The sequence below is a fragment of the Dryobates pubescens genome, chromosome 3 (assembly GCF_014839835.1).
Source record: "Dryobates pubescens isolate bDryPub1 chromosome 3, bDryPub1.pri, whole genome shotgun sequence".
NCBI lineage: Eukaryota > Metazoa > Chordata > Aves > Piciformes > Picidae > Dryobates > Dryobates pubescens.
Window position 1 is genome coordinate 31,551,633 of NC_071614.1, and position 288,358 is coordinate 31,839,990.

Consider the following 288,358-nt stretch of genomic DNA (forward strand, 5'->3'; position numbering starts at 1 on the left):
CAGCCCCACCAGAGCAATCCGTTTCCTCCCCCCGTCCCCGGCTTTCCCCCAGTAGCTTGCAGAGCCGCTGCTGGACAGCTGCACAGCTGCAGTGAATTCGGGCGAAGCGGTGGCTTTTAGGACCCTGGGCCCTCCGCCAAGGCTCAGGTAGGTCTGTTTCATTCGTCAGCCTCACTCAGCCTGGGTTCATTCACTGCCGGGGATGTGAGTGCGTGTGTGTGTGCTGAGCGCTTTTCCTTCCCTGCTGCTGGCTGTGATCCTTCCAAGCAATGGGACTAACTCTGTTCTTCGGGCAGTGAGTGGGACCGGATTGGGGCAGGAAACTCTTTCCTTTTCTCTGGAAGAAAACAATCTGTGAGGATACTTAAGGATGTACTACACAGACATGTCTTCTATCTCCGCTTTCTTCATAGGACTTATGTGCTTGACAGCTTTCAGCAACTTTGCTAAGACTTCTGCAGACTTCTCAGGTAGGGGCCAATCCTTTCAGATGCTGGACGGCTGCTTATGGGGGGGGAACTCTTATTACAGCTTAGGGAAAGTGCATGTGAGCAGATCTGGGATACTTTTGTGAGGGGTCATTTTAGCCTTTTAAAAGTAAGCTGATGAAAATAATCTTCTGTAAGAGTATTTGAGTTTGTTACAAACCTTTCTTAATAACCCTTGGCAAAACTTATTCATCAGAGTTAGTCTGAGTAACTTTGGGAGGAAGGAAGGGAATACTGATAACTTTTTAGAGATTGTAGCAGGTTTTGTGCTGTTTCTCTGAGGAGTGAAAAAAAGCTATTTTGGGAGAGTAGGAAGGTTTATGATGTAAATTAAAGCTAGCATAGCAAGACCAAATTATTTTGTAATGTGACAGGTTTCCCTCCTTTTAACATACAGCTCCTGATTGTTGCAAACCCCCCTTGAGCTAACGGAGCTATTACATGCACATAATTAATTATATTCTGAGTCTGTGTTTGCTTAAGCCAGGGGAAGTATCTAATTTATAGATAATTTCTGATTAAACAATTGTTTGTTGCACTTGTTTTGAGTTGCACACAGTAGTTAAATACACAATACTTTGAAGGTATGGAGTCCCATATAAGTTTTATAGCTATGTGCAGCTGCATCAGTCACCTTAAAATGACCTTTCTGCTACTCTTCTTTATGGATGTGCATGTGGGTCAGAAAAAGTATAACATCTCATTTTGCACTTGAGGTGGGCTGATTAGTTTGTTTAGGAATGCCTAATGAGGGTCACTTTGCTTTTGGGATATCAGTTCTCATCTTGGGTGTTGGTGTGAAGAATTAGTCTGGCATATTCTTTAGGTGTGTGTCACAAAACTCTTGTACTGGATAAGAGCTGCCAGTTATAGTCTGCTGATGAAAAAATATCATTCACTGAATCTCATCAGGCTTGGGTCTCAACACATCAGAGTGCTGCTGCTCACCGCCTGGGAGTGCATGTATCTGTGTGCTGTGAGAAATTTGTGTCAGAAAGGAGAAGCTCCTGTTGGAGGGTTGGGAAGGTATATACAGAAGTTTGAAGCCTTAATGCAAATTGAAGGGGCTGACTTACTTGTGATTCAGTCTCCTTTGGAGGCAAATTAGTCCTGGGGGCTTCCATTCAAAGCAGATCTGCCTCTGAATGGAAAGGATAGAGTAATCTCCCTGTTTCTAGTGTGGTTTTCTCTCTTTTTGGCATTGAGCTTTCTCTGTGCTCCTCCTTGCAAGCAAGTTAATGCAGAAAGGGTGTATAGAGTGGGCATGACAGGAGCTAAAGTTGCATTGGGGAAAGTACTGGTCCTTCTGCTATATAGATAAAGTTTGTCCTAACCAGGCCAAATTGCTAAACATTAAATTGTGCAAAAGCATTCCAGAGCAAGGGCACTTTACATCATGTATGCAGAATTTACCTAGAGCAAATTCAGTAGGCTTTGTTAACGTGGGGTGGGAGGGAAGATGGTGTTCTATTAAAAAATGGATAAGAAAGTTGTTGATAACAAGGTCATGTTTTCTGCAACATCCAGTTGTACTGTCAAATTTTGGGAGAAAAACGGTGGTTTAAAATCCCGTGCATGGCAAGACTATACTCTGAAGTGGGGTCTGTAGTCACAACAGCACAACCACCACTGTGCTTTCATAACTGTTGGAATCTTCCACCAGATCCAAGCTATGTTTCCTGACGGCAGGCTTGGCAAATGTCCACAGTCTTGTTGGACTGACTGTACCTTGCAGGACAGGAAACACGGTTTGCTGCAGGAAAGGGCTGTACCCAATGTGTAGCAGCTTGAGTATGGGTTTGCAAGTTCAGGAGCTGGGTAGCCACAAGATGAAATGGAGTGGGAAAAGATACTACATTTCCCAAATTACACTCTATGATTCTCCAATATATTTTGCAGAGACCCCATTCATTTCCCTCCAATACATGTGAGCGTTTACCATGTGCCTTTCTGAAGGAGCAGTGGCTCAGATAACTCTTCCTACCTGATTCCTACCTTGTTTGTTATTGTTACCTCTATACATGAATTTTCACATAGCATGGGAAATGGAAGGAGGATAACCTTTCAACATCACTTGACTGTGATGGTTTTTGGCCACTTGAATGCTTTTTCTGTACTTCAGGGTGTTCTGTGTTCTTTTCCAGTATGGCTGGAGTTAGCAGGTGAATGTCTTCGGGGAAGTCTTACAGCTTTAGCATATGCCATCTAACCTAGTGTTGGTGCATCCTAAACATAAATTGTCTGTATCTCAAGTTGATGAATGGATTTGTGTTGGTTATTGCAGCTGAGGAATGCAATGCTTGCTGTGATCCTGTAGAGGTTTCCGCAGCAGTTTGACTGTGGCCCACGTGCTGCAGGAAGATGAAATAGAGACAACACTCAGAGAGAGCAGCTGATGCTTTTTGGAAAAGAATGTATTTTTAAATTCAATCCTGTAGACCTTGTTTAGCAACAAAGCTTCTCAGGCCTCTCAGCTTGCTTTAACTCAGCATAACCAGGGAGGTGCTGCTGTTGGTAACAGACTGTGCACTTTTCATGGTGGGCCAGACAGAGCACGTACATCCAGCGCTAGAAAGAAACATTATAGGGGTGGCCAGTCTTGCACTCTTAGAAGACCACAAGCACAACTGATCTGATTCAGACACTGCAGCCACGCGGTAAGACTGGCCAAAAGACTTATCAAGAATTGTACACCCACCCATGTCCTGCTGCTCCCTCTGTTTTCAGGAGGAGACTTGATGGGGTGCTTGGTGCCATGGGTTAGTTGTTTAGGTGGGTTGGATTGGTTGATGGGTTGGATGTGATGATCTTGAAGGTCTCTTCCAACCCGGTCTGTTCTATTCTATTCTATGCTATTCTCCCACTGGCTGGGTCTTAAAAGTATATGTCTCTTGGCTGCAGGAAGATTTCTTCTTTTCATAGGTTGTGGGAAGGCACCCTGTAAGGGTAAGGAGCAGCCCAGGGTGGCAATCACAGAGAAACACAGTAGAGCTGAAGGGCTTCTCCATCACCTCGGCTCTCAGGCCTCTGCATGCATAGTCTCACATTGTGGCTCCATCCTTCCCTTTTGGAGCAGCTCAAATGCCACAACTTGAACATGATGACTGCATGTCCTGCTGGGGACTGCTGCAATCTGAGCTGTAAGAATTAAAATTCCTTTTAAGTGAAGTATTTGAACTATGTGAAGAGTTTTGAAGTTGTTTTCTTTAACAGTTCTTTAAACATTGATGTTTGCAGGAAGGTGTGGGGGTAGAAAGCAGGTCCTTGGGGGAGAGTGGAATTGTTGGGCACTTTACAACCACTTTTTAAGTAGGCGTGGGCCTTTTTTCTGTGGCTGCTTGCAGTATGGACTCTTGATCTAATCTCACTCTGTGATCAGTTCTTGTGCTCAGGACTGTTTGACGATTTAGGACCTAGTGTCACAATGTGTCACCTAGCTCTTACAATCAAGGTGAGGTGTGGGCTAATAGCTTGGTCTCTTGAATCTCTGTACTTTAACTATAAACCCTTAATCCCAATCTCCATCCCAGCAATAAACTCTTTGAAATGCCTGCTGTTTGATAAACCTTTGCCTTTGTTTTAGCCCTCTTCTATTTGTGGCAGGATGTCCTTGCCATGCTAGAGGAAGACATGCCATAGCTCCTCAGCATAGGCTCTCAGAGGCAGTGACAGGGATTCATGTGTGGTGCACAGTTTGCTCCATAGAGGGACTAGATTAATGAAAATGGGATCAAAATTAGAGGTTGGTGTTAACTTAAAATACAGGCATTGAAAGATTAGATGGAAGCTTAGGCAACAGCTATTGCTCATATCCTGTTTCCTGTCTCTAGCTGCAGCCGTGGGGTTCCTGTCTGTGAAGCTAAATCATGCAAACACATGTTGAATTCTGCTCTGCCCACTGCCTGCTAAGGTGACCATTTAATTTCCAGATGCATACCTGCAGGAATTTAGGCTTGTGTGATTATGATGCTGTGCTCCAATTCTCCTCAATAATTTTTCCATTCATTAGCTAATTTCAGGCACGTTGGACAGAGAGGTAGTGGCTGGACAGAGAGGTAGTGGCTGGACAGAGAGGTAGTGGCTGGGAACTCCCCATTTGAAGACATCAGAGAATTCACTGCAGGGACCTAAGCCAAAAACTTAGGTTTGTAGGCATGGAAAAAGCTTTGATGGGAGCTCATGCCTTTTCTCACATGGGAAAACCCAGCTGCAGGACATAAAGCTGGAGGAATAACAACCCCAGTACTGTTGCTCCCTCTGGGCCTGCTTTCATATTTATGTTCTTTGCATTATATTTGGCACAAGCTGGATGTGAGCAACACTTTGCTTGAAAGAGCTGAATCAGATGAATACTGATAACTTCCATCCACACCCTGCAGGTGAGCCCTGGGTAGCTTTCAGGACATTTCCCTGCAGGCTTTTCCTGGATTTGAAAGCACAAAGGTTTGTTGGTTTGTTTCTTTCCCCCCTCCCCAAGAATGGCAGGTTTCAAGTGAAAGCTGCTTTTATCACCTCCCTGCTAATTGGCTTAGTGTGTTTGTTTGAGCTAATGAGGGCTGAAGTTGGGAGGGGAAAGGTACTTCTCCCTGATTGCATTTAATCAAGCTGTAATAAAGGCAATTTGTTTGACAAGTCCATTCACCAAATTATCGTTAGCATCTATATACCAACAGCTTCTGAATGGCTTTAGCCAAACTTTGATATTGGTTTTGGAGTTTTGAGTGAGTGGATGGTGTCCAGGACTTCCATGTGTTGAAATCTGAAGACTGTGAAAGGTGGATTTTCAGTAGAAAGGCAGATACAATATCTTTTCCCAAGCTGTGGTGTAATTCAGTGATGAGGTTTGTGCTTTTGACCCCAGGGACAACCAGACACACTTTAGACTGTTTAAAGACAGCCAAACACAGGCCACCTTCATGCCTTCTCTTGGTGAAGGCATCTGAGCAATGAGGTTAGATGGACCCCAAACTGCTGCTTGAAGATGTCCTTGTCCCAGGCAAAGGACCTTACTTTCCTTCTCAGCTGGAGGTCACATGTGCCACCCCATCTATCACAACTGTATGGTCTGCAGTTTGGCTTACTGTGGGAAGTCTGTGCTAGGGCTGAGAAATTCTCCTTTGTGGAGGTGAAAAATCCAAAACCTTGTCAAGGTCAGTTAAAAACACAGTTGGCTGCTTCTGGTAGTGTTCTAGAGAGGTGACTGCATGGTGAGCTGTAGGGAATGGATCTGGGCAGCCGAGGACCATGGTTGGGTCTGGCAGCCATGGCTGATCACTTCTCACAAGAGGATGCTGCATTCAGTTATGTTACATATGTCTGTCTGTATGGGAAGCAGACTAAAGAACTCAGAGAACTGAGAAGAGTTGAAGGACTTATGAATTGCCAGTTCTGAGAGGAGAAGCACAGAAGCTGGGGCTATTCTCATGCTTTAGAGAGTTGTTTGTGTTTGTCAGCAGGGATGCAGCTTTATGGGCATCAATATACCACATTAAGAAAAGATACAAGTGCCTGTGCACTCCTGTCCTGAGACCTGCTCCAGAAAACACTGTGGATTTCCCAGCAGTTCTAATGGTAATGCTGTGAGGGAGGACTCAGAGCTTCCTGACTCTTTAAATGTTCGAAGTTTACTTTTGCTGACAGCTGAGAGGACAAAGTGAGCTTCAGGGAGAGAAACACGTGTTTCCAGTTCCACGTGTTTGTGTCCTGGGCTGTGATCAGAGATACTGCTGTTACTGCTGTGAAAAAACAGCTGCAGGTACTTATTTGTGGTGCCAGGGAAAGGAGGCACTGCTGGGGAGGGAGGGATAAGGTTGCTGTGTGTGCCAGGATGTCTTGAGACTCTGTGAAACCTCATGTAGGCAATGATTTCAAGCTCAAGAACCACATGCATGCATCTGGCTCATGTCATCTGGAAATCTACTGCTTAGCCAACAGAGCTGTCAGCAAGAGCCAGGAGATCCCAGGGGTGCCGACATCTGTGTGACGATTGCCAGTGTTTATATAGCATCTACTAATAGCAGTCACCCAGAAACTGATCCATTGATGCAAACTTTTGTCAGTACCAGGCAAAAATTATTTGATTAGTATTATTAAGAAAACCAAAACAAACCACACAAACAACAACCCCCAAACACTTAAAAAACCCCCAACAACCCAAAAGACTTTAAAGTACTCCAAGTTATCAGTACCCACTGGACACACAGTCTATTTGGGGAAAATGTCCTACCAGCATTCTTCCTATGTCTGTGTATTGTTAAGGTTACAAATGCTGCAGAATTAAATAAAGCAACTGTTTATGTCCTTAGGTAAAAACTGATCCCTGATTTAAGACTCTCTGAAAGCAGACTTTATATAGCACAAATAGTCTGGTCAATTAAAAAGAAAAAAACATCGGAATGTTAATGTATCTTTTCTCAACTGAGATACTTGGAAGCTAAAATCCTTATTTAAGATGAGGGTAAAGGAGGGAGCAGAATAAGCTTAGTCTCTGCAGAGGGGAGAAAAACTACATATTCATACACTTGGCACTTTGCTGATGCTAATTTAAGCATGTCCTGGTCTCCCCAAGTGCTTGGTATTCACATCTGAAAATTGGACTACACTGCCTTTAGGTGGCTGTGCAGTGATTTAGGTGGCCAACACCAGAATAGTTTACATGTCTTATGTGAGACTAGCTGCATGTTTGTGCATGTATAGATTGAACTTTATGCTTTCAGCTCTAAGACAGCAGTCCCTCTCTCTGTGGGGGATCATCTGAAGCAACTATCCATGTTGGGTATTTTTTGTGCTCTTGTCATTCCTTTTTATCCAAATACCCAAGACCTTCACAGATTCAGTCTGTATCTGTCCCTCGAAGGGTTATGTGGCTCTCTGTAGGAACAGACCCAATGCACTGATCAAAGTCGTTCAGAAGAGTTTTGGTCAGGTTGGTTTGGTGCAGTACTACAAAGTTCCTTGCTTCCTTGCCAGTGCTGTGCCTCACTGGCCTGCTACTGCTGTTGTCTGCAATTTTTGATCTCTTTACAAGAGACATGTAAAGACCAAATTTTGCTCAGCTGTGTGGTAACCACTGACTTGCAAAGAGCTTTGCAGGATGCACAGAAGTTAAACCCAACTCATCTTGCTGATTAAATCTGATACAGAGATAATAATTCTGACCATATTTAAGAGAACTGCTTGGCTGATCTATTTATTTGTGTAGTTTTTTATTTACCTAGTTGCTGCTTTTGCCTTGCCAAGTATGCCTGGCTCAGCCCATTAACTGAGGATATGAGCTCATTCACAGTAATTAAAGTATGTATGTCTGCTCTTTTGGGATGCTTTATCCTGGAACCCAGTGCATGTCTTCTCATGTCAGAGAGGCAATGATGGTTTAGCAGTGCTGAGTTGCACAGTAACATAAATCTTGTCTGAGTCTCTTCAAATATACTGTGTGCTCTTGAACCATGTCAGCAGATGCTGTGGTATCAGTGTTGATGGGGCTCCTTTGGATGTTAAAGCTTGATATACAATAATCAATCTGAGAAGCGTCTGGATCCTTGCATGAAGATGGAGAAGCGTGTGTGGGACCTGCAGTCTGGGCAGACTCCCTGAGTGGTGAGGTTTCAGAAGTCTGTTTGAAGTAACACAAGGATGTTCCACTCCTCTGTAGAATTTTCAGAAGATGCTGTCCAAGCACTTCAGTTGTGGTGAGCAGTGTAGGTCGCATACACTTCCTGGCAAGGTATCCCACAACCTTAACAGAGGAAGAAGTCTGTAGAAAATGTGTTTCCATTTTTTTAATATTACATTAAGAGAAGAAGCCTTGGAGACATGGATTGTATGAAGTTTTATCAATGACTTACAATCAAATAATTTCCCTACCTTTGTATCTTTGTGCACCAGCTTTTGACCGGGTGTAAATATTCTTGTTGCCAACAGAGACACTTCACTCCTCCAGCAGCCTATATAAGCAGCAGAATTGTCAGGGTGTGAGAGAGGGCTGTCTTCAGGAAAGTGATACTAAATCCTCAATAAACTAGGTTACCTGAGGGTGCTGCTTGTTAAAAAGGGACCATACAGACCACCTACTCTGAGCCTCCCTATGTGCTTTTGCTATTTTATTTGCATCTGCTGTCAGATGCCTGTGGTTTTGCTGCTATGGTATTATTCACATTTTGTATTAGCCTCAAGGGTTTTAAATGGGCTTGTACTCCAAAAAGTAAATACAAAAACAAACACAGCAATGGGGGAGGATTTTTGCTGATTTTTTTCATTCTGCTGATTTTTGCATCATGTTGTGGGCTGGAGTGACTATCATCCTGTGCTAGGATCTGTGGGCTCAGCTGTAGTCCTTTATTGTTTGCTTCTCTGAATGGACATTGAGGTTGCTCTATAGCAGGTGCTATTCCTGGCATTCATTTCCCATGTTTGCTGTATTGTGCAAAGGTATTTGGCTCACAAATTTTCCATTAAAGTTGTGTTGGGCCAGGAGTGCAGATACTTAGTGTAATTAGACTGATAAGTGGTAACCTTAGCTGCTGTATCTGGATTACATTCAATTTTGAGCCTTGTTCTTTGGAAAATCACTTACCTCAGAGATCTGTGGGACCTGTAAGTGCAGAGCTGTTGTGGTCCTAGTGGTGATATGGGTCTAAATTCTGCACTTTCATTTTGAAAAAGTTCACCTTTTGTATGAAATATTCAAAGACCAACATTAAGGTTGAAAATCAAACATTTGGATGTTAAGAAATTCGGGTAGTTGTGGCTAGAATCCATCCCTTTGGAATTTTATGTTATGAGTTAGTCTCTGATGAGAACACATTATTTTTTTCCCTGCCTCCTTGGACTCCTGTCTTCTCCAATGCATAGGGCAGCTGTCTCACAACTGTGATTTCTTTATCCTTCTGGTTTATTATGGCCCATGGGCCTTATTTACTGTGTGCTAGTTAAATACTATTTTGCTTGTTGTGAGTGTCCTACAAAGATGTACTTACTCTTCTGGAAGGACAGTCTGGTATGTTACATGCACAGATAAGGATCCAAAGCACACAGATTAGCATCAGGAGCTCTAACTGCCCAATATTTCAGAGATTTTACAGTACCTACATTTTTATCCAGGAGTAGTCCCTTACTCTTACCCATTCTCTCAAGCTGTGATAGGCAGGAAGAAATACATGGTACTCAATATACAATTCCTTCTCCAATATTGTAATGCATATATGCAAATGTATGGGTTAAAATGAGCCATTACAATTGCAAAGCCAAGTGCAGGTAAGTTTTGTGAGTTAACCTCCAGAGGCATCTTGCCTGCTTCTTCTTCCCACCCCTAGTAGGAAAGGGGAAGAGGAAAGGAAGAGTGAAAATGATAAAACTCGTGGGCTAAGGTAAAAATAATTTTGGAAGTAAAGTGGAGGAAAAAAGAAACAAGATAGGTAATGCAATCATCGACCTCCCATGGGCAGACTGATGCCCAGACAGTTTCCAGGCTAAAGACGGCTGACTTACCTAAATCCTACTCCACTCCATTTTGTTGCTGAGCATGATGTTATATAGCACAGAATATCTCTGGGTAGTTAAGGTCATCTGCCTGGTTGTGTCTCCTCCCAAACTCTTGTGCATTCCCCAATCTATTCACTGGGAAGGCAGAGTGAGAAACAGAGAAGTCACTGTTGCTGTTCAGCAACAGCTAAAACATTCACACGTTGGCATTGTTTTGGCCACAGAGTGAAAGCACAGCACTATACAAACTGCTACAAGGAAAATGAACTCCATCAGAGCCAGTCCTAGCACACTAAGGCAAGTGCCATGTTACATCTGTGTTTTGTATGTAATACAAGCTAGAGGTGGGTGTGATAACAAGCTTTCTGTTGGCAGGTATGGTCTGAGCCCCTACATTGCAGTTGTTAGAAGGGTCTGGTTTTGCAAAGTGTTAGTTGTTTGGGGGTTACTTTATTTGGGATAAGAGTACTTAAAGTGCCTTACAAATGGGGGTCAGTCCTTGGAACATGTTTAGGCATATCTTTAAAAATGAGTTTTGAAGGCATTCCCACTCCAAACTTTTGCTTGTGTGGTTCTATCCTTTCACAGGAGGGGAAAAAGCCCCACCAAAACCAACTAACCAGAAAAAACCTCCCTGTCTGTTCAAAGGCACAAACAAGATTTGGTCAAGTAATGTCACTAAAAATAGAGCCCAAGGGATGAATTCAGTTTAGTTTCTTTCTAGATTTTTATTGTTTGGATAGCTCCTTGGAAAAAGAGGTTGTTGATCTGACTGTTTCCAGAGCACGTCATTCTCTTCATTTATCTTTTGTGCAGGGGCTGCTTCTGTTGTGTTAACACTGTTTGCTTCCTGGTTTATGTGCTCAAGCTGAATTCCAGTTAAAAGAGGTTAAAGCTTCATAGAACTGAGTTGAGCAGGGAAGTGGCTCCACAGCTGATGCTGAAGCACACACATCTGTGACCCACGCTGTGCTCACATGTTAGTTTATTGTTAGCCTCACAATAAAGGATAGCACTGGGTTTTGTTCATCTAAACAACTTTGATGGAATGAATTGTATAGGAAAAAGAATAGATGAAGCCTGGCTGTTACTTGCCAAAATGTTCCTTTGTTTTAGCTGCATTTTGTGGGACACAGAACTCCCAGAAGTGGATAGTCTGTCCTTTATAGCAGCCAAGGGGAGCTGATGGATTGAATAGGGAGGCTGAGACAGAGATTCAGGAAGAAGGGCTGAAAAAAAATATTCTGATTCTTCCTGCCCTTTGGGTTTTTTGTCTCTAGCTGACAGCCACAGGCTTTTACTTTGGCTATACTGGAAGAGGCTCTGCTATACAAGTAAGCTGGGCTGTAAATGCAGTTGGTGCAATTTGGCTTGGATTTGGTTCAAAGCTAGAGCGCAGAGACTGTAGTTAGTGCTTTTTGTCAATGGTATAGCCAGTGGCCAGAGTGTAAAGGTTCAGCAGCAGCTGCAGGAAGCTGAATGCTTGGTGTCAGGCAATCTTTCTTTTTTTTCCCTGCATGAATGAAAATCACTTTTACTTCATCTCTCTTTTCTTAAACATCATCCATATAATTGGAGGGCAGAGTTCAAGTTCAAACTGATAAGATTATTTTGCTTCCCTAAGCTGCATGACAATGGTCTGCTTGGCAAATTAAGCCATGGACCTACTTTTGCTGTAATGAGAACCGATCTCATTAGAAACAGAGCTGGATTAGTGAAGAGTCCAACCTACCGTACAGATACGCTTTCTGGCCCCAGCAGGCCTGGAGTGCCTTTTGTTCACTCCAGCCTCCTCTGCATTTTCCCATCGCTTATACATCTGTGTGGTGGAGCTTGTGGTGATTATTTCTGGGTGAAAAGGAAGTTGATTGGCCAGCGTGATGCCACAATATGAATGATAAAATGTCTTCTAAATGTATCCCTGGATTTAAGTCATCAGAGTACAAGACCGATTAAGATGTCTGTTGCCTGATTAAGCAGCACTCTTCACTTCTTTGACCTGTGAGACAGAAGATGATTCTTTTCTGTTTCTCAGCATTACTCTCCTCTACAGATCAGAAAATCTGGAGCTATTCACACCAACCTCTCCCACATCTGGACACAGGAAGCTCTTTTTCTAGGGGAAAAGAAAGACAAACCTTTTCACACATGACCTATGTTGGTTCTATCTGTACTTCTTGGTGATGCAGACTTGGTGGGTTACATACATACTGCCCAAGCTGCTTATCAAGCACTTGGGACTGAAAGCTGTGAGCTGGCTCTGTTCATACCAGTGCCAGCAAGAAAAAAGCATAACTATGCCTGCAGCAGGCTCTCAAGAAGATGTTGAGGCTCAGGAGCAGTGTTGAGTTCTTAGAGTGCTGCTTCTGTAGATGCTCATGGGCCTGACCATGTTGCCCCTACCTCAGTCCTGGTGTTGTACATGCTGCTATTGTCTTTTACATGTTTTCTTCCCTATGCATCCTCACATCATGCTTTTAGGATTTCCACTCCCCCTCCCTCCACCCCACCACTTATTATCTCCACCTTTTCCACTTTCTGAGGTTCCTCAGCTCTGGGAGTTTAAAGGTACAGCCCTGGCTGATTCCAGATGCTCCCATGAAATGGACCAATCTAAGGATGCTGAGAGGGGTGAATCCCACAGCTTCCTTAGTTAAGAGCCCTGAGGAAATCCTTGTGCCCTTGCATCTCCCCTTTGTCCTATTTCTCTGGCTGATCTTGGAGGTATTGCCTGGAGCTTGACTCTTGGCTGGAAATTCATGCTTGAAACAATCCGGCAGTGAGGCCAGACTGCAGACAGTGTTTGAAAGTGGCACCATGAAAGAATGAGCCTGGACGATTATTGTAGTAATTTGTTCCTATTGATTAGCCTGGAGGCTAGTGCTTAAGTGGTGAGGAGTCCTGACTTGGTGAGCAATTCAATATAAAGCAGTGGGGCTGTTTGCGTGAAGGAGAGCTGGCTTCTATTTATGCCCTCTGATGATGAATATGAAGTGTTGTTTGAAACAACCAGATATCATTAGCAAGAACAAGGGTTAACCAGGCTAATTAACACTGCTAGGCTATAGACTATCTCTCACCAGCCAGGCTGCAACTAGGCAGCCAAAGAAACATGCAGTTTCTGTTCTTGTTACATTTCTGGATGTATTTGAAGGTTTCTCAGAAAGCCCAGAATAACGAAACACCCTTTGACAATAGCAATCTCTTTTCTTCACAGTGCAGCCTGAGCAAGTGTTCAGACATTTTCCTTCTGGGACTGATCATTTTCTTTTTGTCTCCTGAAATAAGAACAATGCTCCCCTAAAAGCACAGCTTCTACAGTGCTGTGGCAGAGCCAGCCTCTGCCACTCTATTGAGCAGGCATTGGATGGGAGTCTTCTGATTTCTCCCTCTAAGTCGCAACTCAGGGAAAACACCCCTGCTTTCATATATTGTTTTAGTGCTGTAAAAAATAGTAACTAATGTCTGCCTTCAATTTCTCTCAGTGCTTTTTCAAAGGCTTCCGTTTATGTGGGTGGGAGACAATGAGGCACATGGGAGCAAAATCTCATTTAGTGAAATGACCTATTGTCATGCCAATGGAATCCACAGTTGATGGGTCTCCTTGGGTCCCCTGAAGTCTGAGGCTGTAGCCCCGTGCCTGGTTCAAGTGTGAGGGGAGTTTGTGATTAAAGAGGCTGTCACAGACTTCCTTTGTGTCCCTACCTACATAGCCCTGGAGCTCACTGTGAGACTCTGGAAACTATGGGACTCAGCCTCTGTTTCCCTGCTTGTTCCTTTTGATTACATGTTTCCTGAGTGTCTTCATGTGTCTTTTACTGTATCTTAATTCCTTGCTGGCTGTTTTGGAGCCCACATTCCAAGTTACCTGGATTGTCGTGCTTCTAAATAGCTTTGGGGTTGGAAAGCTGAAAGGTAAATGTGCTGCCCCATTAACAGTGCTGCCTCTCCAAAGACTTTTGGATACAGAAAGGTCTCCTGAAGTAGATAGATAACGCTGAGCATATGTTTAGGTAGATAGTCCCATCTATCTGCTGCTTTCAAATTAACATTTTTACTTGATCCTGTATGTGGCAAAGGATGCCTTTATTTGCACTTCTGCGGTCCAAGATATTGAAGTAGGCTCAAAAGTAGCATAGGGAGGGTTTACCCACAGCTGTGAGGTTTGTCAGCAAATGCTTTTGACAAGACACTGTTTCAGCAAGCTGCTAGCCTGCAAGACCTATTGTGGCTGCCTGTCTAAACTATGCAGCAGACTCTGGAGTAAGCTAAAAGGAAGTTTAAGGAACACTTTCTTTGCTGTGACAATGGTGGGTTCTGATATTTTTTCCCGTGTCCACATACCTTTCTAAAAGAGGGTAGACTTAGACTAGACTTAATGAAGAAACTTTTCATAATGAGGGTAAAAAGATACTGGAACAGATCATTCAGAGAAGCTCTGGACGCTCCATCCCTGGAGGCGTTGAAGGTCATGTAGAACAGGGCTTTTACCAACCTGATCTAGTGAAAGATACTGGGGGATGGAGGGTGTTGGACTAAGTGATCTTTAAAGGTCCCTTCCAACCCAAACCATTGTGTGATTGTATGATCTTATAGACTTCAGAAATATCTTTAAACTCAGACCTTGTCCCTTTGTATAAAGGTCTTCTGCTGGTTGAAAATTACTTTTGTGCTGTGGTGTTAGTGAGGGCTGCAGGATGCTGTTAGTATTGTGAGTGTGACGTTACTCAAGTACCTGTGCCTGTTGGATACAGAATTACCTTTTAATGCCCTTCTCAGCCTTACTAGTATTGGGGACTTTAGTACAGAGCCACATTTCAGTGTTTGCTAGTCAAAGCAGCCCAAACTACAAAACACTGGAGAGAGAGACACTTGAACATGTCCAGAGAAGGGCAACAAGGCTGGGGAGAGGCCTTGAGCACAAGCCCTATGAGGAGAGGCTGAGGGAGCTGGGATTGTTTAGCCTGGAGAAGAGGAGGCTCAGGGGTGACCTCATTGCCCTCTACAACTACCTGAAAGGTGGTTGTAGCCAGGAAGGGGTTGGTCTCTTATCCCCGGCAACCAGCACCAGAACAAGGGGACACAGTCTCAAGCTGCGCCAGGGGAAGTTTAGGCTCGAGGTGAGGAGAAAGTTCTTCACTGAGAGAGTCATTAGTCATTGGAATGGGCTGCCCAGGGAGGTGGTGGAGTCACCATCCCTGGAGGTGTTCAAGAGGAGATCAGACATGGCACTTGGTGCCATGGTCTAGTCATGAGGTTTGTGGTGACAGGTTGGACTCGATGATCCTCGAGGTCTCTTGCAACCTTGGCGATACTGTGATACTGTGAGAGGAAGGCTGGCTAGATGCTTAATCCCTTCTTTCAGGGCCTTTCTGGCCCAGGTCATAGCATAGTTTTCTGGAGAAGATCACAGGTGCCTGCCTCCCAGCTGTTATTGGTTTAATGGCAGCCCAGATGAATGTGCAGGGAGATCAGGCTTTTGCTGGAAAGCTTGACCTGGTGGTGGTGAGGCAAGCGTGAGGTAAACATCCTTTTCTGCTCTCAAAGGAGTGGCTATCAAGGGGCAATAAGTTATCATTTAGGGCTTTTTCCATTGGTGACAATGAGCCTGATTAACATTGCAGAGAAGCTGCCATGTAGATAGTGTCTGGTTCATATTAACAGAGCTTGGCTGTGCTCCAGCCCCTGTGCAATACGCAGGGAGGGTAAGAAGTTTTCTTAGGCATTAGGCATGTGGGAAGCACATTCATCACAGAAAGGTGATAAGGACAGGTCCATCTTATGGTGTATTTAAACAGAGACTGAGCATGCAGAAAATTGGTGGACAGAGGTGGAAATTTACTTTCCTAGGCTGTTCTCCATCTTAATCTTCCCTGGCCATGTGAGGGGAGCAACCAGACCTGACGCCCAGGCATGAGTAAAACTTTGTGTATTTGGAGTGCTCTGATGAAGGTTGTTTTTTCTCAGTCTGATGGCTTGTTCATGCTATTGCTTTAATGTTGGTGTTTCTAATGCGGCTTTTAGGACTGCTCAGGAGATCTTAGAACCTTTAGTAAGTAGCAAGGTAAGGCTGCAGTTTAAACACCTTGGAGGCTTGGTGTGCCTCCAAGGCAAGGCAGGCCAGATGCTTTTAGTTTGTGATTTGACACTAAATTTTCTATCTTGGAAGTTATAATATTTCTTCCATCTTCTTCCTCTAATTCTGAATTTCTAGCAGGTCTCCAGATAACATGTTCAAGCACACTCAATAGGTCTATCAAATGTAATTCACAGTTACATAGCACTAATTATTCTTGGCTGTCAAGGCATTTTGCCATTGAGAATAAACACTGATAGTGCTATCCTGCAAATGGAGAAACTGAGGCACAGATTGTACCATCATCAGTGGGATTCCATTTTCCTTAACTGCTCCAAAGGCACCTTTATCACACTTGAGCAGTTCTCTAGGGATGCATCATCTGACTTGCTTCACATCTACATCTAGAGATCACTGGCATCCCACAATTGCTGGTTCCTTTCCCTTGATCCAAAGAGGGTTAAGACACCTAGCTTAGACTAGATGAATCCTGCTCAAAACCATTTAAGTGGAGAGCAGTGAAGCTAACAGCTTGACTTCTAGCCCATCTCCTGTGACATTTTTACTTGTTGACACTTTGCTGCTGAACTCTGGATAAATGGCAATTCTGTAATGCCTTTTTTTTCTGTCTTTTTAGGACACTTTTTGCAAGAAACTTCTAATTAGGGTACTAAAGTATGGAACTGGAAGACCACCCTGTGTTAGTGTCTTTACAAGTGATGTCTACATAGTTGCTTGCTAGTCTTGTAGTTGCTTCCTTCCCATGAAGAATGTTGGGTATTAGGTAAAGAGCGAACTAAACAAGCCCAAGGAGCAAGGAGGCTGTCCTCTGTGGTTTGAGATCAGTGCTTGCATTTTGTGGTTTTCACTTTCCAGCCTAAGGACATTCATTAATTGCTTAGTGTATGTGCCACTTCCTATTCTTAGAAATGCTGTGCTTGTTCTAGGAGCAGAATGCCATTCATTCATTCTGAAACAACCTGGGGATTTGTTTTCTTGGGCACTGGAAAACAGGCTAGGTATAAATGCTGCAATTAGGAGGTGATGGGCTAATCTCATTAGTTGTTGGCAGAAACACTGGGGACACTGGTTTGAATAATGAAATCTGATGAGAAATTTTGATGTGCCATGTGGCCTGGCATAGAGGTTTCACTAATTTGGAAGAAGGGAGAACCAACAGAAGCTTTGAAGAGCAAAAACTATAGAAAGAGGCAGTGTGTGATTTCTCTGAGCTGTTTTGTGATGTCTCAGGTGACTGCAGCCCTGTGGGATTCACCCAGGTCTGCTGTCTTTTTCTGGCCATTTTGGGCAATAAGAGACAGGCCTCCAGCAAAAGTTAATGAGGCACTGGCAGTATGTAGTGGCTCAGCAAGAATTAAAAAAGTGACATCTCATTCTTTTGGAAGGGGCTGATAATTGCAATACCTTTACTCTGTAGGGAAGGTTGTGTTTATGGTGTCCCCTTATTCACAAAGATTGACTTAAGATTCAGAAATCCTGACATTTGTTTTTGGGGCAGGCTCTTTCAGCATAATACTTTGGGCTCAGCTAATTTTCTGGGATCAGTCCTTTCATCCCTATGAAAGCAAGAAATAGAAGTTTGGGGGCTAAAAAACAGAAGGAAAGAAGAAGGCAGTTTTCAAGAGTGACCTCTGAGATATGAACAGCTCTCTTTTGGCTTGGCCCAACCTGAGATACTGTCACCAGACTTTGCTTTCACAATGGACCCATCAACTAATTTAATTTGCATTCATTTACAGTGTGTTTGGCAGCAGCACACACTGACGCATCAGCACACAGTGAGGCCCTCCCCATCCCAAGTCTCTCTGCAGGGTTGTAGCTCAAGAGATACCCTAGAGCTAAATGGGAAGAAGTTAGGTATAGTCCTCCTTTCTGCTTGCTCTGTGCTCAATACAGGCTCTCATTCCTTAATTTTCTCACCTACCCACACTAAGATTTTTCCAGAAAAAGATGGGCAGTTTGCCTCTATTGCCTAAAACAAGAGCTGATGAAATCCAATTGCACACTCTGACCACCTTCCCTGGCAGCACTCTGGTACTGTTTTCTTTTAGCAAGCACTCAGTGCAGGCAAAAGCTTGTCCTGTGCACTGGGCCATCGCAGCAGCTCTATTAGTGAGTCCCCAAGCTCAGAGTAGCCTGATAAAAGCTTTAAGTCTATATAGCACTGTCCAGAATAGTAGTCAGATCTCATCTGGCTGTGCAATATTGTAAAGTGTATTTATGATAAGAAGCCTTACCTGGGAGACAGCCACTCAGCACTCTGTATCTTCTGGCAGAAGGGAAAAGAGGAACTTTTTGTACTAGTTTAGTGTGTTTGACATTATGATAACTCAATAGGCTGGATCTTCAGCAAGTGTACAGTGATATAGGTCTGACAGCAGTGATGCTGCAGTGATAATGACCTGTGTACAACCTGAGAGTAGCTCAGGTTAAACATAGCTGTACTGGTCTCCTAGGATCCTTTACCACCTGCACAGAGCAATATGGGGTCCAGTTTGCTCCCATCTTGAGTCCTGTTTACATTAGCAGGGTTCAAAACCAACACTATACATAAATCCAGTGCCATCTGAAGATTGCATCATGCACTGGAAGTAGAATTTCACGTGGAAAGTTTTAATATGGCAGGTGTCCTCATCCTGAAAAGGGTCTAGGTTCTGCTGCCATAAGGAGACCCAACTGCCAGGCAGTCCAGTGAGCAGAGGCAGTTATCAGTGGCAGGGAAAGTCCCAGAGGAGATGCAGCTGTGGGGGAGGCCATTATAAATCACAGTGGTCCCAGCTGTCAGGCAGGGCAGAGGGGAGATTAATGGGGTGGGTGGGAGAGCTGAGGCAAGGAGAGTTCAAGCACCACCCTGACCCGTGAGAGGGGAAAATAGCCCCAACCCTCAGCAACGTTTAATTGAAGCCTGCTGTTCCCCTGGAGGGGAAAGGTCAGGTTCTGCTTTGTCAGGCACCCTCAGACAAAAACCCTGTTTATACAGGACCCACCCCCTATACCTTTTGAGATGGGGGGTAAATGAGCTTGGAGACATTCAATGCTCCTCTGTCTGGTAAAGTTTGTGTTGATGAACAGTGGAAATTCAAACTGGGCTGGTAGTGAAAGCCTGTCAGTTAATGGGCGAGTTCAAACACCACATAAACTGGAGTTAGCCTCCATAGGTGTTGTATTGGTGATCCAGAGATAATTGTCTACAAAAGCGAGGGGTTGTGTTGGAGTGTGCTGATTATTGCCAGCAAAAATCATGCCTGAAGCAGTGCACTGCTGTACGCTCACTACAAAGAAGACATTGAGGTGCAGGAGCAGGTCCAGAGAAGGCCAACAAAGCTGGTGAAGGGTCCAGATGACTGAGGGAACTAGGGTTGTTCAGCCTGGAGAAAAGAAGGCTGAGGGAAGACCTAGCCACTCTCTACAGCCCCTTGAAAGGAGGCTGTAGTGAGATGGGTGTTGATTTCTTCTCCCTAGTAACAAGTGATGGGATAAGAAGATATGGCCTCAAGTTGCACCAGGTGAGGTTTAGATTAGATATTAGAAGAAACACCTTGATTAAAAAGGTTATCAAAGACTGGAACAGGTTCCCCAAGGAGTTGTCTAGATCACCATCCCTAGAAGTATTTAAAAGAAGCAGAGATGCAGTGCTAAGGGACATGTTTTAGCATTGGACTTGATAGAGTTAGGTAATGCTTGGACTCATTGATCTTAAAGGTCTTTTACAACCAAAATGATTCTGTGATTCTATGATTCCAAATCCCTGCATCCTCAGAGCCTGAGCTCAGTGTGGGGTGTGGCTGGCACCTAGGAAGAGGAGGGTTTACATGCTTCATTGCCAGCTCTGGTCTGCAGGTTCTCCAATGATGTGGGATAAGGTTTTACCAGCCCAAATGGCTCAGCCGGAAGCGAGATGTAAATATGCTGTATGCCTGGGGACTCACAGTCAGGATGTGTTTTGATTTTCCTGTGGTGGAGGTCTGTGCCAGAAAAAGCTGACCTCTGCTCCCAGTTGCCTTTCTTCCCAAGTCCCCACAACATATGGACAGGGAATATCTTCCAGTCATCTGAACTGTTATGGTGACCTGCTCCCTGTCCCAGTCTTTCAGAGCAACTCTGGGAATCCCATGTAACATGATGGGTACTTATCCAAGCATCATATGATGCAAACACAAGTTGTGCATTACTTGTGTATACATAATAGAAAAATGAGTTTTGGGAGCCACATGTGACTTCCATCTCCTGTGCTGCATCTGGTTTGTACTCATAAATAAAGCTGTTTGAAACACGGTGCCTCTGTGACTTGCCTTAGCCAAAGGCTGGGCACTGCTTCAACTAACCAAAGTAAGAACCGGCTGTTCAGGGGCCAGATTCTGTGTGAATTGGATGTTTCCATCAAAGGAGAGGAGGCATGAAAACAGCTTCAACCATTTGATTGTAATGTATGACCATATGTCTGTTGGAGTCCTCCCAGCTGCTTTTCAACCTCTCCCCTTCCTTCCCACCCTTAGATGGAGGTAGAAGCTGAACCAAGTACAGCTCAGCTGAGCATGGGCAGTCTGACATCTCTGCTCTGGTCCTGCATGGCTTTTATCTGTTTGAAAGTTACCGGTATAGAATACATTGATTAATGGCCCAGTAAATTAATTGGCAACCTCTGTATGTTGTTTTGCAGCTAATGGCTGCAGAGAGCTATCCGAGTGGAAAAGCATAACGAAGTGCCAATTTACTAGGCTGTGACGGTGCCCACTGTATGGCAGGCGTGTTCCTAACAGGAAAGGAAACAAAGGCAGTTCACTGAGGAATGTCGTAGGCAGAGATTGACTCAAGCAGGGTGGGAGAAAGGAATTTTTTAAAAAGCCCAACCCGGGGGAAAATACTCAAATGTGTTGTTCAAACAAAGTTGGCACTTCAGATTGTAGCTCAAAAGTGACTTTGATTTGATTTTGCAGAGTTGGATTGTATGGTGGCTCATGTGTTGAAGGGAAGATAAACTGCCCAGATCTGAGGCTGTGAAGTTCTCTCTCCTGCCTGTTTTGCTTTTTTTAACAAGGCAGCACAGATGAGAGTAAAGAGGGAAACATAGGCTGCTGTTGAAGCTCTGACTTTTCCCAGCTCTCCAGAGTCACTTCCTGATCAATAAGCAGAGCCACAACTGGGAAATAAGACCTTAAAATACTCCCCATGTGTGCCAAATAAATTGCTGATATTAAATATCAAAGGCGAAAAATTTCTTTTGCCATGTAACAAATTAAGACTCATGACTGTGTAGGGAGCAGGAAGTACCATCAAGAAGGAACAAATGAAGCTAGTTGATGACACATGAAATAAAAGTTATTACATAATTTTTAATCATTACAAAGAGCATCCCTTCATCTATGCAATGCATTTATTCAGCTCTTTTGTGTGAGTCCCATTGTTTTGTTTCTCTAGTTTTGACGAAGAAGCTATTGAGGCTCATTTGAGTGGTCTAGATATTACATGAAATTAAGTGAAATGTCTCTCAATCCACCCTGGTCTGAGGTGGTTGCTGATGTGAAAATCCTGATTTGCAATGATCCTTCCTTACCTGGGAGATCAGAATTTAGCTTTTTTCACATTCAGTGTTGTAACAGTTCCCTTAATGGGCAACAAAGAGGGAGACAGCTCCAGAAGTCAGTTCCTTTGAATGTCCTTTGAAACACCATGACTTAAGTATGATCTTAAATAAATAGGATCTTAGCTCCTGCTCAGACTCCTGGATTCTTGGTTGATTTTTGTTGGGTAGTAAGGGTTTTAAGCAGGCCTCCACAGCTAACACTTGTAATGAATCTATGTCTGAGCCTATGTCACTTAAAATGGCTACATCATTTTCTTTTGGAATAACTAATGGAGCAAAACTTTGCTGTGAGCATCTATTCTTACCAAAAAGGAAACCTGGCTTTAGGACTTCTGCAACCAAAAGCGCTGCAGCATTGTAATGCAAGAACTTCCTCTGCTGGTTCAAATTTGTTAAAACAGAGTTTGATGGGTTTAATTTTATATTGATTCAGAAGCGTGGTCTTGTTCTGCATTGGGGATGGGGGAAAATGTGTACAGGAGTTGCAGAGGAGGCTGTTGCAGAGCAGATTTCCAGATGTTACCTGGAGCTGTGACTTTTTCCTGCCACTTGTCTTGCTGTTACTCTGCCTCTTTATGAGAAGGCCTGTGTATGTGGATGTAAGAATAGTCTATCCAAAATAAAATAGAGTAGGTATTTTTATGGTGAGAGCTAGAGGTAGCTGGTCAACTGCCTGCTTGTTTGCTGGGTTCTAGGAGTTCTTCAAAGAGTAAAGATATACCATGCATATCTTACCTGAAGGACCTCAGTGCCACTTTCTGCACACATTATGCCCAAGGTGGTTGATCATTATAGGGAAAAAATATTAACTTTACTATTTTGTTTGGTTTGTTTAATCAGCAGCCACTGACATGCTGTTATTCACTTGGCTGTCTGACTCCACATCACTTTGGCTGAGTGAGAGTGTGTCTGCTCAGAGGCGATATGCATAGGTAGTGCTGGTTGTATGCTTGATATTGGCAGGTTTGATAAAAGCTACCTTCTCTCTCCCTGGGGTAGAAGATCTTCTTAGTGCTTAACCCATCAGATCTTTACTTAAGCACAGTCATGCCTCACCAGTTTATGTGAGGCAGACCTGGAGACCTCATGTTTTGCCTTGCCTTTGCATAATAAAACACCGAAGTATTACTTGTCTTGTTTCTAGTTTCTTGTTTCTAAAGAATAGAAAGTGGCTGTTATGAATTGCATTTGTGCCTGCTTCTGATTGGTTTAAGGTGCCTATTTCAAGTGTCTGGGAAGAAAGATGAGTGTTTACTTTTTCTTTAAATGGCTGGTGCAGGCTCTTTGCCCCTAAATAGTCCAGATTAGCACATAGCCAAGGGTTCTGGCATAGAGCCACAAAGACAGATTATTTGCCCTCCTTTGAAAGGGTGTTGGGTTTCTGGATCTGACCTTTTGGGTGGATAAATGGGAGGATTAACTGCTAAGGAAGCAATTATCCACTCTCCATAATTAATATCTCCTTCTTATTCTCTGATGTTACTTGACCTGGAACCTGAACCTGTTGGTGTTGCCAGTTTTGTGTAATTACCACCTTTAAAAAGAGGGATAGAATCCCAGACCTTTCGAAGTCAGTGCAGTGGAAGTGGTGAGTAAGAACACATGGATGAAGTTATTGAAGCAAGCTCCAGTGTCCAAAACAATGAAGACTGGGGTGGTTAAGGAGTGTAGTTTTGTCCCTGAGGTAACTTTCTACCTTCTAATGCCACTGTGTCTTTTGACATAAAGATTAAATATGCTGGCTATTCTTTTCAAATCCTGTCCTGTCAATAAAGCAAACAGGTGCCTAATGCTTCTGCACATGTCTTTTTAAAGGTTGTCTTTCCCATCAATTCTGATGTGTTTTCAGCTGCCACTGTTTAAAATGCTATCTTGATCAGGCAGAGATTGTCATTCTGTACTATCACTTCTTATTTACAAGCTGATATAGATGTAGCCAGATGTTGATAGCATCTTACAGTTCTAGGAGGACAATACATAATTTTCACTCTACTTTTTCAAGTAATCCTGGATTTCTTATTTGTCTCTATTTTGAGGTATTTACCTATAAATGGACACTAGTAATGGCCATTGTAAAGGAGGCTGCAAGTAAAAAAGTATTTAATGATTCTTTGGAAATGTCCAGTTTTGCTGTGTATCTGGATTTTTTTCTAAAGGACTATAATTTTAAGAAGAACAGAGGTATAGCTCATCCAAATCAAATTAGATTCCCTTCTTTGAAAGCATTTCTCGTTAAACTTTCACACACAAAAATCGCTTCTGGAACAGAAACCTGAAGGAGAACAAACTTTTAAAACATGCAGATATAAAGTTAATCTTTAACTTCTTTTAAAACTTCTAATGGGATTGAGTGGGGCTTTTAAAATGTACTTCTAAGTTAGAGATATTGTTGCAGACTCTTATTTGAAGCTATTGCTGATGTAGCAGCATAGGTGGGAGTTACTTATTTCTTCCCTGCACTGTATTTTGAGATAAAGGGAAACCAGACTTAATAGAAGGACACTTAAACCTTTTATAGGATACATGTTTTAAACTCTGCTATCTGAATACTGGGAGTTATCAAGGGGATTGTCGATTGAGTGAAGAGTCACTGGGGAAATGCTGCTAGATTGCAGAGAATGACAAGTTTTGAGCAGTAATGTATGACTTTGTACAGCACATAGGTAAATGGGGAAATCACATAAGCACACGGTGAGATTATGCACTGCAGCCCAGATGTGGGATTAGCTTCCTGCCTACCTCACACTGGAAGCAAAAAAACCCACCAAAACAACAAACTCACAACCCCCCCCAAACAAGCAAAAAGGCATTTACAGTGCCAAGCAGTAGCATTTTACTCAGAGGAGACCTCCTAAGTTGTCTCCTGGAGGCCACATCTAAGGAAGAGCTAATCTATCAAATGGTTCTCTGAAAGGGGTAACTCCATTGAAACAGTACCCAATAACCTGTTTACTGAGCCTTGAGTGAATAGAAACTTTCATTGTAATAGCAAAATTGTAAAAAATAAAGTAGTAATTTGCTATTTGTGAAAAAAAGATCTTTGTCCAACTGATTGTGGGAAGCTGAATTCCCAGAGAAAATATCTTCTGTGTTCACTGCAGATACAGGCAAATGTAATTTTCTTGATAGAAGTGAGTTGCAACTGCTGCTAATACTGTGGAGTCATTCTCAGAGTAGTGGGTTCACCCCTGCCTCAGGAGGAGTATGTGGGCTTGTTTGTTTGAGCTCAGTGGGAAACTGAATTAGCCTGAGTTAACCCTGTGCAGTGCGAGAACCTGGGGACAGTTATGTTACCCTTAAAGCAAACTGAATCTTGAAACAAACATTGACAGTGCAGAATTAGTTGAAGAAAAACATGGGGAATGTGAAAGCCGAACATCCTGTATGCTCTTGCAGATTAGCATGGTGCTGCCTTTCATTAAATCGAGGAGGTCACTCTGTGTTGTTCTAAAAGATGTTTCTCTTGGTTTTCAGAATACACAAGGACAGCCTGCTGAGGAACTTCAATTAGATCTCTGCTGTCTTCAGTTAAACTTACTAGTTCAATTCAAATAATAAATTCAAATAATAGAATAACACAAGTTATATTTGCTCAATGCCTCATCACTAAGTAGTAGTGATTGTGGTATTCATAGTTTCTCAGTTGCTGTGTAGGACTTGCACCTCCTGAGCTACCACTTGAGGCTTTTGTATCAGAACAACTGCAGAAAGTGCATCTACCTTGATGTGCTCAGGTCAGGAGCATGTGGATTTTTCTGTTTCAGCTGATATTGCATAGACATATCTTTGTAGATCTTAGAATCATAGAATTGTTTAGGCTGGAAAAGACCTTTAACCTAACTCTACCAGGTCCTCTGCTAAACCATATCCCTTAGCACTACGTCTCTTCATCTTTTAAACACCTCCCGTGATGGTGATTCAGACCCCTCCCTGGGTAGCCTGTTCCAGTGTTTTAGAGAATCCTTCCAGTGAAGAAATTTCTTACAATATCCAATCTAAACTTCCCCTGATGCAACTTTAAGGCTATTTCCTCTTGTCCTGTCACTTGCTTCTTGAGAAAAGAGACCAGCACCCACCTCACTACAATGTTTTTTCAAGGGGGTGTAGAAAGTGAGCAAGTCTCCCCTCAGCCTCCTCTTCTGCAGACTAAACATCCCCAGTTTCCTCAGCCACTCCTCACGAGACCTGTCCTCTTCATCCTTCACCAGCTTCATTGCCCTTCTCTGGACCCATTTTCAGCAACTCAGTGTCTTTATAGTATTGAGGGGCCAAAAACTGAACACAATATCTAAGGTGTGGTTTCACCAGTGCTGAAGACAGGGGACAACCACATCTCCAGTCCTGCTGGCTGCACAATTTCTAATACAGTTCCTAGGTCTTTCTCTATTGGGCAATTTTCCAGCCATTCTTCCCCAACTCTAAAGTGTTGCATAGGGTTGTTGTGAGCCAAGGCTTGTTGAACCTCGTATAATTGGCCTTGGCCGATTGATCCAGCCTCTCAGGTGGTCTTGGCCAGAGATTCCTATCGGCAAAGCAAACTTCAGATCTTTCCAGCGGTGAAAGTTGATATTTGATATCCCAATGTTACTGGCAAAGCTGATGTGAACTCCCTTGGTGCCTGCATCATTTCTGCTGGTGGTGACTGCTCAAACCTCAGAACTCTTGTGGTTATATCTTTTCCTCTCAGCCTCAAAAGAAGGGCTTTTTGGTTTATTTTGATATTTTCAGCATTTCTGAGTCTTGGAGATAACTCTGCATTCTCTCTCCCTCCAAACGTTCAGCAGCAGCAGATCATAACTTCTCCTATAACAATAATCATTACTTTAAATGAGAAATAAGTAAAGTTAGTTTAGTCTGTTGAACCCATACATGGGGACAGTCAAAGCACTTCTAGATTTTTCCCCAGTGTCTGAAATGTACTTTTAAAGTAAGTGGGGATTCTCCCATAATCACCTGTCTCCAGGAGATGGAGCTCCAAGAAAAACACTAATTACTGTTTAGTTTGTAATTTAAATTAGAAAGGTTAGCAACTCTAATTCTATGTCCCTGACTGGGAAGGCCTGTCAACAGCTCAATCACCATTACTGAATCTCATTTGGTATTCCAAAAGTGTAGTGAAAGGAACTGAGAGAAGAAAAATACACTCATTTACCTCAGCTAGTGAGAGCCTGGGCCTGTTTCCAGTTGTGAGTAATGCTTGCTGGAAACAGGACATGAGCATTTAATAAGGAGGGTAATTAACTATTAGTGTAGCTTATGAAGATATGTCACAGACTGTTGCTTGCTTGGAGCTTTTCAATCCAAAATGCAGGTGTTTACTCAGTGGATACTGTTTTTGAAGTTATTGAGCTTGAGCAAAGGGTTTGTTGTGTGAACACCTAAGACCTGTGTTGAGGTGGAGATTTGGCTAAAATGGCTTAATAGTGTTGCTTGGCTTTGAAATCTCAGTAGCTGGGTTTCACACAGGGATGTGAGGCTAGGATTTGGTCTTTACTGATTAATAAAATTTATAGTGAATAGACCTTATACATTTGGGATTTGAACAGAACTCTTTTGGCTCTGACAGCTTTCAAAAGAAATTCTGAAAGAGACAAAACCCCTGATCTATCATCATCAGAACCCTTGTGCCCCACTTTTCTCCCAGCCTGGGCTGCTTCTCCTCACTCCCTGATAGGTCTGAATGTGCTCTCCTCTGGTCTCCGGGAAAGCAAGAGTTTGCCTGGCAAGTGATCTCCTTTCGGAGGGAGAGCTGGCTGTGCATGTATAAAGTGGATGCTGGACTGAGGTTTGATGGGAAGAAACTCAACATATTCATTGGTGAACTTCTTTGCAAATGGATTAATGAAAAATTTTCATTCTTGAGTGAGACCATAACTTTCCCTCAGCTTTAACAGGCTACTAAATGTTTCAAACCTATTTAGCAAATGGCCAGTCCAAAGTGTCAATTATTATTGTGGTGTTGGAAAAGCACCTCATTTTAAAACATAACATCAAGTGACAGTCACAGGCTTTATTTTAAATAAAAGTGATATCAGGTTCTACAAGTTCTTTTTTTAAAGTGTTTTAAGAGGTTTTTAACCAACACTCAAATCAGTAATGAAGATTATAAGAGATAACACTTCAGCCTGAAAAATGGCTGTGGCTTGTGTAGGCAGAAATGTTCACATACACACAGCTGGAGCCCTGATTTTGTTTTTATGAGTTTAGAATGAACATCTACTCCAATATTAGACCATCTACAGGGTGAAATCAAAGTAACACACAACTTTGTGCTGCTGGAAACCCTTTTTTTGAAGAAGAGCAGTACAGAAATCAAGATGTACTTCAGACAAAAAGAGACCTGCTTTTGGAGTGCCAATATCACTGCTTTTTAATGTTGTTGTCTGACATGGGAATGCTGTAGCATGGAAGTGATGCTTTGAAGTGCTGAGTTCTGTCTTTTATAAGCTGTAACTCTAGCTGAATTTTATTATTTGCCATGGATATTTTCTTTCTTTGAATGATATGCTCCCATCACTTTAAGGCCCTGCATGAAGTACAGTAATGCCTGAAGAGTGTGCCTCAGAGCTCCCTGCTGTGCCACAGTTTTGGTATGGGCAATACCCTCTCCCTGATTTCTTTTTCCTTGTGATTTATAGAAGAAATCATGGATCATGACCATAGTGCTAGAGTATTTTAATCGTTTGTCATACTGTTAGACCAACCCCTCAGAGTTTTCCTAAATGATCTGTGTGCAGTTTCTGGAGTTAGGGATGGATATGTGGGGGTCCAGCAGTACAATTTAAAGGCTGCAAGGGATTAGCCATATAGCCAAGGCCATTCCAGGCCGTATCAGTTGTCTCAGAGCATGAGAAGAGGACCTGCCAATAGTTACTTTTTTTGAGGGAGTGCAAGAAAAACATCAGATGGGGGCATGTCTTCTTGTCATATCACAAGATATGTGAAGCTCAAAGAAGGAAGGAAACCATCTGGGTCAGTTGAAGCTGTTGGAGTCACTGATAATGGTCCATATTTACCTGATCTGGGTGACTGCATGCTATGGTACATGAAGTATACATTTCTGTGGTGGATGTGGTGAAATTATGGTGACTATGGATCTCACCATCTCTTGCAGGAGGCAGTCATAGCTCTCTTTTTGGAGGTCTTCATGTGCAGTATCAGTCATATAGCATTACAGCGAAAGCAATTGAGATAGGGTTAGTAGTTGTGAGATAAGTGTGGCCTTGAGCATGATTTAAAATTTAGGGTGTTTTTGGGGCTGCCTTGACTAGCATCAGCAGCCTTGTAGTGCCATTGCAGAGGATGAAATTCTGTGGACAGCCTCAAATTTGACTTCAGACCCAGCATCAAGGCTGCCTTTGTGTAACAGTAAGCAGCACAGACACTAATATCATATTAATGACCACTAAGGTGATGTTCTTTTCAGGAGATGAAGGCTTGGGTTAACTTTGTGTAGCCATCAGCTCTGATGTGCTTGTCCTTTCTCTGGAAGGAGGAACAGTTCCTATTGCCCTTCTTTCATGACTTAAGGTCAGGACCTGGTGAGGAAACATCCCCTGAGAGTGCCACTTATTCACAGACCTGGACTGCTTAGATGCCACACGAAAGCATGGAGCAGTGTTTCCAGAGAGTCTGAGGTCCTAATAGCTGCTATCCCTAGTCCCATGGTGCAAATGTTTTTACTTCTGTTTTAATGGCTGGCTCAACCCTTGTAATTCAGTGTGCCAGTTCTTGACTCTTTGTGAATCACTGGTCCATGCTGTCTATTACTGGGGAGAATTTGGCTTGGGGGTCTGGAAGCAGCAGCTGATGTGCATTGCCTTTCTCCCTGATTTCCCATGGCTAATTCCAGATGAGTATGCTTGTCAACGTGGAGTGAACTGGGCTTTCTACACACCTAGAGTTTCTTGGCAGCCTCCTTATGTGAGCTGTCTGCAGGAAATAGGAGATACTTCTTCATGCAAATTTCCCCAGGATATTTCAGGGATGATTCAATGAATCACGCAAGGATTTCATTCCTCTCCCCACTGAATCCTTTTCCCTACTTCTCCCACCAAAGTGGCAGAGCTGCTAATTGGCCTGACAAGTGGAACATCTCCTTTCTGAGGGAACCCCATACACTGTTGTGGAGAGGAATTGCTTTGCAGTCATCTGCCTGCATGAGTGTGATAAATGGAAATCAAAGTCCCACACCAAGGAAACAGCTGCTAAGTCCTGCCTGTGATTCCAAAACCTTTGCTGTCAGGGCTGCACTCAGGTGCCAGATTCAACGTGACCAAAATGCTGAGTAGCCAAATGCTGCTCTTCTACCATTGAGTCAGCTTTGGGTCCACATCAAAGCTGATGCAAGTGGGTTGAAGTGAGCTTGTTATTTTTAATGTCCATGTGTGACACAGTGCCAGAAACACTATGGCCCAGCACAGCTATACCATTGCAGTAAGAAGCCCAAGTTTATAATTACACTACTCAAATGGATTATTCCTACAGTGTTACTGCTCAGAGCCCTCAAACTTTTCTCAACCATGTGAAAAGGCTGATTTCATGGTCTAATGGTTAGATGAGTAGAGCAGTATCAGTAGGGCACAGGCGTGTGCTTCTGTTCCCAGCTACTTTCACTGAACTGCAATGTGAATAAGTAGTTTCATCTCTCTGTGTCTCTTCGCTTCCTCTCTTCCTTTCGCTTTGTCATTTGCTCAGAATCAGATGATAGGACTGAATTAGGCCTTGTACTTAGAAAGGTAATAAATCCCTCCATTCTGTTTATCTAATGCATCTGGATGGGGAAAAAGAGGTGACACTGGTTTATTGCTGAAGTGACTGGAGCAGAGAGGGGAATAGGTAGATACAGATTCAGCAGTGTTGTGGTGTTCTATCTTCATATGCAGACTGCTTGCCACGATGACATGCTGAGTATCTCAAAGATGTAGGATGGACAGAGATTTACTATTCTTTTACAAGTTTCTTAGAGCAGCCTGAACCCCTTGATGCTGTTGACCAACTTGCATGAAGGTTGTATAATCAACCAGTGGTAATCATTCCACTTCATAGTGTGATGTGGTGAGATGAAACTCCAGAGTTACAGTGAAGTCCTGAAATGATGATGTCTCAGAGATTTTGTATGCAGCAGACTCCATTTTCCTATGGAAGCACCCCAGGTCTGCCTGTGATACAAAGGGACTTCACATCTCCACATCATAGTTGGCAGCTGTGAGATTCGATGTGACAGTGGGGATATGTCAAACAGAGAAAGCCTATATTGGCTGGGCAGAATTTTATCTTCCTACCTATGAGATTTCTCTTTCCCACCGTGGATGTAAGACATAAGCTTGGCAGGGAGGGAAAGCACGTAGGTATTTAGCCTGTCCCACTGCTCTGGGAGTGTGGCACTGGCTGGGGGATCCCTCCCTGAGCTTTGTGGGGAGGGGTGCAGTGGCTTTGAATGCCAGCAGGAATAGCTGTGTAATCCACACTTTCTTGTTCCCTGAATAACCCAGCCTCTGGGCACAATCGGGCTTCAGTGATGTGGGGGGAATCTTATTAGGAGGTTGCAATGAGGAAAGAAGGCTGGCTTTTGTAAGTGGTAAATGAAGTAGTTATTAAAAAGGAAGGACAAAGCTACCAAAAGCCTCATTCAGGTTACAGGTTTGGGCATGGGACAGAAGAGAAATCTACAAAAATCTGCCTTTCAGCTTTTTCTATTGCCCATGTTTGAATGGGAAATTGGATATCCCCAGGATCCTGAGAGTCAGCACACATGAAAACAGCATCAAATTCCCTCAGGGGTATGCAAAGAGGAAGTGACATCCGTTTTGCATCCAAACATTACTTGAAGTCTAGTTAGAACTGTTGTTGTGACAGTGGGGTGAAAAACACGGAGAAAATCCTCCTTTCTTTTTCAGTTGGGAATCAGTGCAACCAGGCAGGGGAAATACTAATGGAGATCTCTGATCTTTCCTCCACTAACAAATCAATGCCATCCCCATTTTGAACAAGCCACTTAGTCAACCACTGTTGAGTCTTCAGTAAATGTGAAACAACTTGCTAGTGAAAGATGGGTCAGTCACATTGGGTTGTCTTGGCCTCTCTTTCTGAGGAACAGTGTTCATCTAAGCAGCTATTTGTTCAGGGTTCTTCTGTTACTTATCATGGCTTAATTTGATGTATGGAAAACAGTGGCTTACTGAAATACCAGCCTTAAGTTATTTACAAGGAAACATGGAGAATTGGGCTGTTGGGATCTTTTAGATAGGGATGGACAGAACACAGATCTGTGTGTCATGAAATGTTTTGAGGTTTTTATCTTTGAAGATCCTTAGGCATTTTTCATAATCAGAGATATTAACTCTATCCTCTTACCCCTTTTTCTAGAATATACTTTCTCATTGGATACTCACCTGAGAGCCAGGAGAGCCACATGCAAGTGCTCAAAGGCCAAATAGAGTCAATTTCTCTTTGAATGCTTTCAATTGAAGCTCTTCTGTCCTGTGGTATATTCCTTGGTGAATAAGGTGTTTGCTGATTTTTTCATCTCAGAGAATTTGTGGACAAGAACCTTCCCCCCATAGGACAGCCCAGGGACTTCCATATCAGCTCATTTATCCGGCCTGAGGTTTTAGCTGCTCTAGCACCTTGCTTTGGGAATTGGGAAACAGAATCACACACAGTCTCAAAATTGTAGAGGTTGGAAAAGACTTCTGAGGATCATCTAGTCCAACCTCCCTGCTAAAGCAGGTTCACCTAAAAGAAGTTGCACAGGAACACATCCAGGAGGGTTTTGAAATTCCATCAAAATGGAATCAGAGTGTAGGCAAGTCTGAAAGGGTGGAAATATCACATGTTAAATTTGCATCCTTACCCACAGATATAGCTTTGTTCTTGTAAAATGTGTTCTAGGTTTTTCAGCCTGTAGCTGGACAGGTAGACAGGCCTACCATATAAAATATCCCCACATTTTGCATGTGCCCTGTGCTGTGGCTGCCGTTGAGCTTTCACAGAAGACTATGGTGCAATAGGGGAACAGCTGGAGTGGTGCTCCTCAATGGCTCCCCAGTTCAATTTGCCAGTCCCTGTTTTGTGGTAGTCAGGGCAGCACATAGAATCATAGAATCAATAAGGTTGGAAAATACCTCAGATATCATCAAGTCCAAACTATTAATAACACCTCATGACTAACTAAACCATGGCTTCAAGTGCCATGTCCAATCCTTTTTTGAACACCTCTGGGACGGTTGAATCCACCACCTCCCTGGGCAGCACATTCCAATGGCCAATTACTCTTTCTGTGAAGAACTTTCTCCTCACCTCCTCACCTGAGCCCCTGCCACAGCTTGAGACTGTGTCCTCTTGTTCTGTTACTAGTTGCCTGGGAGAAGAGACCAACCCCCACCTGTTTGCAACCTCCTTTCAAGTAGTTGTAGAGAGCAATAAGGTCTCTCCTGAGCCTCCTCTCCTCCAGGCTAAATTCTTACACAATGCTAGGGAGTGGGGCTTGAGCTGCTGCTGTCTGTGCTGAAGTGCTTCTAAGCACCCATCTAAACAAGGCTGAAAGCTGATTTTTTTTCTTTTTGTTAGGCAGAAAGATGAAGCAGGCAAGTTTGGACTAAAGATTACTCTGCTTTATGAGACCACACAGCCAATCTCACCTGCTCTCTGCTAGAAAAAACAGAGAGTCTTGAGGTGGGAATGAATGCTGGAGGAGGCCAGCATGGGGAGGGACTGCTGAGATTCAGCCAGGGAGGTTTTTACCTGTGTGGTATGATAAGCAAGACAGCTTTCCCCTTGTCATACATGGAAATGAATAATAAGCATATAGCTGTCTGGCCTTTATTTCATACCCTAGTTTTTAATACACTTCTAATTAGCAGAAGACTGAAACAACCTCATGCCATAAGTTTAATCATGGGTGTAGGTGCACATTCACTGTTGGTCTGTGACTAGGATAGTTTGTGGATTTGTCTGATAAAATTCTTGTGTCTTTTTCCTTTCTTTCTCCTTGGTCCAGTTCAACAGTCTCCCCAGGTAGCCTTGAATTCCTCATTGTGGAAGGCAGAGAGGGAAGATGAAAATCCAGAGTTATCCTGGTATGTGTGGTACTGTGACTGCCATCAGTTAGATGGTGTTAGGGTGAAATTTTCATGGGAAAGATGCTGCAGTGTGGCTATATTTGGTATGGAAAATATTGCCAATCTTGTAATAAAGTGATGGCATTTTTTGCTGAAGAGCAGATTCTGGTACTGAACTCCTAAACTTTTTTTGTTATGAATCACATGTAGTATTAGTACTAAGGAGGCAGAGAAAAGGTTAGATATTTGTGTGGTGGTGGGGATTAAGGATTAACATCAGTCTTGTGGGATTAAGATGGTGGTGTTGTGCATGGCCATTCTAAAGATGACACAGGTTGTAGATACATCTGCATGAACCTCTCTTTGGGTGGTAGAAGCAGTGAAATTCACCCTGCTTAGCAGGGCAGAGATGGTAATACTCCCAAGGGCCTAGTCACACGAGTGAATGCATGCTCAGGTTTTAAAAGCAGTTTAATATTTTCATGTATCTTGCCTGAGCTGAAAGTTAAGGACATAAGATACATGCCTGGATTGAGACCTACATGATCTAATAGCACTAAATCCTGCCCAAGATAGCATCCAATGTCAGGAGTGACAGCAGGTCTCAAACTTAACACTTGATCAGTCTTTGAATATCCCTTTAGTCTAGCAATTAGTATTTATAAGGCTCTGGAAGCAAATATTTCTGTTAAATATTAGGTCCTCAGACTGCTTTGCTGTGGTTTTATTCTCCTAGAGTGGCTCAGGGGGCTTGATGTACTACACTGGCTGTACTTGAAAAAAGCTGGATTATAAAAGTGTCTTGATTCTTCCCTTGTTAGAAGCTTGTGGTTTATGAGGTTAGAAACTTTTCTGCATTAAGCTTTCACTTTGTGATGATAAGCTGTTTTACAAGAGTGCGATGACTGCCTCTGAGGTGATTTTAAACTGCATAGGTCCTTTTTGCTATACCTGGAGCAAAAGAGATCGTCTTTGGGATTTTGAAAGTAAGTCTTGCAAACAAGCAAGTCAAAGACAAACAGTAGGTAGTGCCAGCACAGAAAAACAGGGGAAGTTTATTGAAAACAAGAGATGTTTTAATGTTGGGCTCGGGAGTTGAAGCAGGAGTTTATTTTCTCCCTGGCCGTAAGGCCTTTGCTAAGAAAACAATGTCTGGCACAGCCTTCCTGCAAGGAATGGATAGACAGTGAGAGACTGGCTGTCTCTGGGTGACTCTCCTAGCTCGTCTGCTCTTCAAAATATGCCTAGTAGTTTTCAGCATCTAAGTATTGGTCTTTATGTACCTGTGAGTGTTGTGGGTTGAGCAGACAGAGAGCCATTTTACACCTCCCCGAAGGAGTAAAATAAAAACGCTCCACAGAATTGGGAAATTTAAATGGAAATCCTATTCACAAATATATACAGCAATACAAAACAAGGTCATGTTCAGCCTTGGCCCAGTTCTCCAACCTGGGCTTACCACAGACTCACTAGGCTTACTGAAACCTTTCCCCCAACCAGGCCAAACACCAGACCTTGACCACACCCTGCTGCCATTCTTTCTTGAATCCAAGCCCACTAGGCCAAAATTGCATAGCAAAAATTATCCAGGCACCTCAAGGCCAAAAGCCTCCCCTCAAATACCAAACAAGGGGTAACAGCCAGATGTGCTGGGAGCAGAGGAGAGGGAGAAAAGAGTAGAACAGACAGAAGTGTCCATTTATAAAGGGGATGCAGACTGATGGGAATGAAATAACATAGATTACATTTTCCTGTGTCTACCCCATGGACTGTCTAGTTCCTGAAGGACTGTACTCTGTGGTTAAGACATGTAGTTTTAAACCCTCAACAGTGTATTCTATTGTCCTACAGACTGTAAAAGCAACTGCTGGAGAGAGTGGATTCAAAAACTGTTGATGCTGGTGTTGGGGTATTATTAGAGTACCAGCTGGTACTATTAGAGCACTGGAGGTAAACAGGATCTGTAGGAGCATTGAGTGACTGAGAGACTTTCAGGGACCAAATCTGGAGTACAATGGGACTCTGCAGACTTTGATCACTTCAGGGATCTGCTGGACAAAGCCCTAGAGGGAAGAGGGGCCCAGGACAGCTGATCAATGTTCAAGGATCACCTCCTCCGTGACCAGCAGCAAAGTATACCCACAAAGAGGAAAGCAGGAAAGAATGCTAGGAGACCTGCCTGGATGAGCAAGGAGCTCCTGGACACACTGGTACACAAAAAGAAACTCTACAAGGAGTGGAAGAGAGGACAGCTGGATTGGGGGGCATATAAGGAAGCTGCCTGAGCAGCAAGAGACCTGGTTAGAAAAGCTAAAGCTCAGTTAGAACTAAACCTAGCCAGGGAGATCAAGTGGAACAGTAAAAATTTCTATAGGTATATTAATGGTAAAAAGAAGACTATGGAAGGTGTGGGCCCCCTCAGAAAGGAAACAGGTGAGCTGGTGACAAGTGACATGGAGAAGGCTGAGGTTCTCAATGGCTTCTTTACCTCAGTCTTCACTGGCAAGGGCTCCAGCCACACTCCCAGAACAATGGAAGACAATGGCAGGGACTGGAAGAAGAAACTGCCCATGGTGAGTGAAGATCAGGTGTGTGACCATCTGAAGAACCTGAAAGTGTTCAAGTCCATGGGACCTGATGGGATATACGCATGGGTGCTAAGGGAACTGGTGAATGAGGTTGCTAAACTGCTCTCCATCGTATTACAAAAGTCATGGCAGTCCAGGGAAGTCCCGGGGAAATATAACTCCCATTTTCAAGAAGGGAAAGAGGGCTGACCCAGGGAACTATAGGCCAGTCAGTCTCACCTCTGTGCCCAGTAAGATCATGAAGCACTGCTGAGGCAAAAGAATAATGAAGAGGAGATTTGGCACAATCAGCATGGCTTCACCAGGGCAAATCCTGCCTGACAAACCTGGTGGCCTTCTATGACAAGGTCACAACATTAATAGATGAAGGCTGAGCAACTGATGTCTTTTACCTAAAACTGAGCAAAGCCTTCAACACTGTCCTGCATGACACCCTGGTCTCTAAGCTGGTGTAGTATGGGTTTGATGGATGGACCATTCAGTGGATAAAGAACTGGCATGATGACCACACCCAAAGGGTGGCTGTCAATGGGTCCATGTCCAAGTGGAGGCCAGTGACAAGTGGAGTCCCTCAGGGATCAGTCCTGGGACCAGTCTTGTTTAACATCTTTGTTGATGACATGGACAGTGGCAGGGAGTGCACCCTCAGCAAGTTTGCTGACAACACCAAGCTGTGTGGTGCAGCAGACACACTGGAGGGAAGGGATGCCATCCAGAGGGACCTTGACAGGCTGGAGAGGTGGGCTCATGACGACCTCATGAGGTTCAACAAGACCAAGTGCAAGGTCCTGCATCTGGGTCGGGGCAATCCGAGGCACTGATACAGGCTGGGCAGCAACTGGCTCGAGAGCAGCCCTGAAGAAAAGGACCTGGGGGTGCTGGTGGATGAGAAGTTCAACATGAGCCAGCAGTGTGCACTTGCAGCCTAGAAAGCCAGTCACATCCTGGGCTGCATCAAGAGAAGCGTGGCCATCAGGTCAGGGGAGGTGATTCTCCCCCTCTACTCTGCTCTGGTGAGACCCCACCTGGAGTACTGCATCCAGTTCTGGAGTGTCTATTACAGGAAGGATCTGGAGGTGCTGGAACGTGTCCAGAGAAGGGCCATGAGGATGACCAGAGGACTGGAGCTCCGCTCCTATGAGGACAGACTGAGGACGTTGGGGCTATTCATTCTGGAGAAGGGAAGGCTCTGAGGAGACCTAATTGTGGCCTTCCAGTATCTGAAGGGGGCCTAGAAGAAAGCTGGGGAGGGACTTTTTAGGGTGTCAGGTAGGGATAGGACTAGGGGGAATGGAAAAAAAATAGAAATGGGTAAATTCAGATTGGATGTTAGGAAGAAGTTGTTCCCCATGAGGGTGGTGAGACACTGGAAGAGGTTGCCCAGGGAGGTGGTAGAAGCCCCATCCCTGGAAGTTTTTACGGCCAGGCTGGATGTGGCTCTGGGCAACCTGATCTAGTGTGAGGTGTCCCTGCCCATGGCAGGTAGGTTGGAACTAGATGATCCTTTCACAAGGATAGTTCATCTATAAAGCCACAAACCCCTTAACATGTGGGAGAGTTATTAATGTGCAAAACAAGCTAAAAGAAGAACCCTAGTATTACAGGCACAAATATTCTCCCCTCTGTTATTCTCTGTTGTTTATTTCTTGCCTCTTATGCAAGATGGCCTTTTTCTGGGAAAAGCCTTTCTCTGAAACAGCTCTCACTGCCTTTTCTGTTTTGTTGACTGACAGTTGTGGATATGAAGGGGTGCACTGGGATCACTTGTCACTCCTGCCTCATTTAGCCAATGGAGAGAAGCTGCCACCACTCATATGCTTGGCAATTGCTTCTTATGACCTGAGTGATGGGCTTCTCTGTGTTGTCTGTGCAGGGAACCAAAGTCTGACTGCCCAGATCAGCTCCTTGTGCTTTTGACCTACTAGTAAGGGGACTAAGTTAGCCTGTCTGAATTAGTGGGCTGCCTGCCTCTGGCATATATGTGAGTTAAAAAAGGTGGAAATCTCATCCATGAATCCTCCTCCATCTTCATAGAGAAGAGAGAGAGATATTGAGAAAAATGAGAAGCTCTTGTCTTTTGCCTACAGTGGGTAGTCAGGCTGCTCATTGCTGATGAAACTTAATGGTGGTTTTGGGGAGCTTTTTATTTGTTTGTGGGTTTTTGTGGTTTTGGGGTTTTTTTTGTGTGTTTTGTTGTTGTTGTTGTTGTTTTTTGTGAATGGGTCAGTTTTCTCTGGCTTCTTGCATGACTTCTTTACCTCTTGGTTCTCATCATCCTGGGAAAGGTCTGGGTGAATGACTGCAGTGAGCAGTACAGGTACTTCCCACTCTGCTGTTGCTTTCTCCTTTCTATACCACAGGGATCAGGTGGGACACATGTAGCCCAGGGTGAAAAGAGCAATTATTTATCATGAGAACTTGGTAGATGAGCATCTTCCTTTGAACAGATATGCTAAATAAAGGCTCATCCAGTCTGGCCTTAAAAACTTCCAGGGATAGGACTTCTACCACCTCCCTGGGCAGCCTGTTCCAGTGTCTCACCATCTTCATGGTGGAGAACTTCTTCCTAACATCCAATTAGCCTTATATGTTATGTGCTCCAGCCCTCTAATCATCTTGCTAGTCCTATTGGTGAGCTCTTTCTAGTTTCTCAACATGTTTGTCTTACTGGGATTTTCATGAGTGCTGGGTGGACAGGAGTCATCAATCCTTTGGTGGCTGAAGTGAGAAAGATTTTGGCACATTCTTAAAATATCCCAAGGTGCTCTTCTGGAGTTTGAACAGGATCCCTTGATGGCATGGAGGGTCCCATAGAACCATGGGGTTGGGCTGCAGCATCCGCTGGAAGCATGGCAAGTCTCATAAGTTGGCTAAAAGTTGTAAAATTCTCACCCAAAGATAACAAGCATGTCACAGGGGGAGGTGATAGCAGTGTCTCTGAGCTTAATTGATGGTTTTGAGCCTCCTGCTTGTCCTCCTGCTGTGGCTGGCACCACCTCTCTGAATCTCGAGATGGCTAGAGCAGAAGCCATTGCTTCTCTCTTGCTCTGTACCGCTGTCTACACTTTTCAAACCATCAAAGGCTGGGGGAAAGCTGTGAAAGCCTTTGTTACCAAAGTTTCTGAATGTCGATGTGTGCAAGCTGTTAGCACGTCACTTACAGCAGGATTACACAAAAGTCTCTGGCAATCAGTGTTTTTCACTTGCTTCTCCAAGGTGAGTTCAGCATCAGGCATTGCTCTAATTTCTCTGATCTTACTCTCCTTCTTAGTATAGTCCCAAAACTCAGTTCTGATCTTATGCCAGATCCCTGGATCATACAGTGAAAGAGGAGCAGTGCTCAGCAGCTGAAAAGAGCATCTGCTGAAAAGCAGAGGTACCGATAGACTTCTCATGTTGCTTAAAGAGTTTCTGAAAGGCTTCTAGGACAGTTATCTCCTCCCAAGTCATACTTTCTGCTTAAAATGTCCCTTTTGTCCACAATTCAAACACATTGACAAGAGTTATAGCTCTTTTTTTCAAGATCTGGGTAAAGACTCCGACTATTGCTCTCTCTTCTTTTGACATCTAATTCCCCGTTATGTTCTCATCAAAAAGAGAGGCACACCCCCCCCCCCCCCCCCCGTAATTACCCCAACTGCTCACCCCTGCCCTGCAGCCTGCAGCTCTTCTTTTGTTTCAGTTTCTTCTTTTTTTTCCCAGAGGTACCTTTAATTTATTATTTTTTTAAACTTTTATGTCCAGACATCCTAGCTGCCTGTGCCTGTATTTAAGCTAAGTTGGGGACCATCACTCCCAGTGGAAAACAGCCTCTAGCGAGTCCCATGGGGACCAACAACTTCGAGGCGACCATTTAATGATGTCAGCGAGCACTGTCTCTGCAGGCTGGGTGAAGCCAAGTAGTTGTTGTTGGTTATGCTCTGTAGTTGCTCTGGGTGCAAGTCAGAGTCGCTATCTGTAGTTGCTGAGGGTGCCCATCGGGGTCACCATTTGTAGCAATACAGTTTTGGTGTTTGATCACCCTAGACTCACTACAAGGACAGCTTCCAGGCCAAGATGTTACCAGGCAAAGACGTTTATTATGTTACACAGCAAAGTTATGTAATCTTTTAGAAAGCATATGTGTCACATCTTAACTGGTTATTTTCTACTGGGGTGTGTGTAATTAAGGCATGCAATAGGTTAAAATAACAAAACAATATTTCAACACCTCTAACCAAATTCTGCCAAGTCTTTCTCCTCATTTACAAGATGCTTACATTCTTTTCTAAGTCAGAGATTAAACATGGCCTTCTCTAACTCAAGCAAGGGCAAATCTTCCTCTGCATTTCCCTCTTTCTTTCTCTCTATTACTGATAAGGTGTGCATTCTTAACTCCAGGGCAAAACATAGCTGTTCCAAAGCTATCAGAAAACAATCCTTCTCCTACATAGGACCACAACAGTTTTGGCAGGACTGTGAGACCTGTGTGTTCTGTCTGCACATGAGCAATGCTGAGACTGCTGAGAGCTGCTTGTACCCAAATGTTAATGATCCTGTTCCCCTCATGCTGGGTCAAGCATGAATGAACTATGATTCCACTGCACTGTTGTTAGGTCTACTGCCTTGACAGAAAGAAACAGATGTAAAAGTTCTTTCAATCAGCCCTTCTCCAGAGGTTGGGCAGGTTGTTAACAGACACTTTAAATTACTGATGATTTTGGAAATCCCTGGATCAATGAGCTGTGTATGAGGATCTGAGTAGCAGATCAGTCTTTTTTGGTTGCTGGTCCCAGCTGGATCTGCGAAGTTTAGTATCCCTGGAGTCTTCCATTTTTTGCTTTTTCCAATGGGGAAAAAGCAGTGCTGGGAGGAATTATTTCAGTCTAATGAGATTTCAGAGTCACTAAGCTCTGAAAGCTGCACTTTGGAATTGTTAATTTGTTTTTGGCAATTATTCCTTACTGCCCCACTCCTTCCATCCTTGAGGAAGATTTCTGTCCCACCTACATGCTCTGTTTTTCTATGGAAAATAATTCTGCATGACCCCTACAACATTAAAAAACAATCTGTAGGAGTTTTTTGTGTGTGTGCTGTTTCCCACCGCTTAGCCAAGATATAACAGTTCTACTGTTTCTCAATGCAGGGAAAGTAATGTCTACACCGAAACTGTATCCAAGAAGTTTCTCTCTCCCTGCTAAGGTGCAAGTTGTGGAAACCCAAGCTTTGTGCCCTTGGTTTATCCTCTGGGAGGGACAGTTCTGCTCTGCAGAACCTGAGGCATTCTGCCAATTCCCCACTGTTTTTTATCCCCTGACCTTTCTCCTGGCTTACCCCCCTCCCACTTCGAGGGTGAGAGACAGTGGAGGGAAGATGGAGTTACAGCTTCCTAGACATTTGGCTGTTTTGTCTTTTGTGCATCACCTTGTGGTTGACAGGGCTTTTTCTGCCACCACCCCAGAAAATACCTTGCATGCTAATCTCTGTGCATTAGGTGATCACAACATAAATGCTTGTCCATTAATCCAATGCCTTCCTGTGTGTCTTTCATCTCTATGCTCTCCAGCATTCTCCTATTTCACTTTTTTCCCTCTTTTGTCTTTGAGCCTGCTTAATACAATCCACCTCAGTACCACAGCTCCAGGCTATGGAAACCAGGATGGATACTGTAAGCAGATTGATAGACTCAGCTAATAAACATGCCACCCAATGCTGAAGGCTATGCTTTTTGCAAAGGCCAGTCTTCATGTGACTTTGACACTTGTGTTCCCTTCCACTGTTTCTATATCTATTAATAAGAGTAGCCTTCTGACTGTTCTGCTGTGTTAACATGTTACCTAATATGCTTATTTCCAGAGAATTCAACTGTTATTATTATTACTGGTGCTCTTTTACATTCTAATAGATTGGGTAGCTTGAGAGCAAAACCCAGCACAAAGTAGGACTGGGATTACTCTGTCCTAACTTCTTCTGAGTCTACCATGTGGATTTCTATATCTCAGATATTATCCTTGACTCACTATATAGGCACTGCAGAGATATAGGCAGTTTAAATATCATCCAAGAGCAACTATACCAGCTGGAAGCAGAGGGGTGTGCATAACAATTCTGAGAAACCTCTTCTGGTGTTTGATGACTCTTACAGGTCAAGAACTTCTTAAATCAGGAATTGCGTGTTATTTCACTGGTTTGTGATGGATTTAAAATCCATCAGGAGACATTGGGTTTTGTTGCTAAAATTTTGGGCACTGAGCCATGAAAAGTTTTTCTAATTGCATTTTCTAACACTGTGTTCCTGTGGCACTCTCCATGTTTGCATCTAAATCTAATTAATAAACAGAAGTGGGAAGACTAAACAAATTCTGAAAGGCCATTTTGTTACAGCTTTTACTCAGCAGACACAGAGAGCTAAGTACCATTTGCATTGTCTGAAGCAGCAGTTTGCTTTGATGAGAGCACTGTTTTATAAAGGTCACTGATGCTGCTTGTCCAGGAGGTGTTCCTGGGAAAGCCACATCTTACTTCTCTGAACTCAGCTGCAGGACAGTGCAAGGCTAACTGAAAATTATCTCTATGTGAACAGAACTGAAGTGACACTGAAATGCTATCTGGGTTCATGACAAAGGGAACTCCAACGTTGAATAAAGGCGTTGTTCCCCCCCCCACCCCCCACCCCAGGATGCTTAAAAGGAGACCAAGACTTATCATTGCATCCTGAGAAGTGATTTGATACCACAGACTGTCTGAGTTTGGGGGGGACTAGCTTAGGTCTCCAGTTCAGGAAGATGATTGTCCCACTCTACATGAAATGGTGTGGCTCTGCATGAGGTATTGTGTGCAGGTTTGAGTGCCTCAATGTAAGAGACATCATCAGAGTGTGTTGCGAGGAAAGTGACCAAGACAGTGAAAGGCCTCAAAGGCAATACTTGGTTTGTTCAGCTGGGAGAAGGCTGAGGGGTGATATCCTCACAGTCTACATCTTCCTCAAGGGGATAATGGAGGTTGAAGTGCCAATTTCCTTTCTTTGTTGACCAGCAATGGGACACAAGGAAATGGAACGAAGCTGAAAGTTCAGGTTGGACATTGGGAAAAGCTTCTTAACTGAGATGGTGGTCAGTCACTGAAGCAGGCTCCCCAGGAAAGTGGTCATGACACCCAGCCTGTCAGTTCAGGAAGCACCTGGTTTTGTTTCAGGTAGTCCTGTGAGGAGCATGGGGTTGGACTTGATGATCCTTATGGGGATCCCTTTCAACCTGAGATATTCTATCATCTAGTCCAACCTATCTGCTTAGCACAGGGCCAACTATAACAATTTACTCAGAACTGCATCTGAGTTGGATTTTGAATATCTGCCAGACGCAACCTCCCTGGGCAACCCATTCCAGTGTCTGACCATCCTTGCAGTTGTACCTGTATTTTTAATGGAATTTCCTGCATTTCAGTTTGTGTCCATTGCCTCTTGTTCATTCACTGGATACCACTGCAAAGAGTAAGGAGTTTAGCTATGTCTTGTTTACACCCTGCCATCAGTTATTTGTATGTATTGAGAAGATTTTCCAGAACCTTCTCTTCTCCCATCTAAGCATTCCCAGATCACTCAGCTTCTCCTCATATGACAGATACTCCATATCCTTAATCTTGTAGTCCTTTGCTGGACTTGCACCAGTATGCCCATATTTCTGTTGTACTAGGAAATCCACAACAGCTCAGATGGGTCTCACCAGGACTAAGGGGTAGGCTTACCTCTCTTAAACTTTTGTTGATGCCCCTGCCAAAGGCTGTTTTTGCTGTGAGGGCTCATTGTCATCTTGGTGTCTACCAGGAAGCCCTGGTCCTTTTCTGCAAAGTTGCTTTCCACCCTGTTGGTCCCCAGCATGGTGCATGGGGATACTTCTCCCCGTGAACAGGACTTGCAATTTCCCTTAAGTTAAAATCAATGAGATTCCTCTTTGATAGGTTGTGCAGATTGTTGAGGTCCCTCTAAATGAAACCACCGTCGGGTGTATCAACTGCCCCTTCTGGTTCTGTGTTATCTGTAAAATATGCAGATGACATACACAGGTTCAGAAGTGTCGCTTAGTGTAACACAAGAGCATAACATTAAGTTCAACAGCAGAATAACTGGGTGCAGTTTCCTGCACTGTCCCAAACCAGGAGAATGTAGGAGGGGATACTTATCAATCTAAACTATCCAAAGATAAAAAGTTACAATAACTCAAAAGAAAAATCCCCTTCTCTGAAAGGGATGATGTGTCTGTGACTTGGAATACAGCTGGGATGTGCACTCACATCCAAAGACTGTGAAATGCTCCCAGGTCTTGTAGTTTAATCACAGGCTTTAGATGTAATGCTCTCCATATATAAGCACAATTCTCACTGAGTGCAGCAGCAGCCAACCCTGAAACTGTTTTGGCATGTGATGTGTTTTGGTATGTAATACAATAGGTAGGAGAAAAACCTGTGCTGTGGAGGTGGTTGCTGTTACAGCTGTGAGGCAAAGAGCCCTTCAAAGTGTTACTCTGCAAAAGAAATCCCCTTTTCTAGCCTTTTAGTCAAAACAACTGCTCTGTGTCAAAGCAGTGCAAATAGCTTTTAGCAAAAAAGCTTTTCAAACTGCAGTTGTGCTGGGGCTGTTCTCTGCCTGATTGCTGTCCCCATACAAGGGGTCAGTATAGTATGCGGCTTCATAAATTCCACTGTCGGATTTCTATTGTCTCTTTGTTCTTCGTTGCCAAGGAAGCCAAATATTATTTCTGTCCTTGAAAGAAGCTGCAAATATGGGGAATGGCCTCAGTGAGAGGTGGGGGAGAAAAAGGATCCTGTGAAAAAATTCCTTTTGTGTTTTCACTTATTGCCTTTATAGAGATGAATGTAGAGATGCGCTAGAATGGGGCTGTTCTGTCTTTTCTTTTTCAGTCAGATGTCTTCATTATTATTATAAACTTATATTCCAGGCTAAGCAGTTCCCTCTCTTTGTGTATCCTTTCGTCCCCTTTCTCACATTCTGCAGTGCTACAGAGTGCTCCTGATTAAAAATCAGTATGCATTTTTTTAGACAGGCAAACATTTTCTCTTGAGCACCCAGAAGGTATAGCTTCTTTAACAAGCAGAAAGTAAGCTCCTGCATTAATGCTTGATCTTCAGCCCTTTACTCCCAAGTGTTGATTTCCTGTCCATTCCTGCAATGTGTTTTCCAGGAGGAGCATGTGGGAAGTTGAGGTTTGTTGGCTTCAGGCTGCCCAGTCAGCCTGAAGCCAGCTCAAACTGCTGATGCTCAGGATGCCTGTGTCTTGTTTGTATGGTTCATATCAAAACCCAGAAACCTAATTTACCTGCAAAATCATCATTCCTGCTACCCTGACATCATTTTCATTGCTTTAAGTTGTACAGTTAGTGGTGAATATAAAAGATTCCCTCTTGGCTTAAGTCAATGACTTAAACAGCAGATGCTGATCTGGAAGTTTTGCCTGGTTGTTGCATATATAATACACTTCATGTTCTGTTGCGGAAATATCTGAGGTTTGTGGACAAGTCATCAAAGATAGGGCATATCAGAAGTTAGAAGAGACTCCTACAAGCCAACCTAAAAAAAAAAAAAAAAAGATGATTATTATTATCTCTTTTTACCACCAGTCTGAGCTCCTTTTATTCCTGAATAATTTTTCTCTCTGGGTAACACAGTTTTTCCTGCAAGCATGTATGAATTTTGAGCTTCACCACGTGGGAACATAAAGAGAGGCCACTTAGAAGTGGATATTCTTGCTCAAACCCATTTTCTTTTCTCCTTTTTCAGGATTTTAAAGCTGCTCTTTTTCTAGTTTCAAGTGACCTGGCCTCCATAATGCTTCCAGCTGATTCTTACTGGCAGGATAAGCTCCTAGGACCACACTTCTAATTGACAAATGAGAAAGAGAATTCTGGCTTTGTCTGCTCTATCCTGTATCTCTTTTTGCTTTCTTTTTAAAATTTCCTGCTTTTTCCTGTACTCTGCTTTTTCCCTTTCACTCTTTAGCTTTCTCTATCTTGTCTCAGTCTCTCCTCATTTCCTTTCCTCTCTTGGGGTTTATAAAGCTGCCAAGGCCTGGCCAGAGCAAAGAGAAATATGCATTTCACAGGCGAAGGTCATACAGAGGGCAGCATCATAGCTCTTATTGCAGGTCCTGGGGAAAAGGAGGCAGGTTCATTCCAGAGCTTTTGCTTTTCATTAAACATGTCAAACCTAACCTGAATAAGAATAAATAAAATATGGAATTTAAAGCAGAAGGAAAAGGGAGATGTTAAAATCCCAGTGTTAGAAAAAACCCTAATGCCTAATTTTTTTACTTTCTTGAGAGATAAATTCTGGGAGAACAAAGCACAAGGTCTCCAGTCTGGAGAGGAACCACTCCACAATGCCTCAGCAAAGCACACACTATATGAGAGCCAGAGCTGCCCTTCCCACTACAGACAGCAATTTTCCCTTGTTCCCCTGAAATTCTTGCTTGTGAAATTCTTTTTCTTGTGGAAAAATTGCTAGGTGGCAAAGTAATCCAGAGTGATTTGCACTGCTTGAGCATGAAAATTACCTATCCCCTACTGTTATTACACAACATCAAACAAGGAAGGCCTTGAATTTCACAGTTTACAGTACAAAACCAGTTTCTAATAAAAATGAAGTACTTGTTAAAATCAGTGAGAGGGACTCCAACCTGACTGGAAGCTTTTTCCAGCAGGAGAGCTCCGCACTGCCAAGATGGTATTTGCACATGTAAGTCATGCTGTACTATTTCATGCAAGGTAATAGGATTTCAGGTCTGGGATCACAGGAATTGTTCCACATTTTGACCTGCCAGTTGAAATCTGCTTTTTTTCAGGGATGTGTAGGTCACTCTGAGAACCCCAGAGATGGCTTCTGGCACTGTGTGCAAAGCACTCACATCTTATGATAGCTTTAGCAGCAGCTCCCGTAGGGTTATGCACTTTCGCCTTCATTCCTGCCATTTGCCCTAGTCTAAACAAAGCTGCCATCTCTCTGTACTCATGGTCTTGTCAGAATAAGTTCTCCTGAAAGGGCAGAAACCTGTTTATTTGGTGTTGGTGTTTCTTAGCCCTTGTCAGATTGCCATGGCTTAATTCTTCCTTTACTTAAAGAATTGATCAGTGCACACAGAGGCTTGTCTGTCACTTCTGTGGTTGAATAACTGTTTCCTTTGTTCCAGTGTGATATGCTGAGCAAAAGCTTTCTTTTAATTTGGATGGTAATAGGATACTTCCCTGTCACTCTCAGCAAAGCTATGGGCAAAGGCCAGGCTGCTTTTAGGCATTTCTGATGCAGCTCTGCAGAGGTGCATGATTATAGCAAGGCTGTTTTATATTTCCCTTGCTGTATGTTTTTAATACAGAAACAAACCCTTCCCACCGTGTTTGCAATGGTGAAAGTCTGTAATTTGGTCAAACTGAATAGTCCTCAACCTTCCCAGGTTAGTGCTCTGTATCTCCTAATGTCACACTGCATGGGGACAAAAAGGAGCTGTTGCAGATCTTACAGGAGACATGATATGGAGCAAATCCCCCTGTATTTTAAAAATGCTAGAAGGAAAAACAAAAGGTGCATTCATTTGGCATGAAAATACACGAGAAGAGTGCTTTATGGCACTGTGCTTACCAGCATTGAATTCTTCACGGGTGATATGACTGACTAAGGAGGGACCAAGAAGGATTTTGATGCAGACTAAGGAGTGCCTTGCAGAGGCTTACAGGGTGCTTGTCCCCTGGGCATGGAGAAAGTGTACCAGTGGTTGTTTCCAGATTGACCACACAAGCCATGGAAGCATAAATTCTATCTATGCTATGCTATTCTGTTAGGTGGAGGTGAACCAAGATGTTGATCACCATAAAATGTTCTTGGCTTCTTGAATAAATAGTGAGACATTCAGTGAGCTCAGAGCGCAACCTGAGGGAGGTGTATCGATCCAGCTCCTGAGTCCTTTCCCTGTTACATAAGAATATTAGCAACACATGAATAAGTTGGTCCCTGGCCCTTGAAAAGTGTCACAAGTTTGATTTCAGCAATTTTAGTGGCTGGGCTGGAAGGTGCAAAAGGGCTCTCAGTATCTTGCCATAAGACTCAGTGATGCCTGCAGGAAAGGTTGAGCATCAGCCATGAAGGCTGAGGCAAGGACCAGGTCCTGTTTGAGCTCTTAAACTGCAGCACAGGCCTAGGGCTGCAGGAAGACTCCAAGATTTGGGATTAGGGTTGTTTTTTTTTTTTTTAGTTAGAGTCTTTCTATTTGCATGTTATATTTGTAATAATGTTGATTTCCAAGGTCAAAATTGTTTTCCATAAGAATTATCACAGGAAGGAGTGAGATCAAAAAGACTTTATTGTAGAACTGGAAGTCAAGATGGAACATCGGTAAAACTTGTCTGCATGAGGAAGTTAACCAGAAAAGGTGCATTGGTAGCTATTCAAGTGCACCCCTGTGTGACTATGTTTACTATGGCAGATACATAAAATCAGGTTGGTTTGGGTTGGAAGGGACCTTTAAAAGTCATGTAGTCAAACCTCCATGCAGCCAGCAGGGACATATTGAATAGATCAGACTGCTAAGAGCCCTGTCCAAGCTGACCTAGAATGTTACTAGGGATGGGGCATCTACCACCTCCCTGGGCAACCTGCCCCAGTGTTTCAGTACCCTCAATGTAAAGTATTTTTCCCTTGTATGTAGTCTGAATCTTCCCTATTTTAGTTTAAAAACATTACCTGTTGTCCTATTGCAACAGGCCTTATAAGCCCCCTTTAGGTATTGGAATGCTGCCGTAAGGTGTCCCTGGAACCTTCTCTTCTCCAGGCTGAACAACCCCAACTCTCTCACCCTTTCTCCATAGCAGAGGTATCCCAGCCCATTTACAATTTTTTTGACCCTCCTCTGGATGTGTTCCAGTAGGTCCACGTCTTGAGCTGAGGGCCCAGAGCTGGACAGAGTATTCCAGGTGGGGTCTCACCAGAGCAGAGGGGCAGAATCACCTCCCTTGATCTTCTGGCCACACTTTTTTTGATGCAGCCCAGGATGCAGTTGGCCTTCTGGGCTGTGACCGCACATTTTCAGCTCATGTTCAGCTTTTCATCCAGCAGTATTCCTGCATCCTTCTCCACAGGGCTGTTCTCCATCCCATCATCCTCCAGCTTATGCTAATACCAGGGGTTGCCCTGACCCAGGTGCAGGACCTTGTGCTTGGCCTTGTTGAACTTCATGAATTTCACACAAGCCCACTTGTCAAGCTTGCCCAAGTCCCATTGGATGATGTCCCTCAGGCATGTCAACCATACCACTCAACTTGATGTCATCTGCAGACGTCAGTTACAACAGCCTAATTATATCACTGTAGTTTTGCTGTTAAAAATCTCTTGTATATTTCTATGTAAGCCATCTAGAGAAAAATGTCCTTTCAGTAAAATAAGCCTGCTATAACTTTATGTAGAAGAGCTACATGACCCCCGATGGTGTGAGCTCTTTATCACTACTTAGAGTACAATAGGAAGGCCACAGTGAGCAGTGCTGTGATTTATTTGGGTGAGAGCCAAGGGAAAAGAGCCAATTGAAGCTGCTCAGGAAGTATCACCCGTGTAGTTCCTCTAGCTATAAAGTGATAACCCTAACACTTACTGCAGCTTATCTGTGGAATGAAATAGTGCCCAGCTTGTCTATCATGTGTGGAACTGACCTCTTTGGGCTGTAAGAAGTACATACTAAACTTCTCTCTAAACTATGGCTCGCATTCTGTGAGTACTGAACAAAACCCATAAGGCTTCCCAAGGCAACCTGGTGATTCTATTTAGATTATGCTATAAGATATATTTCATAAATATGATTGTTCTCTGTGCAATATACTTTATGTAACTTACACATAATGCATACTAATGCATGCAAACTTTTACTTTTCACATTTAAAGACATTAATATTTATAGTGCTGTAACTCTAATTATATAATGTATTAATATTTATAATGCTATAATGTTAGGAAGAAGTTCTATACAGAGAGAGTGATTGCCCATAGGAATGGGCTGCCTGAGGAGGTGGTGGAGTCACCATCATTGGAGGTGTTCAGAAGGAGACTTGATGGGGTGCTTGGTGCCATGGTTTAATTGATTAGGTGGGTTGGATTGGTGATAGGTTGGATGCGATGATCTTGAAGGTCTCTTCCAACCTGGTCTGGTCTATCCTATCCTATCCTATCCTATCCTATCCTATCCTATCCTATCCTATCCTATCCTATCCTATCCTATCCTATCCTAACACTATTTCAACAACGTGTTCTAAGAAATCTAACACTGCAAAAAATGAACTTCGTAGTTAGGGTTGTAGTCAAGCTTCTTCTAGAACTTAAACCAGGTAAAATATTCTGCAGATTTGGGTTTTTTTTTAGCATCTGTTGTATGTGTATGCCTGTATATAAATGTACATAGATGTATTTTATACACACGTACACACATGCAGGTGGAATTTTTAGTGGGAAGTGTAAAGAGTTGCCAAATCTGATAGCCTGCTAGAGTCAAGGCAGCCATCACCCTGTGTTCCCAGGTAAAGGCAGCACTGATGCTGAGCATCTGTTCACAGTAGAGATGTGTGTCTCAGGCCACTCAGATCAACACAGGCAGAAACACTCATCATTCACAGAAACACAAACAGCATCAGTGGTCTCCTGTTCTCCTGTCTGGCTGATCAGGATGAAGGTCTGTTAATAGAAAACATGCATGCATACAGCCCATATGTATCCCCCAACTAATTGGCATTAGACAGTCCATGCAATAGCTGGTTCTTTGGTCCTCTCCTCTCTAGTCACCTCACACACAGATGTGTACATGCGGACAGGACTCTAGTTGACTCCCTGACCAGTCTGGGTCTTCCCATAGCTGCACTAGAAGATGTGCAGGAGACTCTTCCAGGCTAAACTTTTCCTGGTTCTATAAAGATAAGCATAAAAAACCCAAATAAACATAATTTTAAAACTCTGTTAATCTATCTTTTCAAAATGTAAAAGATCAGGAAAAAAAATTTTCCATACCCCAGGAAATTAAAAAACTGGGGTTTTTTAAAAATAGATTTTCGGGAAACCATAGACTTATTCAAAGAAAGTCATCTAAGGTGATGCTCAAATAGCAAACAGGATTTTTTAATTGCATTTTTAGAGAAATTCTTTAAAGTTCTAGACCCAAAGTACTTGCAGTTGGAGTTGTTTCTAAAATTCTCCAGAATTATTCCAACAGCCTATGGAAGGATTGTAGTGTTTTATTAAAATCTATAGGAGCTTACAGTTAAGAAATATAAGGTCATAGGTAATAATAATCTTTACTAGTATTTGAGTTAGAGTCAAGTCTGCAGAGTTGAAAACCAACATATTTTTATTCCTGTCACCCCTAGCCTTCACCAATCTAATTTCCACTACCTTCTCATTATTACATAAACCCAGGAGACCTATGAAATACCACTCAGCATTTACAAGATGTTACCTTCTTCACTCTTGGAATGCTGACTCTCTGCCGCAGTTCTAAATTCACTCTCATTTCAAAGCCCTTTTTCAAAGTTAACACTGGATACAGTTTGGAGCCACAGCTGTGAGACAGAAGATCAGTGGACAATGAACTGTTGACTTAAAATGAAAATATTTTCTCAAGTATGCTTACAAGATGTTCAAGTTTTTCCAGTGCTGTATGATATCTGAAAGGTGAAAGGGTTGGGAAGTAGCCGAAGTGAAAGCAAATCTCTCTGTAGAAGGTTTGTAATAGTAAGGTTTAATCTCTAGTATTAGTAACAAAACAAAACAAACCCTACTTGTCCATAGAAGGCTGCTCTGTGATTTGAGAGAGCTGCTTTTACTGCTGCAACTACAGGATTATCAGTAATGCCCGGTATGAGATGTATTCTTTGAATTACTTGCTCTGGCTTCAAGCCTTGCCTGGGGTCACATTTCAGCCCTGCTTGCCTGTCCTCACGGCATGTGATTCTATTCTATCAACTCAGTACTGATTCTCCCAGATGTTATGAGCACTGGTGTTCTGTGTATAAGGAATAAGGTGAAATTCTCCACTCCATAGTCTATCCAAAAAATGGTGAGATGGAGAGGGATAGTCTGAGTTCCAGAAATGCATCTGATTAAGGTCTCTCCTGGAAGAAAGTTCTGTTTCACATTCAGAGTCTCAGATAGATCTGCAAGGAATATGAGGAAACTGGAAGAAAAGAACAGTCGGTAATGAAAAAACAATATACAATTGGAAAACAAGAGGATTAAAAAGAAAAGAATCTGCATCAGCCAGGAACAAGGCAGTGTTTAATCCACTAATGCAGTTAATTGCACTGACTTCACGTGTTTCAGATAGCTAATAATAGGTTATTTCCACTAGAATGTTATTTTTTCAGTAGTTTTGTATAAATTTCCATATTTGTACTTATAAAAGCTCAAAATGGGATATGTTTAGAAGATGTTACTATAGTTGAGATAAAGCTTGATGCAAATACTAATGAGGCTCTGGTTCAAATTACTTGTAGTTAGTTAACCATTAAGCCCCTTTGATTTCCTGTGTAATTTATTAGAGGCTTCAGATCATATCCAAACCGTACAAAGTTAGTTTTATTGTCATTGTCTCTGTCCCTCCAGCCCACACCCACAGAAATGTTTCCTGGTGAAAGACAAAATCTTTCTTCTGGTGACTGGTCAGCTGGTGGGTTGCTATGTATCTTGTCAAGCAAAACTAGAACTGTATTTAGTGGAAGCAGGACAAGAGGACACTTTTAGACAGCCATGGTTAAATAAGGTATATGAATGAATGGTAGTATACTCTACTATTGTCCTACATCTGGATGGGATGGAAGTTCTTATAACACCTGGGCTTTTGTGAATCACTCCATCAGTTGCTTTGGCTTCAAAAAGACAGGGACTTCTATGAGAGTAAGTAAGGATTATGTTTAGATTTACAGTGCTTGTAATGTTATTCTGCATGAAACTTGTATTTTTCTCTGGTCTGCATATCTGTTAAGGGTTAGAACTGGCTACTGGATGAGAACTTAGCAAGAGTCCCCTGGAAAGGCAAAGGTGAAAAAATGATGAAAATGGTTCTTGGGAACCAACATTGCTGGATGGGATAGAGTTACAGTCAGCATTAAGCTTTGTCTTTGATGAGTAGTGGAGCGTAATTGCTGCTGACTGATAGAAGTCAGACTCTGGGCTTTGAAAAAAGAAATTGCAAGTGGTGCTTGAAAGAAGCATTTCCTTCTTGCTAGAGTGGAAAAAAAAGATTTATGATTTTTGTGATACCCTTCTTTTGGTTGTTTATTCTGTGTTCAGAGTGGAAATCCCTGCTCTGATAGTGACGTGGGTCTTCGAAATGATGAGATGTTTAGCACTTGTTTTCTATACATTGATTTCATTTGTGAATATGGTTACCCCATCAGAAAAGATTCTATGTCCTCAACATAATCCTTAAAAACTTGAGAAGTGCTGAACTCAAAAGATTTCAAGATTGGTTTTGTTATTCCAGATTTTCAACAAGTGCAGTATTTGGAAAAGTTTTGGTGGAGTTAATGGTTTAGATTTCTTTTGTGCTTTTACCATGCTTTCAAATATATTTTAAAAGATAAGCTCAAATTACCACCTGCTCTAACATTGTCTTCCCTAGACAGTCCAACAAGCCAATCACCAAAAAATACTTTTATAAAATCATGAGAATTTATGCCACTTCTGCTACAAGATTAACCACGATAGAATAGAGTAGATTTGACTGTACCAATTCAGCAGGGATCTTTGCCTCATGCAATTGCTTGCCTTCATGTTCTGGATCCAACAACAATGACTTCACATCCCAGAATTTGAGGATGAAGAAAGGAGTGGTAAATGTTTTTGGCCATCTTTAAAACCAGCCTGCTTTACCTTTGGTGTGGACACTTGCAAGGCCGTAGCTTACATCTCTACAGCCACTGTCTTTTGTGCTTTGAGGAACATCATGATCTCTGCTCATGCCCACGCCTAATCCAGTGTCTTCACTTTGACGGTGGGCAGTGCCAGGTCTTTCAGACATTGTGCTCTTTTTATTATCAGTCAGTCATCATCAAAACAGCATCAATTTTTTCTCAACATCTTGAGCTTGAATGAACTCAAGTTATTTTGAGATTGCCAGTGGAAGCCAAGAGGAAGGAGTTGTTTCAACAAGTGATCTGCACTAATTGCAGGGGTTGAAACCTTCCCTGATCCTGAACTGGTAATATGAAAGGAATGCTCTAGGATGGCTGTTCTGACAGAATAATTGAATATTCAGAGGAGCCAGTAGAATCTTGATTGTACTTTGGTTGTATTTCTCTGGCTGATCTAGTGACCTCAGGACTAGGTATACATCATCACACAGAGCATGTATTCTACTGACTGGGATACACTCCAGTAGCTAATTTTATCTGCAGAGTACTTCCTTGAACAAGTGAGATAAAGGCACTGAATTAAACAGTGCTGTTCCCTGATCTGATGCAGCCCTGTCATTTACTCTAATTACTGGGGCTATGGCTCAGCCTTTTTCTTATTAGCAAATGCTGCCCTGAGGACTTGGAAATTAATATGTTGATTTGAGTAACTATTTGGCACATACCTTGAGGCACTGCAGCAACAAAACTGCTAAATAAGAACTGCAGGCTAAAATTTAGAGAAATCAAAGAATCTTCGCAGTGGCAGCTTGAATGTTGAAGCAAAATTACCCTGTGTTGCCTATTGCTAACAACAATTATTATAGTTCTTTTAGGCACTTGGAAATTTGTTTGTACCAGTATTTACTCACACAATTCCTGAGCTAGATTTCATTGTTGGCATGGAGGGGGAACTAATTCCAGAAAAAGCTCTGGATGTAGGCCTAACTATTTTGGAGAGGAAGAGGAAGTTGCAAGATATGGCCTTAGGGACAGAAAAAAAACCCTGGGAGTGTTTAACTTGGTGGAAAAAAATATACCCTACAAATGTGTCTACAAAGATAGCTGGAGTTGATGCTAAAATGATTCAGATCAAGCCATGCAAAGTCTCTCAAACCCCATGAATTGCACTTCTCTGTGTGTATTAATCGTATCTTGGAAGAAAGGCTGAGGAACTTGAGCAAGAAATGCACCTTGAGGGAGCTGATTTGCTTATCTAGGAGAACTGAAGAATAAGGAGAGTGGAATTGAGAGCAGAATCTAATTAGTGTTTTACACTACTGAAAGAAATAGATGAAATTGAACCAGTCTTTTCTCCAAAATGTACAATGAAAGAACCATAGGAAACAAGAAATAACATAGCATAGGAAATTCCAATTGCATGTAATGACAAAAATTTTCACTAGGAAAGTTGTTAAGCATTGTTATAGGTTGCCCCAAGAGGTGGTGGAGGCTGCATCCTTGGAGGTATTCAGAATCAGACAAGGTCATGGCAAATCTGGTCTAAGTTGATCCTGCTTTGAGAAGCAGGCTGGACTAGATAGCTTTCATAGCTACTAGCCAAAATCATTCTAAGATTATGGGCCACCAAGACAATAGTCTTGTTTTAGCCATTTTTTAAAAGCAAGTCTACAATCTACTTTACATTCCCTTTAAAAAATTTGACCAGGAATTAATTGTTTCTCTTAATGGTTTTGCCTGTTCTTTTTATGTCTTGAGAGTCTACTACTAGCAATCCCACAACACCCTTTTTCTTAAGAGGCAGAGGAAGATGGTGACAAGACATAAGATTGCTAATGTTAAGCTTGTGTTGGTGGCCAGTAAGGGGAACAGGACTTCCAAAATCATTACAGAGATGGTTGAATGGGAGCATAGCTGACACAGGACATGCTAGAATTCCCTGCAAGATGTTTCTATATCAACACCATGGTGGTTTCCTCTTATGTGTGGGTAGGACAAAGTCAGGATTTGGTTGGCAGTTGCTGTGGCAACCTGAGTGCAATCAACCCTTTTAACTTGGTGTAACTTTAACAAGGCTTTGTCCCCATGCTTTATTCTTGTTAACAGCTTCATTATTGTGGATAACATCATCCTCTAACATCCAAAGAGAGATTTGGTTCTGCATACTGTTGTCCTTCCAAAAACACTGGAACTTTGCACAGTAGGAGAGAAAGCAAAGCTTTTGTGTCAGAGGCCTAGAACAGAAGGTGCAAACAGGAGAATTAAAATGGTATATTGTGAAGGGAGATCAAAGATGCGACTTGTGCTATGATGGAATAAGCCTTAATGCAACCAATTGTAACCCCAACTTTCCCCTAGTGACTCTGTGTCTGGGCCTTTCTGGCTCATAAGTTCACAGGAAAAGTGAGGTTGGAAGGGACTTCTGTTCTCTTGTCTAACCTCCTGCTCAAAACAGAGTCAGAACAGGTTGCTCAGGCATTTATCCAATAAAGTCTTGAAACTCTCACTGAATTTCCACCATGTCATTGTCTCTCTCCTTTTCGTGTGTGTGAGAGTAGTAAAATCCCTCCCTCATTGCTTGTTGTATGTTTGTTAGACTGCGCAGCTGAAAATCACCTAAATATTAACTATCTCACTAATGATGGGTTTTGTTGTGGTTTTTTTCAGGTTACTTATCACAAGTACTAAAGAATTACACTGACCATGCCTGTGATGGAGAGTATGTCTCCCTGAGATGTCCTCACAGAACCACCATCAGCATCCAATCCTCTTTTTATGGCCGGATTGTACCAAGTCATCAGATGTGTCCTTCTCGTGATCCCCACTCCTTTGCAACTTTAATTAAAGAAGATGTTGCCTGTTCAGTTGGCACTTCCCTTCAGGTACCCATATTAAACCAGACCTGTTCATTTTATACTTCATCTTTCCTTAGTCAGGCAGCAGATTTATGTGCTGGTGCTGCCTAAATCTGTATTAAGCAGTGCTGCCCAGCATGGGAGCACTGACATCACACAACTTAGTGGACAATTCATCTTTATAGTTAATTCCGTTCTGTCTAAGATTTCATTGATGAATTTCTTCATTTTGCTGTAGCTCTAGTCAGTAGCCCTTTGGAAATGTGTTTGAAAAAATATTACATTGCAAGACCATGTTGTGTTTGACTGAATTTGAAGATTGTTTTCATAGTTTTCCTTCCCACTAATTAGCTTTTTCAACACATTCAGAAATTGCTGTTGTGGTCTTTTTACTTCAGAACTGATCTTATTTCAAGAGGCTTTTACTTTGGTAACTTGAAACCTGGAGAGAATCCTTGGATTTACCTCTTCTGACTCATTTGGCTCTTGGGCCTTTGTAAGTGATTGTACATCACTTAGGCTTATAAGATTCCAAGCGTCGGTAGTTAATCTGTTCTGTCTGTTTGTGTAGGGGATGTTGTCTGTATGTATTCTTCCACGAACATGTGACATCAGCATACCTAGGGATTATTTGGAAGGTTTCAGTGTTACTCAGCTATCAGTAGGAACAACTAAAATTAGAATGATTGAGTTGGCTGATGTTATTGAGATGAGTGGGCTCTGCTCCTGGGTGTTGAAGTAAGCACAAGTCTTTCCAAGAGCGGGATTTAGGACTGCGAAAATTTTGGGCACAGGTCTCAAGCACCTAGTGTGTTTATGGCTATGAATCAATAATAACTCATAATAAAAATGTAGAGCAGAACTAGAGTAATAAACTTATGGAGCTAGCAAATAATTTCTTCTACAATTTGGCTGAAGACCAGAGTTTCTCACATCACTTCTCACTCTTGCATTCAGCATTTTAGAGAGCATTTTAGAGCAGATCTCTTGTTCAGTATGTTTGTCACATGGCTGAGACAGAATATTCCTATTCACCCATTTTGGGGGATGCATATGTGCAAGGCAAGTAGCTGACATTCTCTGTTCTGCTACAGATTTCTTGTGGGACCTTGGGAAAGTTCCTAAATTTCTTTGCTTGACATCCACAGTGCCTCTTCAGTGCCCCCAGAAATGGCTTTGATAATTCAATGTGCTGTGCTTGCCAGGGTACCATGAGTTCAAATGCTAGAGATGAATCTTGTCTTCGTTCTTAGTATTCAAGGGCGTAAGGCCCCTCTGAAGGGTAAGCCAGAAACTCCACAAGCTGAATGGCAAGTTGCCTGCAACTTGCTGTTAGGAAATGCATGTATGTAGGAAAATTGGAAAGCTGTAGACAAGGAAATTGAGTGTATTTTTGTGGGTTTGAAACTCAGCTATATGGCTGCTAAAAGCAGGATCAGTTGTGTGCATGTTCTGATTGTCAGTCATTTAAAAGTCAGCTAATCCATACCCTTCAAAATTAGATATATAAAATCATTGTGTCTGATCAAACCCATGACTATATAAATTTACTGCTTCTTTGGGGAGTAGCCTGGAGGGAAGGTAAGGGGCAGTTATTAACACTATTCCCTATGGATGCTACCTGTGAGTAATATCTAATTCCTACTTAGAAGCTCTTGCTCCTGTAAATGTCCAGTTCAGACATTGCTTCTATGCTAAAAAGAGAAAAGAAAGTATTGATTACCCTGAGACAACCACTACTAATCCAGCATTACGTGATTGACTCCCAAGATCCCTTATGTTAACCACTTGTTTTTGTTTGAAATGAAATGCAGACCACATGGGAGAGCGTGTCCAAAACATTAAGGCAGTGACCCCATACTTAACATTTCTGTTATTCTAACATGGTAATGTCAGATTCAGTGGAAGATTTCCAAATGCACAAAGAATTTGGACATTTAGACTGGAATTTCAGTTTTGGTGTGGTTGGTTTCTTGTTGAGTTTTAGAATAAGTCACATGAATATGGAGAGAACAGAACAGTGTTAAAAGCCAAGCATTATTTGTATTGAAATAGTTCCTCCCACTCCCCCAACTCCACTCAGTTTAAAAGGGGAGTCCAGTGTTAGCCTAAGTCACATGAAATACATGTCAGGAAGGACAGAGAGATTTGTGCTGTGTTTATGAAGCATTTTTGAGATATCTTGAAGATAGAAGTATATAAAATTTCCCCTCATCATTTGATAATAGGAAATAACTTGGGCTACTAGTATTGTTAATTACTGGTCTAGTCTGGTACTGGATCTCCTGTACTCTCCTTGTGGAGTCCTGCAGAGGATATTCCTGACTATGAAGTAATAGAGACCAACATCCTTGTCCCATCTTCAGGAAAGATGGATGGAGGACAAGGAAGAGTAACATCAAGAGTCTTGGTAGCTCTGGTAAAAGGGACTCATGCAGCGCAAACCATCCTGTCTTGGTAGAGAAGATATGTGTGGAGGAGCTATATGGTGGCTTAACAATCATGTTTCTTGCTTGTATGTCAGGAAGAGCAGCTGCCAGGACCAAAATCTATTCATCTTTCACCCAGAAATGTAAATCCCAGAATATTAACTGTCATTTAGACATATTGAAGTCATGCCACTGAAAATAGTTGGTAAGTAGGTAAAGGTGTTTATCCACACTATAAATTATGCAGAGAGATGAGTTGTATGTCCACTACAAAGTCTGTGGCATCAAAGCAGGATCATGCAAAGATGTAAGTTTGCATCCCGAAGAGCAGATCTGTGTTAGCATGGTCCTGTGTTATAATGATCTGTAATTCCCATGCACCTTTGCTCCTTTGGAGCAGTTGTGCAGGTGCTGTTGGTCTGAGCACACAACCCAACAATTCTGAAAGCTTGAAGATTTTTTAGTATATCTGTGTATTGTGCTTTCCCAGTGGCATTTTTCCCTTGCTATGTCTCATGTAACAGAGATGCCCAATGTCTCATTTTTTAGTGTGAGAGTATGGAGAAGAAGGTAAACTGCATGGGAACATGTGGAGATGCCTTTTACTTCAAGAAGATCTGCTGGGCATGATCCTTGTCTGCTTCAGCCTCTCCCTTATGCTTTGATTCTCTCACATATCACACTACTGTACACATTTGCACTTTCCTTCCACAGGGACATCTCATGATGAAATAAGGAAGCTGATAAATAGATACAGCAGCAGTGTATGTTTATTTAGATGAACACATAAATGCTGGCACAGAAGACAAGGCCAAGCTTTTCCTGTGGGAACACATGGAGGCACATTTGTATTTGAAGCAACCTGTTCAGCTGAAGAGGAGGAGGTTTGGAGAAGCTTGCTTACAAAGCTTTCCACAACTGCTCATTCCTAGATCAGTAGTCCCCTTGTTACTTGTTTTCAGCGATAAACTACTCATGGTCTGTATGGAAGAATGTTTAATGATTGAACTAAAATAATTGCTTACTACCAGAAAACTGGATTACATTTTACAGCAGATTACCTGCAATATTCTCATTTTGGGAAGCTGACAGAAGAGTAAAACTGCAACTTATTTAGAAGAAAAGCAGAAAGCCCTGGAGCAAAGCTTATTTAGAAGGAAAGTAAAAAGCCCTGAAGAGGTGCTTATTCATGGTGTTTCTGCTGCCAGTTATTTATCAAACATTGTAGGCTAACTTTATACATACATGTACTGAAATCAGCAGGAAACAGCATTTCAGCAGGCAATGTTTCCCTTTTGACTTGTTTCCCTGAAAGGGGCTGTGCTTAGAAGGTGCCCGGGAGCTCAGTCACGCGTCTTGTTAGAAAGATTAGCCAGTTTAGGAGAGCAGCATAGGCATAGCGTGTAGCCTGTGCCTCTTTCACCACTCTCCAGGACAAGCAGTTGTTGGTGACAAGAATCACTAATGCTGCTGGTTTGGTATTCTATTTGTCCTTTAAGTGAGATACAGGACACCTTTGCTGCTACTGTCTCCTGCTGTTGCTCCAGCAGCATGTGAGGCAGTGGTACAAAAGGGATCAGATTTCTCACATGCAAATCAGAGGATTCCCTGAGTCCTTCTTCTTTTTTTATTTGCCCCTATCATGAAGGTATGTGTCATAGAAAGCAAAGGGGAGATGACCTCTTCCATGAAAGATAAGAAAATTTTTCCAGTAGCTGCATGACTCTCAAAGCATGGGCAGCTGTTGATAACAATATGATGGGACTGAAAGGTCTGTGTGCATTCTTGTTTCTGAGGAGACTTTTATGTTCCCCAAGTAAGTGGATTAACACTGTGGCTGAGTAAAATACAAAGCAGAAGGAAATGATACAACTGCTCTAGCTTTCTTGGTAGGCCAAGGACAGTGGCTACTGACATGCTAAGTGTGGCAATTTAGGCTGGGTGCCTCCTGTTCCTGCCACATACGCTACACCTCTAGCGTCCCAAGTGCCCAGCACAGTGGGCAGACACAGGAGATAGTGTATTTCATACCCATAATATTCTATGCCATATAAATCCATCTGCAAAATCTTTCTCTTCCTCTTTCTTCCCTCTCTGATCCTGTGGGAGATGCTCCCTATCAGGTAATGGTGGGGGAGTATCTCAAGGCCTCTTAGGCCTGTCTATGCCTAATGCCAGGAGGAGAAGGGGGAGGCGCAGTCTCAGACTTGGCCAGCTGAGACCAGCCTAACAGTGGGGGGGGAAGAAAGAGCCCTGGGGCTTTTGTGTATACCCTCAGGTGGGGAGAAGGGAAGTGCTGGGAGGTTTTTGGGTGTGCTGTAAGGGACTCTGTATGCTTTGGGATTCTTTTGTCACTATGCTTTGTAAAACACTTACTGCTTTCCATTTAAACTTTCCATCACTTCTGCAATCCATTTGTGAGTGTTATTCTTTTGCCCCCCTCAGGGGTAAGATATCTGTCTGGTCTCAAACCAGGACACTAAGTCACAAGTTTTTGCATGGTTCCACCGATGTAACAGCCCTAAGTGGCCACAACAGGAATGAGCAAGGGCCTTTTCTTGTGACTCTAAGTATCTGTAAGATTATGATGGTCAAGGGAAAAGAGGGAGGAAAATGATAGAAAGAATGAATATAGGTCATCAGTGCCACTGGGAAGAGAAACTACTGTTTGTCATATTGGATATTAGATGATCTCCACAGCTTGCAAACAGTTTGAACAAGGAAAGTTTCATTCTCAGAATGTCAGTGAATTGAAGAGCAGTTTGAGCCCTCATACTATGTTAATTACTTTACAGAGGATGGTGAGCAGACACATCAGGGTCCAGAAAAGGTTACTACAGTGCCAAAGTTGCTCCTAAGTATCACAGAACCAGTGCCGCTTCATTCATGAAACTCCTCCAGTCTGAAATATAACTCTGTGATGAGCACTTCCCCAAGCTAATTATTTGCAGGTAGAACTGCTTGATGCAGAGGTCATAGATAATCCCTAAACTTTGAAATCTTTGAAACCTTTGGTTTGACTGCAATAGCTCATCAGAGCAGTGTGATTATGTCCTGCAGAAGAGGAAGCAGAGCTGGCCGGTGCAGCCTGCCTCCCTGCTGAGTCCAGATTGCTCCCTGGGGTGTAAGCTTCCTAATGCTTTGTTTACTCTAAATTTAAACTTTCCAAGTCATGGAGCTTCATCATTTCCAATACGACCCTGCTTGACAGTGTAATGGTTTGCTCTCAACGATTTTTTCCCCACTTTGTGTTTTAAGCTTTCCCTTTCTTTAATTCCCATGGCTTTTGGTTATACATCGTTTTGCATCTCTTCCGTTTAGAATTTTTCTCACTTTGAAGTTAGCCCCGCATGCAGATTGAGTTTCCTACTGTTAGGAAATGTAGGTAATATTAATTAGGTGATAGTTGTAATGCAGCTTTTATCAAGTTGTTCTGTGTGCTGAGCATGTGCCTGCTCTTTGTGAGTCAATGTCTCTGGGCTCTTTGAAGGCCCTGCCAGAGAACTGTGGTGAATCTTGCTGTGGTGTTTTAGCATCCCATCCCACTGCTGCCTACTCTACTGCCCTCCTAGTGTTTATTACTCCCATATCAGAGCTGATGAAAGGGAACATGTGCCCACTTTTCAGCTCTCTATTTCACAGTCTGGTGTGTTAATGTGTCACCAAACATGTGGGCATAATTCCCTTCTGCCAGCTCTGTGTTGCCGAGTTCATGGGTGAGTGATGAGAGATAGCTAGAGGAGTACTAAAACTTGCCATACATCATCAGTTAGGATTAAAGACCCTTGATCCCTTCTTCATGTGATGCACAGATTGAGTGCAGTAATTTGGGCAAAGTTGAATTATTTTCTGGCAGAGCAGGCTGGGAAGGTTGCTTGATGAAGCCACAAACAGGTAGCCTGTATCTCATCAACATGGATTTCACTTTCTCATGTAGTCTGTCCTTCCCTGATGCTGATTCTTGGAAAATCTTGGTCCATTTGTGGACCAAATTGTGTGATTGAACAGAGATGAACATGCAGTCTTCAGATAACTGGAAAAATGACCCGTAAATAAGTTTGCAACTTGTAGCTATGAAGTTTACAGTGTGTTTTAAAGTAACACCTACATTTAAGGGGTATATAAAAGAATATAAATTTCAAATTAAATGTGACATGAAACCACTATGAATGCATTGTGCTGTGTGGCTTTCTAGGGGCAATTCATTCTGACTTTGTTGTATTTTCTTTTTAATCACTACAAAACTCATGGATGTGCACCAATATAGGTGTTCATGTAACTCCACTACAATGGATATTCTTGGTCTGAATTTGACCTAAAAATGTTTATTCATATATTTTTTCTAATTGCTGACATCTTCTTGCATAAAATTCTTAGTACAAATATCTGCCCATCTTCATTCGACTGTATACAGGTCTGATCCACTCATGCAGTCTGCTTTCCAAGTTATTCTCAGCAACATACAATTTGAGCAATTATTTAGTGGGGTTGCTCTGCGTAATTTCATGCCTGACTGACATACCCTGCAGTCATCCTTATGTTCCTTTGATGACAGAGGCTGTACTGAGAGCAGCCCTGTGGCAAATCCTAGTTCTCATTGAGTTTCACCATTGACTTCTATGGGTCCAAAGTTTCACCATGTGATGAATCTATGAACTACTGCAAGGGACTAAGAACTGAGATAAGTTTAATTGCCTTGGGCGGTAAGCTCAGCTGTGGTTTATCTTAGGCATGCAAGTGGAGTGCTTCTTGAAGAGTGAGTTAAAGAGACAGAATAAAAATCAGTGCACCCTTGGGAATGGCTGAGGACAGCCTTGCAGAGCTCACATCTGGTTCCAGATTTAAAAGGTTGTTATCTAAGAAATGTTTCATCCTATAGTGCCCACTAGAAAGACATGGTTTTGAGCTTGAGGCTGTTCCTGGTTTAAGATTCGGGTCACTGCAGTGAGATTAATCCAGGGCATAAATTACAGAGGTTAGATTAGTGTTTATTTTAATTGAATTCACATTTCTTGCTCTCTTATCTCTAAATCTTGCAGCTTTTTAGCTTAGTCATAAACCAGAGAATGGAATGGGTTTAAACAGCCACCACTTCCCTTCTGAGCACTGCCAGCCCTCAGGCTTTATTTACCACTGGTAGGCAATTATAAAATGGCACAACACAATTAATGTGTCTTCCCTCCCCTTTCATGCCAGACAGGAATTCCTCTGCTACCTTCTTCAGCTGGAGTGATTTCTATAACATGATCCAGTATAACTTTATTTTGCATTAGTCAGGGGTCTACCAGATTCCTATGACAGAAACAGCTGATGATATATATTAGTTAGGGATGATTCTGCGTGTCTGCTGCCGTTTCTTTGCAAGTTTGAATGGTTTCTGGGCCTCTTTTTTGTTTGGCTTGTGCTCACGTTTTCCCACTTTTACAGCTGACAGATACAGCCAGAAAACAAGGCAAATGCAAAGTGAATTGTCTAAATTTTCCCTGACACTAAGCAAAAGCCATGTAAGCTCAGGACATTCCCTCACTCCCACATGCTAAACAGCCTTCCTGGTGTCAGTCTAGCTGAGCATTTGCAAATACTTCAGCACCAACAACTGACATCAGCCAGAGCTCTGATATTTCCTAGAAGTATAATTTCTGAAAGTAAGATCAGAAAGCCAAGATTTTGGTTTGTAAGAGCTTCTATAAACCCCAGATGCACTGGACCTGCAAGGGAAGTGTATCTGTAGTGGATCTGCTTGTCATCCATGCTCTGTGGAGTTGCTGCTTACACAGTGTTTAAGCAGATGCTCATATATGGCACATACTGATGAAAGCAATGGGGAGGAAGGTTTCTGTGTATGAAATAATAGGTAAAAATCATACACACAAGTGTTTGAGTTAATATTAGTGCTGGTGTAACATCTTTGTTCTTGGTAATCAAGAACATGGCAGTGTCAACCGTGGCTAGCTAATTTAGTTCACATTGTTCCTGATGTATTTTATTAAGCATTGAACATTTTTAATTGGTTGTTTTGGGTTTTTTTACTCTCTATGGATCTATTTCATTATGCCTGAAATTTTACTCAAACAGTATCACAGTCTGCAGGAAATCAAATCAGAATGATTTTTTTAGATTTCCAGGAAAATGGTTGCCTTTGAGGGGAAGGTACAGTAGAATTATATGAATGAAAAGGAAATACTGATTTCTCTCTTCTTGTGAAATAACTTCTTGGAGTCATGGATAGCATCAAATTAAGTTGAAACTGTAGCTAATGGAAAACAATTAGTAAAAAGGCATATTTAGCCTCAAAAAACACTTCCCTTTTTCTGTGATCTCACAACAGCAGAGATGACTTTTGGTTCTTAATTTAGGTATAGACTTCCCTCTAGGGTTTTGTTTTACTTTTCATACTGCAGGAATTAAGCTCAGGAGGTTTTACTTACATGGAATAGGTGGAGTCAGCAAGAGCTGTCAAAAGTCAGAGCAGAGCAAGACAAAGTGACAATATATGAAGGCTGTTGTGTGGATTGCTCTCAGTATCACAGTATAACTAAGGTTGGAAGAGACCCCAAGGATCATCGAGTCCAACCTGTCTCGACAGACCCCACGACTAGACCATGGCACCAAGTGCCACGTCCAGTCTCCTCTTGAACACCTCCAGGGACGGTGACTCCACCACCTCCCTGGGCAGCCCATTCCAACGACGAACGATTCGCTCAGTGAAGAACTTTCTCCTCACTTCGAGTCTAAACCTCCCCTGGTGCAGCTTGAGACTGTGTCCCCCTCTCTAAGGTTGGTAAGTAATCGTCTTCGCTTCTGTTGCTGAGCCTGAAGACAGATGAACAAGTGCTGCTTAGACATTGGAACTGAAGTTTTCCAAGAGGCTTCATGTTGGCCTAACTCAGCCTCTGCTGAAACCCAGGGTGTCCCACTGGTTTTAATAGTACCTCTTATGCAGTGCTGAAGACTTCTGAAAATCCCACTCATCTGCCATGAATACTTTTGTTCATGGAAAATTCTGCTGCCTTTGAGGGGAGAAAGCTTCCTTTGTGAGAAAGAAAACATTCAGGGTACTGCTTCTTTTCTTTTGCTCCATATTCTTATCACTTCTTGGGTGTAAACACAGCTGTGACTGTCAAGGAGCAGCAAATCCCTTCAGGTCTACAGTGATTCGAAGAGGATTTCTCTTTGTATGTGAAGCACTCAAGAGATGTTCCAGTTGCTTTCTGAGATCAAAAGAAGTATCTGCATAAAGGCCTTGATTAAATTCTTTTGCAACTCATTGAATTTTGCTTTAAATGAAATTTCACATACTGAGTGAGCAATCAACCCTCATGAGCCCAGAGAAAAGAATATGCTGTTTCTAAGCATTTTAACATGATGGTCAAGTTGGGGCTAATGCTCCTAGGCACCTCTTTCAGCGTTCACCTTTACATCCTAAGCCCTATATTTTGAAATCCAATGCCTGCATTTTATTACCTTTGTAAATGGAAAACAACAATGTATGTTCTCTGCATACTAGAAAAGATCTGAATTTTCTTATTTTGAACTTTAAAATAAAGGTCAGACTTGAGGCAGGTGTAAATTCTTGCATGTGTCAGCCCAAAATGTGAAAGCTTTAGAAAGTTATGAGCAACCACAAATGAGGCAGTTTCCAATTGCATTTGAAACTGGAACATCTGTTTTAGCTGTTCTTTGGAGATAGACATTCAGAGTTACAATACTAAAGATTATATATGTATAATCTTAATAATTATACATATATATACACACACACACATACAATGTTCAGGGAGAACTCAGAAATAGAGAGTAGTCACTGAGGCAGAGAGAAAATTGGTTTGGGTGGCAAACAGCCTTTATGTTAATGGCACAGGGATAAGATTGTGGGAAAGGCCAAATATCGAGGTAGATTTAAGAAAAGGGAACAGTGAGAAGACAAAAGAGACCAGGGGAGTCTGGAGGAATTTCTGAGAAAGGATTTACTAGCACCTCCTTGCAAGTGAAAGTTAATTGTTTTGGTACTGGAATTCACAGGTCTGTATTGCAGGGACTTAGTGAGGCTGGTGGATTACCTCGCTCTGTGGTCTCAAAATGCTCTGACAGGTTCATGTGTGTCAGGCAAACATTATGGTAATTTTAGCACTTTAGGGACTCTGCAGGAGTATGTAAAAAACACCAAAGCCATCCAGCTGAATTTAAAACTTAATTACTGCCCCTTAATAATATTGTCTCCCCCACTACTGCTTTAAAGGATCATAGGGCTAAAAGAAATCATTAATCTTCCTTAATGAAGCTATTTTCTAGTAGGAGACAGAATGTCTTGCCCCTGTGGATTCTGAGATGGATTTTTCATGAGTGCTATGAATAGAGAAGTGGGGAGCAAGTACTAGAGGAAAAACACTGCAGAAAACGGGATAGGACCCAAAATACTGATGAGGGTTGAACCTCCACCTCACAGGCCCTTGCTGAGTTTAGCTGAAAGGAACATGACAATCACAGAGGCAGAGGAGTGAGCCTTATTAAAAACTGACGAAGTTGGCTGCATAACAATGTTTCCAACACAACTACTAATTATTGGAATAGCAGCAATTGCCAAAGCTTTTATATAACTGAGACAAGAGCTCTCTCGAAATCTGTGGCTGAAATTCTGCATCTTCCACAGGAATTGGAATCAGAATCGTGGTGGCAGAGTTGGAGTCTGCTTTAAACTGTGAATGCTGATTTATATCCATATGCTCTTCTTGGGACAGTACTGCCTTACACTGTGATTAAATTGCATGCAAATAGTTCAAAATCTCTGTGATCATCCCCTTGCAAACCCTTCCTTTTGCACACATGAAAGGAAAAGAAATCACGTTCCTTAAAACAGTACAATGTTCAGTTCTCTCCTAGTTCACAGCTTCTGTGGCACCCGCTGCTCTGAGTACCATTGCCTGCCCTGAGCCAGGGCTGGTTGAGGAGGCAAGGATGGCCTTGCTGATCTCCAACTTCTCTTTGTTTGGTAGAGATACTGAAGTGCTTTTGTTTTTCTGTTTCTTGTGTGCATCCTTGGCTGCAGAAGATGCTGGATGAGTGCCAGGACAGGCGGAGCTGCCAGTTTCTCATCAATAGCCGACTGTTCGGTGCAGATCCGTGCCCTGGAACCGGCAAGTACCTCATCGTGTGGTACAAGTGCAGGCCAAGTAAGTACCTCACTACTGAATCTGTTTGCTCTGGCAAGATCAAAACACTTTCATGCTTAATACTCACCAGAGAGGCCTTCTAGGACTTTTCGTTCTCCTCTGCCTTTATTTTTGGTGTAACATTACCTCTCTGGTATGGAGCATTTAGTTTCTCCCCCTCATTTGCTGCCTTGCTGGGGTACTGCTGCTCTAGTTCCTTCCTCCACTGGCACCTTGTTTTTGCAGGTGCCAGTGCAAGCCTTTGCTGAGCTAATGCTGTTGGTGGTGAGTGGGCTGCTCCTGCTCCCATCTACTGCTGTCCTTCTGTCCCAGTAGACTAGTGGGTCTTGTCCCTTCTTCTGACTGCCCCTCCAGAGGCAGCAGGAGCTCTTTGCATGGGCAAATACTTCAGACCTGGGTGCCCAAGGCAGATACTGGAGATTGTGGTGCAATAGGAAGCTCACCAGGCAAAAACCATGCCATAAGCCAGCTTTTGATTGTTTCCAGGTCAGATGGGAAATGTTAACCTGTGTTTTGTGTGATCTCATTAGCTGTGTTTAAGTTAAAAGGGGCCAGTGGATGAATACTGAAAGTGTGGAGGACTTAACCCGTTGTGGCTTTGGTCCAGGACAGTCAGCACCTTCTTGGCCCTACCAGGGGATTTAGCACAGCTTGGGCACCATTCTCCATCAGTGCTTAGGAAGCAGACACATTCATTTTGAGATAAATAGGGTTTGGTAGTGGCCAAACTGCGACAACAAATTTCATCTGGAAAGCAGGGCTTGACTCTATTTAAATTAATAGTCTGCACATGACATTTCAGATCAGCCTAATCTCAAGCCTGTTAGATGACATAACTAACATGGTTCCACCATCAGATCAGCAAAATGTTTGGAGAAGAAATGAAAAAAAAAAAAGCTTGCACAGGAAAGAAAAATATATCTGATTTCAGAAAAGGTTGGGAACAAAAGTGGAAACAGACTCTGTATTTTCTGTGCTGCTTCTGAGCCTTTTTGCCCTGGTGTGCAGAGAGCTGTGCAAATGAAGTGAAGGGATCTGGCAAGATCTGTAGGGAGTTCTAATGAAAAGTAGGTGATGAAGCACCTGCATTTGTTGTGAGGCTTTCAAGAGTAGTTGTAACATCCCTTGTTGGGTAAGAAATGCATCTCCAAGAGAGGGGTGATTAGCAGGGTGTTCTGACAAGTCCTCCTGAACCTGCAGGTTTTGTATCAAAGCTTGCTTGAGAAATCTGACTATTGAGGCCTGTGCTGAACTTCTGAAGGTACTTTGGGATTCCATCTGTGCATAAATATTTATGGCTTGGCATTCTTTGCTAATTGCAGATATGCTAGAAAATGAGTGTGTACTAGCTAGGTGATTTTCCTGACAGAGAGCAGGGAAACCTGCTTGAAAACGTTTCCCCAAGACTTTTTTTTTCAGGCAGCTCCAGTTTTGCAAGGTGAAAGAGGGCAGACTGACACAAATTATTGTTTCTTAGCCACTGGGCAAACTTTTAATCAGAACCCACTGGATTAATAACAAGGTTTGAAATATGTGAGGATTACTTTTACATAGAGATACTAGGACACACTCAGCCTTTTCTGGATGACTCAAAACATTAATTTTGAGTCCCACAAATAGAATCTAATGCTTGTGTGAGTTCAATAAGCCTTTTCACCTTTTTGTAGAGAGGTTAATGACAGGAGTGAAGAAACATGGACCTACTGAATGCAAAATACAGGGCCTTGAAACATTTTGGTAGGCTTTTTTGAGTATTGTTTGTGTTCTGTAAACCATTATATGTTTAAGAGCTGATTCCAAAAGCTGTGGCCCTGTGAAGAGTTGACCTGCTCCAGAAAGTTTGAGCACACATAGTTGTAAATGAAGAGCACCAGGGAGTTCTTGTCAAGAGCTCACTGCCTGGCACATGGCTCCATCCGTAGCTTTATCAAAAGGCAAACACAATTTTTTGAGTTCTGCTCCTGAATTTGTTCTTTTGAACTGCAGATGTGACAGAAATGCTTTAAAAAAAAGGTATTTAAAGTCTGAGTTGTCCTCTGGAAGCATTTCTTTCTTTCCTTTGCTTATTGAGGGAGCCAGATGGGACCACGCCCCTGAAGGAAGCGCCTACCTAGGTAGAATGAATGTAAGTTTTCCTGTATACAGGTATGAGAGGTGCCTTGGGAAGGGGCCTGCAGAGCTTGGACCGGATGTCTTTAACATAAAATAAGGTTGGCTAATGCCTCCCACTCTGAATCATACTGGAGTCTCAAATAGGTCCCTGAATAGAGGTAGTTTTCTAAAGTGAAAGACTTCCTTGAAAGAAAGCAAAACTGAAGTTAGTGGCATTTACTTGTACTGTTGCTGAAGAATAACTAGATGGTGCAGTCATTCCCTCTGGCCACTGTCACTGCAGTTATGCCTCTGACATTACATTCATATGAAATCTAGTGCTTTCAATGCTCATTGGCTGCATGGAATTCACTTCTGAGGCAAGGTGCTATTTTGGTCTCTCATGGGCAGAATTTCAAGGAGATGGAAGGCAGCAAATCATGCTGAGACTGAAAGGCCCAGATTAGCTAAATGATGGGGCTGCAGGGAATGGTGCAGTGGGGGGAATCTCTACTACAGTAGTTGCTCTAAGACTGCTTCCGCTGGAAGCATGGAAGACTGCGACAGCGATTTGGGGCTGAAGCACTGTGATTTACTCCTAGAACTTCAAAGAAATAGTTGAGAGAATTGTTGATTAAGTAGAAACAGTGAGAAATTCAACAGCTTGTGTGTTTTTTTGGAAGTCTTGTGCTAATCATGGTCCATTCTGGTTCAATGAAAGTATCTGGAATCTTGCAGACACTCGTGTGTACAGAAATCAAACACGTGCATAGGACTGCTTTGAAATGGCAAATATTTGGCAGTCCTGAGTATTCTCTATGCCTGTAAATATAAAAAATACACAATGTGTGTGTGCACTTTTAAGGTATAGGCTGTTTAAGGAGACCAGAAATAATAAAATGCTCTCTTCTGTCTCAGTTTGTGACAGGTGAGACTTATTTATTGCTCCTATGTATTGTGAGGGCCAAGGTTCATCAAAGCATATAGGGACTTAGTTTCTATTTTATTTTCCCATAGGTTGTGGGCCTTAGTTTTTGATATGTGCCAACTTTTGGAAAGATGTTCAAAAGCACAGTGCAGGTCTCAGCAGAGTTCATCTATGACTTGTGTCTCTAAACATAGAGTTCCTCTGCAAATTATCCTGCTATCTGCAGTCTCAATGGCAAGTCCTTAGAGGGAACCTGCGGGTCAGGTTGGGTCAGGTTGCTGTAGCCCTGAAGCCTGAAGTTGTTCTCTGTCACTGTAAATGTCATCTGGCATTTAGCGCAGGCTAGGGCTGGTTTTCAGCAGGAAATCTGGATATGGGCAACCTGCTTTAGAGGCTAAAATACTTGATGAGAATGGCTGTGGGCTGTACCATGCCAGGTGGCCTCAGCACAAGAGGATCGTCACATTTACTTTACAAGGGCCAGTGCAGCCCAAGATCCATACCCAAAGCACAGCAAGTCCTAGGATCAAGCCCTGAACACACAGAGGACTTCAATCTCCAGGGTACCTTTAAGGATCATTAAAAAATTGCACACAAATCCAATTACTTCTCAGGTAACATGCTGATTTAATTTAGACCCATTAAGTATAATTACCAAGTAGGCTGCAAGAACATATAATTAGAGGGATTTGACATACTATTTAATTGGTCTAACATGATTTCACTCTGAGATCTGGACTCACCAATATTATTCAAACAATTCAGTGTTTGTTTGTCCCCCTCATTTTAGAGACAGAGAACCGTGTCCAGTTGTTTCTTATTGTAAACTAGGAAATATTTGGTCTGTGTGCCAGACTTTCTAGTCTATGAGGTCTAATTCTGGGTGGGAATAGGATCTATGGGGCTGCCCAAGTCATGCTGAAGAAATAATTTCACCTCTCTACATCCCAGCAATACTTTTGAGGCTGATTTCACTGGGGTCTTTCACTGCTCTGGGCTGTTGTACAATCAGGGATCAATCTGCCCCTGCACAGCATCTGTTTGCCCCATGTGGCTTTTCGGTTATTTTTTTGCCTTCTTCAAAAGTGCCAATACTCCTGAACAAAACGGAGATACAAACACCTGCCTTGCTCTGCAAAGGGATTACTCAGGATGAGATGTGCTGCCTGGCCATTTGCTGGCAGTGCTGTTGAGGAAGGAGAGGGGCCCTACCCTACTTACATGTCTTCCCCCATGAGTCTCTCATGTAGTCCCTTTCTCTTGTCTCCTCTTCTGCCATTTCCACGCTGGATTTGTTGTCCCCTTCTCAGCTCTGATCAACCTCCTGAAGTGCTGTAGTGGTATTTTCCCTTCTTCTTATTGTGCAGTTGCTACTTTAGCTTTTGACTTCAAGGACTCTGAGAGACAAAATTTTCCATCCAGTAGAGATTTTTCCCCAATTATTATTATTATTTTAATTTAATTTTAAAGTGCCCTGTGAAGCAGCTGGATGTGATAGTTGGAGGCTTGGTGGGTGTAAAGCCTCCCTGTATTAACTGTCCCAGAGATGTAACAAAGTGTAAAGCAAAACGTTGCTGCTCTCCCTTCTATTCACAAACGTAAGCTAAAGACTTTGAAGTTTCCACAAGCCTGGATTGTGACCTGGGCTCCAATTGCAGCACAAATCCCTCTGTGACAATACAAAAACATATCTGTGAAAGGCACATCAAGGCTCTGAGAAATCCATCTGGAAAGGAAACTTGCGTTTCTTGGCAAAGGGTGAAGTGGCAAAAGTTTGTATAGGGGTTGAAGGAATAAATGGGGTGAGGGAGGTCACTTTGTTCTAGTTCAAAACTTGTAGCTTTGATTTATGGGAAAACTTTTGTGCTGAAAATCGACCTGGACACATGTATTGAAGAAAGCAGGCAGTCATTCTCTCCACTGTGGGTTTAATTCTAATTTGAGAGGCCCAGCTAATTCTTGTGAAATGTTAATGTGGGAATTACCATTCTGATGTCCTCGCCAAAATCTTACCCAAGTAACTGTTTTCCTTAAGAGCCCTAGGAAATTTTGTTTAGAAAGCAACTGAATTATAAAATCATTTAGGAATTACAATTAGATGATCTCATGATAAAAAACTGTAATCTTCAAATTTTCACACTCTCATATAGTGATGGAGATGCCATTCTGTGTCCCGGGAGTGGCTGCCTTTTTGTGAGGTTGTGTGGATTTATGTTGTTAAATTTTTTTTGCTAGTTGTTCTCCAAAACCTGTACAAACAGAAGAATACCATTACTTGTGGCAGAGCTTTTCCAGCTATGAAAGAATTGCAAAGACATCCTCTGTGTTAGTGGTTCACAATTGCTGATGAATGTGAAGCTGTCTTATGTCTCCTGGGGAATTAGTCAGTTCTGCTCATCACATTTCAGCTGGATTGGCTGAAAAGTGTGGAAAGGACATTTTGGAAGGGCCATGTAGGCTTGTAGTGAATGTATCTAGTTCACCTTTAATTCCCCCCAGTATCGAATCTACTGTGGGCTCTGCCATTGACTTTGCTGGCAAAATGTTACACCTTTTCTGTTAAATTCAGTGAATATGGCACAAAAAGCCTGGTCTCATCATGCATCTTCAGTGCTTTCAGTCTCTAGGCAGAGTTTGCAAAATGCTAAGAGAAGAGTGAAGAGCTATGGGAAGAACACAGTTACTGCAGAAATTTCACATGCGAGCAGGCAGAGACCTGAATGTAACACTGGTGACTCGTTTTAGTGCTGGGATAGACTAGCAATTCAGTAGTTATCAACCCTTCCAGAAAAGCATTAATCTCCTTGGTAAGACAGGTTTATTGGTGGCAGGAGAAGTTCACTGTATTGTTCATTACATTGCTGTTTTGGTGGGCCAGGTTTTCCAAAGCAGCACGATGGAGTGAGGGTTGTTTAATGGGCATGTCCTTCTAGCCCAGCCACTGAAGCAACAGAATAAGCCTTTTACCTCCTGAATTCATCAGCTTGCCTTTGCTTATCTGTATTATTTCAAAACTGTTAAGGTGGCACAGGGAGTGGGAATTTGTGAGGGCAATAAAACTCCAGGCAGCAAATGCTGTGGTGAGGAAAAGGTGTAAATAAAAGAATGCTATCAATAACAAAGCACAGATCCATCAGTCTATAATCAGGAGCTGAGAAACTGTAATGCTCATGATTAATATTATTTTAAGCCATTGATGCACAGAGACTTTCAGGTGCTATCAAATAGCCCTATCGCTGTAGCACACTTATCACTTGACTGGCAGGAATGGTATTAAAAGTACATGTGAATTTGTTGTCAGCAAATGCAGAGATTATTGCCAGATTCTGCCCCTTCAGAGAAGGAAACTGCTGCTCACTTGGGAGAGTTAATAATGATAATAAATTAAAAAAAGTTTTCTTTCAAACTTAGTCAGTCAGCCCTGATTGACATAAGGAGTCAGTGAAGACCAGGGTGCTCTCCAGTGATATAGATGGAAAGATTCTCTTTGCTGGATCAGGTCTTCTCCACTCTGCAGATGTGAACAACTAAACAAGATGAATTATGAAGTTGTCCTAAATTGTAAAAATCATAAAGCTGTGCCTTTTATAGATCCTCTTTGTTTCCTATCATTTGAGCATTCTGTGTAGTGGCAGGAAAAAAACAAGGGTAACCCTCCCCCTTTTAAGTAATTATTACTCAGTGAAGGATGACAAAAGGGTATACCACAGTCTTTCTGTTCTGGAACAGGTGAGTGGACAGCATTTCCAGGAGATGGGAGCCTCTGCCCTCACGTACTTCAGGAGATGCATCCCATCCTTAGGCATTTTGGGCTTTGGCTGCTGCCAGAGACAAAGTGTTCTGGACACCTTCTCCTCAGAAGAGCCAAGGGCGTCTCCTTTAGGCAACTAATCACAATAAACACAAGGAAACCAAGTTTTAAAAAATGAAACCCATGAGGCTAAATCACAGTCTTATTGTGGTAAAGGCTTGCATCTCTGAAAGACAGATTTCAAGATTTTCTGGCATACTGGTAAAGAACTGTGAGAAGAAAACCATGCCACATAGATATTATGCTCCTAAACTACATTGTGATGCTGCAAACAATTACTTTTGTGAGCATTTGGATCTGTGATATTGAATCCACAGTTTAAACCATGTGTGTAGGCCTCATGGAACTGTGAAGTGAATTTACACAGTGCATTCTGCAGGAAGTCCTGTATTTGGATTTATTCAAGATAAAATAGAGCTCAATCGCTCTTTTCAAGTAAATGTCCTCAGAAAAAAAGCAGAGAAGAGTAAATCTTCCCTGGGATAGAGGCATGGTAATGGACTCTTAGCAATACTCTGGACTCCTACAGTATTTTTTCAATATCAGTCCTACATTTGGTTTTCAAATTAGTTATACATTTTAAAAACAGGAATCTCCTGATATTTTCAGGTTTTCATCATACCAATGGTGCATCAAGCTCTTCTCCATTACACAGTTAGTTTTATGACTACTCAAAAGGCACTGGAGGTTGTCATCTAGTCATGTCTGTGGGAACTGGGACTTTTAAAGCATCCATGATGAATCTGGGAGATTTGGTAACTGTATTTCTCCCAGCTACATTTTTTTCCCCTTCCCAGGAAAAGCCATTGAGGGAATACTGTATGTTTAATTATTTAGGACAGTAGTGAACTAGCTTTTAATTTAGCAGGCCTCATTTTCTCATATTTTATGCTCTAGGCAACTCAATGGATTATGTGTAAAAATATTAATCAGGTATTCTTCTAATGCTTCTGTGTCAGAATTATCATCACCGTTATTTTAACATTTAGAGAAGACCATTTTAATGATAGAAGACTAAATTCTCCCTTTCAGCTATTTTAATAATAACTTTAAGCAGCATTGCTCCAGATGTACACCATCACTAGAAGAGAAGTGCTGTGAGCAGTAATACAATTGAAGTTTTTTCCTTACATATTTAAATAACTTTTTCCTCAGTGCATCAATCTCATCTTTTCATTACAGTAACAAACTTTTCCACCATGCTTTCTATGTTGCCTCCTATAGGGAAGCTAGTCCAGACCTATATCCATGCTAATCTGCCAGGTATTACATTTGTGCTGGCTGGCAGGTGGGACAGTGTGACAATTACACCGAGTTTTGGCACTGATTTGGCTCTCTTCTGTGATTTTCTGCTAGTTCCTAAAAAAGTAGTATAGAACCTTAATTATGTTTGTCATCTCAACATTTCTGATAAATTTCACTAAAATTTAGCCATCAGCTATCCAGGTCCTTGAAAGGAGGACTAATAAATTACAAGGCAGAGGCTCAGGTGGCAGAATTCATTACTCACAGCTGCTTCAGAATATCAGCCCAAATTCATTAATAGAAGAAGTAGGATGAGAATGGAATTTGTCATGGGCTCCCAAGTGTTTTATTTAGCTTTTCTCTCGCAGTCTAGTGCATGTAGTTTGATATTGTTCCCTTTTCCCTCCTTAAATAACCATATACCTCTGCTTGTCCAAGAGGAAAGTGCAGCTAGGTGCATCTGAACTCTACTTTGGAAATGAAATGTAGCAGTTAATTTGCAGCACTGACAGCCTCTTCACAGCAGAATGTAAAAAGATAACTACTTCAGACTAATGAAAGTGACAGTGGGGAAAGGCGCCTCTTAAACATTGCAAATTGGATGGGTGCATCAGGAGGGTAATTTTAAAGGAATCTGACAAGGTCATTTGCAAAGAACAATCTTCTTACTTGTCAAAATAGTTTCAGACCTCCAAAACCTGGCACTTTTGAGTTTTCTGAAGTTGGCAAACTGCCTGTTTGATAAAACTCTGGAGTATGATCGAGCCATATCTTCCAGAGTTTGAAATTAGTTTCCACAGAAGCAAGCAGTGCACTCTGTGCCATCAAGGGTAAGAAACTTCAAGTTTTAGAACTGAAATTACAACATCTTCACGAAGTTTCTCAAGGCAAATTGAACTTTCATAGTGTTAAAATATATTTATGTTCAAATATATGGATTTGTGATATTCTCTCTCTCTCTTCTTTTTTTTAAATGTTCAAATGAAAGGGGATGATCACTTTTAGATCCTGGCTGTTGAAATGAGGGAATGATCAGGTAGTCCACAGCTTATGTGCTTGTGAGAGAGTCAGAGGAAAGGCAGTGCTTGAGGACTTTGAAGACCTTTGCTGTTCTGGAAATGTTTCCTCCACCCAGTCCTACCTAACTGAATTCTGGCTTGATCAATATGGATTTATTAAAATCCTGAGATGAGCAGAGAGTTCTCATTAGTAGCAGGTTCACATGGATGTGGAGGAAGCTCTGGAACTCAGGATATGATGTGCATAGAATACATAGAATACATAGAATAAACCAGGTTGGAAGAGACCTTCAAGATCATCGCGTCCAACCCATCAACCAATCCAACACTGCCCAAACAACTAACCCACGGCACCAAGCACCCCGTCAAGTCTTCTCCTGAAAACCTCCAGTGATGGCGACTCCACCACCTCCCCAGGCAGCCCATTCCAATGGGCAATCACTCTTTCTGTATAGAACTTTCTCCTAACATCCAGCCTGAACCTCCCCTGGAGCAGCATGAGACTGTGTCCTCTTGTTCTGGTACTGGCTGCCTGGGAGAAGAGACCAACATCCACCTGTCTACAACCTCCCTTCAGGTAGTTGTAGAGAGTAATAAGGTCACCCCTGAGTCTCCTCTTCTCCAGGCTAAGCAACCCCAGCTCCTTCAGCCTCTCCTCACAGGGCTTATGTTCCAAACCCCTCACCAACTTTGTTGCTCTTCTCTGGACTCGTTCCAGCAAGTCAACATCCTTCCTAAACTGAGGGGCCCAGAACTGGACACAGTACTCGAGGTGCGGCCTAACCAGTGCAGTGTACAGGGGCAGAATGACCTCCCTGCTCCTGCTGGCCACACTGTTCCTGATGCAGGCCAGGATGCCATTGGCCCTCTTAGCTGCCTGGGCACACTGCAGGCTCATGTTCAGTCTACCGTCGACCAGCACCCCCAGGTCCCTCTCAGCCTGACTGCTCTCCAGCCACTCTGACCCCAGCTTGTAGCTCTGCATGGGGTTGTTGTGGCCAATGTGCAGAACCCGGCACTTGGATGTGTTAAATCTCATGTTGGGAGCAAAAGGAAACTGAAAGATAAAAAACCCCAAGGATCCACAGCAGAGTGCAGTGGTCTAAACAGATTTGTTGTTGTGAGGAATCTCTGTTGATTTAACTGTGCTCTGGGACTTGGAGGCCAGAATCCTCTTATATCTTCCAAAGTGTAAAAGAGAACAAAATGCTCAGATAACAAATGATTGCTTGAAATGAAGTATAAGTAAATATACAAACACAGGAATAGCAGTGGGGAAAATTTTTGAAGGGGTGTGCTGACCAGAAAATATCTTTTTAATCCAGTTGCCCTCTTCATGGTAGAGTGTAGGAGTCAGTGAAAGCTGTCCAAGGCACCTTTGCTCTTTCTGCTTTGAGATACACTTATCTATTTCAGTTTTGAAATTCTGTTGACTTTGATCTATATGCACTCAAAAAAATCTCTGTATCTTACAAAAGGTCCTGGGAACTAGCTGATTACTGGGGAAAATAAAATTATCTAAAAATGAGGGCCACAGTTTACAAGGATAGGTGCTGGGTGGATATTCCAAAAGCTGTTTATGTCCTGGTGCACAGGCACTCTTGTTCAGGAATGCTGCTGAAAGGTGTCTGTTTTAGGGTTTAATAGGTTTCTTGTCTTGGAGATTCATCTCCTTCCTTCCCCCTGAAAAGCCAGTAACAGTTACTCACTGTATTCCTCTCTCACATGATTAACAAAATCACTAGACAGGTTGCCTAAACAAGATGTGCAATCTTGGAGGTATTAAAACCCTCAGCAAGCTGCTGCCCCAGTTAACTCCTATATGAAGATACGGCTTGGTCTAGATGGTCTGCAGAGGTGCATTCTGTGACTCTGGGAATTATGATCTGGAATGACTATATCTGTAGTGAAGAGTATATTTCCATGGTTAACCCTTAGCTTGGCTTTTCTCTTTAGGCTAACACAAAATAATTGCTATGTGGTGATTTTCACAATGTAAGTATCCTACCTAAATGTGCTGAAATGAGCAAAATCTCAGTGTCTATAAAAGTTTGTTTACTTTTAATTTATGATTAAGAGGTTGCATGTTCCTCTTGCACCATCTGGCTCACTGTGTTAAATGTTGCAACATTGCATGGTTAGTCCCAACAGTGTGGTCAGGTGGCCAAGAAGGCCAAGAGCATTCTGGCCTGTATCAGGAACAGTGTGGCCCACAGGACTAGAAAAGTGATCATGCCCCTGTACTTGGCACTGGTGAGGCCATACTTTGAATACTGTGATCAGTTTTGGGGCCCTCAGTACAGGAAAGACATTGAGGTGTTGGAGTGGATCCAGAGAAAGGACCCAAAGCTGGTGAAGTGTCTGGAGAACAAGTTATAATGGTTTAGCACAAGGGCTGACCTGCATGCTCCCCCAACACAAAAGTGAGGGGAAAAGTAACAACACACAGCTCAGGGTTGAAATAATGAAATAACATAAGGATTTAATATAACATAAAATATCATAATCACAATGCACAATTACCTTAGCTTAGCCTATTTGAAGAAGAAGCTCAGTGAAATACAGGGAAAAATGTAGCATAAAACAGAAAGCCAAAACCAGCAGCTACCTGACTCCTACCCCTTCTGCTGCCATGCCTGGGGAAAAAGAGAGCCAACACTCAAAAAATCGGAACCCGGAAGCAGCAACTGGAACAGGAAGCTTCCCATATTGCAGTCTGAACTTCAAGCCCCATGATATTTTGCTCCAGTTAGCACTTTCATTTCTGAAGCTGGCATGACTGCATCTTGGTATGAATAACAGCAGCAGATTCAACTCAATCCATGATACAAGTCTTATGAGGACACGTTGAGGGAACTGGGGTCCTTTAGTCTGGAGAAAAAGAGCATAAAGGGAGACCTTACTGAATGTTGGTCTCTTCTCCCTAGTCTTGAGTGATGGAAGAAGAGAAAATGGCTTCAGATTGTTCCAGGAGAGGTTTAGATTGCCCATTAGGAAAAATTTCTTTACCAAAAGAGTGGTCAAGCATTGGAACAGGCTGCCCAGAGAAGTGGTGGTGTCACAGCCCTGCAGATGTTCAATAAGCATAAAGACACAGCTCTTTGGGACATGATTTAATGGCCATGGTGGTGTTAGGTCGACAGTTGGACTTAATGATCTTAGAAATATTTTCCAATCAAAATAATAATACATGAACAGTTATGAATTTCAAGCAAGAAATGTTCTTTATTTTGGGTGGTGTGTAGTGGAGCATCTGAAAAAGCTGGGATGAATGTGAGCAAGGCAAAAATTTGGCTAAAGAGAAGTTATTAGCTTACATGGAGTGCAGTTTGGTTCTGAACTGGCATCTTGGGTGCAGCCTCAGTAATTTAACTGTTACAAACTAGATAAGATCGTCTTCTATGCCAAAAGGTTCTGACCTGATAAGGCAGTGGGCAAAATGATGTTTCCTACAAAATACAATTCCTTGCTCAGATCCCCAATTTTAATATTAAATCCTTTAGGATTTTTTGAAGAAGACGGATTTCTATTTGCATGTATTTCCAGCTCTTTGATCTGGGAAATGGGGTCAACCATTATGCACTGACTGTACACATTTCAATTGGGAAAATGTCATAAATTTTTCCACAAGTTCTGTTGAAAAATGTAATTTTAGGTAAGGTAGACCTCTGGCATTAAAATGCTCTATCACTTCATTAGACAGAAAATATTTTTAGGAGCTTATTTCTCTAAGGTCTTTCAGAGATTGAGCCAACTGACATTTAGTTTGTGCTTCTCATTCATGATCATTTAGAAAATTGTTGTGGAACATAGGTGAAAATGTTATTAAGGCACTGGGTAAATGTATTTGCTGCAGGTCAGTACTTTAATATTCTTGTACACATCCTGTAATCACAAAGGGTCTTCTTGATCACTGCACTGTTTGAAAGAACCCTTTTTCGCCCATTAGAAACATTCTAATTGTTTTCCCATAATTGTTCTAGCTATATTATAAGCATGTCATATAATGACCTTTGAAAATGTGTCTAGAAAAGCCTGCAGCTGTTCCCTTCTTGGTTTCTTTCTATTGAGTTATATTTAAGCCAGTGTCTCTGAAAACAGGCAGTAATAAAAGGGATATTATCCTTAGCAAATATCTTAATCACGGTAAATCTCTGTTGCCCTACAAATGACTGCATGGGGGATTAGAGCTGAGCAAGCCATTTGCTGAATATCACTGCCACCTTTCCTAGGCCATTTAAGCATGTTTAATTTTTCAGGGTGAAACATGAAACCCACTAATACAAATGTTTGCATTTGGGCTGAATTATATCCAGACTGTAACAGTTATAGCAGGCTTAGGACCAGATTGTGACTGATCTGAAGGAAGCCGATTCTCCTTGGGAGAATGAGAGGGGAAAATGCAGATTTGTTCCCAGACCCAGCTCTCTTATGTCACTTACGCTGCCTTGGTTCTTTTCAATATTTATGTAAAGCTATTATGGGTTGAAATACCAGAAAATATATAGATGATGCTTAGCTCTTTACTTTGTTTTATATTAATCACAGTTCTTACCGTAGTTCAATGCCTGGGAGCCATCAGTGTCTGGATGAAGGACAGCTGGCTTTGGTTCATTCCAGCTAAGATGGAGGTGGCAATGCTATGAAGCAGAAAATACTTCTCAGAGACTTGTGTCCTCTGTAACATCACTTTCTGTTTCTTTATCCAGACTTCCATCAGGTTGACCAGAAACACAGAGTCTTCTCCAGTGTTCAAGCTTAAAGGAACCTATTTGGAATCTGAAATACTACTGAATATTTAATTATTTTTTTTCTCCCCCCTCCCCACAATTCCCTGTAAGAAAGCAGTGTCTTCTAGCTGTGCCACCTCAGAGGACTACAGCCCTAACCATTTTGAACTTAGCCAGTGCCTTGTGAACTGGCAGCTCCAATAGGTGTTTCCTAGGTCAAAATTTAGTGACCATCATATGACATTTCTTTGAGGTGGCACAGCCCTCTTACTCCACACTGCAGTGTGCCAGGAGCATATTATTCATAAACTTCACTGGTCCCTAAGGAGTGTGCACTCAGATTCACCTCCTTGATCTAATATCTTGAACCATCCATCAGGCAGCTTCCCCCATAAACCCTGAACATGACTTCCTAGAGCAGCTACAAGGGTAAAAACTGCAAATGTGAGAGTCAGAGTTTTGTTGACTATCTCCTGACTGCTGGACTGACTTTCAGCAGAGAGAAGAATGTCTGTGCATCCAAGTGTCTTCTGGGCTGAATGCAATACTCATGGTGTTTAAATCCTAGTCAAGTTTCCCAAACAACAAGCCCTGACTCTGGATGGTCAGCAGAATTTAATAAATATCCTAAGGGCTTTAAGAGGGTCCACAGGACACGTGGTTAGGCAATTATTTATACTTGTTAAATGGGATATATAGCTAATAATAACCAAATCGGAAGAGGAAACTGAGTTAGTGTCTTGTAAGAAACAAGAGTTTCACAGAGGACCCTGGTACTCACCCCTTAGAGACTTCAACATGGATATTTTTCTAAAATTAATCAACTATTTCATATTTCCACAACTTTAGCCAGGCACAAGTACTCTCCCTTTCCATTATATTGATTTAACATTAACTATGTATTAGTTGTTGATGTTGCAGATGTTTGTGTCTTTGTGCTTTTACCTTGAATCCATGTGGTATTATTAAATCTATAAAGTTTTATTACACTCTGTTAAGTTTTTGCACTGTATAGCCAGATTCATGCTTTGATCCCTTTAAGTTCATAGAAGAAATATAAATCATATTGGAGACAATTATAGGTGAAGATAGCCCTTAGCATGTTCAGTGTATAATTCAGATGCCTTCATGGTGATTGTGAATGAAATGTCTACATAGGTAAAGTTCTGACTGATTCTTCACAACTCTGTGAGGTTTCTCAGATACTGAAAAGAACTTCTGTTCCTGATTCTTGTCACTATTTTAGTCACTCAGCTGGTTGTGGGCTTATCCCTATGGATATTGCTGAAGGATGTGTGTTCTTCATGTGGATTCTCCCATGGACAAGTTAGGTCTTAATCCTATCTTAATCTACTGGGATGGATGAGAGAGTGTTTCCCATTCAATGAGTATTTTAGAGATTTGAAAGTTTCCCTGCAGTGGGATAAAACCTAGGACCTTTCAGAGATTTGTATAAGTAGGCTGCAGAGGAAGAAGGATAATTGTATACTGGAGTAGTGTCTAGGGTTAAGGTTCTTATCCAGACTGTGAAGATTTGAACCAGGGTTTTCATATTCCAACTGGATGCTCTGATTACCAGATAATAGGCTATTTTCTGGGGCTATTTTTTTGGCTTGGAGTAGGAATTTCCAAGTAAAGCATAAGGAGTTGTTTATTCTTAGACATTTCTTTTAAATTAGCATGTGCCTATTTTCACAGAACTGTATTGTTTGCAAGAGACCTTTAAGATGATAGAATTTTGGTATAATATGTTTTCTTTGTACAGTTTGTTATGAAAAAAATTCTAATCTAATGTAGAAATTAGCTCTGTTTGAGCACAAGTTAAACCATATGACCTCTAGAGGAGTCTTCCAACTTAAATTCTTCTGTGATTCAACTTTAGTGGAATATTCCACTTTGTCTCCAATTAGGAAAAATTATTATTGACCCTGTAGTTGCAGTATAATCCAAAATGTCACAATAAGTACTAGCAGCCATGATGTAAAGATTTAAGTATTAAACTAAAAAAGAATTGTTAGCTAGTATTCTTAGTTACTGAGTAGTTTGATGCATATGGACTCTGTATAAGTTTTTGTATGTATGGGTAGGTGTATGGTATTAGGCATAGAGAACCAGTGGCTGAGACAAAAGTTATGTCCATTCTAGTATGTAATACAGGGCCAGGGGCAGCCTCAGGCACTGGCTGATGATTATCTGCACTGTTTGTTTTTTAGTGTGCTCTATAGCACGATTTTCATCAGATACAACTAGGAGCATTTTAGAAGTGACCTATCATGCTTGGGAGGTTACCACGGGTCAGGAACCCTTCCCATTAAGCAATTTGGATGCTGCTGTGGTTACATTGCTAATGGTGAATAACATAATCAAGTGGAAAGTCACTCTATAGAAGCTGAGGAGCCTGAGATTATACTCCTGGCTGTGCCCTAGGTTGTCTGGGGTGACTGTAGACGTGCCAGTTCAGTTTTCTTGTTCTCTTTCTTCTGCACTTGTATTAGTCTATCTGTAAAGACTCAGGTCTTCAAAGTAGTGTTTCTCTTCCGTGGTGTTTTGGCAGACACGCATGAGGAGTGCCAGTTCCAAGCTGGGACCTCTAGAGGTTCCCATAATACAAATAATAGTAAAGAGAAGGGAATGACATGATTTCTCATGACATAATGTCACTGTCTCCTTGACAGATGTAAACAGAGTGACTGTTCTGTGTGCACCAGCATTGCAAAGAAAAAAGTGTATTTTGCATTCTTGGTCTTCAGTTAAAGAAGGATTTGGGGAGCAGTTCTGCATATCTGTATGTGCAACAGGAAAGAGCAGCTTCCAACATGAACAAATGTCACAAGCAAATTATAGCTCCTATTGAATCTGCCAATCTCTGGGGAGCTGCTGTGAAAAAAACAGGTAATCTCAGAAACATGGTGGGACAACAGGCACAATTGGAGTGCTACACTGGGGGGCTACAGGCTCTTTAGGAAGGATAGGCGAGGGAGGAGAGGAGGAGGGGTGGCTTTGTATATTAGGGAGACACTTTCTGCCTCAGAACTCGAGGTGGAAGATGAGGGAATTGAGAGCCTGTGGGTTAAAATCAGAGGGCAACCCAACAAATCTGACATCCTGGTTGGAGTCTGTTATAGACCACCCAACCAGAATGAGGAGGCTGATGAATTATTCTATAAACAACTGGAAGCTGTTTCAAGATCATCAGATCTTGTCCTCGTGGGGGACTTCAACCTGCCGGATATCTGCTGGGAACTTAATTCAGCAGAGAGAAGGCAGTCCAGAAGATTCCTGGAGCGGATAGAGGATTGCTTCCTGACGCAGCTGTTAAGTGAGCCTACCAGGGGACAGGCTCTGCTTGACTTGCTGCTCTCCAATAGGGAAGGGCTAGTGGGAGATGTGACCGTGGGAGGCTGCCTAGGGTGCAGTGACCACGAGATAGTGAAGTTTTCAATATGCAGGGAGATAGGGAGGAGTACCAACAGAACCTTCACCTTGGACTTCCGGAGGGCAAACTTCAGCCTCTTTAAGAAACTTATTTGTAAAGTTCCCTGGGTACCAACCCTCATGAACCGAGGGGTCCAGGAGGGTTGGACCTACTTCAAACAGGAGCTCTTGAAGGCACAGGAACTGGCGGTCCCCATGTGCCGAAAGATGAGCCGGCGGGGAAGGCGACCGGCCTGGATGGACAGGCAGCTCCTGAAGGATTTAAGGGAAAAAAAGAGGCTGTATCACCTTTGGAAGGAGGGGAAGGCTTCTCGAGGTATGTTTAAGGAAGTGGTTAGATTATGTAGGAATAAAATTAGAGAGGCAAAGGCCCAGTTGGAACTGAAGCTGGCCACCTCTGTGAAAGATAATAAAAAGCAATTTTACAAATATATCAATGCTAAAAAGAAGGGCAAGAAGAACCTCCACTCCTTACTGGACCTGGAGGGGAACACGGTGACCAAAGACGAGGAAAAGGCTGAGGTCCTGAACGCCTTCTTTGCCTCAATGTTTAACAGCAAGGTAGGAGTCCAGGATGAGTGGCCTCCTGAGCTGGGTAATAGGGTCGGGGAGCAGTGTAATGCCCCAGAAATCCATGAGGAATTAGTCCGGGACCTGCTGAGCCACTTGGACACCCATAAGTCCATGGGACCGGATGGGATCCATCCTAGGGTGCTGAGAGAGCTGGCAGATGAGCTGGCCAGGCCGCTCTCCATCATTTTCCTCCAGTCCTGGCTCACTGGAGAGGTCCCAGGTGACTGGAAACTGGCCAATGTGGTCCCCATCCACAAGAAGGGACGGATGGAGGAACCTGGAAACTACAGACCAGTCAGCCTGACCTCAGTGCCAGGGAAAGTGATGGAGCAGATTATCCTGGCAGCAATAACTGCGCACCTGAAGGATGGCCAAGGGCTCAGGTCCAGCCAACATGGATTTAGGAAGGGCAGGTCCTGCCTCTCCAACCTGATCTCCTTCTATGATCAGGTGACCCGTCTGGTGGATGTGGGGAGGCCTGTGGATGTAGTCTATCTGGACTTCAGCAAGGCCTTTGACACCGTCCCCCACAGTAAACTGCTGGCTAAGCTGTCAGCTCGTGGTTTGGACCACAACACTCTGTGCTGGGTTAGGAACTGGCTGGAGGGCCGAGCCCAGAGAGTGGTGGTGAATGGTGCCACATCCGGCTGGCGGCCAGTCACCAGTGGCGTCCCCCAGGGATCAGTGCTGGGCCCCATCCTCTTTAACATCTTCATTGATGATCTGGATGAGGGGGTTGAGTCAGTCATCAGCAAGTTTGCAGATGACACCAAGTTGGGAACAGATGTTAGTCAGTTAGAGGGTCGAAAGGCTCTGCAGAGGGACCTTGACCGACTGGACAGATGGGCAGAGTCCAATGGGATGGCATTTAATAAGTCTAAGTGCCGGGTGCTGCACTTTGGCCACGGCAACCCCATGCAGAGCTACAGGCTGGGGTCAGAGTGGCTGGAGAGCTGCCAAACGGAGAGGGACCTGGGGGTGCTGATTGACACCCGCCTAAACATGAGCCAGCAGTGTGCCCAGGTGGCCAAGAAGGCCAATGGCATCCTGGCCTGTATTAGGAATAGTGTGGCCAGCAGGAGCAGGGAGGTCATTGTGCCCCTGTACTCTGCATTGGTTAGGCCACACCTTGAGTACTGTGTCCAGTTCTGGGCCCCTCAGTTTAGGAAGGACATCGAGACACTTGAACGTGTCCAGAGAAGGGCAACAAGGCTGGTGAGAGGCCTTGAGCACAAGCCCTATGAGGAGAGGCTGAGGGAGCTGGGATTGTTTAGCCTGGAGAAGAGAAGGATCAGAGGCGACCTCATTGCCCTCTACAACTACCTGAAGGGTGGTTGTAGCCAGGTGGGGGTTGGTCTCTTCTCCCAGGCAACCAGCACCAGAACAAGGGGACACAGTCTCAAGTTGTGTCAGGGGAGGTTTAGACTCGAGGTGAGGAAAAAGTTCTTCACTGAGCGAGTCATTCGTCATTGGAATGGGCTGCCCAGGGAGGTGGTGGAGTCGCCGTCCCTGGAGGTGTTCAAGGGGAGATTGGACGTGGCGCTTGGTGCTATGATCTAGTTGTGAGGTCTGTTGGAACAGGTTGGACTTGATGATCCTTGGGGTCTCTTCCAACCTTAGTTACTGTGATACTGTGAGTATAATTTTGTTTGCATTTGAGCTGCTGTGACACACAAAGGGCTGATCTGTGGGTGAGAAAGTTGTCCAGAAATGGACTTTTACCTTCCCCTGCTACAGGTTTTTTATATATGTGGAAATCACTCAAATGCTCTGTCTCACTTATTTGTCTGCAAAATGAAATTATTGGCTGTTTACTGCAACTGGCATGTCCTAGGGTAAAATATGTTCATTAAATGTGCTGATAATGCCAGGGAGAGAATGCAGAGTGCAGATGATCTGTGCTACTTTAGCAAATGCAGTTGTAAGGCTGGGATTATGCTGGCAGCTGTTGTACACCTCTGGGTGTATGCCCAGAATTGCTGCTGCCTCTGACAAGCTTTCATCATGGTGAGGCGAGAGGCTCCCTTTGTGCTGAGTGCCCACCTCTGGATTAACTGAGTAATATTAAGTGTTTGTTTCCTTCCAGATGAATACAAGAGTAAAGTGGCCTGTGAAGATGACAAGCTGCGGTTGAGCTGTAAGAAGAGCATGGTGATAGCCATTTACTCTGCTGTTTTCGGAAGGACACCAGGAGACAGCCTGGAGTGCCCATACCAAAACCTAGGGATGCCCATGATAGGTAAGCAGGAGTATGGCTCGACAGAGCACACTGATCTGGGCAGTGTGGTTCCATTTACAGTCACCATGGTAGAACTGGCACATATCCTGATTAGGAAAAGTGGATCTGGGACAGTTGTACTCCTGATGTGTTGAGCTCCTTGGTTAACCAGTGGTGAGCTTTGTTATGAGCTCCACACTGAGGTTCAACTAGATGCCCTAGCCAAGTTACCAAGCCGTGGACTTTTAGCAGATGTGTTGGCTTGTATGTTTGAAGATACTCCATGAATTTCTGGTTCAATTTTCTGTCAGTTTTCTGGTTCATGTACTAATCTTCTAGCTGGAATATGGAGAAGCACATTATTGGTGGATATCATCTGTGGCCAAGTCAAAGCTTGACTTTGCATTTAACCACCTACAGAAGTTAAAGCAAGGGGTGTAAATTAAAAAAGTTGTCAAGTTGCATCATGTTATGTTTGACTTACAGCACTTCGAGTAGCTGCTTCATTCTAAGGCTATGATAGTCTCTGACATTCATATGTTAAAGATCAATACATTAAAAAAAACATTCACTAGAACTGTCTGCTCTTGGCCAGTGTGAAATGACTTTGAATATTTTAGACTGTGTCAGAGTGAGCAACTGTCTGCAGTGCAAAATCCTGTGGTTAGCATTCCTCATCATACTTTCCTGCAGAAGTGAGAGGGAGCAACCTGACACAGTTAAAGATGTCCCTGCTCGCTGGAGTGGTGTTGGACTAGATGACCTTTAAAGGTCCCTTCCAATCTGAAGCATTCTATGATTGTATAAATTAACTGCTTTCCCAAAGAAATTGCCTCCAGAGTGGAAGAAGCTTCAGAGGCAGCCACACAGGGAAGCTCTGCTGACACCTGTTCAGCTCTATCTGGAGATCTCTGGCTTCACAGCTGCTGAACCAGTGCCCTTAAGGAGTTAAATACTGTTCAAATAGAAGCATGTGCAGTGACTGCTTGGAAATATGATATGTAGATGATGGATGCCAGTAGGAAACCATGGGTGGAATCAGGCCAGTCAGATTATTTGTGCAAGGTTGTGTAACTGTGAAAATCTGATCACCTGCAGCACAGCTGAGTAGTTCAGGATCTCCTACCTAGTCCCATGATTCAGATGCCTGGCAGGAGAGTCACTGTCCACTGTTACCTCCCATCTCCTTCAGTGTCCTATATCCCTAGATGTGCTTCTGTTGTCCCCCTGTTGCCAGGGTGCAGAAGCTGAAACAGGTGTGTGTAACAGGTTAGCCTAGAATTCTTTTGTGTGGTGTTTGGGATGGGCTAAGGGTGTACGCACTGGTTGCTGTGGTGGTTTGGCTGCTGAGTGATAACTTCCTGAGTCAGTGAAACTTGATGGGTTTCTAGTGTGTACCCGAGCTTACTGCTTATGTATCCTTGCTGAAAGAGCAGAATCAGGCATGTATTGGTAACAATGTCAGTGTGAAGCAAAACTCTTTTGTGAAGCCACAAACACTAACATTTTACTCTTTCCCAGGTGCAAAGCCTCAAAACTTGTCCTGGCTGAGAGCAGGATATGTGGTACTAGCAAATGGAGCTGAGAGGGCAAAGCTGTAGCTAAGAGAACAAACAGCTGTGACAGCAGGGCTGGTGTGCCCTTCCATCTATAGCACTTGTATGCTCTGTTGTTTTCAAACTGCCCTTGTGATCTCTACAAATTGGGGTGCTTGCCCAAGGAAATAAGATATCAGGTTGTAGAGTGTAGCACACAGCCTCCTGCTGGGTTGAGGCAAGACCTTCCACCAGTGTCAGCCCTCAAATGAAACTATTTAGAGCTTAGTACAAGACAATGTAATGCCAAACTAGTGGTGGGAAAGCTGTAGTAGCTTTATGCCCAAGTCCAGGGCAAGGTTTTAAGCTACAAAATGATGTCAAAATTGACTAAGTTTTTTGACAGGAACAAATATCTGCATGTTTGGAGTTGTCAGGGTCTCAAGCGTTTGTTAAGTCAGCCTGGTGCTGCTGGGGTAGGTATGTCCTGCCTAGGTAACAACAAAGGGAGAATAGGAAGTGTCTCTGGGACTATGGCTGGCTGCATGCCCTGAAGAGCTAGGGATGAGAGGTGAGGCACACACTGCAGAAAAATGCCTTCTCCAGGGTTTTCCAGGCATTTGGGCACTGCATATGTAGGGTGAAAGACAGTGTAACTGCTGCTGTTCCCCCAAATGCTGAAAGCCTGAGCAGAGGGTGCATATGTGTGAGCTTAACTAAAAAAACATGTGAGTGAGCAGGTGGTCTTTCAATTTGCCGTGCTCCACCCCACAAATCCCAGCTATACTTGAGAGGTCTGCTAGTGTGCTCAGCCACAGCTCCTTGATCCTTTCAGTATGATGCTGCCAATGCTACAGGCAGTCTCTGCTTATGGCTGTTGTCACTTCATTGGTTTGTGGGACTTCATGGGACAGAGATCTAGTGATGCAGGAAAGGGAAGGTGAGTTGTGGCTGTGGTTATAACTCGTCTCTTGACCCCACAGGAGAAACTGGTGGCACATCCATCCAGCTCCCAGCTGCCACTAGCAATTTTGGGAGCAGTATGCAGAGTCCCCCAGACTGCTCCAGAAACTGTACTCCTGCCATGGACCTGCCTAGCCCAGCAGGCAACTGTGTTTCTTCAGGAGCAGGTGAAAACATCACGGCTTATAAATCAAAGGTTTTTCCTGCTAGAGAATATTTCCCTGCACATTTCCACAGCCCTGTGATATGGGGAGGGCTGCTTCATGACAGCCTTTCATCCCAGACATTTGCAATGAGCTGGTCTTACAAATACAACCATATGACTCAGACTTCAGGGCAGCATCCAGGTCCCATAAGGCAGAACCCAGCTATGTTCTGCATATGGAAGATTTATTCTGTTTGAATTTCATGGGTCAAGTCTGAGCCTTGGCAAAGGGCCTTTTCCTGGGAACTAGGTCCTGGAAAAGTTTGTAGTGATTATTTTTATCCAGGGATCATGAGTTACTGGATGAATGAAGGACTCATATTTGCCCCAAAGGTGGGGAAGGGTATCTTTTCTTAATCTTTTAAAGAAAAAACAGTTAAGAGAATGTTATTCATGTTTTCTGTGAACAAAAAGCAAACATGAATTGAACTTAGAAGTCTACAGCTTCTACAATATGAGGCTTTTAAAGACCTGAGATGTGTCTAAGATGTGAAGAAGGGGTGGCCTAATAAAAACATCATATGTATTTCTGACTCTTCTATAAAGTATGGGAATAAATAACTTAATTTGTGTTGTTTCTACCTTCCAAAATAAGAACTTGTACTCCTGTAGGAGTGTTGGGGAGATAAAGTTCACTAATGATGAGATTCTTGGATTCTACAGAGAGATGAAATACGATAAGTGCACAGGTGGAGGGATCTGAGGTGTTGTGATGTTACAGCCCTTTAATATCTGCATAACTCAGCCATTGTTGTGCTGCTTTTGGATGATGTAAGACCCCCAAGCCAAACTTCACACACCTTGCCATGCCATACACATTCTGTCTGTCTAATATCTATATGAATGTGCTTAGCATCAGCGAAGGGAAAGTTACTGTGAAGAACTCCATCCTACCCCTGTCATGTTAAACAGAAAATCTGTCAGGATCCTGTTTTAACTAGAAACATGCTGAAACTTGTACCTCTGACCATAATGGGGAACCTCTGCAAACAGATGGACCCCTCTTTGAATGCCTTGGGAACTCTGAAAAGCTCCTAAAAGAATGTGACCTTATTTATAACTCTCTTAGTAAAGCCTCCACTTTGCTGCCAGTGTACGGAGAGAGAAAACACAGAGAATAGGGAGATCTCTGGGGAAAAGGTTATTTACAAGCAACAAACCATTAATACCCCTCAGCTTAGTGAGGCCTTTGCTCCTTTATCCTTTATGCTTTTTACAGCTGCCTCTGCCTGTGTCTCTGTCTTGTTTATACCAAGAGATAATAATTAAAAAATTATTACTTTTACCATTTGTACTTGAGTGCAAGGTAATGATCTAATTAGGAGACTGTGAAGGAAGAACTTGTATTTAAAACAATTGCCCTTTGTATAGTCCAGTGGAACAATATCCTTGATCATATTTAGGGCTTCTGACATTCACATATGCACTTTATGGTGCCTACCTCTCTGAACCATAGAATGAGATGGATGTGGTCAGCTGACCACTAACACAGGACCCAGGTCTCTTTCTCAAGGACCCTGTCTTCATCATGTGTATAAAGAGCCCCCAGCAATTTAAATCATCCTGAATAGAAGGAACCTGGGCTTGGTTTTGGCTCAGTGCAAGATCACAATACTCTGGCTCCCAAGCCTAGTTTTGGGCCCTGGTGTGTGGGTTAAGCTGAGTACTCTGCTGAGAAATGTCCTTGTCACTTAACATACAAATTCTTTCCTGTGCCTCCTAGGGGAAAAATGAATGTGTTTACAAAGCCCTGGGGAAACTCAGATGGTCAGTAGTATTCTATAACTCACTGGATCTGATAACGAAAGAGCAGTGAAATGAGTTCAGCAAAGAGCCTGTGCTTTAGGTACTCACTGCCTGGCATTTCTCATTTTAATGCAGTGACAGAAGGTGATTCCATCCAGTTTGTTTTGATTGCCTCCTCTTAATGTAGATGCATGCATGACTCAATCCTGAGCCTTCACAGTCCCTCATATAAATATTTATTACACCATATAAATGTTTATCTGTGATCAGATCTAGAGGTGAATAAGTATGAAATACCTGCAGTAAAAAACTCCATTTTATTCCATGGTGCATGTTGCTGTTCCTGACAACACAAGAGCTGATTTTAAGAGACTGCTGCCCCTCCAGCCATGCATGCATTTCTGTCTCTTGCACTTCACTAACTATGACCAGTTTTGGTTTTGTATTTCCACCAGTACAAGTTTGTGGCTGTGCTCTAATCTTTGTCTTAAGTGAAATACTGAAAAACACAAGGTCTCCATACTGTGGAGCTGGAGCAGTGAGGGGCCAGTGACCTCTGGCACTGATGGGTAAAGCAGTGAGGGACCAAGGTGGAAGGAGGAGGTGAGATAGTCACTGAAATCTGGGCTGATCACATAATGCCATGTAGCACAGCCATCTTTTAGCGGATCCGAGTGCTTGTGGCTGAAATGCTCACACGCTACATCCTAATTTCACGCTATGGGAGATGATGGCCTTTAAAATAGCTGTAAGGCTGGATTTATGGGATGAGTAGCAGGCATGGGAGGGAGTCAGGCTCTGTCTTTCCTCTCTAATGTGCACACCAGGCTTCTGGAGCCCCCCTGCCTGTAGGTGTGACTCTATGTACATTTCATTTAAGTCCAGTGCAGAAACTACTTTATTATGTGTATAGCTCATGATTAAAAACATGCTTTCAGAGGCCAATCTTTTTGTATTTAATAAAACCCACAAGTGTCCAAGTTTGAAGGCTAAATAAGTATCAGTTGTGCTTTAATTCACATATAATACCTTATTAAATTGAAATAGAAATGAAATTCCCATTTAGAATGCAAAGCTAAAGTGGGACAAAGGCTGCTTTCAGAAAGCTGGTTTTCAATTTTAGAGACTTTGCGTGTTTCACTTTTTGTCTCAAAACACAAGGAGGTAATTAAATTCACTCTACTGCTGTTTCTAGAAAACTCAAACTATTGTTGGATTCCACAGAGTCATAAAAAATTATTTATATGAAGTGTTTTTTATATGCACACAATTGCTGTTTAAAAAAAAAATATAATTAAAAATCCATTCAGATTTGCTTCTGGGCAAGATCTTTCTCAAAGCCCAAGTTCCACTTGGTTTTAAAAGAATCTGTTGACAGTGCAGTATGATCCCATGCAGTGGCTGTAAACAAAAATTCTGAAAGTAGTAATTTATATAGCACTAGCAGGCTCTGCAATAATCTTGGTATGATATTTGAGGAAGTAAAGTGGGAATTTGTATATCAGTAGTATCAACCTTTTAGTATCTGAACTCATAAAAGATGCCTATTGCCCAACTGTCAGTTAAAAGCAAATCCAAGATATAATTCTAATAATAAAAGGGCAAAATTTAAGAAATTTAAATCTATAGCATCTCATTTTTTTTCCATTCCAGTGTAACTTGTGCAGAACTCACAAAGTTCCCCTCTAATTCGCGTCACTCAAGAATATTACACAACTACCATGTTAGTGGGCCTGAGAGACAAAGGTAATGTGCAACCTGTGAGCTTGCTAGCACATCATGCTTTATTTTAGGAATCAAGGGTAAGAAGTGACTTGTTGTAATGGGTTGGGGCAGATCCCCTCCCCACCACAGGCAGAAATAACGACTCAGGCAAACGGATTGCAAAAGTGATGGAAAGTTTAAAAAGGAAAACAATAACAAACAATAATGAAAGTTTTACAGAGACCCACAAGCACCATGATAAAGAGAGAGATCCCAGAACATACCCAAGAACATCCCATCCCCACCTGGGGGTACACCCAACCCCCCCCCCCCCCAGGGCTCTTTCCTCCCCCCTCAACCCAGCCTTGGGCCTGGGCAGGCCCAAGGGAGGCAACTCATGCCATTTTACCTAGGCAGCAGCAGGGGACGAAAGAGACAGTGAAGACCCTGCATGGCCTTTTTATAGGGGAGCAGGGCATTATGGGAATGGAATACCTGGTCCCTGTGACCACCCCCTGGGCTGGGCCCACCCCTTGGGACCTCCCAGGTGTGGCCTGCGCAGTGGCATCTGGGCCAGCACCCAGCCTAAACCACCACACTTGTAGATTGGGTCAGCTGGGTAGCTTCTTTAAAATAGTGGGCCAATCCCACAGTTTCTGAAGTTTAGACCTTGCTTCAGCCTAGATCTAGGTGCTTGTTGAACTATACCCATGTTCAGGAGAACACTTTTGTCGGGCTGTAATGGATAGGGTGGACAAAGGAATTCAAGAACTTCACAGAGCAGTAGGTGCATTGAATGCACCATGCCCATCTTCTACTGAGTACAGTGAAACAGTGTGGCCAGCAGCAGCAGGGAAGACATTGTGCCCCTGTACTCATCATTGCTTAGGCTACACCTTGAGTACTGTGTCCAGTTCTGGGCCCCTCAGTTTAAGAAGGACATTGAGACACTTGAATGTGTCCAGAGAAGGGCAACAAGGCTGGTGAGAGGCCTTGAGCACTAGCCCTACGAGGAGAGGCTGAGGGAGCTGGGATTATCTAGCCTGGAGAAGAGGAGGCTCAGGGGAGACCTTATTGCTGTCTACAACTACCTGAAGGGTGGTTGTAGCCAGGAGGGGGTTGGTCTCTTCTCCCAGGCAATCAGCACCAGAATAAGGGGACACAGTCTCAAGTTGCGCCAGGGGAAGTTTAGGCTCGAGATGAGGAGAAAGTTCTTCACTGAGAGAGTCGTTTGTCATTGGAATGTGCTGCCCGGGGAGGTGGTGGAGTCACTGTCCCTGGAGGTGTTCAAGAGGGGATTGGATGTGGCACTTGGTGCCATGGTTTAGTCATGAGGTCTGTGGTGACGGGTTGGACTCGATGATCTTTGAGGTCTCTTCCAACCTTGGCGATTCTGTGATACTGTGAAAAGCTGTTAGCTTTTTACAACCCACAATCAACTCTTCTCTGCTGCAAATTAAATAATAAAATTTTATTGTCATTGGCAGACCAAAACTGCTTTGTTCTCTGCGACTTCTTTGAGCCAAGTTTGCATCTATCCTCATATTCTTATTTTAGCCCCCAAACCTGCAAAATGTTATTAATTTGTTCAACTTTACACGCTCTGAGTCAGACTGCAAAACTGGAGCCTCGTATGTTTTACATGAGTTCTAGTTCCAGATAAACAAGTACAAAGATGATTGGAGTTTGTATTAATAAAACAACTGTTTCTAAGTGTAACTATACCATTTATAATGAAACCTGTAATTGATCTTTCAATTTCAGTCTCTAGATGTGATCAGTATCTTTTAAGATCTTTCCCCCCCCAGCCTACTTCTGAAGTTTCCAAAGTTTTATGAAGTGTGTGGTGAGTAATTTCTCTCTCCTTTCGTGAAAATGTACTTTCAAATGTAAAGCTAACCTTCTCTACATATCTTTCTACTGTTTGGATGTAGACTTCTATTTTAGCCAGCTGTTTTCAGTGACATTGTGCAAGACATAAATGCTATATCCAGCTGCAGCACTGCAAAGTTCCCTGCTGTTATCTGTAATAATCATAATGGAAATTTATATCAGAAGCCCAGCACAACACGATACCAAAGTACTTGGCACCGCCAAAGAAAAAAGCTAAATAGAAAGTCCCTCAAACACCAAAGCTCATAGAAGAATAGCTTACTGAGACTGATGGTGTTGTGAAGGAGGCAGACTCTTCCTGGCCTCCATGCTGTCCATGAGATGATGGACCATCTTTCCAACTCTCTTCTGCACAGCAGCAGGTAATACTTGTACCACAACCAGGAAACAGATACCTCAGAAGCCAGAGGTAGTGTGTGGGCCCAAGTCCCAACTGATAATTCCCCACTAGTCCTGACTGCAAATCTTTTTCCATAGCGTGGCTTATCAAGCAAAAATTCTCCTGAGTCCATGCTTCTAGCTCAGAAGTGCTTTTAACAATCTCTTCTAATGAATTAATCTCTTTTACTTCCTACTCGAAGAAGGTTTTTCTTGTGATTTTCTTGTGTTTTTCTTGTGTCTTCCAAACCAGCAGCCTTTTAATTGTTTTGGGTTGCTGCTTCTGAGTTTTCCTCTTCATATATCTTCTTCTGCATCTTTTCTCTTTTAAGAGTAGTTTTTAGTTTTCACTGGTTGGTCTTCACACTGATTGGTCTTAAGGGCTAAATCCCTATAGTTTGCTTTTGTCTTTCTTGGCTTCCATTCTTTTGGTGGTTCTAAACTGAGCTCACTTCGTGTGTCCTCTATGGAGGTGTGCATGCCATGACAGAAATAGAGAAGTCCAGTGTATTTCTCTTTTCCCCATCTGAAGTAGTGTGACAATGCTATGCTGATAAAGAAATTACCTTCACAGGCTGCTTACTGTAGACAGAAAGTGGACAAAGTCCATCTTTATTAACTGTCTTCTATACTGGCTTTTAAAAGGAACATCAAACTTAGTGGGCACATGCTAAGCTGAAAATGCCTGGGATTTTATATACTATATGTGGTGGAGACCAGCTCATCAATCCTCCATGAAGACATGCTTCAAAGGCTGCTGGGAAGGCTAATTCTGCCTAATTTGCAGCTGAAGCAGGGGCTTAGATACCTCCAGCAGCTGTTGCTTTGTGAAGGAGCTAAACCTTGTATCAACCACAGGTAATGGAGCATCTTTAAAATAAATGAGAAACTGTCCAAGAACAGAAAGATAGCTTCCTTCCTTCCTGCTTATGACAGAGAGTCTTTTGCAGAATGAGGCAATTTCAAGTCACTCCTAGGCAAAATATGAAAGTGAATCTAGGCAGCTGCCTCACCTGCAGCTTTCTTCTTGCTTATGTTTTTTTTTTTTTTGCCATTCTATTGAATTTTGGCAGATGTGTAGTTAGCCACACTGGCGACTCAGGTCAGATTTCTTTGCAAGAATTAAGTTTCCCTCTTTTTAGTTACCTGACTCCTGCATCTTCCACCTTCCATTCTGTTCTCTTTGCTTCATAGCTTTCAGAAAGTAGCTTTTCCTGGTTTATTCTTTATCAAGAAATCATGCTGCATGATTTGGAGAAAAATCCTGTCCTTTGCTTGGAGAAGTTCCTTCCTAGGGCTGTCAATTGTTTGTAAATTACTTCCCTCAAGGGAATAGTTACCTTAAATTGTTCCATTCACTTCCTGCTCAAAAGACAGCAAGGCAAGATAGGGTTCTGCTGACTTTTAAGTCAAGATCTTGGTCTGCTCCAGATGCTTTTACACTGAGCCAATGTATGCCACAGAATTAATCTCTTGATCAGATACCACCAGTCCTGTTCCAGATCCTAATCACTTACCTCACGTGCACTGCTTGAAATAGTATTTTAGACAGTGATTCTTTTACTGAAGCCTTTAATTACAGCACATCGCTTGATCCTTTTGATGCTTCAAGATCTTATAATTTGTTGGTTGAGAAGAAATGTGTGCCACAGGTTTTGGTTTAATTTTGCTAAATTAATGGGCTCAGAGTGTGCATCCTCTGATGAGTGGGTGGAGTTTTCTTCTCAGGCTCAATTTTACTTTTTTCAAGGGCACACATGTTGATATTGGAATGTGCTCCATGTCCTGCTGCCTTTCCAGATCCATGGGCAGGCTGTGGGAAACCACTACCTAACAGCCTTATGATATGCTAACATACTCACACATTCAGGCATACATGGTTCTGCTTGCGCCAGTCAGCCTGTCTCATCAATGATCTTAAAGGTCTTTTCCAACTTAAATGAGTCTATGATTGTGCCTGTGAAGGAATTTGCCTTTTCAGGGTCAATATGGATGTGGCAGTTAAGTCTGATCATGAGGTTAACAGATGCACAGATGCTCATGAGCATCCAGCATATGCCCAACTTCACTGTGGGATTAGTCACCCATCTTAAAACTAGGTGTCTAAATTTGTTTGTTGATCTACCTGTGATGGCCACTGACTTGAGGCTCTGAGCTCCACTAAAGCATCTAGGAGTTACTGCAATGCAAAAACTGAACTGTTTGGAAACATTCTTTCTAACCCGGAAAGGTTTCACAATCAAAAGCAACAACATCTGTCTTGGATTTCAGATTTGAATGTGTCACCTTATTGGCAAAACCCAAGTACCAGTCAGTAACCAAAGTAACAGATATGATTAATAGGCATTGGCTCCAATTTATTATTATTTTTTTTTTTTGCACCAGGAGGAGGTAATAAAGAAATAGTCATGCTGGGAAGCAGCCTTGAACTGACTAAAAGCCATTCATTGTGGTGAGCTTGATTATATGGACATTACATCATTGAGACTGATCCCAGTTCTAAAGCTAATGCTGTCTGCAAGCTGCAGCTGGTAAGATCTTCCAGTGTGGCTTTGTTGCCATCTGATTTGAGTTTTTACCCTGTCAGGGGCTGGGCTGATAAAAGTAGTAAATCAGGGAGTGTTATCATATTAAATGCAACTGTTAAGATGAATTACCTACTGAGAACTTAGAGTAAGAATTGTGAAATTAAACTAGCCAGCAGTCTGCATGTGTGGAGTGATCCTGCAAAAGGGAATTCACCTCATACCAGGAAGGAGGCTGGAGGGACATGCAATTTCTAGGAAGTGAAACCAGGAGTAAAGACGATAAAGTAAGCTGATCTCACTCTCCACTAAACCCCAACTTTGGTTTAAAATACCATATTCCAAAAGCACAGCTGAGAGCTTTAAAGACTTTCACATGTGGAAGTTTCCCCATAGCCAGGATTTGTATTTGCTCTTCGGCAGTATACCAGAGAAATCCAAGACTAATGAAAGTCAAGGGTAACTCTGGCCCAACTGTGGAAGTGGGCTTTTTATCATCTGTGATGTCTTAAAGCAGATTTTACTGCTCTGCTGTGGGATTTGAGCTTTGTGAGCTTTAAAGGTTTTTTGGCAGGTGCCTGGATCTGCTTAGCAGTACTTGCCTCAGATTTAGTGATATGGTGCTGGCATTTGTGAGTGTCCTTCCTGTGTTTATAACACATGGGATCAGTTGCTTGTCACTAATGTCAGTATGGTATTTCATCCATAGTCTGTATTTAGCAAGCAAGCCAGTAAAAGAAAGGAGATGTTGCCTTGAATGAACATGCCATCTAGAATAGAATAGAGTAGAATAGAATTAACCAGGTTGGAAAAGACCTTTGAGATCATCAAGTCCAACCTATCACCCAACACCATCTAATCAACTAAACCATGGCACCGAGTGCCTTGTCCAGTCACTTCTTAAACACTTCCAGGGATGGTGACTCCACCACCTCCTTGGACAGCCCATTCCAATGGCCAATCTCTCTTTCTGTGAAGAACTGGAGACAGTACTGAAGGTGTGGCCCAACCAGTGCTGTGCACAGGGGCAGAATGACTTTCCTGCTCCTGCTGGCCACACTATTCCTGATGCAGGCCAGGATGCCACTGGCCTTCTTGGCCACCTGGGCACACTGCTGGCTCATGTAAAGCCTACTATCAACCAGTACCCCCAGGCCCCTTTTTGCCTGACCACTCTTCAGCCACTCTGATCCCAACCTGTAGCACTGCATGGGGTTGCTGTGGCCAATGTGTAGAACCCGGCACTTGGATGTGTTAAATCTCATGCCATTGGATTCTGCTCATCTGTCCAGCCTGGCAAGGTCCTTCTGCAGAGCTCTCCTACCCTCTAACAGATCAACACTTCGCCCCAGCTTGGTGTCGTCTGCAAGTTTACTGATGATGGACTCAATCCCATTGTCCAGATCATCAATAAATATATTGAACAGGATAGGGCCCAGCACTGATCCCTAGGGGACACCACTAGTGACTGGCTGCCAGATGGATGTGGCACCATTCACTCTCTGGGCTTGACCCTCCAGCCAGTTCCTAACACAACACAGAGTGCTGCTGTCCAAGCCATGAGCTGACAGCTTGGCCAGGAGTTTGCTGTGGGGGACGGTGTCAAAGGTCTTGCTGAAGTCCAGGTAGACTACATCCACAGCCTTGCCCACATCCACCAGGCAGTCACCTGATCATAGAAGGAGATCAGGCTGGTGAGGCAGAATCTGCCCTTCCTAAATCCATGCTGGCTGGGCCTGATCCCTTGGCCATCCTGTAAGTGCTGGTGTGTCACATCTATTCTCCTACTTCTGAAGACCTGGAAAATGTGAATTTAGCCAGCTGAAGTGAACTATAGCCTAGATCTGCTCTACCACATTGGGGGCTTGGCTTCCTTACAGCTTTCTGAGAGGCTAATTGCATGGTTTACGGATAAGAGAGCCTCTGTTTTCTTGCCGCTCTGAGAATGGGCACCTGAAGGTAAAGACTTCTAACATGGAATCACATCCTGAAGCAGTACTAATGTACTAATGTACTTGTACACTTCAATCCAGCTCATAAGGACTTGTTTACATTTGAAAGTAAAATTGCCTTTATGCACTTTGGCAACAAGAGCAATGTTGTGTGTTTTTATACTCCTGAGGTTAAAAGAAAAGCCACATTGTCACTTCTGGCCAGCTGAATGACATGGTGGAGACCGTGATTTCTGAGAGTGTTGTAGGCTCAGTCATCTCTCAGAGGTATTGACATCTTCAGGGATAATGAGGAATAAAGGTGTCTGAATATGACATTTTGGCATCCAACTAAATGACCTCCTTATCACAAATTCTTTGAAGTGGATAAAGGAGATGGTCCCATTTGGAGGTTTTGATTGCTGCTTTTGATATTGTTCAGTTCAATGTGTGATGTGACAGGTGGATATATTGGCATATCAAAAAAACCCAAACCAAAAACCAAGAAGGGAGACCAAGCTAATTTCAATACTGGTGTAGTCCTCCCTCAATTTACTGCTAGTTCCTTGCTCTGGAAATTTTGGGGATGCACAAGGCATCTGTAGTTAGAAATTACATGCAGGGAACGTTCCCTGTTGTGACCAAAGGGAAGTCTCTGAAGTGAATACTTTGTCAAATTTTGTCCATAGAGTCTGCTTCTTTTTTCCAGGGCTGGAAAAATATGACTGATTCCAAGGGAACAACTCAGGCCTTACCATGGGGAAAAAGAGAGTATTTAGATTTACCATGTGGAAGCTTGGTGTTTTCAGTAGCGTTTATATGAATCTTCTTACGTAGGTACCTCAGATTACTTTCTGCCATTCCTGCATTCACCAGATTTTGGTGCTCATTAGAGTTTGCAGATTACTGGCAATAGTAAATACTCGCCTAAATAGTGGCTATTTGCTGCAAAATCCAAGGAAATTATTACAGGAAGCCTCCACAAACATAAGAGAAACTGGCAGCCACAGAGACCCATATTTTTTAACATCTCCAGTAATGACCTGGATGATGAGACAAAGCTTGTGAGTAGTACCAAGTTAGACAGGACAGGGGGTTAGGAACCTCAGAAGAACGCAGAGCTAGAGAAACCTTATGAAACCTTGTGAAATTCAACAAAGGCAAGTGCAAAGTTCTGCATCTGAATAACCTTCTGCAATGGCACAGGTAGGGGGACAGCTAGGTAGAGAGCATCTCTGCAGGAAAAGGACTGATGGGTCTTGGGTTCAACACAACAAATATGAGTCAATTCTGCAATCTTGTGGCAATGGTAGCTAAGTGAATGCTGGACTTCATTAGTAAGGATATTGTAAGAGCATCAAGGAATGTGTTTATTCATTCTCTTTGGCACTCCAGTACTCCACTTACCTGGAGTGCTCAAGTGTCCAGTTTGGGGCTCCTTCAAAAGAGACATTCAAATACCTAATTGGTGACTCTACAGATGGCTGTTCTTGGAAACACACAGGAAAAACCCCAAACAGGAAAATCAACAAATAAAAGTTGCAGCAATGGAAATCTGATTAGATACAAGGAAAAAATGCTTCACCTGGAGAGTGGTTTAGCCTTGGAAGAGATACCCAAGGAGTTGGGGAATATTTATCTGTAGAGATTTGCAAAACTTGCCTGGGCAAATTCCTGAGCAACCTGATGCAGCATCAAAGCTGCATGTGCTTTGTGCAGGAGATCACAGTGGATAAGCTCCAGATATTAGTTCCAACTACATTATTGTAGTGTTTATGTACTACAGTCCCAACAGATGACTTTTTCCCTGGATATATTTTTGATATTAAGATTTGCAGAAAGTGCACATATAAGAGTCTTTAAAAATCCCCATGGGTAACTGAAGCATTGAGTCCCTTCTGCTTTTTTGCTTGGTTTGGCTAGTGCGGGTTGATCTGGGGCAGACTGGCAATTGGAGAGTTGAGGTTTTCACTACTGATATTTGTGAATATGGAAGCCTGGTCTGTGCCTGAAGAAGTTTTGTTTCTAGGGTCACATGTATTCTGGTAAACTACCAGTACCAGGGCCTGGAAGTAGATCTTCTGTACCGTTAAACTTTTATAGTGTTAAAGATGCTGTGGTCCACGGCATGGTTTGATGCCTTGGCCCACCTAACTCTCTGCTAGGCAGTCCAGAAAATATTTAAGGTTGATTATGGGAGAGGGATTGTGTATCACTAGTCTGCTTTGGAGGGTAAGAACCTTTAGTAGCATGACTGTGGGTTGTTCCACTATAGTTGACCTCAAGGCCAGGGAGTGGGCCAGGAGTAAGTTTTCATTTACCGGTGAATGCCAAACAATGTAGGCTGGACCTGGACACTACTAACAAACATGTAGCAATCTCAGCTGCTCTGGCAGATGTAGCTCCACAGGAGAGACTGGGTATCTAGGGCTACATAGAAGAGGGTCTTATAACCCAAGCTACATTTGCAATGATAGTGGGACTGATGAAGGTGCTAGAACAGTCCCACTATGCCTGTAGACAGTATGGCCCATTATTTTCAGCAGTATGGGCAGGGCTGTCCTCTCCTGGAGAAAAAAAGATGCAGCTACTACTTGATAATGACATCATTGATACTGTGCTTACCCACCACCATCAGCTACTCTGTACTGAATAGAGTGAGAATGAGCCTGCTGCCTGGCCCTGTGTCTGGATGACCTCTTGTCCATGCAACTAAACCCTCTGCCATGTACTTCTACTGCTTTGTTTTCTATCCGAAATATTTGAGGTGACCTTCTGCAAATTGATGGTAGGGACTAGACTTGTTATATCTCAACTATATTGTCTGTTTATGGTAATGTAAATGGTAATGGTAATGTAATGGTAATGTTAAAACCATTCTAAGCACCAGGGTAGCACTTAAACAAGAGGAATAATGGTATGTCTGGATTTGAGCCCTGCTTATTATTACCACTTACTATTACCACTCATTCCTACAAGAACAATGTCCCAAAGGCACATTCCACATCACATGTGGTGATGATGTATGCAAAAGTTTTGTTGTGCCTCTTACAGGGCTGGTAATAGGTAATCCCCCACCCTCCAGAGAGGCAGTGTACGCCTATGCTGGGCAGCGAGGGGCCTGTGCAGACAGCTGAGGGATGCTGTCTGTTTTGTGTGAGAACAATAGCAAATAAAAAGAATAGGTACCCTCCATGAAATCCTGTGCAGTGCTTTAATTTGTCGAGTTTCTCTAAGTGGGCATTTGACAAAAAGACAATAAAGAGGACTGCTGCATGCCAGATGTTTCCACTGGAATCTCTGACAATCATTGAATCAAAAATCCCCTAAGGAAATTTGGGTGGTTCTGTATAAAAATGGGGGCCTGTTCTTTTGTCATTTGTGGTATGTGAAAACAGCTCAATTTTCTGTGGCTTTCCTCTGTCTCTCATGGCTTTTGTTGTGCTTATTAATTTTCCCTTTCCCTGTCTCCTGCTTAGTGACCAAGAACACTTTATATTTCTTTGTAGCTTTCCTGCTGCTTTTAGCAGCAGCTTAATGATGAATAAATGCCTTCTTGTCAGCTTCCCCTTAGGATTTGCCCTTGATGGACAGTGAAAGCAAATTAGTCTAGCACCTGAAAGTCTCACCTTTGCTGAGGAAAAGGCACAAACCATCTGATAGAAAATAATACTTTGGAAAGTATTTACTTTTCAAGCTTTCCATATCCTAAATTCCTTATATGACAAACATTTCTAGTTGTATGGAATAAACACATTTGCCAAAAAAAGTCCACTTGCATGGTAGATGGCAAAATTTTAATTATTTGACCTCATTGTAACTCTCATTCCACTTCTCAAAAATATGACATCTTCTAAGAGTGTACAGGGACACTGATCACCTCTGTCTGCAGAAGGGAGCCAGAAAAGGTGACTCGAGACAACCTTCTTGGACATAACAAAGTTCTCAGACTCTCCCTGTCTCTTCCCCTGAAAATGAAACAAGCTGTATTGGATTTGTGTGGCAGGCTTTTGGCAGTGAGTGGCCTACAGGGATTGCTTCTGAGACAAGATGCTAGAAGCTTCCCCTATGTCTGACAGAGCCAGTGCCAGCTGACTCCAAGACAGTCCTGCTCCTGACCAAGGCTGAGCCCATCAGTGATGGTGGTAGCACCTCTGTGATAACGGATCCTGTGCCACAGCAGGAGGATGATTGAACAAGGCTGTGACTCTGTGGGAAGCCTATGCTGGAGTGGGCTTCTGGCAGTGCCTCTGTCCCTGTGAAGAGAGAAGCCCATGCTGGAGACTGTATCTCATGGGAGGGACTCCATGCTGGAGCAAGGCAAGAGTGTGAGGAGTCTTTCCCTTGATGAGGAAGGAACAGCAGAGAGAATCTGTGATGAACTGACCACAACCCTGATTTCCCTTTCCCCCCTGTGCTGAGAGGAGTATAGTTGAGTCTGGGAAGAAGGGAGGGGTAGGGAAAGATGTTTATACTTTTTTATTTCTCATTATCCTATTTTGATTTGATTGGTAATAAATTAAATTATTATTTTCCCCAAGTCTATTTTGTTTAGCCTGTGATAGTAATTGTGAGTGATCCCTTGTCCTTATCTTGACCCACAAGCCTTTTGTTGTATTTTCTCTCCCCAGTTCAGCTGAGGAAGGGAGTGATAGAGTGGCTTTGGTGAGCACCTGGTATCTAGCCAGGGTGAACCCAACACACAAGCAAAACCTGGAAAAAATGAACACACTCAGATCAAACTAGAGTTTTATCCTTCCCTAACGAGGTCACAATGTCTATCTCTCTTACACCTATGGAGTGGAGATTTGCTAATAACCTTGCATTTTACTGTGATTGGTTGCACTATCAGACAGCTAAATAAATATCCAGGAATTCCATATGAATATTAAAACTGTAGTATCAGTATATTTTCTGTTTGTATGACAGTCTCAGTGGGGAAGCTTATAGCATTCCTGGATAAATACCTGAATACTTTTCTATGTTCTGCACTGATTTGCTGTTGTTAGTCTTTGTACTTTTCTGAGACTCCTATTCTCTATCTGTTAAAATGGAGGTACTGATACCTGTCTTAGAGTGCTATCAGACCTTTGTAGAATAAATGCCCAGTGAGAAGGAAGTATTTCTATTACAGATAGCCTTTTCCCTTTTGTAAACAAGCCACCTTGTATTTGCAGCCTTCTTTGTATGGAGGGCTTTCTGATTGTTCACTGCTCTTTTTGGGAACTTACTTTCAGTATTTTGCAATTTATTAGAGGTGTTTAAACACCTTCCCATGTAAACACAAAGATTTTTGAATACTCATGGAAAGTTCATATGTATGTGCTCTTACAGCCTGCATCTTACAAAGATTTTTAGATGAATTCACACGTGAATGGACAAATAATCACAAATAGATATTCTTTTCCCCTTTTAGAGTGTCAGTCAGCTACTGCTCTCCAACTCATGATCAAGCGCTGTCACGGGAAAAGAAGCTGCAGCATATATGCCAGCACCTATGAATTTGGAGATCCTTGCTACCCAGGCATCCGAAAACATCTTAATGTCATCTACACCTGTGGTGAGCCACAAAATTCTCTTACTTTAACGCTTGTTGTGGTTTGTGTTTGATGAACAGCAGTGTCTGAAGAATGGCAAGACACATAATCATACATAAGAGGTTGCTGAATTTCCAGTTGGCTTGTTGCAGTTCTTATTTGGTTAATGAGGCAAAGTTCTGTGAATCACCTGAGTGGTTTAATTCTGTCTGGTTTTTCTACTCATTGGCTCAATAGAAAATGCAGCTATCATAGTAATTATACTTTCAGTTAACCTATGTTTTGTTAACCATGACTCTACAAGGCAAGTAAAGCTGGTGGTGGATGCAGTTCACTCAGTAGGTGCTTATACCCTGAATGTTAGCATGCTGCTCTTTCATGTGACTGCAGCAAAGTTGTGGTTATCAGTAAGAGCCTTATGACACTGTACTATATTTCATTTTGTATAGTAGACTAATATAGCCTTAGTAGAAACTCACTCCCACAATCTTCAGGTGAACATTGCAACATTTTCCTAACAAAATATTAGGTTTTGGAAAAAACCCCACCCAGTTAGAGCTCTCAGATGGGTGCTTAAGTCATAGTGTTGAGCAGACGCTGTACTTCTACCTGACTAGTCATCCTGTTTTGCAACAGAGAAAAAATTGTTCCAGTCAGTCTGAACTTTGTGGTATGAAAATAACATCAGTTCTGTCGTCTTCTGGTGATGACATTTTGGTGATTTGTGGCTTATGTATTTGAAAATATTTGTTTCAAGGTTTTGCTTATATAGTTGTTCCTAGGATCAGCTGCCACTCTGTGCTCCTTTCTGCATCTACCTGGAAGAGGACATTCTGCTATCATTTTGAATCTGCTGTGCAGAGAGCAGAACATGTAGTAGAGGAGGCGCTGGCTGTGCTGTCAGACAACAGGTCTATGGGTCAGTCTGTTTGTGTAACTGCAGCATGCTGATTCTGATGGGTAGTATTTGAGATGGAGTCACTAAAGCATTTTAGGTAGTTACTATAGTGTTGCAGATGTACAGCACCTTGAAGAGCAGAGATTGATGCAGGAACATCAGGCCCTGAGCTCCTGTCTGACTGCTGTTTCATTTGGCATGAGTGGCAGGAAGGTTGAATTTTATTTACTTGTTTCCTTTTGGCTTCTTGATTTTTGTTTCAAATGATGTAGCAAGAAGTAACAAGGCTATCTATGCAGAGCCCCATGAATTTTCTAACCAAGAACATTTTATATCACAAGTTTTTATATCACATTTATTGTAGAGACTAGAGAGTTTATCCTCATGGGGATTTGACAGAAACAAAGGCAATGCTGCAAGACAGTGACAAACCAAATAGAGCTCCATTATGTATTTCCAAGAGGATAGCTTCTTCAAAGGCCTCTGCAGCCTGATTCTGGCACTGTGGTCCTGGTCTCAAAGCCCTCTATGAAAGGCATTAATGATCTCTTAATCTGACCTTAACTTTCCTAGTCATAGCCTTACTGCATCAGGAAATGAGTCACATTTGACAGCACAAAATGGCATGTTTTGCTTTTTAGTGGGTGAAATCTGCCTCATCCTTTGAAGGCGGCCACAGCTCCTTTTCAAAACCATGATCTCAGACATGTCTGTGAGCTGGATTTTGTGATCATCAGACACACATTTCTCCTCTCAAACAGCAAAATCCTTCAAAATGTGAAAACCAAATAAACAAGAAATCAAATTCCAGTCCCACATGCTTTTGCTGCACAGTAGTGAATCCTAGCATTCTTCTGAAAGAAATGATAAGCCCAAGCAATTTGATATGCTTTTGCTTCAGAGAATAATTGCAGTGTAGAGAACCTCCTGTTTGGTATTTTTTTGCTTCAGGTTTTTGTAGAGCTGCATGCATTGCTTCTCTTGGTATGGTGTTCTGCTTTCACAAAACATGTGAGAGTGAAAGGGGACAGACTTTGACAAATGTGGCTGCAATTTCCTATGGCCTGTATCTAGATGCATATCCCCATTCCCTACTTCTTGTAGTTGGAGACACTTGATCCCTGGTGTGCAGGATGTGCTTTTGCTGCTATTCGCTGGAAAGCAGTTGAACACACAGGGTAACCCTGGCATACCTTGGGAATAGATAGGTGTGCAGAAATGGGTTTCAATGAGCATCATTTCAGCTTTTCTTGAAACTGCTTCAAATAGGTGACTTTGCCACTCTCTGATATCAAGCAGTGTGGTCAGTCTGTTCTGTCACCCTGCAGATGTCAGGCTATGGCAGAAATGTCCTGCCCTGTCCAGCAGTTTGGACCTGCACCACTGGTCTTACCTGTGAGAAAAGCTGCTTCAGAAAAGGTGGTGAGGGCAAGCATACTGATGGCCATGGCAGTGCAGGTAGGAGGGCCTTCATGCAGACATTTGCCATGTAAGAAAATTGAGTAATTATGAGGACAGGGCAGCTGAACTCTGCTTCTGATGGTAAAGCATGGGGAGGGCTGGAAAGAGGAAAAAAAAAGTTTTCTGGTAGCAATTCCTGGAAAAAAAAAGTCTGTTGAAGTAATTGATGAGGTGACAAAAGGTACCATTAATTGAAAACTCATGTGGAAGCAATGGCTTTTGTTGAGGAACCTGGTTTTAAGTACAGATGTCATCTAAGTTTTGGAGCAGCTGCATAATTTTTTACAAATCTGTTATAATTACTCCTGCTGGTGGGAGTGTCTCAGATCAGTGGTTCTCTGTATCATATTAGATCCCTTTGGGTCTTGTGTTAAACACCTCTTGGCATCACTTAGCTGAGAGGGAAAGGCTACAAGTTATTGTGTGCATACGAGATGATTGAAACAAGCAAGCAACTGGCAGCCTGCTGCAATAGTGATCTCTCTTGAGTGTGAGTGTCTCATTAGTACAGCCAAGGAGACAGTAGAAAAATCTTCCAAAACAAAAACATTCCAATCCTGAACCTTGGCAGGAGCTGAAATACTAACTTTTGGCCCTGAACCAGATTTAGCTGATGGGACAGTGTGGAAGGTGGGACTGTCCAGTGTGGGGGTTCCATTATAGTGTTAATGAATGTATTAATTACTTTTTGTAAAGGAAAACACAAGTTAATTCTGGGAAAGCACAGAACACGTGGCAAAGCTGCTGAGTGGGACAGCTGTAACTAGCTGTAACTAAATATTTTAGCTCTGTTTTTTTCTTTAAAATACCTTGCAACTCTTAAAGGGTAACAGCAAATGAAGGAGTGTTAAAGCAACTGAGAAAAATACCGCACTTATGAAATGTGGGGGGTTTTTTCCTTATTTCCCCCCCCCTTATTTTTTTCTCCCCCCACCCTGTTTTCTTCTTCTTCTCATCCCCCTCCACCCTCTCCCTCCTTCTCCCTCCTTCTTTTTGTTTTCTTTTGGTTCCTTTTTTTGTGTGTCTGTCTTCCCTATCCCTCTTTCTGTGGTATAAAGGATTGTATTGATGTTATCTGTGGATGCTTTGCTAGTGGCACTGTATTTACTGATAAAAGTTACTGTGCTCCTGACCTTTTCCTTAGTTGTCCACTTACTACCTTCAAAGATTCCCCTTCTCTGTATCGCCTTCCTCTCTAGTATGCTGGACTTGTTCTTTTGCTTCTGCTGAAGTCCTAATGCAGCAATGTATTAAAAGAAGCTGCATTTTTTTAATGCGCATAATGCCACTTGAATTCAGGGGAGTGTTTAAGTGTGTCACTTTTTGAAGGCCAGGGCATAAATACTATGCAAGTTAAATATTTTCTCAAATGCTTCCTTGACTGAGGATGAGTGGCTTGTCTATATGTAAAAAGAAACCTTATTCATAGTACCAGAAGTCAAAGAGCAATCCAGAGAGCTTACTGAACCCACTATCAGACCTCCCTCCATGTACAGTCAACATAAACTGTAAATAAACCTTCTGTTACATACCTGCTGTTCTTTAAATACAGACATTGGCCAGAAATGGCCTGGTGAGGAAAAAAAAACCACCCAAGCAAACAAACAACAAAGAAAAGATGGGGATTGAGAATTTCTTTATGCCTAGGCATGTTTCAGTGGGTTGGCTATTGGTCCTGATAACTGGTGACTTTTCAGTGCCTTTGTTAGACATATATTGGGCAAAATAGAGGAAATGTGGCCTTGGATGTGGTTTTGATGTCAATATCCATCATGCATTTAGATGCGTGTGAGTGCCTGCTGCTTGATTCGTGCTCAATAGAAAGGGGTCATTGGTCTGAGAGCTAATGAACTGCCATGGTAACTCATAAATTGCTTAGAAAATCCTGCAGTTCTGCCACATTAATAATCTTGCCATCCTGCTTTATGAAGGCAGTAAGCTGAGTCCCAGAGGCCAAGAGCTTCACATCCCAATGAAAGAACTGGGCAGGTAAAGGATAAAACATGGGCTCAGGGACAGAAACTACTGTTGTTTTGCAGTGTCTGATGCTGCTGGGAGATCAAATGGGGTCAGTGAGAGGTGGTGGAGATGCTCTGGGGCAATTGGAGTGTCTTGACCTTTGCTTTCTCTGTGTACTTGGGAAAACAGTCTGGCTTTCACCAAAATGGTTTGTTTAAATAAATATTCTATCAAGTTGGACTAGATGCAGAGTCTGTGTTGGACAGGAGAGGTGGTTGCTCTTATGATGGTGATGAGGAAAGAGGCTAAAGAGCTGCACAGAAATTCACTGCTTTCACCTCAAAGGGACTGTGCTCTAGTCCATTAGCTCCTGTGCAGTAAATCTATCAATGCCTCAGGCTGGATGAATGTAATGGCTTCTTTTGCTTTTGAAATTTATGAATTCATGAAAATGTATTTTTATCATGGCAAATCACTTTCTTTTGCTAGAAAAAGCAATGTCGAAGAGCTTAAAAAAGTAGAAAAGAAGCAATTCCAGACTTCCATGAAAAAAACAAAAGTCTCTTACACTCTTTTGAAATAGGGCAATACAAATGGGGGGGGTCTTGCTAGAGAAAGATAGACGCAGAATGTATAAGGCAGAGTTCTTTCCTTGAGATGTTGAAAGGAAAGTGATGTTTACAAACAAATAAACATTTTAGGCAACCTAGCTCTAGGGATGTTACACTGAATATGTAATGTTGGAGAATGTCTAAATAGGATTCTTATGTCACATTGTAAAGCAGGACTTACAGACATGTAGATTCTGAATTCACAGCCACATAGTTTGACCTTCCAAATAAATAAATAAATAACAGAATAATGATATAGTTCCATTATGTGGCCACTTCAAATGTCAAGACACTGCATTGGCAGATGGTTTAGGACATCTGTTCAAATCCTCTCTCTTATTTTCCTAAGATAATAGAAGTTTGTCCACTAATTTGTGTATTAAGCTTATACTTCTCTTCAAGCTATAGTGTATCTTTTAAAAAGCTACCCAGTCTTCATATAATGACTGCAAATACTGAAAAATTCATGAAATGAGATTTGTCTGACCAAGTGTAGATAGATAAGCCATAGAGATTTATAGTATAGATATTCCCATCTGAGAAAAAAAATCCTTTTGCAAGTAATGGAGAGAAACAGCTGTTTTTGAGGTACAAATCACCTCCTCCTAAAGTAGGTGCCTGAAAGAGATGAACTGCGTATTTGGAGTGACAGTTCTCCTGTACTGACTAAAAAGGGAGCTTCTTGTGCTTGTTGTTATCTACAAGTAGAACCTCTACAATGCAAATATCTGCATCTGGTTAGATGGCTTTCAACCACCATGTTGCTACACAAATGCTCTTTTTAGTAAAAATTATCAGTGCCAAATGATAATACCAGTGTTTCCTCTTTACTATTGCTAGAAAAAGCAGCTTCTGCTTGGTTTCAATTTCCCACTCTTTGATTAGGTCTCCAATTACCATAAATTTATCTAGGTAAGAGATGAACATGATGAACAGGAGTTCTCAGCAGCTCGGTGTCTTGCACCTCATCTCAAAGTTATTTCAGTCTTCAGACTTGGGTTTGGAGAATTATTTTCCTGGTAACTGGATTTGCATGAAATTGAGGTCTGCTTCCTACATTTCACCTTGATATATTACCCTGATGTTTCTAATATCTAGGGTTGTTAGTTTTGCTGTCTTCTTTGGCTTTCAGGTTTTTTCCTTCTGATCTTTTGTTCTCAAGGTCAGGTTTATTGTAAACTGTCAGGGGTTGTGGCTGGCAGTATTGGATAAGCGGGCAGAGAAGATTTTTGTTGGGGATCTGTTGCCTATTCCTACAAGTGAATGGACTTGTTGAACCTCCTTTCAGCCTTTTACACATTTCTGCCCAGGGGAAAGGAAAGCAAGCAGCTGGTTTCTCCTTTCAGAAATTTAGACCTCACTTTCATAAATACTCAACAGAACCTGTTAAAAAGCACATGGCAGTGTAAATAAAGCCTGCATCATGATGGGCAAGTACAAAGATCAAGGATGACATTTTTCAACTTTTGAGGCTGTGACTTTGTCATCTTTGGTAATGTTTTAACAACTTTTGTGGATACAGTTTCCTGGATTTTACAGAGAAGAAAGAAGGAAACTCTTCAGTCTGCAAGCTTCATGTAACTTGGATTCATGGCACAGATCTGTTGGAGGTCATGGATTACCTGAGGGCAAAAGCAAGATGCCATCTCTTTTGCTGAGCAGTGGAAAGTGAGTGGGCTACACACTTCAGTAACAGCACAGAGGTTCCTTCTAATAACAGAGACTACAGTAGATCTGTCATGCTACCTCAAGAAGGAATATGCTATAGAAGCAAATAACTATTCAGGTTTAATGTTAATGATTGCACAAGAATGTGAAGCATGAGTGACATAACACAAACAGCCTGATGAGTTTTAAGATGAAACTTGGTAAATTAGGTAATTAGAAGATGCCTTTGTGCTAATTCTTTTCTTACTGTAGCTTGATCTGAATTACACACCCAGAAGAGTCTGAACATGTCTGGCCTGGCTGGCCCAGTCATGGCAACTCTTCATCAGCAGGGCAGAATGAGTCTGTGTCTGACACAGATTGGGGTAAATAAATATTTTGAGGAAGCAGGGCTCTGCATCCCAGGTGGAGGAGGAGCAGGTAATGCTGTCACCTCAAGGGAAAGGCTTGAAAGCTCTTTGATTCTTGCAGAGAAGAAATTTAGACCTTGAGATAAAAATCATTGCCTTGGGGATAGGGAGGAAGGAAGATGGGGCTGCAGGAAGCAGAAAGGGAGTTCAAAGGACAATTTTTATGATGATCCTCAGCAGAATAAACTGTAAGACAAGTGCTGCCTTAGATTAAGTGAGCTTTGCTGGCCTGCTACTGTGGTCCTCCATCTCTGCTGTTACTGGGAAGCAGAGCTTCTACTATGGAAAAAAAGAGGTCTTATGAAGAATTAGCTACTCAGCAACTCCTGGCCCCACTGTTCACAAGGGGTGTGCACCTGAGGACTTTACTTTGTTTTAGATGATAAGAACCATGGCATAAAAGTCACAGGGGAACGCATCAGAAGCTTGCTCTGATGTTCTGTTGAGTACAGATAATTTTGCTCGGGGTCCTTGCTGCTTCTGGCTGGGGTATGCTGTAGCTAGTCATAGCTGGCTGCAGAGATGGGTGGTCAGACTGTTATGATGGAGCAGGTGAAGGGAACGAGGCAGGTGGGACTTCTGTTCATTATGGTGTTGTCCACATATTTCAGAAAGTTAAGAAATGTTTTAGAATGGACCTAGAGTTTCTGTTGTAATAACTGTAATGCTAATCTATAATGTACCCAAGATTTTATGGTGACTGACAAACCTTTGAGATTTCTGAACATACCTGCTCATTGAATGATTTCCTCAGGCATAAATATGCACATGTTCTCAGGGTTGAACACCAATCTGCCAACCATAGAACCGGGCTGGGGGTGGGGCTGGGGGTGTCTATCTGTCTGTCCTGAGACTTCCATGCTTGAATAGGAAAGACACTGCCTTAAAGGCAGTTTTGATCCATTCATTATTTCATTCCAGAAAAGTAGATCTACCTGAGAACGATTGTGTAAGATGACATCTGAATGTAACATGTCTAAAGGGAGTCTTTCAGGGAGTCTGCAGAGAGGTAAGTAGAATTAAAGTTACATGGTTTATCTATGTGTTGATTATTTTTTGTTCTATAAGCATAACCCTGCTGTACAGACTTTCTGTTCTTTGACATACTGATTCCCTTAACAGTGCTCTTGAGAATTCTGACCATGAGTAAGTGGTAGATATTTACCAGATATTTACCACATTTTTTAGCAGGGAAACTCATTGAGTAGCCTCATTAAATAGGGTTACTGTTGATTCTCCATGCCTGTCAAGACCTGCACGGGTTTCAAATATAGTAATTAACAGTAATGTTGCCACACCAGACTTCTATACTGAAAAGGCAGTAGGCAGCCAGTCTGCCATCCCCTTTCATGCAGGAGACTGCAGGCCATAGCCAGAGGAATCTCTCAGCAATGAATGACTGACCTTTCATTCAGTGATCACTCTGACTCCTCCTAATTGAGGTTAATGCCAAAAGCATTGACACCTTGATGCTAACTCTTTAGTGCCTGGAGGCTACTGGAGATTGCTAACAACTCGGTGAAACGCTCATTAGATTAAATTTAAAGGGAGGCTTTGACACCATGACCAATTAAGATATACTTGCATGGATCATATGTATATATTTGCCTTTCTTTTTCGAGAATATATCAAGACGGTGCCATCTCCACACACTGTCTAAAGAAGGATTTCACAACTGGTGTCTTTCTGGGAGCATGTGCATATTTCTCTGCTGTGCATGTGCTGCTGCCTTGCAGTTTTCTATCTGTCCTCTCTTCTTTTTCTCCACTTTAATGCGAAGCAAACAGAAAATTCTCTAGGGTTTGGATGATCCTTGCCTTGACCATGCAAAGAGAACTGAAAGAGTGGAAAGAAGAGGGGAAATAAATAGCAGTTTGGTGAAAGCCACCAAAAAATGCAAATATATGTGTCCACCATGATGGAGTCCATTGATAGAATTGGGATTTGTGAGCTACTGCTGAAAAAGATTAACAGCCACTCAGGGGCTGCTGATTGATAGCTGCTTGATAAAATGCATATGGGCATCAAATGTGTATTTAATTGCTTGGAAGTGTATTAATAGATATTTTATCTTCTGCTTGTATGGAGGTCTTGGAATGGGCTTTGACAGTTTTGGTATCCGGTACACTTGTTGCACCAGTGCTTAGAGATGGAGATGCTATTGAGGTAATGAAGAGCAAAGAATTTTCAAAAGTTCTTTAGGTAAAGTCTGCACACTGCAGATGACTTTCTAAGGGACACTCCACCTTACACTGGGAAGGAGGCTGCTATGGGAGCTAGACCCTTGTCTTGTCCTTCAAGAAACTTTCCTAAACACTCATCTGGCATCTACCTTTCCTACCTCCATTTCATGATCTCCATTTATTCAGAGTGTGCACACCCAAATGGTTAATGCCTCTTCAGACACTTCAAATACTGTTGACAGTGGCTACTTTTTGAAGTCATTGTTTATCTAAGCCATTCATGTTCAGCTCCTTTAATCTTTCCTCATAAATCAATCTGTCTGGTCATTCAGTTGTTTTTTTCTTGCTCTTTTCCACAATTACCTGTATCTTTTAATAAACATTGAGCAGGCTCATGATTATTTTCCCCCTAGGGGCCAGCAGAGACTTAGGACTCCTTTGCCATACATTAGGAATGGCTGTTGTTTAAGCATCCTGCAGTCCCCACACCATTACCAGGGAAGAGAAAAGCTGACTCTCCCTCTCTCTGGTTTCAGTCCCAAGAATTTTGCTGCTCAGTATTTGACTTCTTTTTCCTCATTTAGGTGAAATGAACCAAAGAAAGTAGCAATTTCTGAATATCAGAGTTGTGAAGCATATGTACATGGGGAAAACAGGATCATAGGGGACAGTATCAGCATCCCTTGCTGGCTGGTTGTATTCCCAACCTTACTAATACAAAGACCTGAGGCCTTAAGGATACTGCATAACATAAACAATGAAGCAAATCCTTCTAAATCCCTTTAGAAGATATTTAACTAAATTCCTAACCTATGAGGCCATCCTGGGCCATCTCTTATCTTTGAAAGCCATCTCACAGCTGCCTGCAAAGACTCTGGAGGCTGGTTAATCCAAGCAAATGGACCCTTGCTGCCTTCAGGGTAAGGACCAAAAGAGGGAGGGCAAAGACTTGGAGGTCTCTTTCTTGGATAGGTGTCATTCCATTTCTGTCCAAGCCAAAGCCTCAGGGAAAGGAAAATACCTGGTATGCAGCTCCATCTGGAGTCCAACACACCTGTTCAGTGGCTGATGAGAAGTTGCCTCGGCCTGGATGCTCATAGTTCATGTTGATTGGGGAGTATGTATCAAGGACCAGTCTGTCACTGGGATCTGCACTACCTCGTCCCTGGATCATCTTTACTTGCTTAAAACTTTGATTAAATTCTTGCAGCATTTCCTCTAGAAGAAAGAAAAAACATCACTTGGAACAGACAGGAAATGCCTTTTTTACACAGATACATGAAAAATCAGAAAGAAAATATATCAGCTCATAAAAGGGCCAAACTCTACCACATTTCTTCTCCCTCCCCTTTATCAAAAAGTGCTGTCTCTGTTTTTGACAGGCATGTTAATTAACATGGCCTCACGGATGGTCATTGGCCTAAGGCCAAGATGCCTTCTTCTTAACCCTTATTTGTCATCACATCTTTGGTACTGGGTAGTCACTTGGCTTCCTCCTACCTGATGTGGTTAAGCTGCATGTCCTAGGGCTGTTTCTTAGCATCTGCCACCAGAGAACAGCAGCCTCACCATCTCCCTTGGGGTTTCAGTTTGTGTGTCTAGCACAGACATGATCACACAGATGTGATGAGTCTTTGCTTTCAGTACAGAACTTCATTGACGTGAAGCTTAGGAAAGATCAGGTGTTAAGCTCCTGCCTGACATATCCATTGCTGTCATGATAATTCACTCAGACATGAGTTCCATGACTGTCTCACATTTCTCTTTCTCTTTTTAATTTTTTTTTGTTTCTTCTAAATCATAGAATTGTTTAGGTGGGAAAAGACCTTTAAGATTATTGAGTCCAACTGTTAACAATATTGCTATAATTCTTATACCAGCTACTATTAGTCTCTCCTACCCTATGTTTTTTTTTGGGGTGTTATTTGTTTGTTTGTTTGATTGTTTTTCTTTCAGTGAAAGGAGCAAACAATACAGAATTTACCCTAGGATTGTGTGCTGAGACACATTTTTAAGATGCTAACCCTTGATCAAAGTGTCTGACTTCTGATATATGAAAGCTGTACCTGATTCCCACAAGTAAGAAAGGCATTTTTTTTCCTCTGTGCTGTTAGAGATTATCAAAACCTTCTACAGGTGCCTTGGGTATTGGTGAAAAATGAAGTATAGGATGTCAGTGAAGTGTTGTGACTCTTTTGAGAGGATTGAGCCACGTAGTAATATTCAGTTGGAACTTGTGCAATATAAATTTTCTGTCAAGGATTTCTTAGCCTATTACATTATTAACAAACAAGTGGATTTTCTTTCCTTCCTCATCTCATCATTCTTTATGAGGGTACCTCTGACAGTACAGAAAATTAAACAGCAAAGGCACAGATATTGGTTTGTGTTTTTGTCCTTCCTTCCTTCCTTCTTGTTCCCATTTAGTGTTGTCAGGGTAGTGATTTTCTCTTAAGCAACACTTAGGCATATACATATGTTTGCATTTAATTTCCAGATGGGAAGGCAGGCTTCTAATAACAGTGCAAGTTGCTGCTTTATAGCTCTGGATGACTGACTGACTGACCTTCCTTTACCATCTGGCAAACCCTGAGATGCCGATACACTCACGGCTGAGCCAGGTTTTTTGACTTTCAAGCCAGACTGGTGCAGGGAATTTTTTGCCTGCCCCAGACTGGCAAAGTTTCACCAGCTCTTTATACATGTGAGGTTGGCTTGCTCTTGAATTCAGGATCATAGGAACTGCTTTACTTTTTTCATGTGCTGGCTCTTCATAAACATGTTTCCTGAAGTCTTGAGCAGATAGGTTTTATGTAAGGAAATGTATTCATTAGCACTGACATTTTGGTTAGGGCAAAAATATTTTCTGAAGTGAAGGGAATAACCTCCCCCAGATTCTCTGTAAGTGCTCCTCTGCAGTCTTTGTGGAGGGAACGCCATGTCTCTAGCTGTGTCTCAGATGTCTTGTCCTGGCTTGGTGAGTTGTGTTTTCTTGAGGGACCTTACTGAGTTGTACATCTTAGTGTAGCCAGGTCCAGTGCACAGATGCTTTTGAAGTTCAAGACTAAAGGTTTTGGATGAGCAGTGGATGCAATCTTGAGTGTAAGTAGAGGGATGGAGTACTGAGTGCTCAAACATATTTATCTGAATAGGAATGCAGTTGCAAATAGGTATGTTATTAAACATGCTCTAATACTGACCAGATGTAGCCATCTACACTATAATCAGCTACATATGGACTAGATATGCTGGCCTCCCTTTGTAGTCAGTATATGAAAAGAAATAGGCATTTTTAGTAATTTTCAAGGAGATCTCTCAGGTACCAAACAAATGCTTATTTCTCTCTTTGTTATTAAAGGAACCCATGGTGACCCATCAAGTGTGAATATCTGCATTGCTGACATCTAAAGTTAGGTCACATAATTCTTACCTTGAATGTGTTTACTGAAAAACTACATATTTTCAACTATTTGTTATTACTTTCCCGAGTTTCCAAACCTCATGATGTTTAAATGAAGTTCTAGGACTTTCTTGATTCTAACTTTACTAATTTGCTTCTGAAATGCTTTTCTTTTTAAACTTACTACTCTTTGACAGTTTAATATCTCATTACCAAAAAAAGAAAAATTAGGTATGTAGTTCAGAAAGATCTGTTTTCAGGTAATAATGTCCCTTCTGAAGAGTCCTTATTCTTTAGGGGGTTTACACTCAGTTTTGCAGGATGGGATTGAGGCTTGATTCTGATACGGAATGTAGCTGCCTGGTGATCAATGAGACAGATATCAAAGCTCCTGCTGTAGTCAGTGAGCCGAGGATACTTGGCTTTATACTGATTAGATACCTAGAACTGAGCTGACCTTATATATGCACATAATGATGTTGTAGACACTTGGTTTAATTTATAGGTCCTGCCTAATATTTGCACACCTTGTCTTTGATGTTTCAGCCCAGAGCTTTCAAAAGCACCTGGCATTCATGTTTAACTGGATCATGGGTATTTTACCAGCTGACTTATTCTTGGACTGTAAGGAGCAGATTAAGGCTGATAATAATGGGAACTCACACACCTAGTAGCCATGTGGGCATTTACTTTGGAGACACCAAAATATGAGTGTCTGGATTCAATGCTGACACTCTTATTTCTTGTCGCTGAACAAGGATGAAACACTGGGAAGGGTTTCTCTGTTTTTAAGGGATGCAGTGATCCTAATATAGTTTCATTGCTCTGGCAGCTGTCCCTGTAGAGGACAGTGAGAATGCAAGTGAGAGAAGGGAAATGTTGCTATTTATTTCTTGGGTTTAGCCATCTTTGAAAATGATGAATCCCAAAAATGGACATGGTAATGTTATCCTTCTTATGGCACAGACAGGCAAAGGGCCTCTTCTCTATTTTGAGACATCAGAGGAATCCATGTTTTTCCTTTTTCCAGTTAGTGATAAAAGAAAAATATTCCCATTCTTTTTATTTCAATGGAAACTTACCCAGCTCAGAAGCAAGGATTTAGGGTTAGGGCTAGAGTCTATAACCTGGGAAACACTTTGCAATCAGAAATGCTCTGTACTAACCCAAGAATGACATCTTTCCACAATCAAAAGCTGTTGGTGCTATTTATGCACTGTAGTAATGCAGAGTGCTTCAGCATAACCATATTTTGCACACCAGCTCTGTGGGATATTTGTCTATGTGAAAGCAGCTCTATAACCCTTCTGCTTCAGATTGTCCAGTTGTCCTGTGTCGACCTTTCACTGCTAGGGTGCAGCTGTTTGTGACATGGCCTCACGTGCCTGAAGGTGTGTTACCCTGACAGCCTTATTCCAGCATGGGAGGCCCGGCCTGATTTGGAGAACATGTTCAGGCTGGACAAGCAGCTGCTTGCTTTGACAGCCCATGTTACCTGGAGAAAGGACCAGGGCCCCTCTGGTGGAGTGAACACCCCCAGAAACATAGTGAAACTCTCTTCTCTCCAGTGAAGCAGAGAATTTAGTGCATGTAGCTTCCAGCTAGACCCCACAGCCTGGGAGTCTCTCCAGGGACTGTGCAGCCCTGAACTTGGCAGAAGTCAGCACAGCCTAGTTAGAGCCCCTTCCAGCTGGCTCTGAGCCTGTCAGCACCATCTGCCAATGGATGTGTTGCAGCATGCCACAGCTTGGCCACTTCACTGTCCCTGCACCAGGAGGCATCCTGGGAGCTACTAGTGTTGGTTCTGTGCCCACCGATAGGAAATCCCTGTGCCAAGGGGGAATCCCCTGACCTGTAGCCCCCAGTATCTTCTGTTCCCTTTATGCCTCCCAGGCACCAGAGAAGGCAGCGGGGGAATTTGAATACATCAAGGAGGCAGTTAGACCTGACAGGCATCCTCTACACACCACAGCAGATGCTACTCTGCACCAGTTTGTACATTTAACTGTTTAGGAAAGAGTCCCCTTGGGCTAAGCTTTGTGCAGTTAAAATGCTGTCTGGCCCAAAAAGACAAGTGTTATGGCATGGCTTGCATTTGAGGAGAGGAAGTCTTTATATCCAAACTGTCTGCAGTCAAAAGTACCCTGGCTGTGCTGTCCTCTGGACCATGCCAGGGCAATGTCTAAGTAGGGCAAAATAACTCTTTGAATTTTGTTAATTACAACACATGTACAATTGCAAGCCAGTGCTTGGGTCCTTTAGTTAATTAATAGAGATATGCCCTGGATTCGACCTCCAGACTCTCAGTGTTTCTTTTGGACACACACATTCAGGTAGCAATTAATTTATTTCTTTTAAAAAAATAACTCCCCCTAAACAAACCACAAAAATAACCCCAAACCACCCCAACTCCCAACCAAACCAAACCACAAAAACACCAAAACAAAAGAAAACAAACAACAAACAACCCACCCCACAACAACATTATATTCTTTATTAAATGTTTCCAGTTCAGTCTGAGATCTGATTTGCTTTGAAGGTGTTTGGGAACATATTCCGTAGCCGCAGAAGCTGGAGTGGTTTTAGTCTGAGCCTGAACAATGAGCTTGAAAGGGTCTTTGGGACTCAGAAATATGGAAGTGTTGGAGTAACCTTTCTAGTCAAGGTTTGAAACCCTTCTTAGATAATAGCTATTTCATGGAGAAAGTCTAAACTCCCCAGACATGCTCCACAGAGCAGGTCACGATTATGTCTTGTATAAGTGAGTCCTAGAACCTGCTGCAAATTTTTTTCAGTGGAGTCAACAGGTTTTTGAGTCAAGTCTCAGATGATTCTGTTCTGCAATAAACACAGAGGAACAGCAGTAACTGTAGAGCATGGTGTTCATTTTGGGATTCCCAGTCCACAAACACACCCTGTTTCCTTCACTTGCTCTTATGAACCAAAAATGCTGTTGAAAGAGAGTTGCAGATAATGTGGTTTCTCTTAGCCTTTCAAACATCTTATAAAACCAGAGGAGCCAAAGTAATCATAATTGTTGTTAAACAGACTTGGAGTCCAAGTCTGAATCCACTGTGAGTATAAACAACCTGTGTCTGTGTGCATCCTCCCTGCTTTTGGTGGCTAACAATTCACTGTAAGATTGGAGGATGAAGGCTCTGAGATAGTAATTTCAGTTCTGTGCCTCTTAGTCTTATAAAGTCCATAGAATATCAGAAAATTCATTGCTGTGACTTAGTCTCAAACTCCCTGGAGTGGGCAGGATTACAGACCTCATGATAAACAGCACGCACTGATATTTAGCAAATGATAACACAGACCACAGAAAAGGAGGGAGAGAGGAAAATACATTCCCGAGGGCTGATAGCTAAGGTAAAGAGCCAAGAAACAGTTTAGAGTGGGAAGGAATTTGCCCAGCTTCTCTCCTTCATGGGTAAGTCACTGCCTCATTGATGTGCTGCACAGGGCACAGCACTGATCCCTCCAGTTACTTCTGGCAATAGTTCAGAGTATACAAAATCACAAAGCCCTGCAGGCAGAGGAAACCTGATGTGTTCCAGCCCCAGCTGTAAGGTGATAGAGCCTATATTTGAAGCAGATGAAACAGCTTGTGGTTAAGCTCAACTGGTTGTTTACACTGCTTTTCTGATGCCTCTGTGCCATCTGCTCCATGTACAGGGCAGGTATTTTGCCAGACCATTTTCCTGTCACCACTTTCCAGCTATTCCCTTAGTGAGATAAAAAAATCCTCCATCTTCTTGTATCCAGCAAGTAAGGGCACATCCCTGCTAGAAATCCCCCTGTGCCTGGGGTTTGTCCTTCTGTAAGAGTGACGTTCCCTGACTATAAGCAGCAATGTGCCATCAGAGAGGCTGAGGCACGTGTAACGTGACGTCAGATGGCAGTGGATGAGCCCTACTTGAATCAGGATCATTTGGTGAGGTGTTGAACATGCATGTGTACAGACAACACCATTCTGGTGGGCACTGTGCCAAACGGCGTCAGTCCTTGAAGCAGGAGAGTTTGCACAGCTGGTAGGGTTGTTGCAGTACGCCAGGGGCTGGGGTGACCCACAGCCTCTTTTCCTTTCTGTGGCCTTAAACAGAAGCATCTGGGAGGTGGATGATGCTGTGTCTGCTGCTTGTGGCTGACATAAGGAAGGGGTCAGGTGTGGTGTATTCCTGGGCAAGTCCCAGCCTTGAGACTTTATGGGTCTGCAGGGCTGCTTCTCCTTGATGCCCACAGGAGATCCCTACTTACATCGTCACTGTATTCTGACCCACATTAGAGGTTGGTCTTTTCACCTAAAATGTAGAGAATATGCAGAGAATCTGTTTATTCATTCCCAACCCTGGGCCAAGTGCAATACAAGGTTGCAGTGTGCTGTGGATCTTTTCAGGGTGATGCATGGCTTTGCAGAGCTGTCTGTGCTACAGTGATAGAAAATGTTCACCTCAGGCACCACCTCTGTGCTTAATCCAGAGCCAAAATGAGGAGAGATTAAAGGCAGAGGGCAGCAATAGCCTAATGACTTTAGATGCTGCTTTGGCATAGGTGGTGGAAAATTATGCCAGTAAACAAATGATCGTGAAGGGTAAGGCTTTGCTTGCAGTGGTATTTGATTCAGGTATTTTTGCCATCAGTTGTGAGAAATACAGCCTGTAGGTGATTGGAAGCACAGCTATGACACTTCTGAAAGACAAGGATTAGAACTGCAGCCTGTGTCCAGAGTTACACATTTGTGCTTGACTTCATAAGGTGGGAATTAGTTTCCTGTGCAATTATGTGGAAACTGCAGTAAAACATACAAAACATAAAACCAAACTGTGGGTCATGCATTTCAGATGCTGGAAAGGGAGAAATGATAGATAGCCTGTGGCAAAAACCTGATGTATATATGTGTGACTGCAAAAGATCAGAAGAAGGCATAAGCATCTGATTTAGAAGACTTGTACTGCTGATGCAGATTCATAGCATATGTTGAGAGCTTATAGGGAACAGACCATGCAGTATGTGATACCACACGCAGAGAGAGCTAGCACACTGGAAACTTCATTCTCCTGGGAAAATGATCATTGAACAACATTTATTTTTAAGAGGCACCCTCATGTTTTATTTATTTGTGCTTTCTGTCATGACATTTGATAACATTGCAGTTTATCACTTGGAGACACACTGCTTGCGAAGGCAGGGTTGGAGGGTACCTCTGCTTTGCTCAAACCTGTTTTCCTGTGGCTGCATACCATACTAGTCCCATTATTTTGCCACTGTGCATCTTGAGAGCAAATTGTGTGTAATTAGGTTTAGCTAATTAACTATATCCTGAAAGAGATGCACTGGAGCAGGACATCATGTATTAACAGACCCAAGGAGCAGGTCAGTTATATGCTCACAAGCGGTCGGTTCAAGCCTTGCTTCTGAGTTAAAAAATAAACTAACACGAAAACTGTTCTTTCAAACCCCTGTGTGCTCAAATCAGAGCAGCAGTGCCATAAATAAAATTGTTCCTCATCCTCATTCCTTCCACATAACACAAGGGAGCTGGCTATCCTGCCCATCCCTCTCTCTGCTCCTCTAAATGAGCAGTCCTTTAAATGAGCAGACTTAAATACTGTGCCATCTCTGGCTGTGGATGAGCAGGACCCTTGGATAGTTTTCTACCCTCATGCTGAAGTGGAGATCACTGGTGGAGGCACATCCTTACAAGCCAAGAATCTCTCATCTGTGGTGACACACAGCCCCTTCTGTCAACACCTCCTTCATGACGGATGAAATATGATTTGGGTGAGGCCATGGGGAGCAACCTTTCTCCTTCAGATCCCTTTTCCAGTGACTAGGGGCTGATCCAGGATATTGAACAGGCAGCCAATGACTCTTACTGCTCTCTCTGTTGATACCGTCACTCAGCATTCTCCTGCAGCATAGCTGGGGGAACAGGGAGTTCACTGGCTACTTTCCAGCCACCAACAGCTGTGTGTTCCCCTCCTGAGAAACAGCTCCAGTCCTAGTGAGATGCAATGGTGCAATGAAACTTAGCCAAAGGCCCGAGGCAAAACTGCAGAACTGGAAAGAAGGGACCATTGCTGGGACAGGGACAGTGGGGAAAAGTATAGGAAAGGAAATTATAATAGTAAGGAAAGAAATTATTAGAAATCAGGGCAAAGTGAGGCTGACAGAGGGTGTGAAAGAAAAACCTCTGAGAGCAGTGCTTCAGTCACTTTGTAGACAATACATGATGCTTGAGCCAAGATTTCTTTTTTTAATTTATTTTTTTTATATCCAGCTCTGATCTGTGAGTTACAGCAGAAGATTTATTATTTATTATGCCTGATTTTCCTCATATATGAAATGGGGATAATGGCCATTAGCAATCATACAGCCGGTGAGGGCATCTTAAGATCCTGGCCTGGAAGTGTTGACACTTGAGCATTATTCATAGATACGTAGAGACAGGCTGTCCCTGTGAATACTTCTGTGGAAATCTTTTGGAGTGTCCTTAAACTTGGCAGCTCCTAGAGCATGTACATCAAAACTGAAGCACCTTCACAAGGTCTGACGCTAGTACTTATGCCCTTAACTATTCTGCTTCCTCATAATAGGTTTTGCAATGTCTAGTGACATAGGGGCTGTCATGGGGGAGGGAGCAGCAGAGCATATCCTTAAGGCCCAAGCATCCATAAGATTTGTCTGCAGTTCTGAAAGTGTGTAAGATGGAGGTCTCCGCCTGCATCAGTGCTGGAGATTTGGGCAGACCTGGATTGCAAGTGATTTATTCCCTCTGTTTCAGCTCTGCATTAAAAAACCCCCAAACAAATAGAGGAGTGATGAAGGTAATTAAGGTAAAGAGTAGGATGTAATAAGGTGTACTGAGAATCTTTGGAAATGCACAGGTAGAAGTTCATTACAAAAGTGGACGTTTGTCATCTGCCATTCAGTGTGCCATTCACCTTGCTGCACCCCACCCTCAGTCGCTGATCATTGACATCACTCAGAGACTTAAAGGGATTTTAACAAATTGCCTGAGATGTGCTGTTTCTCATTTCAGTATGTCTTAGTCAAGACAACGGAGGCAAATAATTCAGCGTCACAATGCTGATAGCAAAGGAGTCAAGGATGCTGATATCAAGAGACTTATCTAGTCCATTTTGATCTTTTTTGTCTTGCTTGTCTCATCTTATCAAACAATCACTGCTTGACTCCACAACTGGGTCTCTTTGAGAGCCTCTTTAAGGATCCACAGCCCAAGCCTGAAGCTGATCTTCAGTTATGTCCAGTTCTCTTTTCAGAATCCAAGTAAGTGATGACATTTTCAGATATCAGTATTTCAGATGCACTTGTGACCATTAGGCTGCTGCTTGTCTACCATAATCTCTGTGCTTGTGCTTCACTTTCATATGTACATAGTAGGTATGTTGACTGATGTGAGATAGTAGAGAGCCAGAGATACTCAATAGCTTAGTGTTCAGTTACTTGAAAGTTTTGCAACTTCTGAACTGAGGCAGTATTTGGCCTTTATTTTCTCCCCACTTTGCTGTCCCACAAGTGTCCTGGCCAATCTGAGTCACCAGACAGCTGGAACAAGCTGTTCTCTCCATCATATTTTGGAGAAGTCTGTCTACTTTAAAAGGGTAGGGCCCCTTGTAAAGGATGCTTACATTTCTTCAATTTATGACATTTTCCTTCTCAGATGTTTGGGCTGGTTGATGATTCAGACATTTAGCTGATCCAGAGTCCTGTTCTTGACTGTTCTTGTGACCCCATTATAAACGGTGGAGAAAAGAGTTCTGATCTCTGCAAGAACTGGCTCTAGACACTGTTTTTTCACATGCAAATACACCTTACCGCTGTCCCTGTGGTTATCTGACTTTTACCAAGTTGGGAAACATCCACAGACAGAGCTGTGAGTGAAAGTGACATATTTACCTCGCCTTGTCTCCTTCCATCCCATTTTAGACTTCAAACTGTCTAACAGCATTAGGAAGTCCCACAGAATGAGAACTTGAAGTCAGTACTGCTGGATTTACTGAATCTCTGTGCTATCATCCGACACTAACATTAGCTGAATACCTTGGGAATGGGGCAGAATACCACTTCTGTGAGATGAGTTCCAGAGGTATGTGAAACAGGAAAATCTCAGAAATAAAGCTTGGGAAGCCAGATATGCCTGCTATGTTTTTATTGCAATTAGTCAAGGAGCTGGCTCACGTACAGTTATCTCTGAAAAACGGAAGAATCAAACAATAGGACAAGGGGAAATGTATTGTATTGATCTTTATGAATAAATAGCAGTCATTAAAAGAGCTAGTAACTATCCAACAACTTTGGCTTCCACCTCATGTGAGACAGTTTAAATAAGGAAAGAAGAAGAATTTTATGTGCTGTGTATATTAGCTAACCCGTAAGACAGTTGCTGAAACAATGTGAATGATGGAAATTGAAAGGGTTGAATTTTGTTGTAATGGAACAATGGCGAAAATACTAAACTAAGTAAATCTGTAAGCAGTTAAAGCAAGTTAAATCTCTGGTGAAGAAGAGTTTACTGAGTTTTCTGTGTGACTCAAAGCATGCTTTAATTATTAATTTAGTATTAATTAGTTCCTTTATGACATGCAGGAAGTGTGCAGACACTCTACACAAGTTAACTTTACCATGGATGGACATGGATGACACACTCAGAATTTTTAAGAACCAAATTCGCTATTTAATCTTTGATCCAACTGCAGACCAAGTAGATGAAAAGAATGTAGTCATTTAGTCTGTGTAAATAAGAGGCAATTAATGCATTGTTTCATGAAGGCTGAGCTGAAAAATTAATTTAGATTGACTGAAGATGCAGATTATAAAACAGACTGAAAATAAGCTGGAGGGGCCAGAAACACATAGTGATGAGTAAATGCCAACACTTGGTGGCAGATACCTCAGAGGAGCAGGGAACAATATTGAACTGTTTTTGCTCAAGATCCTTATTAATGATTTGGACAGAGGGTTGGCTATGATGTGAGCTCAGTGCTGGGATAGTGCTCATCTTGGGAGAGAGCATGCTTTCCAGAGCACTAATACCAACAACTTTTGATCTGGCAAATTTTGGATGAATCAGAATCACAGAATATGCTGCAAAAAAGCTCATACTAGGGGCCACAGTGAATGCAGATGCTTCACTTTGAAATCTAGGTTCATGAGCCATTTAGAGCAAACCAAGTTGTCTTGGTTTCCACTATAATTCAGCCTTTCTCAGTTCTCTAAAGTTTGCCCATCTTTGTCCTCACTGAAGTCCTCATACCAGAGCTTCCTGACTGACCCCATAAATGTGTTGTTTCCTTGTACTGGTATTCGAGCATGTACTGTAATTCTAACAAGTATCTTGATATTATTAAACATTTCAGGCAGAGGGCTGTTAAAACAATAGTGAGTTGTAGGGTCTCTCTTTCCCTATTAAATTTACTGTTCTCCAACTTGTTTCCAGAGGCCTGATATTTATTTAGTGAAAACTGCACTTTAAAAACTGTTCTTTGTGGACTAGCTTCAGAATGGAGATTCTGTCCCCTGAGTCATCTGTCACCTCTTGACTTTGATCACGGGTGTTCAGCAGTCCTGCTCTGGAGACAAGGGCATGGTGCTACCTGGAAAAAGGGATAGGGCACTGCACTTTGCCTTTCTGCACACATCTGGGCAAAAGGAGCTGGATGAGTAACCCCTTTGCATATCTACACAGAGGGGCAGGGAGAGTTACAGGAAATGCAAGTAATTTTTCTGTCATTCAGAAATGCATTTGTTGGCAGTGACCATCACTACTTGCATGGCCCAGTTGGAAGTTATTAATCCATTAGGTATTGCTGTGCAAGGAGTGCTACATCAGCACGCAAGTCCCCTGCAAATCTTGGGAAGAAAAATGGTCAGATTGTCAGTGCTGGATTTAGTTTGTAGGCCACCAGTCTGGCAAGGCTGGATTATATTCTGTACTGTGAACATCCTGGGGCAGAGAATGTTATAATGGGTTTCACTTACACAATGGGGTTGCTTCTTTGTAGTCTTAAGGAAACATGCACAGTGCTTGGACACTGAATAACAGGATTGGGATTAGGAGGAAAATTAAAGCATGAGTGACAAAACACACAATCCATAGCCAGAAATCAGGTGAGTACAGAGAGAGAAAGAGAAGACTAATGACTAGAGCACATTTATTTCAGCCCCTGCAAGAATGTCTCTTTTCTCTGTAAAGTCTTCTAGTCTGGGTGTGTCTGAAGGTCACAAATGCTGTATTTCCTTCTTCTCCTTCTCCAGTGCTTGGCTGAAGGAAAAATCACATATTCCTGTGCTTAAGTGAACATTAGTTTGGGACTCGGGTGGGAGGAATGACTAAGAACAAAGAATAAATTGCTTAATTAATTATCTGATCATTCCTTACAAGTATTAGAAAAGGTATTATTATCTATTACTGATTAAAGATCATTATTTTAATTGTCCTTTGATGAGAACAGAAAACAAGGGAATCAGTTACTCTTTTTGGACCATTAGTAGAGCGCTAAAAACAAAGCAGAATCCTATGAAGCTTTTCCCAGAGATTACATTTCTTAGGTAGTAAAATAGACTCTGTAACTTAATGGATTATTTACTCAGACCAAGAGACCATAAGACAGCCTTCAGCGAATTCTTCTGCCAGGCAGCCAGTACCAGGACAAGAGGACACAGTCTCAGGCTGCACCAGGGGAGGTTCAGGCTAGATGTTAGGAAGAAGTTCTATACAGAAAGAGTGATTGCCCATTGGAATGGGCTGCCTGGGGAGGTGGTGGAGTCGCCATCACTGGAGGTTTTCAGGAGGAGACTTGATGGGGTGCTTGGTGCCATGGGTTAGTTGTTTAGGTGGTGTTGGATTGGTTGATGGGTTGGACGCGATGATCTTGAAGGTCTCTTCCAACCTGGTTTATTCTATGTATTCTATGTATTCTATGAATTGGTGTTTGATCAGGAAAGAAACTTTAAAAAAGCTGAAGATTTCCAGTGGCTGTAAGTATTCTACAACCCTTGCAAAATTATCAAAGAAGCTAGATTTATTTTCATTCTGAAGACCTAGATTTAACTTCCAGCCATTGGACATTGCTAGAACTTTTAAGACTGAAGAGATCTCATCAGCTAATTCTTGTTTTCTCTATAAGTACTTAGAGTCTCTGATTAAGAAACCTCTCTGCCCTTTTTAAAAATTATTATTATTTTTAATTAAAGAGGTATATCTTCTCATGTCTTTCTCCAGAATGAATGTCTCCAATTCCTCGCTCACTCTCTATTCTTCACCTGAAATATTCCCCATTTCTTAGTATCTGCAGCCTCTGTCTTCTTCTGGACCTTTATTACGTCTTAGGCATGCTTTGGGTCCAGATGACAAAGATGAAGATCAGGGCACAGAATTAACTTCAGAGTTCCTCAGGAAGCTGAACTAAAATGTGGAAGGGAGATTTTAATGTTCAGTGATGTTCTCAGCTGACTGAGTTTTTTATATCATGATGTCTCCCTGTGTGTATCTGTCCCATAGTTGTATTCATCTAGCCAGCCCAATCCAAAAGACATTACCCCAAACCATCAGTGTATAGGAGCTTAGAATCTCCATTCATTGTCAGCTGCACTATGGTATGTTGGAAAGATTCTTTCTCTGAGGCACTGAGGATTTCAGGTTGAAATGCTAGCATGGCATAAGTCAGGAAGAGGGGATATTTGGTTCAGAAATCAGCTCAGAGTCCAGAACATGCTGGCAAGGCTGAATTCTGTGGTATACAAATGGGCCAACGGTTAATGGCTAAAAGCCCCAAAGAGCTGTGTTGTAGACTGATACATGCTGTTCCTCATAGAGCATGAGGAAGATTCTTTGCAACGACTAGTTTTGATGCATGCTGCAGTTACTAAGAGGGATTTGCCATTTGATGACAAGTTGGGGCAGAATTCACAAGCTTCAGGGAAGTCATATAGGGTTTATTTGTCCTGGCTCTTCTGACAGATTGCTTATATGGTAAACCTCTTTCACAAATTCATCACCTTCCAAAGGGCAGAAATGCAACCCTGAGATATTGAATTCAATTAACACTTAACAAGATGTGACAGAAGCACCTAACTGAAATCCTTAAGAGCAGCCGTTCCCAAAATGTCTTATTTGTGGAGCTCTTTTTGGTGCTATAATACACTTTTCCTGATTATTTCCAGAAGCACAAGCAGTTTCCATTTTTGTGTTTGGTATACAGCCCAGTTTGGGAATCCCTGATTCTTCCCCATGAGTTCCTGACAGAGCAAACACTCTGCTCAGCCCCTTGAGTCACAAAGTCTACACTGTTTCTCCTCTTTAATCACTGTTAAAATTGAGAAAGCATCACTAATGCTATGCAAGAGAGATGAAGGCTTTTGTGGCTCTTTTGTGCATTATTACCTTTCTAATTTTTATCAACAGGATCCTTGATGTCCTGTTTTCTTCTCTAGCATGTGGGCATGCCTGTGTATAAGTAGCTACTGAGATTTAGAAACAGATCTTTGGCCTCAAGAACATGCAGGTTTCCAGAGAGGTTCTCCCAGTGAGTTTTGTGCCTTAATTGAAACAACTGTTGAAAATTTATCTCACTTTCACCCACTTAGTGTGGCAAAGATGGTATTGGTGTCAGTGGTACAAACTGTCTGCAAAGCTATGCTGCTATTAATAGATAGTAAAATACACAGTAAATAGGATACATAGAAATAGATAGTAAAACACAGTGGTGTTTTACTGTTTTTAAAAAATTGTCCACTTTTGGCTGTGCTGTGAAAAAATAATGCCTACTGGCATGTTTCTGCTTCTGATCATCCTCAGATTGTGACCTGACAAGAACTCATTTATGTAATGCTTCCTAGCAGCAGTACTGCTGCTGGAGATGTGGCTATTCCTGTGACCAGAGGTAGCTCCCCCTCCAATTTCAAAGGTCTTTCCTGATATTCAGTTCAGCAAATGCCATGCTAGGAAGAAGGAGTTTTCTTTATGATCATCACAACGCTGGTGCTGGAAGGCAGCAGTGCTTTATCCATGCCTACCGTGTCAGGTGAGCTTGCTGAGAAGTGCTGTGTTTATTCTTTTGTCTTCCAGTGTGTTGCCAAAGATGACTCTTTTTTTTTTTTTAATATTTCAATTCATCCTCACCTGCAGGTAAGGGATACTGGCTGAGTATTGCAGTGAGGTGACTCTGGGCTGATGTGTGTTTTTTGTTGTTGTGCCAAAATGCAGACCATCCATATGGCTGAAGAATCTTTGCTCAGGAATGGATTTTTAAACAGGTGACGTCACAGGAACATTGCTATGGCAATCCTAGGCTCTGCAGCTGGCACTTCATGGATCTGGTGTCAGCAGCTTTTAAGGAGTCAGTTGGTATAATATAATAAACAATAATATTTAGTTTCAGGCCAGGAACTTTCTTAATTCTCTAGGATATTTGTACAGGTCATGATTTCATTACTATAGCACAAATCTCATGTATGCAAAGATAGACACTTCCAGATGTGCTTCCAGGCCTAAATACAGAGCTAGATATCTATACCATACTTCATTCAAGAGCAATGGGAAGATGGTCTGGATAGCCTTTTATTTCTCTGACCTGCCTCCATATTTCAAGAGTAGAGGCTTTGTAGCATGAAGATGTAATTTAAGGTTGTTCCTATTCTGATTGCAAGCACTCGGTTCTTTGTATTTTAAGAATTAAGTGATCTCAGGATAGAAGTGGTGTATCTCAGCTGAAGGCTGGCTCCACACCAAGTAAGACAATACCCACAGTGCACCCAAGCTCATCTGCTCTGTTAGTAGGGCTTATCAGTTCAAGGAGCAATGTCCCTTGAGTAGCTTCACTTCCTGTGGACCAAGCTACAGTGCTTGCTACCATTTATTTACCAAGTGCTGTCCTGCAGCATGAGGCAGCATTGCCAGCTTGGTAGGGTACCAGCCTGGAGATCCCTCTGTGTTGTGGCAAAATCAATTAAAACCTACATGGAAACACCCAAATTTGTATTTAATTTGAAAGCATCCTCAAAGGTGTCCAGTGTACTTCTGTCCTTTCTCTCATAGATGTCTGGTATGCCTTTGGCTTTCATTGCTCAAGGCAAATTTTGTTTTATTGACAAACTGCCTCATTTTAATAATCTTCCATTTTCAGTTTATGGTATACAAGCATGGCTTTGGTTTGCTTCAGCTGGCCAGGGCTAGTAGAAGGCATGCAATGGAACTGATGCATCATTGATGCATCTCAAATGCATTCATGCATTTCTGAATTGCTCTGTGAAATGCTTTCCTTGGAAACCACAAACTGCAATACATATAGACTGATAGCTGGGTGGGCTGTGCTGACTATAGAAACCAACAGCTCTGTACATAGGCTAATTAGAAGTGGAGAGACCTCTGTGATGTGGGATAATTCAGACAGGATAAAGCTATGCTAGAAAACTTGCTCAAATCTCAAAGCAGAATCCAACAAACCTTGGAAGGTCAAAACCATTGGTGTTTTGCCTGGATTTTCCTTTAATGCCACCGGACCCTACTTCCTTCAAAAAAGCTTAAAAGGTACTTTTAAGGTTCTCTTTGCAAATTAAATAATAATTGCTGGAAAAATAAAGCAATTGATGCAATGTAAGTCTCCTGGAGTAACTGGAGAAGGTGCTACAGAGGCTTCCCAGCAGTTATACATTGAGAAGCATTCTTAATCTCACAGATAATGTGGAAAAGGAATTATCTACAAGTCCTCACAAGCTGAGGGTGCAGTTTATAGAACTGTATTGGAGTCCCTTTCCTTTTCCTTCCTTATTGTAATCTCTCACCGTGGATTATTTTATGTCCAAACTCACCTTCATTTGTTATCATGCTTCAGTGATTTACTGACATCACAAACTTCTGATTAATAAACCTGGAAGAACATCCATCAGAAGAACTGAGAATGTGTGATCATTTCCTGTCACGCTCTTGTTAGCTGTGGCTGTCCTTCTGGGAGTTTTATCTATTTCCAGACTAAAGCATATGATGTTTAAAAATAATTTCCTACAATTAATCTTTTGTTTCTCTGAACTTCTAAAAACTTTGGTCAAGATTGAACACAATCTCTATGGTTCTGACTGAAATAAGTATGAAACAACCCGAACTATCCATGTACGCTCTTAATGAATGAGCAGGCAAACTAGAATAAATAGACAGCTTATTCAGGTTCCTTCATTCAAGATGAACAATACAAAGCTCTACAGATAATTTCATGATCATATAAAAACTTTGGAGGATTTACATACAAGGAACTACACTCACAGTGTCATAAAAGAATTTTCTTTATGTTGCTGTGGTTTTAAATGACATGAACTGTGGTGAGATACACCTCTGCTATTTTCAGATTGCTACACTATGTAAAGTGGGAAAGGTCTTTGTTTAGAGTCTTCATACTAAGTTCTCCTCGTAATGAGACACTCCTAGGTTAAAAATATCTTGCAAAAGTGACTTCCCACATCTTCTCTACATTAGTGACAGACCGGAGAAGAAACTGTGGAGTACACCTTAAAGTGATAAGTTGAGGTTAGAGGTCTTGCCAAAGTCAAGTGCTAGAGAGTTTCAGCCTTAGAGAGCTGATGCTTTGAATTATAATCAAGTGATTAATGTTTCTAACATAAGTGGGCTTGGGAGTCACAAGGACTTACAGCAACAGCTTGGATAAGTATGGTGAAACCTGCTTTTAGAGATATTTTATTTATAGCACATTCATTAGGTTGGACAGAATGGACAACATGTGCTTATGTGGTTAATGATAAATCCATCTGTGGACTAAACTAGTCTGCTGAGTTATAAGCAAGCCATTTGTAGGTCAGATTTTTCTGGAGAGGGATGGACTCGAGAGAAATAAATATTTGTTTGGGGAGTGGGGAGCAGGGAGAGGGCAGAGCTGAGACCAGTTTTTCTCCTGCTGTAAAATACATAGGATGTAAATGTTACAGACCTTCATTAATTTTTAAAGGTCATTTGCCTGTGAGGTCTGTGTAGCTGGCTTCATAAATAGCAAAAATAATATGGAAAGGGGCAGCCATGCCTGGAAAGTTACAAGAATATTTTAAATAAAAATAGCAGGTAATCTAATGTTAATGTATAAAAACTGTGGTGATCTCTATGAAATAGCAAAATCCAGAAAAGCCTTCATCTCTGTGGCATGATAATTTTGCCTCTGGGATCAGACATTCTAGCATGAAATGAAAGGTATTTGACAAAAAAACCCTTTATGTAAAAAACTGTCCTTTCTGTTTGGATTCACTGGACCTTAATCCTGCTGCTGTAAGTGGTTTAAGATAGCCTTTCAAATAGAAGTAGTTTTGCCTGGATGATAAAACAAAGTGAGAGTATAGCCTAATAAAAACAACCTTTTGGCACATGGTTAGTGTTGTGGGTTTAGATCTACCACTAGAATTAAAAAAACACCTGGTGCCCCTCTTCTAGCCCTCTCCAGGGTAGTATGAGTCATTAATATATAGGGCCCACTGGTTTCTGGTGTGAACTATGATGCCATTTGCGTTCAGACTGAGGTCTTGACAGTTCTCAATTGAAAACAAACAAATAAACAAACCCAACATCCAAAAAGGTAAGACAAATAAAAACAAACAATTAAACCAAACTCATTTCCTGTATATAGCACCTAAATTCAAAAGTGTGTTATTTCTTTCTAGAATCTCATTAGTTGCTTTGATAGGACAGCTAAATCTTGGAGACCTAAACACCTTGCAGGTTAATTACTATCAGAAAGGAATTGCATGCTGCAGATCTTCACAAATAGGTAAAACCTGTCCTTCTGAGAAATGCTTTTCCCCTGCTGCTACTTTTAGGTAAAAATGTCAAGGAAGCTAATTGCAAAATACCTACTTCTTGACTAGAAGGATACTCAAACACTGGAATAAGCTCTCAGGAAGGCGGTTGAATCTCCATTCCTGGAGGTGTTTAACAGATGCAGAGATGTGGTGCTAAGGGACATGGTTTAGCACTGGACTTGATAAAGTTAGATAATGGCTGAACTCTGAAACCTCTTTTCCAACCAAAACAATTCTATGATTCTGCTCTAAAATGGGTTGCTCACACCTTTTCCAGGTGTTGCTGCAGGTGCTATATGTCAGTGAGCTTAGTTTATTAGAATAAACTTTCAAAAAACCTGACTGATTCTATCAAGTAAGATTTTTTAGACAATGGCACCTAACAACAAAGAGCTATTTAATTATATACACAAATATACAACAAAAATGAGTACAGGAAGCTACCTTAGACTAATTCACATTGAAAACTCATGTATTACTCTCAGGATAATAAGCTAATGAAAGACATAGTGGCTTTTCTCCTCTCTTGACAACTTGTAATTCAGAGTGCATTCCCTGCTGAGAAGATACACTTTGGTGCCACACAGTTTATCAGGCTCTAGCAGCAACTGCATGAAACTTAATAGCCTAATCAGTGCCTACCTCATTCAGAGGCTACTCAAGATTACTTGTTTCTGGCATCAAAAGGCATGATGACACTATTATAATACTTATTTTATAGATATGAAATAATCTGTGCTCTGTTATGCCAAGCAAACACAACTCTTCCTTTTGGGCCCCATGTTAGACACTGAAAAATTAGGTATAGGGACTGAAAGAATTAGCTAAGCTCCCTCCATAATCCCTGGGGCAGGAGGGGCAGCTCTGGAGGTGATTCATCTCATCTGTCTTAAACTATGTTGGGATAAGACAAATTATCCTCCACAAGTGCCAGTCTCTCAAACTACAGAGAGACTGCAAAGGCATTTGTTCAGTTTTACAGCTAAGTGGAGATACTTCCCACCTTGTGGATTTAAGAAGCTGTGTTTGTGCTTTGAACTGCAAGCATAAAGCTCTGGGGGTAGATGTGCTTCTTGCCTTGGACTGCTTGTGGACAAAAATCAGTGTCCAAAGTGCAAGAAATAAGGATGTTAAAGCTGTGTAGAAAAGTTTAAGACTCACACGGGCAAGCTTGTATTTATCCAAGCTTTGGGATGAAGAAAAAGTCTTGTGAGTCTTTCAGGTAACTTGTCATTCTGAGACTACCTATACTTTAATTAATTGGCTAAGTTAATTAAATAGTGGCAGGGAAAACTTTTATCCATGTTGTTAAATTTTATCATGGTCCCTGTTTATCCCAGTCCAGTGGCAGCTCTCTGGCTTGAACATTAGCTTTGGCCAGAGCTTGTTCCCAACAAGATGTCTGGCAGGGCTGTTCTCTTTTCAAGCTTAAAGGCATTTAGCCTCCAATGTGTGTATGGCTGGACTGTGCCTGGTGGCCCCAGGGCCAAAGATCAGCCCTGACCCTGTTTAGTTCATGACAAGGTGCATGAATAAGCTCTTACAGTCTCTTGATCTTTTGTTTTTGCTACTTTACCTCATCATGGGGAACCAAAGGGAAACAGCTGGGTTTGATACACACCTAACCATACTTTGAAACGGTATGGTGCAATCTACTTCCCTTCCGCTGTTTTCTCTAATCTATAAAGACCTTGCAGATCTGATTTTGGCCAGGATACCCTAATCTACACCAGGGGCTGCTTCGTTCACTGACTTCAATGGGCTGCACTGGGAGCATGTCAGGGTTTGGAGCCGATAGTTGTGTTTTTCTGTGGTGGAGCACAGAGCAAACCCTCTGCTGGACAGTACACCAGCTCTGATCTGAAACACAGCCTTAAACATCTGTTTCAAGGGCATAACTATTCTGAGCTTATTTGAACTCAATATAAGATCTGTTTATATTTCGCTGATTAATTGAAAATAACCTCTTGTTAAGGGAGTGACAACCAACACCCTAAGATTGTGCTTAAGTCATTCATAAGAGAGAAAAAAAATAACCCAAAGGTTAGCAAGGTCAAAGCCCTTATTTGGATCAAAGCATGTGCTGAATGCTGTATAAATGCCAAAACTTAAAGTGTTTTGTATTTAAGGTTGAAGTTTGGAGTAAAGTGATACTATAACAATAAACCCCTAATTCAGCTTGTTAACATGCTACCACATTCACAAAAGCACAGCAAAGACAGAGATGCTTCTGATGGAGAAACTGGATACCAGTCTAAGTGTGTTAAAAATTTACAGGATAGGTGAGATCATTACTGTAGTGCCATATCCAGTTGTGGTAAGCACACTTCAAAATGGACTTTAATGGAATGGAAATTTATCTTGAAAGAGTGACAGGCAGAGTTTGTGGTCTGTCTATAAAGTCCACCTTACCATGAAGAGACTGAAAAAACTCAGCTAATTTTATTTGTATAGGACAAGGTTATGAGATAACTTGCCTGTGGTTTTGTAAGGTCGAGCTTACCTAGTGAGAGAACAGCAGGATCCAGTTTCCACTTGGAGCTGCATAGCCTGGGTGCATTCAACCAAAATTCTGAAGGAACCTCAGCTATGCCTGAGCTTCAATTATTCCTGTTGTGTTGATGCTAAACTGAGGTTGGGCTGTATCTTGGTGGGCCACAGCTCTTCTCTGTCCCTGCTTCCTGAAATGGATATATGTAGCCAGGAGAGGGTTGGTCTCTTCTCCCAGGCAACCAGCACCAGAACAAGAGGACACAGTCTCAAGCTGCACCAGGGGAGGTTTAGACTCGAGGTGAGGAGAAAGTTATTCACCGAGAGAGTCGTTAGCCATTGCAATGGGCTCCCCAGGGAGGTGGTGGAGTCGCCATCCCTGGAGGTGTTGAAGAGGGGATTGGACGTGGCACTTGGTGCCATGGTTTAGTCATGAGGTCTGTGGTGACAGATTGGACTCAATGATCTTTGAGGTCTCTTCCAACCTTGGTGATTCGGTGATTCTGTGTGATTATATCCAGGGTTAAGGGTGAAGAGTGATGCTAAAAAAGAGCAGCCTTTCTTCTTGGCAGAGTTATAGCCACTGAAATAACCTATCTGAGGTAGATTGTCCTTCACTGAAACCCTCTGATTCAGGGTGGGATGTCTGCTTGAAAGACATGCTCTAATTCATGGCCATTTTGTTGCTAGTTTGGGACACCTCTCTACAGCTTCAGTGAGTGATCTCACCTGACCGTAAGATATTCCTATTAAATAGGAATATTTTAATATTCCTGTTTTGATAGGAATATTATATTCCTATCAAACTGACTGGGGATTGAAGAGGTCTCAGCATGACCATCTTTAGCATGAGAAAGATCAAATTTGTGACCAGAATAGCTATGTTTATGTTTTTCTTCCAGGAATTAATTGAATCCGAGATTAGACCTGGTTTCCAATTGTCCCCAGAGAGTGCTTTATCCAGTGGGACATCTTTGAGCAGGATGATGGGTGACTTGCCTACTTCCAAATGAAACGTTTCCCTTTGTCCTGCTCCTCAGTTTACAGTAAATTCTTGTGTGGATAGGTTACCTGTGTGGACACAGGTGATGCATATGTGGTATGGACATCTTACAGTGTTGGTGTGAATGCCAAACTGGGAAGGCAAAAGGGCCCCTTAGAAGGTCCTCTGGGCTCCTGCGAAAGGGTTTATGGCACTGCCTAGTGCCATGGTGGGATTTCTAGAGAGCCTAAAGTCTAGCTAGGTCCGGGCTGCCATCCAGGACTCATGCATACCAGGTGTTTGGACTAAAGGATGCTTTGAAACTGCCACCACACTCAGAGGATTTGCCTTGCTGGAAGATATCCATCCATCTTTGTCCTTTGAGAATTAAGGCACTATCTTGCATCCATCAAGGCAAAGATTTGACCACACACCCAGTGTGATTTTTTTCTACTTCTGTGGGTCTTGCCATTGTCATGCCTCACTGGTGCCTGGGCTGTTGCCTGCCTTGTCCCTGAGGTGTGTGGAGCTGTGTGCTCTGCACCAGGCTGAGCACAGGACCCCAGCAGCCCTGGCCCATCTTCTCCATGTCCCCAGGCACTGGAAGCTGCCGGCAGTGCTGTTTCGGAGCGATTGCCTGCAACCCCAGACAGAACGAGCCAGGCTCTCGTAGGCAGCAGCTGACCCACGGGGTGCAAGGGGGTCGTTGCTTCCTGCCTGCTGCCCTCGGGCACAAGTTGGAGCATTCTACGAGTTTAGAAAAGCCAGAAAGCTGCTTAAAATGACGTTTTGCTCTCATTGCTCTCTGTGTCTAACATCACACTGCTTCTGCTCAGATAAATAAACTCTGACGGGAATCCCCTCCTTCCCTCCCCCCGCCGTTCATTCCTTGCTTTAATAAAACTTGTCACAGTGATGTTTGTTTTTATTTTTTCCCCCCAGTCAGCAGATTATTAGAGTAGTTAATGAGGGGGAAAAAATTTTCTCTTCTCTTCTCCCACCCCCCCTCCAAAATTGCCTCCCCTTTCTTTCATGTCAGGGGCCAAGTTTGGATTGGAGCCTGCTGAAGTTTCTGTGTCATTTCCTGTTGCTGCCCTCCTCGACACTCGCTCCCGCGCTCCGCTCCGATCTGCTCCGCTCCGCTCGCCTCCCGCAGACGCACAAGGCGTCCGCCCGCCCAACTGGTTGCTTTTGGGGAGGATGTAAGAGAGCAGGGGCATAGCCCACGCTCTTGCCTGTCACGCCGCATTCCTGCTCTTGCTATCCCCACGTCTGCTGGTGACGCTGAAGAACTGAACTGTAAAACAACTTTCCGAGCAGCTCGGCTGGACTTCCCAGGCTGCAGCGAACCTGAGGCGGTGAGAGCAAAAACGTCCTTCCCTCTTGCAAACTTCGCCGCCGAAGTGCAGGCAGGTGGTCAAGAGTGAGTTGGCTGTAAGATTCTGGTGCTGCGTGTTTGGGTGATGGGTCGACGAGAGGCTGCCGTGCGGTTCTGAGCGTGCAGAAGGCACAGGGGAAGGACTGCGGCGAGGGAGTGTTGTGTGGGAGCCTGGCATAGGTTTCACTCCGTAGGAGAGGTCAGCATCGGTGAGGGCTGGCATTGATGCCGTTGTGTAGACGCTGTTGGCTTGGTGTGACTGATGGAAAAAAGAGCTATTTAAGGGGGGGAGAGAGAAAGCACGGAGCTGTACAGGAGCTGGAAAGGCAGTGAAGGGAGGTGAGCGAGAGCGCAGGGGGTGCTCAGCATTTTCACTTAACGTGCTTGTCTTCCAGGTTCAGTTTAGAGTTTGCAGTTTTTTCCTAGGGCTTGCTTGTGGTAATATACAAGGGGTTTGTGTGTGTGTACAGTTCCAGTGATTACTTTTCTGACCAGAAAATACTGATTCTTGTGGAAATTTGTCTTTCACTTGCTTGGAGGAGTGAGCACAAATAAGCTGGCATCTGTAAAAACCTGCCTGTAATGCCTTTCCAATGACATTTCCTTATTTGCTCATTAAAACATACATATATTTATTTATTTGGTAGGAAAATGACACAAATGTTTGTTCTTTAAAGTGGAGCAACTGTGACTTCATGTACTATTTCTGTCATTCCTGACTCGTTCAGTCTTGACTGTTTCTTGGGCAAACAAGGCGTAGCAAACTGACAGAGAAATCCTGAGGCATGTGCTGGAGCCGGTTCCCGGAGCTTTCAGAGTTAAAAGCCTTTCTTGAACTCACTGACACAGGGCAGTAAATTTCAACGTGTCAGTAAGTGAGGGGAAAAAAAGTGCTAGCAGAGCATTATACACTGGCAGATAGAGTCAGTGCTGCGCAATCCCAGCGTCTTCACAGGCAGGATTAGTTCCCAACACCTCCAGCTACTCAGCAACGTTTAGAAAGGTCAATTATATGTACAGTGTTTACCAGCTAATTAGAAGTGCGTGTGTGTAGGGGAAGCCTTGGAGTTAGCCCTGGGAAAAAATGCTCCTAAGGCTTTGTGTACAGTTTGTTTACCTCCAAGTCATTGCTTGATTCATATTTCTCCCTCACATCGCCCTTGGTTTATCTTAGTTTTGCAGTAGTCTTCCCTGGCCCCTCATCCCCAGGACAGGAATGAAGTGAAGACAGTACAGGATGGGGAACATAGGAAGGGGGCTTTGGACACACCGTGAGCACATCAGTACTTTGCCTCAGCCTGCAGCTGAGGTGCAACACCTCCAATTGCTGGGGAGAGTTCAAGCTCCCTGCCCAGCCTTGGCATCCCTTGTCTTGCTCCCATTAGCAAGGGGGGACCCAGGAGACATCGTTGACAGTTTTGCCTGGAATCAGTTTCTAGGCAAAATCTCAAAGCTTGTTTCATAGTTTCTATATGAAAGGCACCTTTTTAAAAAAACTGAGTAGGAAATGCTTTCTTGGCTCTTTCCATCTCCCAGACTCTCTCTGAGCACTGTGCTACTCTTTACAGTAGTTTTTTCCAAAAAAAACTCTTCACTTTCAGCATTCCTCACAGCTCACTTACACCTGTATTGGTGAGCTGGTCTTGTGTCACTGCACTGGTGATACACACAGATTGGTCTGAGACAACTCTTGTTTATTGCTGGGACTTCAGATGGGCCAGGACACTCCAGAAAGGCACCTTCTGTCAGAGCCTGAGAGAGTTTAGTAATGTGTAGGCATCAGGCTGTGCCAGTTGGCTTCAGGACTAAAGAATGGGCTCTGGCACAGTTTAGTTTGCTAGTAGAGATGTAGCCGAGAGGCTAATGAGCTCATCTAACACAGGCAGGAGAGAAGCTGTAGCAGGAGTCACTCCCAGCACCTCTAAAGAGCTGAAGAAACAGTGTTTGCCTGGAACTGTATTCTGTATTTATTGACTCATATCAGGGAGATGCAGTGACAGACTGACATTATTGCAGGGGTCTGACAAGCAGCTCATCTCTGAGGTGAGTTGAAGCATTGCCCATGCAAAGTGACTGGGCTAACCACTTCATGTGCTTCTTTTGGGTGCTTAAAGCCCTTTAGAAATTCATCCCTATATGTAAGTGTTGAGAGATGAGCCTTTGTCTCAGATGCAGTTTTGGGGAGCCCAGTTCCATCTTTCCTAAAATTTTGCCAGTGGGTGTGTGATGGTTTAACCTAAACTGTCACAGGGTGCTATAGTAGGAGATTAACATATTTTTTATCCTTAATTATTTCAGATCTAGATGTAAACCCACTTAATTTTAAATTGACATTACTCCACTGAACTCAGGGAAGTTATTCCTCATTTACAGCAGTTGAAGGCAGATAAGAATCAGTCCCTTCTTATCTGCTTTTTCTGTGACTTGTGAACAAAAAAGGAAGTCAAAAGAAAACCACATAGGGTGAGATCATGATGGGAAGTGAAGGGTCTTGAGTGCCAACAAGAGCTTTCTGGCTTTTAGGTTTTCTTGCTCCTCTAAGTCTCAGCTTTTTTTTTTTTTTTTTTTTTTTTTAGTTCTTAGTGAACCTTATTATATAGGCAAGCAAATGCTGGGTCCTTGCTTTTACATAGAACTGCTGTAAAAGCAAAGCCCAGGGTCTCTGTCCCATCTCTCTCCTTATGCAAGCATGCTCTCCACACTACACTTCCAGTGCTCATGTAGCCTTGACAGATGAGTCAAGGGATGGAGATTCCTGTTCTGCTGCTTACCTTGGGAAAGGGCTCTGGAGCCCAACAGACTTTACTGTCTGGAAATATTTCCTGTTGCACAACATAAATTGTCTGTTTCAATTTAATCCTGTTGTCTTAAATTACCTCACCAAAGTACTAGTTTGAGTAAAGCCTCTCTGCGGCCACTTCACTGCAGTGGGGGAACCAGTATTGTAAGAGGCCACAGGTTGTGAAGACTGCAAGAAGGTGGAATGAGCATGTGCTTCCCTTCCCCCTTTTTCTGTGGTGCACAAGGGCAGGGTAAACAAGTCTTGCTCTGGAACAGTGGGTCTGTGCTACATCTAGTTCCTGAGACACATCTTTTGCTGCTCTGTAAGTCTGTGGCAGTCACTGAGATCTCTAGAAGAGATCTCTCATCACTAGTGGCTTCTCATGGCTCTGGTGGTTCATTTCTCTGAGCTACTTTTCCCTGCTTTGGTGCCTGAGCTTGGTGTGGTGGTTCCTGTCCTGCTCGAGGTTGCTCCGAGGATGCTCTGCTGCTGCCCAGCAGTGTGTTGCCTGCCATCTGCATTTCTAATGGGGTTCATCAGTAGAATAGCAACAATGTTTGGGGAAGCTTTGGACCACCAACAGTTGTGGGTTCTTTCTGTCTCCCTAGGCTGAATCAGACACTGTGTTCATCTGCTTTGCTCTTGTGTAGCTCCAGTTCTTGTGATATTTAAATGCTGATACACACTTACTTGCTCTAGTGAGTCTTCAGCTCGCCTGCACGAATCTTTTGTTTTTCTTCTTCTAATGCAGTACCACTACCTGAGGACTGACTTTGCCTCCTTGCTCCAGGGAGCTACTGATTCCTGCTTTGTTTATAGAACGTTGCTATAGGAATGAAAATGTGTAGTGGAGATGACCAGAATCAACCAGATGATATCCTTGCTGCTGTCCAAACACATAGCCAGAAGCTTTTCCCTCTTACTTCTGACCTTTTCTGGAGTTGAACTGGTAAGAAGGAGGTGAGAGGCCTCTATATCACATCAGCAATCCCTTCAGTTATCCTCTCCCTCACTGGAAGTGTTATTTTTGGTTAATTCGTACAAGTCTGGGCCTCCTTGGTCTATCCTGTGGGAGGAAGCTTGAGGCTGTAATTTTGTAATAAAAGCCAGATTTTTCTCTGGAGCCAGAGTGGAGAAGGCTACTCCTGTTGCTTCTCCAGTTCTTGTTAGTTCTTGATCAGCTTAATCTGGTAACTGGGAAAGATTTTCTTTCCCTGCTGAGAATAAACTTGGCCTCTGAGGAAGATCAGCATTGAGATGGTCACCCTGAAATACCTATTTCCACAGAGAAACTGTTGAGAATCAAGCTGCTCAAGCTGCTAGGACCTAGTCATCCTGATGCAAGTCCCAAGCAGTTACTAGGAATAAGTTTCCCTGAATGCAACCCAGGCCATTTGCACTGTTGTAGAACCGTGGTGGTGTTGCTAAAACCAGCTAGTTTTCCTCTGTTGTCCTTGGCCAGAGTTAGTTTTCTCCTACCCTGAAGAGCACAGAGCAGTTTGTCCCCTTCCACACCAGCAGCAGCTGGTTGTCACTGGAGCAAATACATCTTTGTGCCTGCAGTTTGGAGAGTGTTCTCATAGGCTTTCTTTGGTTATGAAAACATGCAGATTTGTCTCTCTTATTTCCTCTGTGACTGCAGTGTCTTCCTCCTCCTCCAATGACCACTGGCGATAGAAGGAGCACTGCTCCCTACTCTCCCCTCTCTGGCTGTCTTTGAAGTGGGGGTTGTTTCTAGGGGCATTGCTGCAACAAAAAGCTGAAAACATCTGAAGTTGCCGTAATTTTAGCATGCAGGCACTTCCTGAAATACACACAGAGAGCTTGATAATTAAATCTGAGTTTGCCTCTGTACTAGGGATAGACATAACACCTGAAGCTGGTATCTCATCCTCACTGGTACCTGACACACTACCTGTAAGATACTCTCTGGAGTTTCACAGCAGAACTTAATTTCATTACACATCTTGTGCTCCTTTTATTTTGCTAGTCACTGTGATTTCTCTCTGACATAGCCTAAATTCCACTAGATTGTTGTGGGTTTGTTTGTTGGTTTGTTTGTTTGTTTGTTTCTCCCCTCCCTCCCCCCCCCCCCCCCTTAATTAATGCATACACAGACTGTATAATCTTCAGAGATTTATTTTTCTTTAATGAAATCAGCCTCCTTTTCCTGGCTAGTGTAGTGCATGAATGTCATATTTAAATATGTGCTTTTAAGTTCAGTCCTTTCCTTCAGACATATTACTTTACGCTACATTTGGCTGTGTTAAACTGCAATGCTGATTTAATATGTCAGTGACCATGAAAGGTTCAAATTCCTCTGACTCCTGTTTTGCTGTTTCTCTCTATTTACTATCCGCAATGCTCTGGGTTTTGGAATAGTTGGCAGATTGTAAGGTCAGATTTCTTATTTCTTCTCCTCCACTTGATACAATGGTTACAATCAGATTAATATATTTAGCAGATTTGGAGGTGATTACAGATCAAATAGAAAAAGCTCTCCTGAGAGCAATGCCATGAATGTCAGAGCAGTGTGAGGTGCAAGGTACCAGGTGTGCACAGAAACAAAGGGGTAAAGATCTGTTCAAAGTGCAGAGAAGATCCATTATTTCTCTTCCACAAGCAGGAGCTGGAAGCAGGGATCAATCAACTGCTGGTGACAGTCCTCCTTGCTTCCTTTTCTCCCTTGAAGAAGTCTGTAAGTGTTTTCTCTACTGCAGTTCAGAAATGAGAAGGATGATCTTCAGCCAGCTGAGAAGACTTGAACAGCACCAAGCCTGTACGGAGGTTCCCCATCTCCTTCTGAGTTTTATGTCCAAAACCTCTCTTCTCTGTCCCAAACCTGCAGCTGTTGGCCTCTATGTAAGCTCTGAGTAAGAGACTTGGTCAGCCAGAGCCTAGATAGCTTTCACTATTGAGTGTTATTATTTAAAAAGCAAAACCACACAAAATTGGGAATTCCCTCCTTTTTGTTTGCTTACTTGAAGTAAGAAGCCCAAACTTGGCAAACCTGCCAGGCATACTAACACTTCCTGACAAACTGCTTTAAAATAGAAATTGCACATTGTGACAGCAAAAGGAGCAGCAGAAAACCTTCCCAGAGAGAAAGGAGTATTCCATGGGTACCATGACAGTAGTCAAGTCAGCTTTCGCCTTCTGCTTGTGCCTTCCTGCATGGATGTGCATCATCTTTCCTTCAGATGGATGCTGTGTCAGGTGATGAACATCTCATGCTTTGTTAATGAAAACTTCCAACTGATACTTCACACAGAACCAGAGAATAATAGAGGTCGGAAGGGACCTCTGGATATCATCTAGTCCAACCCCATTGCTAAAGTAGGTTCACCTAGATTATGTTGCAGAGGATTATGTGCAGGTGGGTTTTGACTATCTTCAGAGAAGAAGACTCCACAACCTCACTTGGCAGCCTGTTCCAGTTCTCTGTCACCCTCAAAGTAAAGGTTTTCCTCATGTTCAGATGGAACTTCCTGTGCTCATTGTCCCTTGTCCTATTGCTGGGCACCATTGAATAGTCTAGTCCCATCGTCTTGACACTTCCCCTCATAAGAGATATAGCCCTCTGCTGATCTCTCTTCAGTAGTTCCCTGTCTCTCTTGAACTGAAGAGCCCAGAACTCGACACAATACTCTGCCCTCACCAGGGCAGAGTAAAGGGGCAGGAGAAACTCCCTTGACCTACTGGCTACACTCATTTTAATGCACTCCCAAGATATTCTTGGCCTCCTTTACCACAAGAACACACTGCTGACAACTTGCTGACCACCAGGACTCCCAGGTCCTTCTCTGAAGAGCTGCTATCCAGCAGGTCAACCCCTTACGTCTACTGTTTCATGGAGTTATTTCTCCCCAGGTGCAGGACCCTACACTTGCCGAGCTTCTGAGACCACTAAGCCAGGAGGTAGGTGCCAGTTCAGGTATATCCCTGGGCTTGGCATTTCCAGCTGGCTTGCTCTCAGCAGTTTCTCACTCAGCATGTGGGAACACCTAATTGCCCTGCACAGACACCCTGTCTCCCTGGACTGTACATGTACACTTACAGGTTCTGAGTCACTCCTCAGAAATTCACTGCTCTTGCTTTCACTGTGTGAGATGCTTGAACACTTAGGTGCTCTGGGTCACGCTGCTGGGCTGGATGTCTACAGGTTCATTTTTGTGACATGGTAAGGCTTTTATTAAACATGGCCTGAAGTCAACTTTCCATAGCTCACCTCTTGCAGGTGCAAAGAACAGGCTATAGTCCAGAGAAGTATTGTTGGCCTTAATCAGTATTTGCAAAGCAGTATGCAAGGCACAGCCTGTTGTCACTAAGAGGAATGATGCATGTTAGGAAGGGAATCACACCACGCACTCTGACTTTATTTTCCAACAACTGATTCTGTCCAGACTTTGTCTGTTCTCTGAGGCAGGAGATTGATGTGAAAAAAAACAAAAAAAAAGTCTCCATCCAGGACCCCAGTTTGCTCTCCTTGCTGCTTTAACTGTGCAGTTTGCTGCCAAGCATCACACAGCAGAGCAGAAAGCAAGGCAGAAAAGTGCTCGTGAATCACTATGGAACAACATCAGACGAGCCAAGTAGACCCATGTGATTTTAGGCAGGGCCCAAGAATTTAGTTCCTTTAGCTTCAACCCAGGGGGCAAATTTGTTCATTTCCCTGGCATTGTAACAATGACAAAGCTTCTGCATCCATTTTCCCTGAGCTGGTAAGGTTTCTGCTCTGAAACATTTGCTGTTCCTATATGTGTGATAAATAGCAGTTAAAGGAAAGGTGAAGATTTGGTGGGTCAGTTCTCATATACACTAAGCCTCTTTTATCCCCTCCCAGGTATATAAAGTGTCCTTAAAGCAAATGTGAATGGTGATGACAAGGTAGTACAAATGGATTCCAGAATTAGACAAATCAGTTTCCCGGTCTGAGGTGGGTACATTTTGCAGACTTATGTGGGGAGATGGATACCAAACTGTGAGCCATCACCTGTCCTTCTGAGACTGATGCTTAGGGTGAAATACTTCTCTCAGATGGCCACAATGGATGTTGGAGGGAAATATAAGGAATGTTGAGGCATCTGCTAAGTGCTTCAGTAGTTCATCATTCCCATGCACTTGGTGCCTGCAGGTTTCTAAGCATTTGAGTGAGTACCAATTGGATTGGACTAAAACCAGGCTACATAGTAGTGTAATATCATAGATTGTCAAGTTCCAGCACCTATGCTTGTATCCTGAACTGTTCACTGGTATAGAAATTCACTACTATAGAATTCTTCACTGTGTTCAAGTTCTTCACTATGAGGGTGGTGTAATGCTAGAACAGGTTGCACAGGGAGGTGGTGGAGGCCCCATCTCTGGAGACATTCAAGGTCAGGCTTGATCTGATCCGGTTAGAGATGCCCTGTTTACTGCAGGGGTTTTGGTCTAGATGAACTCTCTTCCAAACCAGTATGTTCTATGATTCTATGAATTCACTACTACAGAAATAGTGTAAGAGCTTTCTTGACCATTGATTCTTTCCTCTCATGCCAGAGGTCATATAGTTTGAATCAGCTCAAGATAAAGTGAAAGCATACAACAAACAGCAAATGACAGTCTGAGGGAGGAATAAAGGTATTTTCTGGAAAATACAGGAATGCAGGCAAAGATATGAAGAAAAGCACCTGCTTAAGAGAAGCAACCTCGAGAGGTGGACATAAAATTTTCTCACATGCCTTTCCATGTCTCCTGGACAGCCTAGAGTTATTTCCCAAAAGCATAGCTTGAATCAGTCACTCTAAATTATGGCCCTATTGCAGTGTCTCTTTGCAAAGACCTAATGCGTGCTCCATAGTACCACAACGGATCTAGGGGGGATACTAAGTGAAGCTGGAAGAGCTAAGAAGCCAGTGTCCTCCACCAGTCCAACATTTGTGACAGTAGGAGGTCATCTTATCCAATTGCAAAATGAGAGTGCTACTTCAAAGCCATCTGTCATAGGTTTCATTCCTTTTTGCTTCCATCACGCTGGAAATTTAAAAACTCTGTGTGACTGCCCTGTGCTATTAATGAGGGAAGGCTGGAAAAAGGCCCCATGACTTTGTGTTGTACGTGTGTCTTGAGAAAATGCATGCTATCCGTGGTGAGACCTCACGGCATGCAAATTCTCAAAGCATATATGCAAAAGTTTGAAAATAGAGGTTTTGCTGACCATGGAAGAAAAGGCAGATTCCAAATGGGCTCAGAAAAAAAGATAATCTCCCATTTCATCAGTATTTGCTCTTGCTTTATTGATGAATGGATACAGCCTGCCTGTGTTGTGGTTTTGTCTTGTTTATCTCCTGAATTATCTCCTGTATAAATTTTATTTCCAAGTAATTATAGTTTCAAGAGTGGGCCACAAGGTAGGCAGCTGAAGAGCCACATCATTACTTCCATTCTCTTTTTCACTGAATTTCTAAGCCTGGAGTCTTGAGCAGAAATTTTGTGATGAGGACTATAGAAACTAGATTACTACAGGGAAAATGTGAACCTCCATCAGGATTTGAACTTTGGTCTACAGAAAACAACCTGATATTTCAGTCTGCAAAATGGCTTTGGACCATAAAAACCTGGAGATTACATCCTCATAGTATGGGAAAATGTAACATAAAATCTCCATGGCCTTGAAGGGAATTACTTCTACCTTGTTCTTTCCATTGAACCATGCAACTTAGAGAAGCATCATATAAACCTACTCAGAAATTCTCAGGAGTAGCTGTAGGCTGCTTGAGGATATCTGAGTTTCTCCCCACCCCTTGTACGTGGCTGGATAGTTGCACTGCTGTGGTGCAATATAAAGTGATAAAAAGAAGACACTGCTAAGGCAGGTTACAGTTTTTGTGAAGGAACATCTATGATCCTTCCTTCCTTCTTCTATGTACTTAATGTGTTATATCACTATACAGAGTTTAGCACTGTAGGATGACACCAGCTTTTCCCATTTGGCTTAGTTCATCTGTGTTGGCCTTTTCAGTGTGACCATAGGCTCATTACAGTGGCTGTTTACTAGGAGGCATTGTAGAAAAAGATCCAGCATGTATTTATTTAAATAACATCTAATACATGCTGGAGGATAGACAGCATCAAGTAGCTATAGTGGTGTTTCCAAAGAGTTTAAATGGCATCTTTGGCAAGAAAATAGAGAGGAAGGAAAGATCTGTTACATGTGTCCATGTACTGCCTCTAGAGTAGGATCAACGCTACGAAAAGAAACTGTGGTTTTGTTTCTCCACAGTTGTTAGAGTTCACAGATCTCCCAGAATCTACATTTCAAGGTTTTCATCAAACAGATTTTGTACATTTACATTTGTTCAAAATAGTTTCTAGGCAGTGGTTAGAAATGGCTTATAGTTTGGTGATAATTTGATTGAGTGAAAGCTTTAGGAAAATGAGCATTCCAGGCCTCTCATGTTTTCCTCCTTCACCTGTGGACAACTCCTTCCCCACCCAATCTCTCAGGAGGCATCTTCTTTACCTCCTGCATTTCAGAAATGAACAGATAAGTGCTGTTCAGGAAAGACAGGAGGATGCCTGCAGCCAGAATACGCAGCAGGAAAAGAGATTAACTCAGAAAAAAATATGCCACTTTTACTTTTTTCCAAGAGAACTTAAAATGCAGTAATTATATCCCTCTTCCCAAGAACTCCATGTTCTTTTGAATTAGTTCAGCATTAAGGACTGTGCCCTGCTAGTGTGCACTGTGGAGCGTCTCCAGAGCTGGAGGAAGCACAAAATTCATGGCACCTTGAAAAGACTGTCTCCTTCTCAGCATGTGAAGGATGGCATTCCCCGGTAGCTTTGCATGACAATGTATTGTAACTTGTCAGTCCTTGCTAATAGAAGGTCCATCTTGTGTCCTACTCCTTCATTCAGAAGTGGGGAGAGTGGAAGGGAGAGCTAAGTACTTAAGTGGGTACTTTTACAAAGATCTTTGCTTCAGGAAATTTTGGTTAAAAATATTGATCTGAAAAAGGATGATGTCTTTCTGTCTTCCTGTAAAGACATGAATAAATGCCTGTCATTGTCACTGGCTCGTGCATTTCCAGTTGGTGGGAATGGGTTTACAAATGTTTGGACTTACAAATACACCATGATTGACAAGCAGTTGCTTGAAGTGCTTTTACAGATCTCCTTGTGATAATGACTTACCCTTCATGCCTCCAAACTGTAAGCTTAATATCAATACAGGGCTGTTTGGGGTGTCTGAAGGAGAGAAACCATCTCACCTTCCGTGTGTTCTGTTGATTTTCCCAGCACTTGGCGAGCCAGCATGGCTCTGAGTGGAGCAGCCATTGCTGGCCACCATTTCACAAAGTAGGCCAACCCAGCTGTTTCCATAGGTACCTGAATAAAAGGTGATAAAGGGCTGGTGAGTATATTATCAGTCCATCTTCCTGGATAATAACAGCCAGAGACTTTTCCTGAATTAATTCCCTTGGCATTTACAGCAGGCATCCCACCTTTGTTTTTCAAGTGGTACTATCCTTGGCAGTTGTAATTCCACCACTGTCAGCAGCTGATGTGGCTGCAGCTGATGTGGCTACAGCTGTTGCTGCCTCTCTTCTTTGGCCCTGCGTCCCTTTGAAGCAGCATATGTGACATCAGTGGTCTATGCATCCTTGTTTGTGATGCATATCTGTGTTAGGTTGTTTCAGGGAGTGCATCCATCCTCATTTACAAGACCTGTGTATAAAGCACATGTGAGATCTCTCAGGAAGATTTTTCAGTCCAAACCTATTTAAAACTTCATATGGAAGAAGAAAGGTCTGGAAGTCCACATCCAGTGCTACAGTATGCATGAGACTCAGTTAATTCACCTTGAAAGAGGGTTTTAAGAGAACTTTCAAATGCATGCTGCATTAGGGATGGACATGGCTGAGTGCACAAAAGCACTACCAGATAAACAGAAAACATTGCAGCAGCCTAGCTGGGAGGTCATGGGATTTGTGTAGCTGGCAGCACTGCTAAGCAGTCGGTTTGTGCTGTGGCCATTTTTTCTCACAGATGGGATAAAAATAAGATAGATTAAGTATATCCAAGAAAAAATAGTTTTGCAAATACTTTAGCAAGCTGCCAATGTCAACAAAGGGAACCAGTAATGTAAGCAAACTTCAGAGAAGGAAAGCTTCAGAGCGTCCTGCTGGAGAGAGCAAAGGGTGCCTGCTCTGCACACTGGCTGGATGTGGGGTAAGGGGTTGGCCAGATGATTAAGTTGATTTGTGTCTTCTGTGTTTACCAAAGTATATCCCAATGGAGAGGGAGGATTTTCTTTTAGCTGATATATAGTTCTGCCTCTAATCTAAAGTGTCTTTCTCCCCTTCTGTGGCCTTTTGAGTTAACCTCTGCCATGCCAAGTCATTCAGGATGATAGGTAGGTGCTGAGGTCCCTGCAGAAATTCAGTGCTTACTGTCACTGTTATTAATGTCTGTTCTGCATCTCTGGTGTTAGAGCTACATTTGTGTTTGATCTTGCACCCAGCTTCCCACCACATCCTTAGGAATGGCCAATTAAGCAAGGTGGATCTTTTATTGACAGAGTGAGCAGCAACACCTTCGCTGGCTGTGCTGTAGAATGTTCCTCAGCAAGCGTGTATCTGTAGTAAGGATGTATGATGGAACAAAAGCAGATGGTGTGTCAGAGCTTTGCAGGGCTTAATGAGCAACATGTACTTCTTGGTGGCTCTGTAGTAACTGGCTGTGAGCTTGGTCTCAGGCAGTGGCAGATCATCTGCCATCATGTACCTGGCCGTGAAGGTGGCTTCTTGTTGATTTCTGCACCTCCTTTCTTTTTCTCTTGGGCAATCACTACAACTGCATCAAGGCTAAAAGTGTATTTGGGCTCCATTCTGTAAATAAGGGGGGGGAGACCAAGTCTGAAATGATGGTCCTCTGATTTGGCAGTAGCTCCTCTGCTTTGAGAAGGTGTTAATGGTTAAGGGGCATGGCTAGAGGATAGCATTCTCCACTAAGTAACAGTGATTTATTGATCTCTGGAGTAGTTACCTCAGACAGGTTTTTAATTACATGTAGTTCAGACAGAAATAACTTCAGTCAAAGAGGGGCTGGGATAGTGTAGGGAACATACTGAGGATAAACATCTGCCTTTTTTTGGTTAACAAGCATATTTGTTACATTAAAACAAATACCACTATCTGACCCAGAAAGCTCCTGGAAGGAGGCCAGAAAATAAACTGTGTTGCTACTGATGAGATAATGGATCAGAAAACCCCTCAAGATTGCATTGCTAAAACACACAACCAAAAAACCAACAGAAAACTCAGTCAAATAGCTGTTTCTCATTTCTTTTTACATTGCCTTGGAAATTAAGACGTGTAGTTTTTCAGCTCAGCCTCACTTTGCAGAGTTGGTGGGTTTTACACTTGGCAAAAGGGAATTATCACTTTCCCACACTGTTTGAGATGTGTCTGAATGGCAAAGTTCAGTCCCCTCTGTGCATTAGGGCCAGAGGTTTGATATGCTTTAAATGATAAGTAGTAGCCAGATACAAACATTGCATCAAGACTCTTGGGCAGCCAAGAGGGATTTGGATCTACACATTCATTTTGGCCCCCTTCTCTATAGCTAGTGTCTGTCTGTATCTAGGGAAGCAATGCCATTAATGCCAACACACCAATCCCTCTGTCTGGCCAGCCACACCAGTCTCCCATCTAGGTATGATGTAATTTCCTTTGCTTCTTTATTGGGAGATTAAAGGAGCTGCATCTTCTCCGTTTTCCTTGTAGATAATTTATTGTTTCTGGATTTAATAACATTTTGTATTTGAAGGTTTCCTGGAAATGGATTAGGAGCAAATGAGAACATTGCAATGACAGCATTTTTAAAGGCAAGTAGAATAGAATAGAATAAAATAGAATAGAACAGAATTAACCAGGTTGGAAAAGACCTATCATCCTACCTATCATCCAACCTATCATCCAACACTATCTAATATTTTATGTCTTTGCTTCCTAGACTTCTCTGAGCCACTTCTCTTACCATGCCTTTGCTTTGCTGAAATAGAAGTATTTACAGCATAGACTACCTGTTTCCTGATCTTCCTATTGCATAGATCAAGATTCATGTATATCTGCTAGCTGTTACTTCAAAGGCAGCTTTGGCAAGTAGATATTGTTTCTTACAGTAAATTTAAAAGGTAAATGTCTTTCCAGTAGCTGTTGGTAAATTCAATGGTAACATTAAGAATTGCTTCAAAAAGTGCAGAATAATTCTTTTGGTGTTATGCCCACTGGGTAATGTATGTATTCTTGAAACAGTGGGACATCACTCCTTGTCTCCCAGTTTTGCATCTGAAGGTCCTTCCTACCCAGAAGCTTCCTTTGCCTCTCTTGTAAGCAGCAAATGGCACCTGCGATAACAAAACAGTAACCTTATGTAGGGATTTACTTTAATAAGACATTGAGCTGGAGATTTGGTTGGAGTTGTTAGCTCCTGCCCACCTGCTGTATGGGCCACATGTAATTCCATAACGTCTTTCAAGGATATAGTCTCTTAGCACATGCCATGTCATCCCCTGGGAGCTGACCCTGCAACTATGAGGTTAGCTGTGCTGAGCTGACTGTGCACAGGTTGGCTCTCCTGAAGCCGTTTTGTCACTACAGCCCTGTACCCCACAGGTAAACTCTGCATGTGAGACCAAAAGGAACTGCTTCTTCTTCAGCCCAAGTGGTGAAACTGTTCTCTTTCAGGCTCTTGAGGGCTCAGTTTCAGTCCTGACACCTTGGGGGACTTGCCACATGATGTGGCTGTTCTGTCAGCTAACTGAAGCTATTTGTTTATTTTTATTGCTAAGCTTAGGAGTCACATGAAGAGATACAGGTGTCTGGCAGCTCTGCAGCAGGTTGCAGAGACCACTTTGTGGCAAGTTTGGGTTGCTTCCATATTTCCAGTTTTCCCATTTTCTCAGATGTAGAAGACTTCTCTGAGTATGAAGGTTTCTCTGTCCTGAAGGTTTCCAAGGACTGTTTCTTTCTGCAACAGTTCTGATGGACTTTTTAAGTTTGTTTGTTTGGGTGTTTGTTTGTTTGTTTGTTTGAGTTTTTTACCTAAGCAAAAGTCTGTATGGGAATGCTCTTTCCAACTTCAGCTCCTTGGTTGTGTCAATCCTGTTGGTGATGCATGTCCAGGCCTCTGGGCTGCCATAGAGTGGCAACATGGGTGAGCATCTCAGGATTTTGGGAAATGAGAGTTAGACCAGAGCCCTGCTTCACTGTGAGGTTGTGGAGGGCAGTGTTTTGGAGATTGTGATTTGTTTGGGCACTGCAGTAGATGGCAGATCAATTAAGTACATCCTCACAACTTGCATTAAACAGAGTCTGATGCTAGTTTTGGTGGACTCCAAAGAGAAAATTCTCATGTGTGTGAGAAATCTCTCTTGCCAAGACAGAGAGGAAAACCAGCTAATGCTGCCACTGTTCCTCTTAACTATATTGTGTGTTACTGCTGAAGGCTGAGCTTTGGCCAAGCGTGTCTTCTGTCTCTGTGCAGACACTGCCATGACTTTGGGCATGCAATTAGGCTAGGAGGAGGTAGCTAACAGCTCTCTGATGTGTCTGAGACTGTCACCTTCCAGAGGAGGTCTTCTCATGCTGTATGATGCTGGGAAGCATGTGCTGGGATTGGCTGAACTACAATGTTGGAAGAAAGACTTTCTTCTCAGCTCCTGGAAAGAAGTGTGCAAGTCTAGTCAGGTTGCCGGTGGCATCAGGCTAAGATGTGTCCTAACTGGCTCATTGCAGAAAGTCTAGGAGGATGCTCCGCTCAGGGTTGGGTGGTAACCAGTGTGCATGGGCAGTGGATTAAAGCTTGAGCCCCTCAACCTCAGCTGCTGCCTAGCCTTGTGGCACTACCCTTTTGGGGTTGAACTGAAGATGATCAGAGTGTATGAGAGGCATGACTGCAAGTTTAAAAGTCTGCAAAACAATCCGATTGCTTTGCATAATTCAGTGCTGGAGAAGAATCCTGTCATCCATGGTGGAGGGACAGTCTTTCTGCACCAATTTGCAGGCATTTTCAGTGCTCTGTGGATCAGCACATTCCCAGTCCACATTCTGCCTGCCATAACTGAATAATCAGTAATTCTCCCCATAAAAAACATCCAAATCTGCCTGTTTTATTGGCCAGCTGGTGAGCAGTAACAAGGAACGAGCAACAAGCTCCTGCTAACGTTGCAGAACCAGCCCTTATTAGAGGCAGCTTAGCATCTGATAATTATCTCCTTCAGGGAGAATTTTGCAGGAGGTGTTCCCAGCTCCCGAGATCTTTGTTTTACTTAACATTATTTTGGTTGTATATCTTGGTTCAACATGCCTCCAGTCCTTTAAGTCAGTATTAAGATTCACAGTTGGAATCTCCATTTATGGAGCTCCATCAAGGCTCATCTTTGAATGCATTGTCACTTACCCTTGTGGAAGGGCAGAATGACAGGCAGGATTTAGCACACATGGATGGGATGGGAAGGCACTTGAACCACACTGCATAGAGAATTTCAGAGTTTCATGCTGTGAGAAAGGTGTATCCATCTCTAGTGATTGTTCACAGCCCTGCAACGAGCACGGTCTATACCCTTTTTTCCTTCCTCCTCAAATAAAGAATTGCTTTACTTACCTGGATTTACAACTCTATCAGCCAAACTCTGTTAATACATTTTTCAATAAAGGCATAGCTAGTCTCTGCCAAAAAGTTGTTTTGCCCACGTAGTTTATTGCTTGGAAGGAGAAACTAGGCAGGAGAGTTCCTGGCCCCAGCATGCAGTACTTTCTCTGAATAGCCATGTCATGTGCATGCTTTTTTGCATCTCATTGGCAAAATATTTATGTACAAAATGAGTCAATGTCACTTACCTTCTCAATCTGCTGGAGAAGGTCCAGTCCCACTCACTCACTCTCTCACCTTTTACCAAAAGCTCAATGGAGAGAGCTGCAGAGCTAGTGGCACAGTGATAGATACAATAGAGACCAGAAAGAGTTTTGCTGCAGAGCTTTCCATCATCACAACTGCATAAAGTGGAAACACAGACCAAATAAATGGATCTGATGATGCTGGATTGTGAGCAGTTTGAATCTCCCATCTCCCCAGCACACCACCACTTAGCCTTCAGTCTCCTGAGTTACACAACATCACACAGCTCTCTTAAATGGGTCAATTGTTTCTCTATGCAAGAGCAACTCAAGAGATTTTCCAGTCTATCAACTATGCAATATGTATTTATTTTCTTCAAGAAAACACATTTTCATTTGAAATTCATGTGAAATCAATATTCCAGAATGGCATTTCAGTAAACTCAAGGTTGTAAAGTATACAGGGTAATGAGAAGACAAGCACTATGAATAGATTTTCTAATGTCAGACAGCTGATATATATTTTCAAATATATAATCTGATTTCACAGTGATAAATAAGTAGGGGAGATTGATAGCATATGAACAAGAAATATGGAAAGAGAGGAATGATGTGTAACTGCCTGTGCTTTCATCCTTAGCTTGTGATAACCTGCAGGCATGTATGGGACTCTCCTGGGCAGAAAAGGGAGGACAGGTATAGTTTATATGTGTGTCTTGGCTGGAAAGAAAGCAACTTTACACTCAGAGTCTCTAGTGTTGCAGCAAGTCAATTTTTTGCCTCAACAGCTGGATGCATAGGACTTAATGGAAGAAGAGGGTATTAGGGAAGGGCTGCAGGGGGTCATTGCATGAGTCGGTGTTGCATTGATGGCCAACCTGATGGTGCTGGAATCAGTCTCCTATTTCTGTGCAATTTCCCCAGCTTTACCTAACCTTTCACATGCTACGCAAACAACTCCCTCTTGCTATTCCCGGGAACACGCGGTGTGTTTCTGCTCTGTTAAGCTGTGGCCCTGTTCCAAGCAGCAGCGGCTGCATTTTTATGCTCTTGTATTGGAACAGGACTTGCATAGTTTGAATCATCACTTGCAGTCACCCACAGCAAAAACCTTTGCGATTAGAAACTTGTGAGATCATCCCAGTAGCTTGCAAAAAGAGGTTGATATCTTTCTAAGGAAAAAAGCAACTGGAAGGCTGAAGAAATTATATATCCCCAGCTGTGAAAGTAGACACAAAGAAGGCAAGTGTAGAAGTGCCACATAACCACAAGATGGCTTTGAGGTGGTGGATGAAGAGCAAACAATGTTATATACTTTTTGTATTTTCTTAATTGCAGTATCCCTCCCTGAAATGTCATCCTGATTTGCCGAGGGGTTGTAGGAGACAAAGCTGGTGGGTTTGTAGGCCAGAGGGTGGTTAATGAACTTATTAACTCAACTATGAATCAAGCTTTCTAAGTTAATTACCATTATCTTGATTAGAAAGAAAGTTTAGGAACACTTTAATATGAAATAAAAAAGGCTTATGAGGAAGTATTTGAAGTAGTAATCTGAGGGGAAAACTGAGATATGATTTCAAACTGGTAACAATTGCTGGAACGTGTCCAGAGAAGGGCAACAATGTTGGTGAGGGGTTTGGAGCACAAGCCCCTATGAAGAGAGGCTGAGGGAGCTGGGGTTGCTTAGCCTGGAAAAGAGGCTCAAAGGAGACCTTATTGCTCTCCGCAACTACCTGAAGGGAGGTTGTAGTCAGGTGGGGGGTGGTCTCTTCTCCCAGGCAACCAGCACCAGAACAAGAGGACACAGTCTCAGGCTGTGCATGGGGAGGTTTAGGCTGGATGTTAGGAAGAAGTTCTTAATAGAAAGAGTGATTGGCCATTGGAATGGGCTGCCCAGGGAGGTGGTGGAGTCACCATCACTGGAGGTGTTTAGGAAGAGACTGGATGGGGTGCTTGGTGCCATGGTTTAGTTGATAGTGTTGGGTGATAGGTTGGACTCGATGATCTTGAAGGTCTCTTCCAACCTGGTCTGGTCTATTCTATTCTATTCTACTCTATTCTATTCTATTCTAGTCTACTCTATTCTATTCTACTCTATTCTATTCTACTCTATTCTATTCTGAATTATGCAAGTTGAGAACTGATAGAACCAGCATCTCCTATCTTTATGGAGCTGGTGAGTGGGGATGTAGCTAAGGTGAGCATTGCTTTGGGCCTGGAATTCTCCATCCTGGTTCATTTTTCAGGCTTGCCACCCCTTGCATGTGCATGTTTGAGAGTGAGAAGTATCTTGTCTGTCAGGAAGAGCTTAAAGTAGGTACTGGATTTTGATCTTAGCTAATAAAAAACAGAAAAATCACACAAGCATTCTGGCAGGAGAATTGAACATTTGTGTAATACAAAAGGTCCTCTCAGGTGTGACTTGTGCTGTATGGTTTGTGTAGTGTTCAGCAAGGCCCTGTCAGAGCTGGAGTTTCCTGTTGCTCATAGAATTCCTTTACTATTACTTTTCTTTTTTGTCTTGCTTTGTAGAATTTGATCTCTGCTTTAAATTATGTCTCCAGTAATGTGTGTGCTCTGATTATTGCAATGTGCCTTGCTGAATAGGGACTGTTCCATTTCTCAGTCTCAATACACTTCACCTTGGCTGTGATTTTTCTTTCTGGGGAAAGGAGAAGTTTGCTTTCCTTTGGGATTGCTGGAGATGATGGTCTTTGATTTCTATGTCCGTGGCCTGAAATAATTCTCAAACCCAGCCTGTCATATTGAAATGATTTACTTCTTTCATTGTTTGAATCTGCCCACTCTTTCTTGCCAATTCCATGTGCGAGAATGCTCATTCCTGCATTTACCAGGACTTTCTGCATCTGACTGGACTGGCAGGTTCACATCTGTCTTTCATAAGCAGGATTTTGCAGACAAGAGCTCCCTAGAAAGGGAGTAAGCCTTTTTGGTGGTGTTGGTGCTGGGTTTGTTGTTGCTGTGAGGGACTGGCAAGTTCACATCTGTTCTTCATAAGGAGGATTTTGCAGGCAAGAACTCCCTGGAAAGGGATTAAGCCTTTTTATTGTTGTTGTTGTTGGTCCTGAGTTTGTTGCTGCTGAGAGGATGACAAATGCTGTGCACGAGACACACTGTGACAAATTCCTGTCCCTTTGAGGGGTTAGATATAATTGTCTCTTTGCACATCATCATCTATATTATAACTTACATTAATGAAAAGCCAGCAAGTGCTTATAGTGCAACAACCCGTGGAGTGCAGAGCAGCTCTGAGGTTGTGGCAGGGGGCTTCTTGGTACTTCTGAGGCAATGACCAAGATGGGCAAAGCAGGATTTTTTGGAGCTACTTTACCCATCTTAAGCCTGTTTGTATAGTAATTCCCTATGGATCAGGCACCTGCATTCAGTATCTGTTTTCTAGTGCTGAATAACATGAGAAATAGTTCAGTTCATGCACTAAACTAGCTTTTCTTATGTTTCTGGGGAGTCTGATAACAAGTTTAGGTAGATAAAGTCCTGGGTAGATAGAATATGTAATATCTTCATTTCCCCACCTGGAATGGCTGAAGTGTCCAGGCCCAGACTTTCATGTAGTTGCCATCAGTGTTTATGTGGTATCTGCACATACTGTGTCTGTACACTATGAATGGGTTTGTTCAAAGCTCTAAGTAGAGAAGCCCTGTTCCCCCAGCATATAGGTCCCTCAGGCCTGGAGTCACATAAACAGTTGTGGGGCAGAGCAAGAAAGCAGCTTTGCTGTCTTTAAGTTTACTCTGACACTGATTTACCTTGGTGGCCTTGGGCAAGTCAGCTACTTTCCATGGTTTAACTTTTTCTCTTGTGAAACCTAAAAGCTGAGCTGGTTTTACAACATAGAGGTGTTTTTGAAAGTTAATTAGTTGGTATTTGAGGCCCAATAACTTTTATATAGGGGCTGTTCATTGAGCCCTTGGTCCCTTTACTTGGGAAGGTGTTAATTGCTGTCTGTTTATGGGATGTCTCTGATGAGATAAGAGTGAAGTCCTATGAAGGTGAGTGTGCGATTAACAAAGGAAGCCTGGGGTAGAACAGATTTCCCTAGGTGAGAAGTTGAGTTGTTCTTGGATGTTGGCTTTCCATTTGGCATGTGTTCCTGACAAGGTCCCAGTTCGTGTAGCACCCTGTGATGACGCTGCACTCATTTTGGTGCTTTTAGGGCTGCTCCTTCTCTGTGGAGATGTTCAGACACATAGGGGTGGGAAGGATCTGAAATTTCCTCCTATCTGTGTGGCCAGGTGAGAAAGTCAGCAATTCAATTTCATGCCCCATGAATACTAATAATTCCAGGTACTTATGATTCAAGCATGCACATTAATGTGGTGTGAGCTCTCTCTCCCCTGGCTGGAGTTGGTGCAGTTACAGTTAGGGCCTATTTGTCTTGGCGGAGCTGCCTTTATGAATGAGGTAACATAGGAAAAGCTATTCCTTCACTCATGGCAAACAATTAAAATTATCTGAACTTCCACAGGCCTGGGGAGGAGAGCAGGAGTTGAGGTATAGCTCAAAGCATGGAGGTGCAATTTTGACCTCCTTTACAGACCTGAGCAGGAGCTGCAAGTCCCTATCACCCTGAACACACCATGTTTAGTGGGCTTGGCTTTACCATGAAGCATGTTTCGGGGATCAAAGTACTTTGTGCACATTTAGCCACTTGGAGCATGCCATTTACAAGAAATGCATCTGTTCCATCCGAAAACCCTGGTTTGCTTCTCAGTGTCTTACATATTGAGTTTACAGGAGTGATGCAAGAGCCTCTGCTCTGCAAATAGCTGTGAGAGTATCTTGGATGATGACTGTTGCTAGCACTGTCATTAACCAAAGATGGATTGAAGATAAGTATGCTTTTCCCCCCTGCTCTTTAATATGAAGATTAAGCAGTCTTCTTCCTCTTAGATGACAGGAAGAGATAGAATCATAGACTCATGAAGGTTAGAAAAGATCTCTAAGATTATCGAGACCAACTGTCAACCCAACACCACCGTGCCTGCTGTGCCATATCCTGCAGTGCCATGTCTACGTGTTTTTTGAACGCCTCTAGGGATGGTGACTCCACCACTTTCCTTGGCAGCCTATTCCAATGCTTGTAAATACTTAGAGCTAGAGCTGTTAAACTCTTTGGATATGCAGGGATGGCCTGGATTGAACTGACCAAGGGCTGACTGCTGCCTCTTATGTGTGTGTGTCTGTTGAAGAAAAGTGTTTCAAAATGAAACAAAAAAGAGGATAATTTCACAACCTGAGGAAGCTAATGAAATGCAGCTATGCCTCTCCCAAGAGAGACTGCTCCCAAGCTTTTGCAGACAAAGGCTTGTTCAGGTACTGTTTGTTACGCAATGAAAGTTCCCATTGCCACTTTTCTCATGCAGCTGGAACCACAGCCCTGTGGGGTTTTATGTGTGCATTCATGTGCTTACTGTGAGGCACTTCATAAATCACATTTGAAAACCGGCGTTTTGGTTTGGTTTGGTCTGGTATTTTGTTGGGTTTGGTTTGGTTTGGTTTTGGCAATAAACAAGCTAACTAAGAGAAAAATCATACCTGGGATTGTTTCAGTCACTGGTCCTGGGGGTAGAGGGTTCCAGAGTTTAACGTATTTCTGTGTGTAGTAGCTGGAATGGTTATATCAGCTACTTTTTTTTTTGCAAAGCGGAAGTTGCTTGATTATTAAGAATGATTATTATTTATGTCACTCATCTGATGCTGCTCTACTTTTGCAGATGTGCCTTAAAGCAGGGAAGCAAAGCACAGGCAGCACAACCAGGCTGCTTAAGTTTTATTGGAAGGCTCTGCTTTCATTGTGAGAACAGATTTTTATGGCCAGCCAGCTCCGTCTGTCCTTGTTTTCCTTCCAGGAATGCAAGAGGCTGGAGAGAGCAAGAAGTGGGAAAGTGGAACTTTGATTGAAATGCCGGGGGACTATGAAAAATAGCAGAAAGGAAAGCAAGCAAATCATAAAAACACTGTATTGGGGGCCAGCAAAGGAATAACACAGTCCAGGGAGTGTAACAGGGCAGTACAAGTTGCAGATTCTCTTTTCTTTTGACATTTTTTGACTCTTGCTATGAAGAGCTCTCCAGTTTTGTAGTCTTCACTAAAGAGGCTGGATTTAAATCTGATTCTTTTGCAAGCCCAAGGGAACATGGATGTGTTTTTACTAATTTCCTCTTTTAAGGCCTGCAATGGGATAGGCTGCACTTGTCTATGAGAGCAACTTCAGGGTCTAATTATCACAGTATCACAGTAACTAAGGTTGGAAGAGACCCCAAGGATCATCAAGTCCAACCTGTTCCAACAGACCTCACAACTAGACCATGGCACCAAGTGCCACGTCCAATCTCCCCTTGAACACCTCCAGGGACGGCGACTCCACCACCTCCCTGGGCAGCCCAGCATTTACTCAAAAGTATTGCAACAGCCTCTGGTCGCCCACAGGGTGCTGGGACATGTTGTATGGAGAACTAGGGCCACAAAAATTATCAGAGGGCTGGAACACCTCTCCTACAAAGAAAAGTTGAGAGTTGGGCTTGTTTAGCCTAGAGAAGGGTCTGGTGAGACCTTAGTGCAGCCTTTCAGTACTTAAAGTGGGCCTATGAGAAAGTTGGGAATGGAGTTCTCAGTAGGGCCTCTTGCAACAGGGCAATGGGTAATGTTTTAAAACATAGATTTAGACTAGATATAAAGAAGAAATGAGAGTGGTGAGGCACTGGAACAGGTCACTGGGAGGTAGTAGATGCCCCATCCCTGGAAACATTCATAGTCAGGTTGGATGAGGCTCTGAGCAGCCTGATAGAGTTGAAGATGTCCCTGCTCACTCCAGGAGGGTTGAACTTGATGACCTTTAAGGTCCCTTCCAACCCAAATAATTCTATGGTTCTGTGATTCTGTGAACTGAAACCAGAAGAGAGCTTGATCTCCATGAGAACTTAGATGCTTCTGTGCATCAGCGAGGAATCAGCTCCAAACTTCAGTTCTTCTAATTCCAGCTTGAAGGCTGGAGGAGCCAAATGCCATGCTGCCAGCAATTTTTTTTTGCCTCCATCACCAGGGCCCACTCGAAGCACCCAGTAAGTCTTTGTCATGTGGCTGATGAGGGAAGTAAGGAAAGGTTTATAGTCTTTATTTAGCAGATGTCTGTGCTGGCCAAGTTTTGTTGCTGTTGCTCCTGAGAGGGTAGTAGTGTAGAGTATTAGGGCTGCTGTAAGGGAGACATCCCTTTCTCACCTGAGTTGCAAAACTCAATTTTGCTCATGTGGTGTTGAAGTTTCACAGCAGGGTTCTGCCCTGTGGCTTTTGGGCTCAGGGCTGTGCAGCTGTTGAGGCCTCCCAAGAGGAGAAGTCAACTCATTCAGCAGGGCTCTCAGGCCCCTTTAGGATGTGGAAATTATTAAGTTCTCCTGAGGCTGAGCTGGGGCTTGGAAGTGCATCTCTTTTTTTCAGAGCTCTACTGACAGGGTTGCAGAAGGCTGTTATGTGCTTTTTTGATGGAGAGTGGCTGTGAGTGCTGGGCATTGCTCCAAAGCCAGTGCTGTCAGTGTGGCAAGAGACTGCTGCAGGAGATGGGTCCTTCAGGGGTGTTCAGCTGTGCTGGTGGTGTTCCCAGGCATGCACAGAGGATTCTAACCTTAGATGTCAAAGTAGGTCTAGGTGTGAAGAAATTTAGTGAGGTGCCTGGGCAGAAAATAAGTATTATTTTTGTGACTCATTTTGTTACTCTTAAGCACTTAGTTCTCCCTGAAGTGAAATTTAGAGGACACAGTCTCAAGCTGCACCAGGGGAGGTTTAGGCTGGATGTTAGGAAGAAGTTCTTCATAGAAAGAGTGATTTGCCATTGGAATGGGCTGCCCAGGGAGGTGGTGGAGTCACCATCACTGGAGGTGTTTAGGAAGAGACTGGATGGGGCGCTTGGTGCTTAGATACTGTTGGATGATAGGCTGGACTCGATGATCTCAAAGGTCTCTTCCAACCTGGTCTATTCTATTCTATTCTATTCCATTCTATTCTATTCTATGCCTGATTGCTGTATCATGAATCCTGCCCAGGGTGAGAATTAAAATGAATGCTAAGAAAAAGCAGGCAGAGCCCAAGTTGCTGTACCAACTTTTTACTTCTGTACAGCTGGCACCAACCTTATGGCTTTTTCTTTGCTATGGCTGATGTGGTAACACCAGCAACATCTTTTACTGCCAGTGGTCACAACTCTGGTTCTCTACTCTGTCTGTTGTACTGACTACAGAGAATGGCTTACCTTGTCTGCATCTTCTCTTTGCTTTGCCAAGTTGATGCATTTGTTTGGGTTAAGGGTCAAGCAACATCCACTGCCTGACTCCCAGCCCTTACTGCCAGAATCAGGATACTTCTGGTCACTTGGTTATTTCAGGCTTTGAGGTTCTCTTAGAAGATAGGGAGAATGGAGCAAAAGTAGAAGTGGGTAGATTCAGATTAAATCTTAGAAAGAAATTCTTTACCAGGAAGATGTGGAGATGGGGACTGGGGCCATTTAATCCTGTTATGAAGAAATCACAGTTTGTTGTTTCAAGCAGAAGTGCAGAAGGTAAATAAAAACACCTTCTTCCTTCAAGGATGAAACCCTGTCAGCATGCTGACTCTTGGCTTCTATACTGCTGGAAAACTGATCAACCACTTAACTGTCTCACAAGTAAGAGATGCTAATTAAAAGGTTTCTGTTTCAAATCACATCCTGGATAATTTATGGAAGAGAGGGTACGTGACTTGTAATAATGCAGAGGTGACTCTTGTGAGCTTTGCCTTCCTCAGTATTCATGAGGGAGGTCTGATCCTGCTGAGGTGTGTTTTGAGCCGTGTGAGGGCATTTCCTGCAATTCTCTGCACATGTGCATCCCCAAAATCCCAGTTGTACTTGGAGAGTCCTTCTGGACTTTCTTGTTTTGTTTTGTTTTTTTCTGTCATGCCATAGGTTTGAACATTCCTGATGGGTCTTTGGTCAGGGGAAACTTCTGGCAATGTGCTTTCTTGCTTTCCTTCCCATTAAGTGTTTTCCTAGTCACTAACTAAAATTTTCCTGATGAAATTTCTCATAGCCCAATACTTCTCATGTGTCCAAATGATGACCAAACCCAAATTATTTCTTCTGTCTAGCAACCTTTGTATTTTTGAAGCCTGTTTCCATGTCTGCCAGGTTCCTTAGTCTGCTGTTTCTGGTGACATTACTGGTATTGACTAAATTAGTGATTGTTCTTTTCCTTTTCTTTGGACTTTCTTCTGAAGGTCCATGTTTTGCTTTCAACCAAAAGCCCCAGACCAGTCCCAATACTCTAGATGAGATTTTACTGCTGTTGAGCAAAAGGAAGAGGTTTAGGTCTTCTGGTCTGAGGTCCACCATCATCACTGGTTGATGTTCAGCCTTGTGATCTGTGGATGGAAAACTGTGAAAAACTGTTTTTCTTTGAGTTTGCCTAGGAGATTGTTCCTGGCTGACTTCAATATCTTGTACTTGTCTGTAAAGACAGTGTTGTATTCTGTCCCTCTCCCTTTATTGCAGTACTTCCTAGTTTGGTATAATGTGAAAATGTAAGAAACATTATCTATATTCCAGCATGCTGGTTGTCATCCAGGTACACTGTGTCCAGGACAATGAAAATATTTTCATTAGAACCAGATCTAGGACTGACCTCTGCAAAACCTCACTTCATGTATCCTTTCACAGTGCAAAATGAATCACTGATAACTACATCCTAAACACTTTTGCAGCTAGCTCTTTCCCTAGTAGCACACTACGTTTCTGTAGTATGATTATGAGAAGGTCCTGAGAGACACTGTTCTTCCCATGACACTGCTTATGTGGAGCCTCTGAATAGGGAGGGTTCAGATTAACAGAAAATTTATCCTCTGGTGAAGGCAAGCCATAAATGAAATGACAGAGCACACAGTGATCACACTGAAGGCTACTGCTCTTATTTCCACCCTCCCTCATTTTCTGAGAAGCAGCACAGTTCTGTTTCTCAAGACCACACGGATTTGACTTTAATGCTGCAAGGCAAACAGTGCATCTTTCAGAATATTTCTTTTTGACCTTCATGCTAGAGGCACATGGATTCTTCCCTCTCCAAAACACCTTTCCCAGGACAGGGGAATACTGTCTAGAATGGTTTGTTGGTGTTCCCACACCTTTCTGAATAGCTGCACAGTGGGAAGTCAGCCTTGCCTGGAAAACAGATTTTATTTGTGGAATTGGTAAATCCTGGTTCATGATGACATTTTTGTAGATTAAAACATAGGAATCAGGTTACTTAATAATAAGTGAGATGCAGCCAGGGAAGAATATAGGATTCTGCATATAAATAGGTGCTAAGTAGGAATATGCTGTTGCAAGAGTTGTGTAGTGCAAATGCATTAGCTGGGAGGAAGGTGAAAAGTAATTATTTTTTTCTATGATTTTTCCATTGCAGAGTCTGACTCAGTTTTGAGTAAACCCTGTTTGTACTGAATATACAAACACATGACTTTTTGTCTGTGTCTGACTACTGCCACTGGCTGCATCCATAGTAGCAAACTGTCCAAGGTGTAGGCGTAAGCACTGCCCTACATTGTGCAAACTGTTTAATCGTTCTTATGCTCTTTCTCCTGGCTTTGGTCCCTGCTAAGTAGCTCTTGTCCAGGCATGGTTTGGGATCTAGCATGGGCCAGTGACTCTTTCCCAGTGAGCAGTGTGAATGAAACCATGCTGTGTGGGAGGGTGCAATGGAGTAAGTTTAGCCATATGGCCACAAGCTGTGCTGCGTGTATTGCCCAGAGAGTCAGAGAGTGAGCCTTGACCTGTCTTTAGGAACACAGACATAGTGACTGCAGTGCCCTTACAATTGCAAAAAAGGTACAAAACACTTAGATATAAATTTTCAATTATTTGAAAGATTTCTTTTCGCTTGTGCATCCACCAGGGTTGTTTTTAAGTCCAAATGTTAATACTTGCACAAAGGTGAGGGTTTTTTTGCCATTCACATGTGTCTGAATTTGTTTGGACAACGGTTCTTTTGTGCTTGAGGCTTAGTGCTTCATGAGCCATGCATTTGTTTTCAAGATACTTTTTCATGAGTGTTATTAATCTCTAATTTATTATGTGGAGGAGGAGGAGGAGAAAGGAAAGTTTGGATTTTTTTAAGTTTTTTTTTACTCATTATCTTTGTTCTGTTAGCAGATGAGCAACTCTGTGAAGAAGGATGCTTACACATATGGCTCATGGCATGGCTTGAGCGGAGTTATAAGCTCTTCAACACCAAAGCAAGACAAACCTGACCACTTGTTTCTGCCAGTTCATTCAATTCACTGAAATGGCAGAAAACGGAACTAGCCCTCTGTACTAGGAACTGCTATGCCACACCAGCACCTTTAACAAGACATATAGGAGGAAGTTTTTATTGATAAACATAGTGAAATACTGGAACAGGTTCCCAGAGAGAGTTGGTGGAGGCCCCATCCGTGGAGACATTCAGGGTCAAACTTGATGGGGCCATGAGCAACCTGATCTGGTTAAAGACATCTCTTCTCACTGCAAGGGGACTGGACAAGATGACCTTCTAGGGTCCCTTCCAACCCTATGATCCATATAGACTCCCACAGTAATTACATAATGGAAAAGAGTAGAAGTGTACTGGGAAATACTTTTTTTTCCACAGGATACTTCTAAAAGTTGTCAGACAAAACTCTCCTATGTCCCCACTCTGATCACTGCCTGTAGACAAACCTCCTGAAATGTCTTTAGCAGTTCTGACAGTAACTGGACCACTCAAGATTTACCACCTCTGTGATATTTATTAGGGGTTGACATTTTTCACACTTCTGATTGATTGGCAGTTATGGGGCCTGTCTGCTACAAGTTTCCAGCACAGAATCAGTGATTATTTTTCTCTGTTGATGGTGTTACAAGCCAAGCTTCATGCCTTTGGCAGTTCTATGAATTGTTGATCATCATCCTGAATTTTGTTTTCATGATAATTAGGATGCCTGTGTTGGACAGTTTGAGTGGGCATTCTGATCTAATCCTTCATAGCCTGCATGCTCCAGGCTAGAGGTTAGGAGGAAGTTTTACACAGAGAGAGTGATTGCCCATTGGAATGGGCTGCCCGAGGAGGTAGTGGGGTCACCATCACTGGAGGTGTTCAGGAGGAGACTTGATAGGGTGCTTGGTTGCATGGTTTAGTTGGTTAGGTGGTGTTGGATCATAGGTTGGACACGATGATCTTGAAGGTCTCTTCCAAAGTGGTGTGGTCCTATTCTATTCTATTCTATTCTATTCTATTCTATTCTATTCTATTCTATTCTATTCTATTCTATTCTATTCTATTCTATTCTATTCTATTCTATTCTATTCTATTCTATTCTCCTCAAATTGTTAAAGGTGAAGGGGATAAAAATTAGATTTCTTTAACAAGCCACTTTTGGATGGTTTGAAAAGCACATCCTGCTACTTTTAAATTATGAAGGAAAGGAAACTAACTTTTTACTCTTCAGTCAGTCCCTCACACAGTGCCAGTTTTAGCTCAGCCTTAAAGGGGATGCAGTGAAAGCATACATGGAGAGATGTTATCAAAGAATCACTTGAGAGCAAAGGCCATGCTTAGGGGTTGTTTGGTGAATCTATGTGTTGGTGCAAGGCTGGTCTACAATATACTTACAGGCATTTACAAGGTGTCTCTAGGACACAGACTTGGGCTTGCCTTTTTGTGTGTCTGCTGAAAATCTGAACCTTCAGCTTTGGCTCAGTTTAGCTTTAAAGTAGGCATTTCTGTGCGAACTGCAATTAAAGACTTTTGAGCTAAGTTCCCTTGCCATACAGTCATCCTCAGCTAATACTGCTCACATAGACATGAATACAGCACAACTGGTGCAAAGCACCTTGAATTGTCTGTGTTGGCAGTACAGGGTCTGGTATGGGAAGAGAGAGAGGATTGAAACCTAAGGAAGGGCAGTGTGTCTGTGTTTGCCTCTCTCTACAGTGAAGACACTGATGTGCTGGAGTGCATCCAGAGAAGGACTTGAAGCTGGTGAAGGGTCTGGAAAATAAGTCCTGTGATGAGTGGCTGAGGGAACTGAGATTGTTTAGTCTGGAGAATAGGAAACTGAGGTGAGACCTTCTCACTCTCTACAGCTACCTGAAAGAAGGTTGGTAGAGAGGTGGGTGTTGGTCTGCTATCCTAGGCAGCAAGTGACAGGATGAGAGGTAAATGGCCTCAAGTTGCACCAGGGGAGTTTTAGGTTCGCCATTAGGAAAAACTTCTTTACTGAATGGGTTGTCAATCAGAACAGGCTACCCAGAGGAGCAGTTAGATCATCATCCCTGGATGTGTAGATGTGGTGATAAGGAACATGGTTTAGTAGCGGACTTGGTAGCTAAGTTAATGGTTTGAGTCTATAATCTTAAAGAACCTTTCCAGCCTATATGATTCTATGTACTGGGAAAAAACTGGCTCACAGAGGACAGGCCCAAAGTAAGACACAGCGTTTAAGAAGTAATGTCTAATTTGGGGGAGTTTGTTAGAGATAGCAGGGTGGGGCAGCAAGAGGGAAACCAGTTAGGGGAGCCAGGAGAAGGAAGAGTCTTGGCTTCATGATTATGTGGGGAAAAGCTGGGAGGGAACCAGAGAACTTTTGCAGAAATGAAAGGAGTCTTCTGGTGCTGAGATCACAGGAAAAAATACTTTAGTGTGGAAATAAATAGAAATAGTAACCTAGGAGCTGATAGTACAGGAGTGTAGGCTATGTTTGGAAAAACATGAGGTTACGTGAACAGAAACAGAGTTGAAGATGCATGCTTTAACACAATGGGAAACTCATTATATGTACATTGAAATATCTCCTCCAGTGCAGCCAGTGCTTTATAAAGGTCACAGAGTTTAAAGTCCAGAAGGGACCATGGGATCTTCCAACATGATCTAATATGTGTTGTTATGTCATATTGAGTGGCTTTTACCCTACGCTCATTCCAGTGGACATATTCCCATCTTGGGGTTCAGGCCAGATTTGGAGAACCCATAAGAAGGACAAGTCATCCATGGCTGTGATAGTAAGGATGAGTGATCCTGACTATTCAGGACTTGCACCATGTCTCTAATCTGGGATGTGTCCAATAGTGGTGCTTGTTATGAGTCCCCCTGCTAGACTGAAGTGTTCCTAGGAGGCTGGTAGTTTCTTCTTTTAATATGTCATCTTTCACAGGGTCTGTGTTAATACACTAAACATCATGGTCTTTCCATTTCCCAGCATAAAGCATTTTTTCAGGTCTTATATCACACCACTGCCTCATCTCTGCTTCAAGTTAAAACAAATGGACTGCCTGAATTATACATGATGTTCTAGTTCCAGTCTCACTCATGACACGTAGGAGAAGTAACATGCCCTGTCCCTAAAATACTCCTCCCTTTTTTGTCTTCAAGTAATGTGCTACGGTCAGAACATTTTTTATCCACTGTCACCTCTGTGTATTTTTCCAGTGCTGCTCTTCCCAGTGTACTACAGCTCCTCCATCCTTTAGGTACAGTTTGACTTGACTCCTGTCCTGCTGCTGTGATGAGTGATGGTTTGCTGCCATAGCTATATGGGCACGAGCAGACTGAGGCAGACTCAAGCACGCTTTGTACCTAAATGCACCAAATAGATTTTCTAGTTGGAGGATATGTTCTATATCTGAACAATTCAAGATTTATTACTTCCCCTGAGGTTTTTATAGGACCAGATTTTTTCATCCCATTGTTTGCCTAACTCATCTTCCTACCCCAGCACAAAATCAAACTCTGTAGTGTTTGCATTTCTTTGGAGGCATTCTGCTCCCTGGCTGTTTTTCTTTAGTTCATTAACATTAACTTTGCATTTATTACAATATATTTAGAGTCTGCTAGTTTTCTAATATTGTAGTCCTCCAGATTGCCACAAACTGTTTGATAATCTGTATGTTGAAATTATGCCTGCCTCTACTGTGTGAGTTAAATTTAAAACTATGGCAGTGCAGGGCATGCAAAATGTTGTTAAAGCATAAAACTGCAACAAGCAGGGAATTTATGTGTGTGCTAATGTCAAAAGGAATGAATTAAAATAGTGAGTGATTGCTCAGTGAAGCATATGGATAAGGAATGCACATACAAACTCAGAGGCATTTTTAGCAAATCCAAATGTGACTATTCAGGCAATTAATAATGGTTCTGTCGGAAGGAAATTTGCATGTAAAGTAACTCTGATGGGCAGAATCCTTTAAACATCTATTAATTGTTCTGATTTGCCCATAACAATGCGTGCATTATTTCAAGCAAGTGATGATCATTTTGTCTCAGGCTCCTGAGAAAAAATATGATCTTCAGAGAGCTTTGAAAAATTAATCATCACTGCTTCCCCTAAAAGGAAGAATGGTTTTGAGATTAGGGCCTTAGAGGGGGACTTGGAGGATCTGGTTTGTGTTTCCCAGCTCTGTCACAAACATTCATACATCTTCAGGTTACGTTTCAAAATATTTTATGGAGCAGCTTAGTAGCAGTAGAAATAACCACATTTTCATAGGCAATAATTTTGTTAGGTAGTAAGTCCTCTGTAAACTCCTTTGCAGCTATGGGAGTTCTTGAAAAGACCTAATAGGTCTGTCTGTGCTAAGTTCCCACCTATAAACCAGGAATAATTTCTCTGACCATTTTACTTTCATTTTCCTTTTCCTTTCTGTGTTGATTATAAGTATTTTGTAGCAGGGATACTCTTAAGCCACATTTGTGTGGTTCCAGGGAGGAACTCAACCTTGGTTTTGCCTTTAGGTACAATTGTAATATGAATCTTAATTTGAAGTCATTTAGCCAATAAGAAAACTCTGGGAAGAGTAGGTTAGTAATTTTCAGATACATAAAAGGCTGTGGCAGAGGTGGGGAGGACTGCTGGTTCTTAAGCATCTTGCTGGAGAGAATAAGAGCATAAACTATAGCAAAAGAAATTTGAATTCTATATTAAAGAAATACGATGGTGGTGAAAAGAGGGGAGTTCTGGAAGAGTCTGAATGTAATACTGGTGTCCACATCATTGACATCATCCATAAAGGTAAGCTAGATTGCATCCTGCTCTGGAACCAGAAGGGTAGACTAGATGACCCAAAAAGTCTTTTTCAGCTCTATTACTCTGTGACACTCAGCTTTTTTTTGCAGTTGCCTCAGACTGATCTAGTGACTTGCCTAAAACCATGTAGTGTGTTGTTCAGAGGGCCAGGGTTTGCTGTGCTTCTCCTCTGACTCTTTGCCAGTAGATCTCTCCTTGGGCTTCTCTTCAGCAGTGCCAGAAGCTAAGACTGCTCTTTCACTTTGGGATATTTTTTCCTGAAGCACAAAACTCTGCCTTGAAATATGAGTTTTCCAACTGTGAAGGTGGTCATTTGTTTTCCCACAGAACTTGAGGCAGGACAGGAGAAGGTGTTTGGTTTTTGGTGATGCTACCCACATGTGATTTTTGGCTGTTACACAGAGCATGGAGTGGAAAGCCTTACTTTCCAGCTGGCTTCACTCTACAGCACAGGACTCCCAGCCAGATTTCTCAAGACAATTTGAATCAGGTCAAACACTGGCTTGCTCTTTCTTGTGCAAATGGGAAGGCATGAGCTTGTCTGCTGGGGATCTTGCTCCTTACCAAAACTTCTTGAGTTGGGTGTTAATGAATGGTGATGAAATAGCGCTGCTCAGAGCACAGGGGCTGCACCTGTGCTGGGAAATAGAGTATGCCAAAGCATCTCTGGTCTTAGGGGTGAGAGGCACAGCAAGACCTGCATATAGCCAAATGTTTTTTTTCTTCAAAACAGGGCAGTCACACATACCCCAACTGTCTAAGGGCAATGATCCAGGCTATGGCTACTCATGACTGGGGAGAACACTGGCTGACATCGGCCAAGTTTCTGTCAAGGACTATGTGAACATTTAAACAGTACAAATGATCATTTGCTAGTGCTTGGATCAATGCCCTGGGCCTCCTTGGTTTGTAAGGAGAAGTGTAGCTTGTGGACCTACAGCAGCAGTGCCAGCAGACCGGGGAGCTCAGCGCCGAGAGGACTGTGCAGCTGAGCTCTGTAACATTCTCTGGAGTTCCATCCTATGGGAATGGCACATCACCCAGCTGAAGCCTGTACAATTAGTGACTCACACTAGAAATCTGGTGTTCAAACCTTCTTCTCAACTCATGACAAAAGCTCCCTGCACTGCCCTCAAGACTTTGACCATATATCCAGCCACTCTGGAGAAACCAAGCAGGCTGGGTGATACATCTGAATCCATCTCCTCTTGTGTTGTATTTTCTCTGAGGGCTGACAGTGCTTGTGGTGTGAGCCCAGTGCCCCCCTAAAGCCTGGCAGCTGGGCTGAATATGTCCATGCACTTCATGTACTGGTGCTGTTTGGGAAATATTTTAATTGGTTTTATTTTTTAAGAGAAACAGATGGTAATTATAGCTAGGGACTGAAGCTGTTTGAAGACGTCAAAAGGAAATGTTTTCTTCTTGACAAAGGATTGCCTTCAATCAAATTTTATGGTAATGCTTGCATGACACTGGAGTATTTGAATCTAATATCCAAATAAAATTTACTTTGTTTTTCTATGATTACCTTTGCTATACTCAACTTCTGTTGCAGGCAAGCACACAGAACAGGTCTCTAAAGAGTTTATTGCCTTCAGCATTTGGATTACAAGTGGGGACTGATGAGGGTGGTGGAGCTGACAGCCTTGTAGCCTGGGGTGGATGTGCTCTAGTTATCTGCAGAAATTATGCAGGCTCAGCCATGTAAGCTTCCTGCACATGTCACCTGCCTGCCATGAGTTCATTTTGGAAGGACACCTCTGGATATGAGAATCATGGCATTGCAGGATAAAGGTATCATTCATTATGTCTTTGGCATGTAAGCTGTGACAGCCAACAAGTCTTCCCATTAGCATTGTTTGTAATTATGAGTTTTCTACTGACTACTATAACAAAAGTTGCAATAATTCATCACTCAGGCATCATCTTTTGCCTTTCCTGCTTAGTTTTTGACTAGCATCTGTGCAGTGCTTGAATCCCAATCTATTCATTGGGACTGACTGACTGGCCAGCTGACTGGTTATGTCCTCCCAGGGAAAAGAGCAATTCCTGTGTCCAAACATTCCTCCCGAGAGACCAGGACATAGTCTGGTTCATACTGGTCTGGCAGTCAGAAACCTCAGCTAACTCCTTTCAAATTCCACAGTGGTTATTTTCACAGTACAAATGCAGAAGGACACAACTGTCTTGAATTTTCTTTATATTTTGTGAAAAGAAAATGGATCTTAATCAAATAATTGTGAGTGCTTTGTTTGATTAACCCCCACATTTATTTGCAGCATTTTTGCAGCTCTTTGCTGCACTTCATGTTAAAGCTGAAGCACAGAGCAGAAGAGGCAGAAGGTGTTTAGGTTCAGGACTAGTTGAACAGCCAGGTTTTAATCCCTCTCCTGACAGTCCATCTTTCATGGTGGGTTGTGTCCATCTGTGTGCACGTGCCAGCACTGGCAGGAACCAGTGTAAGGCCTCCTATTGAACTCTGTGTCAAGGTGTCTCAGGGTAAGACATCCACTAATTATTTCTGGGAGAAGTTTGTGTTCTCCAGAGCTGGAGCTGGGAGCACACTTGTGCTAAGCTTGTCACCCAGGGAAGGGAAATATCTATATTTAGGTTGGGTGGAAGAATTCTGTCTCAAGAGAGCTTGAGTCTGGTAAATCTCTGGCTGTTGTGGAAGTTGGGAGATGCAATGCATCCTGTCTGTGGGTGATTAGCTTGCCAGAGCTATGCCTCTGGCTTGACATGCTCAGTGCTGATATGGACATATTTCTCTAGGACTATTCTGTTGTTTTCCCTGGATAGTGCAACTGGGGTCTTCCTTGCTAGAAAAATCCCAACAATTACAAATAGAAGAAGAAGATGTTCTTTAATCAGCTGGAGGAACTGGTCTGAGAGAGCTCTGTCAGAAAAGGGACTTTTGTGAGAGGAAAAAGGAGATTTAACATCACATTTTTGCAAAAATGCAATCATGATTAATTGTGTGCAAGTGTGGCCCTGAGGCCTTGCCTAGGTGGGAATGGATGGGAGATGTGAGTTTCCACATGGGAAATTATCTTTTATCTCTGCAGTTAGTTCCAGCACAGCCATGACTAGAGAAAAGCACAGATGGGAAACAGTGTTTGGATAGTTCATTCAAATAAATGATTGATAGAAACGTGGGTTAAGAATAAGTTCCACTGTAATTCTATAGTGTGGTTGTAATGGTATTTAAGAGAGAAATCCCAGGAACCTGAGAACATGGGAGAGGTTAGCCATGCATCTATCATCTATTTTAGCTTTCTGTCATTTGCATCATTTAATTGAAATATGGAAAGATTAAAAGTCAAATACTTCCCTTTGACATAAAAAGGACCAACATTTATGTCTTGAATTTGGCCCAGGAGACTATTTCATCCCCCCTCCCTCCCTTAAACTCTGCTGATCTCTTTGATGGATGAGGTGCCCAGTATAATATCATTTTACAATCAAATGAGCCTGCTGGACTCTAACACAACCTTTTTGTTCTTTGTGTTTAAAGAGAAAGGAGGAGCATTAGGGAAAGATATGGTAATATGTTTCCTTCCTGCTTCTAGGCAGTAGCAGCTCTACACTGTGCTAATAAAGTGGTTTGATAAGAGTGTTCAGCCTGGGCTGGCTGAGTTCAATCTCTTTTTGTCTTGGTGGAGGTGGAGGGTGGGTCTCCTTGTAGCTCCAACAAGCTGAGGGGATGTGTACTGCTCCTTGAGGGCAGATGGTGCAGCACAGATGGTCTGTTGAAAGCAGGTACCTCTGTATAAATCAGTTATGGGTACTCTCTCACAAATCTATCCCAGCTTCCCTCACTGCATACAGGCAGCAGATGCAGCTCTTTTCTTGGCCTGATACATCTCCAGGTCATTGAGTCCCATGTCTGTTGTGTTGCTACAGACCTGTGTTTTTATATCGCAGATGCTTTGAGCCCTGAGGAGTACTGCTGACCTCCCAAGCTAGAATAGCTGCTTAGTCTTCTGTGTTTGACCTCTGGAATTAACTGAGTATTTCTGTTCTGATGAACAAAATAGTGACAAAGCCAGTAGCTCCTGACACTGGGACTCAACGGACCATCCTTCTAAGATGCAGAAAAGGTATTTGTTGTTGCATGGTCCTGACACAGCTATCATGAGCCACACACTATTCCCAGCAGGCATTTTGGGTAGAGCCACCCTGTTTTGAATGCTAAGAGAGCAGGTCAGGCTTTACCAGCTGAACCGTGTGTTTAATTTCCTTGCATCACAGCAACCACAATTTACTTCTTCCAGGACATTTAAGAGTGGAGGCTAATTCTCCTTGTGTCTCTGTAATGACGCCAAAGATCAGATGGTTTTATTTTATCTATCACAAAATCTTCACAAGTCTAAACACAACAGTGGGAGGGACCACACACATTTTCCTTCCCTTGTTTCCTCATCACTTCAGGCACCTTTGCATGAAGGTCAAAGTCTGTTGATGAGGTGAGGATCATCCCTCTTACGCATGGATTCCTTTCCAGAACACAGCTGCCGCCTTCTATGGCGAGGAGATTGTTGCCTGCAGATAGCTGTGGATATTGTATATAGTCTCTGACCTTTCAGAAGAAAGTAAACAAAACATCCTCAGATGAGATCAGGCCCCTGCTGAGAAATAAGAATCCCTCTACCTCTGAAGATGATCAGTGGAAATAAAAAATCTGAGGGTAGTTGTTGTCTTCACTCTCAGCGAGCTGCACCAACCACTTCATTGTCTGCTTGGCCCACAGGGAAGCAGGCAGGCTGGGTCTCACACTCTCAGGCCAGGAGTCAGTCTGACCTCTGTCCTTTTTTTGTGGCAGTAGATTTACAGGGTGGTACAGGCTTTGTGAGGACTGCTTTGCAAAATGCTGTGAATGAATCTGGAAAGAGTCTGGAAAGCTGCTTATGGATGATATATGAGAGCTACTGCTCACATGTTTCATTAGATGCCTGGGTTTGAACAACGTCAGAACCATTCCACTCCCTTTATCAGCCAGCTATATGGAGACTAGACTGATGATAGAAACTTGGCTGCAAATCTGTACTTAGGTGCCTCCAAAGCTTGTATTGCTCTTGGGAAATTGGGCAGACAGTTCTTTGCACTGACTGGTGTAGAAGCACAAAGATGACATGTCTTCTCCGTGCTGCATTTTTAATTAGAGTATGCCTCTTTCACAACGTGCCTTACTTTGAACTCTATTTGTCTTAGACTTTCCATTACCTGTGACATAATTGGAAATGAATTATTTGTTCAAGGCTGAAGAAAATAGCTTTCATGCAAGACTTTTCTAAATACAGATTTTTCAGGCAGGTTCTTTATTTTTCACAGAGAAAAGTCTGAAGCAACACAAAGGCAGAAAGCTCTGACAAAGCAAAATAGTGGGCCAGTTCTCATTCTCCGGTGTAACAGTAATTTTAATGGAATGATAGAGGTGAAAACAAGGTAGTGATGTAACAGATTTCTGCATTGGATTTGCTGAAGTTGCTGAACTGGGAGAAAGTTAGGAAGGAGATTTACCGGAGAGTAAATGAGAGATTTATCTCCTGTCTTATTCCACTGAAACAGTTAATGCTTTGATCTTTGTTCAGTTATCTGTGTGTATTCCTGCTGTGCCTAGAGGAGTCATAGCATGAATCACAGCCCTCTCCTGCCAGGCTGAGGTCAGTTTTAATACTTGGATATATCTTCTATCAGCAGTCTGCATCTGGCAGCCAGCAAGTTAACAACTACCTTTCTCCTCAAACTGTTATGATCCCATGCAGTTATTTGACTTAAGGTAATTAAGGTGGACCACTTCAGATTTCAAGTAACATGGATAGTTATTGGAACTGCAATTAATAACATCTTGCCACTATAAGCCAAGCAGGTTGTGAGGTAGATTTTATCCTGTGCAGTTACATCAAGAATAATTGATTTTCTTTTAGATGGCTGGCCACTCTTATTTGTGGACTAAGGAAATTCTGCAGCATGTGTCTTTACATAGGTGAGCAGTCTCTTCGTTGCTGTGAACAGGAGTCATTCCAGCATGGGACAGAAATACTTTGAAGGACTGTATTTATGAGTTTCTTTGCTGTTTACAGGGTGCTGTAAACCACCCCTGTCTATACAACCTTCTGGAAATTTGTTTGCTGAAGGTTTACTTGTTCAAAAGATGTTCATAGCCTCTTTGTGTTGGATTAATGCTTTCATCTGATGATAAGATATCAGGGTTGGTGGGCTTGAGATATCCAGTAGAAGGAACAAATACTACAATACAGAGCATTATATTCCACTTGAAAGAAGTGGCAACTTAAATTGAGTGCATTCTAGATAAAGGATCTGCACTGGGTTCAGGTTACTAGCAACAAAGGTATGTATTAAAGTCTTAATTACTTTTTTTTTTGTCCCTCCTAAGAGTTTCAAAAAGGGAAACTAAAACTAGATGTCCCACAGCATGAAGTGAGTTCGTTGGCTTTGAGTTAGCAATCTGCATTTCCTAGGGAATATGCAATAAAATACACCTATAAATATGTGCTAATTTAAGATGTGTCTCCATTTACACTTTTTAATGGATTGAATTCAGTCATTTTGAAAAGTGAGGTAGGAGAGGTTGCAATTCACAGGCCTTGCTGCCCCCAAAGGCAGAAACTGGACTGTGGTTGGCAAAGGCCACTGGCAAAGGAGCGTGGCTGGTCTTTCCTGAATGCATGCCTTGGGGCTTGGCTGGGGTGACAGTCTGGTGAATCAAGTATTACAAGTAGCTAGGATGTGTCACAGGATCACAGGATGTTAGGGGTTGGAAGTGACCTCTGGCGATCTTCAGGTCCAACCCCCCTGCCACAGTCAGAGATGTTCTAGTCTGTTAGAGAGGTCTTAAGGGAATCTCAAATAGTCCTGGAATAATTTCTGCATTAATTGATGGGTAGAATTTGTTTCAGGATAATTTAACTCCTTTAACTTTGGAATAAATGAGAAATTCTCTCTATATATATATTTGTAACTTGCATACTTGTGGCTCAGTCTTACAAAACCTTGCTTGCACTGATGCAGGTATTTAACTGAGGTGGTTAAACTGAGAGATTATTTGGCCTATCTGTATAATCAATGAAGGGATGAGTTAGTCACCTCCCATCCTAGTAAAGTGCCTTCAATTAGATGGTGTGAATTGAGATACCATTTGAGATAGGGATATTCATGTAAATGAATCTGAATTGCATGTGCGGAGAGTGGAAAAGAACAGACTAGTGTGCATGAAGTATTACCCTTACTGAATGTTTCATGAAGCCTAATAGAGACAAACATTTAGCTATAAAAGCCTTGCATTGTCTTAAAAAAATAAAAATCATTATTAAGTACTGGAAGGCTGCCACAAGCATCAAGTGCTGCATATTCCCACAGTTTTTTCCCGTGCTCGCAGACTGTGCTGCAGGAAGTAGCTGCAGGGTAAGAGCGAAGGGTAGGTGCTCAGTAACATCCTTGATGGGCTGAAACAACACCCTGGTGTTGTTTTCCATGGTGTGCATCTGCTTTTATGTGGCATCGGGAAAGTGACTATAATTTGCTGTTCCACAGAACTGGCAGTTATTCCAGGAGCCATTGTAGTAACACTTGAGCTTGCAGTTCTTGCTGCTCCCTCAGGATACGCATGGAAGCAAGATGAAGCATGCCATGTCTGTTTCTACCAGAAAACAACAACTGAAAACCAAACCATAAACCATGCAAAGCACTTTTCACAGTCTGCAAGCCAGATAATTTAAGGCTGATGCCGTGTGTTAGAGAGGTTCTGCCAGTTAAATGCATTTTAAAAAAACAAGGGAAGTTTAATACTGAAAAACATCTATAGCATCTGTAGCAGTTTTCCTCAAACTTTCTCCTGTGCTCAGGAAGTCTCAGCCCCAAAGGAGAATGTCTCATAGGTTATGACCATATGAGTACACAGAATGATACTGAAAACAATTTTGCCACTTTATTCATAGATCCTTGGATTTCTAGTTTGTTAGCGTAGCCTGGCTTGTGGTATAAGCTAAGTCTTGAACAACAGGAGCTAATGATATCATAGTATCAGTCAGGGTTGGAAGGGACCACAAGGATCATCCAGTTCCAACCCCCCTTGCCATGGGCAGGGACATCCCACACTAGATCAAGCTGGCCAGAGCCTCATCCAGCCTTGTCTTGAACACCTCCAGGGACAGGGCCCCAACCACCTCCCTGGACAACCCATTCCAGGGTTTCACCACTCTCATAGTGAAGAACTTCCTCCTCACATCCAGCCTGAATCTCCCCACCTCCAGCTTCATTCTATTCCCCCTAGTCCTATCACTACCTGATATCCTGAGAAGTCCCTCCCCAGCCTTCTTAGAATACATAGAATACATAGAATAAACCAGGTTGGAAGAGACCTTCAAGATCATCGCGTCAACCCATCAACCAATCCAACACCACCCAAGCAACTAACCCACGGCACCAATCACCCCGTCAAGTCTTCTCCTAAAAACCTCCAGTGATGGCGACTCCACCACCTCCCCAGGCAGCCCATTCCAATGTGCAATCACTCTTTCTGTATAGAACTTTTTTCTAACATCCAGCCTGAACCTCCCCTGGCGCAGCCTGAGACTGTGTCCTCTTGTTCTGGTACTGCTTGCCTGGGAGAAGAGACCAACATCCGTCTGTCTACAACCTCCCTTCAGGCAGTTGTAGAGAGTAATAAGGTCACCCCTGAATCTCCTCTTCTCCAGGCTAAGCAACCCCAGCTCCCTCAGCCTCTCCTCGTAGGGCTTATGTTCCAAACCCCTCACCAACTTTGTTGCTCTTCTCTGGACTCGTTCCAGCAAGTCAACATCCTTCCTAAACGGAGGGGCCCAGAACTGGACACAGTACTCGAGGTGTGGCCTAACCAGTGCAGTGTACAGGGGCAGAATGACCTCCCTGCTCCTGCTGGCCACACTGTTCCTGATGCAGGCCAGGATGCCATTGGCCCTCTTAGCTGCCTGGGCACACTGCAGGCTCATGTTCAGTCTACCGTCGACTAGCACCCCCAGGTCCCTCTCAGCCTGACTGCTCTCCAGCCACTCTGACCCCAGCCTGTAGCTCTGCATGTGGTTGCTGTGGTTTCTTGTAGGCCCCCTTCAGATACTGGAAGGCCACAATAAGGTCACCTCGGAGCCTTCTCTTCTCCAGACTGAACAGCCCCAACTCTTTCAGTCTGTCCTCATAGGAGAGGTGCTCCAGCCCTCTGATCATCCTTGTGGCCCTTCTCTGGACACGCTCCAGCATGTCCATATCTCTCTTGGGGGACCCCTGCATTGAGCTCTGGATCTTGAGTTAGGTTGTATTTTTGTTCAGTAAATATTAATCTGTATTTATCTGTATATAACTGAAGGCATTTACCACTGTAGATACCTGCTATGGTTTTGTTCACTCCTAGTCTTTACTCCAATGCTATTGATGACCTTCCCTTGGGCAGGGTTTCCAGTTTGGGCACCTCATGTGATCCAGGAATTGCAACACAAAATTAACCACGTGACCAGATAAAGTCACTGCCTTTAATGGCAGAGGTTACAAGCTGCTCTCTGATGACATTTCTCAGCTTGTGTTATGAAAGTACTGCTATCTCTTTGAAAAAAAGTAATAAAATTAATTCTAGCTCTTTGTCTAGTTCTCTGCTATTTGATTACTGAGAGGAAAAGTTGAGGAACTTATAAAGCAGCATTGTGCACTGTTGGAAGCAGCACTTAGATAAAAAAGAAAATATTTTTAATGTAGAGCATAGTTTTACTGCTGTAGTTGTAAACATTTTTAATTAGACAAGGAGAGCAGACAGGAAGCATCTCCTGGCTGTGTCTGCCAGCAGACACTGAAACAAACCATGGGGGAAGATCCAGGGATATGCTGGTTTTGGTTTTGCTTTGAATTAGGACTTTTCTGGATCATTTTTCTGATGTTTAGGTCCCCAGTGGCCTGTGGACTACAGGATGGGTGACATTTCTTCAGAGATGGGCAAAGGAAATTCCCTAAATGTCCATCTTGTTCAGTAGTCTCAGAGGAGAAATTATACTCCTAACTCTAGAAATATAATGGCTGGATCATATCAGAATAGTTTTTGGCTCAGGTGATGAAGCATGGAGGCTCCTTATTTTTTATTCAAATATTTGGGCGGCGCAGTATAGCTGTGGATGTTTTTACGTTCCTTAATAGCTTCCTTTCCTGACTGGGCCTTTGCTTCCCTGCCATCCATCTCCAGTCCCTGATGGAGGTCAGCATGGATTCCCATCAGCTCCAGAGTGTATCAGAGCCTGTAGCCCTTTATTCCATCCTTTTCTCCTTACTTTATCTTGGATATCCTTGCCTATCACTTAAGTGTCTCACAGTAATATATAATACCCACACAGACAGTGTCTTGGGGTATGTAACGGTGAAGACCTCCAAGGGCCTCTTTCACTGACAGGGCTTGCACACCTTTCACTGAAACATGAGGGAGTGTCTTTTGCCTCAAGCTTTACAGAATTGCTTGCTGTGATTCCTGGTAACTTGCAGGGCTGCAACTGCTTGGCTATGTGTTGGCATCCTGAGGGCAGAGTCTCCTCCGTTGCCAGAGAGCAATTCTTCACATGAGCAATGCTCTGGCTCCAGATCAGCCACACTTGAACACACAATGTTTACTGCTCCGTCAGCACCCTCCTGGGAGCCACATATTGTGTCACATATTTTCCTGAAAAATAGATAACCTGCACGAAAGACTTTCTGCCAAGCTCTATAGTTTAAATAAGTTGGGGCAATAGTTCTGTACTGTAACAGTAATTTAAACCAGTGAAGTCTTACAGTGTTAAATGTTTCTCTCCTGCCTGCTGCCAGTTCTGGAATCGAGGCCACATAACTGAAAGGGCATTTTCTGACCATACTCTGCCTGTAAAGAGAGGGATCATTACAGGTAAATAGAGGGAAGTTGGTTTCATACTTTTGTCAAATTAACAAGTGATAGGGCAAGGGGAAACAGCCTCTGTTTGCACCGTGGAAAGTTTAGATTAGGAAAAACTACCTCACCAAAAGGGTTGTCAAATGCTGGAACAGGCTGCCTAGGGAAGTGGTTGTGTCACCATCCCTCACAGAATTTGAAGGACATGTAGATGTGGTCCACGGTTTAGTGGTGGACTTGGCGGTGGTAGGTTAATGGTTGGACTCAATGGTTTTAAAGGTCTTTTCCAACCTAAACTCTGAACTCTGTCCATGTGTGAGTGTTAAGTCAGATTCTGTTCCTGCAGCAACCTTACTTACAGTACTTGCACATATTTCTAGCAGTAACACCTGGAGGTGGCATTAATGGTTCGATCTAGACCTATCTCAATTCCCTAAAATACACTACTGTTGCTCGGGTGTATAAAGTTACTGTCATAGTCTCTGGGGCTATTGGAGATTAGATGCAGGCAGACTGCCAGAGAGATCCTGTGGCTGAGAGAAGGTCCCATGGAGGGTGTAGCTGAGCATGCTGAAATTTGGACAAGCCTCAGCTTGAGTCTCATCCTGAAGATGTGTTATCTTGTGAAAATGCAGAACTCTTCTGACTTTGGAAGCAGGCAGCAATCTACCAGATGAAAGTAACTTTGTATCTGCAGGTATCTCTTACAAGGCTAAGTTCCTTTTGATCCATTTTTCTTTCCAAAAGAGAGCAGACTGGTGCACGCGATGCTTTCCACTGTGCCCTTTGGAGACCAAAAGCCACATCAAGCAGGAGATTTATGAGTTGCTGGCAATAGATGCTTCATATTCTGTTATTACATTTAAGATGATGAAAGAAGAACAACTGACTTTCATGGCTATGAAAGCAGGAGGAAAACTGCCTGTGGATAGATCAAGCACATGCATCATAGAAATTAAGATGTTTGTAGCTTCAAATTCTGATTTGAAGAGTTCAAGATAGAAGAAAAATACCCGAGTAAAAGATGTGAAACAGTTTGTAAGATTTTAACTCAGATACACTCAAGAGAATAAATCTAAAGGTAACATGATTCATTAACTATCCCTAATTAGGCTCCTAAATTTAAGTAGACAGAGTCTCCCCTGGGGGCTTTCAAAGGCACCCACCTTTCACTGTTGATGATACAGGGAGCTTAAGAGAATAGCTTATTTAAGAAGGATGTCTTTGTTAGGTACCTACAGGGTATGTGTGGTTTAAATTCTCAAATTAGGTGAACTGGATCTTTTAATAAGGTTCTTGCATTTCTGGACAGGCCCTGTGAAAAAGGGAGAGAGGCTAGAGCCTCTCTTGTGGGAGCAATTCTTGTGTCTATCTGCCCTGTGGAGTCTCAGCCAGAGCAGCACCGTTTCCTAAATCCTTCATCTCCTACAGCCTCTCACATCACAGGGCCATACAGCTGCGAGAGATTTCACTGGGAAGAATGGTGAGACTGAGCTAATTTGTGTTGCATGGGCTTTGTTTCTGGACTGGAATTGCTTCTACTTCTGAAGTCACTTCTCTGATTGCAACTGCATGGGAAAAAAGATGAACATTTCCTGTCTTTCATGGAGGGAAAAGGTTGTCTGTGCTTTATTTATTCTTATTGCACCACCTTTCAGTAGTTAGCTGCTGTCAGAAAATGCAGTAAAGGGTGAAGTGTTTTGGCTGCCTCAGGAGTAATCTTGTCAGAGTGCATCCCAGCTTGTAACACTTCATACCAGCCCAAAAATCACCAGCAGAGGAGATGGATTTTTGCTTATCACAGCATTAGCAAAGCACAGCGCAGTCTGTGGGCTCAGGGAGGTGTAGGTGGCTTTGGTTATGATAGGACTATGTTCCCAGTCTCACTTGATTTGTGTGTGGTGCTTGGAAATGGACTTACTGTGACATGACTTACTTCCTTGCTATTGGTGTTTTGAAGCAACTGCCTGGAAAACATGCCTGGAGCGGGCTAACTCCTTCTTTCTCTTGGGTTTTGCACTCAGTTTCAGGATTGAGGAGTAGGTTGATGCTGGGTGGAAAAATTCCCTCTTAAAAATGACTGAAAGAAACAGAAAGCCTAGGTCTTGATCACTTGTGTTTATTAAGCCTTTGTCCTGTTTCTTTTATGAGGGTGAAGATTCCACATGACAGCCTGTTGCTCAGAGCCTGTCTTTCAGGCTTGTGTTTGGTGGCACAAAATTCCTTCACATCTCCTTCTGTCTCCTGGGTCACTTTACACATTTTCTGTAAACTGTATTACACTTTAAATGTGGTACAGGATACAGAGAGATATGATATGGCTTTGCAACCAAGGCATGGAGTTGATGTCCAGTGCATTCAATCTTTTAAATGGGCGTGCCCATGTCATCTAGTGGCTCATGAACATATCTGAGAGCTGTAGGATCTGATGGTCTCCTATCAAGCTATTGTATCTATAACTGACCAAATAGCAGTGGCTCCCCTGTCAGATGAAGGAGGAATGCATGGTGGTGGGGCAGAAATTGATGGTAGGCTTTTGAGGTCTGGCATGACATATGCAATCCTGAGAAGAAGCAAAAACCTCTTGCCATATGATGCAAATAGGGTTTTAGTTAGCTGAAAGGGGCATATTCTGTACTGAGTTAGGTGGGAGTGCAGGCATCAGGAAAAGCTTTAAACCTTGGTTGTTAGCCATGTCTGAGACCCTGAAGGGAAAGCAAAGGGGGCAGGCTGTGATTCAGTTTACATCTGTTAATCAAATTAGCATCTTCCACACCCGTGTTTCTTAGCTACACAGAGGTGTCAGTGTTGTCACCAGGTGCAGAATCATCTTGTGTGTGGAATTTTTCCTTGTTGTTCTGTGAACAGATCATATTTTGCGGTCTGACAGAGCCCAAAATCTATTATTGTAGTAGATATTGTTGACTGTCTGCTTAGTGATGTGCTTAGTTACGTGCATTACTGCACATAAAGCACTTATGATCCTGCAATTGGAGAGAGCCATGTACCTTACATATTTACTAAGGAATTGCTTTCTTGTAATAGTCCAGAAGCATGAGTGATCCCATTGCTGACTGGATGCTGTGAATTTTCAAGTCTCAAACAAAAATCCTTCAGGACTGCTACCTCTAAAAGCCTGCACTAGTTTATACTGGCTGTTTACTCACAGAGGGAGTTTGGAAAAGTATTTTAAAACTATGTTGAGCATCAACAGTTCCTGGCTCAAACCTGCCCAGATAAAAGGCTTGGCTGTAATTTTTGCTGGTGAGGGAGTCGTGTTTTGTTCAAATTGCACTCTGCTTTAAGTATTCACAGGAGGATTTGCTGAAGGTCCTGCAGAGCTGCCTTAATCATACTGAGCTGTCAGAGTAAACCGTATGGGCTGAAAATACACGAGCAAATATATAGCAGAGGACTGGAGAATGACAATCCCCTTCTTTGTATATTTATAATACTGAGCTTTCATTGATCTCCCCTCCAGCTGACTGATCTGTATATACACTGAAGATGGAGTTCAGGGGATAGTTGTTCACTGGGAGTGGAACTCTTTCAGTATGCTTAGGACTGAGCAAGCGTCAGGAAACAGCAAAGAGGGACGATGGTTTGAGTAGAAGGCTGAAATGCAGTGCTCTGAATTTGTTTCCTTTCTTTGGCACAGATTCCCCCTGTGAGATCAGAGTAATGATTTTAATATTTAAACAGTTTCAAAACTCTGTTCCTGGGTCAATTCCTCTTCTGTAAAATTTGGGAGCTATAGCAGTCAAATGTTTTGATTAGGGGAACAAGCAAATGCGCTTAAGTTGAAACGCTCAGCAGTGCATTGGAAAAGAGTTCCTCAGACAGAGCAATATTCCTCTGCAAAACAATCTCTCATGGCAACTGGCCAAACTCTCGGGACTGCAGTGTTTAAAACTCGATAGATTAAAAGCGTGGAAAACACAGCCAATTATCGTGATGAACACAGATGAAGAATCAGCTGGTCTTTTCCATCCTTCACACTCAAATTCAGAGTGTTGCTGCTTGTAGGTTCAGTACCTTTTTCTTTTCATCAGGCCCCAGTTTTCTGGCCACACAAGACAGTACTTGTGTGAAAGTCTCGGCACGAGTCTCTGCCAAGTACAAATAAGGATGTTGTCAGCAGCACCAGCATGTGCCTTTTCACACTGTCCTGTTGGTTGCTTGTACACAAATCAGATGGTTCTGCTCTGCCAGTGAGAGCACAATCCAGCTTTGAGTTTCCTCTGCCCCTGTTTCTGCAGGGGGGAAGCTGCCAGACACTGGTGGTGGGATTTTGTTGTGGTACGGATACCAGTAATTCATTGCAAATGGGTAATGCTGGTCTTGGGTTGGGAACTAGTATAAATTATTGCTAGCATGATGTTGATTCAGACAGATGAGTGCTGGGACCAGGGAGCTGGGATTGCTTTTAAAACTGATGCAGACAGATTACATAAAGACCTGAAGGCCTGTAATGGCAGAGGAATGGACCTGCTGATCCAAAAGCTCCCTTGCAGGTCTATAACCTAGAACTGACTTCTGCAGGTGCCTTCATGGAGTGTCATAGCAATAGTGACACTTTGCTCTGCAGATCAAGCCCTGGCTCATGCAGAGTCCATGCAGTAATGCCTCAGTTGGACCCCATGGTGGGTGGCAAAGCATGGCTTGCCAATCTGGAAAGCCACTTCTCTGCCTATGCTGCTCAGCTGCCCAGCCCAAGTTACTGGATACTTTTATCATTTGGATAGAAAACTACATCTCAATGCCAACTGCTATCTCCGGAGAGACTAAGGGTCTCAGCTCCCTTCTCACATGCATAGTAAGGTGCAGGGCTCCTGACTATCAGGCACGTTAATGCTTTGATTGGAGGCCCTGTTTCTTCCTCTCTTGTCCACATATATCACTTTTCTGTTTGAATTGCTTTAACTTCTCTGCTTGATTGAACAGGCCAAGTGCCAACCCTTTCCTGCCATAATTTCTGTACTTAATGCTGAGATAAGACTAAAATCTCAGGTACTTTTTTGTGGTTTGTTTTGTTTTTTAATAATAAGTAACTTTTTTTGACACTTTGCTTCAGTTCATGCCATGCTTTGTGTCAGGTGAACTCTTTCCTGGAGAATTTAAGGGGAGTATTTCAAAAGAACCAGATGTTTAATCTTGTGGAATTCACTAGCACACAGAAAGTAACTGGAAATGGTGAGGTGTTTTGCACTTCAGAAAGCCTTTCCATTTTGCTTGTCTTTCTAAATCAAGCTTTCTAAGCTGTATATTGGTTTAGCAACATATACATTAGAAAAAGAACAGAGCTGCTGCATGCCGTCTCTTTATTTACTTTTTGCCAAGATAGACCTTTCCAGGCAACATGTCCTCAAGATATTTATGGAGTCCACAGGGAAAAATGGTCCCTTGAAACAGGAAAGTCCTAGGGTCATGTGCTGTAGACATCCTGGGTTGCACGAAGTTACTTCCTGAGTTTTTAAGGCATGAGTTACTGAAGTGAAGATGAGCACCTTGTAGGATTTTTGAAAAGACAAATGTGCATGCTGATCATGGATGTTAAGCACATGCCTGCTTTGGGAATCTCTCCTTACAGCCACCTGCATTTTTAGGCACTGAATGCCTACTTGGTAGTCATCTTGTGCCCAGGCGGCCAAGAGGGCCAATGGCATCCTGGCCTGCATCAGGAACAGTGTGGCCAGCAGGAGCAGGGAGGTCATTCTGCCCCTGCACACTGCACTGGTTAGGCCACACCTCGAGTACTGTGTCCAGTTCTGGGCCCCTCCGTTTAGGAAGGATGTTGACTTGCTGGAACATGTCCAGAGAAGGGCAACAAAGTTGGTGAGGGGTTTGGAGCACAAGCCCTGTGAGGAGAGGCTGAGGGAGCTGGGGTTGATTCGCCAGGAGAAGAGGAGGCTCAGGGGAGACCTTATTGCTCTCTATAACTACCTGAAGGGAAGTTGTAGACAGGCAGGGGCTGGTCTCTTCTCCCAGGCAACCAGCACCAGAACAAGAGGACACAGTCTCAAGCTGTGCCAGGGCAGGTTTAGACTGGATGTTAGGAAGAAATTCTTCATGAAGAGAGTGGTTGACCATTGGAATGGGCTGCCTGGGGAGGTGGTGGAGTTGCTATCATTGGAGGTGTTTAGGAGGAGACTGGATGGGGTGCTTGGTGCCATGGTTTAGTTGATTAGATAGTGTTGGATTATGGGTTGGACGTGACGATCTTGAAGGTCTCTTCCAATCTGGTTTGGTCCATTCTATTCTGTTCTAGTCTACTCTATTTTCATTATTGAATACCTGTCAAAAGGATACAGGGATGCAGTTTGGATGAAAAGTAAGGGGAAAACTGACTTGTGTCTTTTATTTAAAGCTTTTCATATCCTCAACCTGAGATAGAACAAAAAAAGTCTTTTGAGGATGCTGAGCCCTATACCCTCTGAATATTGGAGTCCCTTTGGGTGTCTCAAATGAGGCAACCAAAACTGCATTTCTCCCAGACTTTATGTTTTGCAGGATAATCTCTGTTGCATTCACCTCCTCCCCAGACTTTCTGATATGTCTCTGGCACAGGTACCCCCCTCATTTCTGTCTCGTTCCTAAGAGTGCATGTGTTCCTATTGCTGGCTTCCCATCAGAGGACACTGGCCAATTCAGGTTTCACTAGAAGCTGCTGTGCCAGCTCTTTGATATTCAGAAGCTGTGGGGTTTTATGTCTGTTTCCTGACCTAGCATGACTCTACTAATGGAAGAACTTCAGTGCTGATATCTTGGCAAACTAATATAGGAGGTCAGTCAGTAAATATAGTTACAATTTTCTTTGCCTCAGCAAAGACAGTAAGTCAAACACAATGTAAACAAGGTGGTTGGATCACATCCCCCACCAGTAATATTTGTAGCTGCGCAGGCAAATTTAATGGGTGTGATTAAATCCCATGCTCCAGCTTGGCAGCTGATTAGCTGCAGGGGGCAAGCAGGAATTTCCTTTCTTTTCCAGGGCTGCATTCATTCCAAATCCTCCTTCATGCTCGTGGCAAGGATCTCAAAGTGCTTTGCATTTTTAATTATGCTTCTTCACACTCCTGTGAAGAGTGGAGATGAGAGATACCACCATCAGCAATGGAGAAGTGGGGAAGCTGAGGCATGAGGAGGTGGCAGCCTGCTTGGAAAAAGAAAGGCAGTTGCCATTAGACTTGGAGAAATGAAAGCAGAGCATCCCAGAAATCTTCTGTTGGGTTTTCTGTGGCTCCAGTGAACTTGTGCCTAGTTCTCAATGGTCTGTATCTTTCACACACTAAAGTCTTAGTTGTCTGCAGGGACAAAATGTTGCTTTAATGTATATATTAGTATGCAACCACTGACAGGGAAAATATATCTTTCTCCTCTGGATATTTTAATTCTTTTTTCTTTGCTCTTTTGTCACTCCATTCCTCCAATTTCTGAGCAGAATGGCCTGATTATGTGTTTCTTCTGTTTGTATGGAAGAGCACTTTGCTCTGAAATAGCCTTAGGTCCTGGCTGTGGCTGAGGTAGAGAACTGGTTCAGCTCCATATATGACATGTTTCTTTGTCCCTAAAGGGCAAATTAGTGAATTTACTATGTGGGTTCACCTTCAGTGGGTGTACACTGAGATAGCTACACTGACTTTGATTTCTTTACCTGGATGTGCTGCTGAAGAGCTGGTCTTGCAACATCAAGGAGAAAAACTGTGTTTAACTAAGGCATGCTTTGGTCCAATGAAGGGACTATAGATATCCTGACACAACTGTCACTTATTAACCTACCTGTGTATTGCTATTGCTGTGGCTAATGAAATATGGAGAGCAGCAGGGGTTAGTTGAATCTTAACCCTTCTTCTCAAGATAGTGGTACTGGAAAATGGGCCATTCCCAGCTTAGTTAAAGGCTAAAGCCCAGTGGCAGTGTATTTTAGATTTCACTGGTGGAAAGGGTTTCTTACAGAGGTTTCTAACTTCTGTGATGGATGATTCAAGCTTTATGATTTCATGGGAACACCATCCTCCAGAGGCTGGTTTTGTGGGCATACCCTGTAGTGCCCATTGATGTGGGACATCCTCCCCAGACTGCTGTCGGGGTAGGAACAGAGATGGAGTGCTCTGAATCTTACAGCTGAGGCCAAAGCCTGGCTTGCTAGGCATTTAAGTTGCTAATATGGGTGTCTAAATAATGTGTCTGAATATGATCCTGAGTCCAGTCTGAAAGCTTAATTATAAATAAACAATATCTTAATTACTTTATAGTTTCCAGTGTTCTCTCATCACACATCTCTGTGATGGTGTTTGGAGAGCATTCATCATAGTGGTAAATGAGTGTCTCTTTGGCCTGCACATGGTATAATTAAGTATCAGCTGAGCCCATAGTGTAATGTGGTAATTCTCATTCTGACCAGCTGAAACAACTCATTCTAACAACTGTGCTCTTCTTACTCCTCTCTTTCAGTTCCCAGGAAGCTTCTGCATGAAAGCCAGCCAAGACCAACCAATTACCAAGGATTTCAGAAGCCACATTTTCCACTGCGGCCAAGAGAGTTTGATCCCAATGTTATAGGGGATGGTGTGTTCCTTCCTGACATCTCCCCTTCCAGCATAGGACGAGCTCTCCCAGGTAGCTGTAATTATTGTGATGTTGGCTCAAATGGAACTGTGTGGTGCTGTTACCTTCTATCTCCCTCTTACCTGGGTTTCTGTAGCATTCTCAAATATCATTCATGCAACAGTCAGAAAGAGAAGCTTCAAGGCATTACCAGCAATGGACCGAAGTGAACTGTGAAACTCTCAGTGGGCTTCTTGAAATAGCAGTCATGGCCACGTGTGTCAAAACTCATCGCAGATACACTTTGCAGACCTGTCTAATACAGTGGCAAAGAAAAAAACAAGACAGAGACAGTAAATCTGCCTCAGAGGGGGCAGAGAAGTTTTCAGCTGAGCTTTGAAATATGATGCTGTTTTCCTATAATGCAAAGTCAAGAGATATGAATGAAGCAAAACCTTAGCTATCTATAGGGAAAGATGAGTAGGAGGAAGAGATGGTGTATGAATAAAGGAGAAGCACAGGTGAGCACATATTAGGTTTGCATTGTGTTTCCCATTGTGCAGGAGATGATATATGGCTCTATGTCTGAAATTCCCAGCCTGTGCTCCCAGAGATTCAGCTCTAGGATGAGTATGGGCAGAGCTACCCTGCCTCTGTCTACACGTCTGGCAGAGTTACTCCACAGCTCGGATAGTCAATGTGCAGAGAATTAAGAGTCAACAATGACAGATAGAATACATAGAATAAATTTGTCAGCTTGGAGGCCTTACTGAAAAACTGTGAAGCAAAATAATTTTGAGTTAGCCCAAACCAAATTTTGTGATCCTAGTGATTCTTCTAAGCAAGGAAAAAAACTCTTTTTCATTCATCTAAACATTTCACTTCTACAAATGGCACCTTGTACTTAGTTTTCACACTGTTTATTCATTAATTTTTACAACAGACAACACTTTTCAAACAAGGATGTCATTTTGAAATTAAAATCTAAAAGAATGTTTCAAAAGTGGCAAAAGGAAATATTTGGACATTTTGGTACTCTCACTTCCCATTCTGTTTCTTTTGTTAAAACTATTTGCTGAAGTCTGCCTGGTATCCTGAATAGCCTCTCTTGAGTTTATAATGTGATGCTGGGTGAATCTACTGCTAGCTGAAATGATTTAGCTCAACATTGGTATAAGTCACAGGGAAATAGTTCAAGTGACTGGGAACATCTAAGAAAGGGTGGTGAAGAGAAAACCAGTAGTAGGTGTATTGATGAGGCATAGACAAGGTCTTCAAAGGTACCATGGAGGAAAGGGCATGTCTTTTAATATGATCCTGGAATGAGTGGCAGACCAGGGAACCACACAACACAGCAGCACGTGATCCTTGTGATCATGTGTTTTTTCCCTCCTCTATAAATCCAGTCATTTTCTGTCTTCCCTGTCTGTACTTGTACAATCCTGCAGGTGACAAAACCAGTTCTGTGTTTCTCTTTGCTGGAGCACAGTGTATGCAGATGACTCTTCATTTAAAAACTTGTTTGATTGGATCTGTTCTTTGGGCAAGTCAAAAATAACACAACAACAACAACAAAATTTAAAAAGAATTATTGTTACATTCTACTCACTACTCCCTTATTGCACAGCATAGCTTATGAGGGATGCCCCATACCGAGCAGAAGCGACGGCCATCTGAGCCTTGCTGGCTGGTCTAGCACATGCACACGGAAGCCCCCACCACAAGATAATTTAAGCCCTAGTCCCTGTGAGATCCTGTGAATGCATGGACAGTGAGGGGTAGGGTGGTTGTCACTAACCCACAGCTGGACCTGTGAGAGACCATGGCACAGAGGCTTCAGGTTCATATTCTACCATCTCTGTGCAGCTGCAATCTAGCCACATTAACTGGACTTTAATAGAGAGTTACAGAAAACTCTCAAAGACATAGCAGGAACCTGGAGCCTCCTAACTCAGCAGTCCTCTTGGTGATGAGATACAAGGTTATGAAATACATATGAGATTATATCCTGGTGGTGTGTTTCATTCCTGGGGGCAGGAGTTGATCTGCTGGAGGGTAGAGAGGCTTTGCAGAGGGACCTCGACAGGCTGGACCGATGGGCAGAGTCCAACGGCATGAGATTTAACACATCCAAGTGCCGGGTTCTGCACATTGGCCACAACAACCCCATGCAGAGCTACAGGCTGGGGTCAGAGTGGCTGGAGAGCAGCCAGGTGGAGAGGGACCTGGGGGTGCTGGTTGGTGGTAGGCTGAACATGAGCCTGCAGTGTGCCCAGGCAGCCAAGAGGGCCAATGGCATCCTGGCCTGCATCAAGAACAGTGTGGCCAGCAGGAGCAGGGAGGTCATTCTGCCCCTGTACACTGCACTGGTTAGGCCACACCTTGAGTACTGTGTCCAGTTCTGGTCCCCTCAGTTTAGGAAGGATGTTGACTTGCTGGAACGAGTCCAGTGAAGAGCAACAAAAGTTGATGAGGGGTTTGGAACACAAGCCCTGTGAGGAGAGGCTGAGGGAGCTGGGGCTGTTTAGCCTGGAGAAGAGGAGACTCAGGGGTGACCTTACTACTCTCTACAACTACCTGAAGGGAGGTTGTAGACAGACAGATGTTGGTCTCTTCTCCCAGGCAGCCAGTACCAGAACAAGAGGACACAGTCTCAGGCTGCTCCAGGGGAGGTTTAGGTTGGATGTCAGGAAGAAGTTCTATACAGAGTGATTGCCCATTGGAATGGGCTGCCCGGGGAGGTGGTGGAGTCGCCGTCATTGGAGGTTTTCAGGAGAAGACTTGATGGGGTGCTTGGTGCCATGGGTTAGTTGCTTGGGCGGTGTTGGATTGGTTGATGGGTTGGACACGATGATCTTGAAGGTCTCTTCCAACCTGGTTTATTCTATGTATTTTCTTTTATTGTAAAGTGATTTTAGATTAACTAGATCAGAGCAAGGCCTCAACATTTAGACATCTTGGGCAGGATTCAGTTATGTAATGTGTCATTTGAGATAACCCAGGGTATTCTCCTGGCTTCTAGACGCTGTCATAGAAGGGTGAGTGCCCCCTGCATTCCTTCTTGTACCTGCCATCTCTACATGGATGTCCTTCTGACTCAGGGGTGTCACAGATAATCCATGTATGAGCAAATACATCATGCTGTGTCTGTTATGGGAAGAAATGAATGACACTAGGATCTGTCAACTCATAGCAGTTTATATGCATAGTGCTACTTGAAGTGCTCTGAAGTACCTGTGCTTTGGTTCAGTTTTTAGAAACGAAAAATTTACCTTGCTTCCATGGATTCCTCTGTGGGAACAGCAGTAGAGAAAAATTCAACCACATAAATTTACCAGACAAGGAAAATAAAGAAAAGATTAGGGGGCATGTTGGTGCCTACATCTAAGCTAAATGATTTTCTAAAACTTTACTATTGATTTCCTGTGGAATGTGTTCATGACCCTCTGTGCCCCAGTACTCCATTTGTACAACTGATCTTCAGTGATCTCTATGGTCCTAATGCAAAAGGTTCTTGGTACATTTTCCCCTCTTGAATCTGTCCTTCAGGCACCTACATTTAAAACCTTTGTTTCAGGGCCAGTCATTAACACCTTGGTAGCTTGAACTATGTGGCTTTCCCAAGGCCATACAGGTATTCATTGTACCCACAACCCTTGGGGCTGATCCGTTACAGCAACACCTGGACATCCATCCCCACTGCCTCTCCTCGAAGGCAGATCAGGAGTTGGCAGCACTGGATGCATGTTTGTGTACTCAGTCCCTTTCCATCCAGTATTACCTGTTCTCTTTGACACCCCTCAGTTTCTGTACTGCTTTCCTGGGCTGGGCTGCTTCCTGGCACACACAGCAGGGACTGAACATGACATCTCACGCTGCTGGGTTGCAAGGAAAGGCGACAGATCAGGCAGCTGGTGCACACAGACCATCTCATATCACGGCTGCTGTCAGAGTGCCTTTTGCACAGCATTGATGGTGTTATTGGAGACAGACCTGACAGTTTCCTGAGTTTCATGCCTGCAGATAAGTGGAAGCCAGGTGCAAGTCTATGATTTTGCAGTGCGATGCTTGTTTTTGGCCAGAACCAGAAGCCTAAGGAAGGGAGCCTGAAAAACTGTAATAGCCACAGTAAATAATCATGTGGATGAAGGAGCTTCATCCTGTGCACCAACTTTTTAATGTGTTTGAAACAATTAGTGTTTTTTGACTAGTGGGGGTGTCTGCCTGCAGATCAAGGTGCAGGGAGCAGTCAGCAGCGAGCTGATAAGATCTGAAAGGGTCTCTTTGAGCCTCCTGGAATTAGTTACCTCCTTAGCTCCAGTCTTCAACAAATAAAATCAAATCATTAACCCGTGTTCACTCACCTCTCCAAAGGGGAAATGCTGTCTGGGTGAAACACAATACAAGCAGGCTTCTGAAGGAAGTCGTAAACTCAGGTCTGCCCTTTCTTACAAAGGATGAAGAGAAGTCTGTTTGCCAGGTGTGGATGTATCACCACAGTGCCACACCAGCAGAGGGTTGCCAGCTCAGCCTGTGTTTTCCAGTCCTTATTACAAGCTTTGCTGAACTCACTGTTGATAAAGGCTCCTTTGATTTACATAAGAGAAAAGAAACCTGAGTATATATTTGCTGTAGCATAGGTGGGTGTGTCTTAAGTGGTGACATGAAAGAGCAGAAGACAGGGGAGAGAAGATGCTGCTTGGACACAGACGAGGGTATGTGCTCAGATGAAGCTACCCAAGAATATTTAATTGCACCCCTGAAAGGGGCAAACCTGGGTGGCTCACTGTTGCGTGGTTCCAGGTTTCTGAATGAAGATGCTGATCTGGTGGGCATAGGGCAGGGTAGGGCCGGGACAAGTGCATTGTTCCTCATTCTCTTTCTGTTTCAAAGCAGAGAAGAAGAAAGGGAGAGCAGCCACCTTCTACCCTGTAGCCAACACCCCCTTCCTGATTCCTGTGGATGAGACACAACTGCCGGCACTCAACAGCAGCATGGAGCCTGTGGGCGTTAGCACAGAGATGGCTTTGCTCAGCAACATCCTAGCAGCATATGCCTTTATCACAGGTAAGTCCTGCAGCTGTCATCTCTGGGCTCTCACAAGATCTTTGCAGACCCTCAATTGAGCCTGCATTTCACAGTCACCTAGGGCTACATCTGCCTCTTTGAACTGTTTATATTTTCCATTCTTCTCTCAGCAAATTCTCCCTTGAAAGATCTGACCAGGACAACTTTAGCAGACAGTATATAGCAGGGTTTATTGTGTTCTGATTTCCTCTGGATTTGCTCTCATCTGAAGTTAAATACAATGTAATCTTACATGTGGTATTATTCCTAATGCTCCATTTTCCTGGAGATCAAAGCCTAGCTCATTAGGGAGACAAGCTTGTTGTCCTGTAATTTGGAAAATAAGCAGTACTCAGATCATTACCCTGCTTAAGAGAATTTGGCTTATCCTCAGTAGCAGTGCAAAGATCAAGTAACTGGAGAGTTTGCTTAATTGTACATTTAAATTTAGTTTAGAGTAAGCTTTCCTTGAATCACAGCTTGTCTTTCACCCACATGTATTCTCAAGTGGCCGAGCGGCAGTCTTCTAGGAAAATTGACTTTAAAAGTTAAATGAAGATTGTGTACTCTACTGAATGCTTGGGGTCAATACCATTAATATCAAAAAGTACAGTAGAGGCAGGTGATACAATGCAAATATTTCCCATCCCACAGCTACACAAGATACTTTTTCAGCAGTAGGGATTCCTTACAGAGTTGGAGGACCTAACCCCTAGAAAGCAGGAGCACTGTCTAAACAGCATTGGAAGCACTAATTCAGAATATTGTAGGCCAATCTGTGCTGACCTGGATGCCATGTTCTCAGAAAAACAGAGTAGAGGAAGAGAATCATCTTGCTTGACCTGCTGACCGTGCTTCTGTAGGGCTTTGCGTTTGGAGTCACTGAGTAGACTAGCAACTGTTTCTGCACCTTTAGTGGAATATCCATCTAATAGGACCATGAATTCTGAATGCAGGGTTATGACTTTCTACGTGTCCCATAGTGGCATCAGGATCTGTGTTTTTATGACACCCTGAAGAAGCAGGTAGCTTAAGTGGAACTAATAGTGTTCTTCACATAAGGTAGTTGAATAGGATATTTTTTTTTTCTTGTATAGGCTTCTCTAATGGATGATTAGAAAAAGAAAACTTTCATCATCTATCACAGCTCTTCCCCTTCTTACCTACAGCTGCCCAATTTTTTACATGAAAATGCCTGTATCCCCTACCTTACTATAAAATTAAATGCTATTAACATTCTTTACCCTATAGGCAGAAGAAAGTTGTAGGATTTATGCCTGGGGACAGTTGGGACTATGATCCAGGACTGCTGACAATGCCCCATGGACTTTGCTTCCATTTACTACAGCAGAACTCTTTGACCCTGCGTTGGTTTTGTAGGGCACAGGGTCTCAATTCATTCCATTTCACAAGGTGTCAGTCTTGGCAGGAGCCTCTAGATTTTACTACAGCACAAATAATAAAGAAGGACAGCTTTAACTGTCATGTTACTGTGGGATTTGTTTGCCCTTTCATGATGTGGTCTCCTTGTGATGTGTTCACATCCACTAGGTGTCAAATAGGTAAAAAGCGGACCTTATGACTTTGGTTTCCAGCAGTTCAGGAGCCTGTTGCTCGTGTTTTCCAGTACACTTAACCTTGGCTGTTAGCTGAGTTTTAGCCTCAATGAGATGTATGTTCGGTTTATTTGTTACAAAAGGAATTGATGGCTGCCCTGTGGGTTGAAACAGCAGATGCCCTGAACTATATTTATCTGCTGCATGTAATTTAGCCCTCTGCTTTTAGCAGAAAGGATGGATTTGATGTGATTTATTTTGTTATGCATGAATATAGAGAGGTTTTAGATTATGACTTAAAGACAAACTATGTCAAAGGACACAAATATCATCTGCATAAAACTAGAGTACTGCAAAGCCTCCCCCATTCACATTGCAGATTTTGAGCAGCAGAACAGTTTGGAATTTCTGTGCTCTCCTGTTTGGCACTCTGAAGGTGACTTAGGTCATGGTAGCTATACTTATCCATAGAGAAGCCATTATAGTGGCTCAGAAGAGCAGTGTATTGGGCAGCCAGGGAGAGCTGGTGCTCTTTTCTACATCTTCCTACTGCTCCTGACCGCGGCCTTAGTGCCAAAGGGAAACATTAGTGCAAGAATGCTCTGTTTCATAACACTTAGAATGTCCCTCAGGTAAACTGTGTGGACTGAAAGTGTTGCATTTAGGGCTTCTCTGTGCTGATGAGCTGGGTCAGAACAGGACTATGCAAATGAAAATTGTAAATAGGAAGAGGCAATATATCATGTTTTGTTGTTGTTGTTGCTGAGGCAAAGGATGGTGTATACCCTCAGTCCCACTCCAGGGGCATGTGGTACTTTGTGGAGAAAGTGTGTGCTTGAAAGGACTATCCACTCTACTACTTTTCCTGCCTTCTGACAGTGGGACATCTCTTAGACTGAGGAAAGCATCCACTGTAAGATCCCTCTGTGCTCAATGGGGTTCCTATTTTCTACCAAAAAATGGCAAGTTCGGGTGGGCAACTGCAGATGAAGAGTCTGCAGTCTAGGTAACTCACACATGCACAGCCTTGCATTGCACAGAGGGGAGAAGTGCCAACGTTAGCAAAAGCCTCTGTACTCCTTTCCACCATCTTTTTATTGATGCACCCATATAAAACTTGGGAATCAAGGAGTGAAGAATCACAGCAGAGTAGGAAGCAAAACCTCTGCAGGAATGTTGGTTTTCACCATCAAATGTGTTTGCAGCTGTGATCATGGTTAGGAGTATCAAAGCCAGTTATATGCTAATCTTATCCCAGCTTCCAGAAACCTGAAAACAGTATTTCTTCAGAAATAGAGAAAGAATGAACAATAAGTGAACAATGTCAAAGCTGACCAAACAAGTCTTATTCAGAGAGTGGCCCTGCAAAAGACTTAGGGATGCCCTTAATTTCAAAGCTGATTTTATATGCAGTCTCTGTCTGTAGACCTCAGACCTGTTTTTTGCCATGGACCTGTTCCAAAACGCATCTGAGTGTTTGAAAAGACTTTACCAGTCTCAATGGCAGCTGGAATTGTCTTTGCAGTCAGAGTCTACCAGCAAGATCAGAACTCTCCCTCATGGTTACATAAATATTAAATGTTTGAATTGTATCAGAGCATTCCCAATGCCTTCCTTTGGACGCAGGACTTACCCTAGTTTTGTTATTACATTCAGACTGAAGTAGTTGGAGGTAAACATCCACAAATCCCTCTTTTATTCTTCTTCAATAAGCAAAGCTTTGCTGCCAAGTTATTAACAAGGGGCTTCCAAAAAACAACCCAGGGAGATCATTCCAACTTTTAGACTGCTTGGCCTGAACCTTATTAATAAGGGGCTCCTGGAGAGCTTCCTCTGGAACCAGGGGATTTCAGCAGCTTGTGGGGCTAACTGTAAATTCCCTAGAAGATATTGCTCCTACTGTTTGTCTGGCCATGCTTAATGCTGAACCTTTTACTGGGGCCCTCTGAAATTTTTCTCCTCACTGAGGTTTCTGAATGCATGAAGCCATCACAGGAAGCCAGCAGCATTAATGCCTAGATTGTTTTTTATTTACTGAAACAATTTATTATAACAGCAGTAACAACCTTGGCCTGGGGCATTTCCTGGGGAATTAATGGCAGTCTGGGCTGATGCTCCCAGCAGATTGTTAGCCTTCAGGAAACAGGCTCTGTAATTGTTGCTGCTTTGCTTAGAAAATCACAATAAAATGTGTTTCTAGTTTTTGGCCAGTTTGAGCACCTACAAACTGGTGGCTTTTGCATAGAGGGTTATAAAGAACACATAACTTTTCTTCTGCATGGATTAAATTCAAGCTTGAATCAGTGACATTTTCATCAATGCTTTAAGTCCAGAAAGAGAAATACCAGGAAGGGGAATGGTAACCCCGGCTAAAGAGATTGACAGTGACTGGGTCCTGCTAAAAGTTTAGGAGAAAAGCTTGGCTCTGAGCTGTCATCCAAAGCAGTGGAAGAAAAAGTTACATTGGTCAAAATCCACGTGTCAGTGGGTGTACACACATATGAATGTATGTAAAAATGATGTTAACTCTTGCCAGTGATGCCTGTACATTTTAAAGAGTGTTTTTCATATATAATGAGTATTTTGAGGAGCTTCAGTGTTGATGTAATGAATCTGCACTGCTGGCAAGTGTTTGGAAGATGCTGAACTTCAGTGTGCTGAAGGGGAAGCCCCTCCTGCAAGTCTTTGCAAGTAGAGCATGCAGTGGGGGAGGCTCTCAAAATCAACTGTCAAACCCTCAAATCTAGGCTATTGCTGACTTGGCTGCTTCAGCTGAGAAAAAGCAAACCCCATGATTTTAACTTAAATTGCTCTTTCTGCTGCTGCTGGGAAAAAAAAAAAGAGATGTTGCTGCATGAGTGGATTGTGTGCATGATAAATGCCAAGCCTACAGCTGAATATGGGGTTACAGCTCAGTGAGGATGTCCAGACAGCATCTCAGATGTTGACTGAGTAGCTGTAGGAACTCATAAATACCGCTGGAGCCCAAAGATTCAATTACAGCCATTGCACTGCATGAAGGGCTATACACACAGGCACAAGCAGGGGATGAAAAATGGTTGCTTAAGTACCAATTAATGTGCAGCTTGCTTATGAGCTGGATACAGTAACATGGAAAAAGGAATGTGGAGGAGAAAGGAAATGGCAGGACATGGACAAAAAGGGAGGAACTAAAATTGCATGTCTGCATCTCATGCTCCAATCTATGATTTTTTTATAAGTTGCTTTAAAAAGTAAACAGTGGAACTAATGTGACCAAATCAAGCCCATGTGTGTGCAGGGATGTGGTGTTCAGGAAATTGTGCCTGGCATTCTGTCAGCAGGCAGAGTGGAGGCAAAATGGACCAAGCATCTTTCAGGACAAACAGATTAGTCCTGCTCATTGGTTATCCCACACTCCCACACTGCTGTGTGTCCTCCTTATGCCTGCTTGCAAAAGAAGCTTTGAAGTTACTGTCCTGAGATACACTACACATGGAGGTAGAAACCGTATCAGGGTGCGATTCCACCTTCTGTGGGGTTTTCAACTCTCTGGGATTTAGGCCACTTCTTTCCTGTTCACATACTACCAGACAGCTAGCAGCTTTGCTAGTACACATGCAGAGCTGCATTCTTAATTTGTACTCTGCTCCCAGAGTTTGGAATTGCCACTAACTTTATTTGAGCCAGGACATCGCTCAGCAGACTGCTACAAGAGCCATCAGCACATCCTTCATGCCTTCTCTTGTATCTTTTACCTTACCTTTGGAATTTTGCTGTCTCACTTTTATCAAAATAGCTTAAAACCTCTGGCCTTGGTCTTACTTGACTTTCCAAGTACTACTGCATGTCTTTCCTCATTCTTTTGCTGGACATGCTGAATGCATGTGCTGCAGTTATCTCCTCTTTAGCTTGTTTTTCCCCTGTGCTATCCACACCAAACACTCTTGCAGCAGTCTCCTCTTTTACTAGCCAGATTTCAGATTACCATGAGCTATTCCTGCACTTTGACTTGTCAGTCACCATTGACATTTGTTTGGTGGGAAAGAAGTGAGGCACACAAAGTGTTTTGTTCCATAAGCATTGAACTGTGCATTGCCTTGAACCATGCACATGTCAGTTTTTGGGCTCTGACCACAGAGTCAGATAATAATTTAGGCTGAAAGAGGGCTCCAGGGGTCAGTTGGTCCAACCTCCTACTCAAGGAACCGTCTAACTTCAAATTTAGAGGCAGATTTGAAGTTCGAGCAGGATCTTGTCCTGATGAGTTTTGAGTATCTCCAAATGGTTTCCAGTTTGTCTTCTGCAAACCTTAAGGCAACCAGCTGAAGAGGTTTCTAAAAGCACAGTGTGGGGGAAATGAAGGTAGAGCAGAGCCTTTTAGTTACAGAGATCTTTTGGGGTTGAACGTCAGACTCACAGCTGGTGGAAACTGTTAAAATCACCGAGTTCAAGACAATAAGGTTCATCTGAGGAACTGACTCCATCCTTGAACTCAGAACTCTCAACAAACACAGCAGAGTAGAGCTGGCCTTCACCTACTCAGCACACCTACAAACCATGATGATTCAGCCCAGGGGAACTGCAGTAATAACATTTATCATAATTACACTTCTAAGTAGTCCTATGAAACCATACCCAAAACAAACAAACAAACAAACAAACAACCCCAACAAAACAAGCAGTAAATAAACAAGATGACCTAGTTTACAAGGCACTGTGGATCCTTTGGAGTCTTGTTATATCAGCTCTGAAATGTGGCTCTGCAGGACTCATCCTATAGTGCACTGGCTCCAGCTATGCCGGTGTAGCACAGGTACACATTTTGGTGGTCTGGGCAGAAAGCCAGAATGGTTACCTTAGATAAGAAAACAAAACCTATGACTAAATAGTGTGCTGCAAGGCTTCCCATTTCAGTTGGGCAACAGCACAGAGAGCATATAAAGCTTTGTAATCACCTTTTTTCCTGTTGTGATGGTAATGGATGTGACAGCAAGGTGCACTTAGCTGCTGCTGGGTGTGCAGCACCTGGTGTCAACCACACTCATGCATTCACTGGAATTAGCATTTAATTCTGCGGGCTGCTCCTTCTCCTTCCAGACAATTGCAAGACACAACTACAGGGAACCCACATTCTGCATGTGGGCAAATGCCTTGGCACCATATCCACTGTTTAAATTCCCCTTCCTGATTTCCCTGGGAAGAGGAGGTGAAGGAGGGTATGGAAGTGAAGCAGCCAGTGGAAACTCTGCCTCTCCAGAGATCGTGGCTGGTATGTGCTTAGAGGAGCTGTGTGCATTTTATTCTTGTTAGGGTTGTTCTCAACAACCATTTTATTTCCCCCTTCAGAAAACCCAGAGCGGGCTGCTCTCTATTTTGTCTCTGGTGTGTGCATTGGACTCGTCTTGACCCTGCTGGCTCTGGTGCTAAGGGTGTCCTGCCGAACTGACTGCAAACGCTCCTCCACGAAGAAACCTCCTCGGGAGCGGGAGAGTGACAGTGACAGCAGTGACAGCGATGATGATTCGGACACCACTTCGGACCTGTCAGCCCGCAGGCACCGCAGGTTCGAGAGGACTTTGAACATGAATGTCTTCACGTCGGCAGAGGAGCTGGAGCGCGCTCAGCGGCTGGAGGAGCGGGAGCGCATCATCCGGGAGATCTGGATGAACGGCCAGCCGGACATCCCAGGGACCAGGAGCCTCAACCGCTACTACTGAGCGATGGGGAGTCCCACCACCCCGCCCTGCACCCCGGGCCTCCTGATTGAGGAGAGGGAGGGAAGCAATATTTTGTGGGTGTCTCCCCTTTTCCTTTCAGGCATGCTACCTGGAGCAGTGCGGATGGACAGCAGTAAAGCTTTCCCCATCTCCTTCTCCCTGACATATTTTTATCAGCCTTCTTCACAGACACTTTCTGGTTTCAACTGAGGTGGTTGCCAACTTCATTTCTTAGTAACAGGAAGGAAGGTGACAATTACATTCCTCCCATGTGGGACATGGAGTTTGGCATACTATGGTACAAGTGCTCCTCTCTTGTCTGGAGAGAGAAGTTGTCCCAGGTTTTGGTGTTCATTTAGGATTTTTTGTTTTCCCTTTCCTGAGGACTGTGGGAGAATTGTGAATAAAATAACAAATCTGGAAAGATGATCTGGGAAGAAAGGGGGAGACGCATCCTGACCGATTGTCTTGTGACTTCAGAAGCCATGAGAGTAACCTAATTAAAACCCAGCGGCAAATACGACTTGTTAAGAACGGAGGGATGGGAGGGAGGGGGATTCTTCCATCGTGAAATCATCTCGGTGCTTGGATGTTTGCCATAGTGTATTCAGTTATTTATGGCTGTCTTTTCATCTTGCTTTTCAATGGGAACATATTTTTTTTTGTTGTTGTTTTTAACTGACACCTCAGGGATAAAATCCTATTTTATGGGGTTTTTTGAGTCTGTTCTCCCTGCTGGCCCCTGTCAAACACATCCCACAACCCACATCCAACAGTGATAGTATGGTAATATAAGAGATGTGTCAGTGACTGGTGAGAAGTTAACAACCTCAAAGAGGTTGCAAAGGGTTTTGTTTTGGTTTTGTTTTGTTTTAAATATATATATATATATATATATGAAGATGCTGCACAGGAATGTGCCTTATTCTTTTTTGTTGTTGTTGTTAAAATACATTTTTCCTATGGATTGCAATGCACAATATTTTATATATTTTATTAAAAAAATAAAAAACATAAAGGGCCTGTGATTACCAGAGGAAAATGGAGACAGAAGCAGCCACATATGACAACAGAATGGGTAATAAATGCTAAATAAACTCTGGTTTGCTTCAGTACATTTGAATTTTCATCCTCACTTTTGGCATATGTGGTGTTTGAGGGCAATGATTTGGAAGAGTAGCACACCTCCGTGAGCACTCAAGGCTGACGTCTGCAGGCAGGAAACTGGAGGCACTTTTTTCCTTTGGCTGCAGCCCATCTATCTCTTTCTGTGGTGCACATGGGCGGGAGCAGCTGAACAATGAGTTGATTCTCAAGGGGCCATAGGAAAGCCTACTTGCACCAAGGGAGAGACTCACAGCGATTTCTTGATGTCTGTTCCCCAGACTGAAGTCATACCTGGCAGAAGAAAATGTTAAATGAACCAAAAACAAGCCATGGAAATAAGGTGAAATGTCTTTTAATGCACCTTCAGTTGTCCCACGGAATACTGTATGAGATACCACCACCCTACTCGCTCTCAGCACCAGCTGACATCACTTTAGTCATAAAGCTTGGTGTTTTTCAAGTCTGTACAACACTGCTGTAGCCTATATGGCTTTGGCACGTGCTTCTTTGTCACTTATGCATGCTTATGTCTTAAGAGTTCACAAAATGCTGGCAAAACACAGATGACCAAAAGATCTGAATACCCAGAGCTTTTCTCTAACCTCAAGGAGATGAAGATGGGTGGGCCTGCCCACAAGATGACTGAGGATCTTAAGAGTGGGGTTGCAAGGGTTTATATGCTGTGCCAAACAATTGCATGGTGTGACAGGCCCCTGACAGCAAGGGCCTTCTTGGCATTCTTTGGGGTTTCTTTGGGGTTGCCTTGGGGCTCCTTCTCTGGATGAGGAAAGCCACATTTGAAGTGCTTACACCTACCTCTCCCAACTTCCCAGGGCTCTTACAGGGTGGGAGCTAAGTTGAATAACTGCAACTGTAACTGGTAATGGCAGAGGTAAGGCTTGATGGTGAGCAGTGGCTTTACCTGGGAAGGCAATGGTAGTATTGCAGAGCAATTCCTGGTCCTGTGAAGCATCAAATGGAAAGACTCAGTGTTGACCTGGGATGTAATTTTTCCACTTCTATTTAGAAATAAAGCAGGAGGCAGGTCCCAAGCCGTGGATGTCAGGTGCTGTGCTTTATTTGGAATGTTGAATGCACTCTGCTGAGGGTGTCAAGGAGCAAAACAACAGGATCAGGTCATTGGGATCTATTTTGCTGGCCACGTGTTTTCCCCTGTTAACAAGATACGGTCCCTCAAAGTTGGTGATTAAGGGACAGCAGATTTTCAGATTTAGAGTTCTGTGTCCTGGGATATAGCTTACAAAACTAATTTTAAAAAAATGCTATAAATGAATGGATTTATGTATATGAAATTCCCCCAAGACTTTCTCAGACCGTAAGAAAAAGCAAGTGTGGTAAGTCTGAGTTTAGCTCATGTGCAACCAGGGGATTAAAATACCTGCTTCAAATGTAAATCACAAATGAACCCAAGGTACAAATGCATGAACAATCCTCTCAGCATTGTTAGTGCTGCTGTAAATCTTCAGCTGAATCTTGCAATACAAAGGAGCAGGTTGTGCACGTTGCTTTCCAGAACTGAGCAGACAAGCCCAGTTCAGCTTTGCCCTGGGTAACAAGATGTGACAGAAGTAGACACACTGTCATCACAGCACATGCAAGACTTTTACCTGCCTTCCAGCTCCTTTTGTCTCAGGGCCATGCATTTCTAAAAAGGCTTTGACTAAAGAAAAAGAGAAAAATGCAATCCTTTGAGCTACTGTAAGTAAAAGGGTAAAAGGCTTCAAGTCATGCTGTAACTATTTCTGGATTTGTCCCTAAAGTGCTGAAGAGTCTGGGGAAAAAAAACAAACAAAAAAAAAAAATCAAGATTTGTGGGGCAGGAGTTGGTGGTTTGCCTTTAACTCTATCAACCAACGGAGCAAAACCCCTCACCTGGAGTACAGAAGAGCTGGAATCACTGGAGGAAGGGATCAAATCCGTATTTCTTCCGCCACAAATTGTACCTTAAGCCTGCAGAGCTTTGGGCTTGCCTGGCTTCAGGTTTTTGGTGTGCTCACCATGTCATATAGAATAAAAATAGAATAGAATAAACCAGGTTGGAAGAGACCTTCAAGATCATCGTGTCCAACCCATCAACCAATCCAACCCACCTAATCAACTAACCCATGGCACCAAGCACCCCATCAAGTCTCCTCCTGAACACCTTCAATGACGGTGACTCCACCACCTCCCCGGGCAGCCCATTCCAATGGGCAATCACTCTCTCTGTATAGAACTTCTTCCTAACATCCAGTCTAAACCTCCCCTGGCACAGCCTGAGACTATGTCCTCTTGTTCTGGTGCTGGCTGCCTGGGAGAACAGACCAACATCTGCCTGTCTACAACCTCCCTTCAGGTAGTTGTAGAGAGCAATAAGGTCACCCCTGAGTCTCCTCTTCTCCAGGCTAAGCAGCCCCAGCTCCCTCAGCCTCTCCTCATATGATCCGTTCAAACCCTTGTAGAGCCAGAGAGCAGAGAATAAATGCTTTTTTTTACTAGCCTAACGTGAGTCTGTCTTGTAGGAGGTTACATGTAGCTCTGCTCTCTTACTTCCATGCTGATTTAATTTTTAGCATTAAAGTGAAATATTGTTTCCAGAATAGCATTACTTAAATTCTGCAAGACAGATGAAGGAGTTGAAATTGACTTTTCCTGTTTTGTGAATGAATTTCCTACTAAGTGACCTTCTGGCCAAAAAGATGGTGAGGTCATTTTCCATGTGAATGCCTCGGTTTGCCTTTATAATTTGGTAACAGAAAAGCAGTAATCCTGGACTCTGAGTTGCTTGGCCAGCTGGTAAGAGAGGGAAGCACACAATGTTGTAGTTAAAGGAGATAAGCATGGCAGTGGCCATGTACCATCTGCTGGGCTGCAGCTTTGTGGCAGGTGAATCTCAGGGAGTGAAGTGTCTGTGCTACATACCTGGGCACTATCATGCTTCTGCACATTACAGGCTATTTAGATTAGTAACCAGAGGGTCTATAAATTACAGTTTGATAACTTGTACCATGTTAACTTTGTAAATCAATGTGATGGGTTGGAAAATTAAGGGTCCTGGGAGAAGCTGAGCATGTGGAAATGATGGGCTGCCCAGGGAGGTGGTGGAGTCACTGTCCCTGGAGGTGTTCAAGAGGGGATTGGATGTGGCACTTGGTGCCATGGTTTAGTAGTCGTGAGGTCTTGGGTGACAGGCTGGACTTGATGATCCTTGAGGTCTTTTCCAGCCTTATTGATTCTATGATTCTAAGACTCCCATTCGTTAGCCTCCTGTCTGGTGGACCAGGTGGGTCTGGTTTCAGAAGTCACAGTTGTGTATGGAGAGGTTAGAGAGAGGTAGGCTGTTCCAGTTAGATACCTGATATTCCTGCTATATTCTTCTACTCATTTCCCATTGTCCTTGACTTCTGAGGGCCATTTTCACCTCCTTCCATCACTCAGTCCATTAGCACTGACCTCTTTTGTGGACCTGTGTTCAATGTACCCTGAAAATCTTGGTAATGTGGTGTGTGCTGCCTTTCCCATGTCCACCCTGCTGTTCATATTCTCGATTAATTCCATCCAGTTAATGAGGCATGTCTTTCCCTTCCAGAAACTGCAGTGCTGCTCCTTAACCCCTTGCCTGCCATCTTTCCCAGCACCCCAGGGGCTACACAAATAAAGCCAACTCCTTAGCCATTGTACTGCCAGGATGTAAAGCATATGGTCGTGGTGCTGTGGGGAGTCTGAATTTCTTCTTGTGCTCTCTCGAGTTTCTGGAGGCATAATAAGCAATTAATCATCTTAGACTGGCCCAGAAATCCTTCTGCTCACAATCATTACTGAGGTCTGCATCATAGTGTAGTTTTAATAATCCAGTCTGAGTTTCTAGTGTCCTTAGATACCCTCAAAAAAAAAATTCTCTGTGTTGCTTGCCTTTACTTGTCCACTCATCAGAATTGGTGTAGCTTGTTCCTTCCCATAATTTAATTTCTTTTCTCTTCTCTTTGTCCATTAATCTATTTTTTGTGGTTGTTAAGCTTAATTCATCCAAAAGACAGGAATGGTTTTGGTTCATTACACTGCAGCTCCCACCTGGTTAATTCTATTCTATTCTATTCTATTCTATTCTATTCTATTCTATTCTATTCTATTCTATTCTATTCTATATGCATTTACTGCACCCTGGGTCTGAGTGGATGGGGTGGTTTAGTAGCATTTAAGGAAATCAGTTGTTTTGAGGGTTTTCAATTAGCTTCCACTGAATGAACCTACTCCAGCAAAAGTGATGTAGTTGTCACCATTTGAAGTGTTGCATCGGGGAGCCCTGTCTCACTGGTGCAATGTCACTGGAAGTTATGTGTTGGCTGAATTGTCATGACCTGAAAGCTACTCAGAAGTGTATGTGTGATAGGTGCTCTGGGGAATGCATTCTGTTTGACACTTGATCACATCATGAAAGCCTACAAGTTCACACGTGGGACTCTCCAGAAGCATAGGTGGACTTGGCTTTGTCCTCAAATCTAGAAGAATGCAACTGGCCCGTGATTTCCCCTGCGAGATGTCTGCTTGCTGAGGGGAGGTATAAGGTGTATTCCTCAGTCAAATGCCTGGATATATGGCCAAAACAACTCCAGAAGCAGGTTTGATGGACATCAACACTGGTTCTCTTTTTCTTCTGCCTGACCACCAATGGGCAGCTCAGGGAGGTCCCAGAAAGGAGAAGTTTTGGAGCAATGTGCTCCAAAGTGAACCTCTGATCAAATCCCTTGGCAAGTTGGGAATGGGCCCTTGACAGGATGGTGATGGTGCACAGGGGACTCCTGCTGCCAGGCCTGTGATCACTAAACAAATTTTCTTAGTACTAAAGCTTCAGTGAGAAGCAAGAGAATGGAGTCACCCTCCAATGGCAAAAGGCTCTTGACAGGGTTCTGGAACCCTGAGCCTCAAGACCATGAGCAAGGTGAGGCATCAGTGACCTCCATCACTGTTACAGCAATTGTAAAAAGGGTCAAGATTTTCCTGCCAGGTCCTGAAGGGCCAGAGGGACAGTCTGATTTTTCAGTGGTGCAGAAGTCACTGATTTGGCTCGTGGGTGTAGACTGGTGGCAACTTGCCCATCTGCATGCACGTGTCAGTGAAGGTTTCACAGCGCACTTGTGCACTTTTAAACACACAGTTGCTTCCTAAAGCACTAAGTGCTGTCAGAATAGCCCAGAAAACATTTCAAAATATGGATGCATTTTTAATCCAAGAAACCCACCACCTGATTTTATTTTTTGTTTCACCTGTTTTGTCTTTTCCCCTTCCATCCCAGTAACAAAATGGATTGGTAAAAGTAATGCCTGAGCATCCTCTCTGAAAACCTATGCAAACCTAGACAAGTCCTTTGTTAAAACATACAGATGAGTATTTTTAATTTTTAATTTTCATTTAAGGAAATTGATTTAGGAAGTGAGACTATGCCATGTTTTCTAATCAGCTATCCTCCTAGAGGAACTTCTAGGGGGTGGGGGGTGTCTAGATGGCTTGGAACCTGTGTTGCCTGTTTTCTGCTAACTGCTGAGGACACTCCACATTTTTCACAGTGTTGGAATGGATCTTGGCTTGTATTAGTTCCTCTGCCATTTTTCTGTTGAGCAACAGGAGGGTTGAGGGATGGAAAGGGATTTTTTTCCCCCTGGAAGGACATTGTTCTGAGCAAAGCCAGGTGATTACAAAAGAAAGCAAATCCTCATATTGAATCTAAACCTGAACAGGGCTTGAGGTGGAGCTATTTGTGCCAATGCTTTGTGTCTTTTGTCCAGCAGAAACATTACCACTTTGGCACCTCCCAAGAACTTCAAGCATTTCTCCTTCATAATAAGCTTATTCTTTTGGAGCAAGCACTTTCTGAGAACAAATAATGACAGCAGATGGTAATAAAGTCAGATTTCTTTCTTTGAGCTATGAGAAAACACCTTTCCCTTTCCATTATGACTTCAAGAAGAAATAGAAGGTACAATGATGTGATGGAAAGTGGCATTCAAAACTCTGAAATGGGATCTAAGTGAAAATGTATCTTTCTTTATAGTTTCTGGCAGAGCACTGACTTGACATGCATTTTATGGTTGTGTTGTTGGTATTAGCTTTTGGCAGTGGGGTTGGACTCAATGATCTCTGGAGGTCCCTTCCAACCTCTAACATTCTGTGATTCTATTGTGAATGAAATATAAACTCCCTGCAGGTTTTTTCTGGAGATACGGTGCCATGCTGTAAAAATATTTGGCTTTTTAAAAGGCAGTAATTTGTACATTCCATTTCTTGAAAAGTTCTTTAAGACTGCCTTTTATGTGGAATGGTCCTTGCCTCATTCTTGGTGTAAGGGGATTTTAAATAAATGAATTGTTTAGAAGGAACAGAAGTAGTTCTCCTTCCTCCAGTTCCTGTGTTTTTGGAGCCTCTAGACCACCCAGGAGCAGCAGCACCCAGAGGCATCTGATGCCTTTTCTAAACTGCTTTGCATAAATTTCTGTCCTTTCTGGAAATAGCATTGTGCTCCTGCAAAGTAACAGACCCAGCTATATCTGTGAGTGTTGCAGTTTCGTTCCAGAGATTCAAATTCCCAATGTGAACACAGTACCAGTAAAGCATCTGTGTATTTCTGGCATCTTTTAAAAAGACAACTTAAGAGAAAAAGTTCCAGAGGGATCAAGGAAACCAATGTGAGTCAGAAGTGGTGACTTTGCATCCAAAACCAATGCAGGATTTTTCTCCTGGAGCTGAAGTGATCTGGCAAAACCCAAGTTTCCTCCTGAAAACTGCCTGAAACACCAGAAAGACTGATTGTCAATGATACTTCCTGAAGACTAAGCATCACACCAGACAGCACTTCAAGAGGATGCTTCTTCCTAGGAGGGAAGGATGAATGTTTTCTGACAAGACCCTGGAAGATGCCACCCACACTCCTGGCATACTTTTGAGACTTCCCTTATGCTTTCTCTGTTACGGCAGCATCTCAGCAGACTTCCTCATATCAATCTATGTCAGGGTCTGTACCCAGGATGCTGGTCCTTTAGCACATCGCTTTCCGGATCATGGGAGGACAAACACAACTCCAACAAGAGGGGATGAGGCTGATGAAGCTGAGCCTCTTCCCAACTCACTTACTGAGGGCTGGAGTCTACCAGAACATGGACTGCTGCTCTTTCGTGTCCTCTTCCTGCTCCAAACACGTTTGTCTACACATCCACTGTCCCTCCCTGCATCCCATTTTCCAGGTCCCTGTCCCCAAAATCAAGGCCTTTCAAAATCCCTTCCACCTGTAGTCCTTCTGGAGGCCTGTTTGCTGGGAGGACATAAGTCTTGACAGTCTCCAGTGAGCTACACAGTCCTTTTGGATGAAAGCCCAAGCCTGAAATGTTTTATTTACAAAACATGACCTATTTTGAGCAGTGAAAACTTCTGGTGTGGAAAAAGTCCTATCTTCCACAGAAGAAATATCTCCTTTCTTCTTGTAAACATCTTGGTGTGTGTATGGCCAATTCAGTTCACTGGTGGGATGTGATTTACCACAGGCATATTTATACATTGGCTGTAAAATACACTCATTTTTCCAGCATGGGAAAGTGCCATTTGAATGTGAACTAATTATATTTACTCCCTCATTGTAAATTGCCATTCAAAAGAAAAACCAGCAGTGACAGCAGTCAATGTTTATGTCTCACACACACCCACACAGATCTCTTCCAGTAAAGGATGAAGGAATAAATAATTTCTGAATATGTCATTTTGATTTGAACCATTTCTAGTTTATATCAAGTTACTAAAGTTCCAGGGAAAAAAAACACCACACAAATAGAGTTTTTCACTTGTAATCTGGAATGCTTCAATTAAAAATTGCTTAACAGGGATGAGTTGAGAAATCCTGTCACAACTAACCCTTATCCCCCCACCATCCCCCAATCTGTCTTCTTTTTTTTCCCTTTTCTTTTTTTTTCTAAACAAAGAAATGTTTTGCTGTAAACTTCTCAGCTAAATCTACCAACCAAGAGTTAAAGAAGCTGAAGCTAAAATCAGTCTGGACATAAACCAGGCTTTTTAAATAACAGCAATAATTTAGGATTGGAAAAAGTTAGCAGATGATGGCTTCTATGTGACAGGAAATTTTTAATCAGAGTAGAGTGTTTCTGAATGACATGCATCCTTCTGGATCAGATAGAGATTCAGAGAGGGCCTGGATATGGAAGTGGTATTAGATGGTCTGAACAGCTCCTGCCAATCATATAACTTATGGCACTGGGAGCCTCTTCCCGTGCCTTCAGCTAAATGCAGGGTATGCTATGACCCCCATACTGGTAGCAGAGCAACAGCACAGAGTCATTCAGCACCTTGTCTCTGGTGGTTCTGCCCATGGGGTGAGACTTGTGTTTGTGAGCAGTAGCTGGCCCAGTCAAGGGAAACTGAATTTTTAAGGAAATAGGCACTGGATAATTTCCTTTAATGAGATAGTTGAAAGGCTGGAAGTCCTGAGTTCACTTTCTTGGCATCATGCTGAAGTGTGCACTGGGGGACCCTTGGTCTCATCAATCCAGCAAGCACTTGCCAGGGTTTGCAGCCAACATTCACATAGCTCAGAGAGAAAAAATGGTCTTTTGTATTCAAAGCATGTCTTGGGGCTGAGAGGCAGAAGCTGGTGTGTGTGTCACTTTCTCTGCCACCACTCATAGGTTAAGGCATCTCCAGCCATTTTTCTCCCATAAGACTCATGGTGTGACAGAGATAGGTTATTAGTAAGGATGTGTCCCCTTTTCTCCAACTTCTGTAAAAGTCCTCCATGCTGTTGGGATCAGAAATTCAGAACAAAGCCAGAATGAAGAGTGACAGCCACCTTCAAGTCCTTGAGTGAATGACATTGTTAATAACATGGCTACATTCTCTGGTTTCATTACTACAATGGCCAATAATGAGGAATTTCTTTACAAGTACTGTTTCCTCAGGCTTCACGTCCTGGATCTGTGTGCCAGCTGCCTGTAAAACTCTGTCTTGGCTTGCAATGACTTCTCCTCCCTCTTTGCAGGGTCGTGGGAACATTGGGATGCTTGGCAAAAACTACATTCACAAGTAGTCTGTGAGGACAAAAGTGTGATGAGTATACCCATTGCAGACCAGGGCATCAAAAGTAGGGAAAAAGCAGGGTCAAAAATATCTCTCTGCTTTTGGAAGAGTATGACAGCATGCAGTGGTTTGATCACCATCCATAGAGGCTGCCCATCTTTGGATAGCTGCCTAGTTCAGCAGACAAGACAAATACTAAAACATAGGTTCACTGCATAGCCAGTATAATGAAAGCACCGTGCTCATTTAAAATAGCACAGTAGCTGGGGCACTTGGCTGGGGGAAGGTAGCTCTGCTGTTACTCTAGTCAACCAGCAGCAGTAGTAAATGACCAAATTCAGATCCCTGATCTCACAACATTCCTTTAGATGCCCAAGCTGCAAGAATGTCTAAGTTCAAGAGGTATTGAGATTCTTAGAATAAAGTCAGTAGAGTGGACCAACCACAAGGCTTAAGACAGGTCCCTTTTAGGTCATCTGAATCTGACCTTTACATGTTTCATCTAAGAGAAGTTTTTCCAGAGTTTGCTTGAGTGGAAAAGCCACTGTCTACCACACAGAAAGGAAGACACTTGGAGAGATTTCCAGAAAACTCTATACAGATTCCCCATGGGATGAGTGCCAGCTAGTTCCTGAATGTATTGATGACGTGGAAGAATGACATTTTTGATTGCTAAGCAGAAATCTGTATCTCTTGCTCACACAGTGGGAAAAACAGAAGCACAGGTGTGTAAAACTCTTATGTAAAATAAAACCACTTAGGGCAAAATGGTTTAAAAAAGCTGGTAGAACTTCCATTTGTATGTATGAAATATTGATGGACTCAAGCTCTGGAGAAGAGACTTGCATTGATTAGCTCAACACAGAATACTAAATATAGCTTTAGAGTCATTTGCCTCAGAACCAGCTATCTCTTCTGAAAAAAACAACCAAACCTTTGCAAGGTGATTTATGTTTGCAAACTTTCCAAGGCAAGGTTGCTTTGCTTGTGATTTCTTTTTCATCTTTCAGCCTCAATTCCATGTCATGTGGCTCTAGCATCATATTTAATCATTGGTTTTATTAATAACATGGCTGTAGCAATAAAAATAATTTCATTGCTGACCTTCTATCAGTGTATTCATTCTGTTTCAAAGGGCACATTGTCCTTCACTGCCTGATAACTGCAGAGACAAAGTAACTGAATGATGATGTGTGTTTGAAGCAATCATCGGGCCTGTGGCAAAGATGCTTTATAAACATGACACAGTGCACACTGCAGCTGAGCACCATGACTTAAAACTAATGAGTATCCATAATTTTTCACCCTACAAGTAATTTTGTAACTTACTTGAGAAAGATGTGCCTTTTCTCTCCAAAGTCCTCACCTTGATTGCCTCTATAGAAGTTACTCCTTCTGTCTTTTTGCATATGAATCCTTCCAGTACTCAAGAGTCCAGCATCTCAAATGCAGGGCAGCCTTTGCTAGTGCCAGCTGCTTGGAGGTTGCTCTTCCTCTCCTGAGTGAGAAATGAGATGATTTATTAATATTGAAGTGAAAGGAGTCTGAATAGCACAGCCCAGCCCTTGCTATAACTGCTTGAGCCTTTCATTCACAGAAATAAGAAATGTTTTCAAGGTCACTCCTGCTTTAGAATAGAATAGAATAGAATAGGATAGGATAGGATAGAATAGGATAGGATAGGATAGGATAGGATAGAATAGAATAGAATAGAATAGAATAGAATAGAATAGAATAGAATAGACCAGGTTGGAAGAGACCTTCAAGATCATCACGTTCAACCCATCATCCAACATCACCTAATCAACTAAACCATGGCACCAAGCACCCCATCAAGTCTCCTCCTAAACACCCGCAATGATGGCGACTCCACCACCTCCCTGGGCAGCCCACTCCAATGGGCAATCACTCTCTCTGCAAAGAATTTCTTCCTAGCATCCAGGGCCCAGAAACTTTGTTATCCCATAAAGAAAGCAAAACTTTGGATGGAAAACTGGAAGCACATTAAGATATATGTATACATGATACATATTTACATATTTATGCACAAACATGCACACAGAAGAACAGACTCAGACCTATGTGCTGATGATTAGGCAGTCCTTTGGAAAACAGAACTGTGCAGTCAACAACAACAATGTCTTAATTTTACTTTATGGGGTTCCACCTAAACAATCATTTTTTCATTTCTATATAAATTGTGCTTAAAGATTTTGTATTCAGCACTGGAAAGCTTCAAAGTTTAGCAAGAAAGAGTTTAGCACCAAAATTTGACAGCAACATTTACTTTGGGTAGGGGGATACTGGTGGAGCAGGATTATGTGCCTCAGCATCCTTTGGGGCAGAAGCAAATGACTCAGTGACTGTTGAGGTTTGTAAGGAACAGGTTTTGGTCACATAGAGCTACAGCTTTTGAGAGCAGGACTCTGCATTTATAGGAAAAAAAAGTATATGCAGCTTGGGGCTTGACTGCTAATCTCTGTGAGTGATCTGTCCCCGTGTTTAACATTGCAGTCTTCCCAATGACTCTTTTGTCCTTGTTCATTCAATTGTCATCATCATTTGCTCATGAATTTCAAACTTAACCCTCACAATGTGCATCCTGATGTATGCAAATATCCCTTCAGGTACAGCAGATGTGTGTGCAGTAGACCTTTCTTTTGACTAAAGAACAACTAGAACAAAAACCAGATGCTAAAGGGTCTGAATTTCATTTCATACTACTTTTTTCCCCCATCACATTCCTCTCATAGGTTAATGTTTCACCTGTTTTGTGAATGTATGCATAAGAGGTGAAAGAGGTCCTTGCCATCAATTCATTAATTAAAACCCAATGAACTACAGAGAAGCTCCTATTGTAGGATGCAATAGCACTGACAAGAAGAGTTATGTTGATTTAGGTTTCACAAGAGAGAAAGTAGCCAAGTAAGGGCACCAACGTAATCAGTGAAAACTCCATTGCCATCACCGAGGCTAAAGGAGTGAAAAATACAATGTTCTGGTTTTGCTACAGAGCAACCCACCTCTGTGTCCTAAGCAGACCTATTTTTGTCAGATACCTCCTATACAGAATAACAATATGGGTCTGTTAGACTCACTTGTGATTTTGCAAACAGGAGGCAGGAAGCAAGGACATGACTAGCACCCTGTCAGTGGCTACAAACTGGGGCATGGTACATGACTACAGCAACCTTTGTTCAGCAGGAGATACATTTGCAGAATGTTTGACAGGCAAATATATGCTTTCCCTACTTTTTGGCTGGGGTCTATGCTGTATTTGGATAATTTCTTCTGTACTGCCCTTGAGCTAAAAACTTGTGCTGAGAGCAGTGTGATAGTTTTGTGCTGCATTGTGAGACAGAGCTGGCTAAATCAGAACATGATGTGAGAGAGCATGTGTCTGCTTGTAGAAGTCTTAGAGCTTCTCAAAGCAACAGTTTATTTTGATACCTTCATTCCTCACTATCTCACTAATGCCCACTTTAGATTCAGATCAAGCTTCTACTTAGTTGCCTGCAGTTCCTGAGACTTGAGCCTCATTAGAACTTGATAGATTTAAGTGAGAGAGCCAGTGCTAAACAAGAGACTATTCGATGGAATATTTCAGAGTTGGTGTCTAGTGCTTGAAATAACAGTTGTGCTGTATATTGTCTTTATTGGTGTCCCATTGATGCTGCAAGGTAAAACATTTTCCAAGAATCAGCAGTTGTGATTCTGGGACTGATTTGGTTGAGAACTGGTTGTTTGGTTTTGGAAGCAGATAGGTTCTGTCCGAAATGCATCCTCCATGTCTTACGAGCAGTAGCAAGCTGATCTCCAGATGTCATTGGTACATTCCTGCAGCTCTGCACCACAGCTGGGCTCTGTCGGCCCACAACTCCTGTCAGCTCAGTATAACTGGCTTCTCACAATGAAGCCCAAAGCCAGGCAGGCTGAATTCCAGTAATAGGCTGCTGAAAAATTAATCCATTCTGACAAATTAACAAAAAGAAGCTTTGGATCCTTCCCAGATCTACGCTGAAAACACCAGGTCTCCAGTGTTAATCATAACCAGAAAAACATGGCATGGCCATCATTAAGTAGGCTGGTTTCCTGAGAGTTTTCTCATACACCCTGTCCCTGCGTTTCCAAAGGCAAAGCCATGTCTACAACTTAGTGCTCATTTCTGTGGGAGCACTAAGCAATTTATAATGCTCATCCTGAGCTTTGACCTTTTCTAAAGGCAAAAGCCTAAAACCAGGTCTGTAGAATAGAGGGCCCAGTAAAGAGATCAGTGCTTTTGTTTAGGCTGAAAAAAGTTAAGTACTCTGAATAATAACCTTGAAACTGAGCTGGTGCAGGGAAAATAACTGACCACAGGGCTACTCTCACTCTATAACTATTCAGTCAGAATATGCTGGATTGAATTTTGGCTTGGAGCAGTGTGTTGGTAAGTTTTCTTTGTTTTTCATGTTCCACTCTTGCGAAGGGTCTAGAAGATGTGCATCTGTGGCCTGTGGGGTTTCCTATGTGCTTCACAGTTCCACCCAGAATAAGTAGGGGAATGTCTCTCTTGAGCACATGGGCTTCAGAGACTTCAAGGTCTGTTTTGTCCCCGATTCAAGTACTGGAAGGCAATGTGATGTTTCAGTGATTTTGCTTAGGGCTGGTGAGAGAAATGTGAGGCTTTTGAGAACTTTGGATGGAGGTGGTTCAGAGAGAGCTCTGGTGGATCCTGAGGGCTGCAGCAGAGTCAAATGTTCTGGGTAAGGAAACTACTTCTGCAGCTCTGGACCCCTTTTACATCAAATTTTGTAGCATTTTACCCAGGGGACAGTGAATTTGCCTTTGGCAAATGTTGCATTTACATTAATATTTTAGGAATTGAAAGAGAGAAAAAGCTTCACAGTTGTTGCACTGAATCAGCAGGCTGGTGCAGCAACATGGCATTTCTACATAAGTGACATGATTCATTTTGACTAGATGAAACTACATTTCTAATTAGATTCTGTTTTCTCTGTACCTCATCATGCCTGGGCTTTTGGAGGAAGATTGCCATTTAGTGCTAAGGTCAGCTTCATCCTGCTGGAGAGGCTCAGACTATGCTCTCTTCGCAAGACTTGGTTCTGTGTCATATTACTTTATGTCTTTGGTGTTAGAAAATGATATTTTAATTAAAAAAAAAAAAAGAAGAAAATCTGTAAAAAAAAACACAGTAAAGCCAAAATAGAATTAAAGCAATAGCACCTGGATGAGAAACCACAGCTTGGATGTCTGCACTGAGAGTAAGTTTAAGGTTAGACATCTGCCTTGTAATGGGCTGTGTCTGAACACAAAATGCCAGTTTTCACCAGTAATCCTCAAGAAATGCAAGGAGCCAAAGCATAAATTTTTTAAGGTCTAGTACAAATAATTCATTTTATTTCCAGGTGCTTTTAGTCCTGAAAACAGATCTTCCCCCTCCTTTGGGAAAGAAACAAAGCAAGACAAAACAAAACCCCAGAACATTCCTGTGGAGATTAAAAAAATCATAGTCTTTTATTAAAAAAAAAAAGAAAAAAGTGATGGGAAAACCTTTTCTGATGAGCTCTGGCACTGGAATGTCAGAACTCATTTTATCTAATGGACAGAAAATATTTCACCTTTGGAAGACTTCTTAGCTCTTGGTGTTAGCTTCTTCTGAGTTACCTGTGAGAGCAAGTAGTCCTGCTCATTATCCCCAAAAAACAGGCATGTACTGCAACCTATGGCATGAATGGTTTCTTGCTGGCAGATCCTTTCTTTGTGGTGAACAGGGAGGTGAATCATCTTGGCCTGGACTCCCAGCAATGCTGACCACCCCCCAGCAACACCACTGTCCCCTTCTCAGCATCTGTGTTGCCTGAACTGGTCTGTTAGTAGCTGAACTGGTCTGTTAGTAGCTGAACTGAACTGTTTGCCATTAGGAGCTCCATCTATACAAGCAAATAAAGTGGGTGAGGAGCTGCCTTTGGGTCTGAGGCCAATTCCTGCAATTGATGTGTATGTTAATCCCTCTAATCCCCAAACCAGGATGACTGCATCTAAATTGCCTACTGGGCCCTGTGCCGGCCTGTGACTTATGCCTGTGCACTGTAAGTTGGCCTAGCTCTGACCAGTGTCAAGGGGGGGTGCAGATAAAGGAGCACTGTGGATGGCTGTGTGACACTTTTTGGGCCCGTGTCCTCACTTCATTTAGTTTACTAGTATAGACATAGACAATGAGCCCTGAAAGGCCCAGAGGAAAGGAGAAAGCAGCAGAACTGCTCTGGGTGTTTATATATAATTCAAGGACTAATTCCTATTTCTGAGTAGTCTCTATCAGAAAGTTGGACCTAGGGTTCCTTTCCCTTTGAAGGACATGCATGCTAATCTAAGGCAGTAGCCATGTAGCTGACCCTCTGTTGTTGGGCTTCTTCAGTGACCTGGCAAATCAAGTGTGCCTCAGGTCATCTTTTTTATCACCAGAAAAGAGAGTGGGGAAATAACAGTATCACAGTATCACAGTATCACAAAGGTTGGAAGAGACCCCAAGGATCATCGAGTCCAACCTGTCTCCACAGACCTCATGACTAGACCATGGCACCAAGTGCCACGTCCAATCTCCTCTTGAACACCTCCAGGGACGGTGACTCCACCACCTCCCTGGGCAGCACATTCCAATGACAAACGACTCACTCAGTGAAGAACTTTCTCCTCACCTCGAGTCTAAACCTCCCCTGGCGCAGCTTGAGACTGTGTCCCCTTGTTCTGGTGCTGGTTGCCTGGGAGAAGAGACCAACCCCTTCCTGGCCACAACCACCCTTCAGGTAGTTGTAGAGGGCAATGAGGTCACCCCTGAGCCTCCTCTTCTCCAGGCTAAACAACCCCAGCTCCCTCAGCCTCTCCTCACAGGGCTGTGCTCAAGGCCTCTCCCCAGCCTCATTGCCCTTCTCTGGACACATTCAAGTGTTTCCATGTCCTTCTTAAACTGAGGGGCCCAGAACTGGACACAGTACAACCAAATGGAAATGGATGAGGAAAAATTCTCTCATCTTGACATGATGAGGAGCCATCTGCAGATTGGGAAGACATGGAGGAGAAGGGCAGGAGAACTCTTGCATTTCAGCTTAATCCCCAAAGGGTAAAGCTCTTACAGCTTGGGGCATTGAGAATACATTTAGCTGTGAAAGTGTTTAAATGAGTTAATCGTGGCTAAGCTGCTTGTTTAGGATTCTAAATCTTTTCACTAAAAGCAGATCAAGTTAATCCAAACCAATTTCTCAAATCATTTTTTTTTTTCAGATTATCAAACTTCAGGGTACATCAACTGTTCTCTACCACATATGTGCAGACTACATAGAAGCTCTCTCCTTGATAAATCTTTAAAGCATCTGGATTGAAGGATAAAGCAGTGTTTGGATTAACTGGATTTATCTTTCTTATCTTCCATGCTCCTTCTTTCTTGGGGTTGATTTTGTGTCCAGTTATGACGTTTGCCTGGCACCAGAACTTTTAGAGATGTTTGTGGCCAAGGGGGAATGAATCACCTGCTTCAAGCTTCATTTTTGCAATCACAGCAAATCCTGCTGTGGCACATAATCCTGTTGAGCTGAAAATGGGAACTCAAATCCAGACTATTTTAGATCAAATTCCGTATGTGGTCTTCTGGAATAGATAGCATTTGCATGAAAAGCGTTTGTCACAATGCAAAGTTGGAAGAGTTATCTGAGTTACCATTTTTTGAGGTAAATTTCATATTGTTTAGAAACACTGCTCCAGCTTCTCTTGACCCTCAAGTGCTGCAGACTATGGGAGAAGGATGAAAAATTTACTCACTGGCTAATATGCTTAAATGAACTTATTTAAAAGCTAATGTTCAGACATGCTAAGTAATGCAATGTGCTTGTCCCAAACTCCTGTTTCTAGGACTTACATGAATAAATAATACATCTAAAAACAAAATGGACAAAAATGTCTGAGTTTGCTTTAAATGGCATTAAGGGATTGCCAATAAATTAATGAGCATAGTTGTCTGTGCAGGTTTGGGAACTGAATTATCCGTAGACACCAAACAAAGTGACTTGCAAACAGACATGTCCTGAAATAAGCATCTGCAAAATGTGTACGTTAGCATTAGTTACGGATTTAACCTGAAGAGATTCTCAAGACAGAAGGGACCACTAGATCATTCACTTGATATCTGCATAACACAGGGTATAGAATTACACTGAATGATTCCTGTCAGGAGTTTCCAGGCCCTGGTTGGGCCGAAGCAAGGGGAGGAGGGGGGAAAAAAAAAGGAGAAATACTTGCAATGGCTGGGATGAGAATAGAGAAAGGAAAACTTGAACAGTGGAGAGAGATGAAAGGTGAGGCTCCAGATAACTTCCTAAGGTCAGCCACCATGTGTTTATCTAAGGTCTAAGTTCTCCTGCAAAACAGTGAGGAAAGTATTTTTGTCTGTGACCATCAGTGATGTTCAGGCAACTGTCTCTTCCCATCTTTGACTTACTGCTATGGAGCAAATTAATTTCCTGTGAGCTCTCAAATGGGAGCAGTAAATCTAAATTGTTTCTGGGATCAATTGACAAACATATGCCAGGTGAGGGAAATTCTTTTGATTTCCCTTACGCTGAAGCTGCATAGTCTAGATAATTACAAGTTACAATTAAGAATGGGACTACATCAGAGAGTTCAGAGTAGAATCTGAGTATCTTCAAAACGTGGGAGCATTTGAAGGCAGGCTGAGCCAGACATATAAGGCATGAACACATCAGGAAAAACAATCTGGATGCTTGCTTTGGGAAGTGCCAAACCCAATCTGGATGCTTGCTTCAGAGTGCCAGGCTGGACAAATCCTGGTATTTTCCCAGGATGCCTCTGCAAACATATCCCAGAAGCGTCCCATTGGCATTTCCTTTTCTTTGGGAGTTGCCCTCCCTCTCTGTTCCTCCCTGGAAGTCTTCACAGACAGCTGGGAATGGACAGGAACTTTGTGTGTTGTAGATACCAGTCTGAGACCCCACAGTCAAATAATTAAACTAAATCATCAAGCACCAAAACTCTCCTCTTCATCACTTATCTTGATGTGTAGTTGAAAACTTCAAATGAGATTGAAAAAGAAAAAAAAAGGCATAAAATAGGCATTTTTGCAGAAGTTAGGAAGATCTGTGGATAGGTTTCTTCTGACTGGTTTGCAAAATATAATTTGAGACAGTTTCCTTGTCCTTGCAGTGTATAGGTGGTCCAAATGAAATCCAGCTGTTATTGGTGCCAGATTGTATCCTGATTAGTTTTCTTCCTGCCTGGACAAAGAAAGGGTCTGGCAGCTCAGGAGGAGTCTGGCAAAATATTCCTGGGTCCTCAGTTTATCTAACTACTGCATGGCCTGAGTAGGGCCTTGTAGTGGGAGACAATCTCCACCCAATGACACAAGCAACAGTGAAGGCAGGTGGGAGAACTGAGGGACTACTATCTCTGTCCTATAGACAGGAAAGGGAGACCTGCAAGATGAATACAAAGGATCCAAGTGACCCAGAGGACTCAGAAAGCTGGAGACTAAGATTCCCACTTGAAAACAAACACCTGATTCCCCACTAGCATATGTGGAAATTCAGTGCCTACACATTGTAGAAAATAATGTGATGAAATATATCTGACCTGGCCTACAGAGTTCTGACTCAGCAGCCTAATTGCAGTGTCACTGTCTGCTGTTTGGTTAAGACCCAATTCCCTGTGTATACAAACTCAGTGTCACAGATACGCAGGTGCACACCACCTCAAACCTTTCACCCCTGTTTGGCTTCTGCCTCTTATAGTACTAAATCTCCTCCAGGTCCTTGCTTACAAGCAATTCTTTTTCTTCCCTGCAAAAACACTTCTGTTCAATGTTTTGTCCTCTGAAGCTGCTGTCCTGCAGCACTGTTTAATTTCATAAACCAGCTAAAAAAATATCTCCCTGGTCTGCTATTTATGCCTACAACAATTCATTGAGTTCTGCTTCAAACATTTCAGATCCCAGCTGGGCTGCAAGGCATTACACAGAATAGGAGGGTTTTGCTTGCTAAGTGCACAAAATATTTCCTTGCTTTCAGGATCCTTTGTGATGTTTGGTGTGTCTCCCCTTTGCTTTATACTGATGGCAAATATCTTAGTTCTTTTATTTTGATGCTTATTGTTTCCTGGACCAAGCCCATATTTTAACTCTGTAATAGAAGAGTGGGTGGAAGGAGAGAAACTGATAAAATCTCCCTTTGCCGCTGTTGCATTTCTGAGATGTTTTCTTCAGCTTCAGTTGGTCTGTTTTTTAATATTGTGGTTAGGAACACAAGTTTAATGCTGCACCACCTGATGCTGAAGAAGTCGTGACTGGGGGCTAGTTTGATTCGAGACAAGAGGATGTCTCAGTGGAGGTTTTGCTGAAGTTCCTGCTGGGACCATTTGTTTACACAGAATGGTAGGGAAATCACAAGTATGCATAAAAATTACTTGTTTTCAGATTTGTGTTGAGATTTGGAGAATCCTTCCCTGAAAGCTGGACATCTTGCTCTGGGATGGCTGCAGATGATTTTGTCCCTCCATGTGCTGAACCTACTTTTCACAGGTATCTCGGCTACTTACTCTGCAGTGCCTGAACATCCCTGGCATCACAAAGTCCTGGCTTTCAGGATAAAAAAGCAGCAAATTCAGCTTGCTTTGAACACAAGACTGTGATGGTACAGAGGCAGGTTGGTTGTGCATGTGAACAGAGCAGACAGCATGAGGTGGCAGACTTGTCAGCTGGCTTTGGTCACATGGCTTCAGCATGGGTTGCTCCAAGCAAAGTGCATGATGGAAGCCCAAATGCATACAACTTCCTGAGGCTGCTCTTAAATGTCGATGCTCAACATACCTGCAAATGTCTGCCCTGGATGCAAGTAACATGCATCCCTCAAGCCTTGCATTGCCTACTCAGAGAGTCATATCTAAATATCCTTGCTAGGGGAAAGACAGTGAATGTCCCCAGACCTGATGGCCCTCCAAGGACTGCTTTTTCATGGCTGATAAGGTTCACAGAGCTCTTCTAGGGGTAAGAATGGAGAGGGAGGCAAGCAAGGCTGCCACATGGGGAAGTGTAATCCTAAACATGTGCAGTGATTCTTCTAGCCATTTGCTGGAGAACAGGAACGCCATGCTCCTTGGGAGCTGGGACAGGAGGGGCCCCGTGTCTGAACTGGAAGCAGAGCCAGGGATTATAATGGAGTCCAGAAGATGAACTTCCGTGAATCAAAGGCACACATGTTTATTTACAGTACAGGCAGTGGAGGGGAAACCGCCCCAACAAGCTCATAAACATATTTACAGGGATTTCACAGCAAGGTTTGTAAGAAACAATAAAGCAATCACTCAGCACCTCTGCTTAGGAGCTCTTTATAGCATGAAGTCTTCCCCAGAATTACTAGGCCTTGGCTGAGTCACCCTTTAAAAGGCCTCCAACTCAGCCTGCTTCACTGAGGTTTTTTTTACTTTCCTCTCCCAGAAGTTTTCCTAATTCCCTCTGCTCCTGTAAAAAGTAGATCTGTTCTTTAACCCAGCTGGCATCAGTTTACCTCCACTGCCCTTCCTTCTCCAAGAGGTGGACAAGTAGCCACCCTCTCCATGCACCATCTTTGATGTCCCACACTTTTGCAGATGTGTGGGTACCGTGTCTAGTCTGTGTGCCAGGGCTGCTGTACCTAGATGCTTTCCAAACACCATTACCCACCAAGAAAGTCTGAGAAAACTCCAGATGCCCTCACAAAACCAACAAATTCAAGGCCCTTGGTGTTTGCACTGGTGCTTTACTGAACACGTTATACCTACAACATGTTACTTCCACCTCCAGGCCCAACAAAGAAGCCAGCTTTGACTATTCCAGTCATGGTTTCCAATTCACAGAATACTTTCCTTTTCCATTAATTTTTCTGTCTTTGGGAACAGCTCTCAAGGGGAAGCCAAATACAGCTGCAGCGAAGGAAGCAGACACCAGAGCTTTGTCTGCTGTGGTGTGAGCTCTTGGTGAGAGGTCAGAGGGGAGGACATTTACAGACCCACCTAACATGACATTGAGTCTGTGCCAGGTAGATGATACTCCTTCCTCCCACCACCACAGGCTGGTGGTGAGGGCCCTTCCAGAAAAGCTCAGTATTTCTTGTGACTAAGTCATGAAGCTCCATGTCTAACTTGTAGACTCTTTGAAATGTCTTTGAAAACTTCCACCTTTCTCAGACCCTGTACTGGAAACCTCATCACCTATACCAGGTCTTTTGGACCCAAAAGAGAACCCCAGGACTGAGTAGAAGAGTGGCTGAATAGGAAAACAAGAGATGGCACCCCCTGTCTGTTTGAGAGTTTTCAGGTAATGACAGGTTTGTAAATTTGCAAAGACATTGCAGAGCTACCCCCACTGCAGGAGCTGCAGCTGTCACCACATAACCTCCTGGTGCTATTCAAAGAGGAGAACTGGCAATGTCCTTTGAAACACTGGGAAAAAACCCACAACAATTCAGAAGTTGGCAGCATGGTTACAAACAAGGCCAGGAGGAGTCAATCAAAGCAATACAGTAGCATGAATGAAGAAGAATGAAGTGGGAGAACTGCCCTCCATCCATTGCTGAACTGCTTGCCACCAAAGCGCACACTGTGCTGTCCTCTTGGCTTGACCAGTACCCTCTGCTACGGCACGGAAGTGGGCGCGCAGCACTCCTCCCTCTGGCAGGGCATGTGAGTTGCCAGGGACTGTGGTATTTTTAGCAAAGAGCACCAAGTTTTATGAGAAGGGTCATGACATGAGTTGGCCTGTGAAAGAGCAGCTGTTTATCAAGACATCATGTGGCAGGGTTGCTGATCTGGAGGAGGAGTGTTGCTGGCCTGTGGCATAGATGAAACCCCTGGGGAAGGGCTGCTTTCTGCTGTCTTTGAGAACAAGTGTTCAGAATACAAACAGAAGGCTTTTGGTGATCCCAGGGAAAAAGCAGTCTGGGTCCACTGCACTTCATCTTCATTTACCAAAACAATTCAGTCCTCCATTTTATTTAATTTCCTTTCTAAACCATCCAGTTAGAAGCATGACCTTTAGAAATGGTCTGTGTGTGAAAAGGAAGAAAGTATTTTGGTCAAACTTGTTATGCTGACTGCAAGTTGAGGAATCACTGGGACTTAACTGTGTGAGTGCCTGGTTTCCCATATTGGATGTTGCTGCTCTTTTTCTTTTTTAAAATAACAACATGGTGGTAGCAATGCTTGCACATAAGCCTGAGAGCTGGGTGGAAAATGAGAGGCTAAGTGCAGCATGGAGTGTGCAGACAGTCTCAGACCAGTCCTAACTTTCTAAGTTATGGCTCTGCTAGGGATTTGAGTTCAAGCTGTGAGGGGTCTCCTCCAGCATCTATGTTTCTCTGCAGAGCAGGCACATGGCATACTTGAGTCTGAACATGAACCAACACGGCCAATGAAGAAGTCAAGGACTGCCTTCATACACAGGCAACTCAACATGTCACAAATCAACATATCTGCTGTCGTGCTAACACTGGTGACATGCTTTTTGCAGTCACCTTGAGGTCATTTATAACGCTTAAGCTGCAAATCCACAGCCTCTGCAGTTTTAAAGAAACTTGGTAGCAGGCTGTGGATGAACATGGGGGCCCTCTGACTCTCCAGCTGTGCAACTGCAGATCTGACACTATTGTACAAAGCTACCAAGCATTATCCAATTTGAACAGAAACATTTAGAGTCTTTTAAGATGCATCTTATGGCAGGCCACTGGACACCTATGTGAAATGCTCAGAGTGACAGCAAGCTTTGATTTTCAACACAGCTGGTGGGTCTTGTGGTTTCTGTGTTTTAGATATGTGCAAAACCCTTGAGGGTTTTTTTGTGCTGCATTTTGTTGCTGTTATACTCGTTCTTTGCTAATGGTTCTTAGCTGACAACTAGCATGCATGCAGTCATGTGCCGAAAAGTTTGGGGAAAAAATGCACTATTTTGAAGGTCCTTTTCTATATTCTCTTTGTGAGTGTGGCTCTGTGTATGTGGTTCACAGTTTCTAAGAATCTAGGCAATTTGAGCAAACTCATAGTAAAGCATTAGTAAAATACTATTGAAGCCACATAGAATCACAAAATCATTTTGGTTGGAAAAGCCCTTTAAGATCATAGAGTCCAACCATTCTCTGACTCTACCAAGCCTTGTGCTAAACCATGTTCCTTAGCACCACATCTATGTGTTTTTTAAACACCTCCAGGAATGGTGATTTGACCACTTCACCGGGGAGCCTGTTCCAAGTGTTTGATGTTCTATGATTGTGTGAATTTAGATGCCCTTAAAGAAACCAAACATGCCAGGAGTTCTAAGATGGATATTGATTGTAAGCATCTGTCTTACGTGCCATATGTGTCCAGTTCTGGGCCCCTCAGTTTAAGAAGGACATGGAAACACTTGAATGTGTCCAGAGAAGGGCAATGAGGCTGGGGAGAGGCCTTGAGCACAAACCCTGTGAGGAGAGGCTGAGGGAGCTGGGATTGTTTAGCCTGGAGAAGGATCAGGGGTGACCTCATTGCCCTCTACAACTACCTGAAAGGTGGTTGTAGCCAGGAAGGGGTTGGTCTCTTCTCCCAGGCAACCAGCACCAGAACAAGAGGACACAGTCTCAAGCTGCACCAGGGGAGGTTTAGACTCGAGGTGAGGAGAAAGTTCTTCACTGAGCGAGTCGTTCATCACTGGAATGGGCTGCCCAGGGAGGTGGTGGAGTCACCATCCCTGGAGGTGTTCAAGAGGAGATTGGACGTGGCACTTGGTGCCATGGTCTAGTCATGAGGTCTGTGGAGACAGGTTGGACTCGATGATCCTTGGGGTCTCTTCCAACCTTAGTGATACTGTGATACTGTGATGAATGTGTACTTTTCAGGAAGGCAATTTCTTATTAATCCTCCAGAAGATGTCTGAAGGACTACCAGTATTAAGAAATGTTACAACCATATTTAGGACAAGGTCCTGAGATACAGTTAAGTTTGTGTAAAATGCTGCCTTTATTTTGAATTATTACTGATGTGCCTGATTTGAGAGTCTTGCTTCCATCTTGCTGCTAGTGTTTCCCATATTTTCCTGCATGATTTTTCATAGATTAGGTGCCAATGAAATGAGGAGTAAAGAAAACAGAACTCAATACAAAATGCTGTCTGTCACTGATGTGAAGTGTATTGGAGAATATTAGTGTGGCCTAAAATGGCCACAATTAGCTTCAAAGCTGTTCAAAGACAAACAACTTGGATAATTTCTAGTTTGCTATAGAACTTAAGAGCATTGTGTTTTCAGCCCGAAAGGGACTGAAGTGTGAGGGATTTTGCTAGAGAAAGGTGTTTTGTCAGCTGCTGAGGATACAGTTCTGTTCTAAAAGAGGAAGAACCTTTTATTGAATGTATCCAGTCAAGGATTTTCTTGGAGGCTGCCCATGTCTCCTTCAACATTTGAGATCTGCTAAAAAGACATCCCTGTAGATACTGTTGAGCTGGAAGTTCACATTTTGCCATAATGTTTTAGAAGTCCGTTTTCTCACTCCAAGAACACTTGCAAATATTTTAAGAGCAAGCAGACTTTTGGCCAAGCTGCTGAAAACATATGGCTGCCCAGAGGCTGTGACCCCTCAGGTAGCAGCTCATTCATTCCAGGGTTGTATGAACTGTGATTTAAATAAAAAAGTAGCAGCTTGCTTCCCGAGTTCTGCTCAGGCACTGATACATCCTCTCTCCTCCCTTGGAACGAGAGGGCAAGCCAGACAAAGGTGAGAAAATACAGTCCTTCCCTGTGGGGCTCTTCCACAGAGGAAAAGAATAATTATTGCCTAAATTCAGTTTAATTTGCACTCCATCCCTCAGTCCCAAGCTGTGCTCTGTATCAGTCAACCATAAAGCCCTGAAGAGCAGAATACTAGGAAAGAAGTTATTTTTGGCTTTGGAATTGCATAATCTTTTAGGTGAGGTTTTTAGTAGATGATGGTGCAATAAGGGGAAGGGGTGGAGCTGGCTGTGCAGTCCATTGCTGCTATGAAGCTGAACATTCTGAGGTCTGGAGAGGGGTGGTGTTAATGGGCTGTAGCACATAGGAAGTGAGCAGGGTGAGTGATAAGGTCTGGATGTGGGGTTTGACAATTCCCTCAGGTGCCCAAAAGATCCAGTATTTCTGCATGAGCTGTTAAAGGCCCTCCTGCAAAAGACAGAATATGCAATGAATAAAACCATCTGGTTTTTGCTCCTGCCACAGAAATTCAATATTAAGGAGCCACGGGGGTTCCAGTTGGGTCCAAAACACCCTATTTGCTAATGCATACCACATGCAGTGGTCATATCTAACTGATTTCCTCTGTCAGCCTGTTGGTGGCTTTGGGGACATACCAAAGAAGAAGGCTGCAATGTGCTCCACCAGTGCATGTGACAGACTATCAAACAGGGCCAGTATGTTGTACAGGCCCTGCAGAAGTTTTGAGTTGCACGACCCTGCCCAGGTTCACTAAATTCTTTGGATAATGTAATTCATGGCTGGAGCTCCTCTTGCTTATTTTCATCACAAGAGGGAGCCCGTGGTACACTGCTTGCTCACAGAATCAGAAAACCCTTTTGGTTGTGAAAGAGCTTTAAGATCAAGTCCAGCCATTATCGAGCTTCAAGTCTGGTGCTAAACCATGTCCCTTAGCACCACATCTCTGCATCTTTTAGACACCTTCAGGGATGGGAATTCAAACACCAGCCTGAGAAGCTTATTTCAGTGTTTGATAACCCTTTCAGTCAAGAAGTTTAGAAGTTTAGAATCACAGAATCATTCAGGTTGGAAAAAAACCTTGAGGTTCAACTATTAACCCTACTCTACCAAGTTCAGCACAAAACTATATCACTAAGCACCACATCTAAATGACTTTTAAACACATCCAGTGATGGTGACTCAACCACCTCTCTGGGCAGCCTGTTCCAATGCTTGACTACTCTTTTCAGTGAAAACCTACCCTGGTGCATCTTGAGGCCACTTCCTTTTGTCATCTCACTAATTACCTGTGAGAAAAGACCAGCACCTACTTCTTTATATGGTCCTTTCAGGAAGCTGCAGAGAGCTAGGTCTCCCTTTCTCCAGATTAACAACCCCAGTTCCCTCAGCTGCTCCTCAGAAGACCTGTTCTCCAGACACTTCACTGGCTTCGTTGACATTTTCTGGACACACTTCAGCACCTCAGTGTTTTGTCGTGACAGCTCCAAATCTGAACACAGTACTCAAGGTGTGGCTTCACCAGGGCCGAGTACAGGGGGACAATCACTTCCTTGGATCTGCTGGTCACACTGTTCCTGATAGAGACCTGGATGCTGTTGGCCTTCTTGACTACCTGGGCACGCTGCTGGCTCATATTCAACCAGCTGTTGATTAATATTCACAAGTCTTTTTCTACTGGGAAATTTTCTAATCACTCATGTCCAAGGAAACAAGGGGACTGTTTTGTGTCCTTTATCTAAGGAAATAAAGAAAAAGGAGGAAACTGGTGCAAAATGTCTGACTTTCTGCCTGCAGAAAGCAGCACATCCTGTTAGCATGGCTTTGACCATGCACCAAGTGGTTTGTTCCTCTCATTCTTGACCTTGGCTGGTCCTTACTGGTGGCACCATCAGGGCTTGTTCACCCCTGAGAGCTTTTCCACATTTTGCCTTAACCTGCCTGATGTATCTGCATTTGCTGCTTTCACGTCACTGTCTTTGCCACCCTTCGCCAGCAGTTCCCTGGCAGGCACTTCCAAATAGAAAATCCTCCAGCGCTGCCACTTGTGGAAATGCACTGTGCCTGCTGTAATAGATGGCTCCTGACCAGCCTGCATATAGCAGCCACTCAAGAGAAAAGCGTGAGCTCAGATGTATAAATGTGGATTATCCTCAGCTCAGGGGAAGTGTTATGCGCTATGTGCTACAGCAACAGCCCCCAGAAGTCATTCTAGATATCCAGAGGCCCAAAGCATGGAAACCATCACTGAAGTGAAATGATACCAAGTGTATCAGAAAAAATATTACAAAATAACAAAATCAAGTGCTTAAAGGCAGGCACTGAGACCCATGTGGAGGCATCTAAATGAATGTGATTTCAGAGTAAAAACTGTTGAGAATCCAATGTGGCCATGAAAGACGAGGATATAAAACTGATGTGAAGATTCAAGCAGACCCAAATACCTACTTGATTGTTCTGTTATCTGCTAAATCACAACTTCTTATTACAAAAGAATTATTGTCCCTCTGCTTAATGCATGTTAATCAACACAGCAAATTACTCGGTTCCCCCAGGTCCTGTTAAGAGCTAACAGCAATTTTCAGCAAGTTAGCAGATTGAATGCTGTGACTTGTGACAGAACACGTATGAAACCATTTCCTAGCTTCCACAGAATAACATTCATGACTTTAATTGTTAAATTTCATCTGCTGCATTAGTTTGTGTAGTACAGTAGTCTAACAACAAAGAAGTTCCCCTGTTTGGCACTCTGGGCTGGGCACTGAGAGGTAGGTAAGCTTAAAAACACATGAACTTTAATGTGAGCATCTTCTGGCCCAGCCTGGGCTTTTTACAAACATACTGATATAAGAAAGCCAGTCATTCATGTTGTGTTTTAGATTCAACAAAAACTACTAACTACACTTTTAAAGCAGTGCATTAAGACAGGTATCTTCAGGGACAGCTAATGGCTCTGTGAAGTCTCCCTTTCCTGAAAAAAAAGGATTTTCCCACTCCACCTTTTTTTCTGCCCAACTGCTATAAATTAAAGCCAGCTCTTCAAGGCCCCATTTTTCTCTCACTTGTACAAGCATAAATCAGAAGCTAACCTTGTTAATGTCACTGGTGTAAAATTGGAGGAAATGAGAGAAGAATTAGCCTGGGTAAAATCTGATTTGCTTTTGCTCAGTATCTTTCTAAGCTGCAAAATTGTTCACCAACATACACAAGTGGGGAATTGATACAGCACGTCATTGGTCCGGGAGAGGAAAATCCAGGATGTATTCATGAACTCTCAGTCTTGCTGTAAAGCCAACTAAAATGGTCAAGGCATTTCACCAGTCTCATGTTAAGAAAACACAAGAAGAAAGCTGCAGGATCCCTACTGATTGTTATTCAAGGCATCTAGTATAAGCCAGGCTTCGGAGTTCAGTTGAAACCCTGGGGATTCAGGGTTAATGTATGTTTACACAAGCACCACAAACTGCCGATTCCCTCCTCCTCTGTCCATATTTGCCATGGCCCACGTGGACAATAGAGCTCTTTTCAGAGGTGACATAATGTAGTGTTTTGAAAAAAAATGGGGTGAAAGTTTTCTTTTCATCCTGCCAATGGGAAATGTGTCTTATGTGCTCCAGCAAATTACTGCCTTGAGGCAGAAAAAGCTCTTTGTAATAATTTGGTGCTAAAACAGGTACCTAGTCATCTATCCAACAGAGTCTAACATAGTTGTATCCTCTGGAGAGAGCTAGATGCCTTTGAACTTGCTTTCCCGGCAGTGCTGCTGCATCGAGGTACTCTTTCAGATGCCATTCGTCTCTAAGGAGGTCTGCTACAGCTGCAGTACACATTTTATAGGTTCTACAGAAAGAAATGATCCCTCAGAAAATACAGTAGCTACATTCAGGTGCATATTTTGCTAGCCTTCTGACAGCTATTGACAAATGTGAATACTCTGGTTATAATGTGGCATGCCTGGTGCATCTCTGTCCTTATGAAAACATGGGGAAGCTTGGCTGCAATAAGTCACATTTTCAGAGTGAGTTTTGGCCAAGCTGGAGAGAGGAGGATGACCAGCATCAAGAGTTTAATGACTTCTATGAGATTAAATTCAGGGGGTGCTTGAGATGGGGTACATAGACCATACATCACATCTCTGCAGGACAAAGCAATGCACCTGAGCTAGTTACCCAAGTGACAAAAATACACAGAGAGAATGAAGATGGACTCAGGCACTTCCAAGTTGTTTAAGACATGCTTGCTGCACAAAAAAAAAGAGTAATTGCCTGCAAAGCAATTACTCAGACATCCTCATTGGACATAGCAAGTGGGCTGGAGTGCTCTTTGTCTTCTCCAGCCTGACCTTGCACCACATATGGTGGGATGACATTTACCAGAACAAAGTTTAGCCATGAAAATATATTGAGGTGTCCATATCACAATGGAGAGGGGGAAAAAAATTTAAGTTATTTCAGAAGGATTTGTGTAAAGAAATACCTGACTTGGAAGAGAAAAGAGGCTGAATGAAGTGAAAATGGCCTTTAAAGTCTCCAAGGTTAGAGGTATTTTAGCCATCATGATCTAAGGACATGACTGGGATAGGGTTTGTTGACAGAGGTCTTAACTCTCCCCACAAGCCCTTGTCTCATTCAAAAATCGCAGCACTTAACATTCCCATCAGCAAACCAGCTCTGCTCTCTCACTGCTGGGTCACAACGTGGGAAGGAAAATGCTTTCATCTTGCTGTGGCTCAACTTGATTTCCCGAGTTTCCAGTGGATTACTGAAGTAACCATTTGTGCAGGTTTTAACGATTTCTACCGGCCTCCCCTCTGCACGAGAATTGTCTTGCCATTGAGGATAGTTACTGGATAGCTTGAGTTTCTCTTTGTCCCCCTGTGTCCTAGAATGTATTTCTCAGGGATGGAGAATTGGGTGTCTGTTTCCTTTAAAACTACATTTTCTTAATTCATCCTAAATTCAGGAGTGCAGGTTAAATTTTTGTTTCCATATATTGGTTCTTATTATGATCTTCTTAAACTAACCCAGTGCTTGCCAGTGTTTTCTGCCATTCTCTCACAAATGCATTTGTACAGTCAAACACTTTATACAGAATGCCTTCTTAAAGACTTCCCAGTGTAATGTATTTTGCTCAGCTCTTGACTCTATGTCTCTTTCCTGTGGTTACTGCCATTGCTTTTTCAACATGGTTTTAAAAGCAGTAAGCTGTGTCAGGAATGTCCATAGCACTCTGTTAGTGGTTTCCAAATGTCTCTGCTTGTCCATCAGACGAACACACCTCCACTCTGCTGTTCAGAGCGCCCTCCAGTTTTACAACACCATCTAATTAAACGTCACAAGACCTTGATGGAACCAGTTCATGTTTAGTGCCTTGTTTTCTTGTGGGTAAAGCAAGTTGTAGGTGAGTAAATGACCTGCCAGTCATTGGCTGCCAGTGCCTAGCGATTCTCGCATCTATGGATTAGAAAACAGTTGCCCACATGCCCTTGTGCTTTGAACTCCAGCCAAGTGACTTATGTTCATTTCAGAAACAACCAATTTTATTGCTTTCCTATGTAAATAAAAGCTGCATATTGCCACTGGGTGACAAGCAATTTCCTCCCACTCTCCCACTTGGAGGAGAAACATTACAGATGATACTGCTTCAGAACTACATAGAAGGCAGCAATTCATGAATTTCCCAAGAAATAAACAAAACTACTAGGGAAGACTGCACCTCCCTACTAAAACTGCAGCTGCAGGTTGCCAGTGCAACACTACACGTACAAATCCTTTCTTGGAAAGAAAGTATTATTTTATTGCTGCATGACACCTATAGAAGGAAGGGAGAGGAAAAAATGTGGTAGTAAAGTGCACCCGTGTTGCAATCACCATCCCATATGTGCCTGGGAGCTCAGGACAGTTCTCATAGGCTCTGCCCACAGCTGTGTTCCGTCCTGCTTGCTGTGTCACCCAGACTCCCAAATCTGCAAACCTCAGGCCTGATTCTCTGTCATTTCCTCCTCTGGGTGCAATCATAGAATCATAGAATGCACTAGGTTGGAAAGGACCTCTAAAAGTCATCTAGTCCAAGCCCTATGTAGTAAGAAGGGACATCCCCAACTAGATCAGGTTGCTCAGAGCCCCATCAAGCCTGATCTTGACTATCTCCAGATAACTTGTTCCAGTCTTCCACCACCCTCAAAGTAAAGAACTTCTTCCTAATATCCAATCTAAATATACCCTTCTCTGGTTTAAAACCATAGTCCCTTGTGCTAGTGCTACAGGTCTTTGTAAGCAGTCCCTCTCCAGCTTTCATGTAGGCCACCCTCAGGTACTGGAAGGCTGCTATAAGGGTCTCCCTGGAAGCATCTCTTCTCCAGGCTGAACAGCCCCAACTGTCTCAGTCTGTCTTTGCAGGCGAGGTGCTACAGCCCTCTTACCATTTTTTTGTGGCACTCTTCTGGACCATCTCCATCAGGTCCGTGTCCTTCTTGTGTTGGTTGAGGGTCCCAGAGCTGAACACAATATATCAGGTGAGGTCTCACCAGAGTTGAGGGGCAGAATCACCTCTCTTGATTTGCTGGCCATGCTTCCTTTGATGCATCCCAGGATGTGATTTGCCTTCTGGGCTCTAGGTGCACATTATCATAGTGTCATAGTATCAGTCAGGGTTGGAAGGGTCCACAAGGATTATCTAGTTCCAACCCCCCTGGACACATTGCTGGCTCATTTGCAGATTTTCATGCACAAGTACCCCCAAGACTTTTTCTGTGGGGCTGCATCACATCCTCCCTCAGCCTGTATTGATAATGAGTTCACCTGGGCCCACTTCTCCAGCTTGCCCAGGCCCCTCCAGATGACATCCCATCCCATCCTCTGGCATATCAACTGCACCATCCAATTTGGTGTCATCTGCAAACTTGATGAGGGTGCGCCCAATCCTGCTGTCTAATCATTGATGAAGATACTGAACAGCACTGGTCCCAGTACAGATACCTGAGGGACACCACTTGTCATCTGCCTCTGTCTAGACATTGAGCCACTGACCACTACCCTCTGTATGCAACCATCCAACCAAGTCCTTATTCACTGAACAGTCCACCCATCAAAACCCTATCTCTCTAACTTAGAGGGAAGGATGTTGTGGGGGACCTTGTAAAAGGCCTTGAAGAAGTCCAGATAGATGACACCCATTGCCCTTCTCTTGTCCATTGATGTAGTCACACTATGGGAGATTGATCAGGCAGGACTTGCCCTTAATAAAGTCACACTGGTTGTCTCAAATCACCTCCTTGTCCTCCATATGCCTTATCAGATCTTCTAAGAGGATTTGTTCCACCATCATCTCAGGCATGAAGCTGACAGGCCAGCAGTTCCCAAGGTCATCCTTTCTACTCTTCTTAAAAGTGGATGCAACTTCATAAAAATGGGTAGGTTTCCCTTTTTCCAGTCACCAGTCAAAGCACCAATGAGAGGATCCAAATGTGAAGCCTGTGGATCTCACTGAAGTTACTCTTCAGGCCAGCAAAGAAAGCCTTAACCACTGAAACTGGACTGTGAACCACACGTGAACCATCTCCAGATCAGGATTAGTTTGGGTCATAATTAACCTTTTCATCACTAAAATGAACCTACCACTCCAGTGGACAATGATTACAATGTCTGTCCTTCAAGGTTTACCACAACAAAATGATACCATTTTTTGTGTTTTGCCAGTTCTGTGCCTAGTACTTTGAGCACATTAATGCCATTTAAATGCCATTTAGCTGCTCTGGAACTTTTAGATGTTATTTATCTCAACTAACTTCAGGGGTCAGTCTACTACCTAAATGGGGCTCCCTTTCCAGTCCCTGGAGAGAAATGGTGCTTTTCTGGTGGTGGCAGCACTGCTCTATTTCAGATACCTACTAGGAGGAAACCACCTCTATTTCCTTCCTTTGACTGTAAGAATTCTTTGGTTAGTTCAGACAGTATCATCTACAGATAAATCCTGCTACCTGGGTCTCAAAGATACATTTAATCCTCTCATATGAGTTATTTTATATTGCACCATGAGGGGTCGTTCTAGGCAATAAGGAAAGAATGGTGAAAAAGTAAAATCCAGTGGGGAAAAAAGTGAAGAGACCAAAGACATGACAACAGAAAGGCCATCCAATTCTGCTATACTGTATTCTCTGATTTAAAAAACAAACAAAGAAAAAACCCCAACAAAACATCCAAACACCCACCACCACCCCCAACCTTCTATTTATCTTTTCTATCCACATGTTGTCTCTATAAGGCACCACAGCTTCTGCTAGAGCAGCCGCTGAGGTCTATCCGTAGTTTAATTAAGCCCATTCTAGCAAAGCCTGGATTTTAGGAGCTGCTAATTAACCCAGAGAAAGCACATGGCACCATCTAGAGGAAGAAAACACCGTAGCATCTGTGTCGTGGGGTTTCCTCCCCTTCTGTAAAGAGTACTGTAATTAGAAATACCAGAAGGACATGGAGACAGGCTAGAAGGGTATCAACGGAGAGGCTTTTTGAGGTGGAAGGTGGAGAGAGGAAACTGAGAAGAATAAAATAGAGCCAATTACTTTCTCTGTGGCTGCCTGTGATCAATAGTGCTGTGGTTCATGGATTAGATTTGAAACAATCTGTCTGGAGATGATGGAAATGTCTCAAGCAAGAAATTATTCATGAAAGAAATCTCCTAAAGAAGTGTTGTTGAGAAGTCTGGACAGTCTGAGGTTTTTTCCCAGTTCTTTCCCTTCCAAAAATTTACTGAGAGACCAATGATATCCTCCAAGGTGATAAACACATTTTCACCTTTTTAAGAAGCTCCACAGAAGTGTTACTAGTTGAATACTATGGACAAAATTAGATGGTTGGAATTCTATATATGAAAGTCAGTAACACTATCAACATAATATCCTGTGATTATTTCTATTTTCCAAATGAGTTACAGCTACCTGAGCTTGGCTGCTGCTTGGAGTTTGTGCATCAGGAAGGTTGTTACCAAGTTATCCTGATAATGTATCATGATGTTGGTCATACTCATAGTTCTGCCTTTCTTGGCTATGAAACGTAAAATTGCTGTGGAGTGCTGTGCAGCCATGTGTAGGTTCTATCAGCAGCCCTTTCTCCACGGCAATGCCCCTGCTTTGCCATGCTATTTTTGGATAAAACATGGAGCAGCCATCAGCTAGCTGGGAGAAGCACAGATCACATTGAATAGGGCCATGAATGGATAAGCTCAGGACAGTTCATCCCCCATCCAAAGCAAAAGTAAACTTCCACCTGGAAAGGTTTACTTTGCCAAGAGCTTCTCCACAGCACCCTACTGGTGAAAGAGACCCACAAACATCAGAGCACAGTGCTCAATTTTGTGCACCATCCCAGGGCCATGCCAATAGGCCCTGCCTGTGAATAGACCTGGGCTCCCTAATGCTAGCCAGGCTTGTGGCAGGGAGAAAGCACTCTCATCACAGAAGGGTGAAGAGACTAGTAAAACTTAGAAAGGGTGATAGCATTTCTAAGGGTCTTCCACACATTACAAGGGACTAAGTCATGTCTTGGTATGACTTTTATGTCAAGTATGATTTTTGGTGGCGGGGGCCTCCAAAAGTGAGTGGAGTAATACTACAGACACACAAAAAATACTTGAGACATTTTTCAATACATTAGAGGGCTCAGTGAAATTGGCGGCATCTGAAGGATCTTCCTTCACTGTACATTTATTTTCAGATACATCTACATGATGGTGAATAATGACGTTGCTGTGATGTGGCTGTATCACCACACGATGGCGTGCTCTCTCTACCGCAGGGCTCCATGACTGTTCGCGCCAGGCGGGATACTTCCCCTGCTCCTACAACTGAAAGCATTTATTTGTCTCTTGAAAAGCAAAGATGAACTTTAAAAACATATGCGTGGCTACTACTCCAATAGGAACTGCAATTCCATTTACACACGACTTCAGAGGATTACAGAGACTCCACTGCTGGCTGGAAGAAAATACTGAAGACCACAGAAATACTGCTGAACCAACAAGAAATTATGTCATATGTGTACAGCCAGATCTTTCTAGCACCTGCTAGTCGGCAATAGGTTAAACACTAGGAGAATTATGAACACACTCATTATGATCCTACATTCAGTTGTTTTGGTTTCATTCTCCCAGAGCCCTGCTGATGCAGGCAAAACAATGGCTTTTGAACGTGTTTTCCACAGTGCTTTGCACAAAGGATTTTTGGCTATTTCGCTCCTACTGCATTCTGTGTTTCAAATGAAAAGACAGAGATGCCAAAGCACAGGCTGCTGAAGGATGTTATAAAAGTTTGAATGCTGGAAATAATGCTGATCTTTGACATCTGTTAACTGGGTGGGAAGATGTTTTGAAAGTCTGGATGCTGCAAAAATGGAACTCCATGGGCTCAGGACTAGATCTGGAAAATTGTAATGAAAAAATGCAGTTTCTTCAGTATAAAAACTTTCCATAGGAACATGTCCATTCAATTATGTTCTATTCAGGAAAAAAAACAAGGCGGGGGGTGAGGGCGGGAGGGGTGTGACAGGGAAGGGGGGCAAACAAACCCCAGCATACCAAAGCCAGTGTTCTCAGTTCCAGCTATTATTGGCAATGTTCTTGGAATGGAACCCTGTGATTATATTCCCAAATGGCTGGTTTCTAAAGAGCTTTCATTTAATGGTTAAGTTATAAATTTTAACAATATCTTCTATTGGCCTTTCTAGTTGGCTGGAATGATTTTAATAGGTTTGATTCCCAAACAAAAGGGGAGTAGTTTTTTTTTTTTCCTTTGCAGGAGAGGAAAATCTGCAGTTTTGCAGGCAGTTTTCATTCTGAAATTGAAACTGTAATGAAAAGTGTTTGATGAACAGGGCTTGAGAGACTGAATCACTCTGCTATCCTGAACAAAACAGTAGCAGAACGAAACACAGGAGGTTTGAAGACTGTGACCATGCTCCACCTCCTACTTCAAGCAAAGGCAGTATCAGCAGATCTGGAAAGTTGGAAGGGCCTTTTATTTCCAGATAAATAACCACAATAGATGTTTAACCAGAGTTGTTCTTAGTTTTGTTAGGAAATATTATTATTTTATGCTTTCACTGTGCATTAGCCATGATCTTGAATCCAAGTCCCAGCAGTCATAATCACCTTCCTCCTATCACCCCTTCAAAAATGCATCAAGGAATTTGTAAAAATCCATGCATTTGCTGACTCTCCAGAGAAGATGACTTGGAAGATCTTGTCTATAGGTGAATGCAGTGAAAGAAGCAATTAAAAGGCAGTTCAGCACAACGGCAGAACCTCTTCCCATTGTAATTCTTCTTGTGTAAAAAGTCTATGATTAATGTATTGCAGAAAGGTTATCAAATTACACTACTATGTAATGACAGGTTTGGCAGTCATCTGCGGAGTGGTTTCAGTGGTGCTGATCTTTCCTTGGAACATGTACAAAGTAGGTAGCACATAAAAGTTCACTTCATCCCTGATTCTATGGATTTGCAAAGTTTAAAATGTAAGTGTCCTGGAAGAGGCATTAATAAGAGAGTTGAATCTGTTTTGAGCCACTGCTCCTTTCTCCTCCCTCTGTTACAGGGTCCGGATCGAGGTCGAGGAGCCTAATAGGCAGGAGCCGTTAAGGCTGCCTGGAGGGGAGTGGAAGCTTGTGGTGGTTTGAAAGGAAAGGCTCTGCTTTCCCTCCCCCACTGGGAAAGAGACCACGGCTAAAACTCAGTCGGAGAAATGAGTATATTTTACAAGGAAACAGATTATATGTAACACAACAAATACAGGTATTTTACAATATGTACAGGAATATACAGCAAATGAACTCAAGCAGAAACCAGACCCCTCACAGAGGGGGCTTCCCCCTGTGCCCCCTTCACCCCCCTACCTCCCTTCTCCCCCACAGACGTAGAAGAAGAGACGAGGACGGTTAGCAGGACAGGGAAAGAAACGGAGAGGCCTGTTATAGGGAGTTAGTTAGTTCTTATTTCTTGGCAAGAAGCCCAGAAGCAGATCCAGCCGAAAGGGACAGTGAAGAAAGGAAGACTGAGAGAAAGTTCCAGCCGCGCTGGGACTAACCTCACCTCCCACCTTAACTTGGCCAATGAAATTCGTTTAAAATACCAAAATATTTTATAAACATTTAGCCAGTGTGCCCCTTTCTTAAAGGCACAGCCTCAAACGGCCACAAAGCTGAACCCGATCCCCGAGCCTCACGTTTCAGAGAGGCGACTGCACGTGTCAGACGCCATGAGAGAAGGCATGTGCAGTGTACACGCCACATAAACATTTTGAATTGATTGGCGGGATTTGAATAGCTGATGTGCCATTGGGCTGTTCAGTTTTCAAAAAGGGAACTTACAGGGAAAGACTGCGTATGCTTCGCTCATTGCTCGCTCCGCGTTGAACTCAAAGCTTGCATGCTCGTAACTCTCTCACCTCTCTCCCCCGTTCGTCAATGGGACTCAAGGCGGCGACAAGCACCCTACTTGCTCCTATCTCCAGAGCTATTAGCTTCTTTGTTTTAGCGGCGTAGTGCTAAAGTCGGGCCTTCACTGCAGCAGCCTGCTCTCGCATTTCCTCTGAATCTGTGTGGATACTGCCCTTTGGACTACAACTACGGACTCAAACACTTCTTCGTTCAGCAAAGGTTTTGGTAGTTAGAAGCTCGGCGGTTCGTGAGTAAAAATACGCTATTGTACCTGGATATTTCTGAGGTTATAGCTTGTTACCCCTTAGATAGCTCCGTTGTGAACTCGACGGTGGTTCGTCTACACCACGCGAGGCAGCAGTGCTCTTCGGTTTCGCGTGCATAGGGAGATTCTAGTTTGTTCCTCTGTATTCCAATTTCTGATTGTTCCAGACGGTTATTCTACTGTTTATTAGCCTTCCACCGTGTGCAATCAACCTGTTATCCACCAGGCAAACGAACCTGAATAAATTGGCCTCGGGAAAACAATTTTTATATTTAATAAATAATATTCATATTTTATCATATTTCCGGCCAATAAATCTATAAACTACAACAGTAAGAATAACCATTCTGGGCCAAGCCACTTATCAGCCATAGCTATAGCTAGTAAATTAAGTGGGAACTGTTCTTTCACCCTCATATGGCTAATACTTCTAACTCCTTGCTTTTGAAAAGCAGTGGCAAATTTCATAACATCGGGAGTAGTCCCTGGTCTGTGCTAATTCATACATAGTACATCTTGTCTCTTGTATAGATAAACAGTAAATACTTTGGAAGGGCAAATGAAAAGAGAGGAAATGTAGAGGCTTAGTGATTTAAGGAACGAGATGGATGTGGTATTGGCTTCATGTTTATAAGTCATAAACAACTGCAGCCGCTGAAAACAGTATAATGAAGTGCTGAGTCTTTAATCACAAACGTTTCATCATGATTAAGAGATTGTTGATTTTCTCTTCACTGAGACCTATTGTCTGAGTGTTGCTTCGGCCACTCTTTCTTCTATATCCCCTGGCCACATCTGTGTCTTATATAATCCAGATGTTTTCTTTGGCAGAAGTGCTGCCCAGACTGTCGTCATAGCTTGTCAAGCTTGTACAGGAAATCCTAATCCAATTGAACCCTTCAGTTCTAGCCAATGAGCTGCTGCAAAACCCCTTTTTTCCAGACTATAGTTTCTGTTACAACACTTGTTTTCTCTTTGAGTTCCGTTTCCAAGTCTGGACCTTTCCTTCCCGCTAACATAGTATGCACATGGGACTATTAATGGAGCATGTAAGAGTTGTTTGCATACTGGTAAAAGGCAAATACAGGAAGGAGAATAGAGCCAGTGACTCTAGAGTTCTAGTATACACAAATAATTTTCCATGCAGCAGGAGACAACATACAGACACTTCACACTAGTATGATTATGTAAAAGATGTTTAGCAGGAAATATTGAAGAGGATAGTGTTTTTAAAGTCCTTCTCTCTTAGATGTAGGTACCTATACAAAAATCAGATTCTGCTACCTGAATTCTGCTTTTAGATACAGACATCTGATTCATTTTACATTGGAACAGAGAGGAAATAGCCAAAGGAGGCTGCTTTTTTTTTTTTTTTTGTTGTTAGAAGAACTGTGATGGTTATTGTATTCAGTAAGGATGAAGGATATCTGAGTTCCTCAGCCTGAAGTTACTCAGACTCAGCAGCTCTTTTTTCCAGAAACAGTGCCTGAACCAGCTAGCTATTAACTAAACACGTATGCAGGATTCACCTACGTCCTTCCAGTTGAGCTGTGAACCCTTTAAATTTATGGGGACAGAGGGAGAATAAGGAAGAGAAAATTTGGTTATTTAACCAAGTCATGAGTCATGATCAAGGAATTCTGCTCCCCACTCACAGGCTGTTTTATTGAAAAGTCCTGAAAAAAATGCATGAACCTCCCTAAGGTTCACAGGCACTACTGAGGTGGCAGCTACCAGAAACGGCATCTTTTCAAGCAGTAGCCTCTGACTTCTGCTTTGCGAGCTTCTGGATCTTGTGGGAACAGTGACCTGGATCATTGGAGAATGCACTGTGGAACCCTCTGAGAAATTTGTGTGTGCCTGCTGCTGCCAGGTTAGGACAAAAATAGGGGAACCACAAGGAGCTGGGACCGAGGAAGCTGTAGCAGCTGGTAATGAGTGTGGCCAGCTGCCCCTGACCCAGAGTGCCTGGGGGCTTTTCTTTCAGCTGCGTCTGAATGGGGAGGATCAAGCAACCTTTGAGCTGCTGTTTTCTCTAAGACATACAACATTACATGCACTCAGACCCACATCTAGAAACCTTCCTTGGCTCAGGAGGCACCAGATTGAGAGCCATAAATCACAGGCTGTGAAAGTCATAATACAAGAAATCGTAATTGTATTGTCCTTTCTTATAATCAGCTCCTGACTCTTGAAGAACCATGAACACAGTTAGACACATACCTCCTACTTGCACCACAATCGTCTGAATTTTAACCTCTTAGTATCTTCTTACAATAGCAGTTCTTGATTTGCCCTGTTTATTTCTAGCTGAATATCAAATGCTCAGATATTCTGGTCTTCAGTGAGGAGGAACATTATTAATGTCTGCAAAACTACATTTTTGATTTTAGCAGATGTGCACATTCTGTAGTTGATACAGAGATGGGGTCTCTTCTATTCAGAGAACTCAGTTCATATAATGAATTAGTGATGCTTTATATTTTACATAATTAAATATGACAATACCATTTGATATGGACAATTAAGCTCATACTTGTGGCCGAAGCACAATTGACAGTATAGACACTGGACCATTTTGGAATTTCCTCTTAGTGAGTCTAACAACATCACACAGATGAAATGCAATTGAAAGTTTATTTTTAATATAGTTAAATCATTTGTAATTAGACATTTAAAGACAGCAGAGTAGAAACAAGATGTTCAAACATCTTCACGTAGACTGCATACCTGAAAACTCCTAGGTTTTTGGATTTTTTTCAGAGACAGATGTAGTAAACAAGTTATATTCCTTGCAGAAAATTCCTTTCATGACTTCATAGATACGAATTTCAATTTGGGAAATCCTGAGGAAATAAACAGCCTGATTCAAATTCTATGCCCCTGACTTCTTAGCTCAACTAAATGTTTCATAGAAATTACTGAAGATTCACCTCAAAGCATACATCAAGACTTGCCTTCAGAACCACACAGTTAAAATGAAAGTGACACACATATTGCTACTTTTGCATTTGGTTTGTTTTGGTATGGGTCTTATTTATTGTTTTTTATTCCCTCGGTTCTCATATCCCTTGCTCACCTTGCTCACTCCCACCACCCTCAAGTACCGTCCTTGGGGTCAGCCCTGCTGAGCGGGAGGAAGGTGTGCAGCCAAACCGGCAGAGTCTGGAACCATGCCGTGACAGGGGCACCTGGAGCCCTCCTGAGCAGCAGCTTCCGGCTGATGCATTTGTACCGCTTTCTCCTTCTGCAGAGGGGAAGGGACAGTTGGGGCTGGCATGGTTAGGAGGGGCAGCCTGGATGTCACTGCAGATTGGTGGTTTCAGCTTAGCTCTCTTTCCTTCTGTTGCAGTCCTCCAGTTTTTGGAGAAAGATGCCAGTTTGCAAGTCTTGACCCTGGCAGTTGAGACCACGCTGATCCTCAGATCTCCAAGGTAGCAGCCAACTTGCCCATGCGGTGCCTGCATCACAAACGTTGCCACAGCTGACCTAGGGTGCCAACAAAGATGCTGAATTGGTGACAGCCCCATGTCATGCCTGCATCACAAAGACGGGTGGCTTTAATCTGGGGCTGAGCGAGGCCGGGTGACACTTCGCTTGTGGTTTCACAGTGGAGAGGGTGGCTGGTGTTGGGGAAGGAGCAAGTGGACAGCGAGTCTTCTACGCAGCATTTTGGTGACATCAGGCAAGAATGTGGAGGTGTTTCCCTGACACGGGGAGCTTCCTCATGTTCTTGGCTTTGCAGAGCTTTCTGCTGGTGGTGATTATCTACAAGTTTGTGAGGATCGTGAGCCAGGTAGTATTTGTGCCGGAAGGGTTTGGGGGGGGTGGTCATCAGGGTCCTGGGAGAGAGCCCCAGGGGTCAGCTGGAGGGGCCCTGCCTGACAGGGAAGGCTGCCCGCCAGCCGGGGCCAGGGGGCATGCGGCAGGCACAGGTCTGGTCCTGCCTTTGCCGTGGTTATTTTGATACTGCTGCTGAGGCATCAGAGGAGAGGGCCAGCCTCTTCTTGCTGGCAAGTGACACAGGACTAGAAGAAACAGTTCCAAGTTGTTCCAGGGGACATTTAACCTGGGTGTTAGGAAATACTACCTCACCTTCACTGAAAGGGTTACTAAAATATTGCAGTTGTCTGCCCAGGACAGTGGTGAAGTCAACTGGGTGCTTGGGGGACATGGGGACCCTTCAGTGCTGGGTTGAGGTTGAACTAGATGATAGTTGAGGTCTCTTCCAGCTGCATGAGTTCTGTGATTTCCCTCTCACCTGCTGCTTTCTGTTCCTGTGTAGATGAGGAGGGTGAGGAAGAACAAATGCAGCGACAACAAGGGGGATGACAGAGGTGTGGAGCTTCTGGACAATGATGGGTCTGCTGCAAAGCCACTCCCGGAGCCCACGTACCCACCAGAACACCCAGGCATGCCCCATCAGCTCAGTCGGCCTCCAAGCTTTGTCCTTCTAGAACCTCTACAGTCCCGGGAGACAGAGTAAGTGGGACCTTTCCCCTGGAGCAAAATGCCCTCCACCAAGCGAGGTCCCACTGACACTTCTCTCTGTCCCTCTGCAGCGCCTCCCCTCTACCCACAGAGGCTGATGTCTCCTACCAAACAGCCCTTCTGTGCCACAGGACTGTAGAAGGGCTAACAAGCTACGTGGGCATGAGGCCACTGAGAAGGTGAGAGGGACAAGGGGGCACGGCTGGAACTGCTTGGGGAGGGTTTTGGGGAACCAATGGGTCTAAAACTGCAGTTGTAGCAAACTTGGGGAGGGTCTGACCACTGTACTGTAGCACTGGCAGCATCCTCCTCCTTTCCTGGGGAGATGCTGTGGCCACTGGGGAGGGAAAGTGTGCCTCAGGCAGAGTGTGTGGGACCTCCTGTCAGAGGAGCTGCCTGCAGCCTCCTTTGAGGCAGGAGGGCGAGCCCCAGGGTGCCCAGCAGTGCTGGGGTCAGCCTTCGCCACTCCTGCTCCTCTTGGTACAGGGAGATGCCAGAGAGTGGTGACAGCGTGGCCAGTCCCGTCGGACGCTCCACAGAACTGCCTCATTCAAGTGACAGCTCTCCAGCTCCTAGCATGGCAAGTAACACTGCCTCCTCTTCAGAGGACCTCATTCCAGCATCCAAACTGGAGCTGGAAGTAGACCTTCCAGCCAAGGTGAATGCGACTTCACAGAATGCTGAGCCTCGGTTCTCATATCCCTTCATCAGGCAGAAGACCGTGATGTCAGGGTGGTTCCCACTGTGCCAGACCTGTCCTTCTTGGATGAGTCTGGGAAGCGCGCACTGGAGCAGCTCATCGTGAAGATGAAGATCCAGAAGCGCCATGGGCTGCCAATGACAATGCTGGAGTTGGAGCAGCGTCCCCCATTCGTCAGCTTCTGACGAGAGGTCTCTGCAGCATTTTCCTCCCTGGAGTCAGCGTGGGCCCCCCCCTAATGTCTAAGACCAGCGAGGGCCTTGGCCTGTCTTCTCCGAGAAGACTCAGGCTGGAGGGGAGTTAGGTGAGAGCTGGATCAAGCCTTGTGGATGCGGAGCAGTGAGCTGTTTTTCTCTACACCCCCATATGGCTGGAAAACCTCATCTTGAGCGCGTGCTCAAGGCCAAACTCCTGTCCACCGTTTCCCCCCTGAACTTTCTCCACTGCCACCTGGAGGCCCCACGTCCGGTTCCTGTGCGGCCTGCCTTAGGTGATTCTGCTTTGGCCAGGGATGTTGGACTCAAGGATCTCTAGAGATCCCTTCCAACCCTAATAATCTGTGGTCCTGTGACCTCTGCCTGTGGTTGCCTCTGAACCTCAGCCCAACAGGGCTCCATGACAGGCAGGAGGTGGGAATGGCCTGAGGAAGCAGGGGAACGTGGCATGCTGGGAGGAGGGACCGGTCTGGGCAACTGGGGAGGGTCTATGACAAGCCTCATGAACCCTTTTCTCTCAAACTGGTGCAGGACAGGAACAGAAGTGAAGAATATTTGAGTCAGAGCCTGCCGTATGGTACCTGAAGGAGGCTCAGCTCACCTGGCCGGAGGAGTCTGTGTGGTTGGCTGGTGAGCCACAGCCCCTGGGCTCCCTCTTCTCTCAGCTTTGCCCTAGTGCCAGCCACTGCACGGGCAGCCAAGAGCAGCCCTGTCAGAGCCCCAGCTGTCCTGTGCAGTCTGGGCGACCAGAGGCTCGGTGCTTCCCTCTCCAGCCAGCCCCTGCCCACACGTGGGCTTGGTGGCCACCTTGCTCACTCCCACCACCCTCAGGTACCGTCCTTGGGGTCAGCCCTGCTGAGCGGGAGGAAGGTGTGCAGCCAAACCGGCAGAGTCTGGAGCCATGCTGCTGGGAGCACGCTGGGAAGTGGGAGAGCCGAGAGAGTTCTGGGTCTTGGGCTTGTTTCACGGCACCGGCAGAGCAAAATGTTGTGAAGAGAAGCTGTCTGAGCGTTGCAGCGGTGAGTAGAGGCAGGGCTGTGTGCCAGGGCTGGTGGGGCAGGGAGCCAGAGCCTGGGCAGGGGGCTGCTATGCTATACCCTGCTCCAGGGAAATGCTTTGAGGGCAGAGGAACATGTCAGGGGCACCTGGAGCACTCCTGAGCAGCAGCTTCCGGCTGATGCATTTGTACCGCTTTCTCCTTCTGCAGAGGGGAAGGGACAGTTGGGGCTGGCATGGTTAGGAGGGGCAGCCTGGATGTCACTGCAGATTGGTGGTTTCAGCTTAGCTCTCTTTCCTTCTGTTGCAGTCCTCCAGTTTTTGGAGAAAGATGCCAGTTTGCAAGTCTTGACCCTGGCAGTTGAGACCACGCTGATCCTCAGATCTCCAAGGTAGCAGCCAACTTGCCCATGAGCTGCCTGCATCACAAACGTTGCCCCAGCTGACCTAGGGTGCCAACAAAGATGCTGAATTGGTGACAGCCCCATGTCATGCCTGCATCACAAAGACGGGTGGCTTTAATCTGGGGCTGAGCGAGGCCGGGTGACACTTCGCTTGTGGTTTCACAGTGGAGAGGGTGGCTGGTGTTGGGGAAGGAGCAAGTGGACAGCGAGTCTTCTACTCAGCGTTTCAGTGACACCAGGCAAGAATGTGGAGGTGTTTCCCTGACACGGGGAGCTTCCTCATGTTCTTGGCTTTGCAGAGCTTTCTGCTGGTGGTGATTATCTACAAGTTTGTGAGGATCGTGAGCCAGGTAGTATTTGTGCCGGAAGGGTTTGGGGGGGGTGGTCATCAGGGTCCTGGGAGAGAGCCCCAGGGGTCAGCTGGAGGGGCCCTGCCTGACAGGGAAGGCTGCCCGCCAGCCGGGGCCAGGGGGCATGCGGCAGGCACAGGTCTGGTCCTGCCTTTGCTGTGGTTATTTTGATACTGCTGCTGAGGCATCAGAGGAGAGGGCCAGCCTCTTCTTGCTGGCAAGTGACACAGGACTAGAAGAAACAGTTCCAAGTTGTTCCAGGGGACATTTAACCTGGGTGTTAGGAAATACTACCTCACCTTCACTGAAAGGGTTACTAAAATATTGCAGTTGTCTGCCCAGGACAGTGGTGAAGTCAACTGGGTGCTTGGGGGACATGGGGACCCTTCAGTGCTGGGTTGAGGTTGAACTAGATGATAGTTGAGGTCTCTTCCAGCTGCATGAATACTGTGATTTCCCTCTCACCTGCTGCTTTCTGTTCCTGTGTAGATGGGGAGGGTGAGGAAGAACAAATGCAGCGACAACAAGGGGGATGACAGAGGTGTGGAGCTTCTGGACAATGATGGGTCTGCTGCAAAGCCACTCCCGGAGCCCACGTACCCACCAGAACACCCAGGCATGCCCCATCAGCTCAGTCGGCCTCCAACCTTTGTCCTTCTAGAACCTCTACAGTCACGGGAGACAGAGTAAGTGGGACCTTTCCCCTGGAGCAAAATGCCCTCCACCAAGCGAGGTCCCACTGACACTTCTCTCTGTCCCTCTGCAGCGCCTCCCCTCTACCCACAGAGGCTGATGTCTCCTACCAAACAGCCCTTCTGTGCCACAGGACTGTAGAAGGGCTAACAAGCTATGTGGGCATGAGGCCACTGAGAAGGTGAGAGGGACAAGGGGGCACGGCTGGAACTGCTTGGGGAGGGTTTTGGGGAACCAATGGGTCTAAAACTGCAGTTGCAGCAAACTTGGGGAGGGTCTGACCACTGTACTGTAGCACTGGCAGCATCCTCCTCCTTTCCTGGGGAGATGCTGTGGCCACTGGGGAGGGAAAGTGTGCCTCAGGCAGAGTGTGTGGGACCTCCTGTCAGAGGAGCTGCCTGCAGCCTCCTTTGATGCAGGAGGGCGAGCCCCGGGGTGCCCAGCAGTGCTGGGGTCAGCCTTTGCCACTCCTGCTCCTCTTGGTACAGGGAGATGCCAGAGAGTGGTGACAGCGTGGCCAGTCCCGTCGGACGCTCCACAGAACTGCCTCATTCAAGTGACAGCTCTCCAACTCCTAGCATGGCAAGTAACACTGCCTCCTCTTCAGAGGACCTCATTCCAGCATCCAAACTGGAGCTGGAAGTAGACCTTCCAGCCAAGGTGAATGCGACTTCACAGAATGTTGAGCCTCGGTTCTCATATCCCTTCATCAGGCAGAAGACCGTGATGTCAGGGTGGTTCCCACTGTGCCAGACCTGTCCTTCTTGGATGAGTCTGGGAAGCGCACACTGGAGCAGCTCATCGTGAAGATGAAGATCCAGAAGCGCCATGGGCTGCCAATGACAATGCTGGAGTTGGAGCAGCGTCCCCCATTCGTCAGCTTCTGACGAGAGGTCTCTGCAGCATTTTCCTCCCTGGAGTCAGTGTGGGCCCCCCCTAATGTCTAAGACCAGCGAGGGCCTTGGCCTGTCTTTTCCCAGAAGACTCAGGCTGGAGGGGAGTTAGGTGAGAGCTGGATCAAGCCTTGTGGATGCGGAGCAGTGAGCTGTTTTTCTCTACACCCCCATATGGCTGGAAAACCTCATCTTGAGCGCGTGCTCAAGGCCAAACTCCTGTCCACCGTTTCCCCCCTGAACTTTCTCCACTGCCACCTGGAGGCTCCACGTTCAGTTCCTGTGCGTTCCGTGATTCTGCTTTGGCCAGGGATGTTGGACTCAAGGATCTCTAGAGAGATGCCAGTTTGCAAGTCTTGACCCTGGCAGTTGAGACGATGCCGATCCTCAGATCTCCAAGGTAGCAGCCAAATTGCCCATGAGCTGCCTGCATCACAAACGTTGCCACAGCTGACCTAGGGTGCCAACAAAGATGCTGAATTGGTGACAGCCCCATGTCATGGCTGCATCACAAAGACGGGTGGCTGTAATCTGATTTAGCTGAGTCCTGCAATCTAGGTTGCTGATTTCATTTCAAGATGCGAATGCAGAATTTGAAGTGCTAAGAAATTATGCTGGAGTGCCTTAGTGTCCCTTGCAGGTCTAAGGCAGTGAAAAGAGAACACCAAAAGTCTCTGCTCACCAGTGCTATATATGCATTTGATACAACACGGTGTTATCAATCGGCAGGAGAAAAGGCTGTTTGTGCTTTCGGTGACGTTGCTGTGATTTTTAGTGGCTTAGATTTCTGTGACTAATATTCATGAACACTGTCTTCTCTCCACAAATTATCTAGCAAAGCATTTTTAATACCAGTAGAGCATGATGCTCAATAACTCATTACCTTCTGTGATATGAAGAGCAGACAATGTTGTTTCCCTTCAGTTCAGTAAGGCTTTTGGCACAATCTGCCATGTAAACTTATGGTCAAATGTGGGAGATAAGACTTCACAAATGGATGATAAAAGGGTGTGAAGAACTGTCTGGACTACCGGTTTTGGATAGTGATGTTCAGAAGTGCAAAGTTCAAATGGCAGTTTATTTTAGAGGTAACTCTGAAGGTAAATTACTGGAGGTGATACTGTTTGATGTCTTTATTAATAATCCGGAGGATGGGGCAGTTCACTCTCAGTAATTTCATGGACAGTATCACATCAGAAGGATGGTTGTTATATGGAGAGTTTGATTGTTGTATCACGGGATTAGACATGATAAGGGGGCTGACTGGATATTTGACAGAGAAAGGGATAAGAAGAAATATTGCCTTTTTAATTAGGTAGCCAATGCTCTGGCAGCAGTTCATGTCACATTATAGTGCGAAACAAAAACTGTCTTCAAAAGATCATATTGGAGTGAAAATTGGGACTATTCAGCCCAACTGAATTAGATAGATCAAATTTCATGGTTCCCATTATGGAATAGGCATCTCCAGGGTTATAGGAGATCTCCTTTTTCTTTGTAGCACTGCTGATGAAAATATGCAATATCTGCAAATGTTGGATTTTAATAATAGAGGCACTGGGCTTAGAGAGTGGTATTATTTTCTTGAAGAAAAATGTCATGGTCAATTTGCTGGCCTTCACAGTTGCCTAACATCTCCAAAGGAGGCATTGGTGATTCCCAGAGGAGCATTTTTCATCTGAGCAATACTAGGAAGTTTCTACCCTGATAATAATATTTTGATAATCTTCTTGATCAAAATGCAAAACCTATTTAATTCAATGGATAGTCTTCACTATCTTGATTAGGATTTAAACCAGGCCACTGTTTCAAACACTGAGCAAAGGAATATAGATAACTGTGTGATCCGCTGTCTATGATGTTTGATTGAAACAGATACTTTGAAATTCACACAGTTACTAGAAACTATTTGGGGGATATCTAAACTCATAAGAATGAAAACGTCACAGCTTCCTGTGAATGGTTCATTAATTGGAAAAGCAATCTAAAGTCAGTATATAACAGTTAGTCTAACTGAATTTGGTCTTTGCATTCTAGCAATTTACAGTTGCCAAGGGCAGAATATTGAATTAACTGGGCACAGACTTATACTGATGAGATTCATCTCAACTTATTCAGTAATTGGATTCCATCTTTCTGGGTTTATATGTCTGTAGTGTAGATATCTGCATCTGCAAGAGTCATCTTGGACAATGGTTATGCACAATGGAAGGCAATGGGCAATTTTATCTACTTTAGCTGTCTTTATTAGAGTGGAAGAAAAGGACTCAAGATGGTTATACTATCCACTGAGTTCAAAGTGAGTCTTCATTAAGTTTAAAGCCTGGACAATTAGATCAGATATGGATATTTTCTTTGTAGATGTCAGCCTGTGGGCAAAGGAATCAAAACTTGTATGCTAGTCCAAGGTCCCTTTATGATCATCAAGGAGAACATGTACAACTGGTGGAGGATTCATTCAACATCACTCAGGATGTGAGGATCTAATTTACACAGGAGTCTGCTGCTCTGAATTACTTGTGAAAAGAGGACACCTCATTCTTCTTGTTGACTGCAGAAGGAGACAAGCCTTTTTGTGTTGACATTGTGAACACCTCTCTTTCTTCCTTCCTTTGCTCATGTAGTAAGGTAACGAGGAATCAATCTATACGGCAGTGAATCTGGGCTGATTTATCACACATAAACATAAACACATGCAGTACGAGGCAAGTGACTTTGGATGCAAATTTTTGCTGTTCAGGCCACTGCAGTCTCTTACTCCTTTTTGTCCTTGTGTAGGTAATGGCTTGTCTCCACTTGCCAATGGAAGAAAATGCCTGTGGCTTTTCTTTGTGTGGCATATTTTTTCATGGTAGCCATTCCTTCAGCTCATCTTCTCAGACCCCCACAAGAGTATACATCACTACTATTGTCTGCTCTAGTGAAGAGAGGATGAATAACTACATTCCCATCAGATGTCTTGGTGTCTGCAAAGCATTCTTGAATCTGCTTTGTTCCTGAAATGTCCTGTTTTCTGCAGAGTTAGTGACTGCTGGTGCAACATCTGCTAAAGCATGTGATTGTGGGAAGGTGACCTTTGTAGTTATTTTCTTAAATTCCAGAGCCTCATGCCCAAAAAGCTGCAAATGTCCATGAATGGCTATAGTCCCTCATAGATGGAATAGAGACTGACATGATCCTCTGAGTCTAAAAAGCTTTGGTCTGTCACTTAAGAAAACAAATCCATATGGCAGCACTGTGAAATTAAATCCTTCTTAAATTCTGTATCCAGAGGTACTTCAGACTTGAGCAGGTTCTTACATGTATTTGAATCGGGCTGTATGATTATTTTCCACTCTATGGCAAGTACCATCGCTTTGTGAGGTTTCAAGCTCAGGATACGGACTGCAGAAAGCACGACTGCACGAACCACTTAATAATAACAAATATCCAAAAGCAATTAGAGTCATAGAGTCATTTTGGTTGGAAGAGACCTTTGAGATCAAGTCCAAATGTTAACCCAACACAGACAAGTTCACTACCAAACCATGTCACTAAGCACCACATCTGCATGCCTTTTAAATACCTCTAGGGATAGTGGCGCAAACCCTTCCCTGGGCAGCCTCTTCTAATGCTTGACAACCCTTTCAGTGAAGACATTTTTTCTAGCATCCAATCTAAACTTTCCCTGGTGCAACTTGAGGCCATGTCCTCTTCTATCACTTGTTACTTAGGAGAACTGACTGACCCCCACCTAAGTACAACCTCCTTTCAGATAGCTTTAGAGAGATAGAAAGTCTCCCCTCAGCCTCCTTTTTTTCCAGACTAAACAACCCAAATTCCCTCAGCTGCTCCTCATAAGACTTGTGCTCTAGACCCTTCGCCAATTTTACTGCACTCATTTAGACATGCTGCATCACCTCAATGTCCTTGTAAGTGAGGGGCTCAAAACTTAATGCAGCATTCAAAGTTTGGACTCATCAGTGTCAGGTATGGGAGGACATATTTCTAGGGTATAGTTACATACTTCTAGGGGGGAAAAAAAAAATCATTGACAACTATTGTGACCATTTGAGGCTGTGCCTTTAAGGAAGGGACACTCTGGCTAAATGTTTTTGTAAATATACTGTATTCTAAATGAATTTCATTGGTAGATAGGTGGGAGTAAGATCTTAAGTCCCGGGGCAGCTGGAACTTTGTTCAATTTGCTTCCCTTCGCTCACCCTTTCCAGCTGACTGCTTCTGGCCAAAATAACAGATAAGCACTATCCCTGCTGTCCTAGGCCTTCTCTGCCTTGTTAACTCCTCTTTTCTCTTTCTAACCCTCTTTGGGGAAGAAGGGATGCAGGGGGGTAAAAGGGGTACAGGGGGAAACCCCCTCTGCCGGGGGTCTTCTTCCTGTTTTTGTTTCTTTGCTGTATATTTCTGTATATATTGTAAATGTTGTACATTTCTGTACATAAATCCCCTGCGCCGGTCATTGCTTTGTAAATACAGCATTCCCTTTCGCTTCCCCAGCTGAGCTAGTTGTGGTTTTTTTTTTTTCCTTACTTCTTAGTGGGGGAGGGAAAGCTGGGCCTTCTCTCTCACCCCACCACAACTATACAAAGTAATTTGATGTTTAGTCCAGGAAGCCACTGACTGGCAAATCATAACAAAAGGAGAAATCTTCTTTGCTTTACGAATTTTAGGTGAGGTAGAGCTTTGAACAAAATTGGCTGCAGTAAAAGACAACATGAAACAGCATAACAATCAACAATCAGAGAAACATGTCCTGATTTTTTAAAGTGTAGTTCAATTAAATTAATTACCAAGTCATATACAGATCTTCTTTCCACTGTGCCCAAACAGATTGTTGCCCTCTTCTGCAGCAAAACCAAAATCACTTTCACCCTGAGTCTCAGCTTAGTAAGCTTCTAAGAGACAATAGCTTTTGAGCCTCTTGGAAAGGAAACCCATTACCTACAAAAGAACACAATAAATGTTTGTACTCAGCCTCCATAAGAGGGTGATGCATAGCTGTATCCCAAGGCTATTCACCAATTGCCAGGCAAAATAAACAGGTCTGAAAGGATTTAGCCATTGCTACATCCGGTTGCAAAATTGCAGTTCTTAAGGGATGTGAACAGGAAGCTGGCAAGCTTCTGCTTCCAGTAGTTAGCATTGGATTTCATTCGATCAAAGATGTTGCTACTGAAAAAGAAGAATGCATAATGGATGCAATACAATGACTTGCCATATTGGATCTGTATTTTCTCCAGATTCACCTGGTAGTTAACCATAAATTGGTTTTGAGGCACGTCATTAGTAAATGGATAAGTGAGCTTCAAGTTCTAAAACTGAATTGCTGCTTTACAGCTTTGTTAGTCGTGGAGCAGTAAGGATGATGCTATTACACTGCAGTGCTATTACACTGTATTTTATGTTCCCTATGAGGTCTCACAGAGGATCAGTGGAAATAAGGGTCTCAGTCACCATTAAATGTGATGAGATATTTTACTGGTGCCATGAAAAGGTAACACTGCTGGTTTTTACAAGGAGCAGATTCATGTGCTTTAAACCCAAATCATATTCAAAGCAATATATTGCTAATGACATGTAATTAACTGACAATCACTGAACAGTATTGTCAGGTGGAATACCAATTAACTGAACAGGAAAACCTCAACAATACAGTTGGGGTGATATTAGGGGGGTGAGTCTCTCACACCCTGCTCCAATGGTAGATAGAGGTGCTGCAGCTGGACATGTGCTTGTATGACACACGCTGGGCTGAAATGCCCTGCAGTGTCCCGCATAGCAGTGAGGGATCCCTATTCAATGGCTCTGGCTGTTTCTTGCTGGAAAGGTTCTGTGTCCCCATGATTTTCCAAGGGACAATACTCATCCCACTCTGGGCAAGGAGACAATGATTTGGGGTGACTTCTGCCAGTATACTGGCAGAATACTTCTCCTCTTTTCACCCGTTACACATTGCCAGGTTTCTTCTGCGCTTCTTTTCAACCTGACTGTGTTGCCAGAGTCTCTTTGTACTTTGTGGATTATATGTGAAGATAAGCAACTGCAAAATAACAAGGTCCTGTACTAGGCACAGGAGCAGGTGCTCTCCTGGATAGGCTGCAGTGGAGGGGACATTATGTAACAGGATTGACTGCTTCATCGTGGCAGTTGCTATGCCAGCTTTACAGGATGAGAAGGGGAGAATAGCCTACATCACATCCATACCTCAAGTTTTTCACTGTAGATCTTCTGTGTGCTTATTTATGTGAAAAATGGAATATGTTGGCATTTCCAGAGACCTTTGGAGGCCTCTCAACAATTACACTCTAAACAAATACATTAAACTATGAAGTTCCTTACAAATGCCCTAAAATGATTTCTTTTCAGAATGCAGTCTTAGAACATAGTCTTAGCCTCAGCAGCAAAGTGCATCTGTGCCTTCATGTCTCATTCTCTGTCAGCCAAACTGCCACCTCTGCCGCAGCCACATGAAGTATGCTGCCAGTACTGCTGGCATGGAAGCTAGAAATGCTCAAGATTTATAACAAGTTATCAGAAGAGTTTCTAATAAATAGGGGTAATCACATCTGAACAGAGCAATTCATTCCTGTAGTAACTGCTGCTGAGTTACACCTGGGATAAATGTGGACCATTATTTATTGTGTGTTAGCAGCTCAGAGCAATAACTAAGGTAGCATGTCTGGGGATCCAGATGAAAAAGATCCATGCTACCTTTTTTCCCCTGACTCTTTCTCATATTGTTCACAGATGGATGTTTCTGCTAAAAATTAAAGTGAAGCTGATGGCTTTGTTTTTACGGAGCTGAACAAGTCAAACAACTTGTTTACTCTTCTCAGAAGGTTTATTTTGGCCTGTCTTGAGTCAGAGAATTAAACCCTGCAGCTGTTCCCACTACTGATAACCAAAATCACAAAGGAGTTCTTCCTAAAATCATGAAACAGTATCACAAATTATGAAGTTTTTGTAGAAGAAAAAGGTCTCCCAAGGATTTTTAAACTTTTGAGCTTTTGGGGTCCAAGGAATACACAATATTTGTTTCCTATTAAATACCTTCTGTTACTCATGTGGGAAACATGTTTGATATTTCCATACTGGCACCATTCTTGGAACTGAAAGTTTAAAATAAAAGTCAAATACAGCAAGAGTTTTAAGAAGATTGTCAGGTAATACAACTCGAACAGCAAGGAAATGAAAGGCAGGGGCCCCACCTTTTCCCTTGGACAATAATACCAAGCAAGCAAAGCCCTGTAGGGAATGCCATGGTTTGTGAGGTGAGTAATTCTATTCATTTTGTGAGTGTTTGAGTACCACAGTTCCTTAGGTCATTGCATTCACTGGTAGATGTGCAACTTTTAAGATGTGCATCTACCAAGATCTAGAAATGCCATTAAGCAAGAAAGCCAAGTACGACGTCCAGCACCTGAGTCAGGGCAATCTCAAGCACAAATACAGAGAATAAATAGAGAGCAGTCTTGAGGAGGAGGGCTTGTAGGTCCTGCTTGATGAGAAGCTCAACATGAGCCAGCAATGTTCTCTTGCAGCCCAGAAAGCAAATCATATCATGGGTCTGCATCAAAAGAAGTACGGCCAACAGGCTGAGGGAAGTGCTTCTCTCCCTCTATTCCACACTTGTGAGATCCCACCTGAAGTATTGTGTCCAGCTCTGTAACAACCAGCACCAGAGGGACATGAAACTCAGAATGGGTCCAGAGGATCTGCTGGATCAGAGTACTGGATGACCTCTCCTATGAAGACAGATTCAGAGATTTGGGATTCTTCAACCTGCAGAAGAGAAGGCATCAGGAAAACCTTACAGCAGCCTTCCAGTATTTGAAAGGGGCCTGCAGAATAGTTGCAGAGGGACTTTTTACTAAGGCATGTAGCCACAGGATGAGTTATAATGGATTTAAACTGGAAGAAGTTAGATTTAGATTTGTCATTGCGATGAAGTTTTTCCCCTGTGAGGATGGTGAAGCACTGGAGCAGGTTGCCCAGAGAAATTGTGGACGTTCTAACCCTGGAAGTGTTCATAGCCAGGTTGGCTGGCTATGATTCTATGCTTATTTTAGAGCTGTTCCCGGTGCAGGGGTTTGATTGCTGCAGCCCAGGTACAACTCAGTACTTTCCTGATTTTTTTTGCAGACTTACATTAAGCAATTGATTTTGGAAAGTCGCAGCAATTTGCAGCAGTCCCAGGTTTCCCTGTGCTAAACAAGCATTCATGTTCTGTGTGTGTTTTGACCACTGTTACTGACCAAACACACCCAAGCATAAGCCCTCTTCGCAGGTTGTTTTCCCCTTCAGTCACGATTTAATGGCAGTCAGAGGGACTATCTGCTCCAAGTTTGTTCCTTTTTGGTTATTTTATATTTTGCTGTGGAAGGGCTTAGTCATATTTAGCTTCTTTCCCTTATAGGGTAACCATAGGAAAGAATAGGTTAGGTTTTCAAAGTCATCCACATATTTCATTTCTTCTCAGAGGAGCTACTGTGCTGTCATCTTTGAACTTGAGCTCAAAAAAAAACCAGAAAAAGAAAAAAGAAAAAAAAACACAAGGGGAGTCTCAAAATAGTTCCATCACAATCTGAATGTACCACTTAGCTCATTTTTACATGTCTTCCTTCCAGACAGGTTTTCAATGGGGTTATTTAAGTAAAGGCTTTTAAAAATCTTTTGGCTTTCTGCTCCTACACCTAAAAATACTCTGTAAAGTGAGAGGAAGGCTTGGAGAAGTTCTGTTTGTGCCTATGCAGTCTTTTAGATGCTCATGAACAATGATAGAAGATGAGTGACTTTTTTTTTTTTCCAGAACAGCAAGACTAAGAGGAAGGACATCCTTGACTCTATCTACCCAAGCCCCTAAGGAGACAACTGATTGATCAAGGAGGTAACCACACTGAGGATATTTAAACAGCAAGGTTAATAATTTATAAAACCCTTCCAATTCAGCTCTTTCTCTCCACATGATACCAAGTCATATCATTGCATATGATGATTCTGAATTCACAACCTGTCCTGATGGAGATGCTGAGAGATAACATGACTTGCCAGGAGGAAGGGACATATTAGGACACCAGCAGAACTGGTGAAGATGTAAATAACCTTTCCCACCACTCATGATGTCCTACTTTGGGCAGTTAGATATAGGCAGAGAACAGTAAATCATTCTGCTCTTGCTGTTCCTAGAGGAGAAACACTGAATGTCTATGGTGATGGGCCAGGAACTTTTTCTTCACCTCAACAACACGAATGAACTTGCCAGGAGTGTGGGAGCTAACACTTACAAGGAAATCCTTTCCAATACTACTGAGGGCCATCAGCATCACTCCTAAAGGATGATTAGGGGACTTGAGCATCTCCCCTATGAAGAGAGACTGAGATCCCTGGGGCCATGTAGTCTTGAAGAGAAGACTGAGAGGGGATCTCATCAATGTGTATAAATATCTGAGGAGTGGGTGTCAAGTGGAGGGGGCCAAGCTCTTTTTGGTGGTGCACAGTAATAAGACAAGGAACAACAGGTTCAATTTTGAACATAGAACATTTCACCTCAACATGAGGAGAAACTTCTTTACAGTGAGGGTGACAGAGTGCTGGAACAGGCTGCCCAGGGAAGTTGTGGAGTCTCCTTCTCTGGACACTTTCAAAACCCATCTGGATGCATTCCTGTGTGGACTACCCTAAGTGATCTTGCTTTGGCAGGGGGGTTGGACCTCTGCTGAGGTCCCTTCCAACGTCTGATATACTGTGATACTGCAAACACAGGCTGTCCCTTTGCCTAATCTCACATGACTGCAGCACCATCTCCCCACCTATTTCAAAATGCACTCACAGATGCAGCATATCTGTACCCTCCCTTGCTGGCCTTAACTGGTGTGATAGCAACAAGTACCAGTCATATGAAAATGTGTCCAAGCTTAAGTGAGAGATCAGTGGATCTCACTCAAATGAAGCACTTGGTCTTAGGCTGCCTCTGCAAATACAGTATGTGAGGGCATGGAAATAGTACTTTCATGTCCAGCTCAGTCTCAAGCTGCCAAATCTCTTGACTGCAGATAGTCAAAACACACTTGGAAATTTCATTTATTGAGAAATTTTCATTTCCTATCCCAAAATAAAGTATAAAACACTATTGAAAAAATTGTTTTCAGGCAGAATGTCCCACCATACATTGTGAGATTGAGTGTGAAAATGGAAAATTGATATTTAATCCCTTCTGCACTGCATGCCGTTGCTTTCTGCACAGCAGTTGTTTGCAGTTCAAGCTGGCCATGTGATGCTTCATGTGTGGTAGGCAGAACTTCTGGATCTCTCTGCTTTCAGCAAACCTGAAAGGTATATGGTTAAGGGGATAAGATTAATTCCTTTCTCATTCAACCTGAGATCTCTTCTCATTTCCCTGTTCCATGGAGACATGAAGATTTATTGATAACCACCTGGCATTTCCTTTGCAATATCTCATCTAACTGCTTCTAATTATTTCCCTACTTAGGGAGCATGTGCCAGTTCCCATGGCTTACTGAAGGTGATGTCACCCTTTCTCTGTAGGGTGCATTCACAGGATAAATGGAACAAAGGGAAATCATGGGGGGGTTCCGATGTTTTGTGAAACCTATCCTCCCTTTAAAGGAAGATTTCAGGGTATACAAAACGTAGTTTCAGTTCAGCTAAAATAGGTCTCTCTCTATTAGTCTGTAATACAACATTTTGAAACTATAACATGTAAAAATATTCCTACAAGGCAAAAGGATAAGTTTTTCTTCTAAAAATGATTAAAATTTACATTCAGATCTCCTAAGAGCTATTCCTCTTTACTTGTTATTCCCCTTAAATCCTCCTGCAATTTCATGAAGGGCTTACTTGTCTATTGAACACAATTTTCTGTTCAGAAATGTCTCTGGACACCATTTTCCAGATACCTTCTTCTATCATGGTGAAGGAAGGAGCACAAACAACAACATAAATGTCTAAAGAGGTTTGGTTTTTTTCAGTCTCCTCAGCCTCATCCCACCTCAGCTACTCTGGCCAGAACTGAACTTCCTGAATAGGACCAGAAGTTAATCAAAGCTTATTTCTTAATGGCTGGTCACATACAGGTACACTGACTACTGATTGTGCATTCAGAAACAATCCAACTTTCACAGGATCCTTTGGCTTCTTTTCTACTGAGTTCAGTTGGGGATGGACAGCAGGATCTAGCCATCTGAGTTAGCACATGGACTTTTTTGGCTTATTAGCTCCACTAACAATGGAATGGCTGAATTTCCTCAAGCCTTTAAATCTTAACAGCCACAGCTTTTCCAGCCAAATTAGCAGTAATAGGAGGCAAGAGAGAGACAATTCTGATGGAAGATGTTGCACTGCTTTTCTCTTTAGGGAATGGAGCAGAATGTCATGCATTTATATGTCTGCAAATGAGCAGAGGCACATATACTTCATGAGCAAATGATCCCTGGTGGTAACCAGTGGGCAGCTGGATTGCAATTAATAGATTACGTGCATGCCAAAAATTATGCAGGGAAACTAGCATAATTTGGATCAATGGACGTGGGGAAGCATTAGCAAAATAGTAAGCTTTTTATTTGTTTTACTTTAAATAGGCATTGAATGTGTCAATTGCTGAGCAAGGTGTTGGGAAGGAGAAAAAGACCTCAGTTTGTCCATATTTCTCTTGATGCCAACACTCTGATCTGCACTTTATTCTTCTTGTGTTCTGTACTTCTGGGTGTCAGGAGCCTTGTATTACTTTGCTGCAATCAACAAAAAAATCATAACACATTCAGAATCCCTGAGTAGTCATTCTGTGCATTAAAGTTAACTATTAGGGATGGACTAATATACAGAAACTTGTCATTTTGTCTAGTGTATTCAAGGAAGTAAGGAGTGGAAAATTGAGAAGAGAGTCTCACTGCTTATCTAACTTGCTTCACTTCATACGTATGAAAATGGTCTGTGCAAACAGACATGAAAAAGGTGGGGTTTCCACTCAAAGTTCCTAAATAAACAACAGAAAGCCACTATAAAGCTTAAAATATTGTAAAGGAAGCAAGAAGCCTGTAGTCAGGAGATCAGAGGAAGGTTAGTCTAGTGAAACAGAAAATTGGGGAGTGTGAGGTTCAATAGTGTACATTTACCTAACCTGGGGTGTGAAAGGTCTAGAGCCAAGTCCCTGTGCTGCAGGCTGCTCATGTGATTCTGGACTATTTTATTTGTATCTCACATGACTTGGATTATTCCCTAACCCATGACAGTTGATTTATGTACCTAGCAGGAAGTTTGAAGTATTCATATTTAGTAATTTTCTAATAACCAAAGAAATAAAAGCGATCACATTGGTGGGCTTGGCTGTAACTTCACTAGCTAATTAAATGGTAAGCATATAGAGTTGAGTACCTACAGCCAACTGGCACAGAATGACCAGCATCCATGATATTAAACTCTCTTAACCTTCAAATCAGGGTGACTGCATCCAAAATGCCTATTAGGAATATTTTCCGGTTTATGTTAACTTCTGAACCATGTCCAAGAGTGGTCTGGAAGAACTGAATTTGTCCAGGGACCATTCTAACAATTTAACAGTATATAGGCAATTGGATTTTAGCACCCAAGTGTGTTCACTAGCACAACTTAATTTTCCACTGTGAGATTAGGATTTAGGATGCCAATAACATTCTTAAATGCACTGGCTGCTTCTGCAAATTTAGAATATCTCTTTCCATTGGCAAGCAAAGATTGGAGCATATGAGTTGTTTTCAATCAAATTTTACCTGCACGGTCCATTGAAATTGCAGCAGGAGTTAGGTTCCTGACCTTTTCCATAACTGCTTACTCCGAGCTGTTTTGAAGGTCTCTCTGATGTTACAATATGAAGCTTGAATGCTGTTCCCTAGTTTGTCTCTTGGAGAATCGTGGAGAGGCTCAGGGCTCTCAACAGAGCAGTGTTAATCAACAGCTGCTTAGTTTGTAACTCTTGACTTCTGTCTCTCTATAATGAAGAACTTTCAAGTATTCATTATGTGGTGCAAGTGTGTGATCGCCTGTAGAAATGGATGTGCCTGCAAATGCTCAGCTGAAGAGAACTTGGGAAATATTTTAAAATCTTGTATGTTAGAATCAAAAATGTAATTTGGAAAGAGAGAGACAATATGATGATGGAATGCAAAGAAACGCTAAGGACTGCAGTGAAAGAAAGTCACTACTTATAAGAAATCCAGGTTTTGGTAGTAGTGACTTAAAAGTTCAAACAGAATGTGACTAACTTAGTAGCATCTACAAAAAGCAAACTAAAGAATGTGTGCTACTGAGGCAGTCAGCAGTATCTTCCGTAAGTGAGAAGTCCAGCCCAAGGGATGTGTTGAAGTCCAGCTCACTCTTTAGAGTTTTAGGAAAACATTTCAAGATCTCTCCTGTTCCATGTAAGTCCAGACAAACCGCATAGTCCTGTCAGTGCGCAGAATGGAATTTCTTCATTAACTGGAGGTATTCTTCAGATCTGGTGGTAGGGAATGACATTTATTTATAAAAATCATTCACCCTCTGAACACAAACATCTACAAAACTGGTGCTTGTTCCCACAGCAGGAGGGAAAACTGCTCTTGATCCTTAGTGTTACTTGACTTTGTGGCAGTTTAGGCTGGGTACCTCCTGTTCCTGCCACGTAAGCTACAACTCTGGTGTCCCGAGTGCCAAGCCCAGTGGGTGGACACAGGAAATAGTGTATTTCATACCCCAAATGTCCTGTGCCCTACAAATCCATCTGCATAGTCTTTCTCTTCCTCTTTCTTCCCTCTCTGCTCCTGTGGGAGATGCTCCCTATCGGGTAACGGTGGGGGAGTATCTCAAGGCTTCTAAGGCCTGGCTATGCCTAATGCCAGGAGGAGAAGGGGGTGGGAGTGCTGTCTCAGACCTGGCCAGCCTGGGACTAGCCTAGCAGCAGGGGGAGAAGAAAGAGCCCTGGGGGTTTTGGGTATACCCTCAGGTGGGGAGAAGGGAAGTGTTTGGGGCTTTTGGGCGTGCTACAGGGGATTATGTATGCTTTGGGGTTTCTTTTGTCACTGTGGTTGAAGTTTCTGTAAAACACTTACTGCTTTTCCATTTAAATTTTACATCACTTCTGCAATCCATTTGTGTGTCATTCTTTTTGCCCTTTCAGGGGCAAGAGAGGATCTGCCTGGCCTCAAACCAGGACAGACTTCTAGACTCATTTTGACTAGGAGGATGAGTCTACCACAGGACACAGGTTAGCTGAGCTGGTTTGTTCAGCCTGACAAAGCAACATCTAGAAGGACACAGATGACTGGAAAACCAAGCAGGGAAATGCAAGCAGTGGGGTGTGACCACCAAGAAACCTAAGACTAACAGCTAACAAACAGCATAAATATAACAAATAGCTGTAAACTGGTCATTTGGCCTATAAAGAGGAAGATAAGCCTGCAAATTCTATAGAGGGGCAATGTGTACCCCAGTTTCTGAAGGGGAGGTGGAAGTAGAGGCAAGAAATCCAAATACATCCAGTGGCAGACACTACATCAATGTCCACTCACCAGCTTTGAGGCCAACTTGCATGGAAGAGGCAACATATTACACTTTCAGGTGTGTCTGACTGTCACAACATGGGGATACATAAAATACCCTTGGCCTGTGCTGTCTTTGAGCTGTGCTTTGGAAGGAACTGGTGGTCAAGAGGAAGAATTGGTGAAAGACTAGTCTCAGATAGTAGGAAATGGATTTCCTGTACTTGGGCCTGGCAATACTTAATTCGTTAATATGGACACAACCTTAGCATTTTCTTTCCCTTGTTCCCTTCAGGTTTTGAGAACTAAGCCTGACACATCTTTTCTCACAGGGATTGCAACATTAAATATGCAAGACAATAACCTCATATTCCACACACTGTGCTGTTATAAATGTGATCCTCAAAGGGCAGTAATTGTAGGGAAAATAACAGCTCTTTGTACTGCAGGAGTTACATCTGTTATTTGACTAATTAGTGACACATAATCACCTGTATGAGCCTTGGCAATACAGAAGAGGTTCTAATTCTGGCCACTGTCCATGAAAATATCGCAGTCTCACATTTCCATTTGTGACTGCAGAGAGTTATGTGTAGATGTTGGTGCTGGGAGGCAATTTCAGAGAAATGATACACTTCAAGGAAGAGGGTAAGTAAATTACATTGCATGGACAGATACATCTTGTCTAGTTTCATTTACAAACAAAAGGAGGAAGTTTAGGAAGTCTCTTCTACACATAAGGCTGGAGAAGGCTTATTTTAGTCCAAAGGACTGGGCAGATGCTCAGGCAAAAGACTGAAGTGCAGAGGTGGTGTGAGGGTTCTGTTATCTGTGACACCATAGAACTGAATGGACTTGTGATTCTCAGTCTTTTTATCCTTGTTTGTTTTAGGAGAGCTTTGCTTTTAGGTAAAATGTGTTTACCCAGCATGTTCCATTTAGATAATGACTGGCCTTATCCAATACTATGGAAGAAAAACACTATCACAGCAGAAACTGGCAGTTGTGAGTTAATATTTTGTTTTACATGTATTGACTACAATGTCAAAGATTCAAAAATCACTTAAATGTCTCTCTAGAAAAGAAAAATCAACATTCCAGTGCAGTGGAATATTGCCAAACTAGAGGGGGAAAAAAATCCTGAACCCCCCTGACCCATGAATTCATGGATGCATATGCTGCAAGTAAAAGAACACTGCTTTGATAATAACAACAGATATAAGGATGAAAAATAGATGAGAAATGTATTCTATTTTGGTAATATGTTTATTATAGTATATGGCCATTCAGAAAAGATTTTAAATCCTCATAGCAGAACTTTCTGACTCTTCCACAGCTTTCCCAACTCTGCTCTTGCATCCTCTTTTGGGGTATAATTTTTTTAACATTTTATTTTTAATTCTCTGTTGCTAGAACTACAGACACAAATGGGTAGAAATACTATGCTGACAGAAGGATGTTTTCAGCTTGCGACACAGAGTTCTCTGGTGCCCTTGGTGCTGGCACCTAGAAAGGCTTTTTGACCTGACCAGGCTAGAGAGTATGATGAGGAACCTAAACAAGTTCAGCAAGGGCAAGTGAAGAGTCCTGCACCTGGGGAGGAATAACCCCATGCACCAGTTAGGTGCATCACCAGTTAGGTGATGACTTGCTGGAAAGCAGCTCTGAAGAGAAGGACCTGGGAGTGCCGGTGGATGAGTTAACCATGAACTAGCAATGTGCCCTTGTGGTCAAAAAGGCCAGTGGTATCAGTGCTTGAAGAAGGGTTGAGGCCAGCAGGTTGAGGGATATTCCCCTTCCCCTCCTCCTCTGTCACAGTGAGACCACATCTGGAGTATGGCATCCAGTTCTGGGCTCCCCACTTCTGGAGAGACAAGGAATTACTGGAGACAGTCCAGCAGAGGGCTGCAAAGATGATGTGGAGACTGGAGAATATCTTCTACAAGGTTGAGAGACCTGGGGCTGTTTAGCCTGGAGAAGGGAGGACAGAGAAGGAACTTTACCAATGCTCATCAATATCTACATGTCAGGTTTCAAGAGGATGGGGTCATGCTCTTTTCAGTGCCCAGTAACAGGAAAAGAGGAAAAAAAGTACAAACTGGAACAGAGAAAGTTCCATCTGAACATAAGGGGGAGAAATCCCTATTTTGAGGGAGCACTGGAACAGGCTGCCCACAGAGGTTGTGGAGTCTCCATCTCTGGAGACTTTCAACACCTGCCTAGACATGTTAGTGTGCAATCTGCTCTAGGTGAACTTGCTTTAGCAGGAGGGCTGAACTAGATGATCATCAGAGGTCCTTTCCAACCCCTACAATTCTGTGATTCTGTGTGACTTCCATGAAGGTGGTTGCAGGAAGATCCCTTCCACTGGTATCTCTAGGCTCCCTTAACCTTTAAGCATTGCAAAGGAGCTGTGATGTCAACACGTCTGTTCTCCAGGGAACTCCCCAAGTGATTGAAGGTAGGCCAGGAAAGTGAGTCAGAACTGCAGCAGACAAGGCTGCTCCAAACTCCTGTCTGCCCTCAGCACTGTGCGTGGTGTGCCAGACAGTGAGGAGAAACTAATGAATGTGACAAGGTATTGGGGTTGTTTCAGGCTCACTCACTGGAGAGGAGGTGACAGTTACGGACAGTGTTAGCAGCAAGCCAGAGCATCCTGACTCGAATAGTTTTCTGGGAAGGCAAGCAGGCAAGTTCTGTGTATGTTTTTTGAATTAGCTTGGAAATGGATTACAGGGCAAATTAAGCTTTTAATGAAGCTACATCAAGTAGCATTACCAAGAAACAGAGAAATGGCTTAAGCACTAAAAATTCTTGTTTTGACTTAAACGAAAATAAAAAAAAGCATTTGATTTTTCAGAAACACCAGCTCATGTCAAAATTGTCCAAGTTGAAAACATGAAATGACATTAATAATTTAAAGTTAAATGAAACACATTTTAGTTTGATGTAAAAAAGGATTATTCTGAGGGGTTTTCTTGTTGGTTTCTTTGATGCAAAAGAATAATTACCTTTGACCTAAACCAAATCTCCCTTTCTCTCTTCTCATTTACTTTAGTGGATTGACCACTGAAATGAAATGTTATTCATCCAGCTTTCCAAAGGATCTTGAGGCTGTGCCTACTCTGGAAATGTAGCAAATGATGACTCCAACTGACCAAAGGGATATTCCACACTGTATGACACCATGCTCAGCAAATAAAGCTAGGGGAAGAAGAAAGAGAGATGGGACATTCAGAGTGAGGGCCTGTGTCTTCCTGAGCTGCTTTCCTGGAGGTGGCTGCACACCTGCCTGCCAATAGAATGTAAAGAATGAATTCTTTATTTTGCCTTATTGATAAACTGTCTTTATCTCAACCCATGATTTTTCTCACTTTTACCCTACCAATTTTCTTACCCCTCCCACTGGGGTGTGAGCCAGTGGCTGTGTGTGGCACTTAGCTGCTGGCTGGGGTTAAATCACCACAGTCCTTTATGGCTTCCTAAATCACCATGAAATGGTAGGTCATTTGATGACCACACATCTACCAACCTAATTATACTGTGATGAACACCTTTCAAACCTGTGGTGCATTTAATGCATTCCAAAAATAAAATCATCCATAATTAGAAGCCTTCCAAAACAACACACACAGGCACTGGAGTCTAAGAGAAGCTCATCGCTTAATGAGGTTTCTTCACTCACTGGGCAGATTGGAAGAAGGGAGGAAGCAAAGATAGAGACAGAAGCTGGTATCACTGAGCAGATTCAATGAAACCTTGCTGTTTGCCAGACCAGACCTATGTTATATGGGTTCTTGTTGTCCAAGCCCTGACAGAGCCAGTTTTGGCCATCAGGGAAGTGATTTCTCCTTTTCCCATAATTCTAGTAACAGATGAAATGGGAAATTGCCCCAACTTGACTGTTTCTGCAAATCATAGGTTAAGGTTCTTGACACCACACTGCTAAATTCATGCTCACCTGGACAAAACCAGTGATTTTCTGGTGTACACATCACCCATATGCATGGCAAATGTGAGGCTTCCAGCAAATACCCAGCTTCCTCTGTACATGCTTGCATCTGATGGCACTGACATCAGAACAGACAATCTGGAAGGGGAAAAGTAAGAACTATGCATGGGTATAGATGGGGGAAGCACATAAAGGGGAACATGCTGTTTCAGAATAAGAAGCTGAAAGTGGGCATAGAGATGCTAGATTTGCTGCATCATTTTTGCTCCTGTATAATTTGCTTCCCCCCAACTATTTATCTTTTTATTTTTTCTCAAAAGAAATATAATCTAAACTGCTGCACTTATTCTGACCTTTCAAGAGTCAAAATACTCTTTATTATGGTGTGATATTTTAATACACTCTTACCTTCTCTGCTTGGTTTTGTGACTGCCATGGCACAGAATTCATAGGAAGTGAAGCTCAGACCTTGGGAAATTTTAAAATGTCTAATAAAATATTTGTTTTCTCACTCTAAAAGTATTATGAGTTTCAGTACAGAGATATGAACATCTGCCAAAGCAAAACAATATAAAACTGTGTGGCCATTTTTTTTTGGAATGTACTTTTCCTTCAGTGAATAGATGCTTGAAGCATAATGCTGGAGGAGGTCACCTGAAATGAGTCTTTGAATCTTGAGTATTATTTGCAAAAAAACTTAGAAGGGGGAATAAGCTTTAAAAATATGTTTCTAATGTGGTTTTTATGTTCAGCTGTTTGAGTTCTGAGGTATCTAAATGAATGAAAGTTACGGACACAGTTGGAGCTCAGTGTCAAGCCAGTCAAGCTACATAGTTGGGCTTTTATTCCTGGAAAAAGTTCTTAGTAATTCTGCATTTCTAATTATCCTTTTAAATGAATGAAAACTTCATGCTAGAATAATTCATTGAAGGCGAATAAAGGGAAGTATATATTGCTTCCAAATCTTCCAAACACATTGCAGCAAACTGAAGTTCATGGCATGACTGTCCATATATCATAGATAATGCTAAGCAAAGCAATTTCACACCCAGGGAGATGCCTCCTGCCATTTCATTTTGAGGATTTGTAACTGAAACTTGAGACAGCTATTTATTGATTTTTATTTTTCAATTATATCTTCTTGTCTGAATAGTGGAAGATAATAATCACGTCAGAGACAGGCAGCCACCAGCTCCTAGAAGCAGCCCTGGTGGTGTCATGGCGCCAAGCCTGTCAGTGCTTAAGAGACATTTTCAAAATGCCCTTAATAACATCAATTCTTTGTTATCCCTGAAGTTCTCAGGAAGCTGGACTTGATGACTGTTGTAGGTCCATTCCAGCTGAACTAATTTATTGTATTTCTGTTCTAAAATAAACTGGAAAATGTACATTGTGTCTTATGCTACAAAAACCAAACCAAACCAAACCAAACCAACCAAAAAGAGAAAATTAATGAAGTTATATTAGGTGTAAGCATGTGTATGGAAGTCAGGCTTGCTCAAATATATATCTGATTTGTATCAGGATAAAGATCCAAGTCGAACTAGAACAGGACCTCTTAAAAACTGTGAAAGCTAGTGACCTTGGGTTTTTTTTTTGTTTCTCTTATGCCCTCTGTAAATTCATTTATGTACATTCTTTGGAAGCTTGCCTTACAATTTAAAGATTCCTATTAAGATAAACAGCTTCTAATAAAAAGCTTTTATATTTAAAAAGCCTCTGTGCTTTCATGGTTTCTGTAACATCTAACTCGGCAGATTTAACTCCATCTGTGTTCAAGGCTTGAGGTGCTACTGAAATATGAATATTCATAGTATTTTTCACTGTATATTTCCATTATCATCTTGAATTGTTACAAAAGTGGTATGAAAGAGGATTCCTGACAAAATACTTCTATTACTGTTTGTTATATGTAATCAAATATATGCTGTTATATATGTAATCAAAGCACTACTGACAGCTCAATGTTTGGAGAGGATTTAAATTATTTCAGCCTTATCTAAGACATACTGTAGATGAGGAATTCTCTATGGAATGAGCCAAACCCCAGCTCAAATGTGCACAGACACTCTTCAGAGCTGGCCATGTTGTACTGACATCACAGTTTCTCATTGGCTGATGTAGTACTGTACATTATATTGCACCAATCGTACTTTGAGAGGTTCCTAATCATTTTACATCATTAGAGAGATCAAATCTGGAATGACAACAGCCAACTACACAAACACAAGGCCTGGTAGATACACTCCAGCAAAGCTAAAGCTGTAATCTCTCTTTACCAATGGTGACTTTATTGCACGCTTTCACATAATTAGCTTGGTTCATGTTGAACTGGATCTTTCACTGCACAGGTATGCCAGCAGCCCAGTTAAGAGCTGGATTTAATAGGAGACAAACTTTATGAATCAGAATTTCTTCAAAATTATTCTCCTTTAATTTTTTGCTTCCTTTTTTTGGGGTAGGTGAATCATTTGGAAGCTTTTCCAACAGCAATAAACATAATTTTGCAAATTTTTTTCTATTCATTGATAAAAATGCTTTTTGTAAAACGCAGCAATGCACTGCTTTGGGAAGCACAGCATGGAACAATGAATCACTGCCTTTTTAAAGACATAGGAGTTAAGAGTAGATGTTCTTAACGTTAAAATACTCATCGCAATCATAAGGAATGTCAGAGTTAAGTGCTCTAATCAGGAAAAATTATGCCTTGAGCTTCAGCGGGTTTGTGCATGCAAAAAGTCAAGGATAACGTATTATTTTGTGTTACTGTCTCTGCCACTTGGCTCTAGGGAACAAATAGGCTAAAGTAATCCCTAGGGCAACTTTGCTCCCTTTCTGAGGCATACATTCACTGCAATGTTTCTGCTCTTTACTGTTAGCAGATTTTTTTTTGAAAAAGGGGAGACAGGAAATTCTGCTACTATTATTTTTGAGCCATATAAGACATGCAAGTTCTACTGTGGGAGTAGACAGCAAATTTAATACATGTGATCTGTATAGAGCCTTCACAGAGCCTGAGGCAAGGAAGGCAACACGGCAGGAGAGGCATCAGTTTAATTTTTGTTAATGCCACAGCTTTTTTTTCATGTGTTTTCCAAGGTCCTACTTTTCTCTCAGTAAGAAGCATATTCTTCACTCTTCTTGTACAGATGGAGACTATTCATAGTGCTCATCCTATTTAAAAGTAGCAATCTTCCAACCTGTGGGTTGTACAGAGCCCAGTTAGACCATCAGAAATAGCAACTGAAAATGTATACCACTGCCCTAGCACCTAATTCTCTCCCCATAAAATTGCAAGAACACAGAAATGGCTATAAAGAGAAAGGATGTTTGAAACTTGAGAGAAGGGGAAATTTAGGGAAAATGTATCTGCAGCCAGAAGAAGACTAAAGTGTGCAAAATGGAAGTGGTTTAGGAAGCAAGTTGAATGACAAAGCATCTCTGGAGAAATAAAATTTGGGAACCCTAGAAAATAAAAGGAATGTCAATTAAAGTTAGGGAGAAATTAAATGAATGATGGTATGAGGAAGAGAGAGAAATCAAGATTTACTTGAGTACCTGAAGCACAGCCCAGATCAGTTATTGCTGCTGTCAGCATCATCAGTGCAATGTGAGAAAGATTGAATGCATGCTATAAAATGGATGATTTAACAAGGTTCAAGCAATTAAGTAATTAGAATATAATATGAGAACATGCTGAATATGCTTATTTAAATGCAAATGGTTATTCACTGTTTATCTTTAGACCTGAAAAATTATCCAGCTTGTTTAGTTGTCCTTGCTGTTTCATATACTGCTGATCTACTGAATGCCACCAAGACAGCATTCAGAGGTAGTTGCTCTCTCATCAATGGCATCCAGGGACTCATCTTGAAAGGTGCAAAGTGCATGAGCTGCAAAGGAAACAAATACAAGGTGGGTAATAAATATCCTTTGCTCCAATAGGCTAAAGCAATGACACCACTACATTTCCATTTATAGCGAGATCACTAATACGGCCATCTGTCAGAGATGTTAAGGGACGACGCCTGAATGCCTAATCAACTAATACTACTCACTCAGTGGGAAAGATTAGCCACAGGAGTAAACAATTTTATTCATAAGATGGGGAAATACTTTGTTCAAATGAGAAAAAAATGAAAGTTACACCATTTATGTGCGGACACTTAGCAGAGCCAGCTCTCCTGTGTCTCCCACTGGCAAATGGGATGGCTTTAGATAAATTATTTCACCTTGCTAGGTGAAATTAAGGCAAAGCCCTTCTCACTCAAAACTACTGTAAATTCCCAAGACTTTATTTTTGCTTCTAATCAATCACAACTTCCAAAACAAACTTGAAACATGAAGCATAGTTTGTTTCCAGGGCCATTCCAGAGTTAACACATGCTGGCCCTCTAGCTAGTAGCATTACACAGAACTTGACTATTGATATGGTAGTTCTGCTGATTTTGTTAATCCAAACACTTCCAGAGTTTACCAGCATACAGTCATCCTAACAGGGAGGCAACAAAAAAGATCAAAAGATCATCTTCCTGAAAAAAAATGCTGTATAGATAGTCCAGGTGTCCAGTAATAAAAACAAGCAAATCTGGGTGCAGATTCTTTGGGTGATCATATTTAAAACCATATAATGAGGTATTAGATTTAGCTTTAAGGCCTTTATTTGAAGGTCTCTGATGTTACCAGTCTTTTGCAACTGCAAGCTGTTCACTAAATCCCAGATTATGAAAAGCACATGATAACCACTTTGTCGACAACACATCCCGAAGCATCTCTTATGAAAGAGGTGATCTGTATTTTGCTTGCTGTTAGTATCAGAAAGGAACAGTTGAATATCAAAGTACTATTCCAACAAGAACCATAACATGATACCTAAAACCTAGGTCAAGAATTCAACTCAGTCTAAACTGGATGCTGTAACAAACATCTTAATGGAGAAAGAGTATACCAGGTGATACAGAGTAAACATCAGATAGAAGAGCAAGCACTGAAGTTCCTACTCTGTTACACTTTCTGTGACACATTGAGAATACCAACATCTCTGGCTACATCTCCTCCTGATTAGCCAGTGACAGAGAATATCCCTGAGCACTGGGACTTGATCCTCTCCACTGTTAAATTTTCAGCAAAGTGCTTGGCATGGTTGCACCTGGACCAAATGCTGTCTCTCAAACATTTCCTAGACACTGTAGAATAAATTAGGTTGGAAGGGAAATTCTGGAAATCACCTAATCTAAGATCTTGAAACAGATCCCATGGGCTGTGCCCTGATAAGATCTGAACATCTCACAGGATGGCATTTTCATGGCCTCTCTGGGCTTCTTTTGAGTATTTTATTGCTCCCAGGGTAGAAGAATTTTTCATAGGTAACTTAAATTTTCTATAATTTTTTAGATTTCCTAAGAGTATCAACTTCCCAAAGGCAGTTTAGATATGTTACCCTGTTACAGAGGCCAAAAGAGTGCAACAACATGGATATGGTCAGACTTTGGCCTGAAGGCCAGAAAACTTCCATCAGTAATTTGAATGTAAGGGCATTATGTTGAGTGGCTCAGATCCCAACATTGCTACTGAATGAGTGGGTACCATAGGAGACAAGTTCCCATGATATGTATACAGAACACAAATAGGTGCACAAATAATTTTCTCATCTGTACCCTTAGTTGCAGGAGGGAATACCATAAGGAACAGGACAGCAGCCATAGTCAACAAGTGGCTTAGAGGCTGGTGTAGTCAAAAGAATTTCGGGGTTTTCGATCTTGAAAAACTTTTTACTGCACCAGGTCAGCTGGCAACAGATGGAGCACATCTGTCCCAGAGGAGGGGAAAAATCAGAGTGTATGAAAATGGCCTATACCTCAAAGGGAAAAAGATTCTAGGAAGGCAATTGGCAGGTCTCATAGATAGGGCTTTAAACTAGATTCAAAGGGGGAAGGGGCTGAAACCAGTCCCCCCAGGCAAGGAGTCTGGGGGTGATAAACTTGAGCCAGAGGTGAAACCGGCAGCCTGGCTGAAGTGCATGTACACTAATGCACTAAGCTTGGGTAACAAACAAGAGGAGCTGGAAGCCTTGCTGCAGCAGGAAAATTATGATGTAGTTGCCATCACAGAGACGTGGTGGGACAACTCATGTGACTGGAGTGCTACAATTGATGGCTACAGGCTTTTCAGAAGAGACAGGCAAGGAAGAAGGGGTGGAGGGGTGGCCCTGTACATCAGGGAGGCACTAGATGCCATTGAGCTGGAGATCAGGGATCATCAGGTTGAGTGCCTGTGGGTGAGAATTAGAGGGAAGGCCAACAGGGCTGACATCCTGGTTGGAGTCTGTTATAGACCACTCAACCAGGAAGAAGAAGTTGATGAAGCATTCTATAGGCAGCTTAAGGCTGTCTCAAGATCTCCTGACCTTGTTCTCATGGGTGACTTCAACCTGCCTGACATCTGCTGGGATCTCAACACAGCAGAGAGGAGACAGTCTAGGAGGTTCTTAGAGTACATGGAGGACAGCTTCTTATCCCAGGTGCTGAGTGAGCCTACCAGGGGTAAGGCTATGCTTGACCTCCTCTTCACCAACAGGGAAGGGCTGGTGGGTGATGTGGTGGTCGGAGGCTGTTTAGGGGCCAGTGACCACGAGATAATTGAATTTTCAGTATTCAGGCAAGCTAAGAGGGGCAGCAAGAAGACCTCCACTCTGGACTTCTGGAGGGCAGACTTCAGGCTACTCAAGGAACTAACTCAGAAGGTTCCTTGGGAAACAGCCCTTAGAAACAAAGGGGTCCAGGAGAGCTGGGCCTACTTCAAGGAGGAACTGTTGAAGGTGCAGGAACAGGCTGTGCCAATGCGCCGGAAGATGAGCCGCCGGGGCAGACGGCCAGCCTGGATGGGTGATGAGCTTCTAAAAGAACTAAGGGGAAAAAAGAGGGTGTATCATCTTTGGAAGAAAGGTGAGGCAACCCATGAAAAGTTTAAGGATGTTGCTAGGTCTTGTAGGAAGAAAATTAGGGAGGCAAAAGCACATTTGGAGCTTTGACTGGCCTCTGCTGTGAAGGACAACAAAAAGTCCTTCTATAAATACATTAATAGCAAGAGGAAGGGCAAGGACAACCTCCACTCCTTGGTGGACACGGAGGGGAACGTTGTAACAAAGGATGAGGAGAAGGCAGAGTTACTTAACACCTTCTTTGCCTCAATTTTTTCTAGCAGAACAGAATGTCTTCCAGACAGCTGGCCTGCAGAGCTGGCAGAAGGATTCAGGGAGCAGAATAGTTTTCCTCTGTTCTAGAATGGGGTAGTTGGTGATCTGCTTAGCCACTTGGATCCCCACAAGTCCATGGGACCAGATGGGATCCACCCTAGGGTGCTGAGAGCTGGCAGATGTGCTGGTCAAGCTGCTCTCCATCATTTTTCAGCAGTCCTGGCTCACTTGAGACATCCCACAGGATTGGAAGCTGGCCAACATGGTGCCCATCCACAAGAAGGGCCGGCTGGATGAGCCAGGGAATTACAGGCCTGTCAGCCTGACCTCAGTGCCAGGCAGGATTATGGAACAGGTCATCCTGAGTGCAGTCACACAGCGCTTCCAGGATGGCCAAGGGATCAGGCCCAGCCAGCATGGGTTTAGGAAGGGCAGGTCCTGCCTGACCAACCTGATCTCCTTCTATCATCAGGTGACCCGCCTGGTGGATGTGGGGAGGCCTGTGGATGTAGTCTACCTGGACTTCAGCAAGGCCTTTGACACCATTCCCCATAGCAAACTCCTGGCCAAGCTGTCAGCCCATGGCTTGGATGGGAACACACTGCGATGGGTTAGGAACTGGCTGGAGGGCCGAGCCCAGAGAGTGGTAGTGAATGGTGCCACATCCAGCTGGCAGCCAGTCACCAGTGGTGTGCCCCAAGGATCAGTGCTGGGCCCCATGCTCTTTAACATCTTTATTGATGATCTGGATGAGGGCATTGAGTCCATCATCAGTAAATTTGCTGATGACACCAAGCTGGGGGCAGGAGTTGATCTGCTGGAGGGTAGAGAGGCTCTGCAGAGGGACCTCGACAGGCTGGGCAGATGGGCAGAATCCAACGGCATGAGATTTAACACATCCAAGTGCCGGGTTCTGCACATTGGCCACAGCAACCCCATGCAGAGCTACAGGCTGGGGTCAGAGTGGCTGGAGAGCAGTCAGGTGGAGAGGGACCTGGGGGTGCTGGTTGGTGGTAGGCTGAACATGAGCCTGCAGTGTGCCCAGGCAGCCAGAGGGGCCAATGGCATCCTGGCCTGCATCAGGAACAGTGTGGCCAGCAGGAGCAGGGAGGTCATTCTGCCCCTGTACACTGCACTGGTTAGGCCGCACCTAGAGTACTGTGTCCAGTTCTGGGCTCCTCAGTTTAGGAAGGAGGTTGACTTGCTGGAACGAGTCCAGAGAAGAGCAACAAAGTTGGTGAGGGGTTTGGAACATAAGCCCTACGAGGAGAGGCTGAGGGAGCTGGGGTTGCTTAGCCTGGAGAAGAGGAGACTCAGGGGTGACCTTATTGCTCTCTACAACTACCTGAAGGGGGGTTGTAGTCAGGCAGAAGTTAGTCTCTTCTCCCAGGCAGCCAGTACCAGAGCAAGAGGACACAGTCTCAGGCTGCACCAGGGGAGGTTTAGGCTGGAGGTTAGGAGCAAGGTCTACACAGCGAGAGTGATTGCCCATTGGAATGGGCTGCCCGAGGAGGTGTTGGGGTCACTGTCACTGGGGGTGTTCAGGGCGAGGCTTGACAGGATGCTTGGTTGCATGGTTTAGTTGATTAGGTGGTGTTGGATGATAGGTTGGACACGATGATCTTGAAGGTCTATTCTATTCTATTCTATTCTATTCTATTCTATTCTATTCTATTCTATCACATTCTGAAAAGTGAGTAACTCATATTGGGTGATTATGAACTAAAATTCCATTGATCTCTATTTCTTTAAAAACTGCTTTTAAAAAAGTCAGCACAGCTAGAAACAATAATTCCTGTTAAACACTCCATAAAATGCAGTCTGAGCCAGGCAACTGTAGACAAGCAACTAAACAATCTGTGTCACTTTAAAATATTCTTGGGCTCTTCAGGTAAGTTAGGTCTTAGTGAGAACACTTAAAAACATTCAGGTGAAGGCAGGTGAAGGCTGCCTTTTCCCCTGTGTTCCTGTATAGTGCTATCAGTAATACACAGGGCATGGACAGGGGAGGACTGAAGGACAGGCAGTGTGGGACCAGCTCATATGTAAACACCAGCACGAAACGTACATACAAGTTCAGTGATTCATTGGGTCAAATGCCTTTTCTCCGTCTAAGGGTAATTAGATTTTAAGGAAAGAGATTTGAGTTGTGAGCTTTCATTTTCATGTATTACCACCAATATTCTGCACACATAACCTAGAATATTCCTGATACAAAGGTTTGCGAACAAAACCAACTGATGCAGTGGACGAGGATGCTGAGGACACTGATGGAAGACAGTGATGTTTTCAGGTAGCACTAAAAGAACAGATTTGGGTTTTTTTCAAATACAAATTTACCAACAAGCCTTAACCTTGTGCTATGCAGCTGAGCACACATCTCACTCCAGTGAGCACTGAATACACAATAAATAAATATGCCACTATAAAACAGCTGCCACATACCTCAAGAAAGTAATGTAAAAGAAACTTAGAAGTGAAATGCATATGAAAGAGTTTGAAGAAATGAGTTTCAGCCTGCAAGTCTCATTGAGCCAGGGGACCCGCCTTGCCTTTCACAGGTTCTCAGGTGATGATCCATTATCCTTGATCAGTTCTGATATACAGCCTGAGTTGGAGGTATCTACGGTTCCTTGTGGGATTTCATGATTGGTGTCTCAGCTTCTTGGCTACTGTTGTCAGTCTGATAATTCTTGAGCAGAAATACTCTAATCATACAAAGTGTATTGAATAGAAGACAGCTGTAGCACTCATTATATAAATCTTGCTGCACAGAGAAAAAAACTTTCGGCAAAAAAGCAGGTGCAGAATAGCCAGATTAAAAAAAAAACCCCAAACAAACAACAAAAAGTTTGCTGTTCTACTGTAAATATTGTTTCTTAATAAAAGATGGCATTCTGGAATGATTCTGCGCAGCAAATTCTTTGACAGTGGAGGATGGCAAGAGACCTATTACGTGCTCTGAAACAGTGAGAAAGAGACTTCTTCCCTCTCCATTTTGATTTAAAATACATAGTTCTCATTGCTTCTCTTTTTGCAAACACACATATACATAGAGTACACTTTATTAAAACTGTGTACAAAAAAAAAAAGGTAGCACTTTCCCAGGGATCATTATTTCCTCCTGAAATTTCTTAAGGATTATGTGGAAACTGCTATTTCTCTGTGCTAGACTTTTCCTACACTGCAAATAAGGTGCAGCCCTGCCAATAGTCTGTAGGTCCTCCCCTTTGGTCTTGTACAAGGAATGTCCTTTTTTGCCATATATTCCTTCTTTTTAGGACTCAGAGACCAAGACACCATTAACTTGCACCTCCTGAAAGCTGCGGGAATTGGATGTGAAGTGCAGCATCTTGCTGCTCAGCATTGGATGGACAGGATGCAATCAGACATAATTGGAAAGCAGGAATTAAGGAAGCTGTGAGAGGCAGAAGAAATCTTATCATAGTCTTTGCTAAAGGAACAACAAACCCACATTCTTTTCATGTTTTAAATGTGACAAGAATGTCAGCAGACTGTCATAATTCTATTGCATCATGTCTGACAGGGAAATCCAGTGTTTGATTCATAATCATTTTCAGTCACGTTGAAAACTCAAAGCCAGGGATTTTTCTGAGAAACCAAGATTGAAGACTTTAAAAGGGAAAGATCAGAGGGAGCTGTGAGCTAAGACCCTTTGAAAATTCTATTCTCTGACCTCTAAACAGCATTAGGTTGGTGACATTTTTTTCAATAGTAACACTGAGGAACCTCAGGAAAAGATAAGCACCCATTTGTGCTGCAAACAGAAACAAAAAATGCCCTCAGGACATACAGATCTGGGGCACTGCTGCTGACAGGCAATGATTTATTCCCAGTGGCAGGTAAAATGATGCATGTTAGTATGATTTAATACATAAAGCTACCTTGATAAAAGGATCAAGGCTCTTCTGTAAGAGGTATTATGCAGTTATGCAGGAAAATGGGGTTTTTACATACAATCTGCACCCAAAGAATATTTGTCAAAGAGTTCAGCAAAAGCATGATGTGGTTATTAAACTGCAGTTACTGCTCCATGTTTTTTCAGTAAATTAGACAAACAAAGTGGGAAAGAGGATGGAAATGATGGACATCAGTCATCTAGAGGGTAGGGATGATGAGAAACATGGCTGTAGATGGAAAAGCATGGATATGTTCAGAGACTGGGGCAGTCAAAGGAAGGGAACTGGGTTTTGGAGGATGGAAACAGTTGTGGGATCTTGTTCTGGACAGCAGAAAGTGTGTGTGTCAGTCAGTGCTGGTCTGAAGGACATGATGAAGTGGATCTTGGCTGTTAGAGAAGAAACAAACCCACAAAATGCACTTCAAGGAGCAATTGGGAACTGTGAGCTTAATGTTCCTCTTTTTAAATTCTGCCAACGCATTTGAGGCCTTTTTCTGTTTGTTTGCTTTTTATTTTTATGACATGTCAGGATTTAAAGCTTAAATGTACAGTACTGCAAACCTAGAGCTTGATTTGCAAGGAAATACCAAGCAAAGACTACTTTATGGGCTTTACGTCAGTAAGCAGGAAAACATGGCTCAAACAGCTGCTTTTTTTTTTAAATGTCAGCAGAGTCCTTTTAGACAACTTTCACCCAAAGTCGTTGCACAGTCAGCTTCTGACATACTGCAGTCATTGTTTTTATCAGATCATCTTCCTGTATTGCTTTTTTTGCTGCAAACTCATCAGGTGCTCATATATTTTGTGTATTACTTGTGTATTTTGTTCTGACTGTTTAATACAGAATAGAATAAACCAGGTTGGAAGAGAACTTCAAGATCATTGTGTCCAACCTATCATCCCACACCACCTAATCAACTAAACCATGCAACCAAGCACCCTATCAAGTCTCCTCCTGAACACTTCCAGTGATGGCGACTCCACCACCTCCTCGAGCAGCCCATTCCAATGGGCAATCACTCTCGCTGTGTAGACCTTGCTCCTAACCTCCAGCCTAAACCTCCCCTGGTGCAGCCTGAGACTGTGTCCTCTTGCTCTGGTGCTGGTTGCCTGGCAGAAGAGACCAACCTCTGCCTGTCTACAACCTCCCTTAAGGTAGTTGTAGACAGCAATAAGGTCACCCCTGAGTCTCCTCTTCTCCAGGCTAAGCAACCCCAGCTCCCTCAGTCTCTCCTCGTAGGGCTTGTGTTCCAAGCCCCTCACCAACTTTGTTGCCCTTCTCTGGACATGCTCCAGCAAGTCAATATCCTTCCTAAACTGAGGGGCCCAGAACTGGACACAGTACTTGAGGTGTGGCCTAACCAGTGCAGTGTACAGGGGCAGAAGGACCTCCCTGCTCCTGCTGGCCATACTAGCAAACTCATCATTTTGAATTGCAAAAACCAGGTTTACTATTCTAACACTTTTCTATTCAGACAGAATATGCACACAAAATTTGCTGAGTATGGAGTCATTAATGCTGTTTTGTCATGGGAATATAACATCTTGCTCATACTGTAATGTTAAGAATGGAATACATAATAACAATATGGCCACACAAGAACTAGAGAAAATGGTGCAATCATGGTTTGTGCTCACATCCTCAGTTTACACTGATGTCAAATGAGTATGTGAAGTCTTCTCTTCAAAGCCCTTAGGGCTTGAGTTTCCAATGTGCTTGGGCTTACAGCTGAAAGTGTGGGCACTCTTATTTGATATCCATCTGTTACTTTTGTATGAGTGTACTGTTAAAGATCCAGATTTTTGGATAATAAAGCTTATGCTCATTGTCTTTGACAAGTATCTCACTGACAGTGAGGAACTGTAGAAGGAATCTAACATAACTGAGCAAATGTTTTAAAAAGCGTCAGAGGAGAATAAATGTGCAATAATTCATGTGCAAAAAATAACGTAAACTGTATTTCCCTGGTATTTACAGTCTGTTTGGAAAAGACACCTTAGCATCACTGTTGGCAGCTCTCTAAAATCACTGGCTTCATACACAATGACACCAAATAAGCCAACAGGAAAACAGGCAGCATGAGGAAGGGTACTGAGGAATAGAGAGAGATTGTCCCTTTGTTGCCATATAAAATTTTGATGTGCCCACACTATGAGGACTTTGGATGTCTGCATCTCAAGAGAAGAGCAATGAGGAACTAAAGTTTATAAAATCATGAAGGCAGTGGAAAAAACAAATGCAGAGCTCTTATGTATGAAAATTCACAATATATAAACAGCAGATTATTCTTTGAAACTTGTAGGACATCAATTTAGAACAAACTTTTAAGCAGTGGTGTGGGGTTCCATGCAGTGAATAGTAAAATACAGAAATCTGTTTCTGTTAGAATGAGGAACTCTGTGGGCTGCTTCTGGTACACAAAAACCAAACCAACAAACCAAACCAAAACAAAAATCCACAACCAAAAAAATAAAAAATAAAATAAAGGCTTTCAGTCACCTCTAGTCAGCTAGTTAGGATCTGTGGGTCACATTTTACCATTCAGGGGAAAGCATGCTGTGCAGCCAAATGCTAGTGTTGATTTCCTAAGCACTGAAACTTAACCCTTTGTATTGTAGAATTGTTAGCATGGTTCTTGGCACATCATTCTCAAGGTTTGACCAGCAGCTTCCAAAATATTTTGGGGTTTTATTTTGGGAGTTAGCAGGGATCAGGGACCATTTTCTAGAGTAATCAGTAACGAGGCTCATAGATTTCCATCGCACCTGTGCTTCTGGGATGTGCCCAAAGATTTCTGTGCAGAGTCCATACACCTGTCTCCAGTCCTTTCTGTAGCCATGAACAAACAGCTGTTTCCAAGTCTGTGTGGCTTATGAAGCATGACTACACCATTTGTATGGGATGACAATTTTAGCAAGGAAACCACTTTTATAGGTCAGGAGGGAGAAGGCAAACTTTGAATAAAGCCATAAAAGATTCTCTCAGACAAAAGCACTGTAAGAAACTCTGGAAATTTATTAATTAAGTAAATAAGAAGATTTCAAGTTTTGAATTTGTCTTCTGATGGTAGTTTGCAAAGTGAATGCATATCCAGTAATTAAAGAACCACTCAATATGAAATCTGGCATACAGGAGATAGGTGCTAATATCCTTTGTTTACCTCCCTGTTCATGATGGGGAACGGAATCAATATGGGCAACCAACATGATCTAGTATTGTTTGTTTATTAAGGGAACCTCTACATCTTATATAGACTGGCAGAGCATCATTGGCATAGCTTCATTGGTTCCCCATGACTGACCCCACATCATACTATTATAGATTATTGGTTAAACCACTAATATCACGTGAGGTTATCGATCGACATATCTGTCCTGTTATTCCAAGGTAACTCTCTGTGTTTATAGCTACCGGTACCTTGCTTTAGTTACACACTGCAAGCACAGCACTACTGTGCTAAACTGCTAGCTACTTCTACTCTTATGCTAAGCATGGCCTACCACCATGCCAAGCTGTAAGCTTATATTGCCAGATTGCTCACACCACTTATTGCTGTGATTGCCACACCTCCCCTATAATGACTTATATGAATCAGTTAACAGATTATTTTGTGCTAGGTGTAAATTATCACAGTTTTCAGATGCCAGGAAAGTCTCATCCTCCCAGAGGGACTAAAGTACAGTGGTCAGACCCTCCCCAACTTTGCTATAACGGCGGTTACAGATGAAGTTTTCCAGCCATATGGGGGTGTAGAGATCCTTGAGTCCAACATCCCTGGCCAAAGCAGAATCACCTAAGGCAGGCCAGACAGGAACCGAACGTGGGGCCTCCAGGTGGCAGTGGAGAAAGTTCAGGGGGGAAACGGTGGACTGGAGTTTGGCCTTGAGCACGCGCTCAAGATGAGGTTTTCCAGCCATATGGGGGTGTAGAGAAAAACAGCTCACTGCTCCGCATCCACAAGGCTTGATCCAGCTCTCACCTAACTCCCCTCCAGCCTGAGTCTTCTGGGAAAAGACAGGCCAAGGCCCTCGCTGGTCTTAGACATTAGGGGGGGGCCCACACTGACTCCAGGGAGGAAAATGCTGCAGAGACCTCTCGTCAGAAGCTGACGAATGGGGGACGCTGCTCCAACTCCAGCATTGTCATTGGCAGCCCATGGCGCTTCTGGATCTTCATCTTCACGATGAGCTGCTCCAGTGCGCGCTTCCCAGACTCATCCAAGAAGGACAGGTCTGGCACAGTGGGAACCACCCTGACATCACGGTCTTCTGCCTGATGAAGGGATATGAGAACCGAGGCTCAACATTCTGTGAAGTCGCATTCACCTTGGCTGGAAGGTCTACTTCCAGCTCCAGTTTGGATGCTGGAATGAGGTCCTCTGAAGAGGAGGCAGTGTTACTTGCCATGCTAGGAGTTGGAGAGCTGTCACTTGAATGAGGCAGTTCTGTGGAGCGTCCGACGGGACTGGCCACACTGTCACCACTCTCTGGCATCTCCCTGTACCAAGAGGAGCAGGAGTGGCGAAGGCTGACCCCAGCACTGCTGGGCACCCTGGGGCTCGCCCTCCTGCCTCAAAGGAGGCTGCAGGCAGCTCCTCTGTCATGTGGTCCCACACACTCTGCCTGAGGCACACTTTCCCACCCCAGTGGCCACAGCATCTCCCCAGGAAAGGAGGAGGATGCTGCCAGGGCTACAGTACAGTAGTCAGACCCTCCCCAAGTTTGCTGTAACTGCGGTTTTAGACCCATTGGTTCCCCAAAACTCTCCCCAAGCACTTCCTCCCAGCCGTGCCCCCATGCCCCTCTCACCTTCTCAGTGGCCTCATGCCCACATAGCTTGTTAGTCCTTCAACAGTCCTGTGGCACAGAAGGGCTGTTTGGTAGGAGACATCAGCCTCTGTGGGTAGAGGGGAGGCGCTGCAGAGGGACAGAGAGAAGTGTTAGTGGGACCTCGCTTGGTGGAGGGCATTTTGCTCCAGGGGAAAGGTCCCACTTACTCTGTCTCCCGTGACTGTAAAGGCTCTAGAAGGACAAAGCTTGGAGGCCGACTGAGCTGATGGGGCATGCCTGGGTGCTCTGGTGGGTACGTGGGCTCCAGGAGTGGCTTTGCAGCAGACCCATCATTGTCCGGAAGCTCCACACCTCTGTCATCCCCCTTGTTGTCTCTGCATTTGTTCTTCCTCACCCTCCCCATCTACACAGGAACAGAAAGCAGCAGGTGAGCGGGGAAATCACAGCATTCATGCAGTTGGAAGAGACCTCAACTATCATCTAGTCCAACCTCAACCCAGCACTGAAGGGTCCCCATGTCCCCCAAGCACCCGGTTACTTCACCACTGTCCTGGGCAGACAACTGCAATATTTTACTAACCCTTTCAGTGAAGGTGAGGTAGTATTTCCTAACACCCAGGTTAAATGTCCCCTGGAACAACTTGGAACCATTTCTTCTAGTCCTGTGTCACTTGCCAGCAAGAAGAGGCTGGCCCTCTCCTCTGATGCCTCAGCAGCAGTATCAAAATAACCACGGCAAAGGCAGGACCAGACCTGTG

General features: G+C 43.1%; 1 protein-coding gene across 3 annotated transcripts; it reads left to right on the forward strand.

Moving 5' to 3' along the window:
* The first annotated feature begins 257 nt into the window (after positions 1 to 257).
* Positions 258 to 206,562, forward strand: EVA1A (eva-1 homolog A, regulator of programmed cell death). 3 transcript variants are annotated; one of them, XM_009905313.2, is made up of 8 exons: positions 258 to 470; positions 56,832 to 57,046; positions 68,495 to 68,618; positions 88,537 to 88,689; positions 106,965 to 107,108; positions 193,455 to 193,619; positions 198,441 to 198,614; positions 205,499 to 206,562. In XM_009905313.2, exons 1-8 carry the CDS (start codon positions 371 to 373, stop codon positions 205,867 to 205,869), a joined length of 1,446 nt encoding a protein of 481 aa, XP_009903615.2. In that variant the 5' UTR covers positions 258 to 370; the 3' UTR covers positions 205,870 to 206,562. The 3 variants fall into 3 exon arrangements, with proteins under 3 accessions (XP_009903615.2, XP_054035889.1, XP_054035890.1); XM_054179914.1 differs by having other exon boundaries at positions 198,444 to 198,614; XM_054179915.1 differs by lacking the exons at positions 258 to 470; positions 56,832 to 57,046; positions 68,495 to 68,618; positions 88,537 to 88,689; positions 106,965 to 107,108 and adding an exon at positions 141,123 to 141,323 and having other exon boundaries at positions 198,444 to 198,614.
* The last annotated feature ends 81,796 nt before the right edge of the window (positions 206,563 to 288,358 follow it).

Excerpts from the sequence above, each read along its gene's own strand:
- EVA1A (XM_009905313.2), top strand. The coding sequence starts at position 371 with ATGTACTACACAGACATGTCTTCTATCTCCGCTTTCTTCATAGGACTT. Across the intron at positions 57,047-68,494 it reads CAGTTGGCACTTCCCTTCAG|AAGATGCTGGATGAGTGCCA; the intron begins GTACCCATATTA and ends CCTTGGCTGCAG. Across the intron at positions 193,620-198,440 it reads CATAGGACGAGCTCTCCCAG|CAGAGAAGAAGAAAGGGAGA; the intron begins GTAGCTGTAATT and ends TCTGTTTCAAAG.